The sequence below is a fragment of the Homo sapiens genome, chromosome 3 (assembly GCF_000001405.40).
Source record: "Homo sapiens chromosome 3, GRCh38.p14 Primary Assembly".
Lineage (NCBI taxonomy): Eukaryota > Metazoa > Chordata > Mammalia > Primates > Hominidae > Homo > Homo sapiens.
In genome coordinates this window covers 18,839,399-19,083,191 of record NC_000003.12, presented here as the reverse complement: position 1 = coordinate 19,083,191, position 243,793 = coordinate 18,839,399, and the positions used below count along the sequence as shown (strand labels likewise).

The 243,793-nt window shown below is 36.8% G+C and overlaps 3 long non-coding RNA genes and 1 pseudogene across 4 annotated transcripts, besides 4 other annotated features; 3 read left to right on the top strand and 1 right to left on the bottom strand.

Moving 5' to 3' along the window:
* Positions 1–288: 288 nt before the first annotated feature.
* Positions 289–117,039, bottom strand: LOC107986066 (uncharacterized). 2 transcript variants are annotated; one of them, XR_001740613.2, is made up of 3 exons: positions 116,785–117,039; positions 7,112–7,227; positions 289–4,312 (listed from the first exon to the last, which is right to left on the bottom strand). It is a non-coding gene; the product is annotated as an uncharacterized LOC107986066 (long non-coding RNA). The 2 variants fall into 2 exon arrangements; XR_001740614.2 differs by having other exon boundaries at positions 289–4,309.
* Positions 8,112–8,673: an enhancer, noted in NCBI's record as "OCT4-NANOG-H3K27ac-H3K4me1 hESC enhancer chr3:19116011-19116572 (GRCh37/hg19 assembly coordinates)". NCBI's record gives its function as "activates a minimal SCP1, AML or CMV promoter by ChIP-STARR-seq in naive and primed H9 embryonic stem cells {active_cell/tissue: H9 hESC(naive and primed)}" and the evidence as "EXISTENCE:reporter gene assay evidence [ECO:0000049][PMID:30033119]".
* Positions 8,674–9,235: an enhancer, noted in NCBI's record as "OCT4-NANOG-H3K27ac hESC enhancer chr3:19115449-19116010 (GRCh37/hg19 assembly coordinates)". NCBI's record gives its function as "activates a minimal SCP1, AML or CMV promoter by ChIP-STARR-seq in primed H9 embryonic stem cells {active_cell/tissue: H9 hESC(primed)}" and the evidence as "EXISTENCE:reporter gene assay evidence [ECO:0000049][PMID:30033119]".
* Positions 9,236–9,797: an enhancer, noted in NCBI's record as "H3K27ac hESC enhancer chr3:19114887-19115448 (GRCh37/hg19 assembly coordinates)". NCBI's record gives its function as "activates a minimal SCP1, AML or CMV promoter by ChIP-STARR-seq in primed H9 embryonic stem cells {active_cell/tissue: H9 hESC(primed)}" and the evidence as "EXISTENCE:reporter gene assay evidence [ECO:0000049][PMID:30033119]".
* LOC105376981 (uncharacterized) lies at positions 71,144–79,527 on the top strand. Its single transcript, XR_940639.3, has 3 exons — positions 71,144–71,224; positions 73,753–73,803; positions 79,463–79,527. It is a non-coding gene; the product is annotated as an uncharacterized LOC105376981 (long non-coding RNA).
* On the top strand, positions 93,200–99,847 carry LOC105376978 (uncharacterized). The gene is made up of 4 exons (XR_001740610.2): positions 93,200–93,281; positions 97,885–97,984; positions 99,511–99,642; positions 99,755–99,847. It is a non-coding gene; the product is annotated as an uncharacterized LOC105376978 (long non-coding RNA).
* Positions 117,676–118,875: an enhancer, noted in NCBI's record as "CDK7 strongly-dependent group 2 enhancer chr3:19005809-19007008 (GRCh37/hg19 assembly coordinates)". NCBI's record gives its function as "activates an origin of replication core promoter dependent on BRD2, BRD4, P300/CBP, MED14 and CDK7 cofactors, with strong dependence on CDK7, by STARR-seq in HCT116 cells {active_cell/tissue: HCT116}" and the evidence as "EXISTENCE:reporter gene assay evidence [ECO:0000049][PMID:35650434]".
* RNU6-138P (RNA, U6 small nuclear 138, pseudogene) lies at positions 128,143–128,249 on the top strand (annotated as a pseudogene).

Sequence of the window (243,793 nt, the reverse complement as noted above, 5' to 3'; positions counted from 1 at the left end):
GCCAAAGTCTATTTCTCCTTCATTTTTGAAGGATAATTTCACAGGGTACAGAATTCTAGGTTGGTGGGTTTTTCTTTCCCCAATAATTCAAATATTTCACTCTACTTTCTTATTGCTTGCTTGGTCTCCAAAGAGAAATCAGATGTATTTCTTTTTTGTTTCTCTATAAAATTAGCTGTTTTTTAGTTTGGAACTTGCAAAAAAAATACTAAAAATAGAGTTATATGATTCAGCAATCCCGTTGCTAGGTCTATACCCCAAAGAAAAGAAATCAGTATATCAAACAGATATCTGCACACTCACGTTTATTGCAGCATTATTCACAATGGCTAAGCTTTGGAAGCAATGTACATGTTCATCAACAGACAAACAGGTAAATAAAATGTGGAGCATATTCACAGTTGAGTACTATTCAGCCATAATAATGAATGAGGTCTTGTCGTTTGCAACATGGATGGAACTGGAGGCCATTACTTTAAGCAAAATAAGCCAGGCACAGAAAGACAAACTTTTCATGTTCTCACTTATTTGTGAGAAATAAAATTAAAACGATTGAACTCATGGAGATAGAGAATAGAACAATGGTTACCAGATGCTAGAAAGTATAGTGACTAGGGGAAGAGACAATGGTTAATGTGCACAAAAATACAATTAGGTAGAATTAATAACATCTAGTATTTTATAGCACAACAGAGTGACTCCCGTCAACAATAATTTATTTTACATTTAAAAATAACTAAAAGAGTATAATTGGATTGTTTGTAACGTAAAGAAGGGATAAATGCTTCAGGTAATGAATACCCCATTTACCCTGATGTGATTATTGCACATTGTATGCCTGTATCAAGATATTTCATGTACCCCATAAATATATACACCTACTATATATCTACACACACACACACACACACAAACTAAAAGCAATAAAATTAGCTGTTTTATCCCCCTCTGGCTTCTTTCAGGATTTAGAAAAAAAATCTTTGATTTTCTGTAGTTTGAAAATGGCATGCTTAAGTGTAGTTTTTTGTTGTTGTTTGTTTGTTTTTGTCATTTATCTTCCTTGGTGTTCTGTGTACATCCTGAATCTGTGGTTTGGTGTCTGATATTAATCCGGAAAAATTCTCAGTTATTATTGTCTCAAATATTCTGTTGTTTTCCTTTTTCTTCTAGTATTTCCACTACATGTAAGTTATACTTTTTGTAGTTGTTCCACAGTTTGTGGATATTTTATTCTCCCTCTGTCCCCACCTCTCCACCCCGCCCAATCTTTGTCCTCTTTGCTTTCCAGATTTGAAAGTTTCTATTAATATAGTCTCAAGTTCAGAGACCTTTTTCTCCGCCATGTCTAGTCTACTAAAAAGCTCATCAAAGGCATTCTTTATTTTTGTTAGTGTTTTCTTGTGTCCAGCATTTTCTTTTGGTACTTTCTCAGAATTGCAATTTCTCTGCTTACATTGCCCATCTGTTCTTGCATGTAGTCTCCTTTACCCGTTAGTGCTCTTACCATATTAATAATGTTTTAAAATTTCCTGATAATCCTAAATTCCCTGCCATGTCTGGTTCTGATGCTTTCACTGTCTTTTCATAATGTTTTTTGCCTTTTAGTTTGCCTTGAATTTTTTCTTGATAGTCAAACCTAATGTATTGGATCAAAGCGACTGCTGTAAATAGGTCTTTAGTAATGTGGTGGTGAGGTGTGTGGGAAGGGAAGGATTATATAGTTCTACAAGTAGGTTTCAGTCTTTTAGTGAGTTTGTCTCTCTGGACTGTGAACTTTACACATGCTTCTCCATCCTTTCCCCAAACCTTAAGTGGAACAAAATGGCTAAAGTAGGCTTCAGTTGGGTATTTTTCTTCTCCCAAGTCAGCTGGGTTTTCCCTAGGAAATTAGGCTCTGTGGTTAACTGGTTTCTTTTGAGGACAGACCTTATTAAGAACAGGGTGCGCTTAATTCAGAATGGATCCTTTCCCTTCTCCCTTGCTGGAAGCATGGAAGTATTTCTTTCTGATGTTTTCTGTGAGAACCTGGTGATAAAACTCACAAACATGTCAGTACCCTCCTATGACTAGGTCCGCCTGAAGTTTTTAACTCTCAGACTTGTCCACAGTTAGCCTCCAGGAATTTGTCAATTATAGCTCAGGTTTTTCTACTTCAGCAATGATTCCTGGGGAGATTTGTTCTCTGGTATATGGAGAGTCTCTCTATCTGCCCGTATTTCCAGTTTGGGAGATAGCAGATTTACCCTGTGACTTTGCTTCTGTGAAGTATCTAAGTTGTTTCTATTTATTTATTTTTTAGTTTATTTAGCTTTTTACTTATTTTTACCTATTGTTTGGACAGAGTGGCAACTTCCAAGCATGCAGAACTGGAAACTGAACTTCATTTTGTTTTTAATCATATCTTTGAAATGGAAAATTAGCACTTGTCAACAAATTACAAATATAACACTTTCAAAATAGTTTATCAATGATTTTCAAAGTTTTTTTTGTAATTTAAAGACTTTGTATTGAAATTACTTTCCAAAATTTAAAACAGAACTTTTATTTGAGTTTCCACATTCCTCAAATATTAATAACTTGCTTGGGAAAAAATGGATTGTGTTTTCCTTTAAAATACATACGTAAACTGTTTTCAATGGTGATTACAAGAAAAACTATAATAAGGTTATTTTATATAATCTGGTATTACATTATAGTACAAAAACTAAAAAGAACTAAAATTTTATTGTTTTAAAGCTGGGATTCAAATCTGAATTTTGTCATTTACTAAATAAAAGTTTTTCCACATGCGTTTCCCTGGGTATTAGTTTCTGCATTTGAAAAATAAGAAGTATAGTACCCACATGAGTTAGGTCATGAATTGTTACAAGAATCAAACTGAATAATATATATGAAACTCCTCATAAATTTAAATTGATATATCAATTAAAGTTATTTATTTTCTCAGCACTAAATGAAGAACTCCAGAAACTCCTAAGAAAGTTTGACAATTGCATAGTTAAAAACAATTTGAAAGCAGCAAAGAGTCCATAACTTGAGCTAATATTCCTTCATTTCAAGCTGAGGTCTTTGGTAACCAAGTAATAATATGAATGTTGAGAAGGGTAACAATTGTGACACCCTCTGACCCTCCCTCTCCTCTTTCTCAACTTTAGTTTGGTAGACAATTTTTTAAAAAGAAGAAATAAATAAAGGAGTTAACCACCTGATAGTTCGGCCAAAAAATAATGGGAGAGCATTGTGTTCCACAGGAAGTTAATTAGTTTCACAAAATGACTCATGTAACAAAAAAAAGTCTTATTATTTTTGCTTTTGAGAGAGAAATGATTGATACCAGACCTTGATACTAGATTAAATTAGGACCTATCAGGTGAAACAGAATTGTTTTCTTCCTTAATTTTCTATGTATCTGAATCAAATTATTTCATTTAGTTTTCTTTCCCATTACTACTCACTAATTTATTATTGTTGTTGCTTGTTGTTGTTGTTGTTGTTGTTGTTAAGGCAATTTACCTAGATGAGCTAAAAGTATCCATGAGTCATCCAAGGTTTGAGGTTGTCTGTCTTGGACCCAGAATACTGGTTCCCAGTTGTAAGTCAAAGGAATTAAGATGGAAAATTATTACATTTTGCTGGCTCAGTCCTGGGAAAGCATTACACTTGGGCTTAGTCTCATTCTTGCTTCTTCTTTCCCTATGGATTCTTTTCAGATATCATGGGTCATTTAGTGAATAATGGTTGTAAGCCCAAACACAGAATCCAGACTAAGTTTGGGTTCAAATCCCTCCTCTTAATAAGCTACGTGATCTTAGGTAGATCACCTCATCTCTTTTGGCCTTGGTTTTCTCATAAATAAAATGGAGATATTTAAAATCCTCCTTCTTAGGTTTGCTAGGAATGCCACAGAAACTGCACATGTATACCTATGTAACAAACTGCATGTTTTGCACATGTATCCCAGAATTTAAAGTAAAATTTTTAAAAATCTAGCACATATTAAATGCTCATTATTGTTAGAATATTCTAGAATTTAAATTCAAGTGAAATCTTAAGACCATAATATCTTTGTTCTGAAAAACATTTGATTTCAGCTAGCCAGCTTCTCTGTCAATAAGACAGTGCTTCCCCAACACATGCAGGGCTGTTTGTTTTTCCTTTGGCCTCAGTGTCTTTTAAAATAAACCCATGTTTAAATCTAAAGCAAATCCAAACTAATTTAGCAATGGTGAATATTTCCTTGCTGAAAATAAGACTTACCTCACTCCTTAAGTCAAGCTGGAGTTTCCTGTGGATGCCAAATGCCGAAAGCCTGCTGAGAGAGCAGCATGTGATGAATCACCAGAAAAGATGAAAATGATCATACTCTGGAAACACATTTTGCTAACACAAAGACCACAGAGTCTCCTCTCTCCATACCATCAGGCTATTACCACTTCAACCTCAGGGCATTACAGTAAGACAGCAATGATGATAAACTCTGAACTTCTTTGGTAAGGGGTCAGAAGAAGGGAGGCCATGGGTCTGAAGATATTTTTATAATATTATCCTGTCCTTTGTATTACATACTTGTTTTTATTTCATGAAATTGTTCTTGGTCTGGTGTAAGGAACATGAGACTAACACTTACAGTGTGTTCTAGACCAGTGGATCTCAAAGTGTAGTTCCCAGATCAGCAGCAACAGCATCACCTGAGAATTTGTTTGAAATGCAATGCTTGGTTCCATCAAAGAATTACTGAATCAAGAACTCTGCTTGTGGGGCTTAGAAATCTGTGTTTTAATAACAGGTCCCCCAGGCGATTCTAATGCATGCTCAAATTTGAGAACCAATTACAAGAAGTTGGAGAACAAAGTCTCCTGTGCTGGCTCTGCAATTTGTTTCCCTGTGGCCTTGAGTTAGACCTCTTAGAACTTGAGCCCTCCCCTGTAAAAGATAAATGGAGATAATGGGCCACTGGCAAGGAGACAATATGTGAGGGTGCTTCATAAACTATGTGATAAATACATGTGTCATTTTATTTAAGTCTACTGATATAGGCTTCAGAAAATTATGTCAGAAGGGGATTAATCAGAAGATTTTTTTTTTGAAACTGAATGAATTTTTAATTAAAAAAAGATAAAATAGCCATAAACCTATTCTCAAAGCTTAGGGCTGCTTTCATGAGGAGACCAAACTAGATCAGTCAGAGCAACCCACAGGGGCAGTGGCCAGGGAGGTGGGAAGCAATCCCAGAATTGTGCCAAGGCGGGGGTTCCACTGGGGAAAAGGGAACAATGGTTTTTCCTCTCCCTTTTACAAGTAATTGTACTTCTTTGACTCACATTAGACTGCCTATTTCCTTGTAGTACAATGAAGATGAGAGATCGCTTGTGTTACCCCCAAGATCATAAAGCCACAGTCAAGAAAAGTTAGTTTGAGTAAAATACCTTCATAAAATTACAGCTAGCAAAAGGGAAGCCTGATCGTTTGGACCCCAGAAAAATATATTCTTTCTGTGCTCAAGAGAATACATTAGCATCTTCCTGAATCCTGATTGAAAAGACTCAAGCTCATTCTCTAGTCATTCAAAAAGGATGCAATTTTCCAGTGACAATAAGGGCTATTAAATGTCCCAGTTGGAAATGAGAATAATGTGTGGCTCAGCCAGCCAAATTCCAAATCAGTATTCTTCCTTAGCATCAATCAAATTGGTGATGCTGTCTATTTCTATATATTGCTTATGGGTTATTTATATGTGCCATTGGATTTTATAGAAATATTTAAAATATAATATCTACGTATGAAATGTCTTTGCTCTCAAGTGATATTTTCGAAGTCATAAGTAATAATGAACACAGAAATCTAAAGCTATTTTTTTATACAATGAAAATGCTCTTTGTAAGAATTACTAGCCCTTTTCGTTTCAAGCTCTTTCTTCCTGTAAGGTACCACAGACATACCGAAGACACTTTTTTCAAGGAAATGGAATATTAGGTTTCAAATGCCCAATATTAAGCTACATTTACCATGTGTACTAATCAAATTATGCATGTTCCTTGCGGGTTCAAGGAAAAAAACATCATATTATGGGGAGATTGTTGTGGTAGAGATCTTTTCCATGAGATAAGCATACCTGTTTCTGTGTCATTTACCAAGCCAACTTTACTATACAAAGGCTCCCATGAACGGGGTCTGTCAGCATACTTGGAAATTATGACTTAGAGAATGACGTTGAAGAGGAGCTGGCATTGCCCAAACCATGAATCTACCCCACATCCAGCTCTGAGTCAAAAATTAGTAAAAAAAAAAGCTCCCTGGCTTTGGACACTAGATTTAACATACCCTACTGCTACCAAAACCTGAGGTTAGAAGACTTCAAATTAATTTCTAGGTTTACCACCAATAGGTTGACTATGGTGTGCCCATTCATGGGAGTACAACAATTTCCCTTTAATACAAAATAGGATAAATACTCTAGTAAGATTATGTTACTATCTATACTGCTGTAGTCTGTTTTTTTGTTTTTTTGTTTGTTTGTTTGTTTTACTTTTAATAGACTTTATTTTAAAAGCCATTTTAGGCTTACAGCAAAATTAAGCAAAAGGCACAGTTTCCATATATTACTTGCCCCCCACACACCCACAGCCTCCTCCACTATCAACATCCCTTATCAGAATGGTACATTTGTTACACCTGATGAACCTACATTGCTATGTCATTACCATCCAAATTCCATAGTTTATACTAGGGTTCACTCTTGGTGTTCTATATTCCATGAGTTTAGACAGATGTATAATTACATGTATTTACCATTGTAGTAACACAGATTAGTTTCTATGTCCTAAAAAATCCTCTGTGCTTTTTCTATTCATTTCTCTCTTCCCTCAAGCCCTGGCAACCACTGATCTTTTTTTCACAGTCTCTATAGTTTTGCCTTTTCCACAACATCACGTAGTTGGAATCATACAGTATGTAGCCTATTCGCATTCTTTTCTTTCGCTTAGTAGTAATGCATTTAAAGTTACTCTCTGTCTTTCCGTGGTTGATAGCTGTATTAGGCCATTTTTGCATAACTATAAAGAAATATCTGAGACTGAGTAATGTTTAAAGAAGAGAGGTTTAATTGACTCACAGTTCTGCAGGCAGTACAGAAAGCACGGCACCAGCATTTGCTTCTGGTGAGGGCATCGGAAAGCTTCCAATCATGTTGGAAGGCAGATGGAGAGCAGGCATGTAACATGGCAGGAGCTGGAGCAAGAAAGAGGGAGCAAGAGAGAAAGTGAGAAGGTTCCACACCCTTTAAAATAACCAGATCTCATGTGAACACAGAGCAAGAACTCACTCGTGCACCAAGGGCATGGCACTAAGCCTTTCATGAGGGATCTACTCCCATGACCAAAACACTTTCCACTGGGTCCCACCTCCAATGCCAGGTATTACATTTTAACATGAAATTTGGAGACAACAAACATCCAAACCATATTACTTAGCCCCTCCCCACCTGCCGAATCACATGTACTTTTCATATTGCAAAATACAATAGTGCCTTCCCAACAGTCCCCAGAAGTCTTAAATTGTTCCAGTCCTGACTCAAAGATGGCAAGGTGCAAAGTCCAAAGTCTCATCTGGAGATGGAGTTCCTTCCAACTATGAGCCTATGAAATCAAAACTAAGTTATTTGTTTCCAAGATACAATAGCAGTACAGGCATTGAGTAGACATATCCATTCCAAAAGAAAGAAATTGGTCAAAAGAAGGGGACTATGGGCTTCATGCAAGACTAGAGCCCAGCAGGGCAGCCACTAAATCTTAAAATTTCAAAATAGTCTTCTTTGGCTTCATGTCCCACATCCAGTACATGGAGTGGTGCAAGGAGTGGGCTCCCGAGGTCTTGGACAGCTCTGCAGCTGTGACTTTGTAAGGTGCAGCACCCATGGGTGCTTTCATGAGTTGGAGCTGAGTTCCTACAGCTTTTCTAGGCTCAGGATGCAAGCTTCCTGTGGCCCTACCATTCTGGGGCCTGGAGGGTGGTGGCTCCCTTCAACACCTCCATGAGGCAACGCCCTTGTGGGGACTCTGTGTTGGAGCTCCAACCCCACATTTACCCTCTGCACTGCCCTGTGGAGATTCTCTGTAAAGGCTCTGCCCCTGTGGCAGGCTTCTTCCTGGGCACCCAGGCTTTCTCAAACAACCTTTAAAATCTAGGAGGAAGTTTCAAAGCCTCCTTCACACTTGCATTCTATATGCCTGCAGATTTAACACACAGTGGAACGTACCAAGACTTATGATATATGTCCACCAGAGTGGCAGCCTGAGCTGTACTTGTAGCTCTTTGAGCCACTGCTGGATCTGGAGCTGCCAGGATCTTGGGAGCCGTGTCCTGAGGCTGACCAGGGCAATGAGGCCCTGGGCCTGGCGCCTGTAATTATTCTTTCCTTCTCTGCCTTTGGACTTGTGATGAGAGCTGAGAGCATCTGTCTCTAAGATTTCTGAAATGCCTTCAAGGCCTTTTCCCCATTGTCCTGGATATTAGCACTTGGCTCCCTTTTAGTCATGCTAATCTCTCTAGTAAGTGGTTACTCTACAGCCTGCTTGGATTCTTTTCCTGCCATATGGCAAGGCTACAAATTTCCCAAACTTACACTTTACTTCCCTTTTACACTTTACTTCCCTTTTAAATATAAGTGCCAACTTTAGGTCATTTCTTTGCTTCCATATCTGATCATAGGTTGTTAAAAGTAGCCAGACCACCTCTTAAATGCTCTGCTGCTTAGAAATTTCTTCTGGCAGTTACCCTGAGTCATCACTCTTATGTTCAAGTATCCACAGATCCCTAGAACATGTGCACAATGCATCCAAGCTTTTTGCTAAGGCATAACATGGGTGACTTTTACTCCAGTTTCCAATAACTTCTTCATTTCCATCTAAGACCTGTTCAGCCTGGACTTCACTGTCCATATTTCTATTAGCATTTTGATCACAACCATTTAACCAGTTTCTAAGAAGTTCCGAATTTTCCCTCATTTTCCTGTCCTCTTCTGAGCCCTCCAAACTCTTTCAGCCTCTGCCTGTTACCAAGTTCCAAACCTGCTTTCACATTTTCACTTCTCTTTAGAGCAATGCCCCACTCCTCAGGACCAATATTCTGTACTAGACCATTTTTGCATTACTATAAAGGAATTCCTGAGGTTAGGTAACTTATGAAGAAAAGAAGTTTAATTGGCTCATGGTTCTGCAGGCTGTACAAGAAGCATGGTGCCAGCATCTGTTTCTGATGAGGAAATTTACAGTCATAGAAGCTTACAGTTACTGCAGGAAGGTGAAAGGGGAGCAGACACATCACATGGTGCGTTAGGCCATTCTTGCATTGCTACGTTGGAGACTGCATAATTTATGAAGAAAAGTGATTTAATTGATTCACAGTTTTGCAGGCTATACAGGAATCATGACATGAGGTATCTGCTTATAAGGACTCAGGAAGCTTACACTCATGGCAGAAGGCAAAGGGGGAGCTGGCATGTCACATGGCAAAAGCAGGAGCAAGAGAGTGAGGGGAGGGGAGTTGCCACACACATTAAAATGACTAGATCTCATGAGAACTTACTTCATTCATGGGAACTCTGCCCTCATAATCCAGTCACCTCCCACCAGGCCCCACCCCCAACATTGGGAATTGCATTTCAACATGAGACTTGGGCAGGGTTAGATAGTGAAACTATTACATGGCGAGAGCTAAACCAAGAGAGAGGGAGCAAGAGAGAGAAGAGGATGTGCCACATACTTTTAAACAACCAGATCTCACATGAACATAGAGCAAGAACTCACTCATCACCAAGGGGGTAGTGCTAAGCCATTCAAAAGAGATCTGCCCTACGATTCAAACACCCACCACAGGCCCCACCTCTAATACTGGAGATTATATTTAAATATGCAATTTATAGTGGACAAACATCCAAACCATATCAATAACTCCTTTCTTTTTTAACACTGAATAATTCCATTGTTGCATATACCACAGTTTATTAATCCATTTGCCTACTGAAGGACATTTTGGTTGCTTTTGTGTTGTAGCTATTATGAATAAAGCTGCTATAAACACTTATGCACAGGTTTTCATATGAATATAAATATTCAAATCATTGAGTAAATACCAAGGAACACAATTGTTGAACTATATGTTAAGAATATGTTTAGTTTTGTAAAAACTGCCAAACTGTCTTTCAAAGTGGTTGTACCATTTTTCATTTTCAAAATGGTTGTGCCATTTTTCATTTTCACCAGCAATGAATGAGAGCTTTTGTTACTGCAAATCCTCACCAGCATTTTGTGTTATCTATGTTGTGATTTTGGTCATTCTAACAGGTGTGTAGTGGTATCTCATTGTTTTAATTTGCAATTTCCTAATGACATATGATGTCAAGCATTTTTTTGTGCTTATTTGTCATCAGTTTATCTTCATTGGTAAGAAGTCTGTTTCATATCTTTTGTCCATTTTTAATTGTGTTGTTCATTTTCTTATTGAGTTTTAATTGTACTTCATATATTTTCAATAACAGTCATTTATCAGATACATCTTTTGCAAATACTTTCTCCCAGTCTGTTGCTTGTCTTCTCATTGTTTTGATAGTGTTTTTTACACAATATAAGTTTTTAATTTTAATGGAGTTTCACTTACCAATTCTTTCTTTCACAGGTCATACTTTTGGCATTGGATCTAACATATTAGCTTTATACCCAAGGACACGTATATTTTCTCAGATGTTATCTTCTAAGAGTTGTATAATTTTGTGTTCTACATTTAGGATAATTATTTACTTTGTTAATTTTTGTGAAAAGTGTAAGGTCTGGATCTACATTCATTATTTTGCATATAGATATCTAGTTGTTGCAAGACCATTTGTTGAAAGACAATTTTTTTCCATTGTACTGCCTTTGCTACTTTGTCAAACATCACTTAACTATATTTGTCTATTGATGAATTATTCTGTTCTATTGGTTGATCTATGTATACCCTTGCCAGTACTACAGTGTCCTGGATACTGTAGCTTTACAGTATTAGTTGAGGTCAGGTTGTATTAGTCCTCTGACTTTGTTCTTTATGCTGGCTCCTCTGCATCTTTTGCCTCTCCATATAAACTTTAGAATGTTTGTCAATATCCACAAAATAACTTTTTCTGGGATTTCAATTCAGATTGTAGTGAATGTATAGATCAGGTTGGGAAGAGCTGATGACATCTTCACAATATTGAATCTTTCTGTCCATGACCATGGAATCTCTCTCCATTTATTTAGTTTTTATTTTCTGTTTTTTTTTAATCAGTAGTTTTCCTCATATAGGTCTTGTACATATTTTGTTAAGCTTATGCCTAATAATTTAATTTCTTTAGTGTTAATGTAAATGATATTGTGTTTTTTATTTAAAATTCCACTTGTTCATTGCTAGCATATAGGAAAGTCATTGACTTTTGTACATTAACCTTGCATCCTGCAACTGTGCTATAATTTCTTATCACCTCCAGGAATTTTGTCCATTCTTTCAAATTTTATACATACACAATCATGTCATTGAACACAGTTATATCTTTTTCTTCCCAATCCGTATACTTTTTACTTTATTGCTTGTCTGATTGCATCAACTAGGACTTCTAGTACAATGGTAAAATAAGTAGCAAGAGAAGGCATTTTCTAATTTCTTATTAGTAGGTATAATGTAACCAGTAGGTTTAGGGTAGATGTTATTTTTCAAGGTTAGGGAGTTCTGCTCTATTTACCGTTTGCTGATAGTTTTTTTAATGTAATAAAATATTTTAATTAATAAAGTGTTCTAAATTGAAGAAAATAAATCTTCTCACAGTTTGAGCTCAAATCTATGTTTCTAAACTTGCTTGGAATGTACTAGCTCTCTGATTGGTCTGCTTTCGTCTTAAAATTTTATAGGATCCAGTTCAGGTATTGTCTTTCCCTAAAGCTTTTCTTGATCACCTTAGCCCAAACTGGCCTTTTCCTCCCCTAAACACAGTGACATATTTTTAATTGACATGTTGTAATTGTACACATTTATTGTATACATAGTGATGTTTTGACACGATGTATAGTAATCAAATTAGGTAAGCATGCTGAGTTTTTTTTTTAAATTATGAATAGGTGTTGAATTTTGCCAAATATCTTTTCTGCATCTTTTGATAGTTATGTGATTTTTCTTTTATAGGCTGTTGATGTGATTAATTATATTAATTGATTTTAAAATGTAGAACCAGCCTTGCATACCTGGAATAAATGCCATTTGGTAATGAGGTATAATTATTTTTATACATTGTTGGATTCAATTTTTAAATTTTTTGTCAAGGATTTTTCATGTATGTTCATGAGATATATTGATCTGCAATTTTCTTTACTTGTAGTATCTTTGTCTGGTTTTGGTAAAATGGTAATGCTGGCCTTTTTATGTCCCTTGCTTTACTAGCTTACTATCATTCTACACAACTGACCTAAATTTATTTGTTTAAAAGTTTTCTTCAGACTTGTCTTGTCTTTTAACCGTGATCATTGGTTTATTTCCTCAAAGAGGAGAATTGTCATTTACTGATGTCAAATAAGGCAATACAGAGTGTTAAGTCTACCCATATTTTGATTTTTGAGTCATACCTTTAACAGGACTTAATCCAATCCCAAGAGGAAATTCTTTTCCTTAATTAGGGAACTGTGCATGGAGCAAATAATGAATCACTCAGAGATATGGAGTACATCCAGTTTATGACTCAAATTCTCTGTAATTGAATTATATTTTACCACTACATAATTATGTATTCCATACTGGTCTTTAGGGAAAAAACAGAATGTTATTCCCCTACCACAACCATTTAGGAAAAAAAAAAAAACAATTTAACAGAATTTTTCAAATATGTATCCTTACATTATAAAATTAATTATAGAGTATAATACAATATTTTAAATATCTGAATAGACATATAAGGTTATTCTAGACATATTCAATACATCAAAATTATTGAAAGCAGGTCAGGATTTGTAATCACATTATATGGTTCAGTTCATAAGTACCATATCCACTTTCAAAAAAGGACTTTGCTTCTTATCCCAGTATATGGCTTGTTTGCATAGAACACAACCAAATAAATAATGTACCCAAAATATGATCAATCAAATTATATTTGTATTATATTAATTCTGAGTTTACTTTACAAAGCATATAAATAATACTAAGTGTGAGAAAGGGAATTCTGTTGACTGGATGTGGCAGATTACATTTTCCAATGATCACCACATTCTCTCCCAAAGCACATGGGCTTCATACAATGTGACTCTAATATTCCTCCAATATTAGAAGGGAGATTTATATTCTCTCCCCTTGAATCTGGGCAAATTTGTGACTACAGTAGATGTGATACAATGTGAAATCTGAGACAAATTTATGAAAGTTGACAGCTTCCAACTGGCTATCTTTCAGGGCATTTTCTCTTGGCATCCAGCCACCATGCTACACAGAAGCAGAGATCACATGGAGACAATGCATATGCAGGTGTTTTATTTGACAGCCCCAGCTTAGGTCTCAGCCAACAGCCAAAATCACTGCCTGGCATTTGGATGAGAAGACGATTTTAGCCTCAAACATTGAGATGCCCCTCAAAGCCTTCCTAGAGTATGCTCCAGACATGATGGAGCAGGGACAAATTGTGCCTCATGTTTTTTTCTGAATTTCCAACCCCATTGCCCATGGGATGCCAGGAATATATCTGTCTTTCTGGACTCTGTTAGATGTTGTATTACTCAAGAAAGTCTGGCAATGAGTATCTGTTGCTTTTCCAGGCACATGGTGCAAGCTGTCACTGGCTGCTGGGGTCTGTAGGATGGTGGCCCTCTTCTCACAGCTACACTAGGCAGCGCCCCAGCAGGGACTTTGTGTGTGGCTCCAACTCCACATTTCCTATCTGCACTGACCTAGTAGAGGTCCTCCATGAGGTCTCCGCCCCTGCTGCAGACATCTTCCTGGACATCCAGGTGTTTTCATACATCCTCTGAAATCTAGGTGGAGGCTCCCAAATTCTTGCCTTCTGTGCAGTGGCAGGTCAAACACTGTGTGGAAGCTGCCAAGGCTTGGGGCTTGCACCCTCGGAAGCCATGGCCTGGGCTGCACCGTGGCCCCTTTTTAGCCATGGCTGGAGCTGGAGTGGCTGGGACACAAGGTTCCCTGTGTCAAGGCTGCACAAAACAGGGGTGCCTTGGGCCCAACCCATTAAATTACATTTCCCTCCTAGGCCTCAGGGCCTATGATGGGAAGGTCTGCTGCAAAGGTCTTCAACATGCTCTGGAGATATTTTCCCCATTGTCTTGGCAATTAACATTTGTCTTCTCTTTACTTATGCAAAATTTCTGCAGCCATCAGCTTGAATTTCTCCCCAGAAAATGGGTTTTTCTTTTCTACCACATGGTCAGGATACAAATATTCCAAACTTTTACACTTTGCTTCCCTTGAAAACACAAGTTCCAATTTCACACCATCTATTTGTGAATGCATATAACTGTGTGAAGTTAGGAACAGCCAGGTTAATTTTGAATACTTTGCATCTTAGAAATTTCTTCTGCCAGATACCCTAAATCATTTCTCTCAAGTTCAAAGTTCCATAGATCTGTAGGGCAGGGGCAAAATGCTGCCAGTCTCTTTGCTAAAGCATAGCAACAGTGACCTTTACTCCAGTTCCCAATAAGTTCCTCATCTCCATCTGTGGCCACCTCAGCCTGGACTTCATTGTTCACATTACTCTCAGCATTTTGATCAAAACCATTCAACAAGTTTCTAGGAAGTTTCGAGCTTTCCCACGTCTCCCTGTCTTCCTCTGAGCCCTCCAAAATTTTCCAACCTCTGCCTGTTACCCAGTTCCAAATTTGTGTCCACATTTTCAGGTGACTTTATAAGAGTGTCCCACTCTCCTGGTACCAATTTTCTGTGTTAGTCCATTTTCACACTGCAATAAAGAACTACCTGAGATTGGTTAGAGGTTTCTGCACAGTTCTTCATGGCTATGGAGGACTCAGGAAACTTACAATCATGGAAGAAGGTAATGGGGAAGCAAGGCATGTCTTACATGGCAGCAGGACAGAGAGTGAGGTGGGGACTGCCACACACTTTTAAGCCATCAGATCTCATGAGAACTCACTCACTATCATGAGAACGGCATGGTGGAAGTTGCCTCCATGATCCAATCACCTCCCAGCAGGTCCCTCCCCAGATATGGAGATTCAAACTCCTGGACTAAAGGTGGCTTAGTTTTAAAACTGAGAAAATGTACAGGCATTCTTTTGTAATTGCAGTCAATAAGAGTATACTGGACATCAATGAAAGACAACTGAATTCAAACACTTTCTCTAGAATTCACCACATGTCCTCCCACCTTAGCTTTCCAAAGTTGTGAGATTAGAGGTGTAAGTCACCACACCCGGACCACCTCTGCTCTTGATTATGGTACCTGGAGACCCCTATCTCATCCTCATCTCCAGAAGAGAAATCCTTACTTTGTTACATCTTTCATCTTTCAAAATTATAGACAAAACTTGACTTTCAAACAGATTCATGTTAAAATTTTCATAGAACTGGACTCGATTCTTCTTAGATTATGATAACATTTTGATTTAGGTCCTGGGGAGTAGGATTTTCTTCCAAATCCCTGTACATAACAGGACAGAGGCAGCTAACACTGTCTTGCCCTTGGCTTGGGAACTATAGCTGGCCTTGGCCATAGCTTAGTTGATTTGTATATCCAGCTTTGAGGGTCAAGGAATTCACAGAAAAATAAAAGTAAGTAGAACATATTTGGGCCACCTCTGGTTAACATTTTTGTTCTGATGAATTTTTTCTACAATGAGGGATAAATATAAACAATTCTATAGAATACCTTATTCCTTTATTTGTAATGATGTAGGCAATACCTTTAATCTTTTGATTTTGAATTTTCCCTTTAGACCATTAGGGAAACTTTGCATAAGCTAAACACATAGGTGATAGAGCCACAGTTATAGGAAGCTGATTCTCCTGAACACAGCAGGTTTTATTATAATTCGCCAAGTCTTCTGGTTTAGGCACTTAGAGAGAGGTTAGGTGAGGCTTAGTTTTACAACTGAGAACATGTCTAGGCATTCGTTTGTGATTGCAATCAATAAGAGTACACTGGACATAAATGCAAAACAATTATAAAGAACTACCTGAGATTGAGTAATTTATAAAGAAAAGAGGTTTATTTGACTCACAGTTCCACAGGTGGTGAATTCTCTAGAATTTAATTGATTCACAGTTCCACATGTGGTGAACGCTCTAGAATTCACCATGTCCTTGAATCAAGACTCTCAACATCTTTGTATTTCAGTTTCCCACTGAAAGATTGTTCTGAGTGTTGAATGTTATATCATACATGATAGCATACAGCAAGGAGCTGGAAATGTTGTGAATCTTCAAATGTTACTTCAATCTATCTTTAATGCTTTTCTGTAGTTTCAATTTATCTACTAGGTAATAGGCAAAGAGTTCCTTGCCTTTATGACGTGTATCTTTATTTTGGCTCTTACACAGTAACTGACACACAAGTACTCATTATATTTTTGCTGAAAGAAGAGAAGGAAAGAAGAAAGCAGAAGTAACCATGAAATGACCAACAATTATACAATCAGAAACTGGTTTAAAGGCCAGCAGAACAAGTTGAAACTCTGTTGTTACGTGGATTAAAGATTTGTTATGTCTCTTTAAAGTAGAGTTTGATGATGGTATTTCAGAATCAGTTGTCTTTATTCAACATTATACAAAACACTCATCTAAATTTTGCCCAGAAAAATGCAGTTGTACAGAAAGCTTTATGTCATTATCACCAAGAAAATAATCATAATGCAGGATTATCCTACTGAGCCTAAGTCATGTCATAATTATTGTTTTGTTAATAAATAGTTGCAGCAAGATAACTGAGAACAGCAGCAGCCATCTGACCTGGGATATCTCATTAAAACTATAGGAGCCCAATGGAAAATGAAACATAAACATTAATTTTAGTCTCTAATAGAGAAGTTGGTTGCAGCCCAATCATTTGAATAATTTTTACTATTCAACAAATCTATCTCTCACAAGCACATTATTGTATATATGTGGTAGTTGGTTCAAAAGCCAACCCACCAAAGCCTGTTTAATGGCTAGTACACCTGAAGAAGTCTTTGTGCTTACAGGGCAGTGTGATCAGGTTTTCCTCATGGGATGCTAGAACTGTGTCTATCTTTCTAGAGTCTGTGAGATAGGAAATTCCTTTCTTGCTTCTAACCACTTCAATTCCCATTCAGCAGACAGGAGGACATGCTAACTGGAAGATTCGGGTATGCAACATTTGCTCTTGAACTGAATTTAACAGGGGTAAAGATTAGAGGAATCATTTCTGGGATGAGGAAAAAGACAAGAGATGTTCAGTGATCCTAATGGACTGTATATAATAATATTGAGACTATTAGCCTTTTATTCATTCCTCAACTTTCTTATGTATTGGAGGGAAAAAATACACACACGATGTCTAGCATATATTTTGTCTATAGTCATATAGTTATACATATAGTCATAAATTAAGCATAAAACTTAACAGCTATAAGGAATCTGTTACTTTAGTGTATAATTGCAAATGAACTATTTATTGGTGTTTTTCTGATGAGCTCCCTAAAAAGCTTTTTACAATAATTCCAACTCTACAAGAAGCAGAGAGTGACCTTTCCTAACCATGCAGGGAAAAACTCTCTGAGTCAACTCCTGTTGACACTACTGAGCTATTGAGCAGAAAACAATTCTCTCACCTCCACAAGTCTTGGACTCCAACCCTGAAATCAAAATGTAGACCCATTATTGGCCCTGCATTCACATCTATCTTTTTAAATGTTCTAATTTGAAAAAAGAATTGTTCTCACTTTAGTTTTCAGCCTGTGTTCTGTGGTTGGGGGCTCATGTGACAAGGCTACCATCTAGTGTGTTATAGACTTCATTACATCTTGAAACTAGAAAAAAAAATTATAACAGAATTGCACCACTACGATTAGCTAGTGAGGTTTTTCTGGTGATTTTAAGATGCAGGCCAGTCAAAACTCACTAACAGAATTACTATTTTCCATCACATTTTACATACTATAATTAAAAAATATCTCAAACTGTAGCCCTCACATTTGGAGTACTTTGCAGAATCAGAGAAAAATATGTATGCACATCGTTAGAGTCTGATTTGTGAAAGAAATCAGGACTGCTGAAATTAGATTGTATGTACAAAGATTAGAATCAGCAAAAATTTTCTTGCTTCACTGACAATTTTCAAACAAATTTAAACAGTCTATATAAATAACGTTGGTGTCCTGAACTCCGTTATGACTTGACAAGGTATTGGTGAACTCACACCAAAGACTTTTATAAAAAGAGGTTTAGCAAAGAGGCAGTATAAAATGGCGGCAAAGAGCATGGGTATTTAAAGCCAGACTGTCTGGGTTTAAATGCTGGCTTCCCTACTTAATAGCTGCGTAGACTGTGAGAGTGTTACCTAATGCCTGCATGCTTCAGTTTCACCATGTGTAGATGGGACTAGTATAGCAGTTAGTCACAGGGATGCTGTGAAAATTAAGAGAGTTATGATATACAAAGAAATCTACTTTGCTTCTTTTAAAAAAATAAATATTGTTCCCTTTATTGAATAACCAAGGATAGCCCGAATTTGGGTTTTAGAGACTGCATCACTTTATTTAAAGTCATACAGTTGGTAGTTAATAAAGAAGGAAGCCTAAAATCTACTTTTATGTTTATTTTTCTCCTTAGACATCAGCCAAAGAAGCGGCCTTGTTTTCTGCGCTGAAAAATTGCATTTCAAGGATCAATGCGAGGAAATAGCCAAAAAAAGAGGGGAGGGAGAGGAATCTGGAAGCATGAATGTTATCAGAATTTTTCAAAAAGTAGGAGAAAAGCCAACTGGTTTGCAATGAAAAGCGTCTGCTCATAGAGTTTAGCTCACTCGCTCTCCACCCTTTATTGAATTACATTCAATGAATCAAAATGAAGTGAAATGTCATATCTCAACTGCCTGAGTAATTGAAAAAAAATATGAAACAGAAGCCCATTTTGTCGTATAATGAAATCATAGAATTTACAGAAAAGACATGCAGAAACACAAAAAAGTAACAAAGTTAGTTAGTGCTGAAGGCTAACTCCAGAGGCGCTTCTCAGTACTCAAAACAGACTTCAGCAGACAAAATAAAGGTCACTAAAATGACATTTTTATTGATAACTAGCTCTTTTAGTAAGCATTGATCAGGCCAATTAATTACAACATATATAATTGGGAGAAATTACTCCAGCTTTGCAAATACCATTTACTCACACATCTCCTTACCTATGTTCTTCTCAGCATGCATAGGCACAGATATTTACTTGGGGCAAGAAGGGAGGCCCAGTAAGGGTAAATTGCTCTTGTATCTTGGAGAATTGAGCCAGGACTAAATGTAAGAAACCCAGAAATGTCCTAGAAAAACAATTCCTAAGGGCGCAAATATTTTTTAATATCAGCAGAAAAAAGCTCCTATGAACACCAGAGAGCAGAAATGTTGAAGAGCTTGACAATCAAGGTGATCACTTCTCCACTCTTGCTCTTGTGGGAGCTAATTCCTCAAAAGCCATCTAGATAACTACCTGGGCAACCATTAGTTATAGCAGACACCTTTGGTGTCTTATGCCACAATCCCACAGCGCAAGAGTATTTCAGCAGCAGGTGTGGTGGACAACACTTATTCAGGCTGACAGTTTCCCACCTGGATTCTCCAATGTTATTACTCAACAGTTTCTCAAAAACCAAGGGAGCTTACTCATAACATGTGGGAGAATTAATCTTCCCAGGGGAGATCATTATACAATGGGAGATTGGAGTCACTAGAAAAATGTCTCAACCACCCACCTTTTCATCAGGTAATTTTGAAGTGCATTCTGCAAGGTTTCTCAAAAGTCCTTAGTGGGATTGCACCCCAGTTGGCTACTGCAATAACCAGTTCAAATAACAGACACTTTTAAAAGCTTCCCTTTCTCTTTCCTTCCTGCTTTCTGGAATTACCTCTCCAAAAAAATCTACCTGCCTCTGAGTGCTTGTTTCAAGCTGTGCTTGTAAAGACTCCAATATTATAGTCTGGATAATTTTTGGCTCCCTGCTTTGAGTTATTCTTCATTGGTCAGATGAAACATTCAAGGATCACTATTAACTTACCTGGCTTACCTATAATGAATCTTTGGCTGTCTGACATCTCTTGGAGGGAAATAAATGCAAACGTCCATCAGCATTTACTATATTTTATTGCAAAGCTGCAAGTATCTCTTTCAAGATGGGAAACAAAGGCTAGAGGGAGTTTACTATGAACCAAGCTCTTTTCCTGTATAGTACTTCCCAGGGATTAGGACAGGTTCCAGGGCCTGCGACACAGCCTTGGTGTACATCTCCATGTGACTCTCCTCAGAGTGGTTTCTCAGACTGGAGAGTAGGGGGGAAATATTATGCTATAGCCTGCCCCTTCACATGTCTAGTTCACAATTGCTGCAGCCAAACCAAACATACACTAGACCAACCAGGCCCATATCTTTTGTTCTTTAAGATACTCTGAAGTCCGATTAGAGAGGTTAAAACTTTGGTAGTACTCATAAACATGCTTAATCATTAAAGAGTTACGTGTATTTGATGATCCACTCAGAACTTCATTTAGAGATGAGGGACGTTTTCTCCCAGTGGTTGGGAGTCTGTCAGCTAGTGGTCTTAAGCTGTCAGCTATCTCCAGAAATTATTCTCCATGATCCCTCAGTACTCCTTTGCCCACAGTCACACGCCATCCTAAGGCAGCTGACCCACATGATTCAATGGCTGGTTTACTTGGTTGAATAAAGACCTGGCCATCCCAGCCCAAGTCAAAACAACTCTGAACGGCCCAGCTCCAAGGCTTCACTTGGAGTTGGTTAAAGCCCTTGCTGAATCTTCACCACAGCCTACTCTCTCCCTTGGCACAATTCTGCTTTCTTCCTTTTTGTCTACAGGTGTTGATCCTGAGAATATGCGCTAATAAATTATCTGCCCTTTAACTCCATTGCACTGTCCTTCTCCTGGGAAACAACAAACGACACTATATAACTATGCCTGATTGACACAGGGGAGTTTTTTGTAAAACTAAAAATGCAGTCCTAATTTAAAAACAAAAACGTTCTTTTAATGTTTGATCAGCATTTACCCCTTGGGGATAGGATCAACACCAATGAGGAATGTTATATTCTTGCTTTTGTTTTTCTCTCCTTCGGCCCTAGAGGACTAATTACATATTTCAAATGATGGCTAGGAATCTAATGTGAATTCCTAGATTAACTGTCACGAAATTTTCCAAATGTTTTAATGTCGGTTACAGAAACATAGAAAATACCCATGTATCCCACTCCTTAATCTGTTGTGGGCCTATTGTATGATACTGAGAAAGCCACTAAAATCTTGTGAGCCTTGGTTACCTTAGCCATAGAATGTAGATAATTGTGTCTTCCTCACAGAATGATTGAGAGAATTGAATTAAATAAAAATATAATGTCCTTGGTCCAGAATAGCTATGCAGCACAAGTTAGCTTACTTCTCTCACCTTCAGCAAACGGAACCATTCATACTTTTTCAGTAGGGTAAAGTGATACAAATTATTATCACACAAAAACTACAGCTATCAAAACATCACGTTTTACACTGTAAATTTATACAACAACAACAAAAAAAACTATGGTTATAATAAAGTCTGATTCTCCTGTGGGCCTTCAGTATTTGCTGAAAAATACTTAGTGGGCCATCTGTTTGTTGGGAAAGTTGAGTTTCTCCCAAGGAGCGAGTCAAAAACATCTCTGATTAGTGTTTGAGGATTTTCATCATGTTGATGGCTACAATTCATGTTGAAATTTTCTCTCTCAGCCAAGATTTTCTTTTAGGGGCTACTACATTTTAACAAGAGAGACCATTTACTTCAAAGGTGCTTGGCCAGGTCTTCATAGTACATTCTGCTACTTCTGATAACCAAAGCAACTTTCGAAATGGCAATATTTCTCCATGTAAGCAAACAATGGCAAAGGAATAGAAAGAGTTTTAATATGAGGTAAGAGGACACAAATATAAGGTAGTTGTCTTGACTTATTAGTCCTTGGAGATACCACTTGCCATTTTTATTAATCCTAGCATTATCTGCCACTCACTTGTCTAAACTCCAGGTTCTGTAACAATTATCTACTTCCCAGAATCTCTCTAACCTAAAAAAATAGCTTAACATAATTTACACAAATCCTATCTGTGTTGCAGTGAGGAAGTATGAACCAAAAGAAGATTCAGGACTTCTATGTTCCAGGGGCTTATCTACGTAGATTTGTGGGTTCCAGAGATCCAGACATCCAATAAAAATTTCCAGGTTCATCTTAATGGGATATGGAATATAGAAAAAAATTACCTTTTGGTACAATAAAAATGTGCTCTGAAATTTTTTAATGTTCTCATAAGTTCAAGGAGATATTCAAATAATGATTCATACCAGGAAGAAAAGAGGTAAAATGAGATCATCATTTAACCTGTAGAGAGTAACAGACTAGAACAAAGTCAAAGGTGAAAGTTAGTTGAGTATTCAGATGGAAGCCCCAATCCTTCCCTCAACCTGTCAATTGAGTTACTTTTCTGTCTTTTCTCCTCATTTACTCTCCCAACCTCTTCCAAACCTGAAATCTTAGAGGTTTACTTCATATTGACCATCAAGCTATTACACTGTTATTAAAGATAAAACTAATTGAGACTGATTTGAAATAGAATTATTCTCATTGACAGCAGCAATGCCAGATAGTACTAGGAAATATGAATAACTTTGATTTAATGCTCTAGCTTGGCATACTTTATGTTTGTTTCCTCTTTGTATGCAACTCGTCACCCGCATGGCATATTGAATATGTTTTCCCATAACAATGACTAGTATGGGGAGAGATGGAGAGTTATGCTTATTGAAACTTATCTACTTATCTCTCATTCCTCAAGGACCTGGTTTTTGGTTAGTTCTCAGGCTGAAAAATAATCTAAATAAATAAATAATCTAAATAAATAAAGCATCAGTATGTCCAATTATGTCAATGGATATTCCTTCCTCATTTTCACCCTGATTGAAATTTTCTTTAATTATGTGTGCATCATTTTTCCAAAAGTCATTTTTAAATTATGCTAATTATATCTCTTTAACCTATTCAAATTTTCTTCAGTCTACTGCTTCTTCCCTATTCAGCCCACAAATGACTATTTCCTAGCTATTGGAATAACATATAGAAACTTTATCCAATAACTTTATTCTTGCCATATAGATACATCTTTATGTAACAAGCCTGATAATACAGTCTTATAATAACTGTTTTATGCAATTGTGTTTTGGGTTTTTAATCAGTTAAGAAAAGAGCAAAGACATATATATATATTTATATATGTATTTTTAGTTACATTTCTACTTACATGTAGGTATATATACTTTTACTTGCTCTTTTATATTTACTTACATAATTAGATCTACTGGTACTGTTTATTTCTGTATGGATTCTAGTTACCATATGATGTCATTTCCCTTCCATCTGAAGTCTTCCTTTGTATTTCATGTTTTGAAAGTAGCTTAGCAGTGAATCCTCTCAACTTTTGTTTGTATCTGGAGATGTCTCAATTTTGCCTTAATTTTTGAATGATAGATTTGTTTAATATAGAATTAGTTGTTGACAGTATTATTCTTTCTGCACTTTGACTATATCACTTCACTGCCTCTGTCTTCAATTTTTTTCTGTTATCTGTTCATTTTAATGTGGTTCTCTTGTTCATGATGAGTTGGAGTGTGGGTTTTTTTGGAGTTGGAATATGATTTTTCATTTGGCTCTTTGGTTTATTTGGTGATAGGTCTAGATGTGGCTCTCTTCGTATTTGTCCTACTTGAAATCTGTTAGCCTTCCTGGATATGTAGATTAAAGTTTCTTTCTGGGGACAAAGTAATCAAATTTTAGAGATGGCTAGCCATTATTTCTTCATATATTTTCTCTTCCCCTGTCTATCTTTGCCTTCTGACATTCTCTTTACACCTATGTTAGTATGCTTTATCTTGTCTCACATGTGACTAAGTCTATTCCATCTTTTTTTCCTTAATTCTTTCTTCTTTATGTTCTTCAGATTAGACAATCTTCATTCGTCCACTCTGGTGGGCTGATTTTTTTTTTTTTTGCCAGCTCAAATCTTTTGTTGTGATATTCTAGCAAAATTTTTTGCTTTAAATTTACTTTTCAATTCAGGAAATTCTACTCGATTTTTATAATTTACATCTGTTTATTGATATTCTGTACTTGATAAGCCATTGTCATCAGATTGTCCTGTAATTCTTTGAGCATGGCTTCTTTTTGCTTTTGAACATAGCTGGTTTTGTCTACTAAATCCAACATCTGTGTTCCGTCAGAGAGTTTCTGTTGAAACAGAAACAGTTTCTTCCTGTGGATTGGTCACATAGTCTTATTTTTTGTCATGCCTTATAATATTTTGGTTGAAAATTGAATACTTTAGATAATATATTGTATACTCTAGATTTTGATTTTCACCTCTCTCAGGGGTTGTGAATGTTGTTGTTGTTTTTAACTTGTGTATTTGTTTAGTGATTTTCCTAAACTAATTCTATAGTGTTTAAAGCCCCTGCAGGCTGTGACCATTGATGTGTTTGCCTTTTTTTAAAAAAAAACCCCTTAATTCTTGCCTTTATTTTTAAGAGTTTTTTCATGTGGGTCAGCAGAGTTTAGTGATTATTTAAATATTAAAGGGGTGATGTAAAAATTCTATCTTAACATGATTTATCCAATTAATTTTCTAATTTTAGAGTCCCACATTTCTAAATCCTTAGAGACATTCACATACAATTATTCATAAAGGCCCTGCTATGCATCAGACACTTTGCTAAACTGTGGAAAAATAACATGAATAAGAAAGTCAACATTTTTACTTCCTGGGAAATTGCAACTTCCTAGGCATGATAAAAGAAGGGAGAAAAATCATAGGAATCCATATTCAGGGACTGAGGCAAATATGAAGAGGGGTAATATAAGTTTTTTCTTTTTAAAAAACTTGGTTTTGTTGGCCATATCAAGACGATTTTTCCCTAGATATGGCTTAAAACACCTAGTGAGATTCTGAAATATTGAAGGCAATGATTGCTGTTGCAAAAGGGAGTCATGGTATTTTAGGACATGTTTGTTTTTTATTTATTTACGTATTCATTTGTCAGTGACTAACATGGTGGATTACTAGGCCCTTGTTTTTATTCCTTGATGAAACAAAAGCAAAGAAAAGAAAGGAATTTTGCTGTTTCTTTTGTCTCTATGACAAGCTCTCACTCTCTTCAATAAGTTGCCTACTTGGAGCTTATGTACCCACGCAAGGGTCCTAATCAGAAGACTAGTTTTATTTATTTACAATCAGATAAGCTACTTTGCTATGAATTTTGTTTTATTATTGGTGTTCAGTTGGGGATAGGATATAATAAAAAATCAGAAATTCTTAATCCATGGGGATGGAAATACTGATGCCTGCAAAGCAGTATCTCTGACCTATGTGTGGTAGAATTTTCACAATTATAAGGAATAGGACCATCAAATGTGGTTTTTATAATGCTATTTATTTCTGTACGGTTCCTTTCAGGAACACACATTACAAATCACTATACAAATCACTGGAGTTTATCCAGTAAATACATTACATAGCTTTAAATATGGCATTGCATATATCAAGAAACTACAGCATCAAGAAGACAAAAATGATTTTAAATGGGACTATCACAAAGTATGGCATAGTTAAGACATACTGAGTTGATTGATTTTATTATAGAGGTCATGAGAAATTACAGATCAGAGAGAAAGATTAGAATTCTGAAGTGATGAATTAGTTACACACACACACACACACACACACACACACACACACACCCCAAATAGTTATATTGTTTATCATTTCATAAGCAAAACAAGAAAAGGATACACACAGAAATGAACTGAAAAGAAGGTCTCTCTTGCTTTCAAAGATTTGTTTCTTTATTTATATGTGATTTGTTCATTTCCCCCCTCATATACAAGAATAGCTTAGCTTTAGTAGAAACAGTCTTGCTTAAGTAATGATTTTCTAGCTTCATTGTAGAGAGACCGTTCAGCTGGTAGAAAATCATGTTTTTGCTCCTAAGTAAAATGATTTTTCTATGAAGCATAATGACTGATGATTTTTAAAAGGAATATGATTTTCAAAACAAACTTCACAATACCATATTCAGGAGGTTTCTTTTTACTGTAATTAATGGAAATAACTTCCCCAGCTGAGCCTGTGAGTCCCCAAGGGCAATGTTGTTTTAGCTCAGGATTCAGAGAAAAGTCATGATGTGTAGTCTGCAGGTATCACTCAAATGCAGGGTGGGGAGGAAACTGAGTCTAAAATTAGACCCATCCTCTCCTAGAGGAGAAGAAATACTGGCAGTTTCAAGAGGGAGGAGTGTGTTTGTGTATATGTGTGTGGGCAGGGTGATTCTTTTTTTTGTTGGCAGTTGAGGTTGCCAGGAGAATTACTTGCTGATCCTGGAATTACATTTTTTTGAGTACTGCATTCTTCAGTTATGTTTCTAGTGAAAGCAACAATCTGAGAACTTACACTGGTTTTCCACTGTTGTGTAAAAACACATTACAAACAGTAATATTAAACAACATGCATGCATTATCTCACAGTTTCTGTGGGTCAAGAGTCTAGGCACTTACATGGATTCTCTGCTCAGGATCTCATAAAGCTGCAATCAGGATACTAACTCAGCTGCATGCCTTTCTAGAGCTTGAGTTCTTCAGAGGTCACATAATTACTGGGTGAACTTAATTTCTTGTGGTAGAAGGACAGAGATCTCCATTTCCTAGAGGTCAGCCAGCATTATCTGCCACACAGCTCTGTCTTTAACAAGGCAATCTCTTTCTCCAAGGTGAATGGGAGCATCTCTGATGCTTTTTTAAAAAAATCTTATTATACTTTAAGCTCTGGGGTGCAGGTTTATTACATAGGTATACATGTGCCATGTTGGTTTGCTGCACCCATCAACTCATCATTTACATTAGGTATTTCTCCTAATGCTATCTCTCCCCCAGCCCCTCACCCCTGACAGGCCACAGTGTGTGATGTTCCCCTCCCTGTGTCCATGTGTTCTCATTGTTCAGCTCCCACTTATGAGTGAGGACATGCAGCGTTTGGTTTTCTCTTCTTGTGTTACTTTCCTGAGAATGATGGTTTCCAGTTTCATCCATGTCCCTGCAAAGGACAGGAACTCACCCTTTTTATGGCTGCATAGTATTCTATGGTGTATATGTGCCTTTTTTCTTACTCTAGACTCTGTTTTAATTGATCTATATTAGGCCAACTCACCCAGAATAATCTTACTTTTGATTTTCTCAAAATCAATTGACTTGGGACCTTAATTACACCTGCAAAATCCTTTTTTTGCCATGTGACACAAGTTAACCATGGAGTTATGTCCATCATATTCCCTTACTCCCATCCACACTCAATGGGAGGGGATTATACAGGGTGTATACATCAGGAATCCGTGCTAATCTTGGGGGTTCTCTTATAATTCTGCCTACCACACGTCTCAGTATGAGCTAGCTGAGTAAATCACTAAAGGCAAGGATGAATAAAGAAGGTAAACACTGAAATCTAACAGGAAGCAACTCATTATTGAATAACAGGGCTTGACTTGAACAGAGATGAGACTGAAAGATTAACTCAGAAAGATCAAAATTTTGCACAGAAAAGCTTCAGGTTTGAAATTTAGAACAGAGCAAGGCATTAACGTTAATAGGAATCACTGTAGGCATAGGGTCTGTTTTTCTATCCAGTATTAAGAATGATGTGTGCTTAACAGAGTGTCATGTACATATGATACAAAAAATAAAAGTGAGGGCCAAGTTTTAAGCCCTGTTAGGGGTTAAGAGTGATATTTTCATTCCAATAAATAAAATATGCCTGAATAAGAGTAAGGAATTTGGAGATATCTGAATCCTGCCTTGACAATCACTTTACATCCCTTTGACTTCCTAAGAGAGCTATGTTTAAAAGACACAATAGCAAAATGTAGAATTAAAGTAGCCCTTCATTGATATTTGGGATAATATTCAATACTACATTATAGGCAATCTCATAAACACTGAATGGGAAAATGGTACTAAAACTTGAGGTCTATGTGGAAGCTTCTAAACTCTGACATTTCTTCTCCACTCCCAGCTTCAAATTATGTAATTGGAATCAATGTGACCAAACAACTTTGAAGAGAGAGAGCAAGAGAAAGAACCAAGAAAGACTCTGAGTCCACTCAACCAGACACATGGAATACAAAAAGAAGTTCAAAGGACTAAATGATTTTTCTTACCCTAAGGGTAAGGTCAGAAAGTCAGAATAAAGGATGAAAACTAAGCTCATAAAATTAATGTATGGGAGCCATTTTTATTATTATATATGATCTGATTCAATGAATATCCTGAGTTATGGTCAGTTGTGACCTCTTCTTGTAGTGGGAGAAGTTAGGAAGGCCTATAGTAAGATGATGGGCAGATTTTTTTTTTCTCTGGTTTAGTGGGGAGGGCCCAGAGATGTTTTAAAAATGTGGCCTATTTTCTTTTGGGAGGTGGCTTAACTACAGTAAACATATCTTTGAATGGCAAAGAATAGATCAGGTGACTTGTAGCAGCTGCTTATGCTGGTACTTAGGTTTTCTTTGTTCTTGGCCTGGTGAGTACCATGTCAAGGAGCAACAGACTCTAAGTTTCACTAATTACTGAATGGTTGTTTTCATTGTACTATCTGTTTTAATTATCACTGGCTTATCCCACAGTGGATCTCAGGTGTTTCAGCTCAATTTTATAATATCCAGTTTTGATTCCCTAATATTAGACACTGTGTGGTATCACTGAACTAAAATCATAACATTGTGATAAATAGAAATTATGTTGTCATAGTTTGAGTGCTGTAGTTAGTTTAATTACAAAGTTGTTTTTGCTTTTATTGGTGCTTTAAAATGTCTCACAGTTATTTAAAACATATAAAAATGTTTGTTTTTCAGAGTGTAAAATGTACATGCTTACTATAAAATATTTGGAAAATGTTATAGTGTAAAGAGGTAAGTAACAACGGTATACAGACTTACCATCATTTAAACTCTTTTCTATTTCAATCAAAATCTCAGCTTACTCTTCAGTGACTCAATCATGACTTTGGCTTGAACTTGCCAAATTAGTATCCTTTCTTGGGTAAATTGTCTGTGCCTATGGCTGGTGGAACAGAGCTTTGCTTCATTGTAGTAATTGGAGTGACTACTAACACATATAAAATGTGCACAGTTCTTCATATTTTCTTTAGGAAAGATTTTGGGAATTAGAATCCATCATCAAGTGTATGAATCTATTAAGCCTTGTGATAATGTTGCTGTGATGGTCAGTTTTGTTTGTCAACATGGCTAGGCTATAGTCTCTAGTTATTCAAACACTAAATTAGGTGTTGTTATGAAGGTGTTTTGTAGATGTGACTAACATCTCTAATCAGTTGACATTAAGTAAAGGAGATTATCCTCAATAATCTGGGTGGGTATGATCCAATCAGTCGAAAGGCCTTAAGAACAGAACTGAGGCTTTCCTGAAGAAGAAAATCTATCTGTGGACTGCTGCTTCAGCTCCTGCCCTAGAATGTTCAGCCTCCCCTTTTCTAATGGTCTTCTGCCTTGCAGATTTCAGGTTTGTCTAGCTACTCAGTGCTTTGCTTTGTCTCTCTCTCTCTCTCTGTCTCTTGCTCTCTCTCCCTCTCTGTGTATATATGTATACATACATATGCATATAAATATATACATATATGTTAGCACATACATATATGTGTAGCACACACATCACATACATGTATAAACATATGTCATATATACTACATATATAATATTGGCTCTGCTTCTGTAGTGAAACCCTGGCTGATACAGTAGCCAATTTCTTTCCAGAATTATTATATCAATAGTTTATAAGAATGTCTTACTCAGCATATTCTAACTCAGCACAATACTAATGTTGAGTATTATTATTCCTTAGAAATGAGGATCTATTGACCTTTTTTAATGGGGTATTTTAACCGAGAAATGCCAACAGAATGGCATTTCCATCCATAACACTGATATGGTGACAGTGAGTAGGTTTTACAATAAGGATGGATGAAGAAATCAGGGAACCTGATGAGGAGTTCACTGTCACAGATCACGGTGAACTCCCAAATACGCAACTCATATCTAGTTGACAACGTGTATCTATTAGAATTCTCACATATTCTTTCCTTCTTTTCTGTAATTGTCTATATAAATTAAAACTAAGTTTAGAAATGGTCTACCCAACTGATGGTTCAAGTTTTAGGGTTATCAGAAGAGTTTGAATTCCTATCAAATACACCTCAGGTAAATTCTTTGGGCTATTTATCTATCCTGGAAAGTAGCATGGTGTTTCTTTATTCAAACAACCACTTATTAGATTTTCTTTGGTTTACAATTAGCCACACTTTATACAATAATCCTCGATTCTTCTATCAAAGAAGAAAACTGACTACAAATGTGGAACAGTGAGTTAGACATGAATTTCTGTAGCAAAAATCTCATTCAAAGATCTTAGGAAGGCATAATAGGTTCTGTGTGTATAGCCATTACTAAAGATGCCTCACTCATGGGGGCAATGACAAAGCAACACAACTTTAATTTTAGCTTTTGATTCTCATTTTAAATCTTACCAGTCCAAGAACTGTGTGGCAATTCTTCCCCTGCCTTTGCATCAGATTGCAGGTAGTCCCTTGGCTTTTCTGATTCCTTTCCAGTAAAATTAACAATAGCCAATCAAAATTACAAACATATCCTCAGTTTAGTAATTTAAAAGTTCAGTCTCATGTGTAATTAAAAATATCTCATCCTCCTGTTGGTTAGTTGTCCTGTAGCCAGGACATCCTCTTGTCAGGGATGAGGGTATAGTTGGCATCTTTTCCATAATTTATTTGCTCTCCATCTGCTGACAAACTTTGTGTTAAATTAAATAAGTAGGATGCCATTAGCTTTGGGCTGTTCCCATACTTTTGGTTCCTACGTAATAAACCGTAACCTAATTTAGAGGTATAATTTTTGTAACAGTCAGGTTTTAGCCAATCACAAACAATAAAGCTTTAGCCAACCATAAGCAGCTAACTGATCTAATCATGTCCAACTGTGTCAAATGCTTAGCTATAGCCAATCAAATAATTTATCTACGTTGCTTCTGTCTTCAGCCTATAAAAGCTCACTGCTCACAGCTCTCTGCACCTCTTCTGGTTCTGGTTCTGATTCGTGAATTGCTCTTTGCTCAAATTAACTCTTTTAAATCTAATTTGCCTAAAGTTTGTCTTTAACAGTCTTTGTCATTAGAAGTGGGATCCAGAGGAGACCTTCAGTGACCCCTAGAAACACCCAGTAACCAAATGAAGGTACACGCTGGCCCACTGTACCCCCTGTTCTGTCACTGCAAATGGAGGTTGTGGGTGAGTACTATGCCAGATTTGAGTCAGCAAATTTCACTTTTGAGCCCTCTGACTTTACTGAGCATTAAAAAAACTGGATTGGGTTCAGAATCAGATTGGATTTGATAACTAACTTGACTGGGCTTAGAGGTCTCAGATAGGTACCTTCTGAAAATAAGTTCCTCTGAATTTAAGGACTCCAGGATTCTAGTACTTCACTTTCTGGGATGCCAACTAATCTTATCTTAAAAAATTACACTCCCAAATCCTGTGTATTTTTACAAAAATGGTTTGACTTTACTAAGAACAACTGAGAAATACAGTGCCCACAACAAAAAAGTTTGAATTCTTGAGTCATGTTAGAAAAACAAGAATCTAAAATGCCTCAGAAACAATAGGATGCATATTTTATTGAAATGTAGAGCCTTCCAAAAGACTAAATGAATCAAAAGCTGCCCCTCTAAATGACCTCTTATAAAAGGCAAATGAGAAAGCTTAAACGATTTTTTCCAATATTAATAAAAAGCTTTAGCTATATGTGCAGGTAATCTTATCTCACTGGCCAGAAAAAAATCAATTCCAGGTATTCTTTAATAAAATAGTGAGCTTTTATTATTACACAAGGCACATGGCTAAAATTTTAGAATGAAAGCTGTAAGATCTGCTTCTATCTGCATGTTTATGTATGTATACGTGATACATTTTCCACCTCTGGATGGTATCACCAAAATTAAATCATAAAAGAGCTCTATTGAGTTGGCTTAAAGAAAAATAAGTATTGATAAATATTAAGCATTCCTTAAACTCTTAGAAAGATAGAAATTAACCTAAAATGTTTTTCAAGTTCATGTAATCTGGGATAATCTTCAGTAAATAAAAGCTAGTTCAAGTTTGTTAGTTTGATGAATATAGGCATGTCTTTAGAGTTGTCAGCATTAAATATAATATGACACACAACTTTTCCTACCTAAGTTTACAAATAAAATAAACTGATGTTATCTCTTACATTATAAAATTATCAGCCAGAAAACTAACTTGAGATGATGACTAGTTGTTTAATGTCTCATTTTTATGAGCAATCCAGGCAATATTGTTAAAAATAAATGAATTAAATATATGTAAGATAACAGTTTATAAATAAGCTCTTCACAATAATTATGTTTCTATAATGCCTACTTAAAAAAAAAGATTTCCCAAATCTCTTTGGTAACTTACACATCTAAAGTTATATGAAGTTAAATTAAATAATGCATATTCATTGAATATTTCAATCATTTACAAATAAGATAATGTGCCAAAACATTTCTTGACATAATTTTAAATTTATTTACTCTTTGCTTTGAAGAAGTTCATAAGATACCCCCTCAAATACATTGCTCTGACATATTGTCTATTTTGAGTTAAAGGTAAAAAAAAACTAAGAAGACAGAAGACAGAGATAAAAATGTTGTGTCCCCTACAATTTCTTATTGCACAGAGACTAAAGATAGTTGTGTTTGTTAGTAAATATGTTCTGTGCCAAAATGAAAAATTATGCTATGAGGAAGCACATGCTTCAAGAAATTATGATTTATAGGTTTGCTAATCTATAGAATGTTGGTGTGACAGGCAGTTCACAATTGCATACTTCTTAGTTTTCACCAGAAATTGAAGTTTCTAAGGGTTAAAAATTCAAATTGATATACACTTAACCCTTGAATAATGCAGGAGTTAGTGGTACCTTTCCCCATGTACAAATATTTGCATATAACTTTCGATTCTCCCAAACATAACTAAAATACTAATAGCCCACTGTTGACCAGAAGCCTTATCAATAACATAAACAATTGCCATTTATTTATTTATTTATTTATTTATTTATTTATTTATTTATTGAGACGGAGTCTCGCTCTGTCGCCCAGGCTGGAGCACAGTGGCGCGATCTCGGCTCACTGCAAGCTCCGCCTCCCGGGTTCACACCATTCTCCTGCCTCAGCCTCCTGAGTAGCTGGGACTACAGGCGCCCGCCACCAGGCCGGCTAATTTTTTGTATTTTTAGTAGAGACGGGGTTTCACTGTATTAGCCAGGATGGTCTCGATTTCCTGACCTCGTGATCTGCCCTCCTCGGCCTCCCAAAGTGCTGGGATTACAGGCGTGAGCCTTTGTGCCCGGCCTAGTTTAATCTCTTAAAACAACAAGTTTTGTTTGTTTTTGTTTGTGTTTGTTTGCTTTTAGTATTGGTCTGCTCTTAATACAGGCGTGAGCCACCGTGCCCGGCCACAATTGCCACATATTTAATATGCTATATGTACTATGTACTATATCTTTACAATGAAGTAAGCTAGAGAAAATGAGACATGTTAAGAAAATCACAAGGAAGAGAAAATATATTTACTATATGTTAATAAATGTCTTCATCCTCAATGTCATCGCATTGAGTAAGTTGAGGAGCAGGAAGAAAAGGAAGAGTTGATTTCGCTTGTCTCAGGGTGGCAGAGGCAGAAGAAAATCCATGTAGAAGTGGGCCTGTGCAGTTCAAACTCGTGCCATTCAAAGATCAACCATAAATAACTAAAATTATTTTACATAATAAAGGAAACAACTCTATGTGCATGTATACAAAGAAAGTAAGGTGTGTATTTTGTTAGAAAACCTATTAAGTATGAAAGTGTGTTTTGATTAGTTAAGAGAAAAATGGTAATTTTTGTCCCAAAATAGAAGGACTGGCTGTTCCACAGTGAGAAAGAGGAAAAACATAAAGACAAAAATTGAATAGATATGAGAAAGTTATAGGTTTGTGGAAAAGGAAGTTTGATAAAATTTTATGTGTGCTCAAGTTGGCTAAGATTTGAAAGGAAATTATTTGTAAGTTTTTAAAATGTAGTTTTAATGTCAAAAGTATACTAATGCAAAATTAGATTTTAGTTTAATCGCTCTTTTTTTTTTTTGATATGGAGTCTTGGACTGTCACCCAGGCTGGAGTGCAGTGGCACGATCTCGGCTCATTGCAAGCTCCACGTCCCGAGTTCACCCCATTCTCCTGCCTCAGCCTCCCCGGTAGCTGGGACCACAGGCGCCCGCCACCACTCCCGGTTAATTTTTTATTTTTTTATTTTTTAGTAGAGACGGGGTTTCACCGTGTTAGCCAGGATGGTCTCGATCTCCTGACCTCGTGATCTGCCCACCTCGGCCTCCCAAAGTACTGGGATTACAGGCGTGAGCCATTGTGCCCGGCCTAGTTTAATCTCTTAAAACAACAAGTTTTGTTTGTTTTTGTTTGTGTTTGTTTGCTTTTAGTATTGGTCTGCGCTTAATAATAAATTGTGAAAGGTTTTTCTTTAGCTTTTTAGTAATTGGACTGGGAAACAAAGAATCTGTGTTTTATCCAGATGATTTCCTGTAGTTCACGTTGGCTTTATTAGGCTTTCGATTACTTAAGAAAACTGAGTCCTCTTTAATAAAAGCTAAGGCTTTTCCTAGAAGTATGTGGTTTTCTGTATTTGCCATTGAAATCATTTAATAATCTCTACAGTTAAATGAATATATACTGTTTCACAGTGATCTGTGATTCTATTTTAACGAAGTGTTTCCAATCTTTTAACATTTTTGACAACTTCCCAAAATCAAATTGTAAACTAAGATCTTTTGATCTCAAACTAACTTCGGGAGTTTTCAGATGGACCCCTGGAATATCTCAAAAGAATTAAAAAAATTTTTTTTTATTGTTTAAATTTTTGTGTGTACAAAATAGATGTATATACTTATGTCATACATGAGATATTTTGATACAGGAATTTAATGTGAAATAAGTACATTATGGAGAATGAGTTATCTATCCTCTCAGCATTTCTTGTTTGAGTTGCAAACAACCCAAGTACATTCTTTAGGTTATTTCAAAATATACAATTAAGTTATTTTTTGACTATAGTCACCCTATTCGGCTATCATAATAAGTCTTATTCATTCTTTCACTCTTTTTTGTACCCATTAACCATCCCCACCTCTCCCAAGAATTTTTGTCTTATAAAAGGAAATGTGTTAAACTAATTGTCTTATATGATATGTTAAATTGCATGGGAAGTATGGTCAAATAATGTGATGCTGAACCTTTTTCAAACCATGCTATGGAAATGTTATTAATATGTGTTCCAGAAATTGTGCAAAACTCCTATAAATCTGATGGTCCTACAATAATGCTGTCAGTCATAATTCTAGTTAGTATCCTACAATATTGTATATCACAGAAAAAATGTAATTTCCCTGAAAATTGCTTTATAATAATTTCTCATCAGATATTTTGCATGGCCACTTTAAGTATTGTCTTCTACTACAGTTAATAATTTTACTCTGGTACTTTCTTGAGCACTATTGAAGCAACTATAAATGTAAAGTGTCTTTAAGGAAATTCATGGGACAGACTTTGATAAGTATACATTTCTGATAACTTTAAGATCATACTATTAAACTGGATGATAATTGCCATAACTCTAATGAAGAAGCCGATTGGTTCATGAAACTGCTAACCTAACATCAAGAAGGACAAGAATTAATTGAGTACCAAATAAACACTTTGGCAGATTTTCATGCTAAACCAGCTAGTACTGAAACTGTTAAAATATGCAATTTGAATAAACTCCACAGGATTGATCCAAGTCAAATTACCTAAGATAACCTATTTAATAAACAGTGCTGTGCACCAGAATTAGAGAATGAAAATTGATATTTAGAAGAAAGTATATTCAAAATTGACTGTGGACTCATAGAGGGCCCTGATGGTTGCCTGTTCTTTCCTGAGTCTTTAAAGTTTCTATTATTAGGAGCTCTGCACCCTGCGACTATGATGGAGTAGTCAAAATGATACAAAAAATATTGGTATAGAAACTAAGAATTTCTAAAATGGTCTATAACCACTGATTGGATTGAAAACTCTTAATCCTAGTAAAATAATAAAAACCTCAAGTGTTACATTTCTGCCACCTACTGGATTATTTGAACACTTAAAGATGGATTTCATTCAATTTCCACCCTCCATGGATTATCAAAATGTTCTTGTAATTATCTGTATGTTATTTGGTTCAATAGAAGATTTGCTATATAGGAAGGCTGGTGTTATACCAGTAACTAAAATATCATGAGTAAATATGTTTTCTTTATAGGATATTCTCAGATAAGTCTCTGATGATAGAGGCACTCACTTTACTATACATATTATAAAACAGTTACATAAAGTATTACAATCACAATGGCATTAACATTGTCCCTATCATCTTCAATCTTCTGGGAACATTGAAAGGACAAATGTTATTTTAGACACTAAAATTGGCAGAAAACCAAAAGAAAACATAATTCAACAGTTTGTAGTCAAGTCTGTAACCCTAATTCTCTAATTATTAGTAGTTTCCAGCCATGCAATAGTTCAGTAGTAGAGCTTTAAATAAATACTACTAGTGCTTTCTTACTGATGACCCCTAATGCGAAAGGTATCCCACAAGAAGTTGTCTTTTGTGCTTCTCCAGGATATATTTTCATCTGTGGAGGATTTATTGATCAGTCACATATATGAGCAATCCATGTCTCAACAAGTGGGAAACAAGAACTCAATGCATGTAATGGATTATAATGGTACCACCGTCACTTTATAATGAATTTGAAACTGAACATTGGTCTATACCTTCTAATTTGTATTCTAACATAAGAAGAAATTTGCCAGAAGGCATAAATATCTCTGTGATGGTTAATACTGAGTATCACCTTGATTGGATTGAAGGATACAAAGTATTAATCCTGGGTGTGTCTGTGAGGGTGTTGCCAAAGGAAACATTTGAGTCAGTGGGCTGGGGAAGGCAGACCCACCCTTAATCTGGTGGGCATAATCAAATCAGCTGCCAGCGAATATAAAGCAGGAAGAAAAACGTGAAAGGCGAGACTGGCCTAGTCTTCCAGCCTACCTACATCTTTCTCCTGTGGTGGATGAGTCCTGCCCTAGAAAATCAGACTCCAGGTTCTTCAGTTTTGAGACTCTAGTGACTCTTCCCTCTAGAGAACCCTGACTAATACAATCTCTAAATGGGCAGCTTTGATAGAATGTTTCTTCTTTGGCATGGCATAAATATAAATGAGGTTATGATTAAATATCTATCCAAACACTAGCTACTATTGTTGACTCTACTGCAAAGGCATCTCTATTATGGCTGATATTCTTACTTCCTCCCAGCCCCTACCAATCCAGCAATATTTCCAGCCTTTTCTATTAAGGTCCCTTAACTCCCTGTAGTCTTCCCTTTTGGACAAAATTTAAGATTACCCCGGCCAAGTGCAGTGGCTCACACCTGTAATCCCAGCACTTTGGGAGACCGAGGTAGGTGGATCACAAGGTCAGGAGATCGAGACCTTCCTGGCCAACATGGTGAAAACCTGTCTCTACTAAAATACAAAAAAATTAGCCAGGCATGGTGGCTTGTGCCTGTAGTCCCAGCTACTTGGGAGGCTGAGGCAGAGGAATAGCTTGAACCCAGGAGGCAGAGGTTGCAGTGAGCCTAGATTGTGCTACTGTACTCCAGCCTGGTGACAGAGCAAGACTCCATCTAAAAAAAAAAAAAAAAGAGATTGCCCCAACACTGTGTCCCTTGCACACAGGCCATGCACGATCTCCAGGTGAGAAACACTCTTTCATCTTTTTCCCTGACAAATTCCAACTATGCAGGTTAATTCCACCATACTAGAAACTTAACATTTTTCCCTGCCATTGATCAGCTAGTCAACCAGTCTCTCTTGTTCTTTGGATTTCTTAAGTGAGAGACAGAGTTCCCCTCTATGCTGCAAACTATGAGAAACATATCCCTCCAAGTGGTTGCATTGAAGCGTCTTTCCCTAGTCTTAATGGAAGCTGCCTGCACTCTCCAGCCCCACCTCAACCACTTGTGAGGGGATAGGACTCCACAGCGCACATTTTAGAGTTCTCTCTAAAATAACTTCCACTTTCCTCGTCTCCTAATATATAACTGTTTATATTATTATTGCAAGTGAAATTTGCATCATAGTTGTACTGCACTTCATTTAGGATGCAGTATCTACTGAATTAGAGAAGTGGTTCTCAAAGTGGCCACAGACCAGCACTATCACCACCACTGAATAACTTATTAAAAGTGCTGCAAATTCTTAAAACCCACCCCAGAACTACTGGGTCAGAAATTATAGAGATGAGGCCGCCATTAGTCTGTGTTTTTAACATCCTTCAGTTAATTCTGATGCATGGTAATGTTTGATAACCATTGTATTAAAGCATCTGCCAAAATTCCACTTTACTATCCTTTTACATGTGTACTTGCCTGATGCTGTCAACCCACTTAATCTATTTCTCATAATAACTCATATGCTTACAGAGTCAATAAATAAATATAAAAATGATAAATCATAATTATCCTTTACTACAGTTAGTGTCTGATTATTTGACATGAGTTAAAGTTTTGGCCAATAAGGGCAGCTGGAGGAATGTATCCTCATTCCCTTTCTTCTGTCTCCCTATGTCCAGTTTGCTCTCTAAATTGCAAAATAAATTATCGTTTTGTAAAACATTGCATTACTATTTTGACTTTGAACAGATTATTTTTTATTTCGAGACATTATCTTTTTATTTTATTCACTGCCTTTTATAAGACTCTCTTAGGTCCTTTTGTTGGTGTAAATCAGGGCTTCTCCACCTTGTTGCTATTGTCATTTTGAGCCAGGTGATTCTTTATTACAGGGAGCTGTCTTGGATCTCAGTAGCAATCACTAAGTTGTGAATAATAAAATTTTTTTCACACATTGTCAAATGTTTTCTGGGAGTAGAAATCAACTACAATGGAAGAATACTGGTTAAAAGGGATAACCAACAAATCCCCAAATAGATTAAACATTTCTTTGAGAGAATCCACCTTTTGAGTTCTAGAAGAAACACTTCATTTTGGTCAGGCCTTCTAATCAGCATAGAGATGATTTCAAAAATATCTTAAATAGTTTTATTTTGCAACTTGTTATAAAAATGCAGCTTTAGATTGCTGAGAAAATATTCTTAAGTTCATCTGATTCATATCATCAATTAAACTCGTAGAATCATTTTGAGAATTGACTGTCTGCGAATCCTCATTTATAAACACAACAGGCTCCAAAAAAACACAATTACTATACATTTTCTGAAGGAAGGGAGTGGTTGCAGCATCTTAGACTGTTGATTTAAATTGTCTTCTTTTTTTCTTATTTCATTAAGTGGTAATTCAACTCTTCATCTTTAGCGATTTTCTTTACTTACTTTAGGCAATTATTGCTGGCGATTATGATGTTAATGAGTTATGCAGAGCAGACTGAAAAAATGAAATATATTTTTAGGAAGTTAAGTTAATGGGAACAACAATTTGAATGCATGCAAAAAGCAGGCATCTTTCTTATTGTGCCCTGATTGATTTTATAAGTCAGGTGTTCATATGAATAGATAACCTTTACTTAGCGCAGAGTATTTTGACAAGAAATTTACTCTGATGAGCCATAAAGGAAGTCTTTTGTGAGATTGCCTGTTTTGCATTGTGTCTGATTTTTTTTTATATTACTGGAGTTAATTTTAAGGCCTCCCAATCTAAGCAGAAGATGCTGATCAACATGAAAACCATAACCCTTTTCTTAGCTCCTTTGTAGTTGAATTCTAAATGGTCTTGACATATTGTGGTATTGTTCACCAGGGTGACATAAAATACAATCAAATGCACACACAGATGACTACAGAAAAGCAAATCCAGATGACAACACATATCAATAGAGTATTTTCTTTTACCTTTTTCTTATTCTTCAGTGACATAGCAATTAAAATAACCCTCCTTTTGAACACCTTTGATTCAATCAAATGCATATTTCCTCCTCAAATGAGGTTGAAATATTAGCGCTTCACTGTCATAACCACCTTTGTTTCTAAATTAATACCCAATATTTACATACCAATAAGATTCATCATAATATGCCAGACTGTCATCTTTCTCTACCTTCAGTCTTATAAACTACCTTTTTCTGTGTAAACATTCAAACTGAATGCTATTGAAAATATTATACTTCAGTGATCCAGACCGGTTTTTGTTTTGTGAGAGATGGAGATGGCAACAGGGAGCTAATATAGGTTAACCATGTTTTTTTCAAGGTAAAAACATCTTTAAAAAATTATATCTATATTTAAGAAAATTTATTTTAAATCAAAAAGGACAAAAGTCTGAAAGTAAAAAATAGTTCTTAAGTAGATAATATACTGGGAAATGTAAAAATAAGTCTATGATATTTATATTGTAGACATCAATACCGTACAATAGAACCTTCTGAGATGATGGATGTGTGTTATATATACACTTTTCAAAATGAAGCCATTAGTCACGTGTGTTTATTGAATACTTGAAATGTGGTAACTGTGAGTAAATAATTTAATTTTTAATTGTACTTAATTTTAATTAATGAAAATTTAAATTTCAATAGGCACATGTGGCTAGTGGCTACTGTATTGGACAGAGAAAGTCTATATGATTTATATATTACTATATTTGCTCTTAGTTTTCTCATTTTACAGAAATCCTGGCATTTAGCTATTATTCTGTTTTAAACTGCTTTATTGGTACCATAGCATGCCACATGTCATTTTCTATATTATAAAAAATATTATTACAATTGACTCATTTAAAGTGTACAATTCAAGGACTTTTTGCACATTCAGTGTTGTGCATTTATCACCATAATCAGCTTTAGAATATTTTCATCACCCCCCAAAATAATCCTACACACTTTAATTGTCACCTATAATCCTCAATACTCCCCAACTCTAACCCTCCAGCCCTAGGCAATCACTAATCTACTTTCTGTCTCTATAGATTTGCTTACACTAGAATATTACATATAAATGGAGTCATACAATATGTGACCCTTTTTGACCGATCTCCTCACTTAGAATTATGTTTCTAAGATTCTCCCATGTCAGTATTTCATTTGATTTTATTGCCAGATAATATCTTATTGTATGGATATATCACAGTTTGCTGATGCATTTATCATATGATGGACGTTTGACTTGTTTTAACCTTTTGACTATTGTGAATAACATTGCTATAAATGTTAAAAATGTGTGTACATGTTGTGTGGACCTATGCTTTTATTTTTCTCAGGTATAAACCTAAAAGTGGAATTGCTGTATCATATTTGAAGTACTGTTAGACTGATTTCAAAGTGGCTACATTAATTTATACTCCTACATTACAATGTTTGAAGGTTCTGATTTTTCCAAACCTTTGCTAACACTTGTTATTTCTTATATTATAGCCATTGTAGTGGGTGTGAAGTAGTATCACATTGCTATTATTAGACATACGATTTGTAAAAAATTTCTTCCATTTTGTAGGTAGCCCTTCTATGTTTTTGATGGTATACTTTTGAAGCACAAAATTTTTAATTTTGATGATGTAGATGATGCATATCTTATCTTTTTTTGCTTGTGCTTTTGGTATTATATCTAAGAAAACATTGCTTAATGCAACGTCATATATATTTATGCCTAAATTTTCTTCTAAGAGTTTTATAGTTTTAGATCTTACTTTTAGGTCTCTGATTTATTTTTAGTTAATTTTTATATGGTGTGAGGTAGGATCCAACTTCAGTTGCATGTGGATATTCAGTTTTCCCAGCATCATTTGTTGAAAAGACTATTATTGCACCATTGAATTCTCTTGCCACCCTTGTTGAGGATCAACTGATTGTAAATGTTAGGGCTTAATTCTAAACTCCCAATTCTATGTCACACACACACACAGACACACACGCACACACACAGTAGCCATACCACACAGTCTTGATTACAGTCTCCTTATAGGAAATTTTAACATCAGAAAATGTGAATTCTCAAACTTTGCTCTTTTTCAGGATTGTTTTGACTATTCTAGGTTCCTTGAATTTATGTAGGAATTATAGCAACAGCTTTCCAATTTATTCTTGCAAAGAAGACAGCTGGAATTTTGATAGAGATTTTGCTGAATCTGTAAATCAATTTGGGGAGTACTTCCATCTTAACAATATCATCTTCTGATTATTGATGATATAATATCTTTCCACTTATTTAGGTCATTTTTAATGTCTTTCAATATTATTTTAAAGTTTTTAGAGTGTAAGTCTTGCATTTCTTTTTAAAAAAATTTTTCCTGAGCACTTTTTCATGCTATTATGAATTGAATTGTTTTCTTAATTTTACGTTTTCCTGTCTCAAAGACAAAACATACCAGAATCTCTGAAAAGCAGTGTTCAGAGGGAAATTTATAGCACTAAATGCCCACAGGAGAAAGCGGGAAAGATCTAAAATCAATGCCCTAACACCAAAATTAAAAGAACTAGAGAAGCAAGAGCAAACAAATTCAAAAGCTAGCAGAAGACAAGAAATAACTAAGATCAGAGCAGAATTGAAGGAGACAGAGACATGAAAAATCCTTCAAAAAATCAATGAATCTGGGAGCCGATTTTTTGAAAAGATTAACAAAATAGATCGCTAGCCAGAATAATAAAGAAGAAAAGAGAGAAGAATCAAATAGACACAATAAAAAATGATAAAGGGGATATCACCACTGATCCTACAGAAACACAAACTACCATGAGAGAATACTATAAACACCTCTACACAAATAAACTAGAACATCTAGAAGAAATAGATAAATCCTGGTTGCATACACCCTCCCAAGACTAAACCAGGAAGAAGTTGAATCCCTGAATCGGCCAATAAATTCTGAAATTGGGCAGTAATTAATAGTCTGCCAGCCAAAAAAACCCCAGGACCAGACGGATTCACAGCTGAATTCTACCAGAGGTACAAAGAAGAGCTGCTACCATTCCTTATGAGACTATTTCAAACAACAGAAAAAGAAAGAATCCTCCCTAACTCATTTTCTGAGGCCAGCATCATCCTGATACCAAAACCTGGCAGAGCACAAGAACAACAAAAGAAAAACTTCAGGCCAATATCTCTGAAGAACATCAATGTGAAAATCCTTCAATAAAATACTGACAAACCGAATCCAGCAGCACATCAAAAAGCTTATCCACCATGATCAAGTCAGCTTCATCCCTGGGATGCAAGGCTGGTTCAACATATGCAAATAAATAAACGTAATCTATCACACAAACAGAACCAATGACAGAAACCACATGATTATCTCAACAGATGCAGAAAAGGCCTTTGATAAAATTCAACACCCCTTCATGTAAAAACTCTCAACAAACTAGGTATTAATGGAATGTATCTCAAATTAATAAGAGCTATTTATGACAAACCCACAGACAATATCATGCTGAATGGGCAAAAACTGGAAGCATTCCTTTGAAAACTGGCAGAAGACAAGGATGCCCTCTCTCACCATTCCTAGTCAATGTAGTATTGGAAGTTCTGGCCAGAGCAATCAGGCAAGAGAAAGAAATAAAGCATATTCAAATAGGAAGAGAGGGAGTCAAATTGTCTCTGTTTGCAGATGACATGATTGTATATTTAGAAAACCCACCATCTCAGCCCAAAATCTCTTTAAGCTGATAAGCAACTTCAGCAAAGTCTCAGGATAAAAAATCACATTCCTATACATCAATAATAGACAAACAGAGAGCCAAATCACGAGTGAACTCCCATTCACAATTGCTACAAAGAGAATAAAATACCTAGGAATACAACTTACAAGGGATGTGAAGGATATCTTAAAGGAGAACTACAAACCACTGCTCAAGAAAATAAGAGAGGATGCAAACAAATGGGAAAACATTCCATGCTGATGGATAAGAAGAATCAATATTGTGAAAATGGCCATACTGCCCAAAGTAATTTATAGATTCAATGCTATCCCCATCAATCTACCATTGACTTTCTTCACAGAATTAGAAAAACTATTTTAAATTTCATATGGAACCAAAAAAGAGCTCATACAGCCAAGACAATCCTAAGCAAAAAGAACAATGCTGGAGGCATCATGCTACCTGACTTCAAACTATACTGCAAGTCTACAGTAATCAAAACAGCATGGTACTGATACCAAAAGAGATACATAGACCAATGGAACAGAACAGAGGCCTCAGAAATAATGCCACACATCTACAACCATCTGACTTTTGTCAAACCTGACAAAAACAAGCAATGGGGAACGGATTCCCTATTTAATAAATGGTGTTGGGAAAACCGGCTACTCATATGTAGAAAACTGAAACTGGATGCCTTACTTAATACCTTATACAAAAATTAACTCAAGATGGATTAAAGACTTAAACGTAAAACCCAAAACCATAAAAATGCTAGAAGAAAACCTAGGCAATACCATTCAGAACATAGGCATGGGCAAAGACTTAATGACTAACACATGAAAAGCAATGGCAACAAAAGCCAGAATTGACAAATGGGATCTAATTAAACTAAAGAACTTCTGCACAACAAAATAAACTATTATCAGAGTGAACAGGTAACCTACAGAATGGGAGAAAAATTTTGCAATCTCTCCATCTGACAAAGGGCTAGTATCCAGAATCTACAAGGAAATTAAACAAATTTACAAGAAAAAAACAACCCCATCAAAAAGTGGGCGAAGGATATGAACAGACACTTCTCAAAGGAAGATATTTATGTGGCCAACAAACATAGGAAAAAAGGCTCATCATTACTGGTCATTAGAGAAATGCACAACAAAACAACAATGAGAGACCACCTCATGCCAGTTAAAATGGCGGTCATGAAAATGTCAGGAAACAACAGATGCTAGAGAGGATGTGGAGAAATAGGAATGCTTTTACACCATTGGTGGGAGTGTAAATTAGTTCAACCATTGCGGAAGACAGTGTGGCAATTCCTCAAGGACCTAGAACCAGAAATACTTCACTTGTTATGATTGTATTCAGAGTTTTTTTGTTATTCTAAAGAAAGTGGCCATTGTTTGTCTTTCTAGAGGTTTGTACTTTTTATTAAACATATCTAATTTCTTGACCTACAGTTGTTCATTATTTTTCCTTTATAATGCTTTGTATTCCTATAAGTTTAGTTCCTCGAATAACCAACTTTGGTTTTGTTGATTTTCTTTTCTACTATCATCATTTTTAGTTAATATAATATTTACTAAAGTTATTGAAACTGTAAAGAAACAAACAAATCTGTCATTCAGAAATGATACAGTTCTTTACACAGAAAACAAGAAGAATGCAGCACTTTTTCTGGATGATACTAAGCTAATATTAAGAAGTCAACTGTTTTTCTATTCACCAGCCACAATTAGTTAGAAATGTTTCTAAAAATAGTATTTACTTTTTAATTAATGGCATTTATTTTTATTATTTTTTAAATGTTTTAATTTTTAATTTTTATACATACAGAGTAGGTGTATATATTTAGGGTTACATGATATATTTTGATACAGGCATACAATGTGTAATAATGATATCAGAGTAAATAGGATGTCCGTTATCTCAAGCATTAATCATTTCTTTGTGTCATAAACATTATGCTTATAGTCTTTTAGTTATTTTAAAAGGTACAATAAATTATTGTTGACCAAGTCAGCCTACTGTGCTATCAAATATTAGATCTCATTTATTCTAACTATATTTCTGTACCCATTAACAATGTCTACTCCGCCCTGCCATTATCCTTCCCAGACTCTGGTAACTATCATACTATACTCTCTGTCTATGAATTCAAATATATTAATTTTTAGCTCCCACAAATAAGTGAGGAAATACAAAGTTTGTCTTTCTGTGTTAGGCTTATTTCACTTAATATAATATCCTCTAGTTCCATCCATGTTGTCGCAAATGACAGGATCTCCTTCATTTTTATGGACGAATAGCACATCATTGTGTTTATGTACCACATTTTCTTAACCCATTCTTCCTTCAATGGACACAGCTTGATTCCAAATCTTGGCTGTTGTGAGTAGTGCTGCAATAAACATGGGAGCACAGATATTTCTTTGATAGACTTATTTACTTTCTTTTGGGTATATACCTGGCAGTAGGATTGCTGGATCATATGGTATTCTGTTTTAGTTTTTTGAGGAACCTCCATACAGTTCTTCAAAGTGGCTGTTCTAGTTTACATTCCCACCAACAGTGTATGAGGCTTTCTTTTTATCCACATCCTCACCAGCATTCACTATTGCCTGCCTTTTGGATAAAGCCATCTTAACTGGGATACCATTAATATCTCATTGCAGCTTTGATTTGCATTTCTCTGATGGTCAATGATATTGAGTACCTTTTCATATACATGTTTGTCTTTGGTATGTTTTATTTTAGGAAATGTCTATTCAGATATTTTGTCCATTTTTTAATTGGATTATCAGATTTTGCATTACTGAGTTGTTTTACTTTCTTACACAGTTTGGTTATTAATCCCTTGTTAGATGAATAGTTTGCCAATAGTTTTCGCATTCTGTGGGTTTTCTTTTCATTTTGTTCATTGTTTCTTTTCTTTTTCTGTGCAAAGGTTTTTTGACTTAATGTGATCCCAATTGCCCATTTTTGCTTTGGTTGCCTGTGCTTATGGGGTTTTACTAAAGAAATCTTTGCCTACTACAATGTCCTGGATAGTTTCCTCAAAGTTTTCTTTTAATAATTTTATAGTTTGAGGTCTTAATCAATTATTATTTTATTTTTGAATATAGTGAGAAATAGGAAACTAGTTTCATTCTTCTGCATATACATATCCATTTTTCCCAGTACCATTTATTGAAGAGACTGTCCTTTCCTCAATGTATGTTCTCGGCATTCTTGTTAAAAGTGAGTTCACGGCGCGGTGGCTCACGCCTGTAATCCCAGCACTTTGGGAGGCCGAGGCGGGCGGATCACGAGGTCAGGAGATCGAGACCATCCCGGCTAAAACGGTGAAACCCCGTCTCTACTAAAAATACAAAAAATTAGCCGGGCGTAGTGGCGGGCGCCTGTAGTCCCAGCTACTTGGGAGGCTGAGGCAGGAGAATGGCGTGAACCCGGGAGGCGGAGCTTGCAGTGAGCCGAGGTCCCGCCACTGCACTCCAGCCTGGGCGACAGAGCGAGACTCCGTCTCAAAAAAAAAAAAAAAAAGTGAGTTCACTGTAGGTGTTTGGATTTATTTCTGGACTCTCAATTCTGTTTCATTGGTCTAGGTATCTGTTTTTATGCCAGTAGCATGCTGTTTTGGTTACTATAGCTCTGTAGTATAATTTGAAGTCTGGTAATGTGATTCCTCCAGTTTTATCCTTTTTGCTCAGGATGGCATTGGATATTCTGGGTCTTTTGTGGTTCTCTGTGAATTTTAGGATTTTTTTTCTCTATTTCTATGAATTATTTTATAGGCATTTTGATAGGAATTGCATTGAATCTGAAGATCACTTTGCATAATATGGGCATTTTAGCAATATTGATTCTTCTAAACCATGAACATGGAACATTTTTCCATTTTTTTGTGTCCCCTTCAATTTATTTCATCAACATTTTAGAGGTTTCATTGTCGAGCTCTTTCAATTTTTAGTGAAGTTTATTCGTAGGTATTTTATTTTATTTATAGCTACTGAAAATGGGATTACTTTCTTGATTTCATTTTCAGATTGTTTGCTCTTGGCATATGGAAATGCTACTGATGTTTTGATGTTAATATTTTATCCTAGAATTTTACTGAATTTATCAGTTCTAACAGTTTTTTGGTAGACTCTTTAGATATTTTCCAAATATAGGATCATATCATCCACAAAGATAATTTGACTTCTTCCTTTCCAATGTAGATGCCCTTTATTTATTTCTCTTGTCTGATTGCTCTAGCTAGTACTCTTCCAGTACTATGTTGAATAACAATGGTGAAAGTGAGCATCCTTGTCATGTTCCAGATCTTAGAGGAAAGGCATTCATCTGATACTAGGTGTGGGTCAATCATATATGTTTTTTATTGGGTTGAGGTATGTTCCTTCTAAAGATAGTTTTTTGAAGGTTTTATTTTTATCACGAATGAATGTTGAATTTTATTAAATGCTTTTTTAGCATCAATTTACATTATCATATGATTCTTTGACTTCACTCTGTTATGATATATCACATTGATTGATTTGCATATATTGGATCATCCTTGCATCTTTGGAATAAATCCCACTTGTTCATGATGTATGACCTTTTTAAGATGTTGTTGAATTCGTTTTGTTAGTATTTTGTTGATGTGTTTTGCATCAATGTTCGTCAGAAATATTGGCCTGTAGTTTTCTTTTTTGATGTTTCTTTGTGGTTTTGGTATCAGGATAATACTGGCCTTGTAGAATGAGTTTGGAAGTATTCCTTCCTTCTCTATTTTTCAGAATAGTTTGAGTAGAATTGGTATTAGTTCTTTAAATGTTTGGTAAAATTCAGCAGTAAAGCCATTGAGTCCCAGATTTTTCTTTGCTGGTAAACTATTTAGTACACTTTTATCTCATTAATTGTTACTGGTCTCTTTAGGTTTGGATGTCTTCATTGTTCAATCCTGGTAGGTTGTACATGTCTAGGAATTTGTTGATTTCCTTCTAGGTTTTCCAATTTAGTTGCATATGGTTGCTCAAAATAGCTTCTCATGATCCTTTGAATTTCTGCATTGTCACTTGCAATGTCTCCTTTGTCTTTTCTTTTTTCCTTTTCTTTCTTTCTTTTTTTTTTTTTCTTGAGACAAGGTCTTGCTCTATCCCCCAGGCTGGAGTGCAGTGGTGCAACCATAGCTCTCTGCAACCTTGACCTTGCAGGTTCAATCGATCCTTCCACCTCAGCCTCCTGAGTAGTTGGAACTACAGGTACACACCACCATGCCTGGGTAATTATTATTATTATTTTTTTTTTTACGGAGTCTCGCTCTGTCGCCCAGGCTGGAGTGCAGTGGTGCTATCTCGGCTCACTGCAAGCTCCGCCTCCCGCGTTCATGCCATTCTCCTGCCTCAGTCTCCTGAGTAGCTGGGACTACAAGGCGCCCGCCACCACGTCCGGCTAATTTTTGTATTTTTAGTAGAGACGGGGTTTCACCAAGTTAGCCAGCATGGTCTCGATCTCCTGATCTCGTGATCCGCCCGCCTCAGCCTCCCAAACTGCTGGGATTACAGGAATCAGCCACGGCGCCCTGCCATGCCTGGGTAATTTTTTCACTTTTTGTAGAGATGGGATCTAGCCATCTTGCCAAGGCTGGTCTCTAATTCCTGGACTCAAGCGATCTGTCCACCTCAGCCTCCCAAAGTGTTGGGATTACAAGTGTGAGCCACTGTCCACAGCTTGTAATATCTCTTTTTTCATCTCCAGTTTTATTTATTTGGGTCTTCGGTTTTTTTCTCTTAGTCTTGCTGCAAGTTCGCAATTTTGTTTATCTTTTCAAAAAGCAAACTTTTTATTTTGATCTTTTATATTTTCGTTTGGTACAATTTCATTTATTTCTACTCTGATATTTATTGTTTCTTTTCTTCTACTAATTTTGGGTTTGGTTTGCTCTTGGTTTTCTAATTCTTTAAAATGCATCATTAGATCGTTTATTTAAAGTTCTTCTACTGTTTTGACATAGGTACTTATTGCTTTAAACTTTCCTTTTAGTACTGCTTTTGCGGTATCCTGTAGGTTTTGGTATGTTGTATTTCCATTTTCATTTCTTTCGTGACATTTTAAAAATTTTTTTCTTAATTTCTTCATTGACCCACTGGTCACTCAGGAGCATATAATTTAATTTCCATGTGTTTGTATAGATTCCTAAGTTTCTCTTGTTACTGATTTCTAGTTTTATTTCATTGTGGTCAGGGAAGTTACTTGATATAATTATATTTTTGAATTTTTTAAAGACTTGTTTTGTGGCCTAACATATGCTTTATTCTTAAGAATGATCCGTGTGCTGAGGAGACTTATGTGGCCATTGAGTGAAATGATCTGTAAATATCTATTAGGTCCATGTGGTCTGTACTGCAGATTAAGTCTGGTGTTTCTTTGTTGATTTTCTATCTGGATGATGTGTCCAGTGCTAAAAGGGGTGTTTAGGTCTCCAGCTATTATTGCATTGTGATCTATCCCTTTAGCTCTAATAAATTTTGCTTTATAAATCTGTATCTCCAGTACTATGTACATATATATTTATAATTTCTATGTCCTCTTCCTGAATTGATCCCTTAACCATTGTATAATTACCTTCTTTGTTTCTTTTTATAGTTTTTGTCTTGAAATCTGTCTTATCTAAGTATAGTTACTCTTGTACCTTTTTGGTTTCCGTTTGTGTGGAATCTCTTTTTCCACCCCTTTATTTTCACTTTATGTCTGTCTTTACAGGTAAAGTGAGTTTCTTGTAGGTAACAGACAGTTGGGTCTTTTATTATTATTATTTAGCCACTCCATGTCTTTTGACTGGAGAGTTTAGTCCACTTTGGCTCAGTGTTACTATTAATAAGTAAGGCCTTAGTGCTGCCATTTTGTTACTTATTTTCTGTTTGTTTTGTGGTCTTCCCTTCTTCCTTCCTGTCTATCTTTTTGTGAATATGATTTTTCTCTGGTAGTCAATTTAAATTCTTTCTTTTTGTTTTTGTATGTGTGTGTGTATTTGTATCTGTTGTAGGTTCTTTGATGTGAGGCTACCATGGGGCTTTCAAATAACATCTTATAACTCATTATTTAAATCTGATGACAATTTAACTCTGATTGCCAAAAAAAAAAAAAAAAACTAACAAATAATCAAAGACAAAACTAATAAAAATGTTACAGTTTAACTTTATTTTCCCCTACTTTTAAACTTTTTGTTTCCATTTATATCTTATTATATTGTCTGTCTCTTAAAACATTGTTATAGTTATTTATTTTCATAGATTCCTCTTTTAGTCTTCCTATAAGATATGAGTTGGTTATTACAATGTTATAATGTACTGTATTTGTCTATGCACTTACAATTACCAATGAATTTTGTACCTTCAGATGATTTCTTATTGCTTGATATTGCCCTTTTATTTCACACTGAAGAACTGTGTTTAGCATTTATTGTAGGACAGTTCTCATGTTGACAATCCCTCAGCTTTTGTTTGTCTGGGAATATTATTATTTCTCCTTTATTTGGAGAATATTTTTATGGAATATACTATTCTAAGATAAAAGGTTTTTTCATTCAGCACTTTGAATATGTCATGCAACTCTCTCCTAGCTTATAAGATTTCTACTGGGAAGGCTGAAACATATTGGAGGTTCTTTGTATATTATTTGTTTCTTTTGTCTTGTTGCTTTTAGGATCCTTTATTTATGCTTGCTTTTGGTAGCTCAATTATTAAATGTCTTGAGGTAGTTTTATTTGGATTAAATCTGCTTGGTGTTCTATAATTTTCTTGTACTCGAATATTGATATCTTTATGTAGGTTTGGAAAATTCTCTGTTATTATCTATTTGAATATACTTTCTACTCCATTCTCTCACTCTGCCTTCTCTTCAAGGCCAATAACTCTTACATTTGGCTTTTTGAGCCTATTTCCAAATATTTTAGGCATGCTTTTTTCTGTTATTCTTTTTTCTCTTTTCTCCTCTGTGTATTTTCATACAGTTTCTCTTAAGCTCACTAATTCTTTTTTCTGCTTGATCAATTGAGAGGCTCTGATGCATTCTTTAGCTGGTCAACTGAATTTTTCAACTTGAGAATTTCTGCTTGATTAAAAAATTTATTTCAATCTCTTTGTTAAATTCATCTGATATGATTCTGAATACCTTCTCTGTGTCATTTTGAATTTCCTTGAGCTTCCCCAATATAGTCACTCTGGAATTTGTCATTGGTTCCTTATTCAGTTAATTTGGTGAGTCACGTTTTCCTGGATGGTCTTGATGCTTGTGGATGTTAGTCAATGTCTGGGCATTGAAGAGTTAAGTATATATTCTAACCTTCAGAGTCTGGGTACCCATCCTTCCGGAGAAGGCTTTTCAAGTATTCAAAGCAAATTGAGTATTGTGGTTTAAATCTTTGCTCACTGCAGCTTTATGTGCATTAGGGGGCACCCCAAGCCTAGTAATGCTGTGACTCTCGCAGAATTATAAAGGTACCACCTTGATGATCTTCCGTAAGATTCAGGATAATTCCCTGGCAAAGTCTTTTGGTCCTTTCCCTAACTCTCCCCTAAACAGAGTCTCTGTCTCTCTATACTGAGCTGCTTGTAGTTGGGGGAGGAATGACACAAGTCCTCCTATAGCCACCACTGCTGGGATGATGCTGGGTCACACTTGAAGCCAGCACAGTACTGGGTCTTCCCCAGAGCCTGTGCCCAAGGCCTGCTTAGTCAGCAGGTGGTAAATCCTGCCAGGCCTGGGTCTCTCCCTTCAGAGAATTAGGTTCCCTTCTTGTTCAGGAAGGGTCTAGAAATGTGGTCCAGGAGCTGTGGCTTGAAATAAGGGACTTTAGGAATCTGCTTGGTACTTTATTTTACTGTGGCTAAACTGTACCCACTTTGCTAGACAAAGTCCTCTTCACTTTTTTCTCTTTTCCTCAAGCGGAAGGATTCTCTCCCCAAGGTCTCCACAGCTGGGAATCCACTAGGTCACACCTGAAGCCAGCATGGTACTGAGACTCACCCAAGGCCTGTGGCAACTACTCTGTGACTAACGCTGATGTTTATTCACAGCCCAAGGACTTTTTAGTCAGCAGGTAATAAAACAGGCCAGGACTAGGTTCTTCCCTTCAGGAAAGTGGGTTCCCTTCTGGCCCAGAGTGGGTCTAGAAATGTTGTCCAGGAGCTACAGCTGGAATGGGGGCTCCATGACTCTGCTTGGTGCTTAATTGTACTGTGGCCTCGCTGGTATCCAAGTTGCAAGACAAAGTCCCCTTTATTTTTCCCTCTCCTTTCCTCAAGCAGAAGGAGTGTCTCCTGAAGCTGTGAGCTATGTTGCTTGGAATTGGGGGAGCAGTGGCCCAAGCTCACACTTGGCCATCCCAGCTGGTGTGTCTCACTGAATCTTATGCACCCCAAGTCCACTGGTTCTGCACCCAGCACAGCACCAAGACTTCCCAGGAATTACAGTCCTTGTGTCCTATGCCATCTTTCAAGTTTATTTAAGGACCCAGAGTCTTTTAGCCCATGGTGGTGGGACTAGTCAAAACTCAGGTTTCAATGGCTGGGATGGACACTTCCCCTCTGGCTAGGGCTGATCTAAATGCTCCCTCCAAGGGTGCATTCTGAATTCTGCCCTATTTTGCTTTCTGCTCTGACAAGGAGCTCTGAGTTCCAATGAAACATCCCACAATCACTTTGCTCTCCCTCTCCGAAGCACACAGACTCTTTCTCCCTAAGCCATGGAGCACTGCCAGGGGAAGTGGGAGACGGCATGTTGGCTACACAAGACTGTCTTTTCTACCCTCTTCAGTGCCTCTTTCCTTGATATGATGTTAAAACCAGGCACTGTGGTCACCTACCTAATTTTTGTTTCTTATGAAGGTGTTTTCTTGTGTGGATAGTTGATCCATGTGGTGTTCCTGAAGGGGTACAATCACTGGAGGGTTTCTATTCAACCATCTTGCTTCCTCGTTCTGGTGATTTTGTCTATTGTTAATCATCTATTTTATTAATTTTCATTCTAATACATATGATTATTTTCCTTCTGCTTGCTGTGGATTTAGTTTGTTCTTTTTCTATTGTCTTAACAGGGATACTTAGTTGTTGATTTGAGGTCAGTCTTCTCTTTTAATGTAGGTGTTTACAACCATAAATTTACCTCTTAGCAGGGCTTTAACTGCATTCTGTAAGTTTTAATACGTCTGTCTTCATTATTCATCTTAAGTGTTCTTTACTTTACCTTGTGATTTCTTCTTTGACTCATTGGTTGTTTAGCAGTATGTTTTTCAATTTTCACATATCTGTGAAATTCCCAAATGTATTTCTGTAATTCATTTCCAGTGTCACTCATTGTAATAAAATGCCCCTCTTTATCTCTTTTTTGTTTTAAGGTCTACTTTATCTGACATTAGTATAGCCATTCCAGCTTTCATTTGCATTAAGTGAACATTTTCTATTGTAATATTTTAATGCCTGTAATAGTTTTCTACTAAAATTTTTAGCTATATTCTTAGTAGTTGCTTTCAAGCTTACCATATACATCTTAACTATTAGGATCTACTATCAGATTTATACTAACTTTATTTCAATATAATATGAAAACTTTACTTCTATATAGCTCTATTCCCTCTTCTTTCTTTCTGTGGTATTGCTGTTATATGTATTACACCCATCTATGTCACAAACCCAATAATACCTTGTAAAACTTATTACTTTATATAATTTTATGTCTATTAAAAGTACTGAGAAATAAAGAGCAAGTGCATACTTCTAGAACTTGTTACATTTACCTCCTTTTTTCCCATTTCTGTTTCTCTTTATTTGTTCCTGTGGATTTAACATCTGGTTTCATTTCCTTACTCCAGTACAACTCTGCTTCTACCCAGCTCCTTTTTCTGTTCTTGTCAAATATACTATATTTCTATATGTTATAAGCACCACAATATAATTCTTTGCATATTGTTTTATATAATCACTTTGTAAACTATTAAAGAGAATAAAAAATAGCATTTATATTGTCTTTTATAGTTACACTATTAAATTTATTGGTGCTCTTTTTTTGCTCATGTGAATTTGAATTTTCATGTTGATAGACTTTTGGCCTGAAAAACTTTCTTTAGTATTTTTTTGTAAGGTGGATCTGCTAGCAATAAATCTCTCAGCTTTGGCATTTTTGGAATGTCTTTATTTTGCCTTCATTATTTGAAAAATAGTTTTGCTAGAAGTAAGATTCTTGGGTGACAAATATGCACTGGTTTTTTTCTTTCAGCACTTTGAATATCCTATTGCCTTCTGGGCTTCATTGTTTCTGATGTGGCGTCCTCTGCTAATCTTATTGAGGTTCTCCTGTATGTGATGGGTCATTTTTCTCTTGTTGCTTTCAAGATTTTCTCTGTCTTTCAACTTTTTTTTATGAAGTGCTTGGGTGTAGATTTCTTTCAATTTATCCTACTTGGAGTTTGTTGAGCTTCTTGAATTTGTGGATTAATGTCTTTTTTTTGCAAATTTGAAAAGCTTTTAGTCATTATTTCTGCAAATATTTTTATATTCCTTTCTTTTTCTCCATTCTTTCTGATTTCCCCATTACATATTTATTGGTGTACTTAAAGTTGTCTCACATTTCTGTGAGGTTGTATTCATTTTTCTACTTTCTATTAGTTATTACTGCTAGGTGTCACCTTTTTTTTTTCTCTCTCACACACGCATAAACATTAAATTTATCATCTTCTCACAGCACACAGTACCAGGATCCATGACTCCTCTTCAATGTATATATTAACATCAAATAATAGCGATAAATATAAGTCAGAAGAAAAATAGGATCTCTGGAAGCACCATTATGAAGTGGATTTGGAGACAGGTGATCTGAGTTTATTTCCCAGACCCACCACTTTTTGGCTACATAAATTTAGGAAAACTCATATCTTAATATATTAGAGATTGTCATCTGTGATATTGATGGTGAGGATAGAAATAGAAGCTGTCTCAGAAGCTTGCTGCAAGAAATAATTGTAAAGAGGTGGCAATAGTGTAGTGTATAAATAAATGAAAATGATAGCTAATAATATTTTTAGGTAGAAGAAATATGAGATACTTTAAAGCAGTACTCTCCAATAGAACTTTCTGTGAGGAAGAATATTTTCTGTCTGCCCTGTCCAAGAAAGTAGTCATTAGCCACAAGTGGCTGTTGAGCAACTGAAATGTAGCTAGTGTAAGTGAGAAATTGACATTTAAATTTGATTTAATTTTAATTTATTTAAATTTAAATAGTCAGATGTGGCAAGTGGCTACTGTATTGGGCAGTACAGAATTTAGGGCCATATATTAGACAATAAAAAATAGGAAAGGATTTCTCTTTTTGTTTTTGGAGCACCTGTTATTGGTGCCCTGTAAATGACCCCTTAGTTTTTATGATTCTTGAGCTGAGATAGTTCCTTAGGGCTAGAAAAAATGCCAGTAAATGTATAGACATCAGAATACTATGGCACAGACTTGACCAAGGATTAAAAGTATAGAAAAGTGTGTAAAATGAATTTATTAAGTAAGATTATTTATAAGATAAGTGAAACCACTAGCTAACTATATTTCCAGAGAGGGTCTAGGGGACACGTCCGTCATGTAAGTGGTAAGGCATTCACTAGGGAGAGAAACACTGGCATCATTGAGAAGCTCAGTAGTGGCAGTTTCCTGATACTTATAGAAGTGGGCTTGCTTCTGTCAATGGGAATAATGAACCAGGAGAGAGAAAACTGACAGCAGCACCAAGACATCAAAGGCAAGGCAGTTGTAATTACCTGGTTAGCATTAAGGCCAGTATGGGCCAAGGGGCCTTGACTTGCAGCAATCTGTGACAAAGGCATATAAAGCATGGTGAGTCTAGGGGTGAGATAGATGAGTAGTCAACGATGATGCTGTTTGTCTACTAAAACCACAAAAGATCGAGTAAGTGACCAAGGAGATTGAGGAGAGCCAGCAAAATAAAATAAAAAAATACAATTTTTCACCTAGCTTCCAGACATGAGCCAGTTCTTTGACCAAGACATCACACAGCTTTTCCCTTTAATGAAAGGACATTTCAAGTTCCCTTGAGGAAGAACCCTGCAATTCCACAGCAAGGGTATGTAGTAGCAGTTTCTCCATTCTTTCCCTGAAGGGCTTTATGGCTAATTGCCAAATAACTCTGGAAAGTGGAACACTGAGATCTTTCAATGGCTGTTAGTTACATAATCTCAGGTGACACTATAATCAGATGGCTCAAAAATGGCAACATGGCCCTTCTGATAGTATAGAAACTTGCAAAGGTGATAAATAGAGTCCTGGTACCAGTCTATCTCAGAGAGGTTCTAATGTGTTCATAGATACACCCTGTGATTTTTAAAAAAAATCTGTAAGTGCATTATTGGGATGAATATACCAAATGGTAGGAAAAGGAAAACACCTGGGTCTGATTCACAAACTAGTTTGGCTTATGTATTAGTCAGCTTTCTCCAGAGAAACAAAGTCAATAGAACATATGTATATGTATATGTGTGTGTGTGTGTGTGTATGTATGTATATGTAAAACACAATTTATTATAAGAAATTGGCTCACGTGATTCTAGAGGCTAGCAAGTTCATATCTGCCATGGAGACTGGAAGGACCAAGGCCAAGCAGAGCCAGTGGTATGATTCTCATCTGAAGGCTGCCTGCCTGGAAACCCAGGAGAACCAATGGTGCAGATGAAGTTTAAAGGCAATCTACCTGAGAATTCTCTCTTGCTTAGTGAGTCCATTTTTTTTTTGTTCTATTTGGGGTTTCAACTGATTGGGGGAGGCCTATCCACATTATAGAGGACAATCTGCAGTACTCAAAGTTCATTGATTTAAATGTTAGTTTCATCTCACAAAGTTGGCCCATAAAATTAATCATCACAACTTGATTACAATCGATGTGGGTTTAAATTGGAATGCTGCTTTACTACAGCCTCATTCAGGAGGAAATTTTCCTAGAAAAAAAAATGGTGATGGAAAAACTTCCCAGTGAGCAGAAAGCATACTATTAAGTTACATCTGTACCTAACATGGTCTGTAAATAAAAGTGGTCTTAGGTAAGAATATATATGGACCCCTGAGGAGAGACAAATGATTTGGTTGCTTTGTTAGTGGCTACAAGAAACAAGATTGGCCGTTTAGAAACAAAGAGGTCTGGAAAGCAAGATTTGAGTGGACCTATGGGAATGGGTGGTATCAATTTTATGCTATTCTAAGCTGAAAGTCTTGAAAATGTTGGTGTTCCCATGTCATTTATCACTAGTTTACAGCAGAGCAGGCATTGAACACAAGATGAATAGGATAATTCTTTAGATGGCATTTAGTGCGCATAATAGCCATGCTGACAGAGAGGAAGGCAGAGAAGGGTCCTCAAATAGGGGTTTGCTTTTACCAAAGTTGAACCAGCTACTGCTTCTGCTAAATGTCTTACCTGCTAGCATTACAGTCAGATGCTAAGCCCTCTACCGCTATATGGCACCATTCTCCAAGGAGAAAAACCAGCCAGATTTTGAAAGTTAATATATTATACCTCTTCTATCCCAGAAAGAACAGTAATTTGTTAATATTTAAATTAATGTGTATTTAGGGTATGGATTAGTCTTTTCTGCCCACAGTGGCTCAGCACCATCATCCAAGGTGGTTCTGACTTACCATGATGAGCTCTCCTTGGACCAAGTGGCCTGCACATGACCGTGAGATTTTCATCACCCAGAAGCTGATGATCTGATAGAACAATGGAAGGGCATCTTGTAGGCACAGCTAAGGTTCCAGAAGGGAAATGACATCTCTCACTATTGAAGCACTATTATTGAAAGCATGGCATATACTTTGAACCAAGTGCCATTGTGTGGAGCACTGTTCCAAACTACTAGAAAACGCAGATATAGAAAATAAGAAATAGAACTTAGAGTGACCCATTTTACCACCAATCCCCCATGATCCACTTGTACCGTGTGTATTTTCTATCTCCAAAATTTCACCTCTGAGGAACTAGAGGTCCTAGTTTTTTAGAATTGGGTTGGGTAGGGATTCTTCTATCAGAAGACGCAATAAGAGTCTAATAAACCTAAAGCTATAGCTGTCATCTGGTTATGAAGTCCCTCATGAGAGTGCAGAAACAGGAAAAGAACAAAATTACTATGCTGGCAGGGATTAATGTCCCTGATTGTCCTGAGGAGAGAAAAAATTGTGCTACATAATGAAGGCAAAAAGAAGAATGTCTTGAGCTCAGGGGGTCCATTGGGATATCTCCTGGTGCTTTCTTGCCCAGGAGTAATCATGATCGGGCAACTACAGCAAGCATAACTTTACAAAAGAATGTAACTAGAGGCTTAGACAACGTAGGAATAAAGGCCTGAGTTACCCCATAATGCAAGCAACATGCTAGATAAAGGATCTGGAATGGGTGGTAGAGGAGAAAGATGGGAGACATTAATATTTAGATAAACTGAAGCAACAAGGATAGTAACTTGTTCTACTAAACCTACTGTGTAAAATTTTCCTTTTAAAAAAATTAAAACTAGACACCACCTTGAAGCATTAACTCAACACAGTGAACTTAAAGGGGGGCACAAGTGGATCTGAATGGTGCAAGAGTTTAAGTATAGCTGATATTGATGATGCTCTGTCAGTATCCCTCCGGCACTTATTCATAAGCACACCAACCCAATAACTTCCAGCTACAAATGCTTGCAGCTCTTTATCTGGAGCCATTCATTCCACAGGCTAGAGATATCAGGTAGTAGCCCACCTCCTCAACAGCCTTCAACCAATGATTGACAGGAATTGGTGCATAAAATGCTCCTGGTACTTTGCTGGGGTTAGTAGTTAGGCATGTTGGGCTAACTCTGAGGCACATTTTACACTGTGTCCCTAAGCCTCAGTTGCCCACTGATGGTTATCTGCACAATAACACACCCTTTATTTGCTTCCTTCTCCTCCTTGACTCACTTCCCCATTTTCCTACAGGTGCTTTCTGGAATCATCTCCCAAATAAACTATTTGTACTATATCATTGACCCAATGTCTGCTTTGGGGAAACCCAAATAAAAATATTTCTACCTCTGAATCAAACCTCTGACTTCATGTTTCCTCTTTTGAAATGAGATAGAAACATTGAGGGAAAGAGAAAAATAGTAATGCAGAATAACTGAAAGAATGGAAGGGAAAATGGGGATGTTCTTCACTCCACGCACAGAGTGTTCTCCAGCGGTATTGTGGGTTCATGTGCTCAGAAAGGAGAAATATGAAAGAAGAGCTAGGCTCTGACCATTTCGCTCCATCAGACACTTACCCAACCCTCAAAATAACCCACAGAGAACACATCTGGTTGCCTGAAACTGTTACTACAATATAAGCTTTGTCAATTGGAGAAGGGGTCAGCTGCAAATAAACTGACTGCAGTCACTTGAATGCATAAGATTTGCTTTTATCAAATCATAAAATATGAGGCAGTGAATGCAGGTCTCTTCCAACTGCTTAGCAATAACGTCAAGAACCCAGACATGGTCTACTTTTGTGTTTCAGCATCTTTTGTACTTATGCTTGCCATCTTCTGTTTGTAATATAGCTGACACACCCTCATCTCACTTCTATTGCAGGCAGAAAGAAGGTCAAACAGGAAGGCATCGTAGTTATGCTGGGAAATCTAAACTTTCCCAGAAACCCTCAAGTATTTCTACTGGCTAGAACTATGTCTCATGGTCATCTGTACATGCAATAGACTATTGTTAGCTGGGTACATTACCACCCTGAATAAACAAGAAGGGATTTAGGAATTACTAGTAGGTCAACAATTACTTTCTGCCACATAAAGTGAACACGAGTAAAACTCAAATTATTTCACATTAGGGTTTGTGCATCTCTCTAAGGTCATTTTGTAAAATTAATTCCTGAGGACTGGACCCTAGGGATGAGTGCGTGACTATTCCTGTGTTTTCATGCAATTAGAGGGCTACCTACGTGGTGGATGTGTGTGTGTGTGTGTGTGTGTGTGTGTGTGTGTGTGTGTGTGTGTGTATTTGGAGAAGCAGGTAGGTATTATCTAACAGTATGCCAATATGTGACTAATATAAAAATGAAATCAATTAAAAACCCAGGATAACAAGCAGAGAAGGAGCCAGAAACACAAAGGCAAGAAGGTATAGAGCTCATGCAACAATCCAAACAATAGGACACTACTTTTTACCCAAATGCATAGCTGATTAGGCTTAATCACAGAAAGCAGAAGAGCTTTCAGGTGGGCCTTTTGAGCATAATTTATCTTCTGTAGTCTACGTATGAGGTTGAATGACTTTATAGAGTGAAAATTGAAGTCCTCAGTTTAACATCTTAAATCTCAACTTCAGAAAAACTGTCTTAGCCATCATGTTCTATTTGTGCACATATTGTGTTTGTGTGTGCATGTGTATGTGTATGCATGTATGCACCCTCACATACATGGCATTTTTTTAAAGTCAGAATATTCTGGAGTCAATCCTCATACTGATTTTCAATTCCTAAGGGATTTAGAGAGAATTCTGAGAAACGATTCCCTTGTACTCACCTGCAAAATTCACTTGTTGAAAGTAATGAAATCCCAGGAAGATATAACACCATTACGCTTCTGTTCTTTTCTTAGTTTCCAAAATATGTACAGAGTCTTTTGATCTCTCCAGACACACCAAAAACTGCCTATGGATAGAAAGATGATTCTTCCGAGATTCATAATTTTCCTTTTCTCTGAGTGTCTGTAGCTCTTACTATATGTACTGCACACACATGACAATGCAGAAAATATAAACATGGCTTCTTTTATTTAGAATTAAAAGTCTTCAGGAAATTCATTGGAATGGCAATAAGAAATGCACGCTGATACATTACTAATCTCTGCTGTAAAAAATGGAATTTACAGTAACATGATGTTTATACCTTGTGCTTCTGAGATGCAGAGACATGTGCCTCTTTTTGCCAGGGACTTTAAAGCAGAACTATTCCATTTCATGCTGATGGCATTGCAGCATCAGAGTACCAGTGAAATTGTTCAGGGTTTTCCAAACAAATTTCTAGATTTCATTATCAAAAAAATTGTCTGCCCATTCGTACTGCCTGTCTTAGTCCAAACTGACAGCATGAACTGGAGTGACTCCAAATCTGTTTCTGTAGGGATATCTCACAGAACACAATGGCAGTTACAGAATATATTTCAGAATTCCATTACATTACCTCATTGTTTAAAAAAAATCATAAGGAGTTCTTATTATTTTATTTTGTTGTTTTGCAAGAGAACTTCTAGAAAATTTGCATTTAAAATTTCCTGCCAGGAAAGGTGGAGTATAGTTACACCAGGTTTTCTGGAATACCAGACATGAGGACAAAAATTATAGATTTCCAGGTGCATCACCTGGGCTAATTATAATCTCATAGGCTGACTCAAATTTGCATAGGAATAAGTATAGTTCACATACCCACTACTCCATCATGTATTCAAAGTTGCTACAGGTTTGATATAGATTAGTTGTTTTCAGCTAGATATTTCAGCTTAGTCTTGTTACAGATTTCCTTCTAATCTACATCCTTTTTCCTAAGATCCCCCATAAAGTAAGACATTTTGTTATTTTGACCCACATGAAATTGTCATTTTTCTAAGTCAAAAGTGTTTGCATATAGATAATTTGATTTGGCTCATCCTAATATTTGGCCCTAACTAGAAAAATAACTTGAATTAACTATAACTGCCTCTCTTCCCTAAGAATTTACCCCAGAATCCTGACCTCTGAATGGTTCCAGATAACACACTCTTTATTTCATAATTCTCCTTGTAGGATACATAGTATTGCACAGGGATTTGGACAATTGTGGCTTAAATGGTGGTTCTTCCATTTCCATAGTCTTAGGTTACTTACTAATAATGGTTCCAATGCTATTGGTAGTGGTTGTCATGGGTTTTTATGAGGTTTACAGATTAGGAAACTGAGGCAACTGTGATGAGAATGATTCCTATAGTTATCATTTAGGCAAGGACGATGTCAACCTCAAGTCCTTCTCATGCTCACCTCTGTTGCCTAACTCCAACAGGGCTGTGAGGTCTGTAACTGCTCACAATCAATCACAGTGCTTCAGTCTACACAATTCAAATGATTTGTCCTCACTTGTCATCTCTAAATGTGAATAATAATTGTATCTACTTCATAGTATTGGTGTGAGGATTAAGATAGTCAATACATGTGAAATATTTAGAGTAGTGTTTGTATTGGAAAAATGCTATGTGTGCTGGATATTATTGTTAGATTTTTTTATTCAAAAGCCTCCTGCTCTGGGAAGGTGAAACCTGATGAAATAAAAAAAGCCTTACACTGGAATTTTATTACAGTGAGTTTTCATATGCATGAAAATAACAATATTAAAAATACAACTAAAGATAGATTATGAGTAGGTGTATAACATTCTGCCATAATAGTGATCTTATGCTTCACCATCCAGGGAGTTCATCCATATTCCTTTTTGTTTATGGTCTTATGTTGGGTAGAGGAATAATTTTAGGAAGTCATAAAAAAGCCAAGGTTTTTATCATAGCACCTGGAAGCAAGCATACCGTGGAGGAACCATTCACCACCTTTGGTGCCAAAACACCTCAAGTCCTTTCACTGCCATGACTGTGGTCTTGGACATCACTGAGCCAGCCATTGCCAATCCAGCATGTCTGTTTGATGGTGCAGTGTTTTAGGTATTGAGATCATCGATGAGTTCTCTGGCTGCATCTCACAACTAGTGCTTTTTACAAGGCCTGTAGGATTGGAGCTGTTGGTCTCTGGGCTCATTCATATGGCCACATATGAAATGCTCAAAAAGGACAGATGGGAGCAACTTTGGCAGCTTCTGGTTTACAGTGTATTACTAATAGACTGCTTCATCCAAAGACCAAAAACAGTACCTAAGTAAGACTGTGTTATCAGCCTGCTTATAGATAAGTCTTAGCTTGTAAGATAATCATATGTACTTTCCCAGCCATATAATAATTGCTGCTATTTTATATATCTGTTGCCAAAAATACTTGATTCTCTAGTTACCAACAATTTGCTTCTGAGTTACTAAAAATGTCTAAATGTAACTGTTGAAGTTGCGATTGATTAGGTGAGACTCTTTCTGTTGAGGCTCCAGGAAGCAGGGGAGTCAAGTTGATGAGGGATGGATCATGGAATTGCAAGCCCAGGGTGGGAGTAAATGGCCTGGTTCATGTACATTCTGTACAGCTGTTGTAGAGATGCTATTTCCCAGTTTCTCATGGGAATAAGATGCCTAGTTGGGGAAGAGATGAAGTTTGTGAGCAAAACAAGTGAAAGAGTGGAGATTATATTTATGTTGTGATAGTGAAGTATTGCCTTAGATGGAAAGAACAGTGAGGGCAAAAACCAGTGGAATTTGATAGAATGAGGTGAGTAGAAAGGCTTAGTATGTGAGCTGAGGCAATTCAAGATCTGTATCTACAGAAGCTGGGAAAGTAGCATTCATAAGACCTTCATAAGACAAAGGATCAGTGCGTTTTCTTTGTTGTAAATATAATAGTTCCTTAAAGAAATGAATTAGGTCAGATAACAAAAGCTTAAACTTGAAAGTTGCATAAGAAAAGTCCCATAGTAAGAAAATAGATTGGTATATCTTTAAAAAAATTTATTATACTTTTAGTTATGGGATACATGTGCAGAATGTGTGGGTTTGTTACATAGGTATACACGTCCCATGGTGGTATGCTGCACCTATCAATCTATCATCTACATTAGGTATCTGTCCTAATGCTCTCCCTCCCCTACCCGCACCCTCTGACAGGCCCCAGTGTGCGATGTTCCCTTCCCTGTGTCCATGTGTTCTCATTGTTCGACTCCCACTTATGATCGAGAACACCCAGTGTTTGGTTTTCTGTTCCTGTGGTAGTTTGCTGAGAATGATGGTTTCCAGCTACATCCATGTCCCTGTAAAGGACATGAACTCATACTTTTTTATGGCTGCATAGTATTCCATGGTATATATGTGCCACATATTCTTTATCCAGTCTATCATTGATGGGCATTTGGGTTGACTCCATGTCTTTGCTATTGTGAATAGTGCTGCAATATACATATGTGTGCATGTGTCTTTATAGTAGAATTATTTATAATCCCCAGAGTAATTTATAGATGCAGTGCTATCCCCATCAAGCTACCAGTGACTTTCTTCACAGAATTAGAAAAAACTACTTTAAATTTCATATGGAACAAAAAGGAGCCCATATAGCCAAGACAATCCTAAGCAAAAAGAACAAACCTGGAGGCATCACGCTACCTGACTTCAAACTATGCTACAAGGCTACAGTAACCAAAACAGCATGGTAATGGTACCAAAACAGATATATAGACCAATGGAACAGAACAGAACAGAAACATCAGAAATAACGCCACACATCTACAATCATCTGATCTTTGACAAACCTGACAAAAACAAGTAATGAGGTAAGCATTCCCTATTTAATAAGTGGTGTTGGGAAAACTGGCTAGCCATATGAAGAAAACTGAAACTGGAGCCCTTTGTTACACCTTATACAAAAATTAACTCAAGGTGGATTAAAGACTTAAACGTAAAACCTAAAACCATAAAAACCCTAGAAGAAAACCTAGGCAATACCATTCAGGACATAGGAATGGGCAAAGAGTTCATGACTAAAACACGAAAAGCAATGGCAACAAAAGCCAAAATTTGACAAATGGGGTCTAATTAAACTAAAGCACTTCTGGTTCGGCAAAAGAAACTATCATCAGAGTGAACAGGCAACCTACAGAATGGGAGAAAATTTTTGCAATCTATCTATCTGACAAAGGGTATACTTTTAATAAATGACATTTCCTCCAAATTTCTTTTCATGAGTTAAAACTGGAGGTTAAAAAATCAGTGAAAAAGAAAGGTAACAATGTCAAAATAACATAGTAAGAAACACATCCTCAGCTGAACAAACTGTAACGAATCGGCTTTCTTTTTTGATGTCAGGGGCAAAGTTCACCCAAGACTGGAATTCCTGTTGATGCCTAATAAAAGGTTGCAGAATTCTTAGGCCTGGAAAACTCAGTGTTGAACTGAAGCAGATTTCTTAGTTGCAGAGCTTCTCAGAGTCTTTACTAATTTCTAATAGAAGCCTATAAAACACATTTCCCAGATTTGATAATAGCAGACCCATCAGTAGGGACTAATGTTTTCCCAACACATTTTCAGAAATGTTATTCAAGAGGTCTCAGCAATTCTCCTTTATGAGCCTCAGGATATCTTAATAGGCCTCATTAGATTGTCGCTATTATTGTGTGTGAAACACTTTACACATATTATTTTTAATTCATAACTCTCATGTATGCAGGCATTATTAGTGCCTGTTATAATTAAGGAAAGAAATTCGGAGAGGTTAATGGATCCATCCAAAGCCACACAGCTAGTAAATGAGCTGTGTTTTAAACATAGATCTGCCTCAGTCTACTGCTTTTTTTTCCCCTCCTGTATAAATACAATTTCTTTCTTCATAAATATTGTTGAATTCCATAGGTGCTCACTCTGTATTTGCAGAAGAAGATGGTATTCTTCTATCTTTTAGAATTAATTACAGTAAAGAATACACTTTTGATAAATTTAATGCTTAATTTAAATAGCTATTGTAGAAGGCCGACTGTTAAAAAAAAACCAACAAAGGAATGAAATCATTCCACATGAAGCAGGATGTAACCAAATTGTGTTGCTGAGTAAGACTTGAAAATAATTTTCAAGGCCGCATTAATGCATCATCTACTGGCTTTCCCCTGGCTTCTGCTGTTACTTTGCCAGATTCAGATTTGATTTAATAAGCAACAGCTTAAGAATAACCATTTATGAGCTATCCTTGCAATGCTCAGAAACATGTTCAACTTGAAAGCATCTTGGAGACTTTGTTGAACCAGAAGGACCATATCCTGCGCATTTCTTATTTTGCCCTGAAATAAAACCTCTACTTTTCTTGTCCTTGCACTCTTACTTGTAAAACCTGGCCTATAAGCTTAAATATGTTTTCCTGCAGGAACAATCCTTGCTACTTTACCTTTGCTTCAACCACACTAAATGGTTGACAAAGCACAACTGCCAACTTTAATGGGCTTTGCCTCCCCAGCCACTCCTCTCTTTACGACAAGGGTCGTCATATTCCAAATGGATGGTTTCTAAAGAGAACCACTCTATCAGCTTACTTTTCTAACTCTAGTGCTATCAAGTTAAAAAAAAAAATAGTCTCCTTTTCTTTTTTTCCAACTGCAGTGTGATTTTTTCCTTTTATTTTATGATTTCAGAATGCCTGATTATTATAAACTGTTCAAGTTTTCTATCTTACATCACAAGAAGTCCTCTGACTTAAATTGTAACTCTTTATCTTGATTCTGTTTCCACCATAAGTGTGGAATTCTGAGGCTGTTAGATTATACTTTTTGAGGCCAGTTTCCTATTTCTAAGACCGTTCAGGGTCTAAGAGAACAGATTGAGAAATTCATCGAAGATTATGGGGTGTTCAATCAAAGTACCTCTTCTTTGAAGTTTCTTTCATATTTACTACAATGCCTTTTCTTTTTCTAATTTTGTTTTATTGTGGTAAGATAATCTTCTTAATAAAGTTTTAAGTGTATAATATATTATTGCTGACTGTAGGTTGAATGCAGTACAGCAGATATCTAGAGCTTATTTATTTTGCTTAATTAAAACTTCATACCCATTGATTAGTCACATGGAACAATATTCTGTGATAGGAGGTGGGAAAGGTTGGAGAAAAGGGAGATAGTGACCTGGGAATGTAAGTAGAATGGCCAGATAAAATACAGAATGCACAGTTAACTTTGAAATTCAGATAACAATGAAATTTTTTCTTCTATAAGTATGTCCCATGCAATATTTGAAACATACTTATACTAAAAATTTCTTCATTGTTTATGTAAACTTCAAAGTTAATTGTTGTCCTGTATTTGTATTTGCTAAATCTGCAGCCCTACATATGGGAGAAGTCTTGGTACAGAGGGCAGGAGGTGGTCATGAGTGAGAAAAACTGCGTGTGGAGCTGGGTACATCTGGAAGGAGTTGGAACAGGAAGACTCTAGAGGCCAGAATGACTATGGGGTGAGCATAAAAAGGGAGGAAAGAAAACCTGCTTCTTAGTTTCTACAGTTACACTTCATGAGAATATTTAGGAAATAAAATGAAAATAACAATCATTTTTATAAACAAATAGACAAAACATCAAATGTTAATGTTTTATCACATTCCCATATAAAACACCAAATGTGGGCTTTTATAAATTCTGAATTCAAACTGGTTAGTTTTATTTTTACAAATCATTTCTCATTTTATCTGAAATAGTAACATCAGAACTGTGTTTTGTAAAGTTTATTTTTTTAGTAAAATTGCATGTCTTTGGAAAATAGTTTATGTTCTAGGATTTGTTTCAAGATAATTTATAGGGTTTGCCCTGTATATTTCTTCCCCACACCTGTATTCTAAGCACATAGCTGACACTTTTGCAGATAGACCTCTGAGATGAATCCTCAGTTTCCGCCTGGCTAGGAAAAGCCTAAAAAGATAAATGCTAAGATTGCTTATGAGGACTAGAGACAGAGGAAGTGACTATCAGAGCAACAGGGATGAAGAAGAAAAATATTTCCCAGGAAAGAAAAAGAGATGGAGGAGGAGAATGGTAGGGTGAGGACTGGCATATTTCCTTGTGGTAGTACTCTGCCTGCAGACTGGTGAGTGTATGATTTCCTTGAGATATGGCTTGGGGAGGTTTATCCCCAGGGTGGACATAGAGATCCCCAGCCTTCCAAAGTACATCAAACAGCTCAAGTAGAAATGGAGCACAGGTAGACCTGAAGGCAGCCTGAGCACTAGGCCTGCTGTGCCTCAGTAGTAACCATGACAGACTGATAGCTGATGACCCAGGGGCTTCCTCATTTCCAGATATTACCTAAGACCTGGGAACCTTTGCATAACACTGGGTGGAGGGCGTGGTCCACATACCTCTGATTAAGTTTCCCACCAGCACAGCAGATATCTAGAGCTTATTTAGATAAGGTGAGATGAATCAGAATTAAGTTGATTTGAGAAAAAGAAAGTGAAATTTCTTGCACACATGTGGCCTAAGATTTATGCCCATGCTTCATATTTGCTTAATTTGAATTCCACATTTACCAATTACTAGGAGGAAACCTTTTTTTTCCTGATAATTATGCCTAAGGTATCATGATATGAAATACTAATTTTATAAATTTTTTCTAAGATACTGTAGGTAATAGAGAAATTCCCAAATTGCTTGATTTTGATTCAGGTAGGCCAGGCTGTAACTAATTGTGTTCTTTCTAAGATTTGAGAATAATTGAATCTGTTTTTGCTTTTTGCCAAGTCCTCGAGAGTAGTGCTCAATATAATAATATTTTCCTAGCATTACTTCAGCAGTCAAACAAGAATATAATCCAAAAAGTCCCCTGTATTCACAATGACAATGCTCTTATGATGAAACCACAGAAAGAAGTTGTAATTAATGCAAGGAATAATGTGAACAATCTATTAACATAATCTGAATGAAATCCTTGCACAGTTAAATGCAGACACTAAGTGCTCATATAATACTTTATTAATTAACAAAGTATTTATCCACAGGGAAATGAGGATAAGAGACCACACACTTTGTCAGACTACAGGAAAATGTATTAGTGCTTCATAAGAAATGCATACAATTCAAACAATAGCATGATTATCTTTTTAAAGCAATTACATTTAATCTCAGAAGAAAGAATAAATACATTAATTCTTCCATGTTCCCTGATAAGCCACCAAGATACATAAGCGATCATTTTCTTTTCCTACAGCTCTGGAGGCTGGTGACAATTCAGCGTGTGCTGCTTAGACAACTTTTATAGTGAAATACCACTTAGCACACAAAAACACATTATGAGATTAACTGACTTTTGGCTGAATAGAGTTCTCTTCCCTGGGAAGCTGTGGTTTGTACTTAACTTTGCACATTCCTTTCAGCTTTGGAGACTTGAATGATGAGAAGGTGGATGCTTTAGTCTGGTTAGTATTGTTAAAACAGAATACCGGAGGCTGGGTAATTTATGAAGAAAATAGTTTTATTTAACTCATGGCTCTGCATGCTGGGAAGTTCAAGAGCATGGTGCTGATTTCTAGAGAGGCTTTCATGCTGCATCATAGCATGACAGAAGGTCAACAGGGGAGTGGATGTGAAGAAGGGGCCAAATAGGTAAAGGAAACTTGCTTTAAAACAAATTACTCTTGTGGGAACTAGTCCATATCTGTGACAGCAAGAGCTCACTTTTCAAGAAGACCTTAACCTATTCATAGGGATACACCCCCGTGACTCAAACACCTCTGACTAGGCCCCACCTTCAATACTGCTACACTGGCAATAAAACTTCAATATGAATTTTGACAGGAACAAACCACATCCAAACCATAGCAGTGGATTGCCTATAATAATGGTGTTTGGTGTTGAATTCCAAGTCTGTTTTTTCTTGTTGTTGTTGTTTTTTATCTTGATGTGCTGGGCTAAACCAAGTACCATCACCAAAAATGTCTTCTACCTTTAAAGCTCCAAATGGAAGTCAAAGTAGTTAGCACCATGATTTCTTTCTTTTGGCCTCACTCAGCGATTCTTGACCTTCCAGACCTGGGAGCTGATAAGCAGAAGGTCCACCCTGCATCATATTAGCAGATTGTGACATTATATGATGATCTACTTACAGGCCTTGTGGCCAACAACTAATAAGACAGAGTTTTGGCCAACATGGCTCTTATTTATCACCTCCTAAGCCATAACCTGATTATCATAGCTCCAGTTTCCAGCCCCATACCAGTCTCTTGTCAATCAGTATCAGAAGGCCTGCTCTAACTTCTCTTATGGTTGCTTCATAGCTGTCTCCAATCGCTACTGGCTTCTCAGAAATATCCCTTTCCAGTTTAACCCAGGGACCGAGACCCAGAGTACTACGTGCCCTCAGATGTCATAACTCCTCACTGGGTTTGCAGCAGATAGATGAGAGCTGGTGTAAGACTACAATGGTAAGAAATATATCCTGAATAAGACGTTCAATAGGATAAGGCATAGAATCAAGAGACCTAAGTCCTCTATGTCATATGATATGACATTGAGAAAATAATTCAACCTTTAAGGCTTCTGTTTATGAGATCCATAAAATGGCTATATTAATTATTTTTCTGTTGTCTCCCAGGGACTGTTGTGATGAAGAATTATTACTATATATGTGAAAGGGTTTTGTTTTTTTGAAAAATACAGAATGTTAAACAAATGCATTGCATCATTGCATTAAGTCAGCCCTTCATAATGTTCTTCCTAAAGCATGTCCATCAACCATCACAATGCATCATGGAAAAAAATGCTATAAATGTTACATGATCTAATACATTTGGCAAAAACTGCCTATGGTATCTTCTTCTAAAAGATGGATGATGCTTGTTGGCATAATGAAGATTCTGAAAATTCCTATCAAAAAGACATTTGTTAAATTTTGGTTAACTCAATGTTTTCCTTACTTCTTTGACCATTGAACTTTTTAAAAAAACGGCATTAGCCATGAGAGGAAAAGACATAAAAATATAAAACAACAAATATTTCATGGAACCAGTTTTCTATAAAGCATCATTTAAGAAGCTGGGTAGAAAACTATTTCAAATGAGACCCTGAAATGAAATGTGAAGACATCATAGTTTTTAAAAGAAAAGTTGCTTATTTTTATATATGCATTCTTAGGCTAAAGCTTGAATCGTGTCAATATGAAATAAAAAGGCACCCTATGTTGTTTTCCACCAAGTTTTATAGGCTTTCCATTCATCGATTTAAATATTATGATCATGATATTTATAATGATGTTTCTAGGTAAAGGACAAGGAGACCGTCAGAAATTCTCACATTCCTAGTTGTTGCCACAACTTCCTCCCCAACCACCCCAGTGAAAAGCAAACATCGGAAAGGAGGAGCTATGGGGAAAAGTGAACAAATCCTTTCAACCAGCCCTATATGTCAGGACACGACTAAATAACTATACCTGAAATAATGCTCAGTTCTTATCAGCTACTTTGTCCTCTTATCCAAGTAAAATTATAAGATCAGTATTATTTTCAAAATCTGGTAACCAGAGGACAGCAATGGGCCAGGTTTTGAGTTTGGTTTCTGTGCAACTTATCACTTCATCTCACTTCTCTGACTCCATTTTCCTTACTCATTTTTCTCGTTGTGTCTTCTTTTGCTTTTCTTTAGCAACTCTATTTCTTTGTTTGTTTGTTTGTTTGTTTTTTAGATATCATTGATTGTAAGGTATACCATGGATTTAGTAATAGCTTGGGCAGAAAGAAAGTAGATATAGTGATTTTTTACAGATCAATTCTGTAAATCATATGATTTTATAAATTTATTTGAATGAAATGGGATCTAATTAAACTAAAGAGCTTCTGCACAGCAAAAGAAACTACCATCAGAGTGAACAGGCAACCCACAAAATGGGAGAAAATTTTCGCAACCTACTCATCTGACAAAGGGCTAATATCCAGAATCTACAATGAACTCAAACAAATTTACAAGAAAAAAACAAACAACCCCATCAAAAAGTGGGCGAAGGACATGAACAGACACTTCTCAAAAGAAGACATTTATGCAGCCAAAAAACACATGAAAAAATGCTCACCATCACTGGCCATCAGAGAAATGCAAATCAAAACCACAATGAGATACCATCTCACACCAGTTAGAATGGCAATCATTAAAAAGTCAGGAAACAACAGGTGCTGGAGAGGATGTGGAGAAATAGGAACACTTTTACACTGTTGGTGGGACTGTAAACTAGTTCAACCATTGTGGAAGTCAGTGTGGCGATTCCTCAGGGATCTAGAACTGGAAATACCATTTGACCCAGCCATCCCATTACTGGGTATATACCCAAAGGACTATAAATCATGCTGCTATAAAGACACCTGCACACATATGTTTATTGCGGCATTATTCACAATAGCAAAGACTTGGAACCAACACAAATGTCCAACAATGATAGACTGGATTAAGAAAATGTGGCACATATACACCATGGAATACTATGCAGCCATAAAAAAGGATGAGTTCATGTCCTTTGTAGGGACATGGTTGAAATTGGAAATCATCATTCTCAGTAAACTATCGCAAGAACAAAAAACCAAACACCGCATATTCTCACTCATAGGTGGGAATTGAACAATGAGAACACATGGACACAGGAAGGGGAACCTCACACTCTGGGGACTGTTGTGGGGTGGGGGGAGGAGGGAGGGATAGCATTGGGAGATATACCTAATGCTAGATGATGAGTTAGTGGGTGCAGTGCACCAGCATGGCACATGTATACATATGTAACTAACCTGCACAATGTGCACATGTACCCTAAAACTTAAAGTATAATAAAAAATATATATATTAAAAAAAGAGAAAAAAAATCATAAAGTACTTGCTATTATACCAAACTCAATTCTAAGCCCTTTTTATTTATTAACTCATTTACTCTTCATAATTACTTGATCATAGATACTCTTGTCTTTATTTACAGATGAAGAAACTGAAGCAGAGAAATAAGGAATTTGTCCAAATCTCACAGCAAGTAAGTGGTAGAGGCTGTATTCAAACTCAGCAATTCTTTCCACTGCCCTATTTGATCTCAAAAATCATTCCGAGCCTCAAAAAATAGATTATAGCTGATAAACTATATTCCTGTTTTATACATCATAAAGTGTAATGAAGATTAGAACAGCATAATGAGTAACCTACAATCAATGATTTAGCTTTATATCTTACAGATATATATTAGACTTCTACTGTGTGCATTCTGGTGCAGATTGTCCTTGGGGGAGTAAAGAGGTTCTGCCTCAAGGTGGTTACAGTTATGCTGGGGAAAAATAAGATATACACATGTAAACCAAAGTGTGAGAGAGGACTGCCCTTTGGAATGCTGCCACATATGCTGTTTACAGATACTTCTTTTATGGTTCCAGTTTCTTGCCTAAGATCATACAGTGATAATAGCAGGACTTGACAGTTTATTATTTTTTAAAACAATATAATATTTAAAATAAGTTAGATTTATTCAGTTCAGAATGTATGAAAGTTTTTACCAAAGAACAAGTGACTGCTTTATAGTCTTCATTGCAACCTGTTTTTTCAATGACCTCATTCCTAAAATGAATTTCAAAAATGCCTTTCAGACATTCTATTTTGGTAGAGAACTTCTCTTAGTGGTCTTTTGACCTAATAAGCTGCAATGATATTACTGCTAATCAGAAATAGCAAGTATATGATTACAATACATTAGTGGGAATATGAAGCCAGTAACACTGAATTTTATTGACATGCTGGAGAAAGTTGTCTTCTGTATAATTGAAAAAGTTGCATGGTATATTTTCCCACATGGACAACAAGCTGTCTAGGTAAAGGAATTCAGTGGGATTCTGAGAAATGTGGTACATATAGTTAGAGATCAGTTTTTTCTTGTTCATTCTGGAAACTGGCTTTACTCAGGAGAGATCTTGAGATTCCTGCAGTCAAAATTGTATGTCCCAACACCTTACACTGACGGCTGAAGTGATCCAGCATTATCATCACTCCTTCACGTGATGTGACTGTATCTGGGAGAATCGACTCTCTAACTAGATAATACATTAAGTAGAATTGATTTATGTCAAAATTTTATCTTTAGACAAAGCTGAGTAGAAATGAAGTAGAGAGATTAAAGTCTGGCACATTTTGAGGATGGGATAGCCTCATAGAAGGAGAAAAGGCCTATTAAAGATTGTTTGAAGCAGCTAAAATCAGAATTATAGTAATTCTCACACTAGTTCCCAAGTTCTTTGTGCAGTCACAAAAAGTCTCTATTAATTGTACTCATTAGAAGTCACTACTTTATGTCAGTGATGCTAGAAAATGAATCTGCTTGGAAGACTTCAAATTCAACATAGCCAGGACCTTGTCTTCAAGGAGGACTTTGCAGATGCTTCCAGAGAGGTAGCTTTGTTATACGTTCTTAGTAAGCCCTGAATTTCTCAGCATTTGCCACAATTATAGAAATTAGTTTAAGCTGGCAACACCAGGATCTCTATGTTTCCAAATCCCCAACCCTCTGGAGTTACTCTTTTCTTTACCATTAATATAGTCAATTTGACTTTCTGTGTCCTCGAGGTAAGTGTAACAACCTATCCTATATCATTCAGAATTCCCATGAAAGTAAAATTTACATTCTCTTGGGATCCCTCACTTCCTGGTCAGAAGGCTACTCCCATCTCAATTTTGATCAGCTTTCACCTTTTAATTACCACTCCCACTCACAGCTCTCACCCTCTTGCCTTTGTTTTCTAAGTAGGATGACAAGCCATCTGGGTTTGCCTTGAATGTGGGACTTTCTGGGCTAACAGTGGAAAAGTCCTAAGCAAACTCAAACACCGTGCTCACCTTATTCTCTAAGAAACCAGTATGTTTTCATCATTTTAATAGAAGTGACTGCAAATTCAAGGTGAGGTTAGGCTCAACTTCATTATTTAAGATACTATGAAAGGAAGCATTATGGGGTCAGTTATATATGGCCTTACTTTTTGTGTCAGTCATCATAATCCTGACTCTTACCACTGTGTGGTTCAAACATCCACCAGCCTGCTGTGTGGGCAAATTTCGTTAGTCTCCAGGGATTATTAAGATGAACAGTGTCTTGTCCTCATAGAGCCAACTGTTTATATATTAACAATGAAAAATTCATGTCATATGAACTGTAGTAGAAATGTATGCATGGTGCAATGTAACATAGAAGAAAATCTTATTAAATCTGCCTGGGGGATAATTCTGCACTATCTCTCATACATAAAGCTCAACATAAGGCCCTAAGGATGATATCAGTGTTCAATAATGTTATCCTTTATCCCTACTCCAAAGCTATGTTCTAGCCTAAAAGCACTTTTCTTTTAAAATTCTGTTTGCTACAGAATTTTAGCTGTCATCAGTAGTGTGGTGACAAACAGGTTCCCCCTTCCCAAATAAAGTCTTCATATATAGCGTTTACTAATTTCCATGGTGTAAACATTTTCATCATGGCCAATTTCAAGCTGCAACACTTTAACAACTGGTCAAGAAAATTGCTGAATATTTAATTCACTATTTTGAGCATATATAAGCCAGCTCCCACACACCGTTGGCATAATCTGGTAAGATTATCCTAATCAGTATATCTTTAAGTATTTTTACACTTAAAAGAACTTTTAAAATTTAGGATTTTATGAAGATTATTCATTCAACAAGTATTATTTTTTCTCTTACTATGTGCCCAGTCCTTTTATAGGTGCTGGAGATGGAGCAAGAAACAAAACAAACATGGCTCCTGCCATTATGGTGTTTCTGATCTAGCGGACAATGATGACTATAATGGAGAAAAATAAAGTGGGGCAAGGAGGGCACTGAGATATTATAGGAAGTACTACTTTGTATGTGATGATCAGGGAAATTCTTATTGATCAGATCACATTTCAGCAAGGTTTAAAAAGAAGTAATGTAGAAAGTCATGCAGATATCTGGAAGAGGACACTGAGGGTGTAAAGACTCTGAAGGAGAAGTGTGCTTGGCATGTTTGAGAAAGAGCAAGAAGACTACTGTGTCCTCATTGGAAAGAGTAAGGAATACAGTGGTAGGGAATCAGGTAATAGAGGTATATACAGGTAAGATGGGAGGATACATACTATGGATTAGTATAATTTATTAAATGCCTACTTCGTGGCCATAGAAATGGTAAGAGTATAAAGATACTGTTTTATTTAATCTTTACAAGCCTTTGGGAGAGTTATTATCATGCCACTCCCTTACCAGTGATGAATTTGAGGCTTAGAATAGTATTTTAGTTTGAGTTACCCAAGAAGCAAATCCTAAACAAAGGGTCTGAGTTCAAGTAATTTACTTGGGAGCTGATTGCAGAAGATGCCAGCAGGAAATGTGGAAAGTGAGTCAGGGAAGGAAGGAGAACAGAAAAATGATGAGACAACTATCACTGTGGACAACTGGAGCTTAATACCACTGGAGAATCCTAGAAGCTAGTGTAGAAGCATGACCCTCAGAGTTATCTCACTGAGGTGTTACAGAAATGGAATATGCATACCCCAAACTCCTATCAGTTATAGGCTGGTGCTATTCCCAAAGGGTGCTAATTATCTGTACTTTCAGCCTACTGTACATTTGAACATGTTATCCAGTCACCAGAAGAAACATTTAGACAAAGATTGACAGGGGACAACAGTTAGTAGTGCTAGGTGCCCAAAAGTGTTAATTCCAAAGAAGTTATGGGTGGGATACTGGGAACATTGACTACAAAGACTTAAGTAACTGGTATTTCTCAGAATCAGAATTTGCACACTAACCCATACTACAGTGCTGGTGGAAGAACTTAAAAGATTATTAGGATCTCAACTGGGCCTACCTTTGTGTTACAGGGAAGGGAAATATGTTTTATTTCATAGAAATCAATATACCCCTCCCATTTTGAATACTAGTACTGATTCATAATGAATATTACAACTAGTTTTCATCAATAACCCCAAAATGTGACTAAGAATTATCATGGGTTTTATTTGAAAGTGATTGCCAATATAAAGAACATTTAGAGATGATGAGTTTTTTTTCATATGTTTGTTGGCCACATAAATGCCTTCTTTTGAGAAGTGTCTGTTCATATCCTTTGCCCACTTTTTGGTGGGGTTGTTGGTTTTTTTCTTGTAAATTTCTTTAAGTTCTTTGTAGATTCTGGACATTCGCCTTTTGTCAGATGGATAGGTTGCAAAAATTTCCTCCCATTCTGTAGGTTGCCCGTTTACTTTGATTACAGTTTCTTTTGCTCTGCAGAAACTTTTTAGTTTAATTAGATCCCATTTGTCAATTTTGGCTTTTGTTGCCATTGCTTTTCATGTTTTAGTTATGAAGTCTTTGCCCATGCCTATTCCCTGAGTGGTATTGCCTAGGTTTTCTTCTAGGGTTTTTATGGTTTTAGGTCTTGCATTCAAGTCTTTAATCCATCTTGAGTTAATTTTTGTTAAGGTGTAAGAAAGTGATCCACTTTCAGTTTTCTGCATATGGCTAGCCAGTTTTCCCAACACCATTTATTAAATAGGGAGTCCTTTCCTTATTGCTTGCTTTTGTGAGGTTTGTCAAAGATCAAATGGTTGTAGATGTGTGGTGTTATTTCTGAGGCCTCTGTTCTGGTCTATTGGTCTATGTCTGTGTTTTGGTACCAGTACCATGCTGTTTTGGTTACTGTAGCCTTGTAGTGTAGTTTGAAGTCAGTTAGCATGATGCCTCCAGGTTTGTTCTTTTTGCTTAGGATTGTCTTGGCTAAAAGAAATGCAAATCAAAACCACAATGAGATACCATTTCACACCAGTTAGAATGGCTATCATTAAAAAGTCAGGAAACAACAGATGCTAGAGAGGATGTGGAGAAATAGAAACGTTTTTATAGAGTTGGTGGAAGTGTAAATTAGTTCAACCATTGTGGAAGACATTGTGGTGATTCCTCAAGGATCTAGAACCAGAAATACCATTTAACCCAGCAATCCCATTACTGGGTATATATTCAAAGGATTATAAATCATTCCACTATAAAGACACATGCACACATATGTTTATTACAGCACTGTTCACAATACCAAAGACTTGGAACCAACTCAAATGCCCATCAATGATAGACTGGATTAAGAAAATGTGGCATATATACATCATGGAATACTATGCAGTCATAAAGAAGAAGGATTCATGTCCTTTGCAGTGACATGGATGAAGCTGGAAACCATCGTTCTCAGCAAACTAACACAGGAACAGAAACCAAACATGGCATGTTCTCACTCACAAGTGGGAATTGAACAATGAGAACACAAGAGACAGGGAGGGGAACATCACACACCGGGGCCTGTCAGGGGGTAGGGGGCTAGCAGAGGGATAGCATTAGGAGAAATACCTAATGTAGATGATGGGTTGATGGGTGCAGCAAACCACCATGGCACGTGTATATCTATGTAACAAAACTGCACATTCCACACATGTATCCCAGAACTTAAAGTATAATAAATAAATTAAAAAATAAAAAAAGAGAACATTTAGGAAAGATCAGTGAGGAGTTTTTCTTGAAATCTAAAATCACAGTAATTTAAATAGATCAGAAATTTCCACCAGCAATGGTGCCAAAGACACAGGAGTTACTTGATATCACTGGAGATTAAATTTGTTCTTCTCTCTCCGTTACAGTGTTAGCACAGTTCAGAGGACCAAGAAGCTGAGGGATAGTGCAATGTGAGGCAGTACCCTTAATGGTAAGAGAAAGGGGAGGGTTGGAATATTGCATTAAAAAAGAGAACTGAGACATTTTCAATGAAGAGTTGCTATGTTTGTCCGAGGTCTCACCATGTCCGCATATAAATAGATATGAAGCAGCTCTGGCTTTCAGAGAGCAGCCCAAGTGTGCCTGTGGTCTCTCAGCTCATCCATACGTGACACTTCAAAAAAAGAGATGGAGAGTGGAAGTGACTGGAAAGAACCCTTTGGGTTATACTGATCATTGCCATGTGCTCCACAAAACTCCACTATCTGAAAGGTAGTGGTCAGGAATTCAAAGAAAATCCTATAGAGAGTGTGATACAGAAGGTTTTGCATAAATTAAATATAACACAACCATTCCCAGACCTCAGAGATCACATTGTTTTTCTCTCCAATCTCCAGTTAGATTATTTATTTGAAATGGTATCAAATATGCCTGTCCCCAGGCTAGGAGTAAAATAGCAATTTTGATGCTGAACATAAGGAGAAGAGAACAAAAAGATTAAAGCAATCAAAACAAAATGTGGCATGTTTTGAAAAAGGCTAAAAACATGGCAAAGAGAATACCATTCTTTGCTGATACGCAAAGAGCCAAAATTTAAATAAATAAATGTTAAGGCCATGTTCAAGATAAGCACAGTTGTTGGGTATAGAAAAATGGATAATATAGCAGAGAAAGACATGATCAAAACCAATGGTTTAAAACCATTTTTAAAACAGCAGAATGCTTTTATTCCAGTGTAATTGTACATGAAATTCAATTGATAAAGCAGATAAAAATGCAGCTGCTCCAGTAGAATAAGGGGAGACCAAAGGCACTGTACCTCTGCCTCTCTTTTTTCTCCTGCAGCTGCTCCTGTAGCCCTGCCAAGGAATTCTTACACTCTGCAAAATGGAATTTGAAAAGCAAATGTTGTAATGCCACAACTTCTATCCATTGCATAGTTTTATAGGTGTTAAATATTATTAACTCCTTTTAAACTGGTAGGCATACACTAATAAAGTTGTAGGCCGTTCTCCTTTCTTGTGTTCATAATTCTACATCTTAAAAATAGAGTTGAAAGATGTAGCAGCTGACAAAAGTATAAAAATTGTGCCAGCCCATCTCACACTTTCTGGTGGCCCTGCTGATACTGGCAGGAGAGAACTGTATGTGGATGATGTGCAGTATTCACATCAGTAATAAAATTCTTGCCTGCCCCTTATGGTCTGATTTATTTGAACTTCTTATTGTCTCTCACATCCTTGACCCAGGGACTGTTGGTAATTTGCATTGTTTCTACTGAGTAAGTCGGATGTGTTTAATATTTATCTTCAGAAGTTCAGAGACCTTAGGTGAACTTTGTATCTAGTTAACTGGAATGATTAATTCATACATCCAAAAGCTAAAGGGTTCTTTCTGTGAATTGTCAGCATCCATTCTTCGAAATGCAGCAGGACGGTTTAATGGCTTAAATGCACTGGTGTTGAAGGTTTGAGGAGGGCTCAGTGCTTCTTGGTTCCATGTGGAACTGAAGGCACAGAAGCAAAAAGGACTATTTAGCCCCTGCTTAAGCCATAACCAGGATATAGAAGTCCTTGGCCCTGTAATTTAAATCATCAGTCGCCAGTGAAGAAGAGAAGGTGGGTTTATGTCACTTCTGAGTGGATAATCTGAGGAATGAGAAGGCAACCTATAATACACTTGCTGTTGAAAGAGAAACAGCAGTCAGAGCAGGGCTGGGAGACATACGGACATTCAAATTCTCAAGGCTTCCCTGCTTCCAGCTTGCTTTCTCATCTGTAAAATGGAACAAGAATAGCTGCAAGACTGGGTGTGGTGGCTCCTGCCTGCAATCTCAGCCCTTTGGGAGGCTGAAGTGGGAGGATTGCTTAAGGCCAAGAAGTAGAGAGAGGCTGCAGTGAGCCATGATCATGCCACTGCACTCCATCCTGGGCAACAGAGTGATACCCTGTCTCAAAAAACAAACAAACAAAAAGAAGTAAAAGAAGAATAGCTATAATGGTACGTTCAATTATTCAAAAATATTCACTGTTTCTACCAACTTTATATCAGGAATAAACTTTCCTATTCCATCGACATTGGGTTTAGCCATGCATCTGCGTTGACCTCATCCTGGGCAGGAAGTACTTCATATTTTGGCTTTGGCCTTGAACTTGCACAGCTAGTGGGATATCAGCAGATGTGATGCAGTAACAGTTTAAAACATGCTTATCATGAGAAAAAATGCTCCAGCTACCCTGATGTCTAAGGAGTAGGAGAGGCTTGTTGAGCAGAACTGGATCCAACCTTCAGCTTGAGGTCAAGTCCAGCCTACATCACCAACCCCCCCAATGACCCACAGAGAGAACAAAATAAATGTATTTTTTAAGTCCTGGGTGTTAGGGTGCTTTGTTACACAGCAATAATTAATATGCTTACATATAGGTTACTATAAAGATTAAATGAGGTGACATATATAAACCATCTTAATACAATGCCCATCAACCATTAAACACTCAATGAATAATTTCTGCTATTATAAACAATGTTCACATTAGCATTTGGGTTATTTTTTCCTTCAAATTTTGCTGGTGAAAAAAAGGGATAGCACATAGCCTTTTGGCTGGAGTCTTGGCCTGCTGAGAAAATGCTTGACAGAGTACATTTCGAGGCAAGTCTCCTTTATACTGCCCTACCCTTCTAGTTCTTTCACCTCCAGTGTGGAATACTGAAAAAAATGGTAAGATTAGACATTTCTTTGGGATTTTTTTTCTTTTGGAAAGAGGTCTTTTCTTGGCAACCAACCAAGATGGTAGGCTTTCCACAAGGTTCTTTGGGTGTGCGGTTGTAAGCATCTGGATGCTCGTGGTCTGATGCTGGCTCTGCCACTGTCTTCCCTGTTGCCTGAGGAACTTAACCTCCCTGTATTGCACTTCCCTGATTTACATAATGGGGCTGATTATAATTGCCAACCTCACAGGATTGTTGTGCGAATTAACTAATGTTTGTAAAGTGCTTAGAGGTCCATAGATGAAAGGTGCTATATAAGCCTATTATTATGTCATCAGAAATGAAATTCCAATAAGATTATACTTTCATTTCAATTCCCATTAATTTTGTCATCATTCTAGATTAATTCTCACTGGTTTTCTAGAGCAAATAAATAAATAAATAAGAGAAAAGGGTGATATATTAAAACATGAAGCATTCACATGGAAAGGAAATTAGCTAGAAAAAGCTAACACTTAGAAGTGATTTTTAAATTATTATCCTTTAATGAGCCCTGATCATGTAATCAATATTATGTAAAACCCAGATATGGTCTCTGAGTTTACAAACTAAATTATGAACCTGACTGATTAAATAGCTAACATTTTCTATTTCAAGTGTGTAGAAATGAATGCTATATAAAGACCTATAACTCAACTCATTTTTAAATTGGACGTCTGGTTATAGGAAATAACCCCAAAAGATTAAAAGTGTATAAAGAGTATGTTTATGAGGTTATCATGTGGTCTGGTTAATTCTATATTAAGTCCATGTGAATTAGTGTTGATAATCAGACCTACTTAAGTGACCTGTAGGTAATTAGTAGCATAAAGTTTGATTATAAATCCTCTCATAAAATCAGGAAATGTTAGATCTTTAACATCTGATTTAATCCCCTCATTTTACAGATAAGAAAACAGAGACCTTGAGTATTTAAATAGTTTACATAAAGTCTCATACCTAGAGGCTGGCAGATTTGGGCCACCAAAATCTCCAGCCAATGCTGTTTCCAACACAGCTATTTGTACCTATGAATAAGAATAGTTACTTATCCATGTTGTAACATAGATTATCTCTTCCACGCTGTTGGCATTGGGGATATAGTAGATAGATATTTCAAGTCCTCATTGTTCACTGAAGTAAGTTTTTTGTATTAATACTAGTAAAATGGCTGCCTTCATTTGGATACCATACTGATTTCAAAAAATAAGACATTATTCTGGGTGTCCTAAATACATAGAAATGAGTCCTTTTTCCAGGACTGTTGACAAGATATGGCAGATGGGGCCTTGGAATCTGTTTTCTTCTTTGGAAATCCAGAGGGTGGAAAAATATCCAGTTCTCCAGTTCTAAAGATCTATGCATCTGAAATTCTGGGTTCATTAGAAGTAAAGAATGGTACTAGATCCTATGCTTGTAACAAGGACAGTTCACTGGATTCCTTGAAATTGTAATGCCAGTAGAAGGAGATGGATGCTGTTGCTTCATTTTCCATTAGGTAGATGCTACATACAGATAATAAAGGAAAAGTCTATTTAGAGGCCTAATGCACACTTATTTCTTAGGTTGCCTCATGCTGCTGATGTCTGAAGATGCAAATTTTCTTTTTAAAATTGGGAGTGATATCAAGTCCAACTAAACTTCACTGGGTTATGGATGGAGGAAATTATGTTTCATTTGATAACTGCAGTAATGCCAAAAGAAACCTGAAAGACAAATGCCTGCCTTAAATATTGAGACAGAGATAGATGGACTAAAAGATGCACTATAGGAAAACAGCAGCAAAAGCTTTAGTTAGTGAGAATCTTATTCCTTCTCTAGATTCAGTTCATCTTTTCACTCCAGTACAAGCTTTACCTATAAATTATTTTTCTGTTTCTAAGAAATTGAAAATGTTGGTTGCTTAACACCAAGGTGTGCAATCCTGAGGACTTGTTCATTTATTCCTACATTCATTCATTCAGTGCTTTTCAAGCACCTCCTATCTTGTGGGATGCATTTTAGGAGGTGTTGTAGTGACAGATATTATTGCTAATTTTTACATCATTTTTATATGTCATATACTGTTCTATTTGTCTTATATATATTAATTCATTTGATCCTCACCACAACCCTATGATGCTGTAATTATTATCCCCATTTTACAGATGAGGAAAATGAGACAGAGAGGTTGAGCAACTTGTTCAAGGTCATTGTATTAATCATGTTTTTCATTTTCTGTACCTTATAATGTTTTGAAATCTTAAAAATCTTAGTGGTCAGGGAAGTCTTCCTTCCAAGGATGAGCCAATCTTTAGAGACAACAAAGGGCTAGGCCATGAGCCCACCTTTCATACCCAAACCAACTAATCTCCATCCACCTGCTTTATGTAGCCTCATACACCAAGCCAATATTTCCCCTGACCTAAATTATTCCAGGGCCAGATACCAGGCAATAGAGACCACTCCTATAGCCCAAAGCCCATCGGGATTATTCAAACTAGTCAATCCTGAACAGGTTATTCTACTCCACCTTGCCTTTCCTACAGAAACCCCGATAAAACGTCTGGCCTAGGCTTCCCCTACAGCCCTGTTTCTGTCTCCTGTCCAAATCTGCTGCCTCTTCCTGTGGCCCTGCATGGTATGCCCTGCATGGTATGCCATGCCTCTTGCTTCTCAAAGTGTGAATGACATTAAACATTTCTTTCAGTGGCATTGATGTCTCCATGTCATCCATCAGACACCTTGTTAAATTAAGACCTGAGCACTATTCACTTGTGAATTTGAGTCTGTGCTCTTAACATATGCGCTATACTAATATAAATAATAACTTTAAAGGGCTCATAGTTTTGTTCAGAAACAAAGTCAGAACAAAACTGTTATAAAATAGTATGTAAATACAATCATGAAGAGATCATTGTTATAACTAGCTCATTCAATAGCAATATATTAGTGTGAAAAGAATATATACCCTGGTTTAATTCATATTTGGAGGAGTTTTGGTGAACTTGCTTGTTTTTATTTAGTTCATTTGAATTCAACAAATATTTAGGCATTTATTATGTGCAGACACTTAGTCAGTTACTGAAGACGCACACGCAAAAAGGGAGCAGGGGGTAAAATACACCTTTGAGTGGTGAAGTGGAGAACACAGGCACTTAAATAGCAACCATAATACAGTGTAATGGATGCAAACACAGAGGAATGGCTGTGAGAGCTCAAGGGAGGGGTAATTAGTTTTGATCCTAAAAAGCAGTTGGGGCAGGTGCGCAGTAAAATTCCTGTGAAGAATTAGAAATTAGGAAACTTTTGTGGGAGATGGCACAGGCTGGGGGCAGGAAAAGAGTGTGAAGTTTCATTTAGTTCGGAAGGAACAGAATCAGCAAGGATTTTGAGGCATGTTGTCACGCAAATCTGATGAATTGGTTTGTATCTTTGAAGATCTGATTTTGTGGAACACCAAAAATGAGACTGGATTATTGATATGGTTTGGCTCTGTGTCCCCACCCAAATCTCATCTTGTAACTTCCACAATTCCCACATGTTGTGGGAGGAACGCAGTGGGAGGAGATTGAATTCTTTTTGTGGGGGTGGTGGGTTCTTTCCTGTGCTGTTCTTGTGGTGGTGAATGAGCCTTACAAGATCTGATGGTTTTAAAAAATGGGAGTTACCCTGGGCAAGCTCTCTTTGCCTGCCGCCATGCATGTAAGATGTGACTTGCTCCTCTTCGCCTTACACCATGATTGTGAGGCTTCCCCAGCCACGTGGAATTGTAAGTCTAGTTAAACCTTGCTCTTTTGTAAATTGCCCAGTCTCAGGTATATCTTTATGACATACAGCATTAAAACAGACTAATGTAGTAAATTGGTACCAGTAGAGTGGGGCACTGCTGAAAATATACCCAAAAATGTGGAAGTGACTTTGGAACTGGGTAACAGGCAAAGGTTGGAAGAGTTTGGAGGGCTCAGAAGAAGAAAGGAAAATGTGGGAAAGTTTGGAACCTCCTAGAGACTTGAACGGCTTTGAACAAAATGCTGATAATGATATGGACAATGAAATCAAGGCTGAAATGGTCTCACATGGAGATGAGGAACTTGTTGGGAAATGGAGTAAAGATGACTCTAGCTATGTTTTAGCAAAGAGAGTGGCAGAATTTTGCCCCTGACCTAGAGATTTGCGGAACTTTGAACTTGAGAGCAATGATTTAGGGTATCTGGTGGAAAAAATTTCTAAGCAGCAAAGCATTCAAGAGGTGACTTGGGTGCTGTTAAAAACATTCAGTTTTAAAAGGGAAACAGTATAAAAGTTTGAAACATTTGTAGCCTGACAATTTGATAAAAAGAAAATCCCATTTTCTGAGGAGAAATTCAAGCTGGCTGCAGAAATTTGCATAAGTAATGAGGAGCTGAATGTGAATCCCTAAGACAATAGGGAAAATGTCTCCAGGGCATGTCAGAGGTCTTCATGGCAGCCCCTCACAGCACAGGCCCAGAGTTTTAGGAGGAAAAAATGGTTTAGTGGGCCAGGCCCAGGATCCCTCTGCTGTGCGCAGTCTAGGGACTTGGTGACCTGTGTCCCAGATGCTTCAGCTGTTGACTAAAAGGGGCCAACATACAGCTTGGGCTGTTGCTTCAGAGGGCGGAAGCCCCAAGCCTTGGCAGCTTCCATGTGGTGTTGAGCCTGCAGGTGCTCAGAAGTCAATCACTGAGGTTTGGGAACCTCCACCTAGATTTCAGAAGATGTATGGAAATGCCTGCATACCCCGGCAAAAGTTTGCTGCAGGGGCAGGACCCTTATGGAGAACCTCTGCTAGGGCAGTGCAGAAGGAAAATGTGGGGTGGGAGCCCCCACACACAGAGTCCTTACTGGGGCACTGCGTGGTGGAGCTGTGAGAAGAGGGTCATCATGCTCCAGATTCCAGAATGGTAGATCCCCTGACAGCTTGCACAGTGCACCTGGAAAAGCCACAGACACTTAATGCTAGCCCATGAAAACAGCCAGGAGGGGGTCTATACCCTGCAAAGCCACAGAGGTGGAACTGCCCAAGACCATGAGAACCCACCTCTTGCATCAGTGGGATGTGGATGTGAGACACAGAGTCAAAGGAGATCATTTTGGAGCTTTGAGATTTGACTGCCCCGTTGGATTTTGAACTTGCATGGGGCCTGTAGCCCCTTGGTTTTGGCCAGTTTCTTCTATTTGAAATGGCTGTGTTTACCCAATGCCTCTACCCCCACTGTGCCTAGGATGTAACTAACTTGCTTTTGATTTTATAGGCTTGTAGGCGGAAGAGACTTGCCTTGTCATGTTTGAGACTTTGGACTGTGAACTTTTGAGTTAATGCCAAAATGAGTTGAAACTTTGGGGGGCTGTGGGAAAGGCATGATTGGTTTGGAAATGTGAAGATAAGAGATTTGGGAAGGGCCACAGGTGGAATGATATGGTTTGGCCCTCTGTCCCCACCCAAATCTCATCTTGTAATTCCACCAATTCCCAAGTGTTGTGGGAGGAACCCAGTGGGAGGTGATTGAATTACAGGGGCAGGTGTTTCCTGTGCTGTTCTTGTGGTGGTGAACGAATCTCACAAGATCTGATGGTTTTAAAAAAAGGGGAGTTACCCTGCTCAAGATTTTTTTGCCTGCTGCCATCCATGTAAGATGTGACTTGCTCTTTCTTGCCTTCTGCCATGATTGTGAGGCCTCCCCACCCATGTGGTTCTGTAAGTCCCATTAAACCTTTTTCTTTTGTAAATTGCCCAGTCTCAGGTATGTCTTTATCAGCAGCATGAAAATGGACTAATACAACTATATTCATAATTTTAAGCCCAGATCACACACAATACTATATGGCAGTGGGGAGCAGGTCAGAGCAGTAGAGAGTGACAATTTTTGGAACTTGATAGATCTGAGTTCACATCTTGATTTTCTCACTCACTAGCTGGATGTCATTGGGTGAATTACTTAATCTCTCTGAAGTCCAATGTGAATAATTTTGCCTACCTAAGATATGTAAAGCACCTAGCTAAGGCAAAAAGAAAGTTTTCTTCCACCATCTGGACAAAAGATTCTAGTCGATTTTAGTCAAAATATATGTAGAAGTACAGAACCCCCACAAAGATTGCATGAATTTTAAGAATATTCTAAAGGCTATGGCAGCAAGACTTAAAACAGGTTTTTGTTAATATCCATTATAATATGGGAGTTATTAAAAGTAAGATGTACCAATTTTCTGCCTTGTTTTCTCCTTTGACTTATCCCTTAGCAGCACTCTCTTGTTTGGATGGGTCTTAAGCATGAACCAGTTTGTGAACTCTTGAACTATAAGAGGCTGAGGATACTATATTGGCAGAGTGTTACTCATACCATGCAAGAATTATAAATGAAAAGCAGAATGATGTATCAAATTGTTAGTGGCTTACTTTCATTTCTCAATCAGTATTTTTCTTTTCTTTTCTTTCATTCATTCTTTCTTTCTTTTCTTTTCCTTTCTTTTCTTTTTTTTGAGACTGGGTCTTACTCTGTTACCTGGTTTGGAGTGCATTGGCACAATCTCAATCTCTGTTCACTGCAACCTCCACCTTCCAGGCTCAAGCAATCCTCCCATCTTAGCCTCTCAAGTAGCTGGGACCACAGGTGCACTCCATCACACCTGGCTAATTTTTTGCATTTTTAGTAGAGACGGGGTTTCACCATGTTGCCCAGGCTAGTCTTGAACTCCTAAGCTCAGGTGATCCACCCACTTTGGCCTTCCAAAGTGCTGGAATTACAGGCATAAGCCACTGAACCTGGCCTCCAGGCAGTATTTTTCATTTGCTTTTCATCACCAAATGATCAGGCCCCAACATCTCTTCCAAATCTTCCTTTTTGGTCGCTGTATCAAATTTCCCTGGAAGATGCACACACATCATTTTTTGAGTGTTTGCTATGTGATGTGCAGTTTGGGATACTCACTACATTTGCATATATTACAATGACCTTGGTTTTAAGCTTACTAAGCACTAACACATTTGAACTCATCTGCTTTGGGCCTCCCTCTTGTCAATGGTAAGAGTTGGATTGATCACTGGATAATCTTTACTTCCAATGTGACACATATTCATTTATCATTTGATTTCATATTAGAGACTGACAGAAGTTGATTTATTGTGGATTAGTAGAGTAAATTCAACAGTGTGTTGCTTCTTGATGCCACCTTAACAAGAGTTCATAGGGAGAAATCTGGAGTTAGACTGCCTAGATTATATCTTGACCCCTTCATATGCTGGTCTGGTGACATCAAGACAAATACCTTAATTTCTACGGACCTCAGTCTTCTCAAGCATAAAAGTACCTACTTCATACAGTTGTGGTGTTAATTAAATGAGATAATATTTAGCCCGGTGCCTGGTATGTAGTAAGTACTCAAAAGATATTAGTTACCATTTTTATTGACAAGGACAACTCAATGCAATTAACTTCCCTATGCTGTCCATTATATTAGCCACCAGATGTGGTTATTTATATTTAAATTAATTAACATTAAACTGTAAAAAATCAATTACTTAGTTGCACCAGTTACATTTCAGGGGCTCAATAGCCACATGTGGCTAATGGCTACTGCTGGATTGTGCAGCTATGGAATATTTCCATCATTGTAGAGAGTTCTGTTGGACCATACTGACAATAACATTGCCATCAAACCCTAACAATAATGAAAGAAAAACAGCAAATGCACCACATACTTAAAAACATTCAGTTGTCTGTTCTACTAGGGCTTTAAACTCAAAGAAATCCAAGATACCTAGTTTAAGTGTGTGTCAACCTTTTGAAACAATTATAGCCTTATTTTTTTCCAGTTGTTTTGTTGTTTCTCCCTGCCCCCTTCCCTATTTTAAATATCTTTCTGATGGAGTTACATTCCATATGTAACATTGTTACAGGTGCAAAATTGTTTCTTTTAATTCTGAATGCGGTTGCACATGTGCAGCAACAGCACTGAAGGCCAACACACTATTACTGTGCATCCAGGCCTCTCTCTCACAGTCTGTGGGTCAACAACATTCTTCTTTGCTTGCTAATGCTTTATTGTCTCTTAGTATACATTGGAATAATAATGGTAATTTATGCAGATATTTTGTATGCATAGCAAATAATGAGAAACACCTGCAGAAATTTCCCTCCTTCTCTGAGTTCAGCAACTAATTATATTTTTAAATAATGGCTACCATTGAACACAATTATCCAAATCACTTTAAGTAATGGAATCTTTTTAAGGTGTTTTTGAAAATTTTAGCACAGTTTTTAAACACTCATTTTTATCTAGATGATGGGAGAAAAAAAAGGCTAGTGGGCGGCTTACTCACCCAAAAAGCAGTTTCTGCCAAGAGTAGATCAGTCCGGAATATTCCTCTGGGCCCAGTCTTTGCTCCAGAGGTTATGACCAGCTGATGAAAACCAGGTTTTCCAAAGAGCTTACCTTCTTGATTTTGGTGCCTCGCTCTTCTTCCCTTTCTTCCTTTCTTAATGTAATATAAAAATAATTAGATTGCCTCTAAAAATTCTCTGTTTTAAAAGCACAAATTGCCACATGATTTTCCCTTCTGTCAATTTAATAGTTTGAGTGGGAAAAGCACTGGCTGGCAAGTCAGAAGACCTAGATGTTTTGTCTTCCTAGGTCTCAATTTCCTGTTCCATACATTTGGAAAGCTGAGACAGATAAATTCCTAACACCTTTCTAATGCTAAAATCTGCAACCCCATGACAGCCACAGATCTTTGTATCATAGCACACCAGGAATCAGGTTTAGCAAAGAGAATCTGAAAAATAAAAGTGGTTAACCAAGAGCAAGGCCAATAAAAAATACATATTTTCCTCTCCATATTGAAACTTCAGGTTGTGTTCTTAATTAGAGCAAAGTTCCAGTAACTTGATGTATATATGTGTAATGTGTGTGTGCATATTTACATATGTGTGTACATATCTGGGGATTGGAAGTTAAACCCTCAATACACACACACACACATACACACATACACACATATATATAAATACACATATGTAAATAGAGAGAACAATTTGGAGAATTTACATCTTCCTTTTAGGCACTGTGCCATTGCCAGCATGATGATCAATTTCCCTTCCTAACATTCCTAACCCCCCTTCTATGTGCCTACCAGGAGTTATTGCTCCGTGGAAGGAAAAACCAGCTCGTGCATAAATCATATATTTTTCTGTCAGATTTGGGTTCATTTGGTCAACTGGCATTTATGGAGTGCTCCTTAAAAAATGAATAAGTAGTAAGAATTCCTGACCTCATGGAGTTTACAATCTGGAGATGGAGGTAAGTGTAGTATCAATAAAATTCAAAATAAAACAGATGAAAATAAAATAATGAATAGGAGCTTAGATGAAACAACTGTTCATTTTTACATGGGAAATCAAGAAGAATCTCTTGAAAGAGGTAAATTTGACCAGGACTCTAAAGAACAACAAATAGTGAGCTTGTGCATTCCAGATTTTGGTCTATAGACTAGCACTACTGTATATTGAAGTTTAGCTGATCTAATTGATAAAAGCATAAAGAAGAAAAAGAAGAAAAATGAGATAAATGTGATGATTTTTAAAAACTAAATATAGCTAATGGAAAAGGATGTCTTTTTTTTTTCTTTCTGAGATTATGTTCTACCTGTTCTTTTTTTGCTAAAGTCTCTTTATTAAACAATGGTCAGAATATAAGGTAATCCTCAGGATTTCTTTCACCTTTTTTTGGCAAAATATTAATAAAAAGCTGGCAAATAAGTGTCAGTCTCAAAGCCTGAATATTTGGTTGACATTTTACTGGATCATTAAATTCTGGTTTCCTCTGTGTTACAGTTCCCCTATTTCCTTCTTTGTTTTGCTAACTTCCAAGTGCCTCTGTGATTTCCTAAGAGAATGAAGGAGGAAGGTAAGGAGCCAATTGGCTTTTTAGGTTTTATTTTTCCTGTGCAAGTGAATTACATTGATAATCTCATCAAGAAAGAGAGAAACAGACAAACAGAGAGGGAGAGAGACAGAAGCAGAGACAAAAAGTGAGCAAATGCAAGGAGCAATTAACAGTTTGATGGTACAGATCATATAAAAAAACGAGTTGATGGACATTTTTAATACCCACAAGAGGGTAATCAATCACTACACATTTGTGGAGGAACATCTCCTGGTCATTGTTTCATTTAATCATGTCTTTTTTTTTTTTTTTTTGAGATAGAGCTGAAGTGCAGTGGTATGATCTTGGCTCACTGCAACCTCCGCCTCCCAGGTTCAAGCGATTCTCATGCCTCAGCACGTGCGCATCACCACGCCTGGCTAATTTTTGTATCCTTTCTTTCGGTAGAGACGGGGTGTCACCATGTTGTCCAAGCTGGTCTCGAACTCCAGACCTCAGGTGATCCGCCTGCCTAGGCCTCTCAAAGTGCTGGGATTACAGGCGTGAGCCACTACCCCCAGCCTAGTCTTATACATTTTTAATGAACAAAAGAAAGGGAAAAAGTCCAAGGGAAATAATTATAGTGGATTCCGCATTAAATCCACAGGAAGCTTCAGAGCAGACCTGGGTTGAATCTGACAAAAGGAAATGCATGTGCAAAGGTGCCTCCCAAGCCCAGTCGTGGTAGAAAGTGGCATCAGAGAACCAAAATGGGAAATAACTTTGCTTTTTAAGCTCACTATTTTAAGGGGGGAAAAATCATTCTTAATTTTGGAATCTGCTGAAACTTAAGTTGATGCTAGTCCTATTTCCTTAATACATAACCTTCCTCTCTTATGAGAGCTTTTGATGTGACTCATCTTGCAGGTGAATAGTGAAAAATTAACTGCCTGTGTTTTTATTAACAATAGAAAGGTGTGCACTTCTAAACAAAATGGAGGCTCATGAGCAAAACATGCGGAGCTGCCCTGGCAATGAAGTGAAGAGACTTGTAACTTGGTGCCTGAGCCTGTGCTAAATGAGGGAGGGAACGGAAGGAGTTCATTTGGAATCAGAAGACTAAGTGATATGTTGTCGGTAATTATATTATCGCCATACTCTTGCTTCTTGACGACTAGCTCTCTATCACCCTCCTTCGACACACAGAAATCATGTCCGTTTCCATCCCGAACCTCATTTTCCATGTTAAACTTCCAAATAAATAAACTCTGTGGTGAATGAGAAATATTGTGGCTTGAAAATGGCTTGACAAGTACGAATGCTTTCATTCTTTCAAAAGGATCCTTAAAGTAAAATTGAAAGTTGGCATTTTTATTACTCAGAATTTTGAAGTGTACTGAAACACATCGCATCCGACTTGCGTGGATGGTTGCAATCTTTTGTAGATACAGTCATATGACCTTGGTGCAGATTCTTGTCTCTGTTACTAACGACACTTTACTTTTACATTAAACACAGTCTTAAGAAAAAAAAAATCTACTTAAGGGACATGTCTGTTGCTGTTCTGAACATAGCTTAACACAGACAGAAAGTATTTGTGGGCTGTTTACAGTTGCGGTGTCAGAAGAATGCTCTTTATTTACAGTAATTCGGAGAGTGTAAGATGGTGGCCCCTGGGGAAATCTGACTCAAAATAAATTTCTAAAAGCATATATCAAAGATGCTTGGAAAGATCATCTTAGAGGAGCTGGTTAATTGTAAGATTTTTACCCCCTCTCAGATGATCTTTGAGGATAAAATCTGAAAGGACAAGCATAATCTAGATTTAATTGTACACTTAGGATGTTCCTTTAGGAAATCATTTATATTTTTAATAGTGAAGTTATACATTTATTTCTAAAGCTACAGAGACAGCCTAAACTGCCTTTTTTCCAACATACACTTCAACATATTCAAAAATGTCCCAAAATGTGGACTCTATCCCCTATAGGAGAGTATTTTTCTGATACCACCAGGAAATAAGCATCAGGATGCTTTGCTATTCTTTCACCCCAAACACCAAAACTTACACCTTACTGAAAATAAATCAGAAAGACTTGAGAGTTCTGGGAATGCCTCTAAATACAAGGTGCAAGTAGATTACTACAGTATGCTTGTCAAAATCTGTTTTATAGTCACGAGATTTTTACTTTCCTCCTTTCCTAAATCGCACTATTGAAGCATAGCCACAAGAGGGAACCATTGTTTAAATGTTGGAAGGACTGGGTTGGTTTGAGGCATTCATCCAGCTCAAATCTCTCTTTAATATAAGAACCTGGTCAAAAGGGTTGAACAAAAAAAGTGAAAAAACACATGCAATCATCGATTCGGTTCTTTTAGATAGCTAAACTATTTCTGCTTTTAAACATACAAATAATCAAAGATGTTCCTAGGGCTGTAACCTGGCAACAGAAACCAAAGACCAGAGTCAAACACCTAATAGAAATTCATGTAATAAAGAAAGCACTGGTGAGTTTTTATTTTTCCATTGGTTCTAGCTTGCCTAAGAATGAGGCAAACTTTTTTGATGCAAACAGAAAATATTGAAACATTAGGAAACAAAGACAAATCTAAGCCTTTAAGCTCAAAGTGTTGCCTATCAAATAGCAAATTGTAACAATGATTGGTAACCGGAGAAGGGGAACATATGTTGTAAAGACTTCTTGCTCACTGCGTTGTGAACCAGCACAATTGTGAAATTCAGACTAATGCGATAAAAGACATATAGAATGGCTTCTTTGAGGTTGCACGGCACCAGGCTGGCACAGGTCCAGTTTCTGCACCAACAGAACTGCAAAACAAACTGGAAAATATTTGATGCCAGTAGGGCTTTTATAGGAAAACAGATGACGGCTGAGATTATTAATCCTGACAGTTTCCTGATTTATTAGGACGTGTCATCCTCTCTTTTTGTATAATTTGGCAAATGATCATAGTATTAGACTTAGTGGAGGCAGAGCTAAAGGTTTCCGCCCATCCTTTAACAGTGGCAGCAGGTATAAAGCAATATGGATTGGGTTTAGGCAAGAAGTGGACGAAATGAATTTTCAGTTACATATTGTCATTTGAGGAACACTGAGTGAATTTTCAGTTACATATTGTCATTTGAGGAACACTAAGTTGGTGTTTTTTTTCTTTTTTTTTTAACGACTGTCAACCTAGATACAGCTATGTAACTAAAATGCATTAATTAACTCTGAGAAATATACCTTCTGTTTATTTAATAAATCCAAAGTAAAGGTGACTAAATTTAAAACCCAGGTCTCTAGCAATTAAGAACAAATGTTACTGTTTACCATGCAAGCAATGAGAAACAAAGAAAACAGTCAGAAAATAGTAGTAATCTTTGAAAGCCATTCCTCTAAATTGTTATATGCTACAAAATGAAACACATGGAATTTCTCACTCTGAATCATTCATGCAAAAATCACTAAAACAATCTTGAGTGACTTCATAGTAAATTCAAGAAAGAAAACACTTGATATATTTTATTAGTGATCTCCTTCACAAAGATATTTTTATATTCTATTTTTATAATCCCCTGCATTTAAAATAACTGCAACAGAAATTAAGTCTCAATCAAAGTGTATCACAACTAAAGATATTTCCAATGAAACAATATTATCTCCAATACAGTTTTATCAAACTATAAAAAACTGAACTTAAAATGCTACAATTGAACACTTTTTTTATTAAGAAAAATCATGCCTGCACCTATATTTCAAGACTGACATATTGTGCAATAAACAGCAATCAGTCTAAAGATGCTATATTAAACAAACCAAGTTTTGTTTTGCTAAACTAAGCAAAATTAGTTGAATGCCCTAAGTAATAGTTGCTGGTATTTTTTTCTAAATTATTTCTCCACTTGTTTTTGTGTCTATGCATAAATTAAAAATCTGCTGAAATTTATTATTCATCTGAGATGTAATTAATATGCAAAATTATGCAAATTAAGATGCAATTAGGCTTCAATTCTCTAGTGGAATTTTCCATTATAATTTAATACAAAGTAATAGAGTAATTGGTGTCACGTGTAATTACGGTTACTCACGTGTACTTGCAGACGTGCAAATGATGTGGTATATGTTAGTTATCCTATGCAAATGGATCATGCAATCTCTTAATACTTGGGAATGAAGTAAACAAAGATGGTCTTCAAAAAACGGGTGAGAGGGACCCCTCTTTCTTCTTATGTGCTACCATTTTGAGGAACTATGTGAATAATTGTAACTAATTTCCTTGCAGTTATTTCTAAGAATTTTTAAAGTGGTGTTATGCAGTGCATTGTTTATTACTCTAGAGAAATTATTTCTGGTAAAAAAATGAATCTTTAAACAGAGACCTAATAGTGATTCAGATGCCACATAGGTGCACCCAGGATGACAGCAAGCAAACAAAAACTGTGTCTATCAGGGCAAAGGCTGTTTTTGTATCAGGCTGAAAAGGTCTCTTCTCTAAAAGAAATAACATAGCCAGCTTTGCCAAATAAATCATTTAACAATTTTCTGTTATTTCCTGATTATGAAGTTGACCAATTTGCTTTGCAACCTCTGCAGAAGCCAGACAGTTTGATTTTTAAAACCAAAATTTCTTCCCTCCTAATATGTAAAATTCCAGGAGAATTCAGTGTCATTTCTTTCTGAATGAATAAAGCAATAAGTAAATTGAACTATATAATTCTCTTCGTCAGTAACTCTGCCATTTGGTTCAAGGGACTCATCTGCTAACTACCGTGTTTCTCCTTGTGCCTTTCTAGAGAAATGAAAAGAACGGCTCTCCCATGCGCTTGTCCTGAGCCTGGAGCTGCTGCTTATAATTTCTCCATGAGAAATGATTGCTGCTTGTTTTAAAACACCCATGCTGTGTTGAATCTTGCACAGAAAACATTATGATCTCGACACTTTCCTTCTCATAACTGAAGCACACACTTTAAGACGAGTATTTTATATTCTCAGCTCCAATTAACCTGAAGTGTTTCTCTTCCCTATGTCTCCCCCCACCCCCACACCCTTCACCTGAGTCTATCCTTCTACCCTTTGTAACAGACAGATTTTGTTTTTTCCAGGAGGGGATGTGTGATATACTCTATTATAATTAATAAGTGTGGGCACTGGCAGACAGGAAGGGGCATGATATAAAGTAGTAGATAAGCAGCTTCACGCTTTCTCCACTATATTCCTACTTTCTATCCCTTTTCCTCCACCCACTGTGGATGGTTATTTGAAATAACAGGCATGGATAAGAGAAAAGAAAAGCTACCATTTGTCTCTCAGGCTATACCCTTTTGTAGCCCCACCCATTCATCCATATGTGGCTTTCCCATTCATTCCAGTAATAATACCAATTACTATGCAGGCAGGGCCATTCTTATTCACATTTGCAGCTCACTGTGGACATTTATGCTACACTCTGAGCAACATTCATAACTTCAACAACATCGATTATACAGCTGTTGTACAATCATTGTAAATGAAATATACAATGCCTTATTCAGCTCTCTGAATCATTTGTGATCCTTGGATGTGGGGCAGGAGGGAGGTAGCTTGCTCCCTCTGCCTTACTTTTCTCTGGCACTGACCTCATTTTCTAAGTCCAGATACTTTCAGGAGCTTAGGATAAGAAGAGACCAACAGGCCAATTTGTAAATAAGAACCAAAAAAGCTGAAGCAGTGTTTCTTTTTTTTTTTTTTTCTGACAGGAGGGACTTTGGAATCCAGTTTAATGGAAAAAGGAGGCCCCTGAGTCTTCAGCGTCACAAACAATGACTGTTCCTGGACTTGTGTGACCACACATCCCAGGTCAGACAAATGGACCTTGACGCAAGCTTTCTGAGATCACCCAACCAGAATGTCCAATGCAGGCATATGCTTCTCTCTTTGAGCTATTTTCTCTCTTTCCTCATCAACTTTTCTCCTCTGTTCTCAACAGGTTACATTTATTGGCCAAAACCAATATTACGTATCTGTATTTTCTTCTTTGATGAAATTTTTAAATTTGGTCTGCCTTTTCCAAACGGATCTAATTCATGAATCTTTTGATGTTCCTTTCTTTCCCCAATTTTGGTTCTTTCAAACCTCAGACTCAGATAGCTGAATTGACATACACAAGATGCTGTACACATGACCATCCATTCACCCATGTACACAGTCACATACAATGATTGCAAGTCAAATTATGTTTGTTTTACAGATAAAAAGGTCAATGCCTTAAAGAAGGCCATATAGATAATATATGATGGAGCTGAGACTTAAGTAAAAAGACTAGCCTTTTTCTCTATAAAAATTTATTTTTATTTATCAAACATTTTGATATTTCTTTAAAGCTTTTCAAATAAACTTTTTTACATTTTATCAACTAGGAAAATCAAAAATATCTTCTAATTAATAAAATTTTGACAGTCATTCTCAGAAAAACAGCAGTGATTATGTAGCTGTTGATGTTTGTATATGCACAAACATTTTTTGTTGTTATTCTTGGTGAGTGGCTGAACAATTGAAATCCTTTGAATGTTTAGTCAACAATCTTTAACTTAAGGACCATTTAAAGAAACAACACAAGTCTTTCTGTTTGAAAATTCTCCATTGACATCTTCTAGTAAGATCAAGAAAGTGCCAACATGAAAACTCTTGTTATGGTTTCAGTGACTTAGAAAAAATTCCAGGAGACAATGGGGAGCACTCTTTTAACTGCTACATCACCAGTGCTGCTAATAGCACCAACAATAATACTGTGTTTAAATCACAATGGAAAACTAATTCATGTCAGGCTAATAATGTGGGGAGGTTTTAAGAATACAAACCAAATTATTTCACTTAGTATTTCTTACACACACACACACACACACACACACAGACACACATATATGCCCATGAGTGACATATGATAAAAATTACTGTGAAAATAACTCTGAAAGAGCTGTTTAAATAATTATAAAACAACAATTCCGAGTGATAAGAAAGCATTGTGTCATAGGTTAATTAGCAGCCATCTTTTCGTTCTTAGGGGCACATAAAAAAACGATGCATCTTATATTCAGTGGTGTCTTAGAAACATGGAAATATATTAGAAACTCATTTCATCTCATAAACATTGTAGGAGGTTGGTGCTATTTGTTTCACTTTATATGTTAAGGACTGAGGAACAGAACTAACTCATGTGAGGTTACATATCTAGTACATCCTGGAGCAAAAATTGGAACCCAGATAATTTGACTAGAGTTCCTGCTTACACTGGACCAAATCTGGCCTATAGACAGAATCTGTTCAGTTTAGACATTGATTTTTTTTTCTCTCAAGTTATTATTACTTTGCTGTTTTTGTTATAGGCACTTAAAATTGGGAAATTTGGGGGAAGCAAGATGGCCAAATAGAACAATCCAGCAATTCTTCCCATGCAGTAATACCAAATTTAACAACTATCCCCACAAGAAAGCATCTTCATAAGATACAAAAATCAGGTAAGCGATCACGTTACCTGGTTCTAACATTATATCAAGGGAAGAGGCACTGAAGTGGGCAGGAAGGACAGTCTTGCATTGCCTACACCACTCTGTCCTCATCTTTTGACAGCTCATGAAGAGAGAATCTGTATGCTTGGGTGAGGGAGAGAGACATGATTGTGGGAACTGGTATTGAAACTCAGTCCTGCCCTGTCACAGTGGAACACAGCACAGGGCAGAATTTGTCCAGTGACCATGGAAGAAGCATTTAAACCAGTCCCAGCCAGAGGGTACTCCTCCACTCCAGTGGCAAGAACCCGAGTTCTGCCTAGCCCCACCACCAGAAACTAAAGTGCCATGGAGTCCTGAATAAATATTAAAGGCAGTCCACAAGGACTGCAGAACTTTGGCAAGTCCTTGTGCTGCACTGGGCTCAGAGCCAGTGGACTTGGGGTGAATGTGACCCAGTGAGACACCAGATGGGGTGGCCAACGGAGTTCCTGTATCACCCCTCCTCCAACCCCAGGAAGTGCAGCTCAGGGAAAGACTCCTTCTGCCTGAGGATAGTAGAGTAAAGAGTAAAAGAGTAAAGAGGACTTTGTCTTGCAACTTGGATGCAAGCTTAGCCACAATAAATAAGGCAGCAAGCACCTGAAGCCTCTGATTCCAGGCCCTAGCTCCTTGATGGAATTTCTAGACACACCCTGGGACAGAAGGGAATCCACTGCCCTAAAGAGAAAGATCCAGTCTTGGTAGTATTCACCACTTTCTGACTAAAGAGCCCTTAGACCTGGAATAAACATCAGCAGTAGCCAGGCAGTAGTCATCACAGGCCTTAGGAAAGACTCAGTACCATACTGGCTTCAGGAATGACCTGGCACAGTCCCAGCTGTGGTGGACACAGGATTGCTTGCATCACCCTTCACCAACTCCAGTTCAACATGGCAAGACTCCATTTGTTTGGGGGAAACTGAGGGATGAGGACAAGAGACTCTGCCTGGTAATCAAGAAAGTTTCTCCAGACTTTATCCAAGCCCACCAAGGTGATACTTATATGATTCTGCAAGAGTTGCAACATTACTGGGCTTGGAGTGCCCACTAGTGCAGATACAGCTGTAGTGACCAAAAACTTAGATCACAACACTCAATTCCTTTTGAATACCTGGAATGCTTCTCAAGGAGGATGGTACAAATAAGCCCAGACTGCAAAGATAAGAATAAGTACCAAACTCTTCAAAGCCCAGACATTCTGAACATCCACAAGCATCAAGACCATCCAGGACAACATGACCTCATCAACTGAACTAAAATAAGGTACCAGGGACCAATCCCAGAAGGACAGGCATATGTAACATTTCAGAACAGAGGATTCAAAATAGCTATTTCAAGGAAGCTCAATAAAGTTCAAAATAACACGGAGAAGGAATTAAGAATCCTATCAAAGAAAGTTAACAAAGATTGAAATTTTTTTTTTTGGTGACTTTTTTTTTATTATACTTTAAGTTTTAGGGTACATGCGCACAATGTGCAGGTTAGTTACATATGTATACATGCGCCATGCTGGTGCGCTGCACCCACTAACTCGTCATCTAGCATTAGGTATATCTCCCAATACTATCCCTCCCCACTCCCCCAACCCCACAACAGTCCCCAGAGTGTGATATTCCCCTTCCTGTGTCCATATGTTCTCATTATTTAATTCCCACCTATGAGTGAGAATATGCGGTGTTTGGTTTTTTGTTCTTGAGATAGTTTACTGAGAATGATGATTTCCAATTTCATCCATGTCCCTACAAGGGACATGAACTCATCATTTTTTATGGCTGCATGGTATTCCATGGTGTATATGTGCCACATTTTCTTAATCCAGTCTATCATTGTTGGACATTTGTGTTGGTTCCAAGTCTTTGCTATTGTGAATAGTGCCGCAATAAACATATGTGTGCATGTGTCTTTATAGCAGCATGATTTATAGTCCTTTGGGTACATACCCAGTAATGGGATGGCTGGGTCAAATGGTATTTCTACTTCTAGATCCCTGAGGAATTGCCACACTGACTTCCACAATGGTTGAACTAGTTTACAGTCCCACCAACAGTGTAAAAGTGTTCCTATTTCTCCACATCCTCTCCAGTACCTGTTGTATCCTGACTTTTTAATGATTGCCATTCTAACTCGTGTGAGATGATATCTCATTGTGGTTTTGATTTGCATTTCTCTGATGGCCAGTAATGGTGAGCATTTTTTCATGTGTTTTTTGGCTGCATAAATGTCTTCTTTTGAGAAGTGTCTGTTCATGTCCTTTGCCCACTTTTTGATGGGGTTCTTTGTTTTTTTCTTGTAAATTTGTTTGAGTTCATTGTAGATTCTGGATATTAGCCCTTTGTCAGATGAGTAGGTTGCGAAAATTTTCTCCCATTTTGTGGGTTGCCTGTTCACTCTGATGGTAGTTTCTTTTGCTGTGCAGAAGCTCTTTAGTTTAATTAGATCCCATTTGTCAATTTTGGCTTTTGTTGCCATCGCTTTTGGTGTTTTAGACATGAAGTCCTTGCCCATGCCTATGTCCTGAATGGTAATGCCTAGGTTTTCTTCTAGGATTTTTATGGTTTTAGGTCTAACGTTTAAGTCTTTAATCCATCTTGAATTGATTTTTGTATAAGGTGTAAGGAAGGGATCCAGTTTCAGCTTTTTACATATGGCTAGCCAGTTTCCCCAGCACCATTTATTAAATAGGGAATCCTTTCCCCATTGCTTGTTTTTCTCAGGTTTGTCAAAGATCAGATAGTTGTAGATATGTGGTATTATTTCTGAGGGCTCTGTTCCATTCCATTGATCTATATCTCTGTTTTGGTACCAGTACCATGCTGTTTTGGTTACTGTAGCCTTGTAGTATAGTTTGAAGTCAGGTAGCGTGATGCCTCCAGCTTTGTTTTTTTGGCTTAGGATTGACTTGGTGATGCGGGCTCTTTTATGGTTCCATATGAACTTTAAAGTATTTTTTTCCAATTCTGTGAAGAAAGGCATTGGTAGCTTGATGGGGATGGCATTGAATCTATAAATTACCTTGGGCAGTATGGCCATTTTCACGATATTGATTCTTCCTAACCATGAGCATGGAATGTTCTTCCATTTGTTTGTATCCTCTTTTATTTCATTGAGCAGTGGTTTGTAGTTCTCCTTGAAGAGGTCCTTCATGTCCCTTGTAAGTTGGATTCCTAGGTATTTTATTCTCTTTGAAGAAATTGTGAATGGGAGTTCATTCATGATTTGGCTCTCTGTTTGTCTGTTATTGGTGTATAAGAATGCTTGTGATTTTTGTACATTGATTTTGTATCCTGAGACTTTGCTGAAGTTGCTTATCAGCTTAAGGAGATTTTGGGCTGAGACAATGGGGTTTTCTAGATATACAATCATGTTGTCTGCAAACAGGGACAATTTGACTTCCTCTTTTCCTAATTGAATACCCTTTATTTCCTTCTCCTGCCTAATTGCCCTGGCCAGAACTTCCAACACTATGTTGAATAGGAGTGGTGAGAGAGGGCATCCCTGTCTTGTGCCAGTTTTCAAAGGGAATGCTTCCAGTTTTTGCCCATTCAGTATGATATTGGCTGTGGGTTTGTCATAGATAGCTCTTATTATTTGGAGATACGTCCCATCAATACCTAATTTATTGAGAGTTTTTAGCATGAAGGGTTGTTGAATTTTGTCAAAGGCTTTTTCTGCATCTATTGAGATAATCATGTGGTTTTTTTCTTTGGTTCTGTTTATATGCTGGATTACATTTATTGATTTGTGTATATTGAACCAGCCTTGCATCCCAGGGATGAAGCCCACTTGATCATGGTGGATAAGCTTTTTGATGTGCTGCTGGATTCATTTTGCCAGTATTTTATTGAGGATTTTTGCATCAATATTCATCAAGCATATTGGTCTAAAATTCTCTTTTTTGGTTGTGCCTCTGCCCACCTTTGGTATCAGGATAATGCTGGCCTCATAAAATGAGTTAGGGAGGATTCCCTCTTTTTCTATTGATTGGAATAGTTTCAGAAGGAATGGTACCAGTTCCTCCTTGTACCTCTGGTAGAATTCGGCTGTGAATCCATCTGGTCCTGGACTCTTTTTGGTTGGTAAGCTATTGATTATTGCCACAATTTCAGATCCTGTTACTGGTCTATTCAGAGATTCAACTTCTTCCTGGTTTAGTCTTGGGAGAGTGTATGTGTTGAGGAATTTATCCATTTCTTCTAGATTTTCCAGTTTATTTGCATAGAGGTGTTTGTAGTAATCTCTGATGGTAGTTTCTATTTCTGTGGGATCGGTGGTGATATCCCCTTTATCATTTTTTATTGCATCTATTTGATTCTTCTCTCTTTTTTTCTTTATTAGTCTTGCTAGCAGTCTATCAATTTTGCTGATCCTTTCAAAAAACCAGCTCCTGGATTCATTAATTTTTTGAAGGGTTTTTTTGTGTCTCTATTTCCTTCAGTTCTGCTCTGATTTTAGTTATTTCTTGCCTTCTGCTAGCTTTTGAGTGTGTTTGCTCTTGCTTTTTTAGTTCTTTTAATTGTGATGTTACGGTGTCAATTTTGGATCTTTCCTGCTTTCTCTTGTGGGCATTTAGTGCTATAAATTTCCCTCTACACACTGCTTTGAATGTGTTCCAAAGATTCTGGTATGTTGTGTCTTTGTTCTCATTGGTTTCAAAGAACATCTTTATTTCTGCCTTCATTTCGTTATGTACCCAGTAGTCATTGAGGAGCAGGTTGTTCAGTTTCCATGTAGTTGAGCGGTTTTGAGTGAGTTTCTTAATCCTGAGTTCTAGTTTGATTGCACTATGGTCTGAGAGATAGTTTGTTATAATTTCTGTTCTTTTACATTTGCTGAGGAGAGCTTTACTTCCAAGTATGTGGTCAGTTTTGGAATAGGTGTGGTGTGGTGCTGAAAAAAATGTATATTCTGTTGATTTGGGGTGGAGAGTTCTGTCGATGTCTATTAGGTCCTCTTGGTGCAGAGCTGAGTTCAATTCCTGGGTATCCTTGTTGACTTTCTGTCTCGTTGATCTGTCTAATGTTGACAGTGGGGTGTTAAAGTCTCCCATTATTAATGTGTGGGAGTCTAAGTCTCTTTGTAGGTCACTCAGGACTTGCTTTATGAATCTGGGTGCTCCTGTATTGGGTGCATATATATTTAGGATAGTTAGTTCTTCTTGTTGAATTGATCCCTTTACCATTATGTAATGGCCTTCTTTGTCTCTTTTGATCTTTGTTGGTTTAAAGTCTGATTTATCAGAGACTAGGATTGCAACCCCTGCCTTTTTTGTTTTCCATTTGTTTGGTAGATCTTCCTCCATCCTTTTATTTTGAGCCTATGTGTGTCTCTGCATGTGAGATGGGTTTCCTGAATACAGCACACTGATGGGTGTTGACTCTTTATCCAATTTGCCAGTCTGTGTCTTTTAATTGGAGCATTTAGTCCATTTACATTTAAAGTTAATATTGTTATGTGTGAATTTGATCCTGTCATTATAATGTTAGCTGGTTATTTTGCTCGTTAGTTGATGCAATTTCTTCCTAGTCTCGATGGTCTTTACATTTTGGCATGATTTTGCAGCGGCTGGTACCAGTTGTTCCTTTCCATGTTTAGTGCTTCCTTCAGGAGCTCTTTTAGGGCAGGCCTGGTGGTGACAAAATCTCTCAGCATTTGCTTGTTTGTAAAGTATTTTATTTCTCCTTCTCTTATGAAGCTTAGTTTGGCTGGATATGAAATTCTGGGTTGAAAATTCTTTCCTTTAAGAATGTTTAATATCGGCCCCGACTGTCTTCTGGCTTGTAGAGTTTCTGCCGAGAGATCCGCTGTTAGTCTGATGGGCTTCCCTTTGAGGGTAACCCGATCTTTCTCTCTGGCTGCCCTTAACAATTTTTCCTTCATTTCAACTTTGGTGAATCTGACAATTACGTGTCTTGGAGTTGCTCTTCTCAAGGAGTATCTTTGTGGCGTTCTCTGTATTTCCTGAATCTGAACATTGCCCTGCCTTGCTAGATTGGGGAAGTTCTCCTGGATAATATCCTGCAGAGTGTTTTCCAACTTGGTTCCATTCTCCCCATGACTTTCAGGTACACCAATCAGACGTAGATTTGGTCTTTTCACATAGTCCCGTATTTCTTGGAGGCTTTGTTCATTTCTTTTTATTCATTTTTCTCTAAACTTCCCTTCTCTCTTCGTTTCATTCATTTCATCTTCCATCGCTGATACCCTTTCTTCCAGTTGATCACATCGGCTCCTGAGGCTTCTGCATTCTTCACGTAGTTCTCGAACCTTGGCTTTCAGCTCCATCAGATCCTTTAAGCACTTCTCTGTATTGGTTATTCTAGTTATACATTCGTCTAAATTCTTTTCAAAGTTTTTAACTTCTTTGCCTTTGGTTTGAATTTCCTCCTGTGGCTCGTAGTTTGATCGTCTGAAGCCTTCTTCTCTGAACTCGTCAAAGTCATTCTCTGTCCAGCTTTGTTCCATTGCTGGTGAGGAACTGCATTCCTTTGGAGGAGGAGACGTGCTCCGCTTTTCAGAGTTTCCAGCTTTTCTGCTGTTTTTCCCCCATCTTTGTAGTTTTATCTACTTTTGGTCTTTGATGATGGTGATGTACAGATGGGTTTTTGGTGTGGATGTCCTTTCTGTTTGTTTTCCTTCTAACAGACAGGACCCTCAGCGGCAGGTCTGTTGGAGTTTGCTAGAGGTCCACTCCAGACCCTGTTTGCCTGGGTATCAGCAGCTGTGTTTGTAGAACAGCGGTTTTTCGTGAACCGCGAATGCTGCTGTCTGATCGTTCCTCTGGAAGTTTTGTCTCAGAGGTGTACCTGGCCGTGTGAAGTGTCAGTCTGCCCCTACTGGGGGGTGCCTCCCAGTTAGGCTGCTCAGGGGTCAGGGGTCAGGCACTCACTTGAGGAGGCAGTCTGCCCATTCTCAGATCTCCAGCTGCGTGCTGGGAGAACCACTGCTCTCTTCAAAGCTGTCAGACAGGGACATTTAAGCTTGTAGAGGTTACTGCCGTCTTTTTGTTTGTCTGTGCCCTGCCCCCAGAGGTGGAGCCTACAGAGGCAGGCAGGCCTCCTTGAGCTGTGGTGGGCTCCACCCAGTTCGAGCTTCCTGGCTGCTTTGTTTACCTAAGCAAGCCTGGGCAATGGCGGGCGCACCTCCCCCAGCCTCGCTGCCTCCTTGCAGTTTGATCTCAGACTGCTGTGCTAGCAATCAGCAAGACTCCGTGGGCGTAGGACCCTCCGAGCCAGGTGCGGGATATAGTCTCGTGGTGCACCGTCTTTTAAGCCCGTCGGAAAAGCTCAGTACTCGGGTGGGAGTGACCCAATTTTCCAGGTGCTTTCTTTCACCCCTTTCTTTGACTAGGAAAGGGAACTCCCTGACCCCTTGTGCTTCCCGAGTGAGGCAATGCCTCGCCCCGCTTTGGCTCGTGCAAGGTGTGCTGCACCCACTGACGTGCGCCCACTGTCTGGCACTCCCTAGTGAGATGAACCCGGTACCTCAGACGGAAATGCAGAAATCACCCGTCTTCTGCGTTGCTCACCCTGAGAGCTGTAGATTGGAGCTGTTCCTATTTGGCCATCTTAATTTGGTGACCAGAAAGACTTCTCATCTTCTTATCTGTAATACTGCATACTTTCCAAATCCCAAGGAAAGGCTGTCTTGAGTCGTAATTATGTTCCTGGGCACACTAACACTCAGGAGGGGGAGGGCAAAGCTCGAGATTGAAATTTTTAAAAAGTCAAGCAGATACTCTGGAACTTAAACATTCAATTGACAAACTGAAAAATGCATTAGAGTCTCTCAACAGCAGATCTAATCAAGCAGAATAAATACCGAGGCTGAAGACAGAAGACAGCCTACTTGAAAATACAGTCAGAGGAGAAAAAAGAAAAAAGAATGGAACACACTTACAAGATCTAGAAAATAGCCTCAGAAGGACAAATCTAAGAGATATTGGCTTTAAAGAGGAAATAGAAAGAGAGACTGGGGTAGGAAGTTTATTCAGAAATAATAACACAGAACTTTTCAAATCCAGAGAGAGATATCAATATTTAAGTACAAGAAAGCCATAGAACATCAAGCACATGTAACCTAAATAAGATAATTAATAATCAAATTCCCTAAGGTCAAGGATAAGGACACTAAAGCATCAACAGAAAAGAAACAAATAACATACAAAGGAGCTCCAATGTCTGGCAGCAAACTTTTCAGTGACAACCTTACAGGCAAGGAGAGCGGCATGACATATGCAAAGTGCAGAAGGAAAAAATCTTGTCTTAGGATATTATATCCAATAATATATCCAACACATCCTTCAAACAGGAAGCAGAAATAAACACTTTCTGAGACAAACAAAAGCTGAGGAATTTCATCAACACAGACCTGTCTCACAGGAAATGCTAAAGAAAGTTCTTCAATCTGAAAGAAAAGGGTGTTATCAAGCAATAAGAAATTATCTGTGGGCACAAAACTCACTGATAACAGTAAGTGCACAGACAAACACAGAATACACTAACATTGCAATTGTGGTGTGTAAATTACTTATATCTTGAGTATGAAGACTAAAAGACCAGTCTATCAAGAATAATAACTAGGCCAGGCACAGTGTCTCATGCCTGTAATCCCAGCACCTTGGGAGGCCAAGGTAGGCAGATTGCTTGAGGTCAGGAGTTTGAGACAAGGCTGGCCAACATGGTGAAACCCTGTCTCTACTAAAAATACAAAGATTATCTGGGCATGGTGGAGTGCACCTGTAATCCCAGCTACTCAGGAGGCTGAGGCAGGAGAATCACTTGCACCTGTGAGGCGGAGGTTGCGGTGAGCTGAGATCATGCTACCGCACTCCAGCCCGGGCAACAGAGTGAGAACCTGTCTCAAAAAAAAATAATAATAATAACTACAAAAGCTTTTTCAAAAATAGCAAAAATGACAAATAGAAACAAGAAGTTAAATAGTAGGGTGATGAAGTTGAATTACACAGTTTTTGTTAGTTTTCTCTTTGCTTGTTTTTTCTCTTAGAATCAGAGTTAAATTGTCATCAGTTTAAAATAGTGGCTTATAAGATATAATTTGCAAGCATTGTGGTGGCCCTAAATAAATAAATAAGTAAATAAATAAATAAATAAAAAGTAAATACACGAAATATGAAAAGCAGGAAATTAAAACATACCACCAGAGAAAAATCACTTTTCCACAAAGGAAGACAGGAAGGAAGGCAGGAAGGAAGGAAGGCCATAAAACAACTAGAGAACAAATAACAAAATGAAAGTAGTAAATTCCTACCTATCAGTAAGAACACTGAATGTAAATGAACTGAATTCTCTAATCAAGGGACATAAAATGGCTCAATGGATTAAAAAAAAAAAAGACCCAAATATATGCTGCCTACAAGAAACTCACTTCACCTCTGAAGACACACAGACTAAAAATAAAGGAATTAAAAATATATAACATGCAAATGAAAACCAAAAATATAAAAAGCTGGAGTAGCTATACTTACATTAGATAAAATATATTTTAATATAAATACTGTAAAAAGAGACAAGGTAATTGCATAATGATTAAGGGGTCAATTCAGCAAGAGGAAATAACAATTTTAAATATATATGTATACAACACCGGAGCACCGAGATATATAAAGCAAATTTTATTAGAGCTAAAGAGAGTTAGACCTCAAAACAATAATAGCTGGAGAACTAAACACCCCACTGTCAGCATTGGACATATAGAAAATCAGCAAAGAAAAACTAAACTTAATCTGCACTATAGACCACATGGACCCAATAGATATTTGGAGAACATTTCATCCAATGGTTGCAAAATACAAATTCTTCGCAGCACATGGATCATTCTTGAGAATAGACCATATGTTAAGTCACAGAAAAAGACTTTAAAAACTAAAAAAAATTGAAATCTTATTAAGTAATTTGTCTGACCACAGTGGAATAAAAGTATAAATCAACAAGAAGAGGAACTTTGAAAACTATACAAGCATATATAAATAAACTGTATGCTTCTGAATGAGGAGTGAGTCAATAAAGAAATTATAAAGCAAATTTCTTTAAACAAATGAAAATGGAAACACAGCATACTAAAACCCATGGGATACAGCAAAAGCAGTGCTAAAAGGAAAGTTTATAGCAGTAAGTACCTGCATTAAAAAAGTAGAAAAACCTCAAATAAACAAGCTAATGATGCATCTTAAAGAACTAGAAAGCAAGAGCAATCCAAACTGAACATTGGTAAATAAAAGAAGTAATAAATATCAGAGAACAAATAGCTAAAATTGTAACAAAAATATGAAAGATGAAAAACATGAAAAGTCAAGTTTTTGCAAGGCAACTTTTATTCAAATGAAGAGCAAAAGAAAGAAACAAACAAAATCAGAGATGAAAAATGAGACATTACAACTGATACTGCAGAAATTCAAAGGATCATTAGAAGCAACAACTATGAGCAGCTATATCCCAATAAATTGAAAAACTTAGAATAAATAAATAAATCCCTAGATACATAAAACCTCCCAAGATTGAATCATGAAGAAATTCAAAACCTAAATACACCAATGACAAGTAATGAGATGAATGCTATAATAAAAAGTCTCACATCAAAGAAAATTCTGGATCCCAATGGTTTCACTACTGAATTTTACCAATAATTTAAAGAAGAGCCAATACCAACCCTACCCAAACTATTGCAAAAAATAGAGGAGGGGGGAACACTTCCAAACCTATTCTATGAGGGCAGTATTACCCTGATAACAAAACCAGACAAAGACACAACAAGAAAGAAACTATATGCCAATATCGCTGATGAACATTAATGCAAACATTCTGAACAAAATACTAGCAAACCAAATTAAACAACACAATAAAAGAATCATTCATCACAACAAAGTAAGATTTATGCCAGGGCTGCAAGAATGTTACAACATATGTGACTCAATCAATACGATACATCATATGAACAGAATGAAGGACAAAAAACATATGATAATTTCAATCAGTGCTGAAAAAGCATTCAATAAAATTCAACATCTCTTCAGGATAAAAACCTTCAAAAAGATGGCTCTAGAAGGAACATACCCCAACACAATAAAAGACATACATAACTGACCCAAAGCTAGTATCAAATGTGGAATACATGAAGTCTTTCCTCTAAGATCTGGAATATGACAAGGATGCACACTTTAACTGCTGTTATTCAACATAGTACTGGAAGTCTTAGCTAGATCAGCTAGACAAGAGAAGATATAAAGCACAACCAAATTGGAATAAAAGAAGTCAAGTTATCCTTGTTTGCAGATAATATGATCTTATACTTGGAAAAACCTAAAGACTCCACCAGAAAACTATTAGAACTGATAAACAAATTGGGTAAAATTGCAGGATACAAAATGAACACATAAAAATCAGTAACTTTTCTATATGCCAAAAGCAAATAATCTGAAAAAAAAACTAAGACAGTAACCCCATTAAAAATAGCTATAAATAAAATAAAATTTCAAGGTATAAACTTAACCAAAACAGGAAAGATCTCCACAATGAAAACTATAAAACATTGATGCAAGAAATTGAAGAGGACACAGAGAAATGGAAAAATATTCCATGTTCATGAAATGGAAAAATCAATATTGTTATACTGTCTATTCTACACAAGGCAATCTACAGATTCAATGCAATCCCTGTCAGAATACCAATAACATTCTTCATAGAAAGACAAAAAACATCCTAATATTTATATGGTACCACAAAAGGCCCAGAATAGTCAATGCTATCCTGAGCAAAAAGAACAAAGCTGGAGGAATCACATTACCTGATTTTAAATTATATTACAGAGTTGTAGTAACCAAAACAGCATGGTACTATCATAAAAACAGACACATAGATCAAAGGAACAGAATGGAGAACCCAGAAATAAATACACTTACCTACAGCGAACTCATTTTTGACAAAGTTTCCAAGAACATACACTGGGGAAGGGACAGTCTCTTCAATAAATAGTACTAGGAAAACTGGATATCCATACATGGAAGAATGAATAGACCCCTCTCTCTCACTATATATAAAAATCTAATCAAAATGGATTAAAGATTTAAGTCTAAGAGCTAAAACTATGAAACCACTAAAAGAAAACATTGGGGAAACTCTCCAGGGCATTGGAGTGGGCAAAGGTTTCATGAGTAATGGTTCACAAGCCCAGGCAACCAAAGCAAAAATTGACAAACAGGATCACAGCAAGCTAAAAAGCTTCTGCACAGCAAAGGAAACAATCAACAAAGTGAAGAGGCAATCCCCAGAATAGGAGAAAACATTTGCAAGCTAACCATTTGGCAAGAAATTAATAACCAGACTCTACAAGGAGCTTAAATAACTCAATAGGAAAAAAATCTAATAATCTGATTAAAAATGGGCAAAAGGCCCAAATAGACATTTCTCAAAAGAAGACATACAAATGGTTAACAGGTATATAAAAACATGCTAGCATTATTAATCATCAGAGAAATGCAAATCAAAACTGAAATGTGTTATCTTATTCCTGTTAAAATGGCTTGTATCAAAAAGACAGACTGAGGAATCATGGCAAGAATATGGAAAAAGGAGAATACTCACACACTGTTGGTGGGAACATACATTAATACAGCTACTATGGAGAACAGTATTGAGTTTCCTCAAAAAATTATAAAAAAAAGAAAACTATCATATAACATAGCAATCTCAGTGCTAGGTATATATCCCAAAGAAAGGAAATTATTATATCAAAAAATATCTGCACTCCTATGTTTATTGCAGCATTATTCACAATAGAAAGATTTGAAATCAACCTAAGTGTCCATCAACAGATGAATTAATAAAGAAAACATGATATATATGCACAATATAATATTATTTGGCCATAAGAAATAATGAAATCCTATCATTTGCAAAAACATGGATGGAACTGGAGGACATTATGTTAAGCAAAATAAGCCAGGCACAGAAAAACAAATTTTGCATGTTCTCATATGTGGGAGCTAAAAATTAAAACAATTGAACTCTTGGAGATAGAGAGTAGAATCATGGCTACCAGAGGCTTGGAAGGGTAACGGGGGACTTGGAGGATTTTCTGATGATTAATAGGTGCAAAAATATAGTAGAAGGAATGAATAAGACCTAGTATTTGATAGCACAACAGGGTGACTACAGTCAACAATAATTTATTGTACATTTAAAATAACTAAAAGAGTGGAAATGGAATGTTTCTAACACAAAAAAATGATAAATTCCTGAAGTGAAAGATACCTTATTTACCCTGATGTTATTATTATTGGATGCCTTTATCAAAAGATGTACCCCATATGATGTGATTACTCCATTGCATGCCTTTATCAAAACATGTATCCCATAAATATATACACCTACTGTGTACCCATAACAATTAAAAATTAAATAAAATCAATTAAAAAAATGGGAAATTTTGTATAAGAACTTCAATTTCCAACCTTTTATGAAATCAGATCCAGCAATCTGAATGTCATTCTTCTCACCTAATAACAGTGGGTTTCAGATTTGCTGCCTCCTCTTAAAGAGGTAGACTCTCCAATTTGTCCCCAGTCTGCTCCCTTTACCTTCCTCACTTCTCATTTCCCCGTAGAGTGTTTTTATATTATTTTAGTAATGTTGCTGTATTCACACAAGGGACACCCCTTGGAGAATCTTCCCCTCATGAATCACCATTCTTACCTTAACCCCACCTGTCCACACCCATACCCCCATATAGCAGCACAAGTACAATCAGGCCAAAGCAGGCTGAAATGCCTCTTGCCCAAAGTTGTGAAATCGAAACCTTTTTTTTTTGTCCATGGCATCAGGCAGGAATTGATCAGAGAAGTGAATGTTCCAGGAGTGACTGAAAATATGGGGCTTCTCATAGAGATTTTACCATTTAATATTGTGGGAGCTGGTGAAACAGTAGATGTGGGGCTACTGTGTTTGCATCTAGTTCTGTGCCTGATATCAGCAGGGCTTGCTGTGCAAAAAAAGAAAAGTCGCTGTTAAATAGGAAGAGCAGGACCAGCTGGAACCTCTGAGGAGATCTGGGACTCAATTCCATGCTTCCTGCTTGGTTAATGAGAGTGATCTGCTGGAGAAGCCAATCCTCTTATGGAGATAAACAGAATCCTGGCCCAGGGTTCACAGAAGGTGAAGGATGAGACCTAGCCAGAGTTGGAAGAACAGTGCTCGACTACTGCCTCACACCAACCAGGCAAGCCAGAATACCTGTGATAAGGTGCATGAGCTACAACCAATCCTGACTCTGCACCAACCCTTCAAGCATAAACATGACCATTGTTGTATTACTGCCTTTTAACCCCATGCAGAATTTTCTTATGGCCAATTGGTAGCTTGGAACCATAAAAGGAAGGAGATTCTGGGAATTGTAATTGCAGTTCAGCTAAATTAAAAAAAAAAAAAATAGAGCCGGGCTGGGCGTGGTGGCTCACGTCTGTAATCCCAGCACTTTGGGAGGCCGAGGCAGGCGGATCACGAGGTCAGGAGATTGAGACCATCCTGGCTAACACGGTGAAACCCCGTCTCTACTAAAAATACAAAAAATTAGCCGGGTGTGATGACGGGCGCGCCTGTAGTCCCAGCTACTCAGGAGGCTGAGGCAGGAGAATGGCGTGAACCCGGGAGGCGAAGCTTGCAGTGAGCCGAGCTCGCGCCACTGCACTCCAGCCTGGGCGACAGAGCAAGACTCCGTCTCAAAAAAAAAAAAAAAAAAAACAACCCAAAAAACAAAAAAACAAAAACCGTAGAGCCACAATAGCTAAGAGTCAAGAAATCTTAACTGTCATAATCTCTTGCCTTGATAGCTTCATTTTCCCACCTTTGAGTCACCAGAAGGATCAGAAGCATGCCAAGATTTTTGTTTGTTTTTCAATGAGACTTGGAAGAATCCATAGAACTTGGGTCATGAGATATTCATAGGATAGTGCCTCCTAATTGTCTGCTACCCTTACATAAAGTCTGAAAGGCTCATTTTGCAAGTCCAGCTTCTATCTTGATTGACTACCACAAACCTATCTCTCTTCTTCCTGGTTCAATCCCGCCTTAGCCAACTAGTTCCAGTGCTCTGAGGCACTGACTCATCTGTATTCCAGGCCCACTCCCCTCAGGGTAAGGATGCTTCCATCCAAGCAGCAGCCACTGACGTTACCATTGCCACATTTGTTCTGTTCTTAGGCCCCAGCCCTGGTTTCAAAAGTCTCTGAGAGGAAGAAACTGCAGAATCTTGTTTTACACACAGTAAAGGCCTTATGTAATCCTGCTCATCCACTGATGACCACATGCATTAGTTCTGACGTTGCTGCTCAGCACAGCAGCTTACAGGGAAAGCAGAAAACAGAAGCACCTCCCCTCAGGGTTACCCTTATCTGTAATGGCTTATACTGCCTGAGGACTGGGCTTTCATTTTTACAGCTGCCTGTGTAGTACTCACATGCACAGGTAACCTGCCCCAAGTGCATTCACAAAGTCCAGGTTAGGTGGCAGTTCCAGCCTGATCCTCACACTGTGCTCAACCCTGGTCTATGGCAACAACTGAAATCCACCCTTACACTCATAACAAATTTCACATTAAGGGCCCTGAGTGTCTTCTGCTGCTGATCAGCCTCACTTGGGACAATCTTAATAAATCAGAGTCATTCTAATAATCTTTAACCCCAAAGAGAAGGACATTTTAATCTTTTCTTTCCTAGAATCTCGTTGATCCCTTATACAAACTTGACCACCCTTACCAGTTTACCATGCTAAGAGCTATGGAATGGGGAGGAGTTAAGCCTTAAAAATTGCCCCATTGTGCTCAGTCTTAGCTGAAGTTCTCCCTAAAGTGATATGAGGAAACAGGAATGAGGGATAGGTAGAGTGAAACAGGAAAGGAGAAAAAACTAAGACAAGGATGCATGATCGAGTTGAACCCTGCTATGTGACTGATGTTCATCACATGAGATTTTCTGGAAAGCCTTATAAAATACATCTTCGACCCATCTGTCTGGGAGATAGAAAAGGAAATAATTTATCTATTGGCCTCCTAATCCGTTCACATTTCTGGGTTGCGTGTATTTTGAGTTTTGAGTGGAAAAGCTCATGTGGAACTGGTTATTACAGCAGTGGCTGGGAAAGTAATAGGGCTGAGCAGAAAGTGGGGCACAAGAGGAGTCAGGGGCAGCTTATTCATTGCAATGCTTAGCTTCACTTATGCCTTTCAGTAAGGCCATGTCCACTGACCTGGTTATAGAAGACTACTGTCTTCCTAAAATTTAAGAAAATGTGTTCATTTTATAGAAAAATAGGGTGTAGACACCAAATTTTTGGAGAAAATATCAAGCTTACCTTTGTGATCTTCCCACTGATTTAGACATTAATAAACTCACTGGATTAGATATAAATAAAACATGACAATAACTGATTCCTTACATAATCAAATAATACATATTTTCCCAAGGAAAAACTTTTCAATTACAGAGGCTTCCCAGAAGCCCGTATTTGCAATGGTGCAACATATGCATTGTTGTGTTCCAGCAATATAGTTGAAAAATTGTTGATGTTTGTTAAATTAAGTAAAATTGAACTGGCATGAATTGAAGGAGTGGGAGGAAGACGATATAATCATTGTGCTAGGGACGTTATATCAAATATGAGGTAGGTAATAATATTCCCATTTTGCAGATGAGGAAACTAAGGTTTAGAGACAATAGGTGAGTTGCTAAACATCACACAAGTAGTAGTTAATATGGAAGTTCATGAATTCTAACAGCCAACCCTCTTTCCACAATATCAAATGCTACCTTGAATTGATACAAATGTAAATTGAGTCAAAGTTAACTGAAATGAATAGTATTGAACTGGAAAATTCATCACAGTGCAGAGATGTGGGGCTCAAGACTCTGTAGTGCTCACATTAATTATGGTATATCATTACATCCAACACCAATCACTATATGCCTATTTCCTAAGGGTCACTCTTTAAAATATTGAACCCTTAATATGTCTTTAATCTACTTTTATTAATAAAAGTTTTAGTTAATCAAAAAAGTTTTGAACCAAACTCTTGGGTGATTTATATTGCTGTAATAATACCTACCTCTTTCTTTGTGAGAATGGCCCCTTTGGTCTCAGAGTGCAGGAAACAGTCCTGATTAGCATTGGTTCATAATACTTCTGGTCTCATTTGACCTGTCCGCATGGTGCAAAGTTGTCTGGAATAATAATCATAGTAGGAACGTTCACTAGTGCATCAGCTACCAAGATAAGCTTTTAGGAAGCAAGTTCTGTACTTCGTTTTTAAAAGTCATCTCACACTTTGAGCCAACACACTTAAGAAAAAGCAACAACTGGCAATATTATCATTGTGGAATGCTACTTACAGGTGGCTTTTAAAAACTAGATCAAGTTCAACTGCCTCATTTTTCAGAACAGGAAACAATGCTAAAACACCAAACTGATCTCCCAGTTTACATAGAATATTCACACATCTACTATCCTGTCTCTTAGGTAATTTGCGGCATCAGCCCCTAGAGATTAAGCAAATTGCCTAAGGTCTCATGGTTAATTAGTGACAAAACGAATATGAAGAGTCAGAAACCTTGAGGTTTGTTAAATGTGTACTTTTTTTGACTGATTTGGTGAACAAATATATATTGAGCAAGGTGGAATAGACACTGTACTTAGAACTTTGCATTGGAGTGGCAAAAAGAGAGTGTGAAATATTCAATAAGTGCTGTATTGCCCTCAACCTGCATACAGTCTAATAGCAAAGGAAAAGTTGCCAATAAAATTGGAAAATGCCTGTGAGTAGTTCTAATCATTTTGATGAAAGTTCATGTAGGAGTGATTACATTTAGCTCAATGAAGTCAAAGGTCCTCAATGATTTCTAAGTGGGAAGATATTTGCGTAGATTTTTAGATAAGCAGGATATGTAGATATATATAAGCAGAATTTGTAGACCTGGAGCATACAAAACAGAGGGAATGGTTCTAGACAGGGACAGGCAGCAGAGAACTTAAGATGTAGAAAATAATAAGGACTCTGCTTTCTTATTTCTCAGTCACATTATATTTCTAGACTTTACTGTCTATAAAAACGTGATTTATCTTAGAATCGATTTCAAAAGAAACTTACCATCTGTAAGGATGTGAAATAAAATGTGTATTAAACAAATGATAGACTTTTCAATTGATAGTGTTTCATAGTCAAGGACTATTGATAATTCATTTTGGCAACATCATTCAAGGGTGAATGAAGAAAAGTAGCAGAAACTTCAACTTCAAATTTATCTTGTGGAGAAATCACGAAAGGCCTTGAAAATCTGATTAAAGTTATGGAAACTTTACTCTGTGGGCAATCAGAAGCTATTAAAAGAGGAAGATTACTGAGAGGTGATTAAAATAGTTAAGCACAGAAATAATCTGAAGCACCAAATTAGTTGCTGAATAACCGGCCATTCCAAAACAACAGTTTTGGAATGCTTTAGTTGCTTAAAACAACAAACATCTATTTATCTCACAATTCTACAGGTTGGTAATTTGGGCTAGGCTTTGCTGGGCAATTCTGGTTTCAGCTGGCCTCACCCATGTAACTACACTCAGTTAGTAGGGCTGGCTGATCTAAGATGGCTTCAACTGGGATGGCACATGTGGTCTCCATGTGGTTTTTCATCATCCAGCAGACTAGCTTAGACTTGTCCACGTGGAGGCTTCAAAGAGTTTCTGCAGAGAATAGAATTGGCAAGGGCACATGAAACCTAGGTTTACAACTGCCACAACGGCACTTCCACTGCATTTCATTGGTCAGAGCAAGTTACAAGTTCAGACCATATATAACGGGTGGAAAAGCAAAGCCTACCTTTTGATTCAAGATACTGCAAGTGGCAGTGCAAAGGGGCATGAGTAAAAGGAAGAGATGAAAATAGTTATGTTCATTTTTTTCAGCAATCTGCCACACTCTCCAAATTATTACTTCCTTTGTTATTTTTTTCTTTCTTAAAATTTTTATTACTATAGTAACACCATAGAAAAATAAGCTATTTTTGTGAAACAGATCTTATTAGTAATCTCTATCTAATTGGTACCTTTATTGCTAAAAGGAAGAACTGCAATACTGTTTTTAGTTAAAAATCACCAGTTCTATTTTGATTATTCAGTTCTATTCTAATAGGCCTAAATAGAAATAATCTTCTAGCCATATTTAATATGAACTAATTTAATTTTATAACTAAATTTGTCTTCTTTTTCCTCTTGTGCTTAAATTACATTATAATAAACACAATATTCTAGTCTTAGTGAAAAGTATAAATCAGTGGAGGCCCATGAAAGATATTCCAATATGCTATTTAAAAATATTTGGTAGGCCAGGTGCAGTGACTCTCACTTGTAATCCTAGCATTGTGGAAGGCTGAGATGGGAGGATTGCTTGAGCCTAGGAGTTCAAGACCAACTTGGGCAACATAGTGAAACCCTGTCTTTACAAGAAAGGAAAAAAATTAGCCAAGTGTAGAGGTGCATGCCTGTGATCCCTGCTACTCAGGAGGCTGAGGTGAGAGAATTGCTTGAGCCTGGGAGGTCAAGGCTGCAGTGAGCCATGATGCTGCCACTGCTTTCCAGCCCGGGAGACAGAGCAAGATCAGGTCTATAAAATACAACTTAAAAAAAGAATGGTGAGAGAGGAGCCAAGATGGCCGAATAGGAACAGCTCTGGTCTACAGCTCCCAGCGTGAGCGACGCAGAAGACGGGTGATTTCTGCATTTCCATCTGAGGTACCGGGTTTATCTCACTAGGGAGTGCCAGACAGTGGGCGCAGGTCAGTGGGTGCGCGCACCGTGCGCCAGCCGAAGCAGGGCAAGGCATTGCCTCACTCGGGAAGCGCAAGGGGTCAGGGGGTTCCCTTTCCGAGTCAAAGAAAGGGGTGACAGACGTACCTGGAAAATCGGGCACTCCCACCCAAATACTGCGCTTTTCCAACCGGCTTAAAAAACGGCGCACCACGAGATTTTATCCTGCACCTGGCTCGGAGGGTCCTACGCCCACGGAATCTCGCTGATTGCTAGCACAGCAGTCTGAGATCAAACTGCAAGGCAGCAGCGAGGCTGGGGGAGGGGCGCCCGCCATTGCCCAGGCTTGATTAGGTAAACAAAGCAGCCTGGAAGCTCTAACTGGGTGGAGCCCACCACAGCTCAAGGAGGCCTGCCTGCCTCTGTAGGCTCCACCTCTGGAGGCAGGGCACAGACAAACAAAAAGACAGCAGTAACCTCTGCAGACTTAAATGTCCCTGTCTGACAGCTTTGAAGAGAGCAGTGGTTCTCCCAGCACGCAGCTGGAGATCTGAGAACGGGCAGACTGCCTCCTCAAGTGGGTCCCTGACCCCTGACCCCCGAGCAGCCTAACTGGGAGGCACCCCCCAGCAGGGGCACACTGACACCTCACACGGCAGGGTATTCCAACAGACCTGCAGCTGAGGGTCCTGTCTGTTAGAAGGAAAACTAACAAACAGAAAGAACATCCACACCAAAAACCCATCTGTACATCACCATCATCAAAGACCAAAAGTAGACAAAACTATAAAGATGGGGAAAAAACAGAAGAGAAAAACTGGAAACTCTAAAAAGCATAGCGCCTCTCCTCCTCCAAAGGAATGCAGTTCCTCACCAGCAATGGAACAAAGCTGGATGGAGAATGACTTTCACGAGCTGAGAGAAGAAGGCTTCAGACAATCAAATTACTCTGAGCTACGGGAGGACATTCAAACCAAAGGCAAAGAAGTTGAAAACTTTGAAAAAAATTTAGAAGAATGTATGACTAGAATAACCAATACAGAAAAGTGCTTAAAGGAGCTGATGGAGCTGAAAACCAAGGCTCGAGAACTACGTGAAGAATGCAGAAGCCTCAGGAGGCGATGCAATCAACTGAAAGAAAAGGTATCAGCGATGGAAGATGAAATGAATGAAATGAAGTGAGAAGGGAAGTTTAGAGAAAAAAGAATAAAAAGAAATGAGCAAACCCTCCAAGAAATATGGGACTATGTGAAAAGACCAAATTTACATCTGAGTGGTGTACCTGAAAGTGATGGGGAGAATGGAACCAAGTTGGAAAACACTCTGCAGGATATTATCCAGGAGAACTTCCCCAATGTAGCAAGGCAGGCCAATGTTCAGATTCAGGAAATACAGAGAACACCACAAAGATACTCCTTGAGAAGAGCAACTCCAAGACACATAATTGTCAGATTCACCAAAGCTCAAATGAAGGAAAAAATGTTAAGGGCAGCCAGAGAGAAAGGTCGGGTTACCCTCAAAGGGAAGCCCATCAGACTAACAGCGGATCTCTTGGCAGAAACCCTACAAGCCAGAAGAGAGTGGGGGCCAATATTCAACATTCTTAAAGGAAAGAATTTTCAACCCAGAATTTCATATCCAGCCAAACTAAGCTTCATAAGCGAAGGAGAAATAAAATACTTTACAAACAAGCAAATGCTGAGAGATTTTGTCACCACCAGGCCTGCCCTAAAAGAGCTCCTGAAGGAAGCACTAAACATGGAAAGGAACAACCGGTACCAGCCACTGCAAAATCATGCCAAAATGTAAAGACCTTCGAGACTAGGAAGAAACTGCATCAACTAACGAGCAAAATAGCCAGCTAACATCATAATGACAGGATCAAGTTCACACATAACAATATTAACTTTAAATGTAAATGGACTAAATGCTCCAATTAAAAGACACAGACTGGCAAATTGGATAAAGAGTCAAGACCCATCAGTGTGCTGTATTCAGGGAACCCATCTCACGTGCAGAGACACACATAGGCTCAAAATAAAAGGATGGAAGAAGATCTACCAAGCAAATGGAAAACAAAAAAAGGCAGGGGTTGCAATCCTAGTCTCTGATAAAACAGACTTTAAACCAACAAAGATCAAAAGAGACAAAGAAGGCCATTACATAATGGTAAAGGGATCAATTCAACAAGAAGAGCTAACTATCCTAAATATATATGCACCCAATACAGGAGCACCCAGATTCATAAAGCAAGTCCTGAGTGACCTACAAAGAGACTTAGACTCCCACACATTAATAATGGGAGACTTTAACACCCCACTGTCAACATTAGACAGATCAACGAGACAGAAAGTCAACAAGGATACCCAGGAATTGAACTCAGCTCTGCACCAAGCAGACCTAATAGACATCGACAGAACTCTCCACCCCAAATCAACAGAATATACATTTTTTTCAGCACCACACCACACCTATTCCAAAATTGACCACATACTTGGAAGTAAAGCTCTCCTCAGCAAATGTAAAAGAACAGAAATTATAACAAACTATCTCTCAGACCACAGTGCAATCAAACTAGAACTCAGGATTAAGAAACTCACTCAAAACCGCTCAACTACATGGAAACTGAACAACCTGCTCCTCAATGACTACTGGGTACATAACGAAATGAAGGCAGAAATAAAGATGTTCTTTGAAACCAATGAGAACAAAGACACAACATACCAGAATCTCTGGGACGCATTCAAAGCAGTGTGTAGAGGGAAATTTATAGCACTAAATGCCCACAAGAGAAAGCAGGAAAGATCCAAAATTGACACTGTAACATCACAATTAAAAGAACTAGAAAAGCAAGAGCAAACACATTCAAAAGCTAGCAGAAGACAAGAAATAACTAAAATCAGAGCAGAACTGAAGGAAATAGAGACACAAAAAACCCTTCAAAAAATTAATGAATCCAGGAGCTGGTTTTTTGAAAGGATCAGCAAAATTGATAGACTGCTAGCAAGACTAATAAAGAAAAAAAGAGAGAAGAATCAAATAGATGCAATAAAAAATGATAAAGAGGATATCATCACCAATCCCACAGAAATGCAAACTACCATCAGAGAATACTACAAACACCTCTGCGCAAATAAACTAGAAAATCTAGAAGAAATGGATAAATTCCTCAACACATACACTCTCCCAAGACTAAACCAGGAAGAAGTTGAATCTCTGAATAGACCAGTAACAGGATCTGAAATTGTGGCAATAATCAATAACTTACCAACCAAAAAGAGTCCAGGACCAGATGGATTCACAGCTGAATTCTACCAGAGGTACAAGGAGGAACTGGTACCATTCCTTCTGAAACTATTCCAATCAATAGAAAAAGAGGGAATCCTCCCTAACTCATTTTATGAGGCCAGCATCATTCTGATACCAAAGCTGGGCAGAGGCACAACCAAAAAAGAGAATTTTAGACCAATATGCTTCATGAACATTGATGCAAAAATCCTCAATAAAATACCGGCAAAACGAATCCAGCAGCACATCAAAAAGCTTATCCACCACGATCAAGTGGGCTTCATCCCTGGGATGCAAGGCTGGTTCAATATACACAAATCAATAAATGTAATCCAACATATAAACAGAACCAAAGACAAAAACCACATGATTATCTCAATAGATGCAGAAAAAGCCTTTGACAAAATTCAACAACCCTTCATGCTAAAAACTCTCAATAAATTAGGTATTGATGGGACGTATTTCAAAATAATAAGAGCTATCTATGACAAACCCACAGCCAATATCATACTGAATGGGCAAAAACTGGAAGCATTCCCTTTGAAAACTGGCACGAGACAGGGATGCCCTTTCTCACCACTCTTATTCAACATAGTGTTGGAAGTTCTGGCCAGAGAAATTAGGCAGGAGAAGGAAATAAAGGGTATTCATTAAGGAAAAGAGGAAGTCAAATTGTCCCTGTTTGCAGATGACATGATTGTATATCTAGAAAACCCCATTGTCTCAGCCCAAAATCTCCTTAAGCTGATAAGCAACTTCAGCAAAGTCTCAGGATACAAAATCAATGTACAAAAATCACAAGCATTCTTATACACCAAAAACAGACAAACAGAGAGCCAAATCCTAAGTGAACTCCCATTCACAATTGCTTCAAAGAGAATAAAATACCTAGGAATCCAACTTACAAGGGATGTGAAGGACCTCTTCGAGGAGAACTACAAACCACTGCTCAAGGAAATAAAAGAGGATACAAACAAATGGAAGAACATTCCATGCTCATGGTAGGAAGTATCAATATCGTGAAAATGGCCATAGTGCACAAGGTAATTTATAGATTCAGTGCCATCCCCATCAAGCTACCAATGCCTTTCCTCACAGAATTGGAAAAAACTACTTTAAAGTTCATATGGAACCAAAAAAGAGCCCGCATTGCCAAGTCAATCCTAAGCCAAAAGAACAAAGCTGGAGGCATCACACTACCTGACTTCAAACTATACTACAAGGCTACAGTAACCAAAACAGCATGGTACTGGTACCAAAACAGAGATATAGATCAATGGAACAGAACAGAGCCCTCAGAAATAATGCCGCATATGTACAACTATCTGATCTTTGACAAACCTGAGAAAAACAAGCAATGGAGAAAGGATTCCCTATTTAATAAATGGTGCTGGGGAAACTGGCTAGCCATATGTAAAAAGCTGAAACTGGATCCCTTCCTTACACCTTATACAAAAATCAATTCAAGATGGATTAAAGACTTAAACGTTAGACCTAAAACCATAAAAATCCTAGAAGAAAACCTAGGCATTACCATTCAGGACATAGGCATGGGCAAGGACTTCATGTCTAAAACACCAAAAGCAATGGCAACAAAAGCCAAAATTGACAAATGGGATCTAATTAAACTAAAGAGCTTCTGCACAGCAAAAGAAACTACCATCAGAGTGAACAGGCAACCTACAAAATGGGAGAAAATTTTTGCAACCTACTCATCTGACAAAGGGCTAATATCCAGAATCTACAATGAACTCAAACAAATTTACAAGAAAAAAACAAAGAACCCCATCAAAAAGTGGGCAAAGGACATGAACAGACACTTCTCAAAAGAAGACATTTATGCAGCCAAAAAACACATGAAAAAATGTTCATCATCACTGGCCATCAGAGAAATGCAAATCAAAACCACAATGAGATACCATCTCACACCAGTTAGAATGGCAATCATTAAAAAGTCATAAAACAACAGGCATTGGAGAGGATGTGGAGAAATAGGAACACTTTTACACTGTTGGTGGGACTGTAAACTAGTTCAACCATTGTGGAAGTCAGTGTGGCGATTCCTCAGGGATCTAGAACTAGAAATACCATTTGACCCAGCCATCCCATTACTGGGTATATACCCAAAGGACTATAAATCATGCTGCTATAAAGACACATGCCCACGTATGTTTATTGCGGCATTATTCACAATAGCAAAGACTTGGAACCAACCCAAATGTCCAACAATGATAGACTGGATGAAGAAAATGTGGCACATATACACCATGGAATACTATGCAGCCATAAAAAAGGATGAGTTCATGTCCTTTGTAGGGACATGGATGAAATTGGAAATCATCATTCTCAGTAAACTATCGCAAGAAGAAAAAACCAAACACCGCATATTCTCACTCATAGGTGGGAATTGAACAATGAGATCACATGGACACAGGAAGGGGAATATCACACTCTGGGGACTGTTGTGGGGTGGGGGAGTGGGGAGGGATAGCATTGGGAGATATACCTAATGCTAGATGACGAGTTAGTGGGTGCAGCGCACCAGCATGGCACATGTATACATATGTAACTAACCTGCACAATGTGCACATGTACCCTAAAACTTAAAGTATAAAAAAAAAAGAAATATGTAAGCAATAAAAAAAAAATTAAAAAAAATGAATGCTTAGAACACTAAAATTGCTTTGAATCTAAAATTTTACTGACTAGCAATTTGGGGAATTTTTTCAAGTTTTCTCATCACATTGGTAAGTCTGTTTTCAAAGACCTTGAGAAACCAAGGAGAACTTTCTGATACATTTCATGAACTAAGAGAGAGGCAGAATAAAATGTAATTGGATGCCTTAAGAAAATTTTCCTTAAGTGCCAGCCCAAAAGAAATATGTCTTCCTTCCACATCTGTTTTATAAACATGTATTTAAAATACATGTGCCTCTGATTTCAACCAGTTGTCTTCTTGAAATTCAACAAATTACAAACATTGCTAGATGGAAACATCTAGAATCCAATGTCATTAAGTAAGTCAAGTGTTCTGACAATATTACATAGTTTATAAATACTAAATAATAAATCTAAATCCTTATTGAATCTCATGATCACTGCCATTTCTCCAGTTCAGGTCTTCGTCACTTTTCTTTTGGACAAATGATGTATCCTCTTAATTCATTACCCTGCTTCCAGTTTTTCCTGTTTTGCAACACATCATTTTGCTCATCGGTTCATTTCTAATGGGATATTAGTCTAGCCAGATGTTCTCTGAAGATAAAGGATCTGTGTTCAAATAAGTTGTAAAGTGCTATACATACCATATCCTCCATGTTTGTAGAGTCATAACACCTGTTAGCACGTGAAAAGCTTTGAGAAGTCCTGGGTAATATGAAGACATTAATGTGTGTTTCTTTTCCACATTACTGATGATCCTCACTTTGTTTAATCTGAGGCACCTAATGCCTTAGAGATAATTAGGATGTTTATAACAGGAATTTGGAGAGAAAGAGTCAGTATTCAGCATTCAACTTCCCAAAGAGGACTATGAATATGAAGGCTAGAAAAATTATTGAAACCCTAGCTTTAGTGGGAGAGATGGATTTCTAATTGTTGAAGACCTTCTGCTTATCAAAAATCAGGCTTGGTGGAATCATAGATCACTAAGTTTTACCAAAAAATAATGTTGAGAGGAAAATTAGAAAGCAATCTTATATGGGGAATGCCAATCAGAAAAAGGAAAGAAGATACCACTCATGAGAGGAAGAAGAGCATTTGGAAGGATTAAGCATAGTGTAAAAAAGCAACCTGGATTTTTCAGGAATCCAGTCAACTCACCTCCATTAACTGTAATCCAAGGGGCACAGGAGAGGGGAGAGGAAAACTCCAGGGAAGTTGGAAGGGAAGTTGAACCCCTAAGGTGCATGTATTTTCCTTCCCAGTTGTAACTCTGAACTAAGACTGACTTCCAAGATTCTTCCTTGTGCTGATATGAGATGGTTATAGTGGAATGGAAAATATTATAGACATATTTAGGTAGAGAAACAGCAGGAAATTTTGCCAATGGAACATCCCTTGACAGCTCTGTGATGTGGAAGGGATTCAAAATTTCTTTCATGCTCTCACTGGGGTAACTGGAAATACCTAAGAAGTAATAACAGTTGGTCTTCCATGGGTCAATATAGCAAATTGCAAAGTGATCACATATGAGATACAGTGGAGTGGGCAATCTAAGCAAGAAGTAGAAGTTACAGCTGAAAATCAGAAGATTTAGAAAGTCAGTGAAAACCAAGTACAAACATAACATCCGGAAGAAAGGATGAATATATATTAGTTTACTGAAGCTGCTGTAACGAATCTGTTCCATGTCTCTCTTCTAGCTCCTGGTGGTTTGCTGGAAATATTTGCTGTTCTTTGGCTTATAGAAGCATCACCCCCAACTCTGCCTTTATCCTCACATGGCATAGTCCTGGTTTGCATGTCTTTCTCCAAACTTCTACCTTTTTGTAAGGACATAGTCACATTGGATTGGGACCTATCTTAATAACCTCTCAACTACTTATATCAGCAATGGCCTTATTTCAAAATAAGATCACATTCTGAGTTACTAGGAATTAGGACTTTGTCACATGAATTTTGAGGGGATATAATTCAACCCATAACTATAAGGATAGATACCTTGAGACTTGATTTTTCTGTGACAACAAGTAATAAGGTATATCTGTTATAGTCACTTGAACAGCAGAAACAGTAGGAAAAAAGGCCATTGCCCAGAGTAAGGTGAGACAAGCTACACTTCAATGGGAGTTCACTAAGAGTAAGCCCCAGAAAACATTTGCACAATTCCAGACACCATTTGGAAAAGGAAATGGTGAGTATCACCTGGAGAAGTTAAACTGAGTGAACACTCACTAAATGAGGAGATTTTAAACTGGAAAATATTGAGTTACCTGTAACTGGAAAGTTTACATTACTTTCCAACCATCAGTAGATATGGGGATCATAAAGGAATTTAGGTACATAGCTAGCAATATTAGGAAAATTTTTACAAATGAGTGTAAATATGAATTGTCTACTCTGTTATGTCGGTAAATCTTTTTCCTTTTTAGATCCAGAATCTCTCAAATTTATTTGTCAATAAAAAAAGTACATTAATACATGATATCATCTCTTAGAATTAGTATTACACAGAACATCCTCTGGAAAATAGGGTCCTAGGATATTATTAGGTTATTTCTTCAAAATAATCTTTCAAGAAATTGTTTGTTATTCATTTGTTTAAAAAACACTTATTGCAGTTCTTGCATGTTTGGGGCGTTATGCTAGGTGCATAGACTAGAAAGATAACTAAATCATGAATTCTGATTTCAAGAAAGTCACAGATTTTCAGAGAAAATATGTACTTGCTTTGGCAGCACATATACTAATATTGGAACAGTACAGAGATGACTAACATGAATACTGTACAAGGATTGCATAAAATTTTATAAAGAGATTCACATTTTCTCTTCAGTAGTTTATTTTCCTTCTAAGACAATGATCAAGGCAAAGATGTTCTCTCACTATTTCTACTCTACATTAAATGAGAAGTTTAAGAAAGTACAATAATGCAAGAGAAAGGCATAAAAATTAGAGAGTATGATGAAACCCCATCTCTACTAAAAATACAAAAATTAGCTGGGCATGGTGGTGTGCACCTGTGGTCCCAGCTACTCAGAAAGCTGAGGCAGGAGAATCACTTGAACCCAGGAGACAGGTTGCAGTGAGCCAAGATCGCACCACTGCACTCCAGTCTGGGCAACAGAGTGAGACACAGTCTCAAAAAAAAAAAAAAAAAAAAAGAATTTAAACTGTCAGTATTTGCAGATGACATGATTGTGTAGTAAATCTTAAAGGATATATAAATATCCACTAGACTACATAGCAATTTAGCAAGGTCTCAATATACAACGTTAAAATGAAAATTTTAAAGTTCTATTTCCACTGCTTCCAAATATGTAAAATATTTAGTATAAATTAATGCAAACAAAATCTCTGTACAGAATCCACAAAATATTAATGAGAGAAACTTTTAAAGTCCCAAGTATATGGGGTGATAGACCATGTTCATGGACTGGCAGACTCAGTATTATCAAGATGTCAACTCTTCCCAAGTTGATATACAGATTCAACATAAGCCCAATCATAATTGCAATATGCTTTTTATTTTAAAAATTGATAAGTGGATTCTAAAATTTCTCTCAAAGTACAAGTGATCTAGAATAGTCAAAACAATCTTGAAAAAGGAAAATAATACACATAGGAAGAGAGCTAACAGTACCTGACTTCAAGACTTACTTGAAGCTACAATATAAAAACAGTGCAATATTTATAAAATGATAAAACATAGAGTTCAGAAATACACCCAAAATTGTGCAGTCAATTAACTTTTGATAATGGCACTGAAGGATTTCTATGTGGATACCACATAGAAAAAAATGAACTTTGACCTGTCCTTCATGCAATATGCAAAAATTAATTTGAGGTGAATCATAGACCTATTTTTAAAAGCTAAACTTAAAACCTTTTGAAAGAAAATCTAAGATATCTTTATAACCTAAGATTATATCTGGCAAAAGACAAAGAAACTTGTATCCTATAATTGAGTAAGAAAAAGACAATTCAATGAAAACAGAGCCGAACAGAGAATTCACAAAGAAATAAGTATATATGACCAATAAGTAAATGAAAAAGGATCCAACATCATTAGTTAGCTGGAAAATGCCGTTAAATCCTAAAGAGATACTACTCCGTATTTAGCAGAATGGTTAAAATAAAAAAAGACCAACACTAAATATTGTCAGTGATATGGAGCAACCATAATTCTTATACTTTGATGATAGAGTAAAAATTATACAATCAATTTGAAACCTTTCAGTTTTTAAAAATTGAACATATATCCTCCCTATGATATATCGATTCTTCTCCTATGAATTTACCTAACATAAATGAGAATACATTTTTACAAAAGACTTTATAGAAAATGTTCATGGCAGCTTTTTTTAACTGTTCAAAATTGGGAACAACACAAATGCCTGTCAACTAAAGAATAGGTAAATAATTTTGATATCAATATGCAATGGAATAATACTGTGCAATAAAAATGAAAAACTATTTATCCATATAATAATATGGATGAATCTTTTAGACAATGAAAGACTGAGCAAATGAAGCTGGACCCAAAAGAATTCACACTACGTGATTTCATATACATAAAAATTCAAAAGAGAAAACTCTAACCTATTAGATGAGGGAATTTACCAGGAAGAGGCAACGGGAAGCTTTCTACAATGATGACATTTTCTATATCTTAATAACCAGTGTGAGTTTCATGAAGGCACGTACTTATTACAACTCAATGAATTGTAAAGATTTGTATATTTTACTATTCATAAGTTTTGCTCTGAAAAAAAGACAAATAGTAAATTCCACTTAATATAACTGATTTGCACTATGGTACAGACAAACAATTCTGAAATCATGCCTGGTGTGTTCTGTGAGTGAGCAAATAAGTAAATATATTGATGATAAAATGGATACCAAATTTTTCACTATTGGAGAAGGGGATTACAAACACGGAAGGGAATATAGTTGGAATAAACACAAGTGACTGGAATTGTAATTATCAGGTAAATTCATTGTTTTTAATATATAATCAGGTAGATACAGAAAAAATATGTGTACTTGTGTGTGTGTGTGTGTGTGTGCATTTTCAGTTATTTTTCCTAGTTCTGAACATTGAGATAGGCTACAAGCAATGAAATGCCAGTAGCAATGAGCACAGCTAGTACTCAAATATTGGTTCCTAAATACCATTCTCCACTAAAAGGCATCAGGGCTCCTTAGAGGAAAGGTTAATTTCAGAGCTACAACTAAAATCATACACAACGAGTTGTCAAAAAAGCAAGACAGTACTCAAGGAATGTTAGAGACATGTCAAAAGGACACAAAAGCCACCTTGAAGAGACAACCAATGTCCAAAATCTGGTACAATTTAACATCAACATAAATAATGTTGACAGTGAACTATAACCCATTGAATAAAATAAAAATCCTTAAGCCTAACTTCACCTTCAAAGCTTTTATAATGAATTTATACAAATAGTAAATACTTTAGGTGGTAGGGTGTTGGTGGGAAATGACAGGTAGGTGAAAGGAGGTGCCAAATCTCATGGGGCCATGAATGCTTTTTCACAGCTCTCTGCTTGCATTCATAGTTTCCCGTCTACTAGAAATAGCCCTTCTTTTCCTCACCAGCTTGATGTCCTCCTTCCCCCATTCCTCCAAGGCCCAATTTACAGGTCACCTCTTTGGGAATGGTTTCTTGAATCCTTAGAAGCATCTTAGTAAAGTAATTATTAACCATTTGTTGTCTAGCTTGTTTTTCATAATCTCTCAGCATTGGCAGCATAAATTATTTTTATATTTCTTAGAGCTTTCTTCTCTCTTAGGTTTACATTGTCTTCTAAGTTTCTTATTCCTATACTCCAACTCCCACTGGTTGGCATTTAGGTTTTAACTCATTTTTTGATGCTTTGCTATGAAAAATCCTGTAACATTAATTGCATTGTATTAAATTGTATCTCATCAATTGGTCGTGAGCTGATGAAAATGAAAGTAATAGAGGGTCAATTCAGTAAAAAAATTAGTTTATCCTGATGCCAGCTGTGAAAAATACAGAAGACTGGCTGGGAGCCAATCACAAAAGCCCTGTAAGGTACATCCCTCCACCTGCTTGAAGGGAAAACCTTATTTAACTAAAAAAAAAAAAATAGCAGATGACTGTAGCTCTCCTTCTGTCCTGTGATTCAGATATGTGGTTTGTTTTGCTCCCTTACTACACGGATCTGAGTTGGGTTCCTTAACGACAGATGGGTCTGTCAGCCAGTCGGGCCAAATGAGTCACAGTGATCTGCCACAATCGTGGACGTCCAAAAGCCATGGAGGGATCTGGATGCCCACTCACTGAGGATCAGAAAGAAACCTCATGCTGGATGCCAAGCCTGCCTTCTCCTCTCCTTAGCACCTGATAAAATAAACTCATATAAGCCACATAACACATCTCTGCCACCAATTGTCTCTTCTGAAGATTATATACAAAAATAAGTGTCAGAAGCAAAACCCCCTCTGAGGAGGGTAGGGAATTCCTCAATGCGAGTTAACTTTAAGGAGCAGACCAGGCAAAATAGTTGATACTACAGACACTATTTTACCACTATCCTGCTCATTAAGTGAAAAGCCATTCTATATTTTTGCTTTGCTAGATATTAATACAAACACTGTAGCCCAACTCCTTCAGCCAGATGTGCCTGGTCATATTATTATAATGACAGTTAAGTGGCAAACTGGGGCTACATGAGCACCTATCTGAGCCAAAACCCCAGGAACATGTACTTACTGAAGGTATGCACAGGTTTGCATAGCCCCAATAAATGAAGGGCAGCATCTGAGAGGCCATGGAAAGGCTTCTGTTTCCAGTACTTTTCTTTGGATTTTTAGTGGCTTCTTCTGACCAGCTAACATTTTTATAATCACGGAAATTACTGTATATTATAAACATTTAATTATAACCAATATTGATAGTCATTTCTGATCTACACAATAGGATCAGATCTCCAATTTCAGCACACTCTCTTGATAGCATCATAGAAATTACTCCTCTAAAAGAGATATAATAATCCCCATTTTATAAAGAAACAGAGACTTTGAGAGGTAAAAATATTTTTCATTGTAAAAATAAAATAACTTTGTAATTCTGGGCTGAAAAATAAAGAGATATTAACATACAAAGTTGAGCAGGCAGTAAACTAGTTGTATGATGGGTATTTGAAAAAATGAAAAAAGATGAGAAGAAATATAATTGGTATTATCTAGTCAAATGTTCTCAGTAAAAGATGGTATCAAAGGAGGCTGGGATAGGTTAACTCAACACCTTATTACCTATGGGACTTGGACTTCAGGTGTCTGAAGATGTTGCTTGGCTCTGTCTGGGGAATGGAAACATCCCTTCCTAAATTCACCCAGTTATCTTGCAGATTTTGGGGCCTTGGGGTAAGAGGAAGCATTAACAAGACTGTGAATGACTCAGGGGCACTTCTATCATATTAATGAAAATAGTTCATATCAATGTAGGGTACTATTCTGTTTCATTCCTCTGTAATTCCTGTCTCCTCTCCTTACTCTGCACTCCATATTGATTACTGTAAGGGAAAATGGTGCAGCAAAGCAAAACAAAACAAACGAACCAACAAAAAACCAAAAACAAACAAACAAACAAAAAACAGATTTGACTGATTTTCAAAAGCCTTATTTTAGGCTCAAGGTAAAAATATTGAGAATAAGAGATCAGTCAGATTCAGGAGGAATGGTAAAGAAGAGGTAGAAGGTACAAAAGAAAATTGGAGACAATGGATCCCATCAAAGGAGCCCTGCACCCTTCACTCTGTCTTCTTGATACTTTATTTTCCAACTATGTTTAATTTCACAGGATGATAAAAGAATATCCAGAGAATATGGGGATTTGAATGTAAATATTAAGAATCATGCAAATTTTCAAAAGCAATACCTAGGATGGAGGCAAGAATGTGTCCAAAATGATGAAGAAGCAGAAGAAATAGCTATGGTCAGACAATAAATCAGAAAATATTCCACCCTAAAATCAGCCTATTTTGGGGAGGGGCTGTTAACAAGGGGTTGTTTGCTGGTTTAGGCAGAGGGTGGGTCAAAGTTAAGATTCCTGGGGGAAGGAGAGAAAATTAATCAAAATTTAGTTAACAAGTATTTTGCTCTGATTGATGGGGGTGGGGGGCAAACAGTTAAGCTAATCATTTATGAGGCAAACAATGAGAATCTAGAGAGTCTGTTTATCCCTTGTCATAAGTAAACAAGGTGGCATCCATGAGTATTATCTAAGTCTAATGTGAAAGTATGGTGCTTTGCAGTAAGCAGCTTCCCAGAACAGGAAACAGTGGGGAATTTCTTTAACATGTACTGTTTTCCAGGATCACCAGGCTTCAGTGAAATTCAACATTGTCAATGGATACCCAGCAGACCAGGAAAAGTGATCCAGTATGGTCAACTCTAAGACTTATATTTGCCTTTAAAAGGTAAAGGCAAAGAAGGAGGTGATGGAGGAGGAGAAAGAGAATGAGAGAATGGGAGAAGGGAGGACGAGCTGCAGTTACAGCAGCAACCAGGAAAAAAATAAAAACAAAAATTCCTAAGAGGAGAACAAAATGCTAGTCTTATATTTCTTCTTAAAAATATTTAATATGAGAAGGCTGTAGAACAACACTTGCAAAATACACAAAGTAATGACTTTGAGTCAAAGATTGGTGTAGCTACTCAAATTTGATTTAATATATAATACCTATAAACAAACAACTTTTACCATGCAAGAGCTCAGAGAATCTTGCGCCATTGAGCTCTTATTGAAAGGATCACTAGAGAATGAGTTAGGGCCAAATAAGAAATAACTAGACAAACACTGGCAAAATGACTGAAAATAAATACTGAATATATAGAACCTAAATGAAAGCAAATATGGAAGTTGACATGTCAGAATAGAAAATAAACATCATATTCCTTGCCAATGCAGAAATGATATATTTAACAAAAATTGGACAGGCAGCCACGTGCAATGGCTCATGCCTGTAATCCCAGCACTTTGAAAGGCTGAGGTTTGTGGATCACTTGAGGTCAGGAGTTTGAAACCAGCCTGGCCAACATGGTGACACCTAGTCTCCACTAAAAATACACCAGTTAGCCACATGTGGTGGTGGGCGCCTGTAGTCCCAGCTACTTGGGAGGCTGAGGCAGGAGAATTGCTTGAACCCCAGAGGCAGAGGTTGCAGTGAGCAGAGATCGCGCCACTGCAATCCAGCCTGGGGGGAAAAAAAAAAAGGACAAGGAAGAAAGGGTGTCAGAAATTAAATAAACCCATAATCTCATTTAATGAATTAAAAGTAAACACCATTAGTAACTAAAGTCAGGTAAGAGGGAAGAATAAGAGAGAAAAGGAAGAGGAAATTTCCAATTTTTAATTATTATTCATAACAGGGAACTTAGAGATGATGTATTCGAAAGAAGTACATGAATAAAGGTCTAATGTAAAATTATTATTATAAAGGTAATAAATAAAGAAAAATACACAAAACTTCATCAGCAGATAAACAATACAAAAGAAGCAAAGGAAACAAAACTTATAATGAAATACTATTTTTAAAACCACAAAGAATATGCAATACAAATAATATGACATAAGAAAGAAAAAACACTGCTTTTGTATCAGTAAATTTTTGTATCAGTAAATAACCTATTAAAGGCTTAACTTAGCTTTCAAAAGAAAAAAAAAAATTTCAGGATGGATTATAGTGAACCCAATTCTATATTCTATGGTATAGACTTACTTAAAACAAAGTACTTCAGTAAGACTGAAAATCAAAGAATGTAAAAGTATATACCAGAAAAGACAGACAAAAATAAACAAGGGTCTCCAGCCAAAGAGCATTAAAAAAGAAAAAAGGAAAGCTAATAGCAGAAGTGTTCACAATGGACATACTACAGTTACATTCATAAAGCATAAATGTGCCAAACATTCATAAACCATAAAAGACAGGTGATAGAGGCTGAAATAGACATGAAAACACTAATGAGAGGTGTTATTGCACCTTTCTGGGTCCATGTCAGATCAAGTAGACGAAAACTATTAAGTATACAGAATATCAAAATAACATAAATAATAAAGTAGGGCTAATTGATAAGGCAATTCTGTACCTTATTAATTTTGAATAAACTTTGGAATATTTGGGAAAATTGATGGTATATTAAACCACCAGAAAATCCTTAATCCATTCTGAATTAAAAATAAATAAGAATCAGAGGTGCAAGCTTCTCTAATGACCATATAATAATAAAACTAGACAAAAACTAGGGTGCGGTGACTCACACCTGTAAACCCAGCACTTTGGGAGCTGAGGTGCACGGATCACTAGAGGTCAGGAGTTTGAGACCAGCCTGGCCAATTGGTGAAACCCCGTCTCTACTAAAAATAAAAAAAATTAGCCAGGCATGGTGGTGGATGCCTATAATCCCAGCTAATCAGGAGGCTGAGGCAGGAGGACTGCTTGAGCCCCGGAGGTGGAGGTTGCAGTGAGCCGAGATTGCGCCAATGCACTCCAGCCTGAGTGACAGAGTGAGACTCCATCTTAAAAAAAGAAAAAGCTTCCTTTTCCTGAAATTTGTAAAAAGATTTTCTTAAAATCTAGGTTGAAGAGAAAATAGAAAATAAAAATTGGGGCATATATATGAAAAAATGTAATAAAGACACTTTAGAATCTATAGGATGTAGATAAAACAGGGTTTAGAAGAAAATTTATAATCTTAAAATCCTTGTCATGAATAGATATTCAACTCAAAAAGTTAGAAAATGGTAAATGAAATAAACTGGAGGAAAGGAGAGAAAATTTGGTATATGAATACAGTTCCCACTTTTTCAGATTTTTTTGTGTATGTCTTCTACCCCTGATTTGGGCTCAGTCATGTGGATTCCTTTGGCAACAGGATGCCAGCAGATGTGATGCAAGTAGAGTCTTACAATGTGCTTGAGTAGTTGAGTAAGCCCTCTTGTGCTGTTGCCATTGCTGTGGGAATAACACGCCTAAACTAGCCTGCTGGTCCTAGGAGGAGGATGAGAGACACCTAGAGGAGAGCCACACAAGCCAATTCAGCATAAAAAGGAACTGCTTCAGCCACCAAAGTCGGGAGAGAAACTGCCCCAGCAAATGTGGAAGTTCAAGAGTGAGACAATGCCACTGAGATTTTGTGGTTGTTTGCTGCATGGTACTATGACAAAATGAAATAATGGACTAGAAAACAGAATAATGTTAAATTTTATTTGTAAGTTTTTATTTTTTAAATTTATTTGAGTTTGATTTATGTTTCTATTTCTTTAAAAAACTAATATACTGTTAATCTCATCAAGAGAAAGAGAGAGAGCATTTAATAGCAAAATTAAGAAATATTAATTAATGGGGAAATATTCACAGAAATAGAGGTAATTTAGAGCTCAGTAAAATAATTTTGCTCTAATATCGAATAAATTTGAAAACCTGAATGAAATGTATTATTTTCTAGGAATAAAAAATATTCCAAAACTTACCTCAGATGAAATAGAAAATTCAAACAGACTGATTCCATACAAGAATTAGCCAACTCCCACAAAACATCAGGAACCAATCATGCTTCTTCCACGTCCCTGACCATCCAGCCAAACCATTGGCTACAGCCCATGAATCAGCATATAATCGCACATCTGGCCATCTCTCCTTCCATGCAAAGTGCACAGCCATTTGCACTGCTTCAAGTTCTGCCCACTGAGAAGATTTTCCTTAATGCCTGTCCTTCAGGGATGTCCTAGAAAGGGGCTGTAGTGCTGCAGCTGTCTACTTTCAGGTGGTGCCTGCATATCGTGCAGAACCATCTGTGAAGCAATCCCTAGTCTTCTCTTCCTCTGTCATCTGATCATAGGACACTCTCCATGAGGCCTTCGATGCAGACTGAGGGAGAGAAGGTGGGTTGGCAGGAGTGGAGAGCATGGGCAATTGAGCCACTTCCTTATGTAACTTACTTGTGCCTTCAGGACCTGCTCGAGCCCAATCACATATATACCACTTTCATTTGATGATGGAATGCTGCTGTGCATGACCCACTTTATGGCTAGATGGGATCAGAAAGCATCCAGTTCATGAAAGGCAGTTCAGGTCTCATGGTGACTTGATGACCCGTAGTCAAACATTCAGTTTCCACCAAAGCCCAGTAACAGGCCTAGAGCTGCCTCTCAAAAGGAGAGTAGTTATCTGCAGAAGATGGCAGGGCCTTGCTCCAAAATCTGAGAGGCCTCTGCTGTGATTCACCTATGGGGGTCCACCAAAGGCTCCAAACAGCATCCCTATCTGCAACTGACCTCAAGTAGCATTGGATCTGCTGGGTCATATATCCCAAGTGGCACAGCAGCTTGCACAGCAGCCTGAACCTGTTGCAGAGCCTTCTCCTGTCCTGAACCCCATTCAAAACTGGCAGTCTTTCGGGTCACTTGATAAATGGGCCAGAGTAACACACCTAAATGAGGAATGTATTGCCTCCAAAATCCAAATAGACCCACTAGGTGTTGTGCCTCTTTCTTGGTTGTAGGAGGGGCCAAATGCAGCAGCTTATCCTTCATCTTAGAAGAAATAACTCTGCAAACCCCACACTACTGGACCTCTAGAAATTTTACTGAGGTGGAAGTTTCTTGAATTTTAGTCGGATTTATTTCCCATCCTCTGGCACACAAATGTCTCACCAATAAGTCCAGTGTGTTGGCTACTTCTTGCTCACTGAATCCAGTCAGCATAATGTCATCAATGTAATGGACAAGTGTGATATCTTGCGGAAGCGAAAAGTGATCAAGTTCTCTCCGAATAAGATTATGACACAAAGCCAGAAAGTTGATATATCCCTGAGGTATGACAGAAAGGCATATTGCTGGCCTTGTCAGCTGAAGGCAAATTGCTTCTGGTGGGCCTTATAGACAGAAATGGAGATAAATGCACTTACCAAGTCAATGGCTGCATACCAGGTAACAGGAGATGTGTTAATTTGCTCAAGCAATAAAACCACATCTGGTACAGCAGCTGCAATTGGAGTCACCACTTGGTTAAGCTTATGATAATCCACTGTCATTCTCTAAGATCCATCTGTCTTCTGCACAGACCAAATGAGAGAGTTGAATGGGGATGCAGTGGGAATTACCACCCCTGTGTCTTTCATGGTGGCACTAATCTCTGCAATCCCTCCAGCGATGTGATACTGTTTTTGACTTACTATTTTTCTAGGTAGCAGCAACTCTAATGGCTTGCATTTGTCCTTTCCCACTGTGATAGCCCTCACCCTACCAGACAGGGATCCAATGTGGGGGTTCTGCCAGCTGTTAAGTATGTCTATGCCAATTATGCATTCTGACACTGGGGAAATGACCACAGGATGAGTCTCAGGACCCACTGAACCCACTGTAAGCTGTACCTGAGCTAAAACTCTATTAATTACCTGACTTCCATAAGCCCATACTTTTACTGGAGGATCATAGTGATGTTTTGGGTCCCCTGGAATCAATGTCAGCTCAGAGCCAGTGTCCAATAGTCCCCAAAATACCTGATCATTTCCATTTCCTCAGTGCACAGTAATCCTGGTAAAAGGCTGGAGGCCTCCTTGGGGAAGGATGCTAGAAAGATTCACTGCATAAATTGTCAGATATAGTGGGGTCCTCTCTCAAGGTGACCTGGCCTCCCCTTCATTCAAAGAGTTCTGGGTCTGTAGACTTGTTCAAGTCTGGAAATTGATTGAGGGGCTGTGATTCTGTTTTTATAATTAAAATTAGTCTTTTTCCCATTCCACCTAGAAGTTTTCTGCTTATATAAATTAAGTAAGAATGCAGTAGGCTTCCTATCAATTTCACTTCTAGGAATACCGTGATTAATTAGCCAATGCAAGAGCTCTACATGAGTCAGACTATTTCTGATTACTACTTTGTCTCTGCTGTTCATTATGATAGCTATGCCCACCTTCTCTTTGGTGATTGAGTGCTGCCACTTAGCCCTTACCCCTCAGGATCCAATTATTCCCATTGTGTTTAAATTTTGTAGTTGAGTGACTGCAGTTCCCACTGTTAGATCTGACATACAGAGAAGAGCAATCACAGGGCTCTTCAAAGATACAGGTGCTGCCCTCACAAATCTATTTCACAAGGCATTGGTCAAGGGTATATCTTCAGGACCCTCCCAGCTGGGATGAGCAGGTCTAAAGTGATTAATCCACTCCACCATCTCAATCTCCCTAAGCCTTTGGCTCCCTTCCTCTACATTAAACCAAGGGAGATCAGGCATTTCCAGCTCACTGACAGTGGGCTATCTTTTAATCCATATATCAGCTAACCAAGAAAATAAACTACTAGGACCTTTTTTAACTCCCCAATCTATGACCCTACTTAGTGGGCCAAAGTCAATAAATTCAGCCTGATCCAACTCTATGTTCCTTCCACCATTATCCACACCCTTAATATCCATTCCCATGGCTACTCTCCAGATTTCTGTTTATATAAATTAGAGAACTCAAGCAGTTCTGCTTGAGCATAGCGCACATTCTCATGGGTCACACTCTCAACCTTACGTCTAGAGGCCCATTGGGACTTTAGTCTAGTTATAGGTCTAGAAGCAAAAAGGGGTGTTGGGCGAGGCTCCTGAGGAGAATCAACATTATCTCATCTGGCAACTGCCTCAGGGGAGGCCATCACTGTTGCCTCAAGCAGTGCAGGGTTTATCTCCTCAGACAAAGGTGGAAAGGCTGATGGCAGCATGGGTTGGGGAGGGGATGTTGCCACTAATGGGGATGGGGAGGCTGTTTTTTCTGGCAAGAAAGGTTCATCAGAGTTTACAGTCTCAGTGTCCCCAGCTATCAGGGTCCTCCCACAGTCCCCATTCCAAGTTGCAGGGTCCCATTCTTTTCCAATCAATGCCCTCACTTTAACAGTAGACACCTGGCCAGGCTGCACGTGTACCTTTCATTGCAGGTCAGCCACTCACATGATAAGAGCTTGTGTCTGTTTTTCCACAATTTCAGCTCTTTCTCTACAGGAGATAAAACTCTCACTCAGGGCAATCTTAGCAGATTTGAGACTCAGTATCTGCTTCTGAAGCTGGGAGATAGAATCTCTGAATTCATTATTTTCTTTCATCATTTTGTCCACTGAACTTAGGAGCAACCAACCAGCTTCATTATGTTCCTTTGTTCTCCACATATGGTCAAAGGTATTATGTATAGAGTCACTAAACTCTTTTCCTTTAACGAGCAATGAATCAGGACTGTCAAATGCATTTATTTTGCATGACTCTATAAACAGTTCACACCAAGGACTATCAATATTCTCCATACTATTAGAAGTAGAGTCCTTTGCATTTTTTGGCCTAATCGTATTAAGCAGCCAACTCCAGAAACCCCAAAACCAATGAAAGAACTTCTTCCTTAATATTCTGTTCCTCTAGAACCACTCCTGAAACCAAAATCTGTATTAATCAGAGTTCTCTAGAGGGACAGAACTAATAGGATGTATATAAATATATCCCTCCAGAGAGGGACAGAACTAATATATATAAAACTAATATATACAGAGCTCATGTATATATATATATATATATATAGATTAAGTATTAACTCACACAATCACAAGGTCCTGCAATAGGCCATTTGCAGACTGAGGAGCAAGGAGAGCCAGTCCAAGTTTCAAAACTGAAGAACCTGGAGTCCGATGTTGGAGGGCATAAAACATCCAGCATGGGAGAAAGTTGTAGACTGAGAGGCTAGGCCAGTCTCTTTTTACATTTTTCTGCCTACTTATATTCTATCTGCACTGGCAGTTGATTAGATTGTGCCCACCCAAGTTAAGGGTGGGTCTGCCTTTCCCAGCCCACTGACTCAAATGTTAGTCTCCTTTGGCAACACCCTCACAGATACACCCAGGATCAATACTTTTTATCCATCAATCCAATCAAGTTGACACTAAGTATTAAGCATTGCAATGATTAACCTCACTTCTTACATTCAAAATATACATTTGAACTACAGTACAATATCATTTTTAAACTAATATTAGCAAAAATAATGTAAGTTTCATAGCTCCTTCATGTCCAAAGCAGTAGGACTGGATATGGTGAGAATGGATAATGATTCAAACTAATATAATTTCTAAAGATAATTTGACAATATTTTTCAGAAGTATAAATGAATTTACCCTTCTATCTAGCCAACTCATTTATGCTATTTATCTCATGGATTTACTTGTACCAGTGCAAAATAATGTATGCAGTGGTGTTTATAATAGAAAACTCTAGAAAACCATTATTGGAAGAGTCAAATAAATTGTACTATGTATCCTTACAAAGAAATATGCTGCTGTATAAATGAATAAGTAAACACTATGTAAATATATGATATATATATATGACACCAGTGTAGGTATACACTGTGTGTGTATTCATATATCTTATATATTTGTGTATTTTATTTATTTATTTATCTATACTTCAAGTTCTGGGGTACATGTGCAGAACGTTCAGGTTTGTTACATAGGTATACACGTGCCATGGTGGTTTGCTGCACCCGTCAACCGGTCATCTACATTAGTGTTTTCTCCTAATGCTATCTCTCCCCTAGCCCCCGACCCCCGACAGATTCCAGTGTGTGATGTTCCCCTCCCTGTGTCCATGTGTTCTCATTGTTCAACTCCCACCTATGAGTGAGAATATGCGGTGTCTGGTTTTTTGTTCTTGTGTTAATTTGCTGAAAATGATAGTTTCCAGCTTCATCCATGTCCCTGCAAAGGACATGAACTCATACTTTTGTATGGCTGCATAGTATTCCATGGTGTATATGTGCCACATTTTCTTTATCCAGTCTGTCATTGATGGGCATTTGGGTTGGTTCCAAGTCTTTGCTATTGTGAACAGTGCTGCAATAAACATACATGTGCATGTGTCTTTACAGTAGAATGATTTATAATCCTTTGGGTATATACCCAGTAATGGGATTGGTGGGTCAAATGGTATTTCTAGTTCTAGATCTTTGAGGAATTGCCACACGGTCATATGGAACCAAAAAAGAGCCCACATAGCCAAGACAATCCTAAGCAAAAGGAACAAAGCTGGAGGCATCATGCTACCTGACTTCAAACTATACTACAATGCTACAGTAACAAAAACAGCATGGTACTGGTACCAAAACAGATATATAGACCAATGGAACAGAACAGAGGCATCAGAAATAATGCCACACATCTACAACCATCTGATCTTTGACAAACCTGACGAAAACAAGCAATGGGGAAAGGATTCCCAATTTAATAAATGGTGTTGGGAAAACTAGCTAGCCATATGCAGGAAGCTGAAACTGGATCCCTTCTTAAACCTTATACAAAAATTAACTCAAGATGGATTAAAGACTTAAACGTCAGGCATAAAACTGTAAAAACTCTAGAAGAAAACCTATTTATGTATTTATTTTTAAGTAAGAAGTTGTATTAGTCTGTTCTCACATTGTTATAAAGAAATACCTGAGACTAGATAATTTATGGAGAAAGGAGGTTTATTGGCTCACAGTCCTACAGGCTGTACAGGATGCATGCCTGGGGAGGCCTCAGAAAACTTACAATCTGGCAGAAGGAGAATGGAAGAGCAGGCATGACCTACATGACCAGAACAGGAGGAATAAAGAGTAGGGGGAGGTTCTATACACTTTTAAACAACCAGATCTTCCAGTAACTCCCTCACTATCATGACAACAGCATCAAAGAGGAAATCCGCCTCCATGATTCAATCACCTCCCACCAGGCACCACTTCTGACATTGCAGATTACAATTTGACATGAGATTTGGGTAGAGACACAAATCCAAACCATATCAGAAGTGATTTTCAAATGATTGACTTTAAGAAGAAAAAAAAGTATGTATAGTATGCAATGTGTTATTTATAATGGGAGGCATAAGAATATGTGTGTGTTTGTGGATACATTTGTTTTGCTTTCAACAGATGGAATAACATTGGTGAAAACGCATAAACCAGTAACTCAGAATGAGAAATGGACAGATTGAGGCAGCGGTGGAAGTACGGCTTTTCATTGTGTATCATTTTATATTTTCTCTTCATTTTTGAGACACAGTTCATCTATTTAGGAAAAAAACCTCAGTAAAGGATTAATCATAACAACTAGCAAAGTGTTGATAACGAGAAATACATCAAACTACAGTAAGTAGACTAATGGATGAGCAAAAAAGGGGAAAGGATAAAATCAGCCCCGTAGCTTTGACATCTTACTGTGTAGTTTCAGCACCAAAATCTGGTAACCACTGGCTGAATTTAACACTCAGATGTGTGATTTTTCTGGCCAGCACACTATTGTTTTAAAGTGTGAATCTTAGCATCTATGTGGGTCTGCACTTTTTAGTTTACTATGGTCACTAATGATCTCTATTATTTTATACTAGAGACTGATAAGCATTTGAGTTATAATCTTGAACGTAGAGTCATCTTTAATGGCATTTTCATTATGGGCTGTAGGAATGATTACATTCTCCAGATCAATCTCTGAGAGTTTTTTCCACCATAGGAGAATTACTAGCTTCTAAATGTCAAAATCTGAAGAGATGACCCTTTGAAATAATTTCTTCAGGAGTCAGAGGATCTAGCAAGGTCATGAAAGAAAATCTGTGTTTCTGCCACCTATAACAGATTTGACCTGTTTGTGAAAAGCTTTTCATATGAGAAAACAAATGCTCCTCCTAACATTTACTTAAATAATTAGAAAATGGGTTAGTAACAGCATTATCTCTCTGATTTACACAAGAAGACAATGTGACCTTTTAAATATTCTTTTTTAGTAAATTTTTAGGATCAAGATTGAGAAAAGAAATTGAGAATAATATTGGGAAAAATATGACTGTTAAACAGTCAAACCTAGAAGAGTGAGCCCCACAAAAGGGAAAGTAATTGATAGATGAATAATACAATGTGTAAAGATGTATTAGTGTTTTCATTATTTTGTACTATTTCTATTCAGTTGGAGCTGATTTCCATAGTAATACAGTTACCTAAAAATCTGCCTTTGCATATAAGGTCTCCACAGGAAAAGCAAATATGAAAATGGCAATTTTTAAAACAATATTCTGTTTTTTGTTTAATAAAACTAATGTTTTCAAGTCTGCTTTTATTAAAACACAATAAATACCATCAATTTTTGACATGAAATTTCATTATATACTGTAAATATTTATCACTTTCTAGGAGAAGATTATGCAGTAGATGACTTCTCATTGATTCACTCATAAAGCTGAGTTAGAAGTGAAGCTCTTTTCATTTTCATAAAAATAAAGGGACTCAGAATTTGACATCCATTCTGTTTTGACCAGCTAATTAGACAAAGCGCAGATGGTGCACTTTTCAAGTGCATTTCTTCAGCATTAGAAAAATTAACAGTAATGTTAATATAAAACCTTCAAGGTAAAATAGACTGAAAATGGACAGTGCAATTTCAGAGTTCATTCCTTCCCTGGTTCTGCGACTCATTTTCTTTTTAAATCTAATGTTTGGGTATCATATATTTCATTAAAATATGGGTAAGATGGTATAATTTGCACTGTTTTATATTTACAGATCCGTAAAGAAAATCTTTAGGGTGAAATAATGGCTTAAAGTAAAACAGAAAACACTTACATGGTCTTAATATAAACTGGCCATGGCTGCTTGAGAACCATCATAGCTCAGTCATTTGTCAGATTTCTACAAACTTAATATTATTTCTTATAGATATATTTGATCATTAATGTCAACAAACATATAGATTGTTAAGGCCTATCCCAGTTTAAGCTAAATTTATCCCTACTGCATGTTGCTATGATATGAAGTGAAACCTTGGTGATGAGAAAAATAGATTGCATGTCTTTTAGGAACTGGTGCTGTCAGGGGTTATGCAGAGGCAAAGGACAGTGGCCAAAGACAGTTAGATGAGTTCTGATCTAGGTACCCATATGACTCATGACTGTGCTGCTCAATGCTGCTTGGACTGAGTGTAGTCACTTCCTTTGTCTGGGCCTCTGTTTTTTAATCTGTAAAATGAGAAGATTAAATTACATTTGTGACTCAAACTTTTTATAAGACTAAAACTTTGTGAGTCTGATGAAAGTTAGATATGCACATGTATCTATAAAATTTTGCATTCAAAATCAAAGGAGTCACAGACCTTAGAAGTGCTTCCACTAAAAATCCACGGACCACTGGTTAGGGGCCTCTGAAATAAATAATTTCTAAACATATGTCCGGGTCTCCTTTTCATCCACTTATTACTTGGTCACATTCCCACTCTCTTCTTTAGAAATATGTGAATCACTGTCTAACTGCAAGTATTTTGATACTCAAACTCTAAAGTGGATTCCATCATTAATATTTCTTAACATATAATTCTACCTCTTAGTTCTAGTCATAAATCTGTAGTTTCTGTCTCACTTATGGAGACAAAAGAGAGTCTGATTTGAATTTTGTCTCTATTTTCTTCTGAGTTAATGGTAACGGAGGAAGGGAGAAAAGAAAGATTCCTCTATCTTTACTGAGCAAATAAACTCACGTAAGATTTTAGCCCAGCATGTTCACCTTTGAAAATTTATTATTTGACCCCAGTCCTTCCAGACAGTCATACAACATTTTGATTTTTTTTACCGCCGCTTGACTTTTTTTGAAATAGTAGAAGATGAAATCATCATAAGAACAAACCAATTAGCTTTAAAATAGTATTCCTTATTTCTATTATTGGTTTAATTAGCTTTTTAAGTGTTATTATTTATCAGAGAGAAGTTGACATCCCAAAGTTTTCAAAGTGATTCTGATTTTTATCAGTTTGAAATTCAGAAAAAATTTTGTAGATGTAAATTGCAGAAGCAACTAACTTGTGTGCAATTAAACGATTTCTCCTTCAAATGGTTTCTCCTTCAAATTAGTTGACTTTTCAATTAATGCTCAATGTATTTTAAAGGAGCTAACTATTTACTTTATGAAAGCAATTATTGAATTATTCTGGGCAATAGCATGCATGTTGTCCCAGATTCAGACAAAGTTATTTTCCAATGTCAGCCATTTCTGTTCTTTGACCCTCACATTTACAGTGTTTTAGTCAGACTCCAGGACTTTAAAAATAATGCAATATATTTACTCTAATTTGGTGTCTGTAATATAATTCTTAAAAAGTAATAATATAATTTGGATGTTTGTCCTCTCCAAATCTCATGTTGAAATATAATTCCCGATTTATGTTACCTGGGGAGGAGCCAAGATGGCCGAATAGGAACAGCTCCGGTCTACAGCCCCCAGTGTGAGCGACGCAGAAGACGGGTGATTTCTGCATTTCCATCTGAGGTACCGGGTTCATCTCACTAGGGAGTGCCAGACAGTGGGCGCAGGCCAGTGGGTGCACGCACCGTGCGCGAGCCGAAGCAGGGCGAGGCATTGCCTCACCTGGGAAGCGCAAGGGGTCAGGAAGTTCCCTTTCCGAGTCAAAGAAAGGGGTGACGGACGTACCTGGAAAATCGGGTCACTCCCACCCGAATATTGCGCTTTTCAGACCGGCTTAAAAAACGGCGCACCACGAGACTATATCCCACACCTGGCTCAGAGGGTCCTACACCCACGGAATCTCACTGATTGCTAGCACAGCAGTCTGAGATCAAACTGCAAGGCGGCAGCGAGGCTGGGGGAGGGGCGCCCGCCATTGCCCAGGCTTGCTTAGGTAAACAAAGCAGCCGGGAAGCTCGAACTGGGTGGAGCCCACCATAGCTCAAGGAGGCCTGCCTGCCTCTGTAGGCTCCACCTCTGGGGGCAGGGCACAGACAAACAAAAAGACAGCAGTAACCTCTGCAGACTTAAGTGTCCCTGTCTGACAGCTTTGAAGAGAGCAGTGGTTCTCCCAGCACGCAGCTGGAGATCTGAGAACGGGCAGACTGCCTCCTCAAGTGGGTCCCTGACCCCTGACCCCCGAGCAGCCTAACTGGGAGGCACCCCTCAGCAGGGGCACACTGACGCCTCACACGGCAGGGTATTCCAACAGACCTGCAGCTGAGGGTCCTGTCTGTTAGAAGGAAAACTAACAACCAGAAAGGACATCTACACCGAAAACCCATCTGTACATCACCATCATCAAAGACCAAAAGTAGATAAAACCACAAAGATGGGGAAAAAACAGAACAGAAAAACTGGAAACTCTAAAACGCAGAGCGCCTCTCCTCCTCCAAAGGAACGCAGTTCCTCACCAGCAACAGAACAAAGCTGGATGGAGAATGATTTTGATGAGCTGAGAGAAGAGTGCTTCAGACAATCAAATTACTCTGAGCTACGGGAGGACATTCAAACCAAAGGCAAAGAAGTTGAAAACTTTGAAAAAAATTTAGAAGAATGTATAACTAGAATAACCAATACAGAGAAGTGCTTAAAGGAGCTGATGGAGCTGAAAACCAAGGCTCGAGAACTACGTGAAGAATGCAGAAGCCTCAGGAGCCGATGCGATCAACTGGAAGAAAGGGTATCAGCAATGGAAGATGAAATGAATGAAATGAAGCGAGAAGGGAAGTTTAGAGAAAAAAAGAATAAAAAGAAATGAGCAAAGCCTCCAAGAAATATGGGACTATGTGAAAAGACCAAATCTACGTCTGATTGGTGTACCTGAAAGTGATGTGGAGAATGGAACCAAGTTGGAAAACACTCTGCAGGATATTATCCAGGAGAACTTCCCCAATCTAGCAAGGCAGGCCAACATTCAGATTCAGGAAATACAGAGAACGCCACAAAGATACTCCTCGAGAAGAGCAACTCCAAGACACATAATTGTCAGATTCACCAAAGCTCAAATGAAGGAAAAAATGTTAAGGGCAGCCAGAGAGAAAGGTCGGGTTACCCTCAAAGGAAAGCCCATCAGACTAACAGCGGATCTCTCGGCAGAAACCCTACAAGCCAGAAGAGAGTGGGGGCCAATATTCAACATTCTTAAAGAAAAGAATTTTCAACCCAGAATTTCATATCCAGCCAAACTAAGCTTCATAAGTGAAGGAGAAATAAAATACTTTATAGACAAGCAAATGCTGAGAGATTTTGTCACCACGAGGCCTGCCCTAAAAGAGCTCCTGAAGGAAGCGCTAAACATGGAAAGGAACAACCAGTACCAGCCGCTGCAAAATCATGCCAAAATGTAAAGACCATCGAGACTAGGAAGAAACTGCATCAACTAACGAGCAAAATCACCAGCTAACATCATAATAACAGGATCAAATTCACACATAACAATATTAACTTTAAATGTAAATGGACTAAATTCTGCAATTAAAAGACACAGACTGGCAAGTTGGATAAAGAGTCAAGACCCATCAGTGTGCTGTATTCAGGAAACCCATCTCACGTGCAGAGACACACATAGGCTCAAAATAAAAGGATGGAGGAAGATCTACCAAGCCAATGGAAAACAAAAAAAGGCAGGGGTTGCAATCCTAGTCTCTGATAAAACAGACTTTAAACCAACAAAGATCAAAAGAGACAAAGAAGGCCATTACATAATGGTAAAGGGATCAATTCAACAAGAGGAGCTAACTATCCTTAATATTTATGCACCCAATACAGGAGCACCCAGATTCATAAAGCAAGTCCTGAGTGACCTACAAAGAGACTTAGACTCCCACACATTAATAATGGGAGACTTTAACACCCCACTGTCAACATTAGACAGATCAACGAGACAGAAAGTCAACAAGGATACCCAGGAATTGAACTCAGCTCTGCACCAAGCAGACCTAATAGACATCGACAGAACTCTCCACCCCAAATCAACAGAATATACATTTTTTTCAGCACCACACCACACCTATTCCAAAATTGACCACATACTTGGAAGTAAAGCTCTCCTCAGCAAATGTAAAAGAACAGAAATTATAACAAACTATCTCTCAGACCACAGTGCAATCAAACTAGAACTCAGGATTAAGAATCTCACTCAAAGCCGCTCAACTACATGGAAACTGAACAACCTGCTCCTGAATGACTACTGGGTACATAATGAAATGAAGGCAGAAATAAAGATGTTCTTTGAAACCAACGAGAACAAAGACACCACATACCAGAATCTCTGGGACGCATTCAAAGCAGTGTGTAGAGGGAAATTTATAGCACTAAATGCCTACAAGAGAAAGCAGGAAAGATCCAAAATTGACACCCTAACATCACAATTAAAAGAACTAGAAAAGCAAGAGCAAACACATTCAAAAGCTAGCAGAAGGCAAGAAATAACTAAAATCAGAGCAGAACTGAAGGAAATAGAGACACAAAAAACCCTTCAAAAAATCAATGAATCCAGGAGCTGGTTTTTTGAAAGGATCAACAAAATTGATAGACCGCTAGCAAGACTAATAAAGAAAAAAAGAGAGAAGAATCAAATAGACACAATAAAAAATGATAAAGGGGATATCACCACCGATCCCACAGAAATACAAACTACCATCAGAGAATACTACAAACACCTCTATGCAAATAAACTAGAAAATATAGAAGAAATGGATACATTCCTCGACACATACACTCTCCCAAGACTAAACAAGGAAGAAGTTGAATCTCTGAATAGACCAATAACAGGATCTGAAATTGTGGCAATAATCAATAGTTTACCAACCAAAAAGAGTCCAGGACCAGATGGATTCACAGCCGAATTCTACCAGAGGTACAAGGAGGAACTGGTACCATTCCTTCTGAAACTATTCCAATCAATAGAAAAAGAGGGAATCCTCCCTAACTCATTTTATGAGGCCAGCATCATTATGATACCAAAGCCGGGCAGAGACACAACCAAAAAAGAGAATTTTAGACCAATATCCTTGATGAACATTGATGCAAAAATCCTCAATAAAATACTGGCAAACCGAATCCAGCAGCACATCAAAAAGCTTATCCACCATGATCAAGTGGGCTTCATCCCTGGGATGCAAGGCTGGTTCAATATATGCAAATCAATAAATGTAATCCAGCATATAAACAGAGCCAAAGACAAAAACCACATGACTATCTCAATAGATGCAGAAAAAGCCTTTGACAAAATTCAACAACCCTTCATGCTAAAAACTCTCAATAAATTAGGTATTGATGGGATGTATTTCAAAATAATAAGAGCTATCTATGACAAACCCACAGCCAATATCACACTGAATGGGCAAAAACTGGAAGCATTCCCTTTGAAAACTGGCACAAGACAGGGATGCCCTTTCCCTCTCTCACCGCTCCTATTCAACATAGTGTTGGAAGTTCTGGCCAGGGCAATCAGGCAGGAGAAGGAAATAAAGGGTATTCAATTAGGAAAAGAGGAAGTCAAATTGTCCCTGTTTGCAGACGACATGATTGTTTATCTAGAAAACCCCATTGTCTCAGCCCAAAATCTCCTTAAGCTGATAAGCAACTTCAGCAAAGTCTCAGGATACAAAATCAATGTACAAAAATCACAAGCATTCTTATACACCAACAACAGACAATCAGAGAGCCAAATCATGAGTGAACTCCCATTCACAATTGCTTCAAAGAGAATAAAATACCTAGGAATCCAACTTACAAGGGATGTGAAGGACCTCTTCAAGGAGAACTACAAACCACTGCTCAAGGAAATAAAAGAGGACACAAACAAATGGAAGAACATTCCATGCTCATGGGTAGGAAGAATCAATATCGTGAAAATGGCCATACTGCCCAAGGTAATTTACAGATTTAATGCCATCCCCATCAAGCTACCAATGCCTTTCTTCACACAATTGGAAAAAACTACTTTAAAGTTCATATGGAACCAAAAAAGAGCCCGCATTGCCAAGTCAATCCTAAGCCAAAAGAACAAAGCTGGAGGCATCACACTACCTGACTTCAAACTATACTACAAGGCTACAGTAACCAAAACAGCATGGTACTGGTACCAAAACAGAGATATAGATCAATGGAACAGAACAGAGCCCTCAGAAATAACGCCGCATATGTACAACTATCTGATCTTTGACAAACCTGAGAAAAACAAGCAATGGGGAAAGGATTCCCTATTTAATAAATGGTGCTGGGAAAACTGGCTAGCCATATGTAGAAAGCTGAAACTGGATCCCTTCCTTACACCTTATACAAAAATCAATTCAAGATGGATTAAAGATTTAAACGTTATACCTAAAACCATAAAAAACCTAGAAGAAAACCTAGGCATTACCATTCAGGACATAGGCACGGGCAAGGACTTCATGTCCAAAACACCAAAAGCAATGGCAACAAAAGCCAAAATTGACAAATGGGATCTAACTAAACTCAAGAGCTTCTGCACAGCAAAAGAAACTACCATCAGAGTGAACAGGCAACCTAAAACATGGGAGAAAATTTTCGCAACCTACTCATCTGACAAAGGGCTAATATCCAGAATCTACAATGAACTCAAACAAATTTACAAGAAAAAAACAAACAACCCCATCAAAAAGTGGGCAAAGGACATGAACAGACACTTCTCAAAAGAAGACATTTATGCAGCCAAAAAACACATGAAAAAATGCTAATCATCACTGGCCATCAGAGAAATGCAAATCAAAACCACTATGAGATATCATCTCACACCAGTTAGAATGGCAATCATTAAAAAGTCAGGAAACAACAGGTGCTGGAGAGGATGTGGAGAAATAGGAACACTTTTACACTGTTGGTGGGACTGTAAACTAGTTCAACCATTGTGGAAGTCAGTGTGGCGATTCCTCAGGGATCTAGAACTAGAAATACCATTTGACCCAGCCATCCCATTACTGGGTATATACCCAAATGACTCTAAATCATGCTGCTATAAAGACACATGCACACGTATGTTTATTGCGGCATTATTCACAATAGCAAAGACTTGGAACCAACCCAAATGTCCAACAATGATAGACTGTATGAAGAAAATGTGGCACATATACACCATGGAATACTATGCAGCCATAAAAAAGGATGAGTTCATGTCCTTTGTAGGGACATGGATGAAATTGGAAACCATCATTGTCAGTAAACTATCTCAAGAACAAAAAACCAAACTCCGCATATTCTCACTCATAGGTGGGAATTGAACAATGAGATCACATGGACACAGGAAGGGGAATATCACACTCTGGGGACTGTGGTGGGGTCGGGGGAGAGGGGAGGGATAGCATTGGGAGATATACCTAATGCTAGATGACACGTTAGTGGGTGCAGCGCACCAGCATGGCACATGTATACATATGTAACTAACCTGCACAATGTGCACATGTACCCTAAAACTTAAAGTATAATTAAAAAAATAAAAATAAAAAAGAAAAAAGAAATATAATTCCCAATGTTGGAGGTTGGGCCTAGTGGGAAGTGTTTGGATCATGAGGGCAAATCCCTCACGAATGCCTTGGTGCCATCTTCATGGTAATGAGTGAGTCTTTGCTCTGAGTTCATGTGAGATCTGGTTGTCCAAAAGTGTGGCACCTTACGTCACTCCCTAGCTTTTTCTCTCACCATGTGATGTGCCCATTCCTGCTTTACCTTCTACCATGAGTGAAATCTCCCTGAGGTCTCACCAGTAGCTGAACAGATGTTGGCACCATGCTTCATGTACAGTCTTCAGAACTGTTAGTTCTTTATAAATTACCCAGTCTCAGGTATTCCTGTATGGCAATGTAAAATGGACAGGCACAGGCAGTATTCTTGAATTTGTTCTGGGGAAATAGGATGAAGAAAGCAGACTGAGAGCATGCAGCTGTCTTTCCTCCTGCTCAAAATTTCTGAAATGATAGAAGAATTTTTTAATTAAATAATTACTATATTGAAAGTATCATTAGTGCAGCAAGAATTTTTAAAAATTCCTGAACAAGTGGAAAGCAGACAGAATTGGATGCATGGCAGTAACTGAATGTCATGACCTTTACAGACATTTCGGCAGTTGTTCCATAGAAGTTCAAAGCTAAGAGTAAAAGGATTCAATAGGGAAAGGGAGCACAAGGACAATGGTGAAGGTGACAAGTTGGGGAAACATACCCTGGGTGCCTAGGTGGCCCAACTCTTTCCTACTGACTTGTTTCATTGGAGCAAGTTACAATAGCAAATGATTGAGAAAAGCTAGTCAGCATGGCAACAGGAGGGCCTTGGAATCTTCAAATATCAGAAAAGCAATTTCAGAAACTCTGTAACCAGAAACACATCCTACCCAATCCTCATATAATTGGTAGAGAGATACCTATGAAGCAGGATAGTTGACCAGAGTAATTCTCCAAAAATGCTTCTCAACAAAGAATTGTAGAATACTTCAGAAAAGTCATATTAGCCATGGACAAGAGATCTAGAAATTTCAAGAAAAATTCTGTCTAAATTTGGAATTTTAGTAGAAGAGAAAATGAAAAATGGAGGAGATAAAAATATTTTTAAAAACGCAGAAAGTAATTCCAAAGTTGAATAAAGAAACGATTATTTTGCTTTCAAAATATACTTTGTGACAACAGAATGTATACAATAATTACACTTCGTGGATTAAATTTTTAAAAATTAAAGATAACAAAAAAATTAAAAGTTTCCAGAAAAACAGAAGCAGATTTTCTACAAAGATATGAAAATGAATTGACAACACGCTTTTCCTCAAATGTACATTAGAAAACACAGGAGGAAAATGTTCACTATTCTGAAGTGATTTTGAACTTAAATTCTACACCCAGTGAACAGTGAAAATGGCATTCAATTTGAAAGGCCTTACAAAAACATTTTAGAATAAAAAAGTTTCAAAATATTTACCATACATAGACTTTCTGTAAAAAATGGTTAAAAATGACTCATAAATAAATAAATACATGCATATGGCAAAATCCATGACACACAAAAAACCAGCAAAACAAAAGCAGAGTTGTCATCCAAAGAAACTCATAAAACATTTAGTTAATTCTAAATAATATTTGTGCAGAATCTAAAAATATAATAACCATTAGAATCTAAAATCCTAGATGATCTTAACATGTAATGTGGTAGGGGTTAGGAGACTAGAACAATGTGATAGAGACAAAAGTCTCCAAGAATGAATGGGGAAAAAATAGGAAAATCTGAGAGAAAAGATAGGACACATAAAAACCTCTTCTACAGATCTAACATGCAAATAGCAGGAACCTCAAAACAGGAGAACTGAGAAGATATTATGGAAAGAATTACTGAAGCAATAATAGGGGATAATTTTCTTTTTCTTTCCTTTTTTGTTTTTTAGATATGGAGTCCTGCTCTGTTGCCCAGCCTGGAGTGCGGTGATGTGATCTCGGCTCACTGACACTTCTGCCTCCCAGGTTCAAGCATTTCTCCTGCCTCAACCTCCCTAGCAGCTGGGATTACAGATGTACACCACCATGCCGGGCTAATTTTTGTATTTTAGTGGAGACAGGGTTTTGCCCTGTTGGCCATGCTGATCTCAAACTCCTGACCTTAGGTGATCCACCCACCTCAGCCTCCTAAAGTGCTGGGATTACAGGCTTGAGTCACTGTGTCCCACCTAGGGAAGAATTTTCTAGTGTTGAAGAATGACATGAGAAAAATAACCATATTTCTATACTAGAAATGTTCATTAAAATGGTCAAATAAACTAAGAAAGAGGAACATATGAGTCCATAAAACAGTCGATAGTGAACTAAAATTATATTGTAATGTATGATGTAAATTATACATTGTAATTGTAAATTATAAATGTAATTAATGTAAATTATAACTAATATACATTAAGTTATTTAATACCTATCTAAGAAATCTATATTAGTTTTATCATATTATCCTTTCCAAAAGCCTAATATTTACTGTGTAAAGTAATAAAGGGAATGATTCAATGTGACTTTTTTTTTGAGACAGTCTCACTCTGTCACCAGGCTGGAGTACAGTGGCATGATCTTGGCTCACTGCAACCTCTGCCTCCTGGGTTCAAGTGATTCTCCTGCCTCAGCCTCCTGAGCAGCTGAGACTACAGGTGCATGCCACCATTTTTAATGCGTATATTTATTTGAAATTTATGAATCAAGAAATACAGATAAAAGATGTTGCTTTTTTTTCTCAGAAATCCTTTTTACCTACTGGATTTATTACTAGTGCAGATGTGAATTTGAAAAAATACAAATACAAAGTAAACAGAAGCAGAAAATAATAATAATTAAATTTATTGCTTCCAAGTCACAAGAAGAGGGGAAAAATGGCTCAAAGGTAAACTTTAATCGATTCAACAAATGAAAAGGAAAGAAAGATGGTGTAATGAATAGAAAATATTTAATATGGTGACAGGATTAATTCCAACATTACAACAAACATAAATGTGATAAATTTCTGTATTAAGATATAGACTCCTTTAATTACAAAGAAACCAGTTATTATTACTTGCAAATGATACAGAGAGGCACACACTTACCTGTTTTGAAACATCCAGCTTTTTTTGACATTTCCTTTTTGAAGACTCTATTATAAATTTCTCTTTCACAGGGTTAAAATAGAGTTTGATGTTCCTCATGTTGATATGAATAGACTGAAAATCATAACATTTTAAAAACAGTCAACAATCACCATTTTTAAAACTATCACCCTTTATAAAGATATTAATACCAGTAAGATTTTATAAAATTAATACTTTATAACAGTTTTAGGCTTACAGAAAAATTGAGAAGAAAGTAGAGCTTCTCTATGCTTCCTTTCTCCTGCACACAGTTTTTCATAATAGCACCTTGCATTGCTGTGGTACATTTGCTACAATAGAAGAATCAATACTGATACATCATTATTGACAAAATACACATAATTAACATTAGGGTTCTCACTTTGTGTTGTACAGTTCTGTTGGTATTAACAAATGAATAATCCACTATTACAGTGTCATACAGAATATTTGCACCACTCTAAAGTCCTCCTGAACTCCACCTATTCATTTCTCCCTCTGCTTGAACCCCTAAAGACCACTGACTATTTTACTATCTCTATACTTTTCCCTTTTTCAGAATGTTGTATAATTGGAATCATATAGTAAGTTATCTTTTCAGACTGGCTTCTTTCACATGGCAATATGCTTTTAAGGTTTCTTCATGTCTTTTGTGGCTTTATAGCTCATTTCCTTTTATTGCTGAATACCATTCAATTGTATGAGTGTATCACAGTTTGTTCATCTATTCACCTATTAAAGAACATCTTAGTTGCTTCTAGTTTGTGGCAATTTTGATTAAAGCTGCTGAAAATATTTGCATGCCAGCTATTGTGTGGGCATGCTTTCAAATAATTTGGGTAATTACCTAAGAGAGCAATTACTGAACTACATCATAAACCTCTGTTTAGCTTTGTAAGAAACTGCCAAACTGTCTTTCAAACTTGTTGTATTACCTTGCATTTCCATGAAGGTTCCTTTAATCCACATCCTTACAAGAATTTGGTGTCAGTGTTTTAGATTGTCACCATTCTAATAGTTGTGTAGTAGTATCTCATTGTTGTTTTAATTTGCAATTCCCTAATGACATGATGTTAAGCATCCTTTCGTATGTTTATTTTCCATCTATATATCTTCTTTGGTGAGGTGTCTGTTCAGTTCTTTTTCCCATTTTTTAATTGAGTCTTTTTTTATTGTTGAATTTTAAGAGTTCTTTGTATATTTGGATATAAATTCTTAATCAGATATGTGTTTTCCAAATATTTTTTCCCGGTCTGTGGCTTGTCTTTCTGTCTTAACAGGGTAGTTCTCAGAGCAGAAGTTCTTAGTTTTAATGAAGTTTAACTTTGCATATATTTCTTTCATGGCTCATGCTTTCGGTATTGTATCTAAAATGTCATTGCCAAAACCAAGGTCATCTAGGTTTTCTCCTCTTATTTTCTATTATTAGAAGTTTTATAGATTAGTATTTTATATTTAAGTCTATGATTCATTTTCACTTAAATTTTATGGAAAGTGTAAAATGTCAAATCTGTGTCTAGATTTATTTTAGGATGAGGAGAGGGTTGTGGATGTCCATTTGTTCCAATAATATTTGTTGAAAAGACTATTCTTTCTCCATTGAATTGCTTTTGTTCTTTGTCAAAGATCACTTGCCTATATTTGTGTGGGCCTATTTCTGGCTCTATTCAGTTTCATTGATCTATTTGTCTTCTTATTTTTTCTGCCAATACTAATACTGACTTAATTATTTTAGCTTTATAGTAAGTTTTGAAATCATGTAGTGTTAGTCTGTTGACTTTGTTGTTTAATATTGTGCTGTCTCTTCTGACTCTTGGTTTTCCATAAGAACTTTCGAATTGGTTTGTAGATAAACACAAAACAACTTGTGATTTTTGGGAGGATTGCATTCAATATATAGATCATATTGGGAAGAACTGATATCTCAAGAATATTGAGTCTAACTATGTACCAGAATCTCTGGGACACATTTAAAGCAGTTTGTAGAGGGAAATTTACAGCACTAAATGCCCACAGGAGAAAGCAGGAAAGATCTAAAATCGACACCCTAACATCACAATTAAAAGAACTAGAGAAGCAAGTGCAAACACATTCAAAAGCTAGCAGAAGGCAAGAAATAACTAAGATCAGAGCTAAACTAAGGGAGATAGAGACACAAAAAACCCTTCAAAAAATCAATGAATCCAGGAGCTGGTTTTTTGAAAAGATCAACAAAGTTGATAGACCAGGTAGCAAGACTAATAAAGAAGAAAAGAGAGAAGAATGAAATAGACACAATAAAAAATGATAAAGGGGATATCACCACCAATCCCACAAAAATACAAACTACCAGCAGAGAATACTATAAACACCCCTACACAAGTAAACTAGAGAATCTAGAAGAAAAAGATAAATTCCTGGACATATACACCCTCCCAAGACTAAACCAGAAAGAAGTTGAATCTCTGAATAGACCAATAACAGGCTCTGAAATTGAGGCAATAATTAATACTCTACCAAACAAAAAAAGCCCAAGACCAGACATATTCACAGCCGAATTCTACCAGAGGTACAAGGAGGAGCTGGTACCATTCCTTCTGAAACTATTCCAATCAATAGAAAAAGAGGGAATCCTCACTAACTCATTTTATGAGGCCAGCATCATCCTGATACCAAAGCTTGACAGAGACACAACAAAAAAAGAGAATTTTAGACCAATATCCCTGATGAACATGGATGTGAAAATCCTCAATAAAATACTGGCAAACTGAATCCAGCAGCATATCAAAAATCTTATCCACCACAATCAATTTGGCTTCACGCCTGGGATGCAAGGCTGGTTCAACATACACAAATCAATAAACGTAATCCATCACATAAACAGAACCAAAGACAAAAACCACATGATTATCTCAATAGATGCAGAAAAGGCCTTTGACAAAATTCAACAGCCCTTCATGCTAAAAACTCTCAATAAACTAGGTATTGATGGAACGTATCTCAAAATAATAAGAGCTATTTATGACAAACCCACAGCCAATATCATACTGAATAGGCAAAAAGTGGAAGCATTCCTTTTGAAAACTGGCACAAGACAGGGATGCCCTCTCTCACCACTCCTAGAGTGGTTGCTCTAGACTTTGCAATATACATCTACAGCTAATCTAAGTTCACCTTTGAATAACCCTATACTATTTCACAACTAGTGTAGTTACCTTATAACTGAGTATTCCCAGTTCTTCCCTCCCATCCCTCATAACATTGCTATTATTCATTTCATTTATTTAAAATCTATAATCATTCAGATATTGTGGGTATTATTATTTTGAACAGTTGTCTGTAGAACCAATTTAGAATTAGAAAATATAAAAAGTTTTTTGATTTTATTTGTTCCTTCTGTAATGTTTTCCCTTTCTTTATGTAGATAGAAGTTTCTGACCTATACTATTTATCATGTCTTCAAAGAACTTCTTTCAAAGTCGATTGATGGTAAATTATCTCAATTTTTGTTTGAGAAAGTCTTTTACTTTTGCTTTACTTTTAAAGGATAATTTCATTGGATATAGAATTCTAGGTTGGTGCTTTTTTCTTTTAACATTTGAAATATTTCACTTCACTCTCTTCCTGCTTGTGTGGTTTCTGGGAAGCAAGTCTAATGTAATTCTTATTCTTGTTTTTCTGTATGTAAAGCTTGTTTTCCCTTCTGGCCTTTTTCACAATATTCTCTATTTCTTTGGTTGTCTGCAGTTTGAATATGATATTCCTATGTATAGGAATTTTGTTTCTTTTTATTCTGATATTTATATTGCATGTGTCTTAAAACTGGTTAAATTGTCCCACAGATCTTGGATATTCTGTTTCATTTATTTTTTTTCTCTTTGCTTTTTAGTTTAGGACATTTCCATTAACATATCTTCAAGCTCATTGATTCTTTCCTCAGCCATGTCCAGTGTCCCTATGAGCCTATCAAAGGCATTCTTTATTTTTATTATAGTATTTTTAAGTTCTAGGTTTTTTTTTTTTTTTTTTTGAGATGGAGTCTCACTCTGTCACCAGGCTGGAGTGTAATGGTGTGATCTCGGCTCACTGCAACCTCTGCCTCCTGGGTTCAAGTGATTCTCCTGCCTCAGCCTCCTGAGTAGCTGGAATTACAGGTGTGCACCACCATGCCCAGCTAATTTTTGTATTTTTAGTAGAGACGTGGTTTCTCCATGGTGGTCAGGATTGTCTCAATCTCTTGACTTCGTGATCCACCTGCCTCAGCCTCCCAAAGTGCTGGATTACAGGCGCGAAGGTTTTAGCATTTTCTTTCTTAGGGAGAATTAATTTTTGCAGTTTTCATCTCTCTGCTTATTACTCATCTGATTTTCTATGTTGTCCACCAGAGAGTATTTTCCACTGGAGCCCTTAGCATAGTAATAATAGTTATTTTAAATTTCCAGTTTGATAATTCCAAAGTCTCTGCCATATCTAAAAGTATGACCTTGACCTTGCTTTGTCTCTTTAAACTGTGCTTTTTGCCTTTTATCATTCCTTTTCATTTTTTTTTAAAAATCTGAACATGATGTGTTAAGTAAAAGAAACTGAGGTAAATAGGTATTTAGTGTGAGGTTGGGTTCTGTTTACTGTTTGCTGTAGGTGTCAGATATTAAAATTTTCTGTTTTCTTGTTTTCATCTCTCATGTTGTCTTTGGCTTTCTCTAGAGACACCTTCTTAAATAGAATTGGAGGCTTGCAGTTCCTTTAGCTGTAATTTCCTGTTATTATAAAGGAGACTTGTTGATGTGGCAGTTAGTTATGTTGGTGTGTAGAAATTTATTCGGAGTTTGAGTTTTTTTCTCACAATTAGTTTCCATTTATGTGCTTCTACCAGTTGCTGGCTTCAGCAGGTTCTGCTCCTAGTACACTATGATTTCTGCATGTGCCTACCTGTCTCTCTAGTTTTTAAGGTAATGATTTGTCCTGTGACCTCAATTTTCTGATGGATGTAAGAGGAGTTGTTGATATTCAGTTTGCTCAATTTTATTTTTGTTTTTGCAAAGATGGGAATGGTGGCTTTCAAACTCTTACATGTTGAACCCAGACAGTTTTATAGATAAATTCTACTAAACTTAAAAGAAGAGATTCCAATGGTATTAAGATTATTGCGGATCATAGAACCATATGCTATGATTTCAATACAATGTACAAAGCTCTTATAACCTGTATACAAATACCAGACAAAGTTAGCACAAAAACTGAAAACTTTGGGGCCATATCTCTTACAGATATAGAGGAAAATGTCCAAAATAAATTGTTTACAAAGCAGATGGACTTTTATTGCTACCTTTTTCTTTTAAATATATTGTTGAAGACATTTCTTAGCTGTGTTAATAGCTTTGTTACCTCACATGAGAAGCTTTTTATTTTCAATTCCTTGAACCATTTATTGAGCACAGTCCTGGGCACAACACAGGTGTTCTATAAATATGTTTTCAATAAATGAAATATTACATGTAGAGTTTTGTAAGAGAAATTGTGGGAGTCCCTTAATGAACAGGACAAAGTTACTGCCTTTCAGGAGCTCACATTCTCATGGGGAGACTACCACAAATAACAGAATAACCCAAATTGGAACAAGATAATTGCTACTACAGAGAAACAATCACACTTCTATAGGCACATGAGGGAAAAAGAGATTAATCTTAAAAGGCAGTATTTATTTAGATTATTGTTTAAGAAATAGAAGGAAATGAAGCTTTCTGAGTAAACTTAATTTTACAATTACCAAGAATCATAGAATTAGATTTGCACAGTGGTCTATCAGAGGTTTAGTTATTGCCAATTAGATCACAGAATCATTTTAGAATGCTTATTCTGGACTCCAAAGAACTGATTTGGAACCTGAGTTTTCCCAGACTTTCTCATTCTAAAGATAATACAGTTCACTTTCACAGTAAATATAAGACATCCCTGATATCTTTCTCAGTGTGTATTACTTAAAAACTCCAGTACCTTAAAAATTTCATCTAAATATTTCTGAACATCCTTGGGAAAGTTTCATATGAACACTTAAACCTCTTCAAGTTTTTCTGCCCTGCCTTTCCCTCTTGTTGAGGTCCATAGCCCCATAAGCCTCACAAAGTAGGACCTCCCCTTGTCACTGCAGCTTGTGCCTCATTGATCCATCAGTGGTGCTGACTCCTAGTTTTTTTCTGCAGCAAAGTTATTTTGCTCATATGAAAGGAAAAAAAATCTCAGTCGACAATGTCATGTTGTGTTTGGGACACAGGACACTATGTCAAGACCTCCCAGAATCCCACTCTCCAGACATACTATTCTTCTCTGGAAACTTACTGCTTGCTTAGGCTGCTGCCAGGGAGATGCACACAGCCTTCTCTGTTAGCACGATGCTCAGATCTTTCCCTTCTTGCTTCCCACTCCAACCTCAGCCCATAAAAATATTCTTCTAGTTGAGGTGGCTGGGAGTTTCCCTGCTCCTGTCTTATACTTTTTTTCAAAGCTACTCTGCTTCTTCTTACATGTTACCTTGCTTCCTTTCTTCCACCTCTACAAAATGCATGTGATTTTCTAAAGGCTTAGGTGGGGAAACAAAGCCAAGACATCTTCTGGTTTTAGTCCTACAGCATTTCTCCCCTCCTGAGACGATGCCAAAGACGTCTGTGTTTTCAGAAGGAGGAAGGAAAAGAGGCACAACATGAGGATAATATAACTCTAAAATATATCTCAAATCTTATCCAGCTACATCAGCCTCAACTTCAACTTAGGTTCCTTACTATATTTTAGAATTGTAAAAACATTTAAAGGTCCTACTTCTATCCCTGATGAAGAGAAGAAGGTATAGTTATGGTTATCTATAACTGTGTAGCAAATGATCCCAAAATTTAGTGGCTTAAAACAATAATAATGCTTGGTATTATTATTATTATCTCTCATGGTACTGGAGTTGATTGGGTTCAGCTTGGCGGTTCTCATTTGGAGTCTCTATATGGCTGAATCAGATTGTAGGTGGGACTGGAATCACCTGAAGCCTTGTTCATTCATATATCTGATGGTTCATGCTGTCTGATGGCTCAATTAGGTGGGGGCCAGAACAGCAGAGGCCCCTTTAGCATCTTTCTCTATCTTTTTGTGGCTTTTCCAGATAGTCTCTTTAACATGGCAACATCAGGGTAGCTGAGTTTCTTACTTTGTGGCTCAGGACTCCAGAGGTACATGCTGAAAAAGAAAGAGAGAGAGAGAGACAGAGAGCTAGCATTAGCTATATCACCTTTCAAGAGCTATCCTCTGAAAGCAAGTCTCTAAACCATGACCAGTTTTTATTCAATGGTGAAACATTATTCTACTTTTTAATGGAAGTGTCAAAACATTTGCAGACATGTTTTAAACCATCACAGTTGTATATCTTATGCTAGGATGTTGATCACTTCATTTCTTTAACATCTCATATTATATCTATCCTACCCTTTCCAGCATCTAGTTTATTCCTTTAATATGTCACTGCGATAGGAAGATTTCTCTTCACTCTTATAATCAAATCTCTTATTGGCTTCCTTGTCACTTCACATGTGAAGTCCAGCCAACTCCTCTCTCACTTTCTTGGCTTCTTTACTTTTCTGCCATTTTTTCTAGCTCTAACCAGGCCTAAACAGTAGTGATAAAATTATTTTCTGGACTCACACTATCCATTCATTCATTTTTAGTTTTCTTAGAAAGTATAACATTTCACATTATTATAGCAGCTGATCTTTTGCTGTTTGAATAAAGCACAATAATTACCCAGAAATATTAAGTTTCTGACCCAGGAGAGTCAGTCTTTCTGATACAATTCTACGCTCCATCTTACTGTAGGAGAAAGTGTTGTTGAATTACAAAGAGATGTTGCACACCAAAGGGAATCTTGAGAAAATAGCCTAGAGTCAACTGCAGATTCTCTAGAAAGTAAAATGTGAAGATTTAGAACAAGGCTGGCAAACATTCAGACAATGTGTCACAGTACTGTTTTCCTTACCCATGGAAGATATGACTAATCAATCATGGCTTTGCAGCTGCAAGTAGCCTCAACACAGTGCCCTAGTAGCTACAACCAATAGATCTATCAAGGTGGACATACAAAATAAAATCTTTGCCTTCTTGGGTTCATAATCTTCTTGGCAACCCATAACCCAATCTTCTTGGGTCCAGAAAGAGATGAAATGAAGCTAATGTTAATCATTTATTTACAGAAGTCTGTGGGTGGTGGATTTTGCTTCCAAAACATACTGATAGCACAAGGTATAGTGATGTGAGTAGAGTGGTTTTCTGACTGGCATGAGACAGTCCTACCAAAGGGTCCATCCAAGTAAATGTGGTCAATAATCACTTGTGTTAATTGTGACATATGGCACCTTCAAATTATTTTGTCCTCAGGCTTAAGAGATTAATGACCTTGGGTACACATGGGAACGTAGCTTCCTATTATTCATTGGTTTACTCAAGCCTATATACCTTGTCATCATAAATGGCAGGGAAATCTTCTAGCAGCAAAGAGATGGATGTAATCATGGTAAATATGAGTCTGTCCTCAAGAGACATCCTTTGCAAATTTTTACTTCTCGGTTTCCTTTTACTGCTCCCACGTCCATACCTCTGTGTTGAATTTAGCACACTTAAGAGGTACAAGAATCAATGATGATGATGTGATCACAATTATTTTTAAATTCATACCCTTCAACATGCTGCAGAAAAATTAAAAGGGAAATTCAGAAATGTTTTACAAAGCATATTGCATATGTCATTCTGGATACATATATAGTGTCCTGATGCTTCAGACAACTGCTTAGTTGTTCATTTTATTTAAATAAAAAAGAGCCTCTTAAGAGCTAAAACTGAAGGATATTCTAGTTATAATGTTTAGAAAAAGAGCATTTTGGCAAGTCCATGATTATTTCTAATTGCCTTAGAGAACTCGTGTTCTGGGGAGGGGTGTTGATAAGAAACAAAGCATAAAGAATCGATTTTGGATGCTATTAATTAGATGCCAATGCCACACTAAATAAACAACCATTCTATTTTGCGCCAGCTTCTCCTACAGAGGACACAGTGGAAGAAAAGAATGCCTGGGCAACCTTTTGGGTGAATCCCTGTGGAGGGCCTCAGAAACACATGCTATCTGGGCATGCACATTTATCAAATGGTTTACACATTTTTTTTCCTAGCCTGTATTACAGACATGACACAATTACTAGATTTATTAATTCCTTGTTGCAGAGACCAGAGATTTCCCAATGTGATGGACCAATGCATATTGCATTAGCTCTAACATCTGGGGCTCTACACACACCAACATCAAGAGATTAACTGAAACACAAAAATACAACATTTCCCTTTGTCTCAATGCAAGTCTCCTCCCTCCCTCCTCACATTGTGAGCTTTATCTTTCTCTCCGAAGCACTCAACATGCTTTTCTGAGCAAGGGAAGCAAAATAATATTTGATTTACAACCTCATTTTGTCTCTGCTTGTATTTTATCTTCCATCTTCACATTTCTTATTGAAACCACGATAAGTGGGGGGAGATGTATGGACTATCTATTTGCCTCTCAATCTTCAAGTCTTTGGAGAAGCACCAATCACCATTCAAGTTGTCAAGAATTCTATCAAGATCTAGGAGTAGAGCTCGAAAGAGCACAATAGCATATGGTTCTTACATTAGACCTGGGGTCTGGGGGCCACTTCATCTTTTGGTGGGGCTAAAAGAAAGCAGAGAATATGATGGTCATACGTCTATTGAGATCACTGGCCTGTCATCACACCTGCTCAAATAAATGCCTTCTGCCATTAAAATTCGTGTTGCCTAAGATTTCCGTGTTGCTAGTACTGCTCTATTGTTATCTCCCAATTTCTTTAATTCTTGCTGCTCAACTCCTGCACTCTAGGACTTTCCCCACAAAACAATATATAAGACAGGGGTCTCATTATCATCTTGGGTAAGGCTCTCAATCTCAATTATTTGTAGGGTCACTTATGGAAGCAGGCCAAGTTTTTACAAGCAAGAAAGCAAGTACTGTGATATAGATGGCAATTGACACACAGTTTCAATGTCAGAGAGACAATGTCATTGTCATCATGAGCTGATTAACTCATGTCCTAACTACAGGGGGATGCCATAGTCCTAGCCAATTTGTCACCATATGAGAATATGTGGCCTAAATTGCCAGGTCTTTTGATTTTTCAAAAGAAGCCAGAAATCTGGGTTTCCATGTAAACTCTTCCTATTTGTGAATGTTGGCAACTAACTCACATTTTTTAAAAAAAAGTGTAATGCAAGCCAAACAAAACCCATCTGTGAGTTTGATTAGACCCATAGGCTGACAGAGTGCTGCCTCTGGTTTGGGACTCTATTTCCCAATTGCTATGCTAGGAAATGCCAGGAAAGTTTGTCCAGAAGTTCAAACCTTTTAAAATAGCTTTTCCTCTTCTTTGGGCTTCTACTGAATTTACTTTTGACTAAATATCCTTTACCCTCTCACAGGGTCTCCTTACCTATCTTATTTCAATTCACCAAATGTTTCATTGAGCATCTCTGATGGGTGAGATACCTTATGAGACACCCTGAGAAATGCAAAGATAAGTTTATTATTGAGAATGGATTAGGCTGCTGCAAAGTTGACCCAAATTGGTGGTGGCTTAAACAAAATAGGCATTTGTTTCTCACATAAAGCTCAAGAGGAAATATTTCAGAGGTCAGATATTATCTCCACAATGTCTGGAACCCAGGAATTTTTGATATTGTGACTCTCTCCTCTTTAAGGTGTTGACATTGACTGCATGGCCCAAAATGGTTCTCCTTCTACTCTAGACAAAATGTCTTTGCCACACTAACATATTTATATGCATATGCCTTCTAGCAGGAATAATGAATTAGCAAAAAGAGGGCATGTCCAGAAAGTATATACATAACTAGTACTCCTATTCTATTGTATAAATCTATATTACATGCTCAATCTTAGCTGCAAAGGGGGCTGAGAAATGTGTTTTAATTCTGAGTGACCTTTTTTTAAAGCTAAAACAAGGTTCTCTTATGATAGAAAAAGGAGAAAACATAGTGAGGAACAACTAGAACATTTTGCTATAATGAACTTGATATGGTCTTTGCCCTAAAGGAATTTACTGTTTAGCAGAAAAAATAGATGTGTACATAAATGATTATTTTGAGGTTAACTATGTTTTGCTTTAAAAAATTTTATGAGGAGCATAAAAAAAGCTAAGGAAGGGCTAAGCCATTGATAATAACTTAAACAACCAAACAATTATAATGAATTAGAGAAAAACTTATTCTTCAAAATACCCTGGGGTCCTAAGGAAAGTCTACTGTCCCAGTCAAAGAAGCCCTCAGAGATGAGGAGATGAAGCTACACTTCCATAGGGCTTCTTACAGTGGGGACTGGTCATATTACTACATTGGTAGGATAAATATAGTTTTCTTCCATATAGTCCTCGTTTAAACTTGTGGTTCCGGTATAGTTACTAATAACACCCTATTTCAATTTTAGAATGTCCTGATTTGGGCAATATAAATTTTTTGTTCACTTTATTGATTGGAGGCCAGGCTTTGGGAAGGTAGAAGATAATGTGAGGAGGGGAACCAGGAAGTTGTAGGAGGCTGTATGGTGCCCAGTGTGATTTCTTCCCAAGATCTTATGTGTTCATTAAAGTTACTAATGGAATGAAATCATACGTGTGATTGAATTTCTTATGGAAAAGAGTGAATGGATAAAGTAATTATACTAGTTGGAATGAAATCATTCCAAGATGGCAGTGGAAAAAGGAAATCTGGGGAGTTATGCGGCAGTAATTTTTAAAATTCGCAGATATCTTGGGGAAGGTACTAGATTTCACAGCTATAAAATTGAAGGTTCAAGCTAAGTTCAACTGATGTCCAAAGGATAAGGGGGCTCCCAGCATTGTCAATGTTATACTCTACATTTTGCCATAGATACTATCTGAGCGAGTCCTAAACGATATTTATCTACTGATTGGCATGCCACTTGGAGTCTGCATTTCCACGGACTGTCCAAGTCTTCCCTCATCCCCTCTAATAAATCACTAACTCCCATACAACTTCCACCTTCCCCAAATAGAATCACACAAGCCATCCACACCAATGCTCACTACCAGTACTTCTTTCTCCGCTCTTCACTCATACCACTAAGACAAGTAGAATGAAAATGTTTAGAAAAGCACTTGTTTAGGAAAGGTTTACTCATATCTCACTCAATTAAAACATGTAAACAGTGAACTGGCACACAAGAGACCTGGGTTGATCTTTAATTTGGAAACCTTCACGTTCTTTGGGGAATTTGAATTTACATATACATAAAATTTACATATAGATAGAATTTACATGTACAAAAAATACACTCTTTGAATTTGAATTAACATATACATAAAATGATGTTTGGGAGCTGAGTGCAGTGGCATGAGCCTGTGTTCTCAGCTACTTGGGAGGCTGAGAAAGAGGATCACTTGAGCCCAGGAGTGGGAGGCTGCAGTGAGCTATGATAGTGCCACTGCATTCCAGCCTGCACAACAGAGTGAGAGCCCATCTCTAAAATATATATATATATATGATGTTTGGGGACCAGACCAGTTCCGCAAAATGCTTATTTTATGAGATGCTATTCTTAAAGCAGAAAAAAACTTCCACTGAGGAGCATGGTGAATCCACACAACTTATCAGAATAGTAAATCCCCAGAGAGTTCCTCCTCAAAGAATTCCTATGTAATTGTTTAATTGTGTCAAATCTGCCATATCCAAAACAAAGGATGTCTCTTCTGACATTTCACATTGACAGGGCAAATCTGGCCCCCTAATTTGAATGCTTGCATGGATCCAAATATGTATGCTTCCTTCACCCCACTTCCATCCATCTATATCCATACTGGTTTCTTTCCAGCTCTTGCTTCTCCTGGTTATTTTTAGGATAAGTTACATCCAAGAATATATTATCCAGGTGGTACTGGGGCAGCTTTATCCAAGTTCTTTAGACTTCTTCCTTCTCAAGGTCACCTTTACTCTGGGCCTTCTTCAACTTAACACTTAGAGTCTGTTTCTGCTATTTTCAACTTTATTTTCTGCATTATAACTTTTCATATTAAAGTAGGAACTGTGTATTCTTGATTTTGTATTCTAGAATTTTTGTGGAAGACTTCAACCTTTTCTTAGATGTTTTTTGAACTAATCTCCCACCCCCTTTTTGTTTTCTATTTAGTATTTGCTTTCAGCTCATTTTGCCTTCAGTATTTTCTTCACTTTAGTGTAAATGGGGCTTCTGTTTGGTTTTGTTACCCAACTGCAGTAGACATTTTTACTTATGCTTTATTTTAGCTGTTTTGGAGGACAGTAGATGGTGAGCTTCAGAGATTATCATACTACTTTTCCCTCTCAGCAGAGTTCCAAAATTATTTTTAAAAGAAGACAGGTGAGGAGCTCTTGATAACTCATCTGTCCTTTATTTATAACACATTTATTCACATTAAAGGCATACCAATCAGTTTTAATAACCTAGTACATCCAAGGGCAGAATACTCAGTAGGGGACCTAAAGACATCACACATATGTAGAAATAGGTTTTCCAGAGTTAAATTGCATGTAATTTACTGAAGATATCCTATTTGTCTACTTAAAAGATCTTACCCTCAACTTGATCCAGAGCAGAACTTTGAAGACAGGAAAACATGCTTCAGAAACAACTTGTCATCCCAAGTAAGTTACTTAACTTCTGAGCTTTATTTCCTCAACTGTGTAATGGGCATAATAATATCTATTATATTAAATGAGATAGTTTGAATAACATATAAATGCTGATTTTCAACATTTTTAACCTATAAAAATGGCAATTTCATATTTTCAATTCTGCCCCAACATAATACATGAGCCAGAATAGGTCATCAATAAAAGTCAATTGTCTTAAACTGCTCTTTATCCAACTATTCACCCAGTGCCCCAGTAACGCCCTGCTCTGCTTTTTCCTAATTATATTCATGTATTAAATATACTCTTTTCTACTGAAGCTCAGAAGTAAAAGACTGTCAATCTGAAAGTTGTGATTCATCTGCCACATTTTTGTCTACTGTTTTTCCTGACAAAAAGTAATGCACATTCTGTAGAAGGTAGAAAAACACAAAAGACTTTTAAAAGCACTAATAACCCATCATTCATCATCCCTGAAAAATAAATTACTCATTATTTATTTAAACTTCCAGATACATAGACAAATATAGAAATAAAACTTTTAAATATATAGGGAGAGGAGAAAGCATTTTCATTTTAGTTTTCAAAATAAATCTATCTTACAGCTATGATTTTATATCATTTAAATTTAATATATTATTAACGAATGTTGTGTCATCAATTAGTCTTTTACAACATATTTTTAATGGTTATGTGATATTCTATCTTAAGGAGACATCGAAATGTATTTAAACAAACCCTGCATATTTATAAGTGCTATTTTGCATTATAGAAATTATTATGAAATTCTGATAAATAAATGTCTGTAGAAATCCCTATTTTTTAAAAGGATAAACTATTAAAGGTAGAAATTGTTGGTCAAAAGTTAGCCAAATTTTAATAGTTTTGACAGTTTTACAAGTTGCTCTGTGGAAATGCTGCATCCAATTTACAAAACCAATTGTATAATTGGTTTTTTGTATAATTTGCTGAAAGCAAATACTAAATAGAAAACAAAAAGGGGGTGGGAGATTAGTTCAAAAAACATCTAAGAAAAGGTTGAAGTCTTCCACAAAAATTCTAGAACACAAAATCAAGAATACGCAGTTCCTACATTAATATGAAAAGTTATAATGCAGAAAATAAAGTTGAAAATAGCAGAATTGTATAATTGTATAATTATTCATTACCCTATACCAGCAGTTCTCAAACATTCTAGTCTCAGACCCTTATACGCTCAGAATAGTTGAATTCCCCTAAGAGTTTTGGTGAAATGGATATTTTTGATATTTATCATATTAGAAATTAAAGCTGAGAATATTATAAATGTGTATATATTGATTTTTAAATAACAATAATAAACACTATATGTTAATACAAATAACAAATTATGAAAAATAATTATATTTTCCACACCAAAAGACATGTACTGAAAGGAGTAGCTTTGTTTTTCATTTTACAAATCTCCTTCATATCTCACTAAACAGAAGACAACTGGATTCTCATATCTACTTCTATAATTCAATGTGCTTTTGGTTGACATACATGAAGAAAGTCTTGACTCATACAGACATGGAGTTGAAAAATAGAGAAGTATTTTAATAGACTCTTCATAGAAATTGTAGACATTCTTTGATAAAACCCAGAATTCAACAAGTTGTAGTTTCTTAAAGGTTAGTTGCAATATGAAATGGGAAGTGAATGTTTTGTACTCTGTTGCATTAAAATCCATTCTTCTATCTTGCATTTTTACCCACTCATGATTATGTAACTCCATGTGTTGGTCATTTGAAAAATACTGTTCTCCATGGTTATACAGATATTACAATCTTTAAAACATTCTGTTACATAACATCAAAAAACATATTTATTAATGCTACCTTCCATCTCTTGGAAGTATTGGGGAGCTGTCAAGGCACGATCTCTTGAAAGATTTAATTTTTTAATCAGCTGAAAATACTGTCAGTTGTTTTTCCTGAAGCCACAGGCCCCCTTTATTTATTTGCAAGAAAATGTCTGCAAAATATTCAACTTTGAATACCCATAGTTTGTCTGTAGATTCTTTCAGGTAAAAATGATGGTTCTCAAACAAAAGGGACTAGTGCAGCTGGCATCTCAATCACACAAGTGCTTTTTTTTGAGACAATTGTCATACTTTGGTATGCAGCAGAAGCACTTCAAATATTCTTCTCTTTCATCACTCAGAATGTTTAAGACTTGTACTCAAGGTTGAGATTTAATAAAATTAATATTTTTACTACTTCACCAAGGACTTTCTTAAACGAAAATGGTTTTTCCCCCTGCAAGTAAATAGTAATGAAGAAGATAATTATTCCTAGTGCAGTTTGTTTTCAAGGTCTTAATTTTTGCTAAGACTCCACTGTTTTTGCCTTATCAATACAAGTGCCAACACAGTGAAAAGGCAAATATCATCTTAGTATTACTATGAAAATAGTTCTGACCTAATGGCCTACTGAAAGGAAAAGAGTGGCTCCTGCTATTCTATTATACTTATTACAATTATCGTAAGTATTCTTTCCACCCTCCTTTAATTGAATGGAAACAGGGATGGATTGGAAGAGCTGTTTTTCTCCTTTCTTTCCCGCGGCAATATTTACTATTTAATTCCACTTACTAATACTCAAAGAAACAAAACCAAACTTCTCAATTGACAGTGCAATGACACAACAAAGACACGGGTTCTTGAATTCAAAGTGGAGCAGGAGGGACGGTAAATACACATTTACTTTAATATATATATATATATATATATTTACTATTTATGTGTTTAAAGCACAAATTAGTTTGGTAAAAAACATCTCATGCCTGTTTTATTTCCACATCCCTGAGACTGACAATGGGATGCCTATCAATTAATTCATTTAGAGAGCCATACACCACAAGAAATAAATTATTTGTCCTCTGGAGCTTGTCACAGGGGGATTTTTAAAAAACCATTAAACAGAAAGACAACTGTTCATCTTAGAAAGATAAAAGGCCAATTCTTCCTCTCCGGCTGATAGGTTCTTAATAATAGTGATATCTGCTAATAAGGTATTTTACATAGTGTAAAGCATGTTCACATACAAATTACTTAGCCTCTTTGAGCCTCAGTTTTCTTATATGTAAAACTGGATTAATAGTACATTTTGTGTTTAAAAAGATAATGTATATGAAGTGTTTAGCATTTTTGCTTGGCATCTAGTTCAGTTCTCAGTAACTGATGTGGTGGTGGTGGTGGTAATAGTAGCAGTCAGATCTGTAGTAATAGTAGCAGGAGTTGTTTTATAGTAACTGAGGCCTGGCAAAGTTAAAGGGCTCTTTCATTAACACCCGGAGGGGAAGAAATGAAGCTGGTCTTCAGAGGCAGGCTATTTTCACTCTGTGTCCCAAATTTTTCCCCCTAGACCGTTTTTATACTTCTGGGGCTCTCAGAAAATATTCTCAGCTATTCTGTTAGCTTGCTCTCCTACCATTTGAGAGTGGGCTTCCTTCAAACAACCAAATTTCCAGGTATTTCTAAACTGCCCTTCCCCTACACCATTCTTTAGTTCAGTATTTCAAGACACCTAACAGAAATAGTACATTTATGTGTAAGCACAGGATACTGAAGTATTTACAACAAGTGCTTTGGAACCAGCAAATATGAATCAGAATCCAGCTTTCCTTTCCTACATACATGACATTGGGCAGCTAATTTCTAAGATTTTACTTCTTTATCTATGAAAATGGAGTACTAGTACTTGCTTTGTGCAACTGTGATGGTTATTACATGAGGTAGCATCTAGAAACAGCTTGCACATTGCCAGGAACCCAGTGGATGGTCAATGAATGACTATTTGAGGACTAACTATTACAGAAATGTTTACTCTTCTGAGTCCTGATTTCTAGTCTCCTAGACTAAATAGGTTCACTGTTTTCCTCCCGGTTCAGTTTCCAGACACATCACAGAATTATAAGAATATTAAAAACTCAGGCTTATACCTACACAGGATTTTCTATAACCCTCTTTCTGCTTTGAGCTCCTAAAGCTATTTCATAGAAAAATGACCTTATTTTTAAATAGAGGGGGCAATTGAAAATCAGTGAACGGACCTACCCCCTAATGATTTTTTTCTCAGACATAATTATAATAATTAGCACTATAAAGTGCTAATTATCTTTGGACACAGAGGACCTGCACACCAGAGACAGAGGTCCGCATTAAGTAAAGTGGATTTCACTTTCTTCAGTTGTGAGATTTCTCTTTTTTCTTCTTTGTAATGATGCAAAGATATATCGTCCACCTAGCCTCATTTAAAAACTTTTTCCAGTTAAGGAAACTATCTCTTGGCCATCCACAGCCAGACTCCATATTGAGATTATGGATATTCAAAGAAATTGTATTTCCTTTGTATATTTTCATTACTTTTTGTGAAATGTTTGTTTTATAGTTCCAGGCCAGCACCTAGAACCTGGCTAGAATAAAAAACTGCAGAAATCATGAGTTGCTTGTTTGGATGAAAGAGCACACCTATTAACAAATGATAGATGGCTATACTACTGTGAGTCCTGAAAACTGGTGGTGTGATTGTTGAATGGGTTAGGGGTATAGCAGAAAAACTCAGTGTGGGGTACATACAATTTCAGCTTGAATCACACTTAACAGATCCTCTATTCCAACCATTTAAATTTACAAAGAAGAAACTAAGGCACAGAACTACTTGGGAAGAGAAGCAGAATTGAAAACTAGAGCTCCTGATTGTTCTCAAAATAATTTTTATCATACTGCATTGGGTTCTAAGTGAGAGGGCTTCTTATTTAGTAATGCCAAGGTCATGGGTTAATATGTAAAAAAAAATTAGACAAGGAATGGGCATTGGTGTAAGATTATACAGAGTGTAAAGCTGGGCTTTCTCTTATCATCTGTTGTCAACAACAGGATGATTGTTAATGTTACCCAGTCCTTACCATCATTAACACAGAGACATTGGATATTGAGGAGAGACTTTAAAACAGGATATTAGTAATGCAGAGCTATAAAGAGCCACGATCATATTAATACAATTCTCCATACACATAGTGACCTGTCTGCAGCTCCAGCCTAGAGAAACCCAGTTATTCACTTGTAGGGGGCAGCCCCATTATCAGAAAGCGCTCGCTGTTCAATTGGAAGTGCTCATCTGTGTTAGGTCAAAAACGACTTCCTCTAAATATCCATTCTGTGTATTGAAGCACAAATGAGTCCCACTTAAGAAAAAACAAAACAAACCAACTTCCAATGATTTAAAAATACTAACGTGACCCTCTTACGTTTACTCAAAGCTAGTGTTTCTCAAACATCGGCTGTATCAGAATCCCTGAAGGGCCTGTTAAAACAAATTGCTGGTCTCTACTCTGAGCTTCTGATTCATTAAATGTGGGATGGTACCTGAGAATCTGCATTTCTAACACGTTCCCAGGTGACCCTGATGCTGTTGCTCTGAGAGCCACTTTGAGATCCACATCTCTAAGCTAATCAGCCTGTCCGTTACACCTTACAAGACATACTTTCCTAATCTGACACCCTTCTATTTGTCTTTTTTTTTTAATGCTTTAGAAATTTAGCTGTTATCTTTTTTATGTATTTTACATTTGTTACAGCTTTCCTTGGTGGACATATATGACTTTTCTACTTGAAAATAAACATGTTTTTCTTTAAAATGTCATTAAATAATAGTGTAATTAGTGATTTAAAGCAAGATGACTAAAAAGAATCTCTCATTATTATGTTTGCACAGCCTGTATACAAATTATTTGAACTAGAAAGGATTTGCTAAGTAAATTATTTCTATTTGCATCACTTAATAGTGAATATTATGGTGATTAGGAGAAAAAATAAGCTTTCTTTTTTCTTTTGAGATGGAGTCTCACTCTGTCACCCAGGCTGGAGTGCAGTGGCACCATCTTGGATCACTAAGCCATCTTGGCTTCCCCAGCTCAAGCGATTCTACTGCCTCAGCCTCCCAAGTAGCTGTAATTACAGGTGTCTGCCACCATGCCCAGCTAATTTTTGTATTTTTAGTAGAGATCACCATGTTGGCCAGGCTGGTCTCGAACTCCCGACCTCAAGTGATCCGCCTGTCTTGGCCTCCCAATGTGCTGTGATTGCAGGCTTGAGCCACCACTCCCAGCTAAAAGAAGCTTTTCTGATAGTAACTTTGTTTTCCCATTCTGGAGTTTATGGCAGTATGAAAAGACTGAATTTATAAGCAGAAGATCTGTTTTTGAAATCTGGGGACCTGTATTTCACAATGGCTTTGATGTGTTTTGATTGTGCACCTTTAGACAACTTATCAGTTTCCTCATTTTTATACAACAATAAAATAGTAACAGCTACCCATGAAATTCTGTACAGAAGCTAGGGACAGACGCAATAACGCTTGCATATCTATAAAGGCTTTGTAAATTTGGGTATTATATCTAATGTTTGTGCACATGCTGTTTGATTATTTTCATTTGGAATTCCACTCCATTAAAGGAAAAGTAACATACAAATTCAGATTCTTGTAAGTCTTCAGGCATAAGGCCTCCATTGACTAAGTACATTGCCTACATAATTTCTCCTAACCCAAATGAATCTCCAGTTAAACCAAGTTGGTGGTTATGTACTGTCTCCAGAGGATGCCAAGCATAAAGTCCTTGAGTATATTCATCTTGGATCCTCTGATTGGACAACTGCGGTACTGAGACTTCAAGTTCCCCCTTGAAGGCCCCAGACAGTACCTGTAATTTTACTCAAGTTTTAAATGTATACTCTTTGTTAAGAAAGAGTGACAATGATTTGATTTATTTTCCGTGACTGGGGTTAGGAATGGGGGAGACTCTAGGAATGTGACTTACCAGTGAGGTTCTAGTTTTGTAAATCATAGGACAAGTTTTGATAGGCAAATGTTGGACTATAGGGCTGAGGTTGTTTTCCACCACAACATATAGACTTCTACTAGCCCTTGAAGGAAAAAACACAAGAAAATCAGTTGGGTCAGCTGAGTATTCCTTTATGAGTATGGAGCAGACTTACATAACAATTCTGCAGGTTATGGCTCTGGAAAGGTCAACCACTTATTTTTGGACAACTCTTTTCTATTCTGTATAATCACTTTTTCACCAAAATGATACTAAATAAATATGCTATAGGAAGCTATATTTTGACATGACTGTTTTAGGCAAAGATACACTCACCAACTTACTCCACAAGAGTTTCTAATCAGAGAATATCATATGGATCTATTTGAATTGCTCCCATGCTTGGCTGAGCCCAAAATAATTTACTGTGCATATGTATACCAAGTGAGAAGGTTGAGGAGGTGTCACTTGTACATCTCTTTATTCTTTTTTTTTTTGTATGTGTGTGCTATTTTCATGTGTTTTGAAAGGCTCTCTTGCTTAGCTTTTATTTTGCCGTTAAAGATTTTTTTCTGTGCTATAACTGTATTTTTAAGTCTGGTTTGAGTTCAAGAAGTCCACAAATTCACAAAAGATTAAGAATAATTTGTGAATAAAATGATGCAGAAATAAAAAATGCGTTTTCCAAATAACTCCCTTGCAGTCCTTCTCCCCCAAGTACCACTTTCTATTAAGTTTCTTCTTCCTACTATATTAAGTGCCATGAGCTTTCAATTCATTGTATTTTAAGTATAAGCTATACTTACTAACCTTCATGTTATTCTTTGCTACTTAAATAAGCTTGCTTTCATAGTTCAATTGATGTATTGTTTAACTGATATTTTTAATTGGTATATTTTGATATATATTGATAATTGATATATATATATAATTCATTTGATATATTTTGGATATGGAAGGTTGGAAGGAATCCGTTCATAATTTTTCTACTTAAAAGAAATCTTTTTTCATTTAACAGCTTTTCCCATGGGGATAGAGTTTTCATGAATAAATCAAAGTCATTAAATGAGGTATATTGTACATCTTTTAAGATTCACAGAAAGAAGCAACAACAATTTACCCAGACAGAGGTTATAAGTTTAGACCTTGGTTGCCTGATTTGTGGGACAAATTCTTTAATTTTTTTCTTTATATTTTGACTTTTTTTTGGACTCTCTCCTCCCCTTTCAGTCTCCAGGTCAAATACTTCACACCTGAATGATGTTCAATTATTTAAAAGATGGATTGGCCAGCTCAGCTCCTGTCTCAGACAGACTGTCTTTAAATGTATTTTCAACATGTCTTCAGACAGTTATTTTTTCCTCTGTTCAATTTTGTTCATCTTCTTACTTAACTGTTCAAGTGCTACTATTTCCTTTTTAAAAGTGGTATTGAGAAGTGCAAACATTATTGGAAAAGAGAGTCTTACTAGCATAATTGTGCATTATCTTCCTCTTATATTGCAGATGGAAAACATTAAATCTAGGGGGAATAGAAATATGCTCAATCAGATATTGATAGTAAAATTTCCTCTAAAAATACTTACCTGTGGAAAAGAAAACTGATTTTTTTTTTTAAGGTGGCAACTTTCCATCATTTTTAAAATAGCTAAATAACATAGAGAATTAAAACTGTCCCTTGAGAATCAGACTTCTGCTGATGCTGCCCTTTCCTATGTTTTGCAGTTTGATGTTTTATGAGGGATTTGGATGGGATGGGAGGGAGGGAGTGGTCCTGGAGGGCTGTGTATCATAATTTAAAGGTAAGAGTACTTGGAAAGGAACACAGTGCTCTGTCCCATGGCTTAGATTAAGTTTTAGTCAATAATTACTTACAAAAAGTTTAAAAGCTTTGTTAGAAAAAGTCAACAATAAAGTACACATATTTAAGATGTACAATTTAGTAACTTTGACCTGTCTTTACACACAGATTTATATCTGTGAAACTATCACCAAAAGCAAGACAGTGAACATATCATATCCATCATCCCCAATAGTTTCTTCACACCTCACCCTGATCTCAGACAACCACTTCTCTGCTTCCCATCTCTACAAGTGAGTTCGTATTTTCTAGTTTTATACATAAGTGGAATTATACAGTATGTACTCTTTGTGTCTGGCTTCTTTCATTATGCATAATTATTTTTAGATTCATCCAGGTTGTTGCATGTATGAATAGCTCATAGCTGATTAGTCTTTGTGTGGACATATGCTTTTATTATTTTTGGGTAAATAAATAGGATCAAAATGATTGAACTCTGTGGTAGGTGTATATTGAATTAAAAAAAAAATTCCAAACCATCTTTCAAAAGAATTGTACCTGAAAAAATAAACATGGGACAAAATACTTGAAACAGTGTTTTTTAAGACAGTGAACAAGATGGACAGGTAAATTTTGTCCCTATTACTCTATTTTGGCCAGAAACAGAAGAACAATAATTACTTTTAATTTATAAAGAAAATTAAAGGAGAACATAAGATTTTAAAATTGTTTTCAAAGGAGGGGAGGAGAACTTTAATTGCAGAGATGACACACAAGTGTTGGTCAAAACTGGAGTTTTATTTCACTGCCATATTTTCAGTGGTTCATATGGAGACCTGAAATTTCATATAACTGCAAATCTTTGAAGTTTGATTTTTAAATTAATGATAATCATCAAAACTTTCTCAATTAAAAAAGAATTTTTTTGTGTAATAATTTCAAATGTAGACTAATACTTTAATTTCCTGAGTCTTTCTTCCAACTTGGAATTCTTATAGAAGTCTTCGAAGAATACTAAAGAGGCGTAGTTGCCCAAATCTAGAAAGTACTTGCCTTCAAGACCATTCTCTGAGCGGACCAAATTGCCTGGAAATTTTGCCTGATTTATATCTTAGGACTCTGATTTTATAGCTTTGTGATTTATGGCAAGATTTTTAGCTTTTCTAACCCTAGGTTTTCTTATCTATGAGTTGGAGATAATGATCACAATATTTACCTCCTATGGTTGTTATATGAATGAGACAATCTGCATCAAATATTCAGCACCGTGCCTAGCTTATAGTAAATCCTCAATAAATGTTAGCTATTATAGTAATTATGACTGTGAAAAAGATAATGTAAAGAAACAAGGCACATAGCAAAAACGAGCTTAGAAAGGGAAAGTGTCAGGGTGCTAACTGCAAGCTTTGATGATTTTCAAATTTTGAGTAGGTTTTGGTTAACAATTTGGGCCTAAAGCTGAGTGGTGTCCACAGGGACTTTGCTAGGATCATAAACGGGGCACTCTTTTGCCAGTAAAGTAACTTGACAAAGCTTTAGGGCTCTACCACAAAGGGACCTACAAAAATTATGATCAGGAAATTGAATAACTATATGAATTGTCTTTTGTCTTCTTGGAAAGTAGAGTCCACCCACAATCCAGAAATAGTTTATTAGGAGGCAGGCAGTGACTACCTAGCTCTGTGGGACTTTAAAATATTTTAAATTAGGTAATTTTCAAATCAATTTCACTCTAGAAATTCCCCCCCTCTCTATTACTATTCTTACAGAAATAAAGGTGTTTCTTAGACATAAAAATAAGCAAGCATAATCTTGAGAGCTTAGAAGTTAAAAGAAAATAAATTCTGGGGAGCAGGGCTTATTGGAGTTTAAGGAAAAAGTGGCTAGTTTAAAAGATCTTTAACAAGAAATGACTAAGTACTGGCTGAAGAAATGGCTGTCACTTAGTTTGTCTTCTCTCAAACTGGAAGCTCTCACGCGTGTTGCATATGAGTAATAAGGACCTTCATAAAGATGCCTGTTGTGTGGTATTTGTTTATTTCTTATTAGTGCCTCATTGTCCCTTCCTAACCTTTCCCACTCTCACCCCAAATGCCACACCCAATTTTTAATTTAAATTCAGTCATTTCAGACAGTATTTCTCTTTGTCTGACTAGTCCTAGAATTACTTCTTTAGCCTAAATTCCTTGGACACTTCATATTCAATGTTTTCTCTATAAAGGTGGTTATCATTAATTCAGAATGCAGCCTCCAAAGAGGAAATCAGCTCTATAAACCCAAATAGATGTCTCAAAAATCTGTAAAATCATTGCTCTTCAAGCCTTGACATATTGTCTTCATTAGCCCAGCTGTGTGTCCATCATAAATGCCATCAAAGAGCTGACTGTTTTCTCCACACTGTTTTGAAAGTCTAATATGAATGTTAACTAGCCCAGCAGCAATACAATTCAGTTTGTTAAAAGCAACCTCCAGACTCAAAGACAGTTGAAATGACCATTATCTGGAAAAGGAAGACAAAGAGAGAAGCTGTTACTTGTTATGATTCTTAATTTACAAATTAAAAGCTCTTCAAACTCTCATTTCAGAGCTGGCCCTATTTGGGGCAGTAGTGATGGATAATAAACATTGTTCTAAATAGTAAGATTGCTTAAAAATGTAGAATGATAAAATAATTATACTTAAATTGACAACTATTTTTCATTTCTTAACACTTTCACAACTATGATGCAATCAAAATTATTGGGCCATCATTAGCCTATGTGTAAGCATGTGGAATAATATAATATGTACTTAAATTACTTACAAGTTTTCTTTAACTATCACGGCCTAGAATTTATGTCAAGTCCATCTTTCTAGATTGTGAGAACATTTGCATTTGAACGTGTAGAGAAGTAGATGTATTCTAGATGGGTGTTAACTTTTTAAAATAAAAGTATATACATCATATAATAAGATTATATAGAATGTCAAAGACCAGAGAGAAAATCAATAAGATTTTAAATGATCTCTTAAGAAGCCAAGATAATATTCTATATTTAGTGGCACTTCTAATTGACTAGTTTCAAGAATTTCATGAAAGATACTATGATTTATAGTAATTTACTTATGTATTCATTTATTCAAAACACATATATTGAATGACTACTACGTGCTAGATATTCTGCTATGTGCTGGATATAATGAAAACATCTTGAGACTGGAGGTCAAAAAAAAGTGAATCTAGTTCTGCTTTTGCCACTAAAGAATTATATGATCTTCAGCAAGCCCTTTAGCTCTTGTGGTTTCATTAATGAGCTGGAAAAAGTATGAACGATAATTCTGGCCTTTTTGGGGTACAGATACTCAGAATTATTATCATATGAAGAGAGTTAACTTGTTAGACCAGTGGTTTTCAAATTTCAGAAATTGATACATTAATTTTTGTGGCAGACAGTTCCCCTCCTCCTGATGTTCACTCCTCGCATAATTGCTTCTACTGGAGTGTACACAGGACCTGTGATGTATTCTACAATGCGACAAAGTAACAGGGCATACATGATTACTTGTACATGATCACATTCCATGAGATTTCAGTACCTGCTTTGTAAGGAGAGTCTCTCCTTGCTGGCTTTAAAGCAGCAAGTTGCCATGTTGTGAGCTTCCCTATGAAATGGGTCATGTAGCAAGATACTGAGGGCAGTCTCCATCTAACAGCCAGCAAGAAACTGGGCTGTCCGTCCAGTGCAGCTCACAAAAACTGGATGCTGCCAAAACCCAAGTAAGCAAGGAAATGAGTCTGTTTTTAGTCGAATGTCAGATGAAACCACAGCCTTGGCTGACACTTTGAGTTTAGCCTCGCAGAGGAAGAACACAGTTAAGCCAAGCATGAACTGCTGACCCACAGAAACTGAGAAAATAGATGAGTGCTGTTTTAAGCTTCAAAGGTTGTTACAGTATTGTTACACAGGAATAGATAATTAACATAATGTGTTATAAAATAAATTTGGTAACTGGTGGTCTGCAATTTAAAGAATGAAATAGAACAGATGAATAGAATAGAATAGAATAATAATAGAATAGAATAGAATAGAATGAATTAAGTGTCAGCAGCTTTCATTAAAATTTTACTTCAATTATACTGCATATATATGTCCATGTTAGGTCACAATAAAAAAGTATTTCATAATGTGAGTTATAGTAAGAGAAAAACTTAAAGCCTACATAAGAACTCTTAAAGTTTTAAATGTATATATTCTCATATCTATGAAAACTTTACAGGGCCTGTGATTCCTTCAGGATTGTATAAGCAGCCAGTGAGAAAGCAAAAATGCAGATGCTCCCCAACTTACGATGGAATTATGTCCCAATAAACCCATCATACGTTGAAAATATTATGAGTCAAAAATGCGTTTAATATACTTAATCTACTGAACATTATAGTTTAGCCTAGCCTACCTGAACATGCTCAGAACGCTTGCATTAACCTTACTTTACAGTTGGGAAAAATCATCTAACACAAAGCCTGTTTTATAATAAGTGTTGAATATCTCGTAATTTATTGAATACTGTACATTATGTTGAGATTGTGAAAGTTTCATATCATTATGAAGTTGAAAAATCATTAAGTTAAATTGGTGTGTGTCAAGGAGCTTCTGTATTGATGACCAAGAATATTTCTTTTCTTTTCTCTCTTTTTTTTTAGACAAAGTCTCACTCTATTGCCCAAGCTGGTGTGCAGTGGCACAATCTTGGCTCACTGCAACCTCTGCTTCCCAGGTTTAAGTGATTCTCATGCCTCACCCTCCTGAGTAGCTGGGACTACAGACATGCAACACCTTGTATTTTTAGTAGAGATGGGGTTTCACCACGTTGGCCAGGGTGGTCTTGAACTCCTGGCCTCAGGTGATCTGCCTGCCTCGGCCCCCCAAAGTGCTAGGATTACAGGTGTGAGCCACTGCAGCTGACAGACCAAGAACATTTTTTATCACATTTAGATTATTTTAGATTTTGGAGAATTAGGAAGATTATATCTGGGATAAGTTTTAGAATTATCTAATGTTCATTCAGTAGCCAATTTATAAACAGAGAGAGAGAACTAAACAAGAGTTTAAATTCTAATTTAGACTTACTTCCCCAAATTTGGCCCTCATTTCATTGTTAATACTGAATGATTTTAGTTTGCAGGCAGACAATTTAAATTTTATAAAATTTTTGAATTTATCTTAAAAATAGTTACTCCTTAGGTTGAAACTAACATAAGTAGTGTCTCCACTCCATCTCTGCATTTTTTTGGCAGCATATTACACTTTTAGTGGTATGTGAATAAGGCAAGTAACAGGAAGGTGATTTGCAAATGTCTAAAATCTGAGTCAGGTATTTTGGTTTTATAAATAAAGAAATGGAAATGCAGAGGCATTAAAATGTCTTCTTTTGTTCAATAGTACTCATGGGATCAAACACTGAAGAAAAGGAATAAGCTATTGCCTAAGTTTATGTAAATTGTAGACTCTCTTGAATTAAACAATTTATACTGGAGGAAGTGTATACATGCTTGTGATATGATAAATGTCGGGGGTGTGTGATATGCCTGCGTATGTGTATGGTGGAGGTATGTCCCTGTATGCATGTGTGTGTGTGTTTTCTGGTGGTTCCTGCATTATAAATTGTGCTAGTCTTAAAAAAGAAGATGTCTAAGGCATATTTTTTATCCTTTCAGTGTTTATAGGTTAATAAATGATCATAATCAGTAACATACTCAATAATAAATAAGTTGTTGAAATGTTGATTATTAGAAGCCTTTTTTGAGAATCATGGGAAAGATGCAAAACAATGATGGCTTTCACATCAGAAGATGTGGCTTCAGACTCTAATTCCACTATTTGCCGGTTTTATGACCTTGGACAATTAAACCTCTGTGTGCTTCATCACTGGATTGTTTATTACTCCAGTCTCTCCAGAGAAACAGAACCAATAAGATGTGTGATGTGTGTGTGTGTGTCTGTGTGTGTGTTTGTGTGATGAGATTTATTTTAATAAATTGGCTCATGTGAGTATGGAGGCTCATGAGTTCAAAGTCTAAATTAGGCAGGCTAGGCTAGCAGACTGGAGGCCCACAGAAGCACCCATGCTGCAGTTTAAGTCTGAAGGCAGTCTGCCACCGAATTGTCTCTTGCTTGGGGAAGGTCAGTATTTAGTTCGATTAAGACCTCCAACTGAGTGGATGAAGCCCATCAACATTATGAAGGGCAATCTGCTTCACTCAAAGTCAACTTATTTAAATGTCAATCTCATCCAAAAACACCCTAGCAAGAATATTCAGAATGTCTGACCGCGTATCTGGGCACCATGGCTCAGTCACGTTGACAGATAAAATTAACCATCACGAGTTTACCCCTTGTTAACTTGGCAACCATATACATGTCCTAAAACCATACTTCATCTCCAAATAAGGAAAATAACAAGGTCATACTTCCACCTAACATGATACAACTATTTTGCTTACAACCACAACCGAAGATGCACAAATCCTTACCCCAGAAGAAGACACAAAGTCCTTGAATAATGTTTACTCTTCTACTTGACATCCTATAACTTAAAAACTATGATAATAAAGTCAGTATATTTTATATACATGATAAGGAGATAAGAGAGGGAAAAAACAAAAATATAATATATGTATATATTATATATATAAATTGTTATGAGGATTAAATGAAATAAAATATACATAGCACCTAAAAATTTCTAGCATATGGCAAGTTGTTACCAGATGCCGTTTCTACATAGTGTACTCTAATTTAGGATCAATCTCTGGCTACATAGTGTCATACATTAACAACGATAAGAAGTAGCCTTTGTACAAGTGTGGGCACGAGAATTTGTATGAGGTATGGGCTTACATGTTTTGGTAAACAATAGATTACATGTGTAGTAGTTAAGTGCCTGTTTGTTTTTATATAAAATATCATTCTCCTAAATTTGTTGCATTTTAGACCATGTAAGCGCAATTGTGAAATACTTGGCAGAGGAAATCCAGAGCTTTTATATTTTTAAGAATCTGAAACTAATTCTTAAAATTCTAAATGCAGATATTAAAATAGGTCCAAACAATCATGTGTAGCTATGTACCTATCTGAATTATTTGCCTCAGAATGATGATAATGACTATTATGTGTGTATATACATATGTAAACACACACACACATACATAAAAGCATTAAATAACTGCCTTTTAAATCTCCTGCAACTGACACCTGGGAGTTTCTGTAATTCTTTCAAATGTTCAATCTTACTGTATATCCACAATGTAATTGAAAATGCTATCAACGTTATGCATGTCACCTCCTCCTCTATCCAAGCTAATCTAAAAAATAAAGAAAAATATAGGACCTTGAGCATTTAATCCAGATGTAAGATAAAGAGCTCTACATCCACATATCTTGCATTTATAGTTTGGCTTCCACTTAAAAAATGCCTTTTCCTCAATAAGGCAAGAAATACATGCCTTTGCTAAAATTCTATTTCTTACTTCGTAACACTTTTCCTAATCCTACTGTATAAGTGTAATATATAGCAAATATTTTTTCTATTAATTAAAGTCCTTCACTTTTAGAGTGGTATTTTTTAAAGCTCTTCAAACCTCTCATGATCTTTAAAAAATATCCCTTCACATAGAAATGCTTAATTCATTATTCGATACCACAAGCATTAAAAATATTTATGCTAACTGGTTTATTCTGTCTTTCTTTCTTCAGCACTCCTCACCCCCTCTTTGTATGCTCAAACAAATACCATGAGGGAGAAAACAGTCTCACTTACACACCTGCACAGAAGTCTATGGAAACTCTTGCATACCAAGAAGGCTAGTTCACATTATATCTTTCCTCCCATTCAAAATATAATAATCAGGATGGTTAATGATTGGGAATTTAAATACCACTTTCTTATTTCCAATCATTATGCTAAGATCACAGAAATAAACCTTTAGCAGTGTGTACATAATATTTTAAAAAATCTACCCAATCAGGTTATTCTGAATCCAATCTTTCCATGCCTCACAAAATCAGCTATGTCTAGTTGATTTCACAGTTTCCTGATTAAATATGTCAATAGATTTTCTATTGCTCACTCCTTTATTTATCCAGAGCATTAATGAACTTTTTGTTTACCTCCTGTGGATCCATAAATATTGCTATTTTATTATCAAAAACAACCCTTAATTGGACTAAAAATAGAATTGTAGATCAGCCTGCCACCTAAGTAGTGAATTCACTATTTTGGCTCCAAAGTCACCATTTATTTGTTCATTCATTCACTGATATTTATTGCATGCCTACTACATGCCAGGCATTATTCCTGGTGCTTGGGATTACACAAAGGAAAAGACAAATGAGATTGCTGCTTTCATGGGTCTTTGATTCAGTAAGAGAGATAGTTAAAAACAACCAAACAAAGCAGAAACTTCTTATGATGATAACTTCTATAGAAGTATGGAACAGGAAAATCTGGGACATGATGACCAGGTGGGTGAGAGTTAGAATGTGTGGCCAAGGAAGAGTGAATAAGGAAGTCCTCTTTGAATAGTTAACATCTGAATTGATGCCAGAATAACGAGAAGAGCCAATCAGGCAAAATTCCACAGGAGAGATTTTCAGTCAGAAGGAACAACAGATTCAAAGGCTCAGAGGCCAGAACAAACTTGGTACACCTGACGACAATAAAGAAGGCATGCATAGGTGGAATTAGGTAGATAAGCAACTGCAACTAAGATGAGGCTGACAATTTTTCAACTACGTGTCTTTAATAATAATGGCCAAAATGTATTGAGCCCTCAGTGTGTGCCAAGCAACCACTATATACATTCATCATCTCAGTTAATCCTCAAAACCACCACATGAGGAAACTAACTTTTATTTCCATTTTACAGTAAATTAAACTGAGGTTCAGAGAAGTGAGTGAGTTGCTGACAGGTATTCAACTAGCAAGGGGACCGATGCAAATTGAACCAAGCCTGGGTGCTTAGCTAATAAGTTACATTGCCAACCTAACATCTTTTCTGCTAATTACCTAAACTATTTTTACCTTATTTTATGTGTTACCTTTACAACTAGAGGTTAGCCACTTTCATTCTAGGACTGCTATTTATGGTACTTTTGGCACCTTTAGAATACCTTATTTACTAGGTAGGCGGTGTTGGTGTGTTGGTAACTGTTTAGCAACCAACACCAGTTGTCTCCCAAGAAAGCCCTGATTTATGGCATTTATTGATTTCTGTGGTGTAAATTCTCTCACAATAGCTTATTTCAAGCCAACTAGCTTAGCTGTCTACCAAAAGTACAAAAAAGTGTGCTTATTTGGTTCTCGTGAACCAGTATGAGCCAGCTCTGATACACCACTGTTAAGAGAGAACCACCAAATGTTAACTTGAAAGAAAAATCTACCCACCAGGGAATAGTTTGGAATCCTCTTGATGAAAGTCAGAATCACAAAGACTAAAACACAATGCATATTATTACTCTCCATCCACTAAATTTATTATTAGGGAGAAAGGTAGAAGGCATTGCATGAAAAACTAGATGCCTCTTCCCCCACTTCATGCCAGTGAGATTTTTATCATTGCCAACTGAAATGTTTTGCAATTGAGTTCGCTCACGGAAGAGCAAATCTCATTCTTGAATATAGTGTACACAAATGGTTATTTCAAAAAAAGAGGCACAGCACCTTAGGTACCTATATAAGTTCAGGATGGTTTTGCTAATTGAGAATTTAGGAGACCAAGCTCCTGGATGCAGCACCTGAGGAATTGTTTTACAACATGGAAGCCATTAGACAATATGGACCGTCTAAGAATAAGCAGGAAGCTTTGCAGTGAGGGTGGGGAAACTGCCTTCCAAGTGCAAATTTCAACATGGAATCATCAAATAATAATTCATGACAGAGATACAACATATGCTCTCATGATAGAGTGGGAGTTAGAGGACACAGAGAGCAAGTAAGCAGCAGAAACTTCATGAGTTACAGCACCTCATTGCCATTATAAAACATCTTTATTGAAAGAGAAAATGCAATATTTTGGTAGAAGGGGATGAAGTAGGTAGTCTAGATTGCTCACTTATGGTAAAGTGTGCAATTTTACAGCTGGGATATGCCTGTCTGCTTTGTGTCTTTCCCGACTCACAGCCTATCCAGAGCAGGAGTTGAGTATACACATTTTAATACATAAAGCAATCAAGGTGCTTAGGTAGAACTTGGGAAATGGAGAATTTTATAAAAAAGAAGCCTATATTTTCTTTAAGAAGTTCTCGATTGCCATCCTCTCCATGCCTTTTCAAAAGTTAATTTGATTTGTGCCATCTTTGGAAAGCTGTGTGAGTGGTCATTGTGTGTGTGTGTGTGGTGTGGTGTGTGTTCTTGAGACAGTTAGATTAATTCACCTGTATAAAATACATTATTGTTAGTATTATAATTTACTGCTAGAGTTTGGGAATTGTTGCTATTTCCTTAGGAAAGTCTTAATTTTTAAGAACACATTGGACTAGGGCACAGAAGCCTAATGCCCTCAGATCATTCAGGCTTACAGCAAATGTCTGCTTTACTTAACCAATGTTATAACAGCAGAGAGGTGGCTTATAAAGTTATTAGAGAGAGGCATATTCAATCTGAATTTTTAAAGCTGAAAAGAAACTGACCATACAAATGCTTCAGTAAGGTTAATGTGTGCAGATATATATATATATATATATATATATATATATGTTTTTTTTTTTCTAAAGCAAGGGAAGGAAACTCATGCTCTCTCCATAAAAAAAATTTTCAATGAAGTACTTCTGTGTGTTTTTTATTCTTTCTTATGAAAGGGCAAGTTAGAATTGGACCCTTTATCTATTTGGCAAATCAGAATATCAAAATAACATGAGGAAGTTTTATAGCCAAGAATAGCTATCTCAAATAATAGATACAGTGCCCAAAGCCATTTGCTGAAAATACACAATATTTAAAAATCTCCACTTTGTACCTTTTCATTATAGTGAAGGATAATATAATTTCTTTATGTAAACATTTAAGAAAGAGTTCTTATACTCGTTGTTTATTAAATAACCTGCTAGGCTTGTTGAAATGTTTCTTTAAAATATTTTGAATTGCAATCATATGTTGAGGGGTTCTTTAAAGATAAGGAGAGGTCATCAATTTTGTGCTTTCAGTAATACGATTCTAGAATATCATTATTTTTCTCTTATAAATTTGATTAGTTAAAAAATACGATTAAAAGGTCAAATTAATTCTTTGTAAGTTGGCTTCTAATAGCTATGTTTAGAAAAAAAATATTTCGATGGATGCATTGCATTGATAAGCATTACTGCCTTCATTTGTTATTGTCTTCTAAAAAGCATGAAAATGTCTTTCCTATTTGGAGTTGTTTTCAGGAAATATGGACTCTTTTCTCTCTCTCACTACCTCCTGGCTACAGTCACTTTCTATGCTATTTGTGTATCTACATTATTCATGCTTACAAGCTCAGCTGTAAAATAAAAATAGAGTGAATGAATGAGTTCTAAGGATCAACATAAAAATATGGCCTGAACTCCAGCCAAACCTTGAATCTAACTTATTTTACATAGTTCACCACTTTCTTTTTCATGGAAAATTCTGTTAGCCAATCTATTCCTATCCTAAAAACCTGGTAATCTGAAATTATGCTTTATGCCCAGGACTCTTAATTAAAATAATAAAATCTCAATATTTCATGTATTCTGTATGTTACTAGGATCCCTGAAAGACCTGGAAAGTTTTAGTATTGATCAAATATGAGCGTGCTTGGTTTTGTCTGTTTCTGAAATTTAGATCTCTTTATTTTTTAGTGCATTTTTATTCACTCACCAGTATGAAAATATCGTGTGCTTTTCTTTGAAGCTATAAAAAAATTAATATGGAATCCCCCCAACCTCACTATGCTAATATTCTAGGAAGTATGGTCCTCAGAGACCATCTGAGGCTGGCTGCTACTGCTGCTGATACTGGTAAATTGAAAAGCAAAACACCAATGACATAGTGAAAAAGCATGGGCAAGTTTACATCAGACTTCACTCTTCCTGCTGTAATGCACTTCTTTCAACACATAATAGTGACTGATCTGGGTGATCTTTTTCACTTAGGGAAAAAAAAATTTCTAAGCTCATTTTATCAGCTCCAGAGTTTCATGTATATAAAACAGAGAATTATATATGTGACAGGGCTCAATACTGGGACTAAGACATTTCCAAGCCTGAAATGAAAAACATACAGTTTTCAGGCAATTTTAGCTTTTTGTAAATTGTCCTCTCAAGCTGATGAACCCCAACCCACAGCTTCCTAGCTTTCTGCCGTCAATTGTAGTGAAATCATTGTCAATTAATCAACTGGAAGAGCAAACACCTGCCCAATTTATTATTATTTTTTTACAGGTAATTAGGGGGTCCAATAAAGCAGCAGGAGCAGATACATTTTCGGGTAAAAGCATATGTCAAAACCTGCATGCTTCTAAGCAATCCCACACCAGAGAGAGAGAGGGAGAGGGAGAGGGAGAGAGAGAGAGAGAGAGGGGGAGAGAGAGAGAGAGACAAAAGAATATATCTCTTTTGACAACAAAAAGCCACAGATATTCTGAAATGTGGAACAAAGAGGCTTGTCAAACAATGATCTTTATTGCCCAGGATCCCAGCACCTGCAAGCATATGTAAAATGTTCAAAGGAACATATGTGAGAGATATATGTAGGTCACTGTGTTTGTGTAGGTGGCACAGGTACTGTTGGCCTGAGGATAGACAATGAGCCCATATCTACCAGTTTTATGTATATTTAGTCAGCAGACAACAGAGATGGACCCTAAACTTTGCCTCTTCTCCACCAAAAGAGAGAGAGAGAGAGAGAGCGAGGGAGAGAGAAGCAGCCGGGTGGCAGAAGCCCATGTACACTTGCACAAAACAGGTGGTGTTCTAGTTAGGATGCCATATTTGCTATTTAGGGTTCCTGTGATCTCTGGAAGGATGGGTAAGCTATAGGGTGCGTAGGAAGAAGCTACACAAAGCATCCATAGCACTCCAAGCCTACAGGCTCCGTGTGACCTGGCACTCCACATACGAAGATGGGTTATCTCAGCAAGCCTGCTACAGCGTCTCTGTGAAATTTGGGTTACCACATTTAGCTGTGGGATTGCAGCACATAATACCACAGATAGGAGATAATGCCTCAGGCGTGTGGCTGGTGCAAAGTAAGCATCACAAGACTAATTATGGTAGATTTAGGGGTTGGGGGAGATGGAGGTGAGGCAGGACGTGAAATGGGTAATGAGATGTGGCTTGTGGCTTGCTAGTGTCTGTCATGGCATACCCTCTCCCACAGCCTGGTACCCCCACCTACACTATCAAACCAAAACAAAGCTATAAAATGTCATTCTGTGCTGCCATCTTCTTTCTGAGGCAGACAACAATAAATCAGAATTTATCTTCCTCAATAGGAGTCCAACAGCACATTAAAAATGCAGAATTTATTTTTTATTTGACTTTTAACTGTCCTTGTTGAGGCTGAAATGGCAAGTTAAAATCTTCTTTTTGATGTCACTGCATGAATTTTTTCTTTAATGATTCAGTGTTCATTGCTTTGAGTGGCCAGAAGCTCTCAAGATATTTATGAAGCAAGTTGTCACCTCTTGGCACCTCACCAAAACTTTGTTTTTTTGTTTTTTTTTTTTAACATTTTTGTTAGTGAGCTTTATTTCTCACTATATTTTTGTTCAATAATCTCTCCAACCCTGGTACCAGTCCTGGATAAATCTGGTTGAATTCAGAATAACACTGAACTGCAGTGATACTTCTTGCTAGCTCAACTGTCTCAGGGTTTGAACCTGTTAACATTTCCCATCTCCCAGTGTTTCCTTCCGATTTACAAAAACCATTTGAATACTATATCAACTCAGAAGGGTAATTTCACTCACCTTTCAATTTCTCATGAAAAAAATTGCTTATCATAATCTTTGCCCAACACATATAATAGGGTTTTTATGAAGCTCAAATGTAAAAAGGTATTTTTCACATGTAATTGGAGTATTTTCAGTGTGTTGGATTGCCATATCTCCTCTTTCTCTCGGGTAAAACTCTACTTGATCTCGGAAAAATGCACAACAATGAGATTTGGAGCATGTAAGAGACATAATAAGTTGTCCAGGAAGTCTTAAAATATATTCTGAAAACTACTATGTATGGTAGTCATTAGTACTGTTCTCAAATTATTTTGGGATCTCTGCCTTTTGGGCATATGTTGGGATTACATTTCCTGTCCTCTTGTGTGTGGATGAAACCATATGACTAGTTCTGCACAATTAATTGTGATCGGAAGTGCTGTGAGTCACCTCGGATTCAGAGCACCTAGAGGTTGGTGTTTGGGTGGAATATTCTTGAGCTTTCTGTTTTCCCTCTAGCACAGCAACTGGCCTGCTTCATATGATGGCTCTTCCTTCAGTTTTGGTCCGTGAACACAGCACTCCTGCTGATCCCTAAGGACATGCTGAACATGGATCATGATGTAAGAAACAGACAAATCTTTATTGAAATAAATTATTGACATCTGGGAGGCTCTTCATTACGTCAGTATAATATAGTCTACCTTGACTGTCGAACTAGTCCATTGGGAGTGAAATACATGTGGTTAACTAAAAGGGATGCAAGGCCAAGCAAGTTTGGGAGACGTTAACTTGAAGAAAACTAAATAGGTTACTTGGGTTCATTTGAATCCAATAATGGCTTGCGACTCTTCACAAGTCTATTGTAAATAAACCAAAATGTCCCTGATACAGTTCTTTTGGTTTAAAGATTATTCCAAAGGACTAATATATGCTAAGGAAAGCATGCCAACTCGCCACCACTTCACTAGCCTTTGTCTTCATGTGAAGACATTGGGACAGTTCCCCCTCCCCAGTAACACTAGCTCATGGCATGGTGCTGGTTTCAATGCTGTTCCAGGTTCTCTGCGATCCATTTGTCTGAGGAAGTCTACAAATTCATCTGTTCTTGAATGTTAGCTAGTTTTAAAGGAAAATGCTATTATATCTTGTATTATATCTTCTAGACAGAGTGGTGCTATTCTCTAAAAGGTGATGTATTTTTAAAAAAGGTAGACTGATATTTTTCTGGCTAATTTCTTTTATTTTTCTAATTAAAAAATACACTTCATTTATGAGAAAAAGTATATTACCATACATGCTACAAATAGAAGCCAAAACACCAAAGAAAGTAACTGCTAAAAGCTGGCTAATTGGAATGTAATATATTAGTTTCAAAAAGAACCCTCCACAACACACACACACACACACACGCACACACACACACACACACAGAGTCACATACATGCGCAGAATTCTGGCCTCACAGTTCTTTCTAAGGTTGTATCTGTGCTTCTTTATCTGGCAGTGTTTTTGCTGCACTTGAGAAACTGGAAAAATCTGTTCTAATGAAAACTAAAGGTGGTCACTCACATACAAAGTCAGTAACTTTGTTTTTGTTCATGATTTTTTAAATGTAGGCTGGTTGTATAGATGCCAACCTGACAGAGCATTCTGCCTGTCAATGGTGTGTTGTATTTGGAGAGGGTAATCAGAACTGAATTCTCAAAATGTTACACCTGATGCAAATCCAGGCTATTCTATTTCAAAGCTCTAGTTTATTATTAAAGTCACCTTGCATTTCTGGGGCTAATTTGGTCTGAAATGTCACCAGTTAGTGAAGAACCAGAATGTTTCCAAGCCTTAGGCTGCAGGTGGCTGAGATAAAAGTAAATCCTATACTATTAGAAGAAAGGAAGGAGGAGAATGGAAAAAGTGAAAAAATAAAATAAAATAAAAAGGAAGGAAGGAAAAAAGGAAGGGATAGAGAGAAAAAAAAGAGGAAAGAAAAAAATCTGCTCGTGTACTCATTTACTTTCTGAATTGACACATGAGCAGCACAGATCTTATCAGATAATACACACATTTAGAAATTCAGTCTGCACGTGTCTATGTTCCTACAGCCCATTCTGCCTAGCTAAAACAACATCTTTTTTTCCCCAAAAAATCTGTTTCCTTCTTACATAGTCCAAATGTTAGAATGTGGTTTGAATTCTTTTTTGAACATTAATTTAAACAGTATGGGAATAGATCAGCCCTTATAAGTCTAAATAAAACTTCCTTCGACATATATAATATGGTGTGCTTATTTGGAGGCTAATGAATTTGGAAAGAAAAAGTGGGAAAGAGTTAAATACAGAAAAGAGAAAGCTTCATAGAAGATTTTTTCTTATAAAAATTTAAAAATTTAATTGCTGCTTTTTTCCTATCCCAATCTATTTAGTAGAAATTTACAACAAAGCTTTAAACTGGTTTTCATGCCACCATTCCAAATGTTTGGATATTTTGACCTGAACAGAAAAATGCAAATAACACAGTGCCACTTAGTGGAAAGGGGGAAAAAATCACTGTGAATGAGGAAAAGAATCAACAGGCATCCAAATCGCCGTCGGGAATTACAGATACAAGTCATGTTTGACGTTCAGATGCTATGCCTTTTGATGGCTTTCAATCACATTAAACTCCTACTGCCACAACAATAAGTAAATTGTGTCACAGGTTATCACAACAAACATTTCCAAAACGAGCATGGAGGAATCCATTCAACACTGATTGTATAGAAACATTATAAACTCTATTTTCTCAAGGAGAGAAATTTTACTGACTTCTTAAGGTGAGACAGTCTCATAAACTGATGAAACCATATAATTTTTTGTAGCTTTATGAACTATAATCAGATACTTCTTCTGAATTCAACAGAGCAATTTTCTTCTCTGTGTTAAGGTGGAAGTCGTATTTGTAGGAAAGCTGGTAGATTACTCACTTCTGTAGATTTTGGGGACCTGAGAAAGTCAGTGGTGGGGCAGGACATTGTCTCTAGAGTTTCTGTTGAGTCAGGGGCCAGGGCCACCAATGTACTTTGAAGGCTGAATATTTTGTTTCCAGTAACAATTAAGGTCACTCTAAAGTGAAGATTTTTTTTAACTACTGTTGTGTTGTCCTTGGAATAAATTTTAGCATAGGTTTATGCATCTCTTTGTGAACCTATCATATGTTGTAATCAGCTACCAAGCAGCATTTCATTATTCTAATATTTTTCAAAATTCATAGCATGCATCACCAAAACGCTGACTCTATTTGTGTCTGTATAACTTGACACACCCTGTAAAGAGCATCGAGGCTCTCTTTCCCTCTCCCACTCCCTCCTGTTCTCTGTTGAAGTTAGAGCTTATTTATCCAGCTCTGAAGTGCTCTGAGATTCTGCTTCCTCCCACCACCTCTCATATTCCCAACACTTACATAAAAATGCTACCTATGGATGTTAGATTTTATTTTGATAACCCACCTGCCAGCACACACACTTTAACTCTCACCTAGGTAACTCAGAGCAGGATATATTCAAAATTCTACATTGTCCATTGGGCTAACTTGTGATCTTTTTGGGATGGGTAGTGCCAAATACTAATGGTTTTACAAAAAGTATTTGAGGCATCCCAGACAGTACTTCGGGAGTCAGCAAGGAATTAAATATGAACAGCATTCACAGCTCTTAATCAGAAGCTCTTTCTATAAGAAAAAAAGAGAAATTTAAAAAAATGTTCCTACATTACCTACAGTGTTGTTAATGTAACTTTCTATTTACATAATATGCAAAAAGGGCTGTCTGCAAACTGCAGTAATCTATATGGAATGAGGACAAAAGATACTGATTTCTCTAAAATGTTCTTGTTAAGGAATAATCAAGAAGTTAGAACCTCTAATCTTGCAGTCAAAGCAGAAGTTGGGGGGATTTTATTTTCTTTTTTTCATTTTTGCTCATGTATATATATTCACATGCACAGACGAGTACAGACAGATTTACAGATATCAAATATATCATCTTTAACATTCAGGAACTAAATTAAACTTCAAAGAAAAAGTTAAAGTTCCTGGTAAAGGAAACATTTATTCACTTTTGATTTAGCCTTAAGCATTTCCAACGAGTTTGCGCTGAGATTTCTGAGGAAAAGTTAAGTGTGTGTGTGTACTAATGTGTAAGATGGAGAGAGATGGAGGGGGCAGATGGGAAAGGGAGGAGTAAGGGAGGATAGACTAGACTAGACTAGACTAGACTAGACTAGACTAGATTAAACTAGAATGGAATGGAATGGACTGAAGAGAGGAGGGTAAGTGAAGAGAGGAGGAGAGGGAGAAGGATAAAAGGAAGAAAGTAAGGAGGAAAAGGTTATCGGATACTCTTTCTACTCTGGATGTCTGAGCTTTCTTTTTTTAAATCGACATGAGCTATATTTTACCATGAGTTAAAACACGGCCTGAGGAAGCTTCTGGAGAAGGAAATTCCAAGCAGGACGAGCTAAGAAAATGTCCAACTGCTTGTTGGTTCTGTCTTCTATCTCCACATGATGATAAGCAAGACTCTGGTTGACATCAATTGTCAAGAGATAACACATAGAGAAAACCGTCTCTAAGGCAACACGACACCAAACTAGCAAGGGATGACTAGATGAAAAATCAACATCTGGAATTGCACTTGCAAACAAACAAGCAGCTAGTACACAACCCCATTGGGATTGCTTTGTAAACTGCTGCATTGTACACCAGTATGAGCTTCCCAGATTGAGCATAGCAGGACTCAAATGAGCTCAGAGTCCTGACAGTCCATTGGATGTCTTATTACTTCCATGTCCTTAGAGTCCAAAAACTTCAATAAGTCAAACTGCACATAAAGGGCATGGGAGGTGCTAAAATTCGTTACAAAATAATTTTCACCTTACAGAGTCTTCATAGGGGTCAAATGAGATCATCTCTGTATAAAATCTTAACCAACTGTGACTAGTAACCCCATGGGGCCATTTTGAGATTTCCTTTTCTGAGGCCGATAATTTTTTTTTTCTGGGAGGATTTCTTTATTTCGCACTTACACCCAACACTCTCAGATGTCTTGGGGCCCCATGAGGGCTAAGGAGGAGGTGCAGAGTCAGCTCTTGGGGAGGCCCCACTCTCAGGGAAGGGAATACACTGGCGGCCGCATCCATCCCCCGATGGAGGGACCCGTGTTGCTCCAACAGAAAGTGCCAGAGATGCAGAAGTGGCCTCTAAGGCCCTGTGGGAGGGGGCCATGTGGTGACCCAGGGACCCCAGGCCCAGCCCAGCTGAGCTGGCAGGAGCTGCCGTTGGGTGAGCAGGTGGGGGTCTTCTCAGGCCCAGTGCCCACTGGCCCTTCTGAGCCACCTGGGCTGGGCCAGAGGTCCTCTGAGGCCAGTGAGAGGACGACCCCCACTGCATTTGCACTTTGTGGCAGACTGGGGCTGAGTATCTCTGAAAATTGTTCACTTCAGAACTATTGGTGCCATATTTGGTGGTTTAGGGTGATGAGTCTTTTTGCAAAATTTTTATAAAGATTCTGGAGAAAATCCAAGTCTCCCTTCAGGATAAAATGGAGCTTTATTTGAGGAACCTGTGTGGGGGTGGAGTGCCCTTCTCAAGTTTCTCAATAGAACATCATACCTACCATCAACTAGTTAGGTTTCTAAAGCATAATGCTCCCCTCAGTCAATAATCTAGAAGGTCAGCATTGAAAGGCCTTAAAATGAGCTCTTTCTCTGTGCAGGTGCTGTTTTTATACTTTGCATGTATTTTATTTAATCTTATTGAATATACTGTAGAGAGGTTATGTACTACTATCACTCCCATTTCACAGATGAGGAAATTGAGTCTTAATTTGATACACTTATTTGTTCAAGATTACACAATTATTGATCCTGGAAGCCATAACTGCCAGAAGGTCAGATTCTAAAGCCCATGTTTTTATCCACTTGTCAAAATAGTTTATCTTTACCTTTTCCCCTCTAGATTCTATCAAAAGCTTTGCCAGAAAAAATAATGCCATTGGAAATTAGAATGTAAGAGAGAAATAATATGTTGCAGGAATAATGCAAATTAAAGAATATTTGTATAGTATGATATTTATAAAAATAAAGCTCAATGTTTATATATGTGTAAGGGGTTGAGAAAAACATTGAAGACAATCTGAAGGAATGGATACATAACAAATTTAAATGGTGGTATGGGGACATATCAGTAGGAATGCAATTTAATTTTATTTTTATTTTTTTACATAAACATGTACCATTTGCTGTAAAAATAGTATAAATAAAAGTGTGTGTTACACAACACTTTTGAAATTTTTCTAAATTCTATATGCAGATGAACTTAAACCAAGGGAAAATTATTTGAAATCAGAGTATGTGCTCTTTGTTCCTTCATACTAATTTAATGCTAAATCCTCAGCTTCTACCACAGTAATCACAAGAAAGAGTTGTCTGCTTTCCCTATAGAGCGATTGTCAGGACATTATTTATCATGTACCTCTCTGACTTGTGTTACATTCCATACATTTATTAGAACTTAGCCAGGAAAACCTATATTTCCCCTGAAGAATTAATATGCCTTCTTTTTTCAGTTAATATAGAGGATAGACCAACCATCATATTTTCTTTATGCACAGATGCTAGACAGCTTAGCTAAATTTGCTCCTTCATTAGAACTGTATTGATCTTTATGCTCAGTTTAATCATTTCTTTCATTTCCCCACAGAACTAGTTTCCTCTTTTGCTTTCGTACTCTTTGTGGATATATACTTGAACCCTGAACAGCACAGGGGTTAGGGGCACCCACTCCTCCCACAGCTGAAAATCTATGTATAACTTTTAATTCCCCCCAAACTTAACTAGTAATAGCCTACTGTTGATGAGAAGCTTTATCAATAACATAAACTGTTGATTAATACATATTTTGTATGTTACACGTATTATGTATTGTACTCTTACAATAAAGTAAGGAAGAGAAAAAAATGTTATTAAGAAAATCAAAAGGAAAAGAAAATACATTTACAGTACTGTACTGTATTTATCAATACTGTAAATTTATATCATCTGTTTGAAATGACAAGCAACCTCAACTGCAGACCTCAGTCTATGGTGCATATCAAGCAACTCAACTTTTTCTTATAATGTCATGACTTTTCTCTGCTTCTTGGGAGAACTTCAAGCATCATTAGTTGCACTTCATGTGGGTCCCATAGTGTTATTAAAGGGTTAAAGTATTGCACTAAACATGATGAAAAATACAGGAGAACGGGGGAGATCACTTATTGCTACACACAACTTACTGGAGAGAGGAACTGCTCACATTGAGATAACTAGCATCGGTGGTTGGATACTTGCAACACTGAATTCACCACAATAGCAACAGGAGATGGCTACAAAATGTTTATAGTAGTACACTATGTACTACAGTTAATTTTATGCAGTTGTGACTTAATACTCATCTTTGCTGTTGTTTACACTTCTCTTGATTTCTAATGACACCATGTAAGATCTGTTTGTATGTTTATGTTTTGATACATTTTAACTTTTTATAATGGATTTGTATATATTTTATGAAGGTAAATGATAAAATAGACTAGTATCTACATATATTTTATACATTCATGACTTACCTAACTTTTTCTTAATTTTTTTGATATTTCTAGGCTATAAGGTTTTCCTGAAAATTGTCACAAGTCTCCAAAAAATTTTCCAATATATTTATTTTTAAAAGTCTGCATAAAAGTGAATCCATGCAGTCTAACCTCAGGTTATTTAAGAGTCAATTGCGTATTCTTTGTCCTAAGTTTCTTCAAATCACATTTCAAAAGAGGCACTGTATAAAGTACTTAGTAGTAAACTACAATAGTCATACAGCTTGGAGGTGGAACAGTGAAACTGTCTAAAAAGAAAGAAATGACTTTTAATATAAGTTTTATTTATAGAAAAAAGTAATGTAACAAAACATGTTATATTACCTTTGGGTAAAAGCAAATAGAAAAATACAAAGAACTGGAAAAATTATGTTTATCTATGACAAACTTGGTAGGGTAATAGATGGAGAATCACAGGAGCTCTGTATTTGTACAAATAGCAGTCAGCTGCTTCAATGGATGGTTCAGTTACTTAATTACATTTCTGAAATTCAACAGCTGTAAAAATGATGACCCCACAATGGCCTAGCCATGAGTCAGGATTAATGGCCAGGTTATGAGAGTTTTAAGACAGAAATGCTGGAATTAAACAGATGAAGTATTGAGAATATTCACCAGAGAGGGACTGCACAAGGCTTCTCAAGATGGATTGGGAAGAAAAGATAGAATTGAACACACTCTGGAGAGATCTGGGCTTTAACGAAGATTGAGACGTGGCTTGTCCTATGGAGAGAGAAAAAGAAGATAGCACAAGAGGCAGAGACAAAAACCTCTGGCATTTATCTAGTGGGACACTGTGGGTCAGGCTCTGTGCTCCGTGCTGCGGTAGTGAACTAGACAGCCAAGACCTGATTGGTGAGAAAGGGCACGTGATAAAGGTAGGTAGACAAGTGCAGGCATCCATGGTGTCAAGACTGTGGGAAAAAAAGCAAAAAAGGGTTTTTTGATATATGCAGGCTAGTAGATCATGGTTTGGAGACTGACTGGATTTTGAGAAGTGATCCTAAATTCTTGTTTGAGTTGGGGGATCATGGAAGAGTTTCATCATCTGATGTGATACAGTAACAAAAAAATTCATAATGGAGGGGAGGCAATTGTGTCACCTGAATATGAAGCCACTTGAAAGCATAGCATTGAAAATGGAAAACTGACTAGCCATGTGGAGAAAACTGAAACTGGACCCCTTCCTTATATCTTATACAAAAATTAACTCAAGATGGATTAAAGATTTAAATGTAAGACCCAAAACTCTAAACCATAGAGAAAAAACTTAAGCAGTACCATTCAGCACATACGCATGGACAAAGACTTCATGACAAAATGCCAAAAGCAATTGCAACAAAAGTCAAAATTGACAAATGGGATCTAATTAAACTAAAGAGCTTCTACACAGTGAAAGACACTGTCATCAGAGTGAACAGGCAACCTATAGAATGGGAGAAAATTTTTGCAATCTACCCATCTGACAAAAGGCTAATATCCAGAATTTACAAGGAACTCAAACATATTCACAAGAAAAAAAAGCAAATAACCCCATCAAAAAGTGGGCAAAGGTTATGAACAGACACTTCTCGAAAGAAGACGTTTATACAGCCAACAAACATATGAAAAAAAGCTCAACATCACTGATCATCAGAGAAATGCAAATCAAAATCACAATGAGATACCATCTCACGCCAGTCAGAGTGGTGATTATTAAAAATTCAGGAAACAATAGATGATGGTGAGGCTGTGGAGAAATACGAACGCTTTTACACTGTTGGTGGGAGTGTAGATTAGTTCAACTATTGTGGAAGACAGTATGGCGATTCCTCAAGGATCTAGAAGCAGAAATACCATTTGACCCAGCAATCTCATCACTGGATATATACCCAAATGAATATAAATCATTCTACTATAAAGATACATGCACAGATATGTTTACTGCAGCACTATTTACAATAGTAAAGACATGGAAGCAACCCAAATGCCCATCAATGATAGACTGGATAAAGGAAATGTGGTACATGTACACAATGGAATACTATGCAGTTATCAAAAGGAATGAGATCATGTCTTTGCAGGGACATGGATAAAGCTGGAAGCCATCATCCTCAGCAAACTAACACAGGAACAGAAATCCAAACACTACATGTTCTTACTCATAAGTGGGAGCTGAACATTGAGAACACATGGACATTTAGAGGGGAACATCACACACCAGGGCCTGTTGGGGGGTAAGGGTTGAGGAGATGGAAATTAGAGGACAGGTCAATAGGTGCAGCAAACCACCATTGAACACATATACCTATGTAACAAGCCTGCACGTTCTGCACATGTATCCCATTTTTTAAAGAAGAAATACAGAAATAAAAAGATATTGGCTCAGGATGCCAGTGGGTTTGGAGGATTTCTTCATATCCATTTCTTTGTTAGTTAGCCCACTTTACCCACACTCCACAAATCTGCCATTCCATAGGGCTAAGGCCCAAGCACTATGTGGTGCTTGCATCAAATTGTTTTTGTGCTCTGCGTCACATCCCCTCAGCCCAGCTCATATTATGTGCAGCTGTAGTTTTGTACATGCTGATATTATCCCACTTCAATCAGCAACTCAGCATCACTCTGCTTTTCTTTCCTAGGGTTTTACATGAAGCCAAAAGATTGTTCTCAGAAGGCAGGTAGATGATCCCTGTGAGTGAAAGGAGTTAACACTCTCAGAGAAATCCCTCAACCAATGAAGGAGGGGTGTTGGTGGATATTTCCCCAGACCTCTGGTTCTTAGAGAAATAATTTGGATGCACTTTCTACAGAGTTCCCCACATTTCCTCAGCTGGACTGAGCCCTAATTGCTCACAGCAATAACCAGCTCAGTAATGTAGTTTATTACCTTTGATAGTTGCCCATCTTACCCTCCCTGTTCCCTACTCCCTGCTACCTGGGATCAATTCCCAAATAAATAACCTATATCCAACCCTTTTGGCTTCTGCTTTCAAGAGAACCCAAACTAAGACAGAGTTCAAGGTAGTTCTTTAGGTCCTCTCTTTTTCTCCTCCTTCTGACTGTCCACTACTTACTTTGGCTCCAATATCTTCCCAACACCTGACATCTTGGCTGGATATTATTGATCGTTATCTAAGCAATGGCCACTATGAATTTCTTCCTCATATCTATTCTGCCTGTTAATTGGGCCTCAGTTCCCTCTACATTGCTTCATTCCTTTGCCTCTGTGTTTCTGAGTGGTAAATTCCTTTTAGTTCTGAAAACCAAAAGCTACCTCTAGTTGTTACAGAGCTCCCAGACAAAAATTCTGACGTAAAAGAAACATATTTAATCCTGAACAGTAAGAATCTCTCTCCATCCAGCCAATGCGGCAACTAAAGTACTTTCAATTATTGGCTGTTGGCCCTAAGAACTTTATTGATTCACCAATGACAAAAGTTAACAATTGCTTTGTTTAGAATTGTTCATTCTTCTTAAAGTTGAAGGTGATATATTAAGCATAATTCTCAGAATGTAATCAGAATGAGGATATTTTTAATTATATTGGCAGTTTTAGGGTATATCCTCAAATAATTCCATTTTCCACAGGAAGATCTTTTGTAGATATGGTATGTTTATAGAATGGAGTAAAACCTAATATACACAAATCACACAGGAACAATTTTTATATTTACTAATTGGGTTCTTGTCTACATTTTTGTTCTCAATTCCAACAATATGTATTTTTCAAACAAATTGCCTTTCCTCCATAAGATTCACAAGTAACTATCAATTACCAATAAGATGTTTGAATTTCTAAGGTAAAATAAAATCATTATAATGATAGCTAATGAATTGAGATATTTTCATGTATCAATTAATATCCTCTCTCAAAATGTCTTCCAAAACATTGACCCACATTGTCCTTGAACAATGGTTGCTACCACAAAAATGAAAACAGAAATTGGCAATGTTAATCTCATGAGCTTCTAAATGGATGTAATACCAAGGCAAACACACAACAGTTTTGAAGAAAAACAGTTCTTTTGAAGGGCCAGAGTCTATATCTTTTGAGCATGTTTCCAAGACCTTGACCTATACCTGAGATACAAAGGGACATTATATTCAGTGAGAATAACTTGTTGCCACTGGCCCAAACTGATAATGGTTCCACATTTCAGCCAGAGGAGAAAGAACAGTCAGAAATAAAGCAAAGTTAATTAAATGTTTGAAGGCTCTCTTTAAAAAGGGGTGCTGAATTCTCATTTTCATTCTCAGATGGCAATGTGGAGGGCTGACCATGCTGAGGACTAAATGCAATTGTACATAACAGCAAGGGTATATAAGGTGAAAGGATGTCAATCAAGGATGATGATGGCAGGAGGAGAAAAATTTATTATTAAGTCAATTTAAGCCTAAATTGGCTGATTCAACATTTTACAATTTGAAGAAATTTTATTTAAAAGCTTGTGTTTCCAGCTTCTCTTGAAAAATTAGATCTGGTGACATCAGGGACTCATTCTGGCCTGACATTTCTGGACTGAGTATTATCTGCCCTTGTAAAGTTAGTTCTTCAGTTTGCCTCAATCCCTACTACTTCCTAGTAAATTACACCTAGTGTATTACATCGTTACTCATTTAAATTACTGTCCTGGGTCCTGTAGGTATTTAAGTGCCTATCTTTGAGTTTAGAAAACAAAGCAAAGGAAAGGAACTGCTCAGAATATATGTACATTTGAAGAATTATATTCATCAGGTTAATTTTGTCAATAAAATTACCACTTAATGCCCATCAAATTCAGAGACTGTTTTACCTGAAAAGTCATTGTCTGCTTTTCTCATGTGGAGGTTGCCACCTAGTACCTATGAGACTGGGATAATAGAGGCCTTAGTGTCCTATTGTATGTAAGTGGGTGTAATATAAATATATACATATATACATGTATGTGTGTGTGTATATATTAGCTCTGCTAGCACCCAGCAAATTTGTCACTATCTTCCTGTAGCAAAGCTTACTTAGAGAAGATTCTGACTCTCTAGTTACAATTATGAAAACAAAACTGGTTTCTTCTTAATTTTGTAGATACCAGGTTTGCATACAGCATTAGCCATTTCCTGTACATTTCCATTAGTAATGTCTTTGCTGATTAGTTTTTTTCTAAATTAGCATGTTTATCCATTAGCATATCAATATTGCTGCCAACCATCCTCTTAATTTTTAGTTTTCTTGTTGCAACAAAATTTTTTTTTGCCAATAAAAGCAGGCATTTCTTAAAGCCTTAATTAACTCTAGCACAATTCTTTTCTGCTTCTTTAATAATAGTGTGTAATATTTACTAAGATTATAGATTTTGTCTTATTCAAAAACACCACTCACTCGAATAAGCAAAATCTTCACATTTTCAAGTTTGGCATTAACACAGTCTCCTCTTGTCAAAATAGTTTCCCTGATTTTTGAAATGCTTTGGAAATACTGTATATTTTCAACATCAGTGTAAATAAAACTTCAAGGACAAGGATTCCTTAAATGTGAGAATTTTTCTATGTGATTAGTAAAAGAAGGTGGATTTTCAATTACCATTGTAAAGGGAAAAGGATGATTATCAAAACCTGAATTCTTTGGGCAAAGTCTCTTTATCCTCATTATATCACTGCAGATAAGTAGAATTTTGGTTGACTCATAGATCTGATGTGTACAATTACATAAATTTAAAGTCACCTACACGGAATAAATAACACTATGTGTAACAAAGTACACAGGAAGCAAGTAAAATATACAGTCTGTTAGACTCCTGTCTACACCATTATTCAAGGTAAATTCTTTTGACTACAATAATTAAATATCTGCTGAGTCTGAGTAGACTGTTGTGAAAGCTATGCTTACCCAATTGTAAGCACTGTCTTATTAAGGTAAGTGCTAGTAATTATAAATCTTTATGTTTAAGCGTAAGGGTTTTTTCACACCTTTCTGGTGATTAAGAAGGAAAAATGATGAAGAAGTTGATGATGTTAATGATTTCATCACATATACCGTTTGTGGGGGTGTAAATTGTCACTGTCTTTCTAGAGAGCAATTTGGCAATATTTTTCAAATGAGGATAACCTTTGACCTATAAGTTCCAATTCTGAAAATTGTTCTTAAGGAAATAATTGAAGAAGGCAAAGATAAATTTGTAAAGACGTTCATAATAGTGAGAGAATTAAAAACAGTCTTAATACCTATCAATAGAAATTTGGCTAAATAAATTATGAAAATCCATACAATGGAATACTAGAAAACCATAAAATTTGGGTAAATCTCCACATGTTAAAATAAAAAGGTTAACAGTTATTTAATATTCAAAGTTTACATGGAGTTACAGAATAATATACATGGTATGATATAATAAGATGTATTTTCATATGTAAATACACAAGATTGAATAGGTCTAATTAAGCTATTAATATTGTTAATATCTGGTAGTCTATAAAGGCATTTGCACTTTGCACTTTAATTTACTTTGCTATTTGGTCAACAATTTTCTATTTTATTTATTTATTTTTGGGGGGTTGAGTTGTAACAATCACACTCATTTGTTTTCTTTCACCTTACTATTCCCTTTAAGGATGTTCCTGCTCTGTACAGCTTGGCTGAGGACAGTGCCCACCTCCCACAAAAGATGTTGAAGAAACCAGGTCTTCCCTCCTTTCACCTAGAGCTGCAAGGCACACTCATGGCATCCTTCTCCTCCAGGACTTTGATGCTAAACAGAGAACTCACGGTATGGGAGGAATTTGCTGTAAGATTCAATGTAGGAACAGAGGTAGCATGAAATCCAACCATTCCTATGGAGTGGTCTTGTTGTGGATCCTGCTGCATGCCCAGCTTTGGAAATATTCCTGGTTTCTGTCATTTGCTAAACCTCTTCCTTCAGCCACCTGCCAAGTCCATGAGCCCATTCTGTGCTTCTAATTAATCTCCCTTTGGCTTTTAATGGCCATAGTCTGCTTTTAACTGATATATATGTTTTGCTTTATTAAGAGAAAAGAAACTGTTTCTATTTATGAAACGAAAGAAATACTGTATTTAGAAATAAAAATCAACACACACACACACACACACACACACACAGCAAGAGGAAGAAGCCAAAAAACACCTTGAAATTCCAAATTGATAAAGTGTGGGGCAACCTGGTAAATTATGATATGGACAAAGAACAAGAGTGAGAATAAAGGTCAAGTGTGTTTGTTACCCTGAGCACCTAATTAGAATAATTAGTATATGTCAGGGAGAAGTTCATCTCTATATTTTACTTTTAATAAAATAAAACAAGGGCAATATTAAGAGTTTAATTCTTATTGTTCACTGCAGAATTATTGAACTATGAGTCCCTTGGGGAGGCCTGGTTAATTTATTTCATATGAAACAGGTATCTGCTGTGTTAGAAAATATTGTATTTTATTCATTTTTGAATTGCTAAATTATCCAGACTTGCATCTTACCCTTACTAAGATTAGATAGATTCATAGTGCCACAAATAATATAGTCATAAACAAATAATATTGGAATAATAGGGAAATAGTTTATATCATGACTTTCTCTAAGCTGAAGACATAAATGTTTCCTTCTTGAATACCCAAATAATTAAGTAAAAGTATTCTTTAAACTTTCCAGTATTCATATCTAAGAACATAAAATATTTTCACAATACAAGTACATTTACCAAGAGCAAATGTTTAAACAAAAGAACCAGGGTTCTTAATGAAACACCCTCAGGAAAATGTTTAAACTTTGCCCTTAAGTTTACTTTATTCACTAATAGGCTTCTATTTCGAGTAGAGAGTAGGAAGGGTAAGTTCAATGTGTTAATAAGAAAAAAGTAATAATATTTAATTAATTCTGGCTGAACACACATGGTTTAATATACTTGGCAATATCATTCCATCACATGATATGATAATTTAATGGAACTTTTTTATTTAAATTGCTGGCAAGTTTATGAAATTATAAAGCAAATAGGCCATGCACTTGGGTGTAATTGACTGTATAAATGTGTTTTATACTATACTGTTGGCAAATTAGCCAATCCCTGTCACGGAATCAATTATTATCTAGCTGAATTCCACAAACACAATAGCAGAAATATTGCATTTATACGAAAAACACCATGATTGTTAATCTTACATTGTGCATCTTAAAGCAAGGCAATAAACATTTATACACTGGATAATCGTCTTAAGATAATGCCACTGCCAAATGATGCACATTTAAAGATTCCTTGTTGTTGGAGACAGTCATTTGGGTTTTATTTGTGCTTGCCTCTCCGGATCAATGAAGAGGATAATGGAAGCTTCAGTAGTTCAAGTTAAGTAGGGGTTCAGGCACCTGACCTCCATTTAAGAGACGCACACTGCCCAAAGCCAACATAACACGGTACAGGCATACCTTGCTCCAGAAGCTTTAGAAAGAATAACAAGGCCTTTTATTTAAATAGAGCTATTGTTTTCCAAGTGCTCTCATGCACATTCTATCTTGTTACCTTTCAGAGTGAAAAGCTGTGTTGTAGATGACCCGAAGAAAAACTCTTGTTTCATCAGTTTCTAGTCTAGCTTAACATATTCAGCAGTTTATCTGAACAGAAGGAACAAGGAGCAGGCTCCCACATGCTTTCTTTCCTCTTCAGGTGCTCCTACAGTATTCCTAGCCTACCCTTCTGTAAACTGCTCGTTGGAAAAATTCCTTAGGCCAGCTTCTCAGATTCTGAAGCTCAAAAGTTGTCTAAGTGGGCCCTTGAGATAACATTTTCAAAACTGAACTCGATGAGACAAAATGTACCTTCTCCTGGCCATGGCCCCTTTCATTTTCTCATTTAAGATTCATTAAGAAGCCTATGAGCTTTACTTTCTTCATTGGTCTGGTGAGAAAATTGAGACTTAAAGAGTCAGGGGTATTTATCCAAGATTACACACATATCAAGTGGTAGACTTTGGATGCTGATCCTACATACTCTCATTCAAAACCTTTGTTCTTTCCTTAAGATGAAAATCTAAAAAGCAAATCCTTCTTCGTGTAGTTCCTGCTAAGAAACGAAGTCTGACAAAGATAATGCTAAACTGGATTCAACAGAGAACTCAGTAAGCACATCCCTTATAAGAATACTAAATTTTCTTCCTGAAGAGAGTACATTCTTTTTCTTCTCACCATTTCAGAAGGGAGTAGCATTCCCTTAAATATCCAATGGAAGCATGCTCTCTCCTCTTTGTCCTTTTTATATTCATTTATATGAATGTTGCAATATGCCATCTGTTTTAATAGAAGTCTCTCTGTCTTGTTTTAAGGATATAGACATTCCTTTTTTCTGGAAGCTTTTTTTTTTTTTTCTCTGATTTACCTTTTTTTTTTTTTTTGATGTTGGCATTGATTTGAATCAGTTTCTTCCCTACCCCATTTTCTTCCTCTTCTTTTTCCTTTCAATTTCTCCTGGGCCTTGCTCTCACTAGTCTCTTATAGCAATCAAGCTGGAGAACTATGTCTTTCAGTAATTTGATTTATTACCTATTCTCAGACACTGAGTTGGAGGAATAGCAAAAGGGGAGAAGAAAATGTTGCATTGAAATATTGGGTTTTAATTTCTGTTCTGCCTTCTCTATGTGCGTGATATTCAATTGATATTTGACAATAGGGAAGTGCATCATATAAACAAGGCTTGTCCCCATGCTAAACTATATTTAGTATAAGTGAATGAGTTTTTTAAAATGTCATAACTTTTACCATGAGATTCACCATCTTTAGGATCCAAAGAGCTAATCAGCCCTTAAAATTTGCAGAGATACTTCTCTGCAGGATCTTTTACATAAAAATATTTGTTGCATGTTAAAATTTGATCTATAATCACATTCCACCCTTGATTCAGGAAGAAATGGGAAGCTCTGGGATATGGCTCTGACTATTCTAATAAAACAAAGGTAGCTCAAGGAATTTTAAAATAATCATAAGCAATACAACAGATTTTCTAACATAGGCATTAGTTTAAATGTTTATATCAAACTTAGATCTACTGTAGATTTAATTTCTCCACCCTCTGAATACTCTTTTTTAAGCAGTCGATGAAAATAAATTTCTTTTATTTGCCTTGCCCACAACCTGCAAAACAGAAAATGGAATGAAGAGAAGAGCAGCAAATTTTTCCAACTTACCAATGCTGCATTTCAGATTTAGAAAAGAGGGCAACCATAATTTTTTCTTGAAATATTGAGGAGAGCTGTGGTGATGTAGATTAAAACCTACATCAATTGTGTAGAACTTTTTGAATCAGTCATTCAACAAATGCTTGTTGATTTGTTTAGGGTACTCAGTATGTAAAGCATTCAGATTTTGCAACAAAATAACTGACTAAATAAGTGATAGAACTTCCAAACCCCAAATGTATTTGTATATGTGTGTGTGCATACCCAAGTACACACCACACATTTACCGCCAACTGCCTACTAGAAATCTTGAACTGAATATCCCGAAGTAATTCCAGTTCTAACAAATACAAAGTTACAAAAATATACATAGTCTCCCCAAAACTGATTTCTTTTTAGTATCATATCTATCAGGGAAAAATAGTTATGCAATCTAGAAATCTGCCTAACTCAGAGACCCAGACTCAGAATTTAAAAGTAATCTTGAACCCCCTTGTCTATATCAAAGAACCCTCCAATCAATGAGTCCTCAAGACTTATGCATACTGCCTCAGCAAAGCATCCTCCTTCTCAGTTTCATTATGTTTAGTTCTGACCTTTATTATTTTTCCTGTCTAGCTATGCCTATTGTCCCCTAGCGGATGCAGCAAGTCTAACACTCTCCCAATGTATTCTCTACACAGTCACTAGCAATTTTTTTTTTAACTGAAAACTAATCTTATGTGTCATTTTCCTGCTTCAAAACATCATGACCTTCCAATTTCTGGCAGTATAAAGTCCAAAATAGTTCACATGATGACAAGGTCCCTCATGATCTTGCTCACTGTAGCTCTTACATTCTTGTCTCCCAACACACCTCCATACTTGCTATGGACTCAATTCTTGCATCCTCCTAAAATTCATATGCTGGAGCTCTAATGCCCAATGTGATAGCATTTGGAGTTGGGCTTTTGGAAATAATTAGGTTTAAATGAGGTTGTGAAAGTGGAACCCATATATGATTAGTGTTCTTATAAAGAGATGACAAGACTAAAGCTCTCTCTGCACTCTGCAATGTGAGGACACAGCGAGAAGACAGCCATCTGGGTATCAAGAAGCAGGTCCTTACCAGTCACCAAATCTGCCAGAGCCGTGATCTTGGACTTCACAGTCTCCAGAACCGCGAGAAATAAATGATAGTTGTTCAAGTCACCCAGTCAGCCTGAGCTGACTAAGATAACACTGAAGTTGCTTCCACCATACTTGACATGATGCTGTGCTTGGAAATGTGACTTCCTCATATGCCCATCACTATGAATGCAATTTTTTTAGAAATTAGTCTCTACAAATACCAATTGACTTATTTATTAAATACATCTAATGATTTTGAATGCCTTATATGGATGGGAGGATTAAAATAAGCTAATACATGTTAAGTGCTTGGAACAGGTTCTGGCACATGGCAAGTTTGCAATAAGTATTAGTTAGCTATTATTGCTGTGATTATGAGCCAAGTATTGTTTTTAGTCTATGAAGTTTTTTCCCCTCATCCTCCTGGAGAAATTTGATTCTTAAAGACCACTCTGGCCGGGCACGGTGGCTCATGCCTGTAATCTCAGCACTTTGGGAGGCCGAGGCGGGCGGATCACGAGGTCAGGAGATCGAGACCATCCTGGCTAACACAGTGAAACCCCGTCTCTACCAAAAATACAAAAAATTAGCCAGGCATGGTGGCATGCACCCGTAGTCCCAGCTACTCGGGGGGCTGAGGCAGGAGAATTGCTTGAACCCAGGAGGCAGAGGTTGCAGTGAGATAAGATCACACCACTGCACTCCAGCCTTGGTGACAGAGCAAGATTCCGCCTCAAAAAAAAAAAAAAAAAAAAAAAAGACTATCCTTTTTGGGTAGCCAGCTATGACTTGGCAGATGGTTATACCTTCTCTGTTTACCAATAGTACTTTGTTCATGTATTTTAGAGAGATTTGCCTGACTGGTTTGAGAGTTTGTCTCTCCCATTAAACTGTAATGTTATTAAGAGCACATTCAAAGTCTTTTATTGGAGGGGCGTCCCCAGAAAGTTAGTCAAGTGCTAGGCATTTAATAGAGGCACAATAAATGATTATTTATTGACTAGAAGACACATGTTACATTACATTGTAAGCCAACGCTTTTATCTAAAACCTCAAAGAGACTATAGAGATATTTTAAAATCCCTATTTTCTACTTCCTTCCCCAAGAGATCTTGTCCTAGGCTGCTGAACAGTGGAAGGCCCTGTTCTTTGACAACTTTTTCAGGTGAAATGGCAGATTGGTTCGTTCTGTATCTTCCTTTTGAGAGAAGAATGGTTGGGACAGAAATATTCTATTTTATCCTATCTTACATATATTTTAGAGTATGATGTATAGTATATCTGTGCTAGTAAAATTCAGAAAACATTTCATTCATTTGCATGTGATTCATGCCAGCGACCTGCCAGAAGAGTGTAGATATGAATCAAAAAATGTTGTGATTCATTATTCTTCATATAGAAGTAATTATCTATGCCCATGAGATTCTCCCAAAGGGACAGCATGATATTTAAAATAGGAGAATTTATAGCTCTCACACATATTTGCATCTTTTAAAAAGTTGATAATATTTTGAAAAGAATTGTGTGGAATATATGGGTGCCCTCAGGCCTATAGAGTTCCAATGAATCTTGCCAAATATTACAAATTAAGGAACTCCAACTCAATTGGCAATCCTAAGCTCCATCATGGGTGTGGAATGCTAAATTCTTAAGGTGATAGCCCTTACAGATACAAAGAACCAGAGCTCCTACATCCCAGATTTTCTTGAGGACATTTTCTCAAGTGCATTTTGGTATTTCTCAAGTGTCAGAGGGAATGAGAATTAATTTAGAATGATTGATGATTTGGCAACCATCAAATGAAAATGATTCACTCTTTCCCTCCTTGGCAGTCAAAACTTAATTTGGTTTCCTGCTTTCCGTAACCCATGAAAGTAAGATTTTCTAAGGTTTCAGTGGAAACTGCTGAAGAGTTTCCTATAGTACCTTCAGATGACTTGGTAGAACAGAACCAGAAGAGACATATGACAGGTTACAAACATTTACACAGATTTTTTCACATTTGAACACTGAGATGAAAAAATACTGGATTATTTGTCTTTTTTTTTTATTGGGTGATTTAGGCAGACCAATTCAAGTCTGTCTGAATTGTTTCTCCCTGGTCAGAAAATGGTTCAATTCTAGTTGTTTTGGAGATTTTAATAAGCTCAATTCTTAACTATCAGTTCTGCACTCTTCCCACACAAAAGGTCCAAAACTTGAAAGGCTCTTTAAGTTACTATCAGTTTATTTCAATGAGATTTCTATATCTTGGTGCTTCTCAAACTTTTTAACAAAGATCCACAGGATCTTTGTTAATAGATTTTGATTTTATGGGTTGGAGTTGTTGGGGCCTGCATTACTAATAAGCTTCTAGGTGATGTTGCTGGCCTGCCGACCACACTTTACCAAGTGTCTAGATGTAACTCTTCAGCCCTTTCATACCAGTCAGGGTCTGTGAACTATAATATGGAGGGCAAATGTAATGTTTTGGAACAAGAGAGTGGGTACGTTTTGTTCTGAGAAGAAAATAAAAAGTATTTCAAATGTAAATTTAGAATCAAAAGGCTTAGAACTGAGAGACAACATATCTACGCTCTCTGGCAGGTCAATGGCATGAATCACATGCAAATGAATGAAATATTTTCTGACTTTTACTGGCACAGATATACTAAAATAGGTGAATGACTAACTCATTCTGTGATATGAAAACCAGCTCCCTGCCTCAAGGTGGGCCTAACTCTCTAGCACAACTCATGTTCCAGAGCTCCCCTCAGGCGCAGTCTGGGGTTAATTTCCAATTGAACCTACTTTCTTGCCTGTTCCTAGCCCTGCCATACTGTGCTTCACTTACTCCCCTTGTCTGAGAGCAGTCTGCCAGTACATCACCTAGCACCATGATCCTCATCTTAGACTCTGCTTCTAGAGAACATATCTGAGAAAGCTTATAACACTTCTCTGTAGAAGTCAAAAGATGTTATCGAATTCCAAGAAATTCCATAGTTTTTTAAAGAAAGAATTTAAAGGAGAGTGAGAGAAAGAAAAGAAAAAAGGAAGAAAAAAAGACCCTAAATGAAAACATCTAAATTAGAGGAAATAATGCTGATATGGTGATAATATGTATTTCTTGAGTTATTCTGTTTGTGGTTGAGGGTAGAATCATTTTCTCATGCTTAGTAGAAGGAGTAATCGATGTTGATTTTTTGCTCAAGTAAGGTGAAATGGGATAGCTCCCTCTGCTAGGAAGAGAAAATGAATGCTATCAATTCTTCATCTAGAGCACATTCATTTCTGCTCACCTTATGAAATTCAAAAGAGATTGAGTGAAAAACAAACTCACATGAAGAGGACATATACCAGATTATTGAGATTCCAATAGATTAGGTTGTATTCATAATAAAAAGACGAAGCAATTGTCTATGGTTAATGTCTCTTTACTTTATCTTGTCTTTGAATAAGTGAGGGAGTTATAAATAAAATGTTGTTTAAGGAGGTATATACATAAATTGGCATAATTAGATGTCATAATTAGGTGCCCATTGCTGTTCCAGACACATTTACATAATTGTCAGTGCTGCAATGAAAATAATTGTTTGCCAGTATTGCTTCTGTTAAGGCTGATAGTACCTTAGTTAGTATAGTTTGTTCTAAGTGGTTGTTTAGAAAATATTCTAAACTCTGATTGTGGAATCATTGTACACAGGCTTAAATATTAGCTTATTAAATCTACTTTTCAAAAGTAAAGCAAGGGACAAATAGCTTACATTTGAAAACTTTATCCATAAGTAGAATTTTGAAAAAATAAAAGTTTATATACATACATATACATATATATAATTATATACATATAATAATACATAGCCAATTTTAGCCAGTTTTCTCTTGATTTCAGCTTCTAAAATCTAGAGCTTCTTGAGTAGTATTTGTATTCCTTATTAACAAATAACTGTCCAAGATCAATTGAAATACAGCAGTTGAAAAGAAATTAATAGGATTCCACCATAGAGAGGAAGGTAGGGCAGAGATTCTTTTGTAAAAGTTAGATTTCTTTATTAATCGCCTGTCTTAGGATGTAGACTTTCTAAATACTCTTCCTCCAGATGTCCCTCAAACTTTTCAAGTCTTTTTGCAGACGTCACCTTCTCAGAAGGTCCTAGTTTGGCCACTCATTTTTTTAAATTGTGCTCCCCTCCACACATACACATCATGCCCTGCTCTACTTTAGTCTTCTCTCCATAACCTTATCACCTTCCACCATTTGATTTGATTTACTGTTTAAACATGCTTATTGATTGCCTGTCTCTTCCCCACCAAAAAAAAAAAAAAAAAAAAAAACAAACAAAAAAAAAAACTAATGAGAAAACAACCACAAAAAGAAAATTATTTGTTTACACAATTTGAAAGTTCAGGAATAGTCACCTGCAGGCAAGGCTGTATCCAGCAGTTCAAATAATACAATAAGAATATGCTGTTTCTTTCTTTGTTTTTCTGCTTTACTTCTTCAATTCATCCTAAGGCAAATTTTTCTACTTAGTGGCAAAATGACCTATAGTAACTCTGGGTTACTTTCTACTAGCCTAGAAATACCAAAGCAAGGAGGATATCATCCAACCAATAGTCCCAACATCAGAGCCAAGACTGCCTTTCAATGTTTATTCTTGAACCAATCACTGTGGCCGGGGTGTAATGCACACTCATTAGCCAAGCAAAATTCCATATTCCTACCTGGGGTTAGGGGTGGAAGAAATTCTATCTAAACCCCATCATTTGAGGTTGGAAGTATTATGGTTTCCCACAGGAAAATCAGGGTGCTGCCATCAGAAGATAAGTGTGTGGATGTTCGGCAGATGAGAACAGCAGGTGCTATGGAGTGAATGTTTGTATCTATCCCCAAATTCACCTAATCCCCAATGTTATGGTATGAGGAAGTGGGGCCTTTGGGAGGTAATTGGGTCATGAGGGTGAAGTCCTCATGAACAGGATTAGAAGAGACACAGGGGATCTTGCTCTCTCTCTCTCCACTGTGTGAGGTTACAATGAGAAGATGACTATCTGCAGACCAGGAATCAGGCTCTCACAGGATCTGGTGACACCTTGATCTTGGACTTGTCAGCCTCTAGAATTGTGAGAAATAAATGTTTGTTGTTTAAGCCATTCAGCCTATAGTATATAACAGTCTCAACGGACTAAAACAGCAGGTGTACACTAAAGTTCACTAGAACAGGGATCTTACCCTTTCATCTATCTATTTCTAGTGCCTAGCATAATATCTGGTGAATAGCAGATCCTAAATAAATACTTGTTCAATTAATTCTTAGGCAAATCACTATATCTATTTAACTTCAATTTTCTCACCAAGGACAGAGTTGTAACTCTCAGGAAGTATAGCAGACTCTCAGAGTGGGGGAAACATTTGTAGTTCACAAAACCTTGAAAAGATTGTCATATACACCCCCCATCATCTCCCATTACCACCTGTTGAAAATCTTGTTTTAATCCAGCAAGACTTCCTTTTGGTGTAACATGTGACTATTACCTTAATTTTATCCAAATCATTAATCAATTGTTTTGCCTAATCTATAAAATAAAATTTTCTTTTCCCCTTTCTTCTTAACAAATTTAAAAATGTAATTTATTTTCCTACTTTCTTGTCATATATTAATTCTCTATATGATAATGTAAGAATGTATTTTACTCTATACAAAAAGTAAGAATGCATTTCTAGGTTTCATCTTCTGTTTCTTCAACCCTTTCTGTCAGTTCATATGATAGTTCCATTCTTTGATAATTATAACTTTATAAAAAATTTATTATCAGATAGTTCAAAGAACAAATGTCAAATTTTTGTATTTGCTAATTGTGCTTCTTTACTAAAAGCATCGGCCATTTGTGATTTAAGTATTTAAGAATATTCTTATTGTGAATTGTGATGCTCATTCATTTATTATAGGTTAATTTATGAATCCATGAATGCTTTGACATACGTTTCCTTTCTTATCATAACAAATTACTGTAGCAATAGTAATGGCAGTTAATTCTATCATATGAATGATTTTTGGCTACAAAAATTGTTCCTAATACTAAATAAAATGAGTGCAGCTCTTTTGTTCTAACTACCCTCTTCTACTACCACTAATAATTAATGCCTCTTTTGCTTGTAACATCATTTAACTTTTAGGTAGACAGTTATATCTCCCCTCAGCCTCCTTTGACTTGAATGAATATTCCCATTCTCTTAACTATTTCTCACAGGTCTTGTTTTCCAAACCTTTTAACATTTTTGTTGGTCTCTTCTGAACTACTGACAATTTTATTTTTAAAAATACGGTATCTGATATCATTACCTGAAACAGAATTATTTCCTCACAGAGCAGAATCAATTCTTTTGTTTAAGGATTTTGTTTGTTTGTTTTAGCTATTATATAAAGCCTCTTTCTAACCTACAGGTGGATTATACTATTGCTTAACTGGTATTCCCCTGGTTTTATAGCTATTTGGAAATTTACCAAATGTCATCATCAGACCCCTGCACAGATGTACAAAATATAATGAAGCAATTATTTAAAGGAACATAAAACTAATTGTTTTTTTAAAACTCTCCAAGTTGATTCAGCTGTTAACTCTGACCTGCTTTCAGCAGGAAGTTTACATGTAAAGAAGAGAGTATTATCTGCAGGTGTGAATGCCCCCCTTGACATGGTTAACTTAACAATTCTGTTGTGCTATTTGTCCTTGTTCATGTTTTGTTTTTGTTTTTGAATTCTTCCATTTTACATAACCAGGACTTTCAGAAAATGCAAACATCTATGCTTTTCACAATTATAATAGACATTGAAGTATTATAAAATTGCACAAGGGAAAAAATCCCAATTGACACTAAATCATGATTCAGAGGAATTGACCTGTCATTTTACTATTAATGTGCTGATCACATTTTTATTGTTATTCAGATATGACATGATGTTATATAGTTTCCTTGTATAAGGATGTCATGTACAGCATAGCACAGTCCAGGATGCATGTATAATACTATTATATTTTCTGATAGCCTGATGCAACGTATTGTCTGATTACACACACGTTCTGTAACATACTGTTACAGCATCCAACCATGCGTCTTTAATGAAACTTCAAACCTTTGTGCAATATCAATCTGCCAAAGAAAGTAGTCCCTTTGCAGGTGATATAAGCAAACTCAGCTGCTTCCCTTTTGAACTTCCAGTTTCCTCTCTCATAATCAATCTAGTTGCTACAATTATCTATGTGACAGATGTTAAATGGAGAGATGTTCAATTTTCCCAAGGTGTTATTATATACATATTTTATGTTCATTTGTTTTCACTCACCTAACTGCTTCATTGGAAGGAAATTTCCTCGATGACTGTCTTGGGTTGTGAGAGCTCCACATCTCAATCCTAAATAAGCCTTCCCTGACCTAAAAAAGTGTTTTACTACCCCATAAAAATGAATTCTTTTGCCTTGTGTCTACTCTTCTAGCTAATGATTAGATCCATATTTCCCAAAGAGTTATCTCAGTAAAATGAAATATTTTCTATGACAAAAGGGTCCTTTGATCAAATAGGGTTGGGAAGTTGTGTATTTTACTCACCTCTTGGAGAATCACAATTTGCATTAGAAAAATAAAGGTTTTGAAAAGTCCAAGAATGAAGAAACCTGTTTAAGGCAGTGATCCCTCAACATTTTTGGACTTGACATTTGATATGTTTTTATTCCCACATAGCTCCCATTAACAGTCTTTGGAAATCACTTGGAACATTGTGAAATATTGCTTTGCAACTGTATTTCATCCTGTGATACTTTCTCTGTTGATTTTCAGGTGAAGTCTAAGTCCAAGGAAGTACATCAATGGTGTTTCCTTAAGAAATTGAGCACATCTGTAATATGTATAGGCAGATGAGATAGAAGTGTATTTACCTAAGCTTGGGAGATGGGAAGAGTGAGTGCCCGTACTAATTTCCGGAAGAAGTAAATAATTCTTAAGCACCTATTTTATGCTAGACACACTTACATACTTTATGTACTTTTACTCATTCAACAAATATTTATGAAATGCTTATTATTCTATGAGGTAGGAATTGGTCTAGAACAAGGCTAACACCCCATTCTGATGATGCTTAGATTATCATGTTGAGTCTTCAGGAGGTAAGGACTCTTGTCTTTATTTTACAGATCTGGGAATTGAAGCTCAGACATGCTACAAAACTGGCCCAAGGTCACAGAGGTGGTATGGTATGTCAGCATGGAAAGATATGTGGAGAATCACGCAGGTCTCCTCATGAGGCTTACATCCTAGCCCATACCCCCTGTACACTGGGCCTTGCTGCAAGGTTTTAGAGTGGCTGACAGCAGAGACCCACAGGAGATGAAATCAGGGGATTCATACTCAGAGACGACTCATCAAAGCTACTGTCCTCAAGATGCTTGATTACCTGTTACACAAGTTCTTTAACAACTACCTATAATAACGCGAGGAGATAAACCTGGAGGCATAGTTATGTGCTTAAATAACACTCTTTTCCTTTCCAAGACATTTTGCATCAGCATTCTTAGTAAACACTTTCATCTTTGGTTCCCAACCTAACTTTACAGGGAAACTTAATCTATATATTTACAAATCACTCTCCAAGATGAGTCTCAAACCCATCTTTAAATTCACAAAACCCCTTATTCTGCCTCTCACAGCTGAGAATATGCTGTATCCAGAAATTCTCCCTGAGTCTTTGACCCATGGCTTTCATGGGGAAACAGAATGGGCTTTGAATTCTAGGTTTGAATACCTGCTCTCTTTCTTACTTAGAGATCACGAACAATTCAAACCAGTTTTATTCCCCCTCTCCTCTTCTCTCCCCTCCATTATACTTTCTCTTGCTTCCTTAGAGCCAAGATGCTTTTTCAAAGCTGGCTCTCAGGGAAGGATTTAAAATGCATTTAGAAAACATAGATTCCTTTTCATTCTGTCTCTAATAGAATGAAGTTTCCCTTGGGGATGTTGAGGCGATTGTCTTTTGGACTCCTGTAGAATGTTATCCCACATCATTGGCTTTAACTTCTGCCTGAATGCTGTTGGCTCACCAGTGTTCAGGTTGATGTTTTCTTCTAAACTCTAAACCCCCATTTTCAATAACCTACCTGGCATTGCCATTTAGATATATTGTAGTCACTTCAAATTTCCTCATCCAAACCTGTTCCCCCTTAGCATTCCCTACCTCAGATCCACTCTGTAACTTAGCTGTTATGTAGGCCTTACCTTTGCCAAGAGGGGAAAATTTATATTTATATCCCCATGGCTCTGCATGTTCTCACCATGAAGTTTCAATCATGGCACCTCTAAGTCATGACAATGCTGATTGTTTACACAATCTGTCTTCCCCACTAGACTGTGAGCATGGTGAGGGCAGCTAGCATGTCTTATCTGCTTTTACATTCTCAGGACTTTACAAGTGTTATATATGTTGAGTTTCAAGTGCTTGATAATGGCAGGCAGGAAGGAAGGCATGAAGGAAAGAGAGAAAGAAGGAAAGGAGAGAAAGAAAGAGAAAGAAAGAAAGAAATAGAAAGAAAGGAAAGAAAGAAAGAGAGAGAGGGATTAAACGTAAAGATGATAATTTCTATGACTGCCAACTATTTGCTAAGGATACTTATAGTTTAAGAGATATATAAAGTTCAAATTAAAATAGTAAAACACTAGCAGCATTTTCTGTATTTGTTAAGCAGTGTTTCTGAACTTTATACAAAAAAAACACACTAAAGAAGAATGTGAGGATATAGCTACTAAACTTGTTTGAATCCTATAAATATGAAGTTTAGGACTCATCTAATTTTTTTAAATATAATTTTTGGTATCTTGGATTGAGAGGCAAAAATACAAATTGTAGGTTATGTATTTATAATCTGTTGTTACATAGTCAAAGTGTTCTTTTAGTATGACATCATAGATAAGGAAAGTCTAAGATGGCGGTCAGAAAATTTCTCTGAAGTTGGAAGCAGTCTGGAATGCTTTGTCTGGAATTGCTTGACCCAACTCTTCCCATGATTTCTTCAGCTTACTGGCTTCTTTTGACTTTAAAAACAAAAAATAGGGACTATCGCTATTTATCAAGTTTGTACAAATTGATTCTCTCTGGGATGATAAAAAAGGATCTTAGAATTTGAGCATCATTTTATGTGTCATCTAAGGCAGAAGGTTATCTGCATATTAAATGCAGTAATGCCACAAAGAACCCCCTTTCTTCTTATAATAGAACAACAAGAAAACCGTAGCCAAATTTCCCAAGTTTTTCCACATATAAAAATAAAAGGATCATAAGCCTTCTGGTATTTAAGATGTTATCAATGTTATTATAATTCATTCAATACACAAACAGGGGAGATTCCACAACTTTCTCTATGATGTTGTTGACACTTGCCTTTCTGACAATGAAAAAAAACCTAACTATCCTATTTTGTATTTTTCTTTTTAAACATTAAGGGCTTTATTTTTAAATGGCAGACTACCTCACTGCACAAAATAGAGAACATCACACAAGTCACTTGAAAATGAGGGCAGGGATCTTCCAGTCTAAAAGGAAATATATATATATATATATCTCTCTCTGATAAGGGGGGGTCATAATGACCGGACATGGTGGCTCAGGCCTGTAATCTCAGCACTTTGGGAGGCTGAGGAGAGCAGATCTCTTGAAGCCAGGAGTTTGAGAGCAGCCTGGCCAACATGGGGAAGGGAAGGGAAGGGAAGGGGAGGGGAAAGGAGGGGAGGGGAGGGGAGGGGAAGGGAAGGGAGGGGAGGGGGAGAGGGAGGGAAGGGAATTACTTTAAAAAAATTTATTTAACAAACCCTTACATAAGGCTCGCCTTGTACTAGGTGCTATTCTAAATCCCCCAATACTGATTTATTTAATTTAATCCTACTAAGGACTCAACGAGATAGATTTTTTTTAAATCCCTATTCTACAGATGAAGGAATTTAAGCAAAAGGTTAAAATCAAGGTCACAGAACAATAATTAACTGAGCCCGGAAGAGTAAAAGTAAAAAAAAAAGTAAAAAAAAAGTAAAAAAAAAAAAGAGCATTAATCATGGCCCACTTTTTATATGTTTATCGTTAAGGGCAACACAGTTTCTTTAAAGTAAATAGCTTTGTCTGTTGCAAAATCATTTTTGAGAAGAGCTTTGCAAATGGACTTAAAACCTTGTCTGGATCCTGATTTAAACAAACTAAAAGAAAAAGAGACATTTAATGAAATAATCAGGAAAGGTTGAACATAAACTGGGTATCAGATAATAATAATGGATTATTGCAATATTATCCAGTGTGATAATGTTTTGAAACTTCTTATCTTTTGGAGAAATAGTAGTTGTTATGGATGAAGGAATGAAATGAAGGGATTTAAAGAGTGAATACATTGATTAAACAAGAATGGTAAAATGTTGATAATTGTTGGAGCTGGGTATCAGGTACCTAGATTATGTTATTCTCTCTAATTTTGTGTATGTTTAAAATTTTTTACAATTAAAAAGTTTTTAAAATACTGTTGATTCCTACGGACAGATTTTGAGATTATAAGAAAGGAAAACTTCTTACATTTAATGCAGTAATAATATTGATTGTAATTAATGTAAAACAATATATCCCACAAGGCTTTTAACACATATAGCCTTGAAACCATGTTTTGCTTCTTTTAAGCAGTGATTTAAACATGTCTATCATGTATTATAGCCTTTCTCACATGACCAAGTGATCACTTTTTCAAAAGATGTGGTAAAAGCCTTATAGTAACAGCAGCTCTGTCTTCTCCAAGATAGGGGTCCACTGGGGCTGAGTACTGACATTTTCCCTTAGAGAGAGTCTGTGCCCTCCAGCTGAGCACAGCCCCCCATCACTCGCTATTGTGTTACTCTCACTTGCTCTAGCTCCCTGGAAGAGTGTAGCTATTGCAAATTACAACTCTGAAGCCGTATTTCTTCTTAGATCATAATGTGCAATAAATTATTTCCCGTGTTCACACCTCTGTACATACTGAAGACTCCACCTGAAATTTGCCCCAAATCTTATCCAACCCCAATCCCACTACCTGCCTCTACATAATTTTTTCTGCCTGGCTAAATTAATCACATTCGTTAAAATTCATTGCCTTCTCTTAATCTTTCCAAATGGGCCATTCTAGGCTTCTTTATCTGTCTTAGCCATTTACCCTGTATAGTTGTTGGGGGAAGGCATTGGGTTTTATTAATTTTTGTATTCTCATCTACTAACATAGTTCCTGAGTTATAGAAGGGATAAATAAGTAGTTGGTGAATGAAGGAATAAATTAAGCTGTTTACTTAAGCTTTGCTAACATACCTGTTATACTGACCAAAGTTAATTTTTTTTCAACCAGATTTGCCAATATCCCCAACCACCAGTCATCTAATGTCCTGGCTGCTCATCTTCCTATGACTATGATTAGGTAATTTGAAGGTGGAAATTAGATATTTGCTTAATGTTACAACCATAGGACTCTCAGAGAAGCACCATGTATGCCACAGGTATGAACAAACTAGTTTATCACACAATTTTTAATTATTGTTAGACTTAAGAAAATCATAAAATTTAGAGCTGGAGGGGCTTTACTCTTTCTTCCTACTTTTTCATTTTATAGCAAGGATATGGAGATACAATGAGGTTAACTGACTTGTCCAAATTCATACCAATGCTTAACTTTTTTTGGTCTTTTTCCAAAAAATTCAATTCTGATTCTACATTTTATATTAGATAAGGTTAACACTTTGGCGTTCCTTTTAAAGACCCGAAGCTTATACAAATGATGCATTCTGGAAGGTGCATCATTTCCCAAAGTTCTATATCATTCTAGAAAGTTCTATTGGAAGTTTTCGGCTAGACCATTATCCTTATTGTTCCTTTTGAAACTATAACTATTCATGCTGGATGCTTATGAGTTTTTCCCTCTAATTATTTTCATGGAAAACACTATCTACACGCATTTTTTTTATAAACTGTCCATCATGTTTTGCATATAACTTTAATGGTATTATGAAAATAGTAAAGTATGAAATATTTAAGAAACTATTTTGGTCCAGTTACCAGAGATTGCTAATTCTGAAAAGATCAAGATATAATGGCTATCTCTGATATGGTGTCAAAGTGACATCACAAGTTTTACAAGAGAAAAGGTTGTTCACAATACCAAACAGTTCATCTTGGTCAGCCTGTCTCCGATGAGTAATAAATCCTCCCTGTTTGCTAACTCAGCCAACTGATGTGCTTGGTTGGCCCTAGAGAATTTATAGTCTCTTTCTAAACATTTATTACTGAGTGGATTAGTATATTTATAATTTCAGGATCCCTAACAAAGTCTCATCCAGCCATCTCAGAAATAAAGTGGCATCATTTATTTGAGTTATTTGAGTGGTAACTAGAGTTTCATGAGTATTCCCCCTCCAAATCCATCTCTGTCATGCCTGTCAGTAAGTTAAAATGTAGTTAAGCTAAACTAATTATTTTTTTAAAGACAAACACCTCATTCCACATCACCAACTCTGGATATAGTTTAAAAGTGAATCAATCTCCTTTATGAAAAAACTAAACTCCGGTAATTCATCTACCTAGAATAACCAAAAGAGAAATAGGTCATCATTGCAGCAAAAACAATAAGCTTAGCACTATTTGGAAGAATCAATAGTGTCATGATAAATGAAGTGCCCCTCTTGTATTGCTGCAACAAACCTCCTGTGACTGGGAAGTTGCAACTGACTCCCCACCAACCCCCACTCCCATACAGTCAGGCCCTAGGGTTCTCTCTGAGACTCTTCTGAAATAAGTGTCTAGGTCACATAAATCAAAAATTGCCTCACAGATACAACTACAGTCAGAAGTAAACCAGTACCTTCTGAAAGGGCACCCCAATAAGGCAAACTGATTTCTGGGCCTTTGTCATATTTTCGGCTGTGCTGGCTGTATCTTGCAGCCACCCTACTTAGCAAGTGTGACGGACACTCAACGCAGGGAGAACTTGATGTCATTCCTGCTGACAAGGACGTTAACAGACTATATTCTTCTTGTACCATTCTGAGGCACATTAAACAAAGAAGTAAGTGGTCAGAATGTTCAAAGTTAACTGCAAACAGGAAAAAGAAAGTTAATGTGACACACTGCAGTATTCTCTCTTAGCATGCAGTTGCAAGCTTTGAAAGTCCCGTTAAGTATCTCTTTTTTAAGATAAATACCTATTAAGTAATGTATATGCACAAGCTGAAGTGTTAAATGGTTTGTTGAAACCTATTAGAGTACACAAGATGATAAACATAAATTATAGCTAATATACTGCACCAGTGATTTTTAAACATAAAAATTACTGACACTGTAAAAACACACTTGAGTCATCGTAGCAGCATAATAGCACTAATCCATGTTTATCCAACCATGCACTTTTCAAAAACAACACAAACCTTTAATAAATGCTTTGGCTTCACCTTGACAACTTATATGGGTTATTGCCTCGTTCATGCCTGGATAACCATGTGTTATGACTTAAATGTTCTTTAATATCAATTTATGCCTTGAAGAAAAAAGATTGAATAACATAGTGTACATATGGTTCAATTTATTACAGCAAAACAATCATTTTAGTTTGAAGATATTTTCTCATGGTGCATGTCGTAGAAATCTTCTTCAATAGAGCTCTCAATAAACCAGATTTTTTATGTCACAATAAATGAAACTAAGGCAGCTAATTGTTGCTAAGATTCTAAATAGATGGGTCTATTTGGCTTCCTTGTCAATCAAGAAATACATTCCTTAACACTTGTATTTCTGGATTCTAATGTCTCTAATTGGATTTTACACTATCTGATTAACGAGGTAGTTTATAGGCTACTATAAAAAAAAAGATACTCAAAAAATAGAGGAGGAAATTGTAGATCGTCAGCATTATTGAAGTCAAGAACAGACCAAGAATCACAAAAACCAAATGGGAAGAAAGAAAGGAGGAAGTGAATTATAGAGAGTAAATGAACATTGTCTTTGGTAATCTTAGAAACGTTTCTGAAATAATGAACATGCTACTGTTGAAATCAGGATTTCCAGGGCACTGAGTACACCCCTCCCCCTCCACACACACCAAAATTCCAAGTCTTGTAAGTAGATAGTTACTTTTATTTGGCCCTTGCTGTGTGAAGAATTAGGGTTCGGTCGTACGCTCAGTACACTGATATGAAAGCTCAAAGTGGTAGGTGAGATTGCAGATGACATGGACTCTGCAGGTATCTATTTCCTTCAGAAGAGTTAGCCAGTCACACCAACACTTATTCATAAAAAGGGAAATATAACCAATATATTCACAAATGGCTCACAGTAAGATAGCAAACTCTACATCAATTTAAAAATATATTCCTTTATTCTTTTTTTTCATTTTCTCTCTGCCAATCAATACTGTTATTTGAGAACACTTTCTTGGGTGGAGGATGGGGGTAAAGCGGAGCAGATAGGCTAAGAAAAGATTATATTAGTGTCTGATAAACACTTGCAGGGACGTGTTGAGGAAAGAAGACTTCACGGAGAAGATAGCTTTGGTTGCTGAATCTTGAAAAACACAAATTAGTCTGAAAATGACCCATGGGATATGATAGAAAGCCAACAAAAAATAGACATGTCTTCCTGAAATGAATGTTAACGGTAAAACTGAGAACCAAAAAAATATATCCAACAAATGCTAGGCAATGGAATATTCCACGTACATAATAAACTTGCTCACTTCCAAATAGGGTTTCCTTGAGATGCTCCACTCAAGCAAATGCTAACTCTCCTGTTTCTCAATGAGTCTCTGTAGCTAACTAAATTCAATCTTTCCATACGGTCTTTTCCATAACCACTAGCTTTCTCTCACCAAGGTATGTGGAATAGGTGAAAAATATTCTTGAAACTAGATTCATCTTGCTAGGCACTCTAAACAAATCCAATTATGAACTGATTAATAAAAATCCAGTCAATCTTAACTTTCTTGTTTTCAGAACTTGACTGTCTTTCTATATAGTTCTTCAAGTTTTTGATTGCATTGGTTTTTCTTCCTAGAATTCCTTCCTCTCTCATCTCTAAATACTCAAATTCCACCTATCTTTTAAAGCCCTAATCTTATCTCACTGCCACAAGGAATCTTCCCTGATTGCGAACAGCTTTGAGTAGAGCCTGTTTCCTCACCACTCCCACAGTTTTCTCCTGAACTTTTTCTATAGAACTTTCTGATCTTTATCCTCTACTATCATTGTTTATATTTGTGTTCCTTATCTTCCCTGGTAAACTCTAAGCTCCTCAAGGGCAGGCAGAGCCATTACTTTTCTCACTCTGTGTCTTCCTTAGAATTTAGTGCTGTACCTTGAGTGGCATAAGCTGCAACCAGGCTTGTTTAATAAAACATGATTATCTTCCATAATTTTGAAGCTTTCTTCTATTAATGCTAGAGAACCTCACCATAATGAAGATTATACTTTTGCAAAAGTATTAATGAAGAACTCTCATGGCCTAATTACCTCCCAAGGCCCCACCTGCAAGAGATATTTCTTCTGTAGCCCTATTATTCTGTTAACAGCAACAAAGAAAAACATTGACTTACAACCATTACTTCTTTCACTTCAGTTCTACTCTTAATCCATCCAAAGGGACTGGATTTTACAACCCCATGGTTTACAAATACATATGGGTATTTAAAGCACCAAGAAATATGACTGTCTTGTGTATCCTTGTAAATATCGTGGTGACAAAGTACAGAGCATTGTCTCCTAATAGACTAAGTCTATGTGTGTGCCCACTGGAATGCATACTTGAACTGTCTAATTCTTTCCCATTATCCATTAGCCCAGGACACATATTCTGGGATGAGGCTCAAAGTCAATGACTGTTTATCATCATTAGTTCCTCCAAGCAATGATCTACATGTAAGTCCAGATATTGTTCACTACAGCTTCTCCAGCCCATCAGCAGCCAGATTTCCCCTAGAGCATCCTTAAGTTATTCCAGCTTGAGGAAACTCATCCCAGATTCCAAATGTGGAGGTCCTTGAGCAGCATGTGAGTAGATTAAATAGTCTACATTTATGAGGTCCCCTTGGGAGCATTACCTCTGTAAAAGAAACAATACATGCAAATATACAAAGTCATGTAAATATCACTTACTCCTTTTATAACAGCAATAAATGTGTTTTTTAAATCAACCACTGGGGATGGGGTGGAGGTGGGAAACCTAGCAATAACAGAGTCTTGGTAGTAATTTAGAAAATGGCTGCCAGAATCTCTGGCTCACTTGATGAAAAAATTATCCTTTCTCTGCAGCTACATGGATGGTTTTATGTGATAACTAAAAGAGAAGACCATCCAGCAGATTAGAACAGGGACCTGGAAGACAAATCTCACAGCTCTAACTTTGGCAATGCTGCCAATTTGCTGGGCTGATCTTTGAAAAGTATGTTTTCTGTTACAGGGCATCATTTTCCTTCCTAAAAGTACAAGAATGTCATAGTGGAAAATGTCTGGATAATGTTTTTATAATTTTCTTAATAATACATTTAAATTACAAAATAAATGGGCTTTCATGAAATTTTAAGATCATCTTAAATAAAAGATTTTATAATCTTTTAGAAATGTGTTTCCATGTTCCACAGAAATTGGATTTTTAACAACTGGGGAAGAATCCATCTACTCTGTTTAAAAGGCAGAAAGAAAAACAAGCAAACAAAACTCTTAACTTTCCCCATGATCCGTATATTTTAAAAATCTATGAATCTGTACTTTTAAGCTATGTTTAGAAATTATGTAAGCAATGGTGTTCATTTTACTTCACATAATTTTTCCTTTTCTGGTGTAAAAGTCTTCATATGCAGAAATGCAATCTGCATTTTGCATATATTTACTCATATATACTCCAGGGTGAAATTTATAAACTCATCAGGGAAAAAAAACAATCCAGGCTGATGTAAAAGTCTTAGGGATACTGCCTTCACAATTGTCACTTCCGCATTTCATCTTGTCCTTTCTACCTCTAATGACAGCCTCGTTATGAAAACCTAACACCAGGCTATGATATCATACATTTATAATCTAAGGTAAATTTAAGATAGCATTCGCTTTCCTCTAGGGACCTTGGATGTCAAACCTAAACTCAAATTTGAAACATTTGCACCCTGTTAAAGAAGTTTAGAGCACCACCAGTTGGTAGATAAGAAATTCCTAGGGGTAAGAGTTGAGAAGCAGGGGCAAGAAGACTTCTTCAGTATCCTAGAAATCATACTTCATAAAAAGTAACAATCTATCTGAGCTAAGAAGAAACCCTACGAAGTTCATTTTATACATATATGTTTTATATTTGTGTTGTTAGATTGAGTACATAATTTAAACTAATTATTAAATTTGATACAGGAAAAGCATTCCCACCACATTACAGATTTCCAGTCATAACTCTGAATTTCATTTTCCTCTTTTTCATTTTTTTTCTAGATAATGGGAAAGGACTACTAGTAATCAGATGGCAAGAGCAAGGGTTATTTCAAAGGCACATTCTCTAGAATTTCCCTTCTCTAAATCCTGTTATATTTTACCTCAATTTCCCCTGAGTGAACAGTCTGTGTAGAGACAGGGTTTATCTTCTTTACATTCAGATGGTTGCATTTCCTGCTTAAAATGTCAGCTGGATTGTCTCTGCACCCTGCCTCCCCCCATCTTTTGGTCTCCCAGAAGCTGTCTGCTGCCTCAGGCAAACTTAATGATGGCAGGGCCGCAGAGCCAAAAAAGGAAAAACACCTGTGGCCAGTCTAAAGTTTAGTCCTGAAATAGACAGGCAATGGCCATCACCTGCCTGCTGTGTGAGAGCCCAATCAAGTCTATTCATCACAACTGTGCAGATAAGGGCTTTTTTTTTCCCTTTTTTCCCCCTCTTTTTTTTTTTTCTCCTTCTTCTTTTTTTTTTTTTTTTTTTTTTTTGCTGTTGTTTTTGTTGAACTGAGTGTGATAGGAAGAGAACAGATTATAGCAAAGGGATGGTGCCCTCTGCCTGGCCCTGAGGAGCCACTGTTTAGACATGTTCTTTGAAAAATTCTATTATGACATTTGCATTAAGTTTCTTGAGGAAATTATGTAAATGAAAAGAATGAGGGCTAATGACAACTAAGTGAGGACCTATCGTGTGTCAGGAAGCATGTAAGCAGGGGTTTGGAAAGGTAATTTCTTGTTCATGCCTTGTTGCAGCAGGAAGAAAAATAAGGGAAAAATCAAGCAATTGTAGACAAAATATATAAGTCTATCCTTATCTTCCTGCAATTCTTTTTTTTTTTTTTTTTTTGACAGAGTCTCGCTCTTTCACCCAGGATGGAGTGCAGTGGCGCGATCTCGGCTCACTGCAACCTCCGCCTCCCAGGTTCAAGCGATTCTCCTGCCTCAGCCTCCAGAGTAGCTGGGACTATAGGCGCCTGCTACCATGCCTGGCTAAATTTTTGGATTTTTAGTAGAGACAGGGTTTCACCATATTAGCCAGGATGGTCTCGATCTCTTGACCTCGTGATCTACCCGCCTTAGCCTCCCAAAGTGCTGAGATTACAGGCGTGAGCCACCGCGCCCAGCCTTCTGTAATTCTTGATGTTCGATTCTTGACATGTGATTCCTGGACCTTCTTGAAATAAATTGCTTTGCTATGATCCAGAGTCACCTGGTTTGTTTCCAATCTCCTTGGCTAGCTCTTCTCCACTTCCTTTGCAGGCTTTTCCTCTGCTCGTTTCTTAATTGGTGTTGATCCTAGGCCCTAAGTCATTTGATCTCTGCACACTGTCCTTGGGAGATCTTATTTCATCCACCACAAAGCTGCAAGTAACATCCATATGTTGATGACTGCCCAGGCAGTTCTTTATGTGCAATCTCACACCTAAGCTTCACACCAATATGTAGGGGTGGCCACTCGCCATGCTGCTGACTAATGAGATACTTGCAGGTGGCTACTAGGGATTTCTTAGCATACCCAGCCTTTCTGATATAAGTGCCAAAGCACCATGCTTTTCTCTTCTTGTATAGAAGATGATAAGTGGGGGTAAAAAGACTAGATTGTGAACAATAGGTAGCCATTAGGAAGAAAACTACCTGCTGATAATGAAATGGCAGACTGATAGATGGAGCCTGGGACTTTTATGAAATTGTGAAATTACTGTATGAGTTGTGTCTGCTTGCCCTAGATCTCTTATACTGTGAGAAAAGTAATTCTCCTTCTTGGTTTTAAGGATAATTGTATGTACAGAGAGTATTATATGTATAGTTGCATATAATTTTATACATTAAGTGACAGCATACCAATTTAAATGAGATAATTATATTTAACATGGATAGAATGTTCACAAAAAATGATTATGCATTTTTCCACAGAGGCTATCTCAATATAATCAAAAAAGCAAAAATTCTTTGGGCCACATTTATTGATTTTAATTGAATAAAATCAGAGACTAACTACAATAAGCAAGAATCCCCCACCATTACCACCATGAGCACATCTTACCATCCAAATTTATTCAATTTAAAAATCACAACTTCTAAGAACTCCTGAATTAAAGGAAAAGTAAGATTCAAATTATAAATAATTACGAGTGACATTCTAGTAGAAGATTTTTCCATCTCCTTATCTATCTATCGATCAATCGATCTAATTTATCTATAGCTCTATGGACTCACGAACTCTTTTATTCAATAGAATATAATCTATTATAATCATTGTGTATTTTGACCTCGAAATTTTTTCAAATTTGGCTAAATGAGGACCCTTTCAAAATGGCTCTTTTGTCTTTTTTACATGACTCCATCACTTTTTGAATATTACTCTCTGAGATAAGGTATTACTGGCTTATTTTATACTTTTCCTGTTCTAGCTCTGGAACCAGCTATTTCTTTAGGAGTCCTGGTTCCTTTTAATGAGAAACAGTATTTAGATCGCAAGCTTAGCTAGACTCATTACTCTAGGAGTACAATTGCTTCTGGCACCTTCCACAGGACAGAATTCACTCTAGTCTGCTTTTTCACATGTGTAACTCCCTTCTCTATCAGTGAGAAATCTAATTCTGTTTATCCTCAATATAACTCAGGTCCTCAAGCTTACAAGTGATTTCAGAACTTCTATGTTTCTGTGAGAAACAAATCTACTAAGGTGTATTATTTGTTTACAGATCCTTACCTTTCAAAAAAATCAAGATCATGAAAGAAAAAGAAAAACTGAGAAAAATTTTCCAGATTAAAGGACTTCTAAGAGATGTAACAACTGAATGAAATAGGTGGTATTTGTTTTGTATTATGAAAAAGAAGACTATTTGGACAATTAGTGTAATTTATTATGGATTTTAGATTAGCTAATATCATTGTATCAATGTTATATTTCAAGATTTGAAAATTCAGTTTTGATTATGTAAGAAACAGGGAGTACAGGAACAAAAATGTCTGTAATTTACTCTCAAATTTTTCAGAAAAATGTATGTATTTAATATATATGCATATATATACACACATATATATGTGTATACACAAAGACATATACGTGTTTGCATATGGATACATCTAGATAGTGAATAAAAAGGAAATGGGGCAAAATCTTAACAATTGGCAAATCTGGATAAAAAGCATAATGGAGTTATTTGTACTATTTTGTAATTTTTCTCAAAGTTTCAAATTATATAAAAACAAAGTTACAGATAAAAGAAAAAAATAAATAAATGACAATGGATATGTCACTGAAGAAGTGCCTAAGAGAAATTTTAACCTCAGGGGCATATAAAAAGTATTCATATAAATGAACTAAATAACAATGAAATAAACTGGAAAAGTACAAATAAGTTGCAAGAAGTAGGAGTAAGAATAAAAGATAAATGCAGCAATTAGAGAAACAGAAAAACAACAACAACCAAAACAGAAAAAAAAAGAAAAAATCCATAAGTATTAACCAATAAAATAAAAAACTTGTTCTCTGAAGAGACTGATAAACACATTTTTGCCATGTCTGCTTCAAAAGAAAATGTGGTTGCACGGGACAACAATGTTAGGGGCATCGGTGTACATCCAGAGGTAAATGTTGTGGTAATAAATTTGAAAACCTAGATAAAATAGAAAATATAATGGGAAAATATAAACTTGCTAAGAAGATGAAGAGAATCTGAATCACTGAACCACAAACATAACGAAAATAATCTAAAAGTTAATAAAGAACTGCCCCCAATAAGGAGGAGATATCCTCAAGTTAGTGGGAAGACATGACAATGAAAAATGCCAATTATCCTCAACATAATGATAAAAGTAATCTCATTTCCAACAAAATGCAAGAGATTGTATATAAATATAACCAAAATCTCTTAGAAAATAGAAAATATTGAGGGTTTCAATTTTTACAAATATTATACTATATTATAAAGTTGTAATTAAAGGAGAATAATATTGATACATAAAAAGTATCATCAGTAGTAGAAGATTGTAGAGATCTCAGACACAGAGCTAAATATATATGGAAATGTTGTATGTTACACATGTAATGAAAAAAGAATGGTGTTACAACAATTGGCTATTATTTCAGGAAAAAACCAATAACCTTAGGTATCTACTTACCATTTACTAAATAAAACAAAATGCCAAGTGGATTTAAACTCTAAATTTACTTTAAAATAATAAATCTACTTAAAGAAATTTGAGCAAAATGTTTGAAATAGATAGGTCTTCTTAAACAAGACATACATTGAAAATGCCATATATTTTATACTTGAAGAAAATGTCAGTAAGACAAATGATACAAAACACCAAAATCTAAAAAATTTATAAGTGCTTATTGGGACAATTTTTTTCATTGTTTACAACTGAAAAGAATTGGAAATCAGAATATATTTTAAAACTATTAAAATTAATAAAAATGAAACACACATATCCAAATGCACAAAAGGTCACATGCAGTGATGTCTACTGCAGCATTGTTGTGATAGCAAATAAATTAAGAGTTAAAGTGTTCATCCAAATGAGAAGGAAAATATATATAATCATTCAATGGCATCCTGTGTGTAATTTGGACTGAGTGTGGTCAATTTATGTAAATGATATAAATAGATTATCAGGACATGTTGTTGAATTGCAAAAGCAAGCTAAAGAAGAATATATATGGTATTATACCATGTAAAAAAAAACTCACACAAGATAAAATTGCCTGCAACGGAATGTACTGTGTGTAAATGCATAGAGGAAATGCTTATACTGAACTGATTTAGTGAAGAAAAAATTCTTACTATTGTTAGGAAAAATACAGGGATAGAAGTGATGACTACGAGTGACATATGATTCCATCTGTATTATTTAATTCTTTAACATGTAGTTAAGTGGCACTTTTGTAATTGAAAGTATCTTTTTCAATTTTTAAAAAGTAAAATAGAGGTTATTTGTTCTGCAACCATAACTATGTTAGTTATATTCACAGAAATTAGTTAAAGATCTCAAAGGCTATTTGGTGAAATGCTGACACAAATATTGTCATTTTCACATTTCTGTACATGCATACCTAGACACATGTGAATGCAGCTTGTTTGATTAAAAATTACTGTTTAAAATAATGACGCATATTTAATTACATATAATATCTACATTCCTAAAAAGTTGAAATAATTGAATCATATTTTAAATGCCCTACAAAGTACCATTATGCTCCATAAAATGCTTGACTTATAAATATGAATTTTATACATCAGCTTTACTTAATAGAAGATAGCCCTACAGGTAACTCTGCTCTCCCTATTTCCTGTCTTTCAAAAGTTTAGCTAGTTTATACAGGTTATTTTTTATCATATTGTTGGACCAATTTATTTTTATAAAAAGCACTGTCAGAATGCAGCCCTTTTATTTAAATACCAAAAATCCTCCACAGATTTCTTTCTAAATCATCAAAATCTCCTTGGAAAACTGTGTGTTTGGGGGAAATTGCTATATTAGTTTTCATATTTTAATTTTATTGCCAAATATTTAAATATATTTGATAAGTACCGATGCAAGCTGAAGGATCTTAAGAGTGTGTTCAAGGGGATTATTTTAGAGGCCTCAGAGTAACTTCCAGATCTGGAGGGATTTCTGAGGCTAAATGAATTCTTAGCAGGTTTATGAGAAAACCTTTTAGAAATATTTTGTAAGTTTACTTGTTAATCAGCAGATCTGATTTCTGCAGTATTGCCCATAGTGAACAATTAGCTATTTTTCATGGCTCCAATGGTTAGTTAAGAATGATAAATTTTAATTATACATGCTATTGTTTTTCTATAAAAGAGAAGAGATCCAAGCATGTAAGATACACCTTAAAGTAAAAAACAGGTCACCGAGTTTCATTTTCTTTAGAATACTTGCCTTTGTTTATCAATAGCCAAATCTCATGAGATCTTAATGATCCAAGTCAATTATATGTTTTGCCACCTTGTGGTAGTTAGAGGTATGTCAAATATAAACTAGTGTGGAAGGCCATCGTATCCAGAAGGTAACGCCCAGGTCTGGTTTCAGCATCCAGCATATTTTTTTTCTCTCTGAAATCTGTTGATGACCATACCCTTATATACAAGGGGAAACACTGTAGTTCGAGCTCCAAATTTTCTTAGAAATTAGGAAAAAGTAGCCAAAGCCAAGAGGGAGAAAAATCTATAGCTACAAAGAGATTTTCATAATCTATTTGACATATTTTATCATTACTTAAAAGAGAAAAGTACAGAGAAAAGAATAATACAAAAAAAGGAAAAATTTATAGAAAATTTAAATGCGATGGTCACATGACCAAAAAATATTTTTGAATGCCCACCGGAAGTTGGTAAAAATGCGTTTATATTTCATTTAATAATGAAAAAGAAGTCACCTTGCACTTGTCTCTTGCACTTGTTTAGAAAAGTACAAAAGTGGCCGGGTGTGGTGGCTCACGCCTCTAATCCCAACACTTTGGGAAGCCGAGACGGGTGGATCAAAAGGTCAGGAGATGGAGACCATCCTGGCCAACATGGTGAAACCCCGTCTCTACTAAAAATACAAAAATTAGCTGGGCATGGTGTCGGGCCCCTGTAGTCCTAACTACTCTGGAGGCTGAGGCAGGAGAATCGCTTGAACCCAGGAGGTGGAGGTTGCAGTGAGCCGAGATGGTGCCACTGCACTCCAGCCTGGGAACAGAGCGAGTTGGGAACAGAGCGAGATTCCATCTCAAAAAAAGAAAGAAAAAAGAAACGTACAAAGTAAACCTACCTGTCCAATCCTTTTTCTTCACAGTTCAGAGTCTGAGAGCACTCCCCAGTAAATTTCTTGCATATGAATTTTTTTCTCAGAATTTTCTTCTAGAGAGCGCAATCTAAGGAAAGATGCCATTAAACTTTGACATTAGAAACATTCTCTTTTCAGGGGCTCACTTGGAAAGAAGAGTCAATAGTTATGCAAGTTTAACAAATCAAAAAGAACAGTAGAATGCTATTATTAAATATTATGAGGGAAATCAACAAACTCAGAAAATGCAAAAAAAAAAAAAAAAAAAACCCACTTTACCTCTTGGAGTGTAAAGTAGAAAAACCTACCTTTTCATTACAAGGCCTTCTGTTCTACTTAGCAATGTTCACGTATTATTTTAATTTTTTTTTTTTTGAGATGGAGTTTCACTCTTGTTGCCCAGGCTGGAGTGCAATGGCGTGATCTTGGCTCACCGCAAGCTCCATCTCCCGGGTTCAAGCGATTCTCCTGCCTCAGCCTCCAGAGTAGCTGGGATTACAGGCATGCGCCACCACGCCTGGTTAATTTTTTTGTATTTTTAGTAGAGACGGGGTTTCTCCATGTTGGTCAGGCTGGTCTCGAACTCCCGACCTCAGGTGATCCACCCGCCTCGGCCTCCCAAAGTGCTGGGATTACAGGCGTGAGCCACCGTGCCCGGCTTTAAATTGTTTAAGGGTAGTATGGGGAGAGGGGAAAACTTTCTCTTTGCGTTCTGAAGGTTTGCTAAAAATCAACTTACAAAAGGCAGGTTAATAGGAGAAAATGGGTACAATATTTTATTTCAACATGCATAGTTTGGGGGAAGTGCAGGGGAATGATTACCCAATAACCCAATGGGGTACAGATGCATATAGTACCCTTCTACATAAGGAACAGAGATGGGAAAATGGGTGGCAATTTGGGTGATAGCAAATGATTTTCAGAGGACAATAAATGGACTTGGAGAACATACAATGGCCTGGGACAAAGTCTATTGGGCCCACAGAGCAGATAGCAGTTTGTAACAAAAGTCTGTCACATATGCTGACCGACTTCACTCTTCCGGGGATGTGAGTTAATGAAAACTCAGGGAAGGGAACAGAGATGATTTGTTTTTTTCTTGGGTGAATCTGGACTTCAGGCAGATAAGAAAACTTCAGAGGACAACTTCATCCTGTGCATCAGGAGAGAAAGAGGACTGAGAGACAGGAGTGAGGGCTGGGAAGGTCGGAGAGACCTTGAGTGCCTCTTCAGTCCAGCAAGTCAAAGCGCCACATTTTGCAGTATCTGTTTCTGAGCACCAACAATAGGGACTTATTTTAAAATGCATGCTTCTGCTTTCTACATTCAAAAATAATATAAAGGAAAGGAGGAAGGAAAGAAGAGAGGAGGAAGGAAGAATGAAAGCAGAGGAGGGAAGGAAGAATGAAAGCAGAGGAGGGAAGGAAGAATGAAAGCAGAGAAGGGAAGTAGAAGAAGAAGGAAGGAAGGGGAAGAAGAAAGGAAGAGAGGAAGGAAAGAAGGGGGAAGGAAGGAGGGAGGAAGAAAAAGGAAGGGAGGGAGGAAGAAAAATATTCATTTTCTGCAAATGAACTGTGAACAAAAATTGATCAATGTAACTCACCATATTAACAAACTAAAAAAAGAAAAATCATTTAATCAGATCATCTCAACAGATGCAGAAAAAAAGTTAATTAACAAACTTCAACACCTATTCATGATAAAAAAAAAATGCTCAGCAAACAAAATAGAAGAGATCTTCCTCAAGGTACTTTATTTCTTGAATGGTCCTAGAGAGATGATAATGAAGATCCAGATCCACGAAGCATGACAAAATAAAAAAAAAAAAGGAGGCATGCAGGAATGGCAGGCATCGCTAAGCTGGCCTGCATCACTCCTTATTAGCATGTAGATATATATGCCATGGCCTTGTCCTAGGGCACATCCTCACTCTCACCACAGTGGGCCAATAGATTAATTCAAAATGTGAAAGGTTGAAACAATAACAAAAGTTACCCAATATCGTAATCAATTGCTTACCCTCATTTAGAAAATTCTCTATAGCTCCAGAACTCCATTTTCCCCTTCTTTTGAACACCAATAGCATTTTTATTTCTCTTTCTTAGGCCACTTTTCTTTTATTTATATCAATAGCTTTGTCCTTCTATTTAACTGTAAGCTCCTTGAGAACATAATTGCATATTCATCATCTTTGTTTTTCCCCAGAGCCTAGACGAGAGATGTTTTCTCCTAGGTGTTTCTTGATAACTACTTGTTGAATAAAATTGAATAAACCGGCATTAGACGGAACAGACCACAGACTAGAAATAAGAAGTCTGGAATTTTAAGCCTAACTCAGTCATTAACTGGTTATATGATCTTGTAGAAACTTCTGCTTCATTGGGTTTCAGTTTCCTTTTCTATTAAATTAAGTAATTGGAATTAATTGTGAGGTCTTAAGATCGCTTCCAGCTACAAGTCTGTGTTTTGTTATGAATTCTAAAAGATACACTTAAAAATGACTTCTCATTTAGGTACAGGAATGGTGTCATTGCTGTTTTTGCCAGATATTATCTTAGCCAAAAGGGTGGGGGGTGGGGATGAAGCCACCTAAAATAGGTTCTGATAGAAACTGTAGCAATGACTTACCCAGGTGTTTAAAGTAGGACACTTTATTGGGTGTCCCCCCAGCCCTGTGGTAAAGCTGACTATCAAAGGAACTAAAAAATTTGGAGAAGATAAGAATGCCACAGGTGTATCTCTGGTGAAACAATTCTGTGCTGTAGATCACTATGAAGTCCGGAGGGGAGGAAAGGGAGCTGCCAGATCAACATACCATTTTCAGAGACTGAGTTTACAGAGGAACAGTTGCCAGTGTGGTACTGGCCTAATGATTTTATCTCATTCTCTGTCTGACTTCCCTCCAGTGAATCTTGTAAAGGAACCAGCTACCTGATCCTTTAATCCAGCTAACATTTTATCAAAGAAGATTCAAATTAGTTTTGCTTATTCCAGATGCTTTATATGCAAATGAGCCTCAGAATTGGTGGCAACTAAAATGTGAAGCAGACGCCATGATCTGTCGGAGGAAATACTCCCACCTGAGCACCCTCCCTAAACAATGGGATCATTCTCTTCTCCTTGCTGCTCTTGGCTTCTTTTTCTCAGGGGAAGAATTCTAGAATGCTCAGATATCCCCTGACTCTTTGATCCAAAGGATGAACTCTTCAGATTCCTTTTAAGTGTAATTGGCTTCGACTTTCACTAAATGACACGTGGATCACTATCCCATCCTTCCATAAAAAGCATTACCTAGGCAGTATTAATCACAGTTTGCAAGTCAAATATTAAGATCATTCCTTGGAGTAATCCAGTGGTACAACTTTGCCATTTAATTTTCCCTTTGCAACTCTAACTAGACAAGGGAGACTGAAACATTGAGCTAGGAATTATTTATTTAAAGCCACAAACCAACACACACAGATTCTGGATAAAGATTGTTTACTCTCCCTTATAATAAAAGTGGCATCTTAACGCAGAGCTGTGGGGAGCCTCAACCTTGCCTGTAGGCCAGCTCTTGCATTCTCCCATGTAGCCTGGCATTTGCCCTCTAGCATTCCTATGTTGCTTGGCTCCAAATGGAAGTGCTCTTAATTTCAAATGATTTACTGGGGAGAAGCAAGAGGCCCGTCTGTTTGTATTTGGCTTCCCCGTGTCTCAGGGGTGATTTTGAGAAGATATCTTATGTTGTAAAGCAGGGATAGGAAATAGAGAAATGCCTACCTGCTGTTGGGATAGAGCTCACTGGTGTTTTATGCAGCTTCCTGGTACCATTTTCAGCCACAGTGAAAAGAAAGAGAGTCAAGTCAGAGGACAGCAGCTAAATAACTGACTGGCAGGGTAGATTTATGCAATTCTCATGGGGTTATTTGTTGAAGGACTGTCCTGCTGGATCGTTCAAAGAGCAGAAGGGTAGCCCTACTGACACCAATCTCAGTGACAGTGGTATTAACCATAGTCCTGCTCCCACAGCATTCAATTCTGTTACAAAACTCTCCAGATTATACAGAAATTACATTTTTTCTATATCTGTTTTCAGCATTTGCCTGTGAGTTACTCACAGGAGACGTACTATGTTTGTATTCTCTTGCTTCTGCACAGTACCAAGCAAATAATAGATACTCAAGAAAAATGTTAAATGAATACATATGTATGTGAATGAATTAAAACTCTTTTTCAGCTGAAGCAGGCGCATGCTTATAGAGAAACGTGCTGTATTTAAATAGTGGCATCTAATACAAATATATTACATAAACTTTTACTACCAGTTTTATTTACATAGACTATCAGACTAAAGAATTAGAGCAGCACTGTCCAATATAACTTTCTGCAATAATGAGAAAGTTCTATTTCTGTGCTGTCCATTAGAGTAGCCACTAGCCACTTACGACTACTAAATACTTGAAATATAGCTAATGTGACTGAAGAACTATATATTAATTTTTTTAATTTTAATAATTTAAATAGTAACATGTAGTTCATAACTACTGTATTGGACAGTATAGATCTAGAGACACTCCCAGGGGAAAAAAAGAAGAAAGAAAAGTGTACTCCTTGATGTTTTTCAAAGGGAAAAATACATGTGCATGTGCATATGTATAAGTATGTGTGGTATGTGTTATAAGTGGTTAATGCCAGATTCATCATCAACATGGCGAAATATGTTAGGAGCATGTCTTTGGAATAAGGCAGACCTCAATTCGAGTCTTTGGCTCTGCCACGTACAAGCTATGTGACCTTGAATAACTCATTGTTATTACTGGCATGCAAAATTGCCCTTCCTGCCAAGCATGTCAGAATAGAAACCTTAAATTTTTGGAGAAGATACGATAGGATGCCAACATCATTCTAAAAATGAGTTGTTGGTAGGTAGCTCCTTTCCCCCCCCACAAAAAATAATATAACATAGATACCAACGATACACTGCAATTCTTCTTAGCTTATGTAATCCTATGTCACTTTTCTTGACTGCCAAGCATCTAACTTAATGTGTCTGGAAAAAGTCATTTTGTCTTTTATGAGAGAATAGAGTCAAGATTTTTGGTGTATTATTGGCATTTATAACAGGAATGATATATTTCAAATATAAAAAGTCAAGAGAAAAGACAGACAGGAAGGGAAGAAGGAAAAAAAGACTCAAGATAAAAGAGCTCAGTTGAATGCTAGTTTTCCATTTGTTTTGTTTCAGTTAAGTATCATAAACATGACTATCACCCTTGTGGCTCAGAAGAGGTGTAGATGCAGGGAAAACAGTATCCTTGGATCTGAATTCTCACTTGGCAGGTTACTCTGAGCCTTTGGTCAAGTTATTTAATCTCTGTCAACATCAATCCCCAACAGTAAAATCGGGTTAATTTTACTGTATGGTTGTTAAGAAGCTATGGGAAGGACAGGGACTGACACATAGTAAGCATTTAAAATTGTTTATTTTCTTCTCTTTTTTCCATGACTACTATTAGCATTTTCCCCAGTTACAGCTTCCTCTGGATATTAGAGGAGTGGACCACATAGGAAAATAAGACTATTGTCTTATTTTCTTTATCTATATCTTGAGATAAATAAATCTAATGAATATATGAGCTGAACAATGGCCATTCTAAAGGAACTACCAGCTTTTACCATAAGCACAATGAATTAAACTTCTGTTCTACATTTTTTTCCACATGAGTGTGCACATGTTTCATTAATCCAGTGTTGGTAATAGGGTTTTATTTTCAAAAGGCATTAAACTATGATTTAGGCCTCACTGTCCTCAACTGTGGATAGCTTGGGCATGCATACTTTCTGCCCTGATCATTAAGACTTAGAAGTGAACCAACTGCAATTGAACTGAGCTAGTAAGGGACACAGCTACGGAGGAAACTCAGACTTTCAGAGTGCGGTCAACAACTTGGGAACCATGATTGATACTTCAGCTTCACACTCCAGGTCCCTTTATTGTGAAGAAAGAATAGGGCTGGGTACCCTTTTCTTGCTTGTGCCTTTGGGCACATTGTTAGGGATCAAAGAAACCTCCTCTGAAGGACCTCTCCTGTGCACCAAAACACAACACTTTCCCATACAGAAACACCTGCACATTTTTAAGAAATTGTATCAACCAAAAGAGGTAGGTCCATTAATCAACTGAAGTTGACAAAACTGTTAACATTCTTTACATGCTTGCTGAAGAGCACTGTGGTCATAGATGACTATCTCAGATCTTCCTTTCATTGCTGCAGGCACCTAAGGAAAGAAATCCCTTCCGTTGGTATCTCTGCATCATAGTCTTTCTCCTCAGCAATAATAGCAAATGGTTATGCTTCTTGGGAAGCAAAATTAGAAGCAAAAAATTGGACAAGTTTAGGTTTGTTGCTATAAATATTTCAGAGAGCCAAACTGAGTTTCTAAGTGCTTTTCTTATGACAGTTGTATTCCCATATCTTGGGAAAGGTTGTGATCACCATCATATACATTAAAAAACTTGCAATGCCTGTTTGGTTAGGGGCTGGCTGCTTTACAAGACAAAATTTCAGAGTTGGAACCTACCCTTGAAAGATTGGTACTCCAAATGAAACAGTTTGAGGGTCTTCTTAGAAATATTGGATAGGAGAAAAATATAACCTGAAGTACAATATTGAAGCAGATGTAAATGAAAGTGGTGAGCATTTCTTTTTCTTTAAATTTCCAGCACTTAGCATAAGGCCTGGCACACAGTAGTTGCTTGATACCTTGTGGATGGGTTAAACTGTGGAAAGACTAAAAAAAAGAGAGACTCAGGGATGAATTTAGATTTTAAGACCCTAGGCTTTGAAAAGATGATGGGCCTCCCTATGTAATTCAAAATAATATAAAAGCAATTCTGAACTGTAAAACAAGAGTAAGGAAATCTAATAACATGAGATTTCTCTCATGGTACTTTTTAATAAGATCATACAATAAAGTCTTTCAAAATATCTTTCCAATTTTTTTGGTGCTTCCACTTTGCTGGTATCCTAAACATGTGATTATTTTCCTCCCAGGTAATTTAGCCCTGAGGGGCCACTAGCCTTTCACCTATTGACTCGTTTTCTCATTTACTCCACTGACTTTTATTGTTGGTCAGTTATTTATAAGACTAGAAACTCATAAATAGATAAAAGTCAAGTCCTTCCTCTGGAAGGGTTCAAAATCTAGTGGAGAGACAAATGTAAGCGTAACAGTAGTGTGGTGAGGATTATAACGTTCCCAACAAGACTCAAAAAGACCAAAGAGGAAAGAAACAAACTGTGGAAACATCAGAGAGACCTCACCTGTCTCAGGCAGATTATTAAAATTCCAGAGATAAGTCCTTAATAACAACTCACGTGGAGAATGGAATGGGACATTCTAGGTATATGACATAGCATTTGCATTCTCTAAATAAATGGAACACTCAAATGGAACTAGGGGAACTCTAGTGGGTCCCAACTTCAGGAGCAAAGGACTTCAGGCCCGCTTTGACTTCCTCCTTGTTTCTTTATTTTCAGGTTTCTTTACTTACATT